Source organism: Zalophus californianus, chromosome 3 (genome assembly GCF_009762305.2).
Source record: "Zalophus californianus isolate mZalCal1 chromosome 3, mZalCal1.pri.v2, whole genome shotgun sequence".
In the NCBI taxonomy this organism is placed as follows: Eukaryota; Metazoa; Chordata; class Mammalia; order Carnivora; family Otariidae; genus Zalophus; species Zalophus californianus.
In genome coordinates this window covers 94,077,717-94,313,638 of record NC_045597.1, presented here as the reverse complement: position 1 = coordinate 94,313,638, position 235,922 = coordinate 94,077,717, and the positions used below count along the sequence as shown (strand labels likewise).

Below are 235,922 nucleotides of genomic sequence, written 5' to 3'. Positions count from 1 at the left end.
AAAATAAATTAATAAATCTCCACTGCTATCCACCATTACCATAATTAAGACATTATTGGCTGTGGGTGCCTGGGTGGCTCAGTTGGTTAAGCGACTGCCTTTGGCTCAGGTCATGATCCTGGAGTCCCGGGATCGAGTCCCGCATCGGTCTCCCTGCTGAGCAGGGAGTCTGCTTCTCCCTCTGACCCTCTCCCCTCTCATGAACTCTCTCAAATAAATAAATAAATAAAATATATTTTAAAAAAAGACATTATTGGCTGTGACAGCTAAGTCAAAAATCTCGGTAGCTCAACACAAGAGAATTTTATTGCTCACTCATGGGAAGCCCAAAGCAGATTTCCCCCTCAGTGGATGGGGCCCTCCACGTCCTGGCTCTGCCCTCCCTTCCCCAGCTTTTGAGTTGTCCATAGTCAGAGTGTGGACTGGAAAAAAGATGGGGAGGCTTTTGCGGGCCAGCTCTGGAACTGATGTGCCTCACTTGCACTGATATTCCATTTACTGGAATTCAGTCACACAGTAGTCAAACTGTGGGGGTGGGGAAATGGAGTCTGGCTGTGTGCTCGGGGAGAAGAGGAAATGGGTTTGCTTAGTAGCTGGCCAGTCTCTGCCACAACATCTTAATGGGAATTCTTTTACTAACGGGAAGATGTGGGAATTTAGATTCTGAATTTACATGGGTGGAAAATTATAGTATCAGAAAGACTTTTTTGAGTAGAGAGGAACACTTCCCATCACTTGTATAGGAATTCATGCTTTTTTTTTTAAGATTTTATTTATTTATTTGACAGAGAGATAGAGAAAGAGCACAAGTAGGCAGAGAGGCAGGCAGAGGGAGAGGGAGAAGCAGACTTGCCACTGAGCAGGGAGCCCCATGCAGGGCTCGATCCCGGGACCCCAGGATCATGACCTGAGCCGAAGGCAGCCGCTTAACTGAGCCACCCAGGCATACCTGGAGAATAATTTTTCATAAACATTTGAACAGTGATTACAAACTCAATTCAATAAATATCCCAAATGGTTTACACTAAAATGATAGTCTTATCACAAACTGATTATTTGAAGCTTTAAATACTCTAGTCCAGGGGCGCCTGGGTGGCTCAGTTGGTTAAGGTCCGACTCCTGATTTCAGCTCAGGACATGATCTCAGGGTCCTGGAATGGAGTCCCATGTCAGGCTCCGCACTCAGCAGGGAGTCTGCTTGAGGATTTCTCTCCCTCTCCCCTGTCCCTCTCTCTCCAAAATAAATATTTTTTTAAAATGAAAAATAAAAATAAATACCCTAGCCCAGGAGTCAACAAACTATGGCCCACTGTCTGCTTTTATAAATGGAGTTTTAGGGGCACCTGGGTGGCTCAGTCGTTAAACATCTGCCTTCGGCTCAGGTCATGATCCCAGGGTCCTGGGATCGAGCCCCGTATCAGGCTCCCTGCTCAGCAGGAAGCCTGCTTCTCCCTCTCACTCCCCTCTGCTTGTGTTCCCTCTCTTGCTGTGTCTCTCTCAAATAAATAAATAAAATCTTTTAAAAAATAGTTTTATATGCACACAACATGGTTCTCATGGCCAACAGCCATGCCCTTCATTTGGAAGTTGTCTATGGCTTCTTTTGCTCTATGACAGCCGAGTTGAGTAGTTACAACACAGACCATGAATCCCACAAAGCCAAAAATATTTACTATCTGTCCCTTTAAGAAAAAGATCTAGGGATGGGGTGTCTGCGTAGCCCAGTCAGTTGAACATCTGACTCTTGGTTTCAGCTCAGATCATAATCTTGGGGTCATGGGATTGGCCTACACCAAGCTCTGTGCTCAGTGCATTGTCTGCTTATTCCTCTCCCTCCCCCTTTCCCCTCCCCCAGCTCAGTCGATGGCATGCACTCTCTCTCTCAAATAAATAAATAAGGTCTTTAAAAAAAAAAAGGTAAAGTAGATCTAGGAGCACCTGGCTGGCTCAGTCAGTGGAGCAGGCAACTCTTGATCTTGGGGCTGTAACTTCCAGCCCCATGTTGGGTGTAGAGATTACTCAAAAAGAAAAATCTTAAAAAAAAAAAAAGAAAAAAAGATCTAGACTGATATAAAATATCCACAAATCCAATGACTATAAAACTACTACATTTACGTTGAAATATGTTTTAAAATATCAGCACCATGGGATTCATCTTACAACCATCACTCTTACACTTGTTCTTTTATGTTTGTACAATTATGGTAGTGCTTATTTTGATACCTTCTAGGAATACAGCAAAAAACCTTGGAAAATGAGTGAGAGGGGAGAGAAAGGGGAAGAACCAGAGAAGGGGGGAAAGGAGAAGGGGAAGGAAGGAGGGGAGGAAACACTCTTGCTTTCTGAAGACTCATTTTAATTAAGTAGAACAACTAGAGGTTTCATCTCCCAGAACTCAAGGAATTTAACGTCTAGGCAATTGATTCTCTCCTTTTGGAGACTTACCTCATCCTTCATCTTGCAACACACTTTCTTTCTATTTTGTGACCTTGTGTGACTGTCAACGCTACTCTTCCTGGTCACCTCTTGCCTGCTTGCACATCCCATATTCAACTGTTCCCACTTACAAACATAAAGAACATGTTGGACATAGTTTTATAAACAGACAGAACCTGAAGAAATAAGAAAGCCATACATAACACTTTTTTAAGATTTTATTTATTTTATTTGACAGAGAGAGAGAGAGCACAAGCATGGGGAGCAGGAGATAGAGAAGCCAGGCTCCCCACTGAACAGGAACCCCCCCCTCCACAGGGCTCGATCCCAGGACCCTGAGATCATGACCTGAGCCGAAGGCAGAAGTCCAACCGACTGAACCATCCAGGCACCCCCATAACACTCTTCTTAATATTGAAATGCATTTAAAATACTGTCTTTGTATACTTTATATAAACATTTCGAACTACCATTATGGTCTCGGGTCTTTTTAGACCAGACTTGCTCTTAACAACTACAATTGTTATTCAACTTTGACACTCAAATTGTGATAAGTGGTTGCCAGCTGTTGCAGTTTGGCCAACCAGACCCTTTGTTCTATTAACATGACCTGCCCCCAGGCTCACCCCACATTTCAGCAATCTTTCATTGTTAGAAGACAACAGCAGGATAGTTTAAGCCCATTCCTGCTTTTCTCTTCCCTGTACATGGAATTCGTTACCTTCTAATGGAGTCCTGATTCCCTTTAGGGCAGAATTATATTGAAGTACCAAACCTGGCTACTTAAAAATTACGCAAAATCATAATCTTCACTTTTGAAGTTAGAGACCTAGAACATGTCTTTTGAATGTGTCATTGCTCACCTTTCAAATTAATTTCTTTTTTGCCCTAGAAAGACAGCAATCTTGAAAACTTGACTTTATGGAGAGAAAAGGTTTTCCGATTTCCAAAAGCTTCCCCTTACTTACCAAAAGCAAAGCTTGGAGGACAGAGAGTCGACCATTAAAATAAGCTGCAGCATAAAGAGGATGCAGAGTCTGACCTAAGTAAGGGGTTTTTCCACTTCCTTGGACAAGGGGGAGCCTCTACGTAGGTCTGGGGGGAAGGGAGAAGACAGGTGGTAGAGAGAGGGAGGGCAGGAGGTGAGTCCTGAGAATCTTTTCTTCCTCTTTCCCTCCTGTGGCTGAATATGGAGGAGGGAGATCAAGTCCCCTAAGAGCAAAATACTGCAGTGTCTGGGGGTGGTGACACATCAGACAGGTGGCTCCTCCTGCTTCCAGGCACCCCGTGGGGAGATCTTGGGAAGCCCTGAAGGCATCTGCCAAGGAAAACAGTGTGCCCGTGTTGAGGGCCAGACGTGCCCATGGTCCCAGGAGGATAACCCAGGTGCTGATTCCCTCAGCAAGGTGCAAAGGGAATCTGAGGAAGAGGGACACAGGCTGGACTCGTAAACCAGGCCACGAGGCCTCAAGGGTGGCAATGCCAGTAAGCACGAAGTTAGGGCAAATGAGCATAGGGGCCCAGGAGCGCTGGGCTTGGGGCAGAAGGCATCAGCAGGTCCTGAGTTCCCGGGGCCACCCATGCACACTAAGGGACGGGGGGGGGGGGGGGGGGGGGGGGGGCGGCCGGCCCACACACAGCCTCGGGCCAGAGCCCACCCTCTGCCTCTGACCTCTTAGGAAGGGTTGGGGGCAGATGCCTTCAGAAAGGAGGCCTGATGGGGAGTCTTAAATCTGAAAACTATTTGCAAAAGTCTTGTAAACTAGGGGAAACCCGGTAACTTTAACCTGCAAGTTACCGCCTCAGTTCCCTCCCTCAGTGCGCTGGGGGCAGAGCAATCTAAGGCAAGACGAACGTTTGCCTGGGCCAACGCCTTGTCCCCCGGCGCCTTTCTTGTGTGTAAGTCTCGCCTCCCTGTTGGACCTGCCCAGCGTAGACTGCGCGGCTCCTGGAGGACGCGGGCCAAGGGAAGCCGGGATGCGCGGGTGGGGGGGGGGATTTGACCGTGGCTGGCACTGTACTTTGGGCTCCTGGCCTCTAGAGGGCGCGCCGACGCCTCCACTCGCCAAGCTGGCCACGCGTTTTTCCAGCCTCCTTGAAACCTCTGTTCCGGGTGGCGCCACCCCCCTCCCACCCCCTGCCCCCTCTCCCAGTCCCCCCACCCCCCACAAGAAGTGTTTCTCGTTCTTACCACCTTACCCCAGCTTCACCGATACTTCTTTACTTTTGTAGGCTGTGCTGCAATTCGGTAGGGCTTTTTCCCCTCTTTGAAACATGTTATAATTGGATGTCGTTTCTAAATACTCGTGTCCCATCCCACCCTGGAGATTTGCATAACGCTACACACACAGGACCTTGAGAGTGACTGTGGAAGGCCTGTTTCCCCCCAGTGGCCATTCTCCAAGACGTCCTGGGACAGCCTGGGATAGCCCCATTCACTTCTGAGCTCAGTCAGCCCAGAGCCTCTGGCCTGTGAGCCCCAAGGATGGGAGGGAACTCCCTTCATAGACACTCCCTGCCACGTCTCCGTTTTCTGGACTGTTCCCCCTCCTCTCAACCCTTCTCCAGAAATGATTTGGGATTTAATGCTGCCCAGGAACATTTGCTTTTCAAAAGGAGAAATGAGGAACAAAGCAATGTTTGACTTCAAGAGGTGACTCACGCCTCCCTCGGGCAAGCATCAGAGAGCCAGGGAAGCTCTGTCTGGGTGATGTCACCTTCCCAGGGCCCCTCCCAAGCTAGGCACTGGCTCTCCCACCTGCACCATCTGAGGGGTGCATCTGGGTGATCAGGCAGATGGAATAGCTGATTGCAAGAAGGATCACCAACCTTGGGAGCATTTAGCAGCTGCGTCCCGGAAAGGCTACTCTGAGCTTTTATGCAGAGGAGATACTATTATCCCCACCTGACAGGTTCAGAAACTGGGATCCAGAAAGTTCAGTAAGTTGTACCAGGTGCACAGTGAGAGGCAGAGTGGCTGTGACCCAGGTATCTGGCCCCAGAGCCTTTCCCCTAAGGGGAAGCTGCTGAGGTGCCTGGTCTTTGGACACAGAGGTATACAGAGATCCTGCCACATACTGATAAATCCGACTTGTCCCTGGTTTCCAGAGTTCTCGGTCACCAGAGGACAATGCAAGTGGAACCAACTGCTCCACCTCTGGTTCTGCTTGCCAGCAATCTCCGCTAGATCTCATCAAGACTCCAAATGGAACTATTAGCTCACAAGAAGCGCAGGAGACAGAGGAACACATTACACAACTCCAGAGGGATGCAACCGGAAAAATCCAGGTGTACAAATGCTACCGGGCGAAAACCCAGCTCTCTCCAAAAAATGCCTGGTAGGGGAAAATGAGGAGGGAGGGAAGGAGGACCCTATGAGACAAATTGACCAAGTGCAAAGCATGGACCGTGTTTGGATCCTGATGTGAGCAAAATAACTCTTAAAAAAAAAAAAGTGATGAGGGGCACCTGGGTGGCTCAGTGGTTAAGTGTCTGCCTTCAGCTCAGGTCCTGATCCCAGGGCCCTGGGATGGAACCCTGCGTCGGGCTCCTTACTCAGCGGGAAGCCTGCTTCTCCCTCTCCCTCTCCCTCTCCCTCTCTCCCTCTCCCTCTTCCCCTCCCCCTGCTCGTGCTCACGCTCTCTCTTTCTCTCTCTCTCTCTGTCAAATAAATAAAATCTTTTTTAAAAAATGATGAGGTAATTAGGAAATGTGAATACTGATGGACATTGGATGATACTTCTAAGGGCACAGGTGTGTAAAGAATCAATGACCCTATCTGCAGCCCAGCCTTCAGGCTTGAATCCTCCATCTGTGGAACCAGGCCTCTCCAACCATCAGGAGCTGAGTCTTCCCTGAATTCCTGCCGCTCTTGGGGAAGCCAGGGGGCGTCTGTGTCTCCTGACACCCTGACTTCTTAAGGAGACAGAATTCTAGAATTCTGTAAGTAACCCAGTCATTCCTTGACTACACCCAACAGAAGGCCAAACCCACGTGCTGCCCACCAGTCCCTAACAGTGAGCACTTGCTGAGCATCATCCCCTACCTACTACCTGTGTTCACTGAACACCCGGTGATTCGGCAGGTGAGCACACCCGGCTTGGAGGACAGAAGCAGCTCGTACAAGGCAAGCCATTCATCCAGTTGGCTCAGAACTGTCCTGGTATGAGCAATGACAGTCCCCTGTCCTAAAAAAAGCCCAAACTCTCCTCAGCCCTGAGCAAACCTGGACAGTTGGTCACCCTGAGCCTACCGCTGAGGGGCCCATCGTCTTTCCGCCACATAACATGGCTCTCCCAAGTTGATGTGTAGAATGTTCTCAATGTTAAGGGCTTTTCCCATACACAAAAAATAAGTTTTTTGTGGCAACCAATTAAAAACAAAAGGAAAAGTTAATATTAATGGAAAACTGAGAAAATAATGATGAATGTTAGTTCGACAGCCCATTTTTTCTGCGTGGGCTTCATAGACTCATGGCCCCTTCATATATTCACCTACGTCTTTACCTCATGGAGCCAGATTTTCTACTAGTTTGGGAATTGCTGCTCTATACTCTGCTGTCTCTTTGACTGACCCGCAGCAACCACCCAGTAGGAAGGAAGAAACCAGCTTGGAGCTGGAACTCCCTGGTGGCCAGGGTTAAAGGGGGCAGGAGCGATAAGCTAGTGCTTTCCTAAGCACTACAGGTGGCCGACTTTGCCGGGAGTCTGGAGAACACCCACAGTGCTGGGCAAAGTTTGCTGGTTCCTGACCCCTCCAGCTACACGCCACTCCATCCAGGGCCTCAAGGGAATTTCTTTTTTTTTAAGATTTTATTTATTTGACAGAGATAGACACAGGGAGAGAGAGAACACAAGCAGGGGGAGTGGGAGAGGGAGAAGCAGGCTTCCCACTGAGCAGGGAGCCCGATGCGGGGCTCGATCCCAGGACCCTGGGGTCATGACCTGAGCCGAAGGCAGACGCTTAATGACTGAGCCACCCAAGTGCCCCAGGGCCTCAAGGGAATTTCTGCTCAGCATTTGAAATACAGAGCCGAACCCCCAAACAGAAGCACAGCCTGAAGGCATTTGGAATGTGTTTTTCCTCCTTCCAGGCATTATTCAGTTCTCCATTCATTCATTCATAGATTCATTCATTCATTCAACTCCTCAGGCATTTGCTGATTGCCGCTGTGTGCCGGCCCACGGAGCCCAGACGGATCAGCTGCTTTTAGTACAAGCTGGTAAATGGAAGCTTCCTCCAACCCCTTAGTGGTCCCCTGGCCCCTGCCTCTGAAGCCTCCCTCCTGAAAGCGTCCTCAACATCCAGTGACAAAGGGTAAAGGCCAGCCCAGTGAGGAACCTCCAGGGCCCTGCTCCACGATGCCCGCTCTGTGCAGTTGTCCCAGTTGCTGGACATGAGGTGTTGGGGGCCTTACGGTGCAGACACAGGGCTAGCCCCTGGTGGAGGCCGCCCAGCCCAGACCCTGAGAGTCCAAGAGTCCCAGTGAATGCTCTGGGTGCAACAGCCATCCGGGCTCTGCACGGAGCAGCTTGTCCCCAGGAGGAGGAAGGAGCAAGGTGGACTAACTTACAAAATGGCTTATAGGGTGTGATCAGCCCCTTCCAGGCCTCACAGAGTCCCTGGGATGAGGGAGCAGAAGGTGAACGGAAGACAAAGCATAAGCTGACACCCAACAACCTCCCCACCCCCCATTCCTGGGTGGAACAGGTGTGACATTCTTCCAGGAAGCTCCAAACTATCTTCATGTTAATACCTTGCTAGAGGGAAAAACAACCTTAACTTGACAATGGCAAGGCCTCCGTCCTCTTTAGCATATGAAAAGTTTTGCAAAACCTCCCTTTTTCCTTAGCACCCCAAGCCCCATGGTATATTATCAATTGCTCCTCAACCCCAGTGCCTCTCTTCCTGCCCATGAGGAGTCTAGTGTGGACACGAAGAACCTTGCTCTTGCGACTAACCAAACCCCCTCGCGTGTCTTTCCCCAGGAGCCTGTTTTCTCCTCTGCAAAACGAAGGGGTAGGAAAGATCTGGATTCCCCCCTCTCACGTCCTGGCTCTGGTCCTGCTCTGCCCTTGTATCTGCACCTCCTATCCGAGCAGGACCGGCTGCCCAGGCTATGGGCCCAGAGCAAAATGGAAATGCAGAGTCCCTTGTTCAGACACTTCTACGAATTTCGAGGTGGTGACGGCCCAGCACTGAACCAAGCCTGGGCCTTCTGGAGCATGGGGTGCTTTGTGACTGCTGGGGCCAGCTCGGGCCCAGTGGCATCTGACAGAAACAGGCGGCCCCAGTGAAGCGCAAGGTGACGCCTACTGAGCGCTCACTGTGTGGAGGCTCCAGTACCTCAGGTTGTCAGGGTGCCGGAGGGACAGGCCTGTGGGAGGCCTGTGGCTGACGCAGACAGTGGCCAAGTTAAGAGCCATTCCTTACTCCGTGCTTGTTGGCAGGTGCCCAGGCCCAGGCGAGGAATCCCAGTTGGGCCTCCGCCGAACATTGGACTTGCACGTGGCCCTGTGTTCTCCTGGGGTTCGTGGGAGAGTTTTCACCTTCTGTGATCCTTATGATGTGGTTTTGGGATATAGGTGGGGTTCAGTGGGGTGGAGTCCGGAGCCAACGACCAAGAAAGCATTCTTGAGACGTCTTTGGTGCAAAATGGTGATTTTATTAAAAGCACGGGGACAGGGCCCGTGGGCAGAAAGAGCTGCTGCTCCGGGGTAGTGGAGGGTGGGTGATTACATACTATGGTGGGGGCGGTAAGGAAAAGGGAGGTCTCAAAAGGATTCTCATATGTTAAAGAAGATTCACAGGAGACCCAAGGCCTTGCCATTGTCAAGGTAAGGTTGTCTTCTCTCTAGCAATGCATTATCATTAAAATAGTTGGGAACTTCCTGGAGGAACATTACACTCTGCCCACTTCAAGTATCTGTCGATGGGCTGCAGGTTATAAGGGCATTCAATTTTATCTACAGTTCCTTCTGGGAGCTAGTTTATTGATAGAAATGCTTTGTTAAAAAAAAGAAGAAGAATATAACAGGAGGGGAAGAATGAAAGGGGGGAAATCGGAGAGGGAGTCGAACCGTGAGAGACGAGGGACTCTGAGAAACAACCTGAGGGTTCTAGAGGGGAGGGCAGTGGGGGATGGGTTAGCCTGGTGATGGGTATTAAGGAGGGCACGTTCTGCACGGAGCACTGGGTGTTATGCACAAACAATGAATCATGGAACGCTACATCACAAACTAATGATGTAATGTATGGTGATTAACATAACCTAATAATAAAAAAATTTTAAAAAAAAGAAATGCTTTGTTCTTGTAGATCGCTAAAGCATTTGTAAACTGAGGGAGACCCATGTCTTGCAGGATTGTGATTGCTGTAAGTTTAACTATTTGTTTTTCCTTTCCTTAGTTTAGGGCAGCCACGGGTGCCTGAGGAATGTCACACAGATCCCATGGGTCGGGGGGAGTTGTGGGGTGTCAGCTTCTGCTTTGTCCTCAGCTTGCCTTCTGTTCCTCGTCACTTAGAACCCCTCTTTCAGCTTCTGTGCGCTCTCCTGGTGCCTTCTGCTTTGTCCCACTGTGGACCTGAGGTGGTCCCCCCTCTTCTCCAGACCAATCCTGGATTTGAATGGGCCACAAACCTTATGATCTGAAAACATTTATAATGTAGGAATTAGGCAAGCTTAAAATTGGGTGTTAGCGGGACGCCTGGGTGGCTCAATCGGTTAAGCGTCTGCCTTCAGCTCAGGTCATGATCCCAGGGTCCTGGGATGGAGCCCCGCATCGGGCTCCCCGCTCTGTGGGAAGCCGGCTTCTGCTTCTCCTTCTGCCTGCCACTCCCTGCTTGTACTCACACTCTCTCTGACAAATAAATAAATAAAATCTTTAAAAAAAATAAAAATAAAAATTGGTGTTAGCAAAAATGCCAGGCACTCCGCATCTTAGGGGGAAGGACGAGGGGGTTTTACGCGGATTACCTTAGCTTCCTTCAGGGGATGGGGAGGCCCAAGTAACAGATTACCTCCTGGGGCATTTATCAGAAAATTCCTGATTCGCAACTTAAGGTTTACATTTTTGGGAGAGGCTGAAGCTGCCTTTAGGTTAGGTATTAGCTGGATGTGGTGACTTGGCCTAAGTGACACCATTGGGACCTGTGGTTTTCTTTGTATCACTCACTGGCCATCATTTGACTGCAATATTCCAGTCCCTCAAAGGCAGAATGCGGGCTGGAGAGGGAAGGGTCCGTAGTGACCCTTGACTAAGAGAGCTAGGTCACCACCACTCCAGGAGCAGCAGGGGTGGGGGACCGGCCTCGGACACGTTCCCGTGACACGTGGCCACAGGAACATGGCAGGCTCTGGCTCCTGATCCTCACAGGTGAGACAAAGCTGGTCCTAGGAAGAGGGTAGAGTGTCCCTAGCTTTGAAGATTAAGGTCTTTGAGGGCCAGCAGCCCAGCTGATCACTGCAGGATCCCCTCCCCCACTCTCCCTAATCTCTTGCTCACCCTTTCCCCAGGGACGACCCTCTGCTTGTCTTCCTTAACTTCACCTCCCTGATATAGGGGAGAAACAAAGACAATTTCTGTCCGTGCAACACTTGTTTAGAAGTTGGAGCCCGAGCCCTTAACCTGGGTTTAACTGGACCCAAGGCACCCCTAGAAGAACACGTCAAAATGGACGACCAGTGCACTTGTGTCTTAATCTGACTAGAGGGTACACAGGTATTTTGGGTTCTGCATCCAATTCCAATGTGTGGAAAGATGGGAGAGGTTCACATCCAAAGTAATTCTCTGACACCGACTGGGAGTCCTACAATTCAATTCAATTCTGACACTACCCAGAGACAGCGTCGGATTCCACAGCTTAAGGGCTCAGTCCCACAAGACTGCCCCCCACCAGCCCCCACTTCAGATGCCAGTCACAGCCAGATTATCACCTGGGCTTCTGACCACTGGCTATAAATCAGATGTTCCCACAACCTCCACCTTGGGTTCAATTAATTTGCTAGAGCTGCTCACAGAACTCAGAGACACATGTTACTTACTAGATCACCGCTGTATCATGAAAGGATGTTGTCAGGAACAGCCAGATGTTGGAGATGCGTAGGGCAACTTGGGGAAAAGGCAGGGTGCTGCATGCTCTCTCCAGCAGCAGCTCTCTCCAGCAACGTCTCCCTCCAGCGGCGTCTGTCTCCCACCACCTACCTCTGTGCACCAACACAGTAGCTTTTTGATCGGTCCTTTGGGCTTTTTATGGAGGCTTCATTACATAGGCATGATTGATTAAATCATTGGCTATTGGCAACTGGTTCAATCTCCAGCCCCTCTCCCCTCCCCCAAGGTGGGGGCTGGGAGGTGGAACTGAATGTTCCAACCCTCCAATCACATAGTTGGTTCTCTGGACAACCAGCCCCCAACCTTAGGTGCATCCAAAATTCACTTACTAATCTAACAAAGGACACCTTTATTACTCTCATCACTTAGGAAATTCCAAGAGTGTTAGGAGGAGCCTGTGTTAGAGTGTTAGGAGTGTTAGAATGTGCCTGGCACATTCTGTGCCAGAATGGACCAAAGATCAAATATATATTTCTTACACATTTTATATCATATTTAAATCCATCATAACGGACTTCTTGAGATTCTGAGAGGGCTCTGATTTGCAAAAGAGATCAAGATTGGACGTTCTTGAGTTACTCAAATCTTGCCAGCTCCTTAAAACCTGCCAAACTCCTGCAGTTTTCTCCTAGGCTGGAGGTTCTTTTAACATATTTCTGGGGTTTGAAGGAATGTTCAGGAAGCTATTTCAAGCCAGGGGCTGCAGCCACCAGAGCCTCAGAGAAGATTCCTTGAAGATGGTTGTAGAGAGCAAGATGGAATCACTCACGTCAAAGAGTGAGTCATGTCAAGCAGTGATGTAAGCAGCTAAGGGCGTTGTAGTTAAGACCAGTTATCAGCAAAATCAGCACAGGTTGGCAGCACCCTCAACTGATAAGTAGGAAAACTTAGAAAACCTGGAAGAACCAAGAGCTGGTAATCACCACAACCAGGAGAAGTCTGCAAAGGCCCAAGACTGATTGAATTCCTTTAAAAAGAGAGCATTTTGGCAGCCACCTGTTGGACTCTCCAGACGCTGACCTGTGTCCTATGATGCATTTGAAAGGCAGCTGTCCCAGAGGCGGTGCCCCATGACCTCTGAGCAGAACAGAGCTCCTCCACCCCGCCACGAGCGCTGAGCCAGACTGCACCAGATTCGAGCCTCACCTCCCCCGCACCGCACTCATGGACTCCCTGCACGTTTGGGTCGTTAACTTCTTACCCCTTATCATGTCTTGCTTGTCATGTGACTTTGTCTTGTGCTTGCTTTGTGTGACCTGTATGAAGCCAACTTAAAATGGGTAGTGAAATGTCATTGACTTTGGAATCCTGGATCTGCTTTACAATTACGTTAACCTTGCTTTATGACTGGATAAAGCTGACCTTGTGGAAAGACACAGCCCTTGTGTGCGCCTTTGCAGCATGCTGGTGACAGTGGACAGTGGTACAGATGCCATGGTGTGGGTGACTGGGGGTGGAATACACCTGGAAAGACAGACAGACTCTTCCAAGAATCCTAAAGCAGATTCATTCACCCCAGAAGGGCTCATGGAGCACACTGCCAAGTAACTGGTCCCAAAATGTTCCTTCGACAGAACAGAACCCTGGCTTTGACAAACATTTGGTACAATGTGTTTTATTTATTTATTTATTTTTAAGATTTTATTTATTTATTTGAAAGAGACAGAGATAGAGAAAGAGAGCAGGAGTGGGGAGGAGGGAGAAGCAGGCTCCCCATGGAACAGGGAACCCGATGTGGGGCTCTATCGCAGGTCCCTGGGGTCATGACCTGAGCTGAAGGCAGACACCTACCTGACTGAGCCACCCAGGTGCCCCCGGTACAATGTTTTGACGGGAAAGTTCTTACCCAGGAACAGTGGGTGATTAGTTTCTGTCCCAAATCAGAGCACTGACATGGTGTCTGAGCATAGTATGCAAAGGAACTGATCTTTTTCCCCTGGAGTTCCACCCCATTTGGGCAATCCCATGGTGACTGGAGTGCCAGGGACAAACATTCAGGAGTAACCAGTGGCTGAGGCACGCCTGAACACTACCGAGATTTCCTCAAATCGGATCAACTGTAGTAAGATATACATGACATGAAATTTACCATCTTAGCCATGTTTAAGTATACACTTCAGTGTAAGTATTTTCCCAGCACTGTGCAACCGTTACCACCATGCATCTCTGGCACTTTTTCATCTTGCAAAACTATACACATTAAACTCTGACTCCCCATTTCGTCTCCCCCACCAGCCCCTGGCAACCATAATTCCACTCTTTGATTGTAGGAATTTTACTATTTTAGATACCTCATATAAGTGGAATCACACAGTATTTGTCTTTCTATGACAAACTTATTTCATGTAGCATAATGTCCTTGAGTTTCATCCATGTTGCAATGTGTGTCAGAATGTCCTTCCTTTTAAAGGCTGAATAATATTCCATTGTATGTATACACCACATTGTGTTTAGCCGTTCCTCTACTGATGGACACTTGGGCTGCTTCCACCTTTTCATGATTGTCAATAATGCTCCCGTGAACATGGGTGTGCAGATATCTCTTTGAGGCCCTGCTTTCAATTGTTTGGGGTGCATACCCAGAAGTGGGATCGCTGGATCATATGGTAATTCTATTTTTAAGTGTTTGAAGAGCCACCATACTGATTTCTATAATGGCTGCACCATTTTACAATCTCAGTAACGACGCACGAGGATTGCAATTTCTCCACATCCTCACCAACACTTGTTACTTTCTGCATTTTTGATAGCAGCCATCCTAATGGGTGTGAGATCCAGAGGAACAGCTTGTACTTGTGTCTCCCTTGCGTAAGTTACTCAGATCAGTAATGCCATCCAGCCGCCTGCATAAAATCTATCTGTATTTGGGACCTGAACCGAGTATGGAAATAAAGGCTAATGCTGAGAGGAGCCATTAAGTGGAGACTCCAGGAGCCACACATATCTCAGAACATTCCAGCACGGACCAAGTGTGATCCCGTGGTGGACACTGCCTATTACCCACCTGATACCCATGCCCCCTTTCCTTCTTACCATAGGACAACAATTTTGTATGGAAAAGCGATGTAACAGTGAAAAACTACAAATTCCAGTCTCATTCACACCTAGAAATAGCCAGTTCTGGCTAAGGAAAAGCCAAGGTTGTTAGATGAGGCATCTGGGAAAATCCTTTGAGAGGGGGCTGGCACGTGCCTTTTGCTCTTAGCTTGGCCCCTTCTTTCTGCCTAGAATGGAAACTCCATGTTGAAGGTGGAGCAGTTACTATGGGCCCACAAAGAGATAAGCTTGAGACCAAAACACACTTGATAAAGATGGCCAAGCAGGAAGATGGAGTTTGGGCCCCCAGTGGCAAATGGAGCTGCTGTATCAAACTTGGATATCCCAACACCAGGTTTTTGATGTGCCATCAGAAAAAATTAGTTTTCTGATTATTGAAGAAGAAGAAGAAGAAGAAGAAGAAGAAGGAGAAGAAAAGAAAAGAAAAGAAAAGAAAAGAAAAGAAAAGAAAGAAGAAAGAAAGAAAGAAAGGAAGGAAGGAAGGAAGGAAGGAAGGAAGGAAGGAAGGAAGGAAGGAAGGAAGGAAGGAAGAAAGAGAAAGGAAAGGAAAAAAAAAAACACCACACCATATTTCTACTTTCCATTGTAGAAATTGCTGTTGGGCCCACCAATGGGAGGTTCCATTTTGGTCTTGCCCTGATGTGTCTTGCCCTAACAATCCTTGTTCCAAACCTTCCGGAGAATAGTAGGAGAAAAAAAAAAGAAGGTTAACAATAGATGGCTTTGCAGAAATTCAGCAGCTTATCATTGACTCAACCTCTGCAGTAAAAGAAAATTTTTAAAATTTTTTTATTATGTTATGTTAATCACCACACATTACATCATTAGTTTTTGATGTAGTGTTCCATGATTCATTATTTGCGTATAACACCCAGTGTTCCATGCAGGACGTGCCCTCCTTAATACCCATCACCAGGCTAACCCATCCTTCCACCCCCCTCCCCTCTAGAACCCTCAGTTTGTTTTTCAGAGTCCATCATCTCTTATGGTTCATCTCCCACTCCAATTTCCCCCCCTTCATTCTTCCCCTCCTGCTATCTTCTTCTTCTTTTTTTTTTAACACATAATGTATTATTTGTTTCAGAGGTACAGGTCTGTGATTCAACAGTCTTGCACAATTCACAGCGCTCACCATAGCACATACCCTCCCCAATGTCTATCACCCAGCCACCCCTTCCCTCCCACCCCCCACCACTCCAGCAACCCTCAGTTTGTTTCCTGAGATTAAGAATTCCTCCTATCAGTGAGGTCCTATGATACATGTCTTTCTCTGATTGACTTACTTCGCTCAACATAACACCCTCCAGTTCTATCCATGTCGTTGCAAATGGCAAGATTTCATTCCTTTTGATGGCTGCATGATATTCCATTGTGTATATATACTACATTTTCTTTATCCATTCATCTGTCGATGGACAAAAGATAATTTATTTTTAAGGAGAAAGAAAGAATGAAAGAAAGAAAGAGAAAGAGAGAGAAAAAAATAGAGAGAGAAAGAGAAAGAAAGAAAGAAAGAAAGAAAGAAAGAAAGAGAGAGAGAAAGAGAGAAAGAGAGAGAGAGAGAGAGAAAGAGAGAAAGAGAGAAAGAAAGAGAGAAAGAGAGAAAGAGAGAAAGAAAGAAAGAGAGAAAGAGAGAAAGAGAGAAAGAAAGAAAGAGAGAAAGAAAGAAAGAAAGAAAGAAAGAAAGAAAGAAAGAAAGAAAGAAAGAAAGAAAGAAAGAAAAGAAAGAAAGAAAGAAAGAAAGACCTTTTCCTGTAGAAGAGCTTTGCCACTATCCCTAGAATGCAGACATGAAGTGGACCTTAATTAAAATCTGCACTCTTGCTTGGCCTTTCTGCATCTGGAACGCCAGCTCTGAGGGCAAGGAAAGCCAAATCTTTGCCTTTGTGGGACACCCTGCCTCTGTGGGTTCCCGTGTCACTGCAGCCAGCAGCTGTATGGACATGAAGAGGGGAGAGGTGCTCCTGCCGTAGGGCCCTCAGCCCCATCACTGTGTAAACTGAGGCTTCCTTTGAGGCCCTCCCAATTTAAACACACAGGACCAGAACCACTGGAAGCAAGGAAAGTATCTTCCCCAGCTCAGGAGAGCGTGAGAGAAATTGGCATCTTCATTGAGGGGTGCACAAAAGGACACACATAAGAAATGTTTGAAAAACACAAATTCAGTGAATGCTAACAAGTAGTGTGCTCACCGACCGAGGGTACTCCCAGGAACACGTGGCCAGTTGGTTCAGCCATATCCCAGGGAAGTGTGAAGATGGGAAACCCTCCAAGCAATGCCCAACTTCCTCCTTCAGGGCCTTTACCTCCACTGGTTTTAATTCCCACAGCAAAGGCTGCATTCCATTAAGGAACCAGCCCTGTCTGAGTCTAGGAACTCCTATGAGGCTCCTATTCCATCCCCAGTGGGTTTCTCTGTGCATTGGCCTTACAGCGGTGGGCAGGCTTCCTTATGTGGGAGGAGGGTCAAGCCCACAGGGAGCCCAGGGTCTCAGCTCCTCCCAGGGAGACCGCAGGACTGTCCTGTTTGGGTTATGTGCCCACCCGTCAGGCACATCGCTGTCACTACCTTGGGTGACAGGCCCACTGCCCTTGGCAAGAGGCATGGGATTCTGTGATTGTGGCTTTATTGGAATGCAGAGACATGGACAGTGGGAGAGAGCCAGTCTCCCCCCAGAGAACTGTAACCAGGAGGGGTGTGTGTGTGTGTGTGTGTGTGTGTGTGTGTGTGTGTGGGAGGCAGTTGGGTGCCCGACTTTGGTGGGGGAATGAAACACTGATCCTTTGACTGTAATCTCAGGCAGAGGCCAGCAGAGGGAGGTGTTGTGATTTTCTGGAATTTGTGGGGTCCTCTGCCCAGAGACAAGGCTTGGGAAGCCCAATCTACGCCTAGCTGGGACGATTCTGTTGGTGGTATTAGGGAGGAAACATTTTCATCTACCCTTCAAGGTTCTAGTGATCCAAGAATTAAACTGACAGATTAACAAGAGAAAATCAGATATAATTATGGACATGTGGGGAGTCCGCATAAACACAAGATTCCAAAGACAGGCAGAATGAGGAATACATGTCGTCCTGAACTAAGGAGAAGTGGGGAGGGGTCTGGGACTTCAAAGAAAAGGAGGACGATTCACAGGAAGATGAAAAAGAGCAAAAGTTTGGTAAACCGATGTTTGCTGGGCCCCCTCAGGAACAATGAGACATAGAGAGGAATTGTAACAAACAGACTGCTGAATTCCTCCCGGTCCACCATCCGCAGTGCATACCATACTGTGGTTCTCTATGGTGATAGCCCCCTTCCTGGAACAGGTCCTCTACCTACGTACTTCTAGGCAGTTAAGGGGAGGGCCAAATTTCTTCCTAAGTCTTTTGTGCCTTGATCACTTTCAGCTCGAAATAATTTTCTTTTTTAAGATTTTTATTTACTTCTTTGAGAGAGAGAGAGCACAGAGGGAGGGTGAGAGGGAGAAGCAGACTCCCCGCTGAGCAGAGAGCCCGATGCGGGGCTCCATCGCATGACCCTGAGATCATGACCTGAGCCAAAGGCAGATGCTTAACCCGCTGAGCCACCCAGGCGCCCCAGCTCAAAATAATTTGTAAGCAAAGTGGTACATCTTGGGGTGACTTGTTCTGAACCCCTACAGTGGTGACCTGGAGTAAGTGGCAGAACAGCCCAGCCTGGGCCCCCCCCCACCCCCCCACCCCACCCAGGGGGCTGTAGGGTGGGCAGACCGAGAGCCACAGACCCACAGGCCTCCCGCCTGGTCCACTTCCCAGTGACATTTTGCCCAGAGAGAGACATTTCCTTGTTCTCTGCTCGCCATCTTGGCAGCCAGGCATTCTGGAAAAGCTCCAGAAAATACCATGGTAGGCTTAGGAGACTCTTTAAATAAGCGCTCTTTTTGAGCACCCAGGATGTGAGCAGTGAGTCCGGGTTGTGAGTGTCATGCTGAGGTTCAGAGTAATGACCTTGCAGAGAGGCCTGGATTTAAACCCCTAAAATGCCATTACCGTCTCTGTGTGCCTGGGTCTGTTGCTTTACCTCTCTGAGTGAGAGGTAAGAATAAATACCTTTTTTTTTCTGGTGAGAGGAGGAATAAATCAAACAACACATTCTAGCATGCTTGGCATGGTACCTAGGACATAAGCGCTCAGCAAATATTACTATATTATCAGGCCTCTAATACAAACCACACATTAATACCTTATTTATTTGACTGCACATAAATCAGTCTTCCAAATATTTGCAGCTGGCTCCATCAGGCACCAGTGCTTTTTTTTTTTTTTTTAAGATTTTATTTCTTTATTTGACAGAGAGAGAGACCACAAGCAGGGGGAGTGGCAGGCAGAGGGAGAGAGAGAAGCAAGCTCCCCGCAGAGCAAGGGAAGCCCAAATGTGGGCCTCGATCCCAGAATTCTAGGATCATGACCTGAGCCAAAAGCAGTCGCTTAACCAACTGAGCCACCCAGGGGCCCAGGCACCAATGCCTTTAGGTCCCTTGTGGGCTCCCTGTCCTCTTAAGCAATGTTTCACATTGACCTTAGAACATAGGAACGCCAAGCAGTGTAAGAAGTGAATTCAGGGGGCGCCTGGGTGGCTCAGTCGTTAAGTGTCTGCCTTCCGCTCAGGTCATAATCCCAGGGTCCTGGGATCGAGCCCTGCATCGGGCTCCTTGCTCAGCGGGAAGCCTGCTTCTCCCTCTCCCACTCCCCCTGCTTGTGTTCCCTCTCTCGCTGTGTCTCTCTCTGTCAAATAAATAAATAAAATCTTTAAAAAAAAAAAAAAAAGAAGTGAATTCAGTAATGAACTTAGCAGGGACTCTGACGGTTGGGGAACTTTTGGAGGGCTGATTTCCCAGTTCTCACTTGTGTTTGAGATATGGGACTCTGCCAAGGAAATGGATAAGCAAGGACTCTTGTCTCTCTCGAGAGATGTGCAAACAGATGTAGCTTATATGGATCCACACCGTACATATGTACACACACGTGGTCTCCGACTTACAACATTTACCGAAATGAAGAACCAACACCCACCCTGCCCTTCTGAACCCACATTGCTCTGTAAGCAGTGGTAAGCAGACACACAAGCAAAACTCTAAGGTCAGAATGTTATAGGATTTTTTTTCTCCGTGGCTGCCTTGTGGTTCTTGGTCACGCCACTTCAAGGAATGAAGAGGTAGACCAGACAGAGTGGTGGTGGGCAGCAAAACAAGGTTTATCGAGCGATAGCAAAGTGATAGTGCAAAGCTCCCGAGGAGGGAGGGCCCCCGAGAGGGTTGTGCCCGAGTTTCTAAGTCTAGGGGTTTTTAGGGGCTTGTTGGCAGGCTGTTTTAGTCTGATTAACCCTCCCTGTGCCCATCATCCAATCAGGTTTTTGTCACATGGAAAGGGTGGAGGGCTTCTTCCAGGGTGATGTAAAATCCTTTTTTAAGGGTGGTTTCCTGTTGTGGGTGCCTGGGTGGCTCAGATGGTTAAGTGTCTGCCTTCAGCTCAGGTCCTGATCTCTAGTTCCTGGGATCGAGCCCCATGTTGGGCTCCCCACGCAGTGGGGAGTCTGCTTCTCCCTCTGCCTCTCTCCCCTGCTCATGCTATCTCTCTTTCTCTCTCTCTCAAATGAATTAAAAAAAAAAAAAAATCTTGGAAATAAAAGGGTGGTTTCCTCTTAGGGCGGGGGAGGGGGGGGGTCCTTGTTCCTGCCTGCCTGCCTTCCAGTTATCCTTCATCAAAAACATCTTCTATGAACCCAGAAGAGAAGAAAGTAGGCGAGAAACTACGGAAAGCAAAAAGCCCTTAGGACAGAGATTTTCGATCTCAACTGCATTTTAAGATCATGTGGGGAGCCTTAAGAAAGAATGTCCATGCCTGGCCCCACAGAGACACCGAGTTGATTGGTCTGGGGTGGGGACTGACCTTGGTGTCTTTTTAAAACTTCCCCAGGTGATCCTAATATGCAGGTAGGGTTGACAATCCTGCTTTAAGGTCTAGCGTCAGCCTAAAAACGCTCTGTAGTTCCACTTTTCTACAGGGCCTGGTAGTGTCCATATTAGGGGTCTGTCTCCATAAACCAGTATCTGCATGTTAGAAGTTTACTTCCTTGAGGGGCGCCTGGGTGGCTCAGACGGTTAAGCGTCTGCCTTCAGCTCAGGTCATGATCCCAGGGTCCTGGGATCGAGTCCCGCATCGGGATCCCTGCTCCTTGGGAGCCTGCTTCTCCCTCAGCCTCTCTCTCTCTCTCTCTCTCTCTCTCGCTCGCTCGCTCGCTCTCTGTCTGTCTCTCATGAATAAATAAATAAAATCTTAAAAAAAAAAAGTTTACTTCCTCGAGGGAAGTAAATTGGCCATTTACCACTTAATGCTAATTAGTTCCTGACACCCAGTTGAGTTCCAGGTCAATGAAGGAAGGAAGCTGGGGAAAGGGGAAGTAGAGAATGTTGGGGAGGGAACCTTGGCAGGGTGTGCCCCAGCCACAACTCTAGAGTCTAGGACAATATTTTTAACTGGCCAGCCCAGACCATTACATCTAAATTTCCATCTGTTGAGCAGCCATAGTTGGGGACCACTGATTTAGGGGGAGAAAGTCACCAGGAAGCAGACTGGTAATGAAAGAAGATATTGTTGGAAAATAAAAAGTTTTCCCCTACCCTCTTAAGTCGAGTGATGGGGCCTGTGAATTACAGAGATAAATGACCGCTTAGCAAGAGCAAAGACAAGAGTTTAATCAGGTACAAGCAGGAGTACGCGCACACAAAACATGACTGAAAGAGGTAGTTGGAATTTGGTGCTTCTATGCCACTAAGTAGAGAAGGGAGGGGGGAAGAAGGTACTCTTGGAAAAAACAAATGACTTCTTAAGAGGGGAAGTAGGAGAGAAAGGGCACTTATGGGAAAACAAAGGACTTTTGGGAAAGATAAACAGGCTCTTAGGAGAGCAGATGGGAGATGTGATATTGTGACAATGTCTGTTTAGGTGGGATGCTGATCTTTCTCTAGTGATAAGAGTCCAATCCTCCCTTGTTGCTCCCGGGGAGGGGATTTATGACGATTAGGTTAGAAGGGTAGCAGAAGATGCCACCCCATAATAGGCCACTTTGTCATAAGGATTATTTTGAGCTGAAGGCAACGAAGAAAAAGCAGAGACAAGACAAGTTCACCGCCGTCCCCTGTTCCCCTAAAAGCAGAACATACATTTACAAAGGTGTCCGTCCTCCCCTCTCTACTGGGAGGGATAAAACTGCATCACGGGGGTCAACCGTAGACCCTTATCAGCCCAGACATGGCCCCAGAGGAAGCTACCTTACAAGCTTACTGACTAGCCTTTACCTTCCCCTAATCTCCCCCATGGGTTTGCCTCTCCACAATTCACTGCTCTGGAAACTCAGCCTTTTTCCTTTGTCTCGTCATTTTTGATTTCACTTGTATGTGGAATCTAAAAAGAAAAAAAAAAAATGAACAAACAAAAATAGACTCAAATACAGAGAACAAACTGGTGGCTGAGGGAGGGGAAATGAATGGACTAGGTAAAGGGGATTAAGAGGTACCGGGGCGCCTGGGTGGCTCAGTTGGTTAAGCGACTGCCTTCGGCTCAGGTCATGATCCTGGAGTCCCGGGATCGAGTCCCGCATCGGGCTCCCTGCTCAGCAGGGAGTCTGCTTCTCCCTCTGACCCTCTTCCCTCTCATGCTCTCTATCTCTCATTCTCTCTCTCTCTCTCAAATAAATAAATAAAATCTTAAAAAAAAAAAAAGAGGTACCAACTTCCAGTTGTGAGACCAATAAATCGTGAAGATGAAAAGCACAGCTTAGGGGATAGATGAAGTCAATGCTATTGTTTGTATGGTGACAGATGGTGGCTACACTTATCGTGGTGAGCACTGAGGAGGGCCCGGAACTGTTGAATCTCTAGGTTGTACATCCGAAACTAATCTAACATTATCTGCCAGTTATACTTCAATAATAAATAAAAATCACAAAATAAAATAAAAATGTATTGTTCTTTCATTAAAATGCTGCATAGCCAAGTTCTAACCTACCCCTTTGAGTTACTAATCACTGAGTGCCCCCCCCCCAGTGTATGTGGGTGATGCTCATGCTAACAAACCTCTATTTGTTTTTCCTTTGTTTATCTGTCTTTTGTCAGTCCAATTGACAGGGCCCCAGACAATGAACCAAAGGTGGGTAGAGGGAAAACACTTTTTCCTTCCCTTCAAATTCTTTTGAGGCTGGGCTAAAAGCCCAGCAGATCAGAAAAACACCCAAACAAACAGAACAACCTATTCTCAAACAACTTCAGCTCCAAAGGGTTTTGATGTCCGAGTGGTGAATTCTGGATCACTTCAATATGAAACCCTTAACCTCTCTGAGACCTGGGCCTGTGTTCTGGGAAAATGATAGAAAATTTCTTCTTCTCGTCCTATACCCCAGTTCTCCAAGATGGCAGCCCTGGGGCCATAAAAGAGCTCTAGTGGGCCAGGCCTGTTCACCATGCCACCACGGATTAACCAGCTTCTAGGAGAGACACACCCAAGTCAAAGCAGGAAACTGTCCTGCCCCCCCCCACCCCCCAAAAGCTTGGAAAACACAAGGGGAGAGAGTTTGGAACATACTACCTCCATGGTTAGGAAAACCTTTTTATACCTATAAGTAAATACGTAAATGTGTAATATACACCTTAGGAAGTTGGAGTTTGGGGGCCTTCTCAGTCCCTACCATGTACTTGTCACCCTGCCACCCCCACAGAGCACATCAGCAGGTCTTCAGACTGATAAAAGTTGAGAACAGCAGTTCTTTGATGGGGTCAGTAGTTTAGCCCAGGGGTCACCAATCATCAGGGGAGGCAGAACTGGAAGAGCCTTTTGCAATGAATGTCTAGGAGTCCCCACGCAAACGTGTACTTTTCTCAATCAAGAAACTATCATGTAGGACTCTGAAAATTTTTTGGAGTAATAAAAATGCCCTGGTTTATACCCATCGAAATAGCAAATTTTAACAAAGGGGATAAAATCAGATGTCAACGAGGATGTGGGGAGATCGGGCTGACACAGCTGCTGGCGCTGGTACGCACCCAGGACTCATTCTGGGGAGCGACAGGCACATTGAGCAAATTCAAGTACATACCTGGGCTTCGTGCCCCGGCATCTTGAGAACAGGTCACGCGCATTTGCTAAGTTATTTGAGAACATTCAGTTCTGCCAGAAAAATGGGAAGGATGAAACTCAGAAGGTGTTGAGTATAGAGCAATAGGACATAACAAACAAACCAAAAGATGGTGCTATGAATATAGACGGAGAGGGGTTGAAGCTGCGGAGGATGCTAGCTATTCCCGGTATGTTACATTGCCCCAGGGGCACAGACTGTTTATAAACCTAGATATACACAAAGCACACAAGGCACCTGATTCTCACGATCTTGATGGGGCTTCCCACTGGTGACCCATTCTGCCCCAGGGGTCCTCTCCCAGAGAAAGCCCAGGGCTGTTTGTCAGACTCTTGGTGAGTTACAGCTGGGTCAGGCCCACGATTCTTTTGACTCCAATAGAGCAAGGGTATGTGTTAGTTAGCCCCAGGGCACCTTCTGTCCACTGGGCCCCTTGCTCAAACCTCTAAACTCTAGCCAGTATAATTCACCTTCAGTAGAAAAGGCTAATGTCAGGGAGAGAGAGAGAGAGAGAGAGGGAGAGATAAGACAAATGAGCATTGCCTACTCAGGATCCAGATAGTACATGCCTTCCAGCCTTCTCACACCCTGTCCTAGGTAGGTTAACGCACTCCATCTCTTCCTGTCTTCTCTCTGTGTGCTTTCAGTTGATTTAATACTCCCTGTGATGCGGGCATCCTAATTTGGTCTGTGAACCTTTCTATTTGGTGATCTTTGGCTCAACATGCTTGGTAGTGTACTTGGAGGTTTACATGGCATAAAGGTAATTCCCCACACAACAGAACATGAATCAGGATATTCATCAGTGTGGCCGGCAGGGGGCGGGGCTCTGAAGTGACCTGCTCATCGAGGAGATCAATGCAATGCGGTGGAGGGGCAGGATTCTGCGCTCCGTATTCTCCTCAGCCAGGAGCGTTAGGAGCTTTTTTTACTGAGACCCACAGTAAGAAATACTCTTCCCATTGTAATTCATAACTATCTGTCTGTCTGCCTATTTTGAAAAAAAAATTCACGAAGCAAAATTTCTCCTAATTTTGTCTGAGGCACTCTGACACATCCTCGGTTAGGTTCTATTCGTTTCTTATAAATGCTGGTTATGCCTCCACCAAATTGTTTCCAGTAGCCGCTATTGGAACCTAACCTACCATTTGGAAAACACTGAATTAGATCTATATTAACATGGATGGTCTTCAATCAAGCTGCTGGGTGAAAAAAAAATAGGAAACAGGGGCCCCTGGGTGGCTCAGTCAGTTAAGCGTCTGCCTTCGGCTCAGGTCATGATCTCAGGGTCCTGGGATTGAGTCCCGCATCGGGCTCCCTGCCCAGTGGGGAGTCTGCTTCTCTCTCTCCCTCTGCTGTTCCCCCTGCTTGTGCACGCTCTCTCTCTCTCTCTCTCAAATAAATAAATAAATAAATAAAATCTTAAAAAGAAAAGAAATAGGAAACAGAACAAGATTTCTTTTTAAGATTTTATTTATTTATTTGACAGAGAGATAGAGACAGCGAGAGAGGGAACACAAGCAGGAGAAGTGGGAGAGGGAGAAGCAGGCTTCCCGCTGAGCAGGGAGCCCGATGCGGGGCTCGATCCCAGGACCCCGAGATCATGACCTGAGCCAAAGGCAGACGCTTAACAACTGAGCCACCCAGGCACCCAAAACAGAACAAGATTTATAGCCCAATGCCACTTAGGAAAGCCAAAGCACGCATCTGTGCGCACGCACATGCACACAGATCCACACGTAGTTAAGGATACATAGCAAACACATTAAAGGGGGTGGCAATAGGGAAATGAACAAAAAGAAGGTAAATGCCAAGTGGATCTTGAGTGCAAGGATCATGCCACTGTACCATGCTTGGAGCAGAATGGTCGACTGTGCCCCTCAACCGGGGTCTGACAAAACAGAACTGGGTGGGAGTAGGTCTCTTGCCGGAAAAGTTGGAGAATCACATAAATCTCCAGAAATACATAAATTTAGAATTCTTTTTTTTTTAAAGATTTTATTTATTTATTTGAGAGAGAGAGAATGAGAGACAGAGAGCATGAGAGGGAAGAGGGTCAGAGGGAGAAGCAGACCCCCCGCTGAGCAGGGAGCCTGATGTGGGACTTGATCCCAAGACTCCAGGATCATGACCTGAGCCGAAGGCAGTCGCTCAACCAACTGAGCCACCCAGGCGCCCTAAATTTAGAATTCTTGAAATGCATTAATAAAATCAGTTTATAAGGGTCAGAGACAAAATATCATCCAGGGCACACTTGGAAGTGAGGAAGAAGGGCCCTTCACCATTGACAAGGAGATGCCCTCTGAAAAGGAGGCGATGGGCTTGGAAGCTTGCATAGAGGAGAATCAGAGGCATGATTGGTCAGTATATATACCCTGCCTTGCTCCCATCCCTTCCTTACCCACAGCCTCTGCTGCCCAGGAGGCCATATCTTATATCCTGTGACCCTGTCCCCAGCCCTTGGTCACAGCTTTTCTGGACTGGATTAACCCCTAGCCCCAGAGTAACCAGCACTAGGCTGTCAGGTTCCCTTTAAACTAAGCAGCTTGGCTCTCCTGGACTAAGGGGATTCTGTCTCCAGATCCTGGGCAGAAACGAGAGAGATCACTGCCATAAGAGTGAGAACCGCTGCAGGACGGTCATGAATTTGGGCAGGAGAGACTGGGGTGGGTCTCAGGCAGGCCAGAGTTACAGGGAAACAAACCCAGGGCCACGCAAGAGAAGGCAGTGGTGGGGGGGGGGTAGAAATATGTAAACACTGAAAACACGGCTGGGCTACTTTACGAGCACAACGCAGAGCTGGGCTTACACACTGAAATCTTACGAGGAGGGCCAGGCAGGCAACACACGGGAGTGGACAGAACCCGGGGTAAGATCGGTGGGGCCTGCAGAGCACCGTCTGTCCAAAGAACATCCTCCCAAAGTGGCCATCATTCCCACGTGGGAGAAGGACCCTCAGGGTTCCAAGGTAGTACATTTTCTAGAAAAGCCAGAAATCAAGGATTTAGTAGAAAGCCTCCCAATTTTTGAACTGACATTTTTTGCTTTTAATTAGAAAACACTGTGGATGAAACGTGTCCACAGGAGGATGGTGAGCAGCCAGTCCACAGAGGCTATTGCCCCTTCCTGGGGACACGATCTTCCCCTTGTGAATTCCCTAGAGATTGCTGTCTCCCTTATCACTTCTCCCAGATCCTTTGACCCAGCCAGTTTTTCTTGTAAACATCGAATCTAATAACCTGGGCGGAGGGGCATTTCCTGGGCTTCCCCAGAGCTTAGGCAAAGCCCTGTCTAAACCATTTAATTCCCCCTTGTCATCAGTCTGTGCTCACCAACCATTCCTGCGGCCTAATCTTGATTTCTGGGCACTTTGATCTCAGTGGGGTGCCCTGATTAGGGCAGAACCCCACACTTTTCTCAGGGCTGGGCTGGCAGGCTGCTCTATACAACCTCTGAGTGTACTTGGTTAGTAGGGGACCGTCCCCAAGACACCGGCTGTCTCAGAGTATGCCTACAAGTCCAGTGTCCGGGTCTGAAAAGAAGGTGCTAGAAGCGTCCCCAGCACAGGTATGAAGTCTGCCTGGAAATCTTTGAGTCCCGGTGCCCTGGAGGCCTCCCATCTCAAGGAAGGACTTGCTTTAGAAAGCAGAGAACCCATAGAAAGGTCGCCATCAGAAGTCCCATCGACATCACTCCCTACCACCTTCAAAACGCATGTGCATCTCTGTGTGTGTGTCTGTGTGTGTGTGTGTGTGTGTGTGTGTGTGTGTGTGTGTGTGTGTGTGTGTGTGTGTGTGTGTGTGTGTGGTTCCTGCTTGATTCACTCAGGGCTCCGACCACAGCCAGGTCTCCCCACCAACCCCCAGCAGAAGATGGTGCCTCGGGACTTGCTAAAGCTGCAGAGTTAACGTTACACCTGCGGCCTGCCTGGAAGGAAGGAGGGACAGAGGCGAGCCCCTTGGCCCCCAGCCGCACTAGAATGCGGTAAACAAGGTCTGTGTGTCGCAACTGTGGCGCCTGCGATGGGGAGGTCAGAATGCGGGGCTGGAGTGCAGAGCCGAGGAGGCAAAGGGCAGGAGGTGGCCTGGTGTGGAGGGAGCTGGGAGAAGAGGAAGACCCAGTGGGTGAAGGCAGGACAGTGGGGAGGCGGCGCGGAGGGGAGAGGGGAGAGGCAGTGGGTGGTGCTGTTCTGTCTCCAAGGCCAGAAAGCAGGCAAGAGTTGGAGAGGTCCGAAGTACAAGCTGAGGTGCATGCAGGCAGGGTTAGTCATCAGCTTTCAAGCTGCCCTGTGAACCGTGGTGCTCCTGGAAGCCTCCCTTAGTGCCTTCGAGTCTCTGGAGTGTCTGCCTGTCTTGTGCCTTAGATCAGGAGCCCCTGCCCCCCAACCCCAACCCCTCAAGGGAGAAAACTCCAGGGCAGGGCTCTCCCTCCGCAGGCTGAAGCTCCCTAACAGCAGGGCTGGAGCCCCTTCTCCCATCTAAGCGTCCCTGGGGTTGGGGACACTGGATGGTCCAGACCACAGAATGTCAGGCACTTGTATGCCAAGCAGTCTGCAGGGCACTTCACGACAGTTGCCTCATGTGACACTCATGACACCAGGAGGGGTAGTTTCCCCATCTGACATCAAAGAGAGGCTTCTAGAAGGGAAGTAATGGGCCCAGAAGCATGTGAAGCCTGGTCCATCGCTCTGCACTCTGCGAGCTTTACTGAGGGTCCCTATTTTTAGGACTGGGCATGCAGCAGTGAGAGACAGTCCCAGCCCTCAGGGGGCTTCTGGTATTTTAGAGGGGAAGACAGAAAATCCAAGAAGCAAATAGAAGCTGAGCTAATGATGAAGAGCAGACAAAGGTCATAGAGAGGGGCAAGCGTGTTGGCGAGGCTGCTGCTCAGGCTGGGAAGTCAAGGGAGGCCCCAGCCCAGCCCAGCAGACACCCTAGAAGTAGGGAAGTGGGAGGGCCTCCCGCACAGAGGGAACAGTGAGCACGGAAGCCCTGAGACCAGCTGGAGCTTCCTGCCCTGGGCCCGAGTGGCAAGCAGGCAAGGGGAGCTGGACCTGAGCACAGAGGGGTGGGCAGGGAATCAGATAACTCCAGCCTCATGGGCTTTGGGGAAAGGGGATGGGAAGCTGCAAGAGGGAATAGAGGAGGCGGGAGTGGAAGGAGGGAGGCCAGGTAGGAGGCTAGTCCACAGGCATCAGGCTCAGAGATGACCGGGCCTATGGTAGGGAGGATGGATTGGACCCAAGGTGTGAGGGACTAGAGAGATGGAGAATGTGGCCCGAACTGGGGAGGCCAGGGAGGGAGCAGAAAAAAAAAAGGGGGGGAAGCAGAATTTGACCCTAAAACCCAAGCATTTTACCACTGACGGAGACTTTGTCTTTTTGTTCCCTGGGTGGGTACATGGTAGGTATTCAATCAACATATTGGTGTATTCAGTGAATATTTACTGAGCACCCACTATATGCCTGGCTCTGTCCTAGGCACCAGGGATATACCAGTGAGCACGGCACAGTCCTTGGCCCCTTGGAGCTTACACTATAGAGAGAGAGGGGACAGGCGCGTGCGTGCATGCGTGCTTGTGGGTGCATGTGTGTGACTGGTGACTAGAGGGGGCTAGTTTTAGATGTGGTGGTCATGGTAAGCTTCCCTGAGCAGGTGATCTCTAAGCCCAGACCTCAAAAGAGTGAGGTGGGGGGGCACCTGGGTGGCTCAGTCGGTTAAGAATCTGCCTTCAGCTCAGGTCATGATCCCAGGGTCCTGGTATCCAGCCCCAGGTCAGGCTCTCTGCTCAGCGGGAGTCTGCTTCTCCCTCTGCCTGCCACTCTCCCTGCTTGTAATCTCTCTCTATGTCAAATAAATAAATAAATAAAATCTTAAAAAAAAAAAAAAGAAAAGAATGAGGTGGGGAGCCTTACATGTGAGTATCTTGAGGAAGTACATTTCAGACAGAAAGCAACAAGTACAAAGGCCCAGAGGTTTGGGGGAGTGCTTGTTGACCAATCAGTAGATCTTTACTTGTTGATTCATTAATCAGTACCTGTGTCTCTGCCTTGGAAGACTCTGAGAACAATGCCTGCGTCTTTTCCACCAAAAGAGTGGTCAGAAGGGCAGAATGGAAGCCAATTCCTTCCTTTCTTTATGCCATCCCTCTTTTCCCAGCACGGGCCAGGCCTAAAAGCAGGGAAGTGGGATGGACGGGTATCGAAGCTGTCACATGGTCTGGAGGAAAGGCAGAGAAAGTTAAGGACTAGGGCGGGTTCTGTGCTGTCCCAGAGGCGATCACTCACCCCCATGCTATTTCTGCTTTTAATTCCTGGGGGTCCCACCCCATCACCTCACCCCTCGCCTCTGGCCCTGCCATGGCCCCCATGGCATGGGGAACCCCTGGCCCCTCCAGATGGTCATCCTGGAGAGTTATTTGCCTCTCTCACCATCTCCAGGGATTAAGGGTACACCAAGGGGATGCTGTGCACCCACTCGGCTCCAAGCCCTGGGCACCAAGGAGTTACCTAAGAAACTCTGGGATTCTAGAATGCAAAGGACCAGACCAGGTGACCAGCTCCCAGACTTTGACGCCTGGTTCTCAGCACAAACTCCACGCAGACTCCTGGCTGTGCCTGGGACTTCCTATGACGGTAAAATGACCGTCACTTCCTCCTTATGATTTCTAAGCCATTTCTGCTTCTTCAGCAGTCTGGCTGACAAGACATGTTCTAAATTCCACTGATTCAAGACTTTCTATTCTTACCAGGGAAGCATAACAGGCAATGGATCCCCAAACATGCCTGACCACACATGGAATCTTAGAAGGCATGTGAAAGCACACGGTGGGGACGGATCAGCCAACCTGACAGTTCTTCCTGATTTCGAGTCCAGGCACTCCCCTCTGGGTCATGTGAAATTCTTCAGGCCCCAGAAACCCCAGAAAGGCGCTCCCACAGAGCATCCTAGGGCTCTGGAAAGGGAACCCCAACAGGGCCAGGTCCTCTTTTCCTGTGTGAAACCCCCCCTCTAGAGCCCTGGCTTCTGGGAGCCGTAAGTGGGGGAGAAGGCAAGTGAGAGCCATGAAGGGAAGGCCTCCAGCAGAGAGGGGCCGACCTGGCTGGGCCTGGCCAGCTGCCCTTCGCCTTAGCTCAGTGGTTCTCCAAGCGGGGCTCCCAGACCAGGAGCGGCCACAGTCCCCTGCTGGAAACGCACGCACACACACACACACACAGTGGGGCCTTGCCCTCCACCTACTCCATCAGAAATTCAGGGGTGGGGCCCAGCAATCGCTGTTTTGATAAGTCCCCCCAGGTGATTTTGGTGCAGCACGGTGGAAAGGGGTGAAACCCAGACTGGCATGGGCAGTTAAGCCCAGGCCTGGCTTTCCACTGAACTTCAGTATGCGAGGCTGAGTGAGGCCCTCTTGTGCCTACGCCCAAGGACTGGGTGAAAGGATTTTAAAAAGTCTCTCTGCCAGTGATGGGAGTCAGATGAACATCTAACAGGGAGATGCAGACTACCTACTGTAACTCTCCCCCTATCGTGCACAGCTCTTGGAAAAGAGAGAAGTGCCCTGGTTTTGTTGTCGTTGTTGTTTTTGTGTTTGGTTTTGTTTCATTCTTAGCATCTGGAAATTCTCTGGTCCAGGAGAAGTGTGGTTATTTGGAATGTCCTTGGGTAAAGTCACAGGGAAGCTGCCTGCCTGCCTAATTGAGCCAAATAATTTAATTGATCCCACTTAGTTATGGAGAAAGAGGATCTTGCTTTATTTTAAGCAGACGTCCCCCTCCTAATCCACACGCACTTCCCTACAGCCCAGGAGGGAAAGGGGGGTCTTAGCTGGAATCTGTTGCCCTTGGACCCTCTCCCCACTCCCACTCCTTTTTGGTTGGGACTTTATGGGCTGCCTCCTCTAGAACTCAGGCCCCATCAAAAGTCAAGGAAGAGTTATCAAGAAAAAAAAAGTCAAGGAAGAACAATGACTTTTGTTTTGTCCTGTTTGCCTTTTCAGTGGTCCCTGAGGCCAGGAAGGGAGCGGGTTTGTACATCCCCCTTTGGGGGAGAGAAAACGATGCAAGGATTGCCCCAGAAAGTTCCACTCCGTTCATACTTACTGAGGGCCTCGCAAGGCCCCGACCTTTCACAGATATTATTTATTGACCCTGGCTCAGAGACGTTAAACAAGCAACCCAAGGCCACACAGCGGGTGAGGAAGACAGCAGAGGCCGGGAGCGTGCCTCGTCTCTCTGGACTTTACTGCCTCCTCCGGACAAGCTGGGACTGGAACTGACTCCTCTGGCGCCGGCCTGGCCCTCCCTTGAGGAATAAGCCCCAGGAGAAGTCGTTCCCCCAGGTTCGGCAGCAAGGAAGTTAACTCCCGGCGCCGAAGTCAGCCGGATCAGCGCTCCCGCGAGTGCCGGATCCTCCTCCCTCAGACCGTGGGGGACCCTTGCCGGCTCAGGCCTGGTCCGCGCCCCCGCTGTCCCGAGCCCCCACTCCCCGCCCCTGCCCGGGGGCTCCTCCAGGCCGCCAGCGCTGACTCAGCGTAAACCGAGCCGCGAAGGGCGGCGGGGCCAGACGCGCCCGCCCCGGGGCTCCAGTGCTGCGCTTTGATTGCCCCGTCCCTCTCCCCCGCCCTCCAGCCGCCCTGCTCCGCCCCCGGGGAGAGGGCCCGGCCGGGAGCAGGCGCCCGCAGCCGAGCTGCCGGAGGGCTAGAGGAGGAGCGCGCGGCCGAGTCCGGGCGCAGCATGACTGCCATCGCCGTGCAGGTAACCCCGGGGACCCGGCGGGGCGCTGAGCCCGCTGCCCCCGAGCGGCCCGGGGTTTCTGCCCCACCGGAGGGCGGGAGGGGACTTTGAGCGGAGCACCAGATCCAGCCGCGGGGGGACGGGGGTGCCGGGAGTGCCCCGTGTGCCCGCCCTCTGTTGCAAGCTTGCGGGGTTCGGAGGAAGGTGGGCCGGAAGCAACTTGGGGGCGCCCCCCCACCCCAGTGCTGCTCCTGCGCGCGGTCTCCTTGCGGCCCTGCAAGCACCCGTGGCTCCCAAGCTTCTTGGGTGGATTTGTCTGCTTTTCTCTGGGGGGTCACCAGTAACCGTGATTAGGCTCACCAGAGGGGCGCCTCCTTTTTAAAAAGGAGAGGCGCGTCTGGGGTGGAGGGATGGACACAGTCCGCTTGCAAAGTGAGGCATGTCTTATGTAACGTGAGGATGCGTCTCCGGGGAAAGCCAGAACTTTCTTGGGCAGGGGCTAGAAAGACCATCTCCTAGACGCGTCTCGGGTGCTGGGGCGGGGACGCCCTCGCTGGGGCGCGCGGATACTTACTAGAGAAGGCTGTAGCGAGAGGGGGGATCCGCATCCCCAAAGGTTTGATTTCTCAGACTGGAGAAAGATGTTTTTATTGGCTGAGAACCTACCCCGTTCCTGCCCCCTCCCTTCGGGCGCGCTGCTGTCCGAAGGCAACTGGGTGGCGGGACCGCTAGCTACCCTGCGAGCGAGCTTCTCCACGGAGGCATCTCAGCAGCTCGCCTCGTCCCGACTGGCCCGACCGTCCTAACGATTACAGAGGCTCGTTGACTTTGCATGCAAGTGCCCAAACCCCCGCACCCCAACACTGACTCTGGTAGATGCTGTTCCGCCCAGTTTATAGACAAAATAACTGAGGCTCAGAGGTGAAGTAGCCAGCCCACGGCAGCCGGCTAAGTGACATAATCGAGATTCAAAGCAGGACTTCTTGGCTCCGAATCCTACTTGCCCTTTCTGCTTTTTACTAACCTTACCCGCCGGGCACCCCCAAACCCCATCTAGCCAGGACACAGCCGCTTGGGGGAGGAGGGGCGGGTTGCAGCGAGTCCCTCCTTTTTGTTCTGGATCAGCACCTTGAGTCTTGAGGAGGGAGCGTCCGGGACAGGTCCTGGGAACAGGGGGACCCACCGTGAGAAGGGTGGGACAGGGTGTGGTTTTCCCCTCCGGAAGCCCCGCGGTCCAGCTGCGGAGAGAGACTTGTAAACAAGGATTTAGAAGACGTGTGGGGAAGTGAGTGCTAAATTAAGAGGTGCAAAATCGGCAGGCTGGATTAACGGGGCGGGGGCGTTGTGTGCTGGCCCCGGGGCGGGGGTGCAGAAGACTGGTGGCAGGTGAGGGTCCTCGTTAGCGTCGGGGGAGGCGGGGGAGGGCCGTGGGGCGCGCGTGGGCGAGAGGAGCTCAACCCCAGGCTCTGCCGCGAGGGTGGGGCACGGCTGCGGGGTGGGTGCTGTCCCTGTCCGACAATCGTCGCTGCTGTTCAGGAGCCCCTTAAAGCCGTGCCAGGGGCTGTTCTAAGATCTTGTGATAACTCCTTCCAGCTCCACCCACAACCACCGGGAGGAAGATGCTGTATTTTCCTTCGTAGGCGAGAAAACCCAGAGAAAAGGGATGCATGCGTGCCAGAGGACAGACAGCAAAAAGCAGGCTGGCTGGGGTCGTGCAGGCCAACTCTTCAGGAAGCTGGCCAAGAAATTTCTGGTTAATCATGATGGGGGCCTGACTTGGGCCTGCCCAGAGTGGGCAGAGTCTGGAGCATGCATGGGGTGGGAGGTAATGTTGGGGATATGAGGACTGAATTGTGAGCAGACCCTCTGGGGTTGAGGGGAGCCGGGGGGGGGGGGGGTCCTGGGGTATAGAGGAAAAGAAGACCTTGGCATTGGACTCAGTGGCCCAGGAGTGTCGAGTGACCCCGTCCTGGAGATCATAGAAATCATTCAGGTTTAGAGATGGGAAAGAGAAACACATTTTTTTGCGGAGGAAAAGAGATTACAGTGCCTTGGCCAAGGTCCCACTGCTGGAGGCGGCCAGGGCAGGGGCAGGACTAGACAGCCTTCATTCCTTCTTGTCCATTGGCCCTCCGCTGACCACCCTGCGGCGGGCTGCCCTCCAGGAGAAGCTTTCAGGCCCTGGGTCACTGGAAGTCAGCACAGGTGCAGGCAGCTTGAGTGTGGGGCAGGGTGGTTAGGAATGAAGACTCCAATATGCATTCATCTTGTTGCTCATATTGTCAGCAGCCCCCAAGCACCTTTATGGACGTGATCTCATTTAATCTTTGGGAGTTTTCTTGGTGATCAGAGTTTCCACGAAGCCCTGCGTTGAGGGGGGAGGGGAAAGAAATGAACTGATGTGAGCTGTCTTCTCTTTGATCCCAGTGTGGTGTCTGAAGGGCTGGAGACTAAAGTCCAGTCTGTGCCCAAGGCAGGTGGGGCCGAGCAGGGGACGGGACGTACCTGTTCTCTAGGTCCTGGGTCCTGGGTTTCGTGACTTGACTGGGGCCTTGCATCTGGGGCTCTCCTGTCCTAGGACCTTACCAACCAACTTCTGGGGGCCTCGTAACCTGGCCAGGTAACTTCATGGCACCTGCTGTCCTGCAGGGGTCGCCAACTCCATCTTGTAGATGAGAAACCCAGGGCCAAAGAGGTTCAGAAGCCACCCAAGGACAAACACCTTTAATGGTTTGTAGAAGCAGAGGTTTCAAGATTTCCTTAGTCTGTTTCTTAGCAGGAAAGCCTTTTTTTGATTTGTTTTTTGGTTTTTTTCTCTGGTGGAATCCAAGACAGACTCCTAGGCCACCAGTGTCTCTAGCAGGTAGGAAGGACCTGTTGTGGTTGAAGTGGGGAAGCGTCCTAGCTGGCCAGCTCAGGGTCCCCTACCCCCCCGCCCCCCGCTTCAGCACCTGGAAGCCGCTGAGGAGGCAGGGGGTCACAGTTTGAGAAACCACAGCTGACTCCACTGGGGTGTTCTTTATAACGCCCCAGGCTACCTTTGGGGATGTGAGTTGGGGCCCTGACCCCGCCTCAGGCATCCCTCTGCACTCTACTCCTTTTCCTCGTCAGTCATACTGAGCCCCTAACACGAAGTCCCCGAACTTGGAAGGCCCCCGTAGGTATGTATTGGCTGGATGCATCCCATGCCCTGCACATTATACAATTGTCCCGGCAGCTGTAACAGGCTTTACTGTGATTTAGGTGAGTGACCTTGGGGAAGTCATCTGACCTCTGCGTGACATAGTTTCCCTCTTTATACACCCCTGCTGGAGCTCCTTACTCTTATGAACCTCACAGGTTTGAGGAAAATAGGGCCCTGCTTAGGCAGAGGCGCTGAAAGCAAACCGGGTCCTTATTCACGTAGCCCTCGGGCTGAAATTTATCAGTAGCCCCTGCTCAGGTGGGCAGGTTAGCAGCCAGCCTGATGTTCCTGCTGGGGCTCTGACCACAGGAGTCTCCCAGGAGCATGGCTTTGCTTTCTGTCCCTGAGAGGTGTTACCACCGACTTGCCTCTGGAAGGCTCCATTTGCACATGGTATAGGGTGCACCCCGTAGTAGTCCTTGTTCGGTTTCCCCTGTGGTGACAGACGCGCATGAGTTGCCTGCTTTGCTTGCCTCCCAAACTGGGGTGTAACCTGGGCTGCTTCCGTACACACTGTAAAGGGGGTAATTTATGACTGGGTAGGAGACTCATTGAGAGGGAGCTTCCGATAGCAGTGACAGTGGTGACACAATGACCATTCATTCATCCCACGGCTCTGCTCAAGCAGTCACTGAATGCCCAGGTCAAGCTCTGTACCATGCACCAGGGATGCAGCAGTGCCTAACTGGGAGGCCCTGCCCTCTTGGAGAGCACAGCGTCTGCATGCAATAGGCAATATATAAGTTCAAGTCAAAAGGGAATGGATAACTGGTGGTCAGAACAGTGAAGAAAACAGGGCGCCTGACTGGAGGAGGCCTGGTTTGGATGGGGTTGGGGAGGCAAGAAAAATCTCTGAGGAAGGGACATTTCCACGGAGACATGAGGAATGGAGAAAAGGAGGTAGCCTGAAGAAGAACCTTTTAGGTGGAGGGGCCAGTAGGTCTGAGGAAGAAAGTTCTAAGCTTGTCCTTGGGTTTGGAAAGAGGGCTGCTGTGTCTGAGCAAGGGGGCCAGGAAGAGTGTGCTTGGGGGTGAAGTGGGAGAGGGAGGCAGGACAGAAGGTAAAGAGCTTGGCAGTGGTAAGGAGTTTGACTCTTTGAAGTATTTTTCTTTTGTTGCTTTCTGGTTGGGGATGGAACCCATGCCTGGGTGGTGTCCTGGCCCAGTTTGCGAGAAGAGAGGGGCGGGTGCACCCTTCAGGGCTGAAACCAGAGGCTGAAGGAGAGCCTCAGGGGCCTCTCCATGCCCAAAAGCTGCTAGACAGACATATTGATTGGCAAACTCTGGGTGGGGTTCAGGTTCAGACTGAACAAGACCGAAGGGCAAAGTGCAAACATCATTTGCAGTACCAAGGAAAACAAGGTAATAACATATGGAGTCTGGGACGTGCAGAACCAGCTGGGTGGAGATCAGGGTAAAACTGAAGTGTACTGGGAAGTCCTGGGAGAAGGGGAATGTAGCCTTGTATTAGCATGCTAATTGAAAAAAAAAAAGAAAAGAATACTCATAATCCGGTGCCCAGATTCTTGCTTTGTGTACAAAGAAACCCAGGGGGTACTGCAAGTTCAAGGTCACACTAGCCTGGCCTGACAAGTTTTCTGAATTCAGAACTGACAAGGATCTACCAACCTGCTGGTCAATAGAATTTGGATTTCTTATTCGTGAAGATCATTAAAGAAAGAAAGGTCAGGGAACTTTTCATTGCCTGGTGAATAGTTGGATAATCAGTGCTTCTAGGTCTTGAATGGAGGACAGGGAGCAGGTGGAATGGGGGAAAGGCTCCCCAAGGGGGTGGGTCTGTGCTGAAAGGTAAGGAGGAGTTGGGAAGGAAGCTACTTGCAAAGGTGGGCATTCTGGGCCTCGAAGGAGACTACAGCAGAAAAAATAAGGCTTTGGGAAGCTGGGAGCATGGACAAGGGTTTTCCCTAAAAAGGTTGGAGGGGTGGAGCAGGGCCCTCCCTGACATGCCCTCCGTGGTGTCTTCCAGGCCCAGAGGCTGCTGGCCCAGAGGAGGCCCCAGCGGCCCTTCTTGGAATCCTTCATCCGGGCCCTCATCATTGTGTGTGCTGCCCTGGCCTTGGTCCTCTCCTCCATCTCCATCTGTGATGGCCACTGGCTGCTGGCTGAGGACCGCCTCTTCGGGCTCTGGCACTTCTGCACTTCGTCCAACCAGACAGGGACACACTGTCTCAGAGACCTGAGTCAGGCCCATGTGCCTGGGCTGGCCGTGGGCATGGTCCTGGCCCGCAGTGTGGGCGCCTTGGCCGTGGTGGCCGCCATTTTGGGCCTAGAGCTCCTCATGGTGTCCCAGGTGTGTGAGGACCTCCACTCACGGCGCAAGTGGGCCATGGGTTCTGTCGTCCTCCTCATTTCCTTCGTCCTCTCCTCCGGGGGGCTCCTGAGTTTCGTGATCCTCCTCTGGAACCACGTCACGTTCACTGGCTTCACCCTGATGTTCTGGTGCGAGTTCACGGCCTCCTTCCTCTTCTTTCTGAATGCCATCAGTGGCCTTCACATCAACAGCATCACCCATCCCTGGGGCCAACCAAGGAAATTGTAGGCCCCCCTCCCAAATCCGAGGACATCAGGTTCTACGAGAAAGTGTGGTCAAGATGGGACGTTTCCAACACGTGACCTCTGGTGGGGGGGGAAGGGTGGGGCAATGACCTTGAAACTGCTGCCTCTCAGCCAGTAACCTTTGGGTGGTTGGCCAGATTCAGCCCAGCGGCCTCTGCAGCTGGCCTGCAGGGCCAGAGGCGAGGAGGGTGCTTCAGTGCCACCAGCTTAGCCCAGTTATTAGGATGTTGATTTTAGGAGAAGTAACACGTTTTAAAACCCTTTTCTTGAATCCTTCTTTTAAAAATCCTTTCTTGAATCCTTCCAGGATGGGAATAGATTTGGAAGCAGAGTGTGTAACGGTGTCTGGGCTGGCTGCACAGCTAAGTGCAGCTCCCAGTTGTTTTATTGACTCTGTGCCAGGATAGGGGCTCTGGGGCCCCTGGGGTCTCCTGGGATTGCCCAGAGTGGATCATTCCTCCAGCAAAGCATATCCAGTCAGTGCCTCGGACTTTTCTTCCACCAGCTCAAAGGGCCTTTATGGGCACATTTCCCTGCTATAGCTTCAGTCATGCTAGGGAGGCAGAATTCAGGATTCCCTCGATTTCTTCCACATGCTAGGTTTTCAAAACATTTGACTCGATTTGAACCCTGCCCTTTGGTGTGTGTTGGGGGGGTGGTACATAATTCTTGAATAACTGCAACTTCCTGCAGCCGGCTGTCCTGTCTGGGAATCCTGCCTGAACCCTTCCAGCAAGCTTCTCAGGACAGCCCTCCAGCCGAATACACAGTCCTCCCGAGGCGAGCGTGTGTGTGCGCGCGCACGTCCGGCTTTGATAAGGGTCAAGACGGCCTCGGGTACCACTTTTGATTCTAGAGCACATTTCCAAAGAGTGCATATCTGGACCTGCGCAACTCCAGGGGGGTCAAGGGGCCTTGCCAGGCCTTGAGTAATGATTAACAGCCATCCTGGGGATGAGTGCAGGTGAAGGGGACCAGGAACCAGTGGAGATTTCCATCCTTGCCAGCAGATGTGCATTTCTGGGGAACCAGTTGCCCCCTTCCCAGTGTCTTTTCTGCCCCAGAGCTGGGGGATTTGCCCTCAAGCCATTTCATTCCACACTAACCCCTTCCCTCTCCACCGGCTCCACTCTAGCTGCTTCTGGTGTGGGTTTTTGGTCTCTGCCCCGCCCTGGTCACCGCAGGCTCCCCTTTCTGGGCTGGGCTGGGTGCTTCTCTCTCTCTCTCGTGGGTTTTTAAAAAACTTGGACTCCAAAATGTATATGGAGTCCATGGAGATCACTGAAGAAAGGTGTCATGGGCCAACCTGTTTTTCAGAGAACAGAGCTCATCAACCAGACGGGCTGGGTTCTCAGCCCTGGGAAATAGGCACCTGACCTTTCATTCCAGGAGCCATTCACCTGGCACAAAGGGGTGTGACCTTGTCTCTGCAGTGGGGAGGTGCAGAGGTGGGAAGCCAGGGCCCAGAGGGGGGCAGCACTTGTCCAGGGTCACCCACCAGCAAGATGCCTTCTCCTCTATGTTGTGGCTTCTGTCCAGAATGCTTCCCCCCCACCACCGAAAACACTGGTAGGCTTCATTTTATAAAAGGGTTCAAATGTTCAGTTCACTTTAATCCTCACATGGCTGGTGGTGAGGGAGTGCTTACGGTCAAGGGAACTGAGATCCAGAGAATAAAGGGGAGACAGGCCCCTGTCCGGTGCCCAGGAGTGAAGAAACAGATGCAGCCTTAGAGCATGGGGATTTGAAACCAAAAGCTTTGGACTGAACTCATGCCCCTTCTTGCAGAGTATCTTGGGCAAGTCGTGGCACCTTGGTTAACCTGTTTCTCTTTTCTGTCCCACGGAATCTATGCCCCATTCCCAGCTGCTGTGCCCCCAGGGCTGTAGATAACTGCAAGCAGGAGGAACAGAGGGGTGCCTTGTGCCACGCTAGGGTTACTAAGGAAGCTGGGGGTCTTGGGGTTCTCTTGGCCTCACTGACTTGGTCAGATGAATTCAGTCGTCTTGAAGCTGTAGGGTCAGATCTGCCGGGCAGGTGAGTTGTAGTGAGGCATAGGGAGGGTCCACCCACGGCCAAGGGTCTCCATTTCTCCTGTTTCAGGGGCTTCAAACTTAACCCTGGAAACTCCAGGAAGGGGTAGGGAAGTGAGAGGGAGCGGTCCTCCTTCACCTTATGTCTCGAGGGCCAAAACGAGTGGGTAGTTATAGACCAAACCCATCCCAGCTGCCATTTACTTCCCTGTCCTCTTCTGGAGCCCCTGACCCAGGCCCTCTTCCTGCCCCATGGTCCCCCCATTATTTTCAGTTCTGAGGAACCTCTCACCAGAGCCCCCTCCCCATCCCAAGGCTCAGAGGAGGGGGGTTGTTGGTCACAGGAGGAAGCAGATGATGTCTGCTGAGAAGACGGGTCCGGGGCTGTCCCGCAGCAGTGTCTGGCCTTCTCATGACCCGTCTCGGTGTCTGTCCCATGGGTGGCCCTGCTCCAGACTCTCAGATGACACTGGCCCTGCAGGTGGCCCCGTTCTGCTCCGAGGTGCTGGCCTTGGTGCTGTGGGCAAGACCGCTGGTGCCGTTGCTGAAGGAGGAGCTGAGGGCCACGGGGCGCAGTAGGGACTCACGGAGGTGCCACTGCCGCCACTTCTTCTGAACCTCCAGCTGCACCTGGCCCAGAGACCAGTCGTCAGCCGGGCAGACGGGCACCTGGTGCCCACAGGCCCGTTCACTCGCCCGGGACCTCGGCATGCGCCCTGCTTCTGCTGCCCAGGGGTCCTGCCTCCCCCTCTCCCTCAGGCCACTCAGTGGCTAGGGAGCTCCTCCATCGGGGCAGCCAAGAACACTCACCTCCCCATTGAGGAAGCAGTAGAGGACCGCCACCACCAGGCCCTGCAGAGGGGCAGAGCAGTAAGGGGTCAGTGCAGGTGCTCCGGCACCCGGCCTCCTTCCTCCAACCTCCTCCCCATGTCCTTAATTGCCAGCCCCAGGCTCACTTCTCCCCAGGAAGTGCTCCAGAGCCTTCCCACACCTCTCACCCCTGGGGAGGGTGGTGGTGGTGGGGGACTGGGGCTACCTCTTCTGGGGTCCCCACAGTGCCCCCTGGCTGTGCCAGCATCATCTGGCACAGACTCAGCTCCTTGGGGCAGGGCTAGGGTCCAGCGTGGGGCATTACACACATGGGATTTCAGAGTAGAAGCTGCTAACTTGGGCCAGTGGGGATGGGGCAAGTCCCCTGAATTAGTAAGGTGGGCCATCTGGGAGAAGCAGGGAGTGGCAGCCCCTGATGTGCACCTGTCCCTCAGGTAGGGGGTGGGGCCAGCCCCTGGGAGACCCTGTGCCCTATGTGGGTGGGCTCATTTTCAAGATAAGCTGGAAATGGCGATGTTCTAACATGGGCAACCATTCAAACTGAAGCACGAACGTGTGAGCGTGAGGTCAGCACAAAGCCCGAGTGTAGGTCCTGGCCAGCAAGCAGTGGGGTGTGACTTCCTGCTTATATCACCTTGGCTAGGGGCTGGGAGGCTATATACACATTGTGTTCCCTGGTGGGGTGGGGGTTGGTGCCTGTGAGGACCCTCCTTCCTTAGTATCTGGAGCTCCTGTTTTCCCAGGGGTGCCTCCCCCTGCCCCCCAATCCTGGCATGGAGCTTTGCCAGGGCAGGGACTCCAGTCTCGAGATGTAGTATTTGAGGCCCAGAGGCCTGCTTGGGACCATAAGCTACGGGCAGGGTCTCTTCAGTGCTTATGTCCTGCTCACCTCCTCAGGGATCCGCCTTGGGCCAGCCTGCCTTTCCTTCTGCCGTGAGGCTTCCCAGGCTGGTGAGCACCCTCCCCCTCAGAGGCCTTGGTGTCCTAGCTCTGACCTCAGGGGGCCCTAACGCCCCTTCCGAGTCCCATCCAGGCCTGCCCTGACCTACTTACTTGGAAAAGACCCCAAAGAATGATGAACCAGCCCTGCTGTGGTGGGTTTAATACGTACAATTGCTCAGGGCTGCCGTCGTTTTAACAAGAGTTAGTGACAGACCTGGAAGAATTTGCTTTAGAGTATCGGGCACTGAGGACCGCTACCCAGAATGGGGATCATTTGGAGGAGGTGAGGGGCTGGAATGGTTACTCAAGGCCGCAGTTTCCAGATTTTGTAGCACATTAGAATCACCTGTTACACTCCATACCCCAAGGCCAAATGTTTCAGGATGATGGAAGCGGCAGCAGCTTTAAAAAATCCCAGGTGGTTCTAATGGGCATTCCCAGGTGGGAACCACTGTTGGAGGGTGTGAAAGGCTTAGAGATGAAACGGAACAGGATGCGGCGTGCCGCCTGGCTTGCTTACTTGTGGGGTGCTGGGTCCCAGATGCTTCATTTAATCCTTGCCAAAGCCCTAGCAGGGAGGAGCCCTGTCTCCCCTGGGGAGGAACTGAGTCACAGGGGGTTTCGGCAGCACTGGCGCTGTGTGTGATTGGCCCAGAGCTGGTGGTCAGGCTGCTGGCTGTGGGGGCTGCCCATCTCACTGGGCCCAGCGGTGCCTGTGCCTCCAAGATTCTGGGACACATCTGCGAGTTCAGGTGAGGGCAGGAGCCCCAAGGGAGGGAAAGTTAATCATGCCCCAAATATCGATAGGGCAGGCCTCCCGCAGCCAGCAAGTTTAAGAAATTCCACAGTCTTTATACAATCATAAAGATGAAGTCTTGGAAGAATTTTAATGACGTGGAGAAAGGTTCACAATAGGTGAGACAGAGAATTCGAACAAGCAAGTTAGAAAACCACACACAGCATGACCTCAATTATATGGGCTGTGTGTACGTGTGTGTCTTCCCGGATAGAAGAGAGACTTAAAAAGAAAAAAAGGAGAGAGAGACTTAGAAGTAAACCCATCATCATTTTAACAGGTAATTTCTGGGGTCATGAGATTATGGATGATTTTTTTTTCTTTTTTAACTTTTCCTTATTTTCCAGATTTTCTACAATAAGTGTTATTTCTACAATCAGAAAAAGCAAATCAACTTTCGTTTCTAGAAGTCTATGACTGATAATGTATTTGTGGTTCTGTGTGTCTTTAAGCCCCTGTCCTCTAGAGATTCGGTACTGGAATATTTACATTTGAGTAAAACCATCCCTTTGATGTGCTTAAAATGATGGGGGATGGGGTGAAGGGAGAGGATGGTGACAGAGATGGAACCAGCCAGGACTTGAGTGGGCAGTGGTCACATGGGGGTTCACTATCTACTATTCTCTTCACTTTAATATATGGGAGACATGTTCTATAATACAGAATTTTTAAAAATATGTACATTATATAGAATATACATGTGTAATATACAATAAAATGATATATGTTTGTATGTGAACAAAGGTTTAAAAGCCTCAAAGATCCGTTTTCTGTGTAAACATTTCTATGGGAACATTAGGAAAGCGCTTTTGGTTTTCTCTTGACAAGCCATTTCCTTAGAAGCCGAATGGCCTTCACTGGGAGGCCTGGGCCCCAACCACAAGCCCCAACTCCAGGGGACAGGAAGTTCCCTTTCTATGCAGGGAGGCAGACCTGGGTCTCCGTGATCGAAGTGAGGTCACTACCCATTTCTGGAAGCCAGGTCGAGGTCTTCCGCCCCTGTGGACTTGGAATGCCCACCCTTGCTAAATGCGCCATTGTGTGAGCCCAGCCTCCCCACACGTTACAAGAGCAGGTGGGCATGAAAGCTCCCGGGTCCAGAAACAAAGAACATGGATTATGCAAGAGGCTATGTTCTCTGGAGGCCCGGGTGCTGGCAGGGAGCGCTGGGCAGAGGAGAGAGGCCCAGTGAGGAGAGAGGGGACAGCCCTGGGGTAGGGTCTGAAGGCAGGGTTAGGACAAGACCGGACACTGCTCAAGAATGTGTTCCCAGCGATGTGTCCTTCCTGGAACCTGAAAGTGACAGGAGGGTGACCCTGACCCCCCAACCCTGAACCGAACTCAGGGACTGAGGGAGACTCTGAGCCCCATCCTGAGACCGAAGTCTCCCCCGTGAGGAGGACTTTGCAGGATAATCAGTGTTGTTAAGGACAGGCTGGCTTCTTGAGGAAGATCCCCCTGGGAGAAATTTCTCTCAGTCCCCAAAGCCTATAATGTCTAGGCTTTTCCCGAGAATTAGCTTGTCCCCATCTATAGATATTATAAATCTTGGAACAGATTGCGTTTCTGTCTTTGCTTTGGCTACTGGGGAGCTCCAAACCAAATGTCTGACCCATCTCTCCTACCTTCATAGCACTCTATTGAATTTGCTTCTCTGTATGAACTCAATTTTGACTTTTATTTTATTTTTTCACTGATCCTTCATCTACTTTTTTTTTTTTTTGTCCTCTGTATGGTCTTCCTGAAAGCTACGCCATATTATTTTTAGAAGGAGACAGTTATGAGAGTGTAAACAAGAGGGCTGTCCAAACATGTTTACTATTTGGTTTTTGTTGTTGTTGTTTTTACTATTTGTTTTTTAAGCCTCACAAGATCTCACTGAATTAGGAGGTAGGTGATTTCTCCCCTCCCTCTCCTTTTTTTTAAAGTTGGTTTTTATTTTTGATACATTGTGTGTGCACATAGTTTCAAAGAGTCCAGTGATTCTCCTCACAAAACAAGAGCAACCTCGGAACACCCCTGCCCCCATTTCCTGTGCCTCAGAGGCAACTACTTGGAATTCTCTTTGCTGCTTCTGAATAATATGCTGATGCTGCACCTTCTGGATTTTTCAGTTTGGGGCACTTTCATGGACTTCCCAGAATGAAGAGGAGGACTTTATTCTCTTTCAGACACCCACCCTCCCCCATTCCCACAATGCTCATCTTCCTGCCCTGCTTTTTGATGGCTCAGCCACAGCCCTCAGCTAGCGTCATTTTGACTATGTATATATCCTTTTGTCTTCCCTGGAGTCAGTCTCTCTCCTTAGTTTTACCTCCCACCCCTATCTGACCGGTGGGGGGACTTGGGCCCCACTTGGGGTCCCACAGCACAGTGAAGTCCTGCCTACCTCCTCTTGGGCGTGTGCCTAATGAGGCATCCCACACTGCGCGGCTGGACCCTTCCGGGGAGACCCGGCTTGCTGTCCCTATGAACTCCCGAGGGTCATAATCCCTGAAGCTTACCTGGAACGAGCCAAGGGCCAATTCAAAGAACCACTGGACCTCAATGGCGTCCTCTGGGGAGAAGGCGAAGATGATGTAGTGGACTCCAAAGAGGGGGATCAGCAGGAGGGTGGACTTGGCCAGGCGCCTGCAGACACAGATCCACTGGTGTCCTGCCCCCTCCCCACAGGCACGACTCTGCAAGCCCCAACCTGTCAGATTGCAGAGGCCTGCAGCAGTGCCCCCAAACCTTTGTGGTTTTACTTTTTATTTTGGAGAATTTCCAACTCCCACGTACCCATCACCCAGGGCCAGTCCTCTAAACTTTCTGATCATGCACCCCATCAGGAAAAAAAAAATGTGAACATGTATCCACCCAAATAACTTTATTATTTATAAATTACGTGCGTGTGTCATTGAACCTATTATTTACGAAACCAGCGTTCTTACTTTTTTGATAATAAATATCTATAAGGAGAAGTTCTTTCATTTTCTTCCCAGATCCCAGATTAGGGTTGCTAAATTTAGCAAATAAAAATACAGGATGCCCAGTTCAATTTGAATTTCAGATAAACAAGGAATAATATTTTTGGGGAGTAAGCGCTAAAACACTATTCGTCGTTTATCCCAAATTCAGACTGAACTGGGCATCCTCTATTTTATCTGGCAACTTTATCCTGGATTCCCCAGCTCCACCCTACTGTGGTGCCCACTACCCTAAGATGTCCTGGAGAATCTGTCACCAGGCAATCCAGGTCACTGCCAGATTCTCAAAGCCCAGAACATCACAGAGGAAGTCTTCGTCGGACACTGATTTGCCTTTAACGATTCTGTTGTGAATTGTGTCTCCCCCGCCCAGATTCACCCACTGAAGCCCTCACCGCAGGACCTCAGAAATACCTATCTGTATTTGCAGGTAGGGCCTGTAAAAAGATGACTAAGGTAAAATGAGGTCATTAGGGTGGGACCTTAGTCCAATCACCTGGTGTCCTTATAAGAAGAGGAGGAGGCACCCAGAACAAAAGGCCAGGTAAGGGCAGCCATCTACAAGGCCAGGAGCGAGGTCTCAGAAGAAATCAAACCTGTGGGCACCTGGATCTTGGGTTTCCAGCCTCCGGAACTCCGAGTAAATAAATTTCTCTTCTTTATACCGTCCCATGTGTGGTTATTTTGCTATGGGGGCCCTATCAAGCTAATACAGCATCTCCCTTTAACATCTTAAAGGTTTTAAAGTATTTTTGGATTGCACATCTTGAAAATCAGATGAAAGCTAGAGCCTTTCTCCCCTGAAAAATACACAGACCTATACACATTTCTCTGAATTTGGGTCGCTGAAGCTCATTGGCAGACTCCCTAACGCTGCCCCAAACACAGATTTCTGCTTCCTGGGATCCTGAGAGATTTCTTTATCTTTCCACTGCTGGAGCTGCGTCTAAGGCTTCCCAGTGGACCCACTTCTCCCCACCCCCATTCCCAATTGCATCAAAACCTCCTTGGAACCAGGGCCAGTTGGGTAAACCATAGGCACTCTGTAAATACCTGTTGACTGACTGACTGACCGTGCCTGGGTCTTTGCCCTCCACTTACTTATAATGGCTCACTTCATTTCCTCTTGTTTCTTGGGTTCTAAGTTTTCTCATCAGGATTCTTAGAATGTTTATAAAAAGGATGAAGTTAATCTGTAAAACACAAGAGGGGGGTGTGGGCTGAAGGTGATTGCCACCTCTCCTGGCCTTGACCCCTTGGCCCTGAGGGCAGAGAAAGCATTGCAGACCACATCCAGGATTGCAGGTCTCTGAGCCACCCCGCCCGGCCTGCCGCCCCAGAGTCCCGGTGGAACAGGCTGTCTGGAGGTGATGGCTGACGCAGCACCCGTGCCTGTCCCTGGCTGCAGGAGCTCTAAGGTCTGCTCAGTTGTGGCAGGGATTCCTCACACTGGAATGCATTGGCATTCCCCAGCGACCTTGTTAAAAGGCAGGTAACCGGTGACCTGAGATGCTGCATTTTTTTCTTAAGATTTTATTTATTTATTTGCCAGAGAGAGAGAGAGAGAGAGAAAGCACAAGCAGGGGGAGCGGCAGGCAGAGGGAGAAGCAGGCTCCCCGCTGAGCAAGGACCCTGATGCGGGGCTCGATCCCAGGACCCCGGGATCACGACCTGAGCCAAAGGCAGACGCTTAACCAACTGAGCCACCCAGGCATCCCAAGAGTCTGCACTTCTGTCCTTGGCTACACTTTGAGTGGCAAGGCTTTCTTCTCTGAGAGGTTCTTAAAAGTTTTGGGTGCGGATTGGGGGGCTGCCTCCCCCAGAAGTTCCGGGTCAGTAAATCTGGGGTGGGGCCGCCAAATTTGCATTTTTTAATAAGCTTCCAGGTGATGCTGAAGCTGCTGGTCTGGGGACCACACTTTGAGAACCACTGTTTCAAAGCCTTATAGAGTCGCTTTGCAGTTTTATCACCAACTCCAGGAAGCCACCCTTGATTACCTATCTTTCCTGCTACATTGCAGTTAGGGATCATGTTACTGTGTAAGCACTTGAAATATTTGAAAGAGGCCGAACACATGCACCTGTCAAAGTTGTGTGTGTCTACCTACCTGTCAATTCAATAACTTCCTAAAGGACAGGAATGCAGTCTTATTATTTCGTTTGGTGTCCCCTCCCCCCAGCCCAGTGCCAGAATGTTATAAAGGTGCCCACGTGGCGCGCAGTACCTCTCCTCCTCTCTCACCCACCTACCAGCTCCAGCAGCATTTAGAGAAGCAGGGATCAGTGGAATCGCCCAGCCGGCACCCTCATTGTTCACACAGCCAGCCTGGGGCCTGGGAATGCTGGCCAAAAGGCAAGGATTAGTGGCCTGTCCAGGACTTCTAGCCCAGCTGCCTCTTTGAGAACTTTGCTTCTCAGCTTGTTGTTTGTTTATGTATCTTGCTCGGAGCTGGCTATGCATGGTGTAAATGAATAAAGGCTATTTTACTTTTATTTATTTTCTTATCTTAGAGTTGCATTTAATTTCATAGGGAGCACTTGAAGGCAAAAACAAAAACAAAAACAAAAACCCCCCCAAACAAAAAACAAACTTTAAGCTCTCAAGAATGAGTTCTGAATAGTGGAATTCTAGGCCCCATGACCTACTGGTTGGGAGATGTTTTTAAGTTCTTCTTTATTTATCTAAGTCATCTCTACCCCCAGTGTGGGGCTTGAACTCACAACTCCAAGATCAAGAGTCACATGCTCTACAGACTGAGCCAGCCAGGGGCCCCTATTGGGAGATATTTTGCATCAGGAATGCCCACCAAACATCACTAGATAGACCAGAGTCTGGTGAAATCCGCCAGGACCCCGGGGCCCATCGTCCCTCAGCTGGGGCTCTCCTGGGCAGCGCGGTCAGAGCCCCAGAATGACGGCAAGGAAACTGGCCTAACTAAATGAGGAAAGACCCTCCTGTGGGAATACTACGCAGCCAGAGCACATCAGTGGATCAAATAATTTCAAAGGCCACGGGACAGCTCACATCTGCTGCTAAGTGAGAAACACAAACTAGTATACAAAACTATATTAAGCATTTTGAAAAAAGTGTGTGCTCAAAGAAAAAGATAGGAAGGAAAAGCACATGTGTATTCACAGTGTGTGTCTCGGTGCTAGAAGTATGTGTGGTTTTATTTCCTTTTGGAAAGTACATTTTGTATCTTCCAACTTTTTTTGACATGAATTCTATTATTTTTGGGGGAAAAAAAGAAGAAGAAAAGAAAAAAGAAGGAGGTCCTGGAATGGCCCCCTCCTCCCAGCTGCCCCCTGGAAAGTCACGAGCCAGCCAGTGAAAGAGGTGGGCGGGGGCTGCTGCCCTGGGCTGCACCCCCCTGTCCCCCCCCCGCCCCACGCAGCAGATCCACGAAGGGAGCTTCCTGTCAAAGGGTCCTGCAGCCGTGGTGTCCCTCGGAACCCTGCACACAGCTGAGGGGCTGATTCCTTCCAGGAGACAACCACGGTGGGTCCCCCGCTCTCTGTCCCCCTATTTCCTGTCCCTACCCACAGGCTCAGCTCCAGGCCTCCCAACCCTACTGCAGAGCAGAAGCACCTGAGAACTTAAACCCCCGCTGAGCACTCAGGCCCCTCCCCAGAACAAAGAGAGCCCGAATCTCTGGCTATCCAGAGATAAACAGCTCCCAGATGATTCTGAAGGGCAGCCCAGTTGAGACGCTCTGAGCTCCCTTTCCATGAGAGTCACTCCTGTATCTTCTCCCTGGGGGCCACCCCTCCAGGCCTGGCCCCCCCCAACAGCACCCCAAAGGCCCAAGACCAAGCCTCACTGAGCTTTCCCCAGCCCCAGCCTATGATCCCAGCTCAGTGATTCTCAGTTTAACAAGAGGAACGCCTAGAAAGAAGATCACGACCCAGAGACCTGAAGGAGGCGGATTTCGAGCCAGCACAGAGCCAGCCAGTGTAGGGCAAGGAGCTCTGCTCACCACATTTTAGTGGCCACTCATGAACCAAAGAGAGTTATGTAAACTTTTGCCCCTCATCCCACTCGCACCCCCCAGCCCCCATTCTCCCATCCCCCATCTAGACCCTCATGCTGCTGACCAGCCTCTGGAAGCTCTGTGGTTCATCCCTCCCCGCTCCTGGAGGGAACAAAGCTAGCGTTGTCTCTTGGCCTTCTGTCCAGGCCAGTCACTCTTTCCGTCTCTCCCACTGGAGCCCAGCTCGGGAAGACGGCCACTCACCAGGATGGAGAGGATCACGGGCCCCCGAATGACCCACCAGATGGATGCGTTGGCGTTGATGTCCCAGCACCTGTGGAGGGACAGCCAGGCATCGTTAGGGGTGGAGAGCTGAGGGGGCCAGGAAAGACTAGTTCCCTCAAGTGCTCTTCGGAGGAAGGGCCCATGCTGGTGGCCCCAAGCACTGTGGCTGGGGGCCCAGCCGTGTTAGAACTGACCCTCTCCGGCCGCCCGGGAGCACTTCGGAGACCGCTGGAGCAGTGCCACACACACCCCCCCGCCCCGGTCTCCGTGCTCTCCCAGTGAACATCCAGGGCAGTGGACCTGTGTGGCACCTGACAGTCAGAAGATCCCAGAATCCCAAAGCAAGCGCAGTGACAAACTCAACTGCCAACAAGGGCCAGGCAGGTGACATCAGTGAGTGAAGTGGCTGAGTGACTGACGTGTGGCCTCAGGACCCTGGGACATCAGGCGTGGGGGGTACCTGGCAAGCTGGAGAGCATGTGCGGGGCCTAAGGCAGCCACATCGGCTCCGGCTGATTTTTGCCACATGGGAAAATGAGAGATGTTGGTAGAACTTCCCATGTTCTCGAGAGAAGCTAAAAATCCAGATTTTACAAAAAATCGAATTCACCCAATTAAAATAATTCTTTTGAAACGATTATTTGGGGCCAGAGTTGGACCGCAAGACACTGGCAAGCCTCATCGGACCAAATCCACATCCTGGGCTGGTTGCGTCAGTGTGTCTGTGAGAAACTGCCTCTGCTCTGTCAGGCCGCCTCACTTCCTCCTCGGCTTCTCTCCGTGTGCCTACTTCCCAGCAGGGCCCCCTGGGCTTACCTCCATCCTCAGTGCCTGGCAGCTTTAGAGAAAAGACTAGATCTCTCTGTCCCCATCGGGAGTCACTGGGAATGCGGCTCTCCTACACCCACCTCTGCTGGACTCTCACACAGGCCCCCTCCCCCGCCCCCCCCCCCAGGGGGTAGGGAGGAGCAGAGGAGAGGATCCCAGGAAGAAGGAAAAGCTGGGTTGGCCGAGAGCTGCCTCACTGAGCGGCACCTGCCTGGACTTTCACGGCTCCTGCCTGGCACCTGCTCTTCCCACAGAGCTGATGGTGTGGGCAGGCCCAGGAGGGTGCGGGCGTGCTGGAGGCCACCACCCATCTGCAAGCTCACACCAGCCCAGCACTCCAGAGTACTCGCCTGTGGGACCCCTGCACCGCGCCCCCCACCCCCCGCCGTTTAAAAAGCAGCCCTCTCCAAATAGCTCCAAAGAAGTGCCCATCCCGCTTGAAGAACTGGACAATATAAAATACACTCTTGTTACCTCTCCTTCAAAGAGCTTACCCGACATCTTCCAGAAAGTGCCTACTGATAGCCCACGAAGCAACAAAAATGGCCGGGGAACCTGAAGATTAAAAATAAAGGAGGGAGCGGGGAGAGGGGACTCAATTTTCAACACCCCCATAAGGGAACAGGGCAGTTCACCCAGCCCGGGAGTGAGCAGGTGTCACAGAAACCCCCTTGTAAATCCTGTGCAAACAAATCCTTGTAGTCTCCTGCTTCTAGGGTACGAGGCATGCCCTGCAAACTGAGGCAGAATCAGAGGTTCTTGAACGCCAGGAGGGGCTCAGAGTGTCCTGGGAGCCTGGGGCAGACTCGCGAGGCCCTCTGCAGGGAAGAGAAGGGAGAAGTGATGGTCTACACCTGGGCTGTCCTGGGCAGAGGCCGCTCTTCCCATGTAGCTATGGAGTGCTTGACATGTGGCTGGTCCCACAGCACATGTGCTGTAAGTGCAAGCCACCCGATTTTGAAGACTTAGTAGAATGTGAAATATGCTAATTTTTATATTAGTTATATGTTGACATGAAAATATTTTTATACTGGGTTAAATAAAGTAGATCATTGAGGTTAATTTTACCTGCTTCTTTTTACTGTGTTTACTGTGGCTACTAGAAAATTTTAGGATATATACGTGGCTCATTCTATTTCTAATGGACATGCTTGTCCGCACCTGAAAATGGTAACAGCCCCATCCCTGGGCTGCTCAGGTTTCAGACCTCCAGCAGCCAGGTTTACACCCAGACAGGAGATGAAAGAATTTTTCTCTGGAGGAATCCAACAGCCCCAGACAAAGGGCCTATAGATGGCGATGCTGGGGACCCCTTCCAACACAGTGGCCACTTCCAGCTCAGTCTCCCTTGAGAGACATGCCCCGCCACCCCACACATGGGGCCTTCAGTCCGCTCTGAAGTGACTCATTCTTAAACATGAACAGACAGTCAAGGTCACGGACATCTGAGGAAAGCTGATTACATAAAAGACAAGGACCAAAACAATCAGAGAGAAGGAACTCAAAGGAAACAGACCGTGCAGGCTGCAGGAGGAACTTGAACAAAACAACTCTAAGGAATATCATCAGAGAGATAAGAGGAAAGATTACATCTGCAAGACCCAAACAGGATGCCGAAAATAGGGAGCAGTCTGAGAACAAGGAAGAGGGCTTAGAAATTGAATATATGATAACCAAGATAAAAGACTCCATAGATGGGTTGGAAGATAAAGACCAGGAATCGCCCGGAAAGCAGAACACAAAGAGTGGAATGAAAAATAGGAGGAAAGACATGAAAAAATCAGAGGTCAATTCCAGGATGTGCGCCATCTGATTAAAAGTTTCAGAAAGAGAGGATAAAAACCCAAGGGAAAGAAATCAAATAGGTGATGTAAGATCATGGTCCAAGAAATGAAGGATGTGAATTTCCAGATGAAAGGACCACCGGATGTCAGCGAAAAGGATGAAATCACCTCGAGTTGGGGCACATCCCTAGGGCATTTCAAAACAGAGGGACAGAGAGAAGACCCTGAAGCTTATGTAGAAAGAGATGAGTAAAAATGCCCGGGGAAGAAGAATAACATGGCAGGGGCACCTGGGTGGCTCAGTCGGTTAAGTGTCTGCCTTCGGCTCAGGTCATGATCCCGGGGTCTTAGGATCGAGCCCCCAGTTGGCTCCCCGCTCCGCAGGGAGTCTGCTCCTCCCTCTGCCATTCTCCCTGCTTATGCTCTCTCTCTCTCAAATAAATAAATAAAATCTTAAAAAAAAAAAAAAAGAAAGGAATAGGATTTAGAGAGGGAAATGAAGGAAATTCTCAGCATGAAGGGTAAGGGAATTGAGCAAGTCTAGAGAACAACCAGCCCAAATAGGGCAGGAAATCAGAAGGCTCTAGAAAGAACATTGTTGGCTCTATCAGGTTGAAAAGCATCCTCCCTAAATTCCTATCTACCCAGAACCTTAGAATGTGACCTTATTTGGAAATAAGGTCTTAGCCGGTGTAATTAGTTAAGAAGAGGTCATACTTAGAAGGATGCCAGTCATATGGGGCACCTAATCCAATATGACCGGCATCCTTATGAGAAGACCATGAGAGACACAGGGCAGAAGAACACACAGCGGAAAGAAGGCCACGTCAACACAGAGGGAGAAATCACAAGGATGCAGCCACAAGCCAAAAACCGCCAAGGACTGCCAGCAACGACCAGAAGCTGGAAGAGAGAGAGGCATGGAGCACTTCAGAAGGATTCAACCTTGCCAGAACCTTGATTTTGAACTTCTGGCCACCAGAACTGTGAGAGAATAAATTTCTGTTGTTTTAAGCCACCGAGTTTGTGGCAATTTGTTTACGGCAGCCCATAGGAAACAAATACAGCAGGAAGAAACCAACAAATAGGAACTAATAGATTTCCTGTTGGTATGGGATGATCTGGGAAACAGCGCTGGAGGGTTTTCCAGTGCTCTGGGTGAACTGGTGGGAATTAAGGACAGCAACATAAAACAAATAAGTCAATCAAAAGTGACTCCGTAAAAAACAAAAAGTTAACTATTGGAAGTAAAATCATTGTACACCACTCGGCTCAGCAGTAAGCATTTACATAGATATAACGATCCATACATAGAATAGGACTTTTTTTTTTTAAAGATTTTATTTATTCATTCGACAGAGAAAGAGTGAGCACTAGGAGGGAAAGTGGCAGGCAGAGGGAGAAGCAGACTCTGCTGAGCAGGGAGCCCGACGCGGGGCTCGATCCCAGGACCCTGGGATCATGACCTGAGCCGAAGGCAGACGCTTCACCGACTGAGCCACCCAGGCGCCCCACTATTTAATTATTTAAACCAAGTATGTACATGACTTTAATAAAAATAATATATATATATATTTTAAAGATTTTATTTATTTATTTGACAGAGAGAGACAGCGAGAGCAGGAACACAAGCAGGGGGAGTGGGAGAGGGAGAAGCTGGCCTCCCGCCGAGCAGGGAGCCCGATGTGGGGCTCGATCCCAGGACCCCGGGATCATGACCTGAGCCGAAGGCAGACGCTGAACGACTGAGCCACCCAGGCGCCCCAATATATATATTTTTAATTCCTTGCCTCAATTTTGGATGCTTTGGGCAAAGAACATGGGTTCTTTTTTTTTTTAAATAATTTTTTATTGTTATGTTAATCACCATACATTACATCATTAGTTTTTTTTTTTTAAAGATTTTATTTATTTATTTGACAGAGAGAGAGAGACAGCGAGAGCAGGAACACAAGCAGGGGGAGTGGGAGAGGGAGAAGCAGGCTTCCTGCGGAGCAAGGAGCCCGATGTGGGACTCGATCCCAGGACCCTGAGATCATGACCTGAGCCGAAGGCAGACGCTCAACGACTGAGCCACCCAGGCGCCCTACATCATTAGTTTTTGATGTAGTGTTCCATGATTCATTGTTTGTGCATAGCACCCAGTGCTCCACGCAGAATGTGCCCTCTTTAAAGAACGTGGGTTCTGAAGGGCCACCTGTTCGTTGTCTCCCATCTTTACAGAGTTGGCAGAAAGTAGGAAAGCCAATAATGGCTCGAGTTAGGGTTTCTTAGTGTGGTCCCCAGACTATCAGGATCAGAGTCACTTGGGGCCTTCTTAGACAGGAAGAGTCTCTGGCTACACCCAAGGCCAACTGGCTCAGAGGCGCCGGGCGTGGGATCCAGCCAGCTGGGCTTGACACACCCTCCATGTGACTCTGATGCTGGCTCCAGTTGGAGAGCCACCAACTCAGCGAGGGGGAGCTTGGTTCATCCCCACAAAAGCCAGAGGTGTCACCCTTTCCTGGGTGCAGACACCCCAGCCACCTGGAAAAAGTAAAAGTGTTGGGTAAATATTAAAAATCTTAAAAGTCCCCACTCCTTTTGATCCAGTGATCCGAATTCTAGGACCCCATATTACACATGGAAATAAGCTTTGTCCATAAATTATTTATCACTGTGTTATTTATAATAGTGGAAAATTAGAAACAACCTAAATGTCCATACAATAGGTATTTGGTTAAATCGGTCCAGAGACGAGTTAAAAATGTTTATGGCAGAGGTAGAAGAATACAGAACATGCCTGTGTGTCAACAGAAAGAAACAAGATTCAGAATTCTACATTTAGAATGACGACAACAGGGGCGCCTGGGTGGCTCAGTCAGGTTAGCGTCTGCCTTCGGCTCAGGTCATGATCCCAGGGTCCCAGAATCAAGTCCTGCATCAGGCTCCCTGCTCAGCGGGGAGCCTGCCGCTCCCCCTGCTTGTGCTCGTGTTCTCACTCTTTCTCTGACAAATAAACAAAATCTTAAAAAAAAAAAAAAAAAGAATGACCACACAATGCAGAGAAAAACTCAGTAGGAAAATCATCTGGAAGAAAACCCCCCAAAATGTTCATTAGATGAGACCAGGGTAATTTTTTTCTACTTAATTTTATTTTTTGCAGTTGTACAGTGAGCATGTACTCATTTAAGCAGCCCGTCTCTGGGGAAACAAGTTGCATACAAATTGAGGAGGGGCCCCTGCTTTTGCAAGAGAAAGGCTTCTCCCAGACGGAAAACTTTAGACCTTCCTAAGTCCCTTCAAGGTCTCCTTGGGGCGGTGCAGGCGGAGAGACCAGGAGGGGAGGAACCTCTGCTTTATGTGCTGTTCTATCTCAGGGCCTGGCATATAGTAGATGAAATATTTGAGAAAGAAAGGAAGGTTCCCATAATCTCACTTAAACCCTCCTAAAAACCCATGGGGCGCTGGGTGGCTCAGTTGACTAGGCATCTGCCTTCGGCCCAGGTCATGATCTCAGAGTCCTGGAATCGAGTGGCATCAGGCTCCCTGCTCAGCAGGGAATCTGCTTCTCCCTCTGCTCCTCCCCATCAGCTTGTGCTCTCTCTATCTCTTCTCTCAAATTAATACAAACCTTTAAAATAAAATAAAATAAACCCTCCTAAAAATCCGTGATGGAGATGTTGCAATGCACCTTTGTCTCCCTGCTTGACTATGACCCCTTTGAATGATGGAACTGTTTTTGTTTCTGTAATCTATAGAAGCCCCTCTGAGCACAAAGAAATGCTCGAAGAAAGTCGAAAAAATTATGATCCTGATATTACAGATAATGACACTGCCTATATTCATATGACGAGATCCTGGCAGATCTGGGAGTCAAGGTCAGTGAACGAGGTTCCAAACGGGGTCCTTTTTTGGGGTCAACTGCATAAGGCAGGTCCCTGGTCCCCCAGTACTCTGGGACTACTGTTCTCTGCAGAAATCCAAAGATCTGCAGAGTCCCACAGCTCCCACTGGCTAAGGGTTATGTGCTAATCAGGCTGCCAAAGTCTACAGGAAGGCTCGGCAAGCTCTGGCAGCTCAGGTGACTTCCCTGATGTGAGGAGATAGGGCCCTTGCATGGAAGGATTTAGACAAGCAGAAAAGACGGGCTTTCCTGGCAGGGGCACTTCTTAATTAAAGGCACTAAGAAGAAAGCAAATGAAATTAATGGCTGGTACACATGACTATCCCTGTAAGCATATGAGTCACTCAGAGGAACTTGGCTATCTTTCTAGAACCCAATGGGTAACTTACATATGTTTATCAAATGAACAATGGATGGATGGATGGATGGATGGATGGATGGATGGACAGACGGATGGATGGATGGATGGATATTTGTTAATGGCAGAATAAGAGTTAAGGGGCCTTTGGAAACAGACAAGCCTTGGTTTGAATCCTGGGTCTGCCCTTGTCTACAGTGTGAGCTGAGCATATTACATCCGCCCCCCCGTCTTTTAGCAGGCTTCTTTGAAGGGCCTCTGGAGGTTGTGGTGGCAATTAATTAATGCATGTAAACTGCTCTGCTCATAGTAATTGCTCAAGAAATGGAGTTATCATCTTCCTTGATCAGAAAGGAAAGGGGGAAGAGAAGGAATGGGGCCTGCAGTTGGCTCTCTGACTGCCATTTCCCCTCCTTCCTACAAATGAACCCTGAAATTCCTTTGGGAAGCCATGTGGTTTGAATAGCTTAAGCCCATCCGTGTATTCCATTCACTCAGGCCTGTGATTGGCTCAGGATGTGTCTGAGACAAGCCGGTCCAATCAGAGTGAACCTCAGAGTATTTGTTGGGAATGCTGGGCCTTTTCCTCTCATTAGGTACAACAAGGAAGCTGGTAGCCCAGAAGCTGTTGGCAGTTACACTGGGAGCACCAGCCTAGAGATCAAGCTGATGTTACAGAAGGCGAAGTCGAAAGGCACAAAGAAACGTGGCTGAGCTGCTGGATCCAGCCTCACCTGAAGCTGGTGATCCCTGGACTTTTCAGATACATGAGCCAATGCTTTCTTTTATGTTTAAAGCTGATCTAAGCCAGATTTTCTGACCTACAATCAAAAGTACACTAACTGATATAGAAAGGAAGCAAGAATGAAAATATGTGAATGGAACATCTAAGGAAGATGAAGCAACAAGCATTGGGTGGTATCAAATGGTAAGAGACTTTGGGTGGCCAAAACTGGGGCTACATTTTAACTGTGAATTCCTACTTGACATACAAGGAAACCAAAGTCAAGGGGTTAAACAAGAAGGAAATTGCCTAAGATTCCACAAGTTAGCTAACTTGTGTGTGGAGCTGGAACTAGAAACCGAATCCTCTGGCTCAGAGCCTGTTCCCACATACCCCCACCGTTCCACCCATGGAGAAACATACCCCATCCGAGGGCAACAAATCCCCGGAGGCACTTCCTCTCTGAGAAGAAGGAGATGACCAGGAGCGTGTGAAGGTAGAGGCCTTCCACCAGCAGCCAGGCGTAGTTGGCCATGATGCAGTACTGGAAGAAAGCCATGACCAGCTTACAGCCCACCTGCACAGAGAGAGGCAGGTGAGCCCCAGGGCTGGGCAACAGCGGGCTCCCCTCTGGCAGCCACCCCTAAAGGACGTGACAGGGCGTAGTGGGGGTCAGGTCGCAGAGCGAGTCTCTGGGGGCTCCTGGCCATCCCCTGTGGCTGTCCACTCTCAGAAGGCCAGGCCCAAGAGTTCTCTAGAGGGTGGGAGTCCACATGCCAAGAGGCCCAGCCAAGAAGGCTAACGGGCCATCACAGAAGTAGGCAGTGCTTTCAAAGGGATTTCTGAGCCAAGGAGTAACAAAATCCTTTCTAAGCTCTTTTCTCGGAAACAGAAGAAGAAGGGACGTACCAGTTATGTTAGGAGGGCAACACTGATTATAGTGAAAATGGCCCCTGATTGGCACACTGCATCTGTTCTGGAGACCTCTAATTACCAGATGGGGGGGGCCAGTGCTGGCCTTGCCTGACGCAGTGCCTTGTTAGAGGCGTGTCTCTTGTGGGGATCGCCAGAAGCTGTCCCTGGGGACTTGTGGGTCCTGAGGCTTCCATCCCAGCAAGGCAACCATTCCCATGTGGCAAGGGTCCCCATTCCTTTCCCTGAGCTGTCCCCTGGGGAGAGGACAGCTTCTGGGATGGCCGAGGGCTGCTACAGGGGCTACGTGAAGGTCACATCCACAGAGGAGGAGAAGCCGGTGTTGCCCTGCTGGCCAGCTATGGTTCCTGCCCTACGGCCGCCTGCAGACTCGGATTCTGGGGGGCGCCCGTGGTTGGCTCAGGAGTCTGATGTTTGGTGGAACCCAAGAAGGTTCCCTGCGGGGCACTGCTGGACTTCTCCACTGCTGGTCAGTGAGGTGGGGGGCCTGAATTTAAGTCTTCTGACTCTCACTCTGGTACTCTTACTTCATCCTGACAATATCCTGAAGGGAGATTCAGTCGGAGTCAGAAAACACACACACACACACACACACACACACACACACACACACACACACACCTATAAACAACACAAACTCAACAGATCTGTAAGGAATTAGAGATTTGAGTGGGAGGAAGTGACAGGGAGGTTGACTGAACCAATCTCAATCTCCAATCCCTTCTCCCTTGTTTGCCTCTGCTATGGAGACTATGATGGTAAATAGATTCGATCTCTCAGCTTCCTTTGCAGTTAGATGTGGTCCCATGACACAGTTCTAGCCAATGAGATGTAGATAGGGGTCTTGGGGCAGGCATTCTTTCCCACCCTAAAAAGGCAAAGCTGCCCAAAGACAAAAACTGTTTAACCCTGACTCTCTTTTTTGACTGGAACATGCATGTGAGGCCTGGGGCTGCAACAGCCATATTGTAAACAAGCAGTGTAAAGCATGGCATCAAGCACGCTGGAGCCTAAAGAGGGAAAGGGACTGTGTCCACCATGGCATCATGGAGCCACTGTACGGCCTGTGGATTGCCCATCTGTGGACGGCTTATGTGGGAAACAACCCCCATCCGTTTGAGCCACTGATGTATGGTTTTCTGGTACATGCTGCAAAAGGGATTCCCAACTGATACACAGAGCAATATTGCAAAGGATAAAGAGTTATCTGAGCATTCAGAAGGAGGAAGGGGGTTAGATTTAACAAAACAATTGTTTTGCCACACACCTGTGTTTGCAGAACCTAGGCATATGTTCCCACTTTTCTTTCTACACCCAACCTCAACCCTCTTTAGACCTGGCCATCTGTCCACAGCTGGGACTTGGCAGGTGGAGGGAAAAGACGAGCCTCACTATGTATCTAATTGCCAGAGTGGCTAAGCCACTCCTGGATGCTGGGAGTTGAAGGGTAGCCCCCAGAGGCCTCCTGACAAATTGCTCTCATACATGACCCAGACTGTGCGCGTGGAGACATGGGACTCTCCCCGGGCTCCCTGGCCCAGCACTGGCCCCTCTACTCTAGGCATTAAGTGCAACCTCAGCTGGGATTTGGGGGAAGGGCAAGGGGACCACCACCCTCTCCCGAGTTGGGCTGAGGAAGGTGGGCAGCCTGGCCACACTCGGGGGCATGCAGGCATGTTACCCTGTGGGCATCACAGTGAGCGACATCGTCCGAGGAGAAGAGCACGGCGTCCTTGATGAAGTTGGACAGGGCACGCAGGATGAAGGACACAAAAAGGTGCATGTGGATGTAGTTGCGGGTGCAGTGAAGCCTCCTGGAGAGAGAGAATGCAGGGCCATGGGGGCCAGAGCCACAGGCGCGCGGCCACTTCTTAGCTAGACGACCTTGACCTCGGGCAAGCCTTTTCACCTTCCAGAGCCTGAGTCTCCTCCTCTGCCGGAGGGGTCAGAGGTCTGTTACTCTTTCCCCGTCTTCTGGTACCAGAAGCAAGCTTTCTTATGGGGAACCCAGTCCAGCTCTGAGTGGGGGTGACTCCATCCTCCTGCCCTCTTGATAGGCCTGACCAATCAGAGTACTCCACCCCTGGTTGCTGTGACTGGCTCAGGTTGGGCATGTGACCCAAGCCTAGCCTATGAGATATCCTACCCCCATCCCCACCCCAGGACTTTGATTGCAACTAATGGGGAAGAGGCTCTCCTTGTCCTGGTGTGGCCGAGCCAGTGGAATGTACCCCTGAGGCTGCTGGTGGTTGTCTCTGCCACCCCTGCAGAAAGCCTACCTAAGGATGAGGCCAAGGCAGAGTTGAGAAAGGGAGGGAGACAGACCTAGTTCTGCAGATACCTTTGAGCACCTAGATACAGCCATTCCTAAAGCCAGCAGCCCTGAGCTTGTCAATTATGTGGGTCAGGTCACCTTTGTTTACTTAAACTGTCTTAAGGTGGATTTCTGTTTCTTGCAACCAAGAGTCTGGCTAACACACTTGTAAAACGGGGTAATGATACCCATCTTATAGCATTGTGTGAAAATTACAGATAGTACATGTGCAGTAAGTTCCTTCTTGTGCGCAGTAATTGTGGAATGAATAAAAAATATGAACAAGGTCACAGGAACATCAGTGTTTGGCCACAGGTAAGGTTTAGATCAAGAGGTCCCCAAGTGGCCCACCCAGACCTTCCTTTCTCTGGCCTGAGTAATTTAAAGAGACCCAAATTCTGCGCCTGTGGAAGGCTGGGGAGACAGAGAGTTGGCAATGTGTTCTCACCGGAAAGCACAGAGGATGCTGAGGGCGACCAGGAGCATCACCAGGGAGGAGCTATAACCCACGGTGTACATGACCTTCAGCTTCATCAGGTACTCGTGCTGCAGAGAGAGGCATGTGTCAGTCCCATCCACCCGGTGGCTGGGCTTTTTTCTGCCTCAGAGTGTACCTGCCCAGGCAGCTTGAACCTTTCAATACTGACTGCTATGCTGATCAGATTCCGCGGACCTCAGTTCATAGACTCGGAACACCTTGGCTTTGGAAAAGATCTCAGGGATCATCTGATGCGAACTCAAACTTCTACCCCATGCGTAGCGCCCCTTACCATCACCCTGAATTCAAGCCTTCGCTTGAATACCTCCAGGGATATAGACTCACCTGGCCTTTTGAGGACGTCATCTGGTATACAAGGGTGCAAAATATTAGGTAATTTTTTCTCACGTGAAGCTAAAATCTATTACTTTTAAATTGCCCCTATTAGTCTTTTCTGGACCTACTTTGGAGCCACTTGAAATAAATTGAATTTGTCTGTACCTAAGGCCTAGCATTATTATTATTTTTTAAAGATTTTATTTATTCATTTGACAGAGAGACACAGTGAGAGAGGGAACACCAGCAGGGGGAGTGGGAGAGGGAGAAGCAGGCTTCCTGCTGAGCAGGGCGATGCGGGGCTAGCATTATTTTTTCTAAATAAACTTTTCATTTTGGAATCGTTTCAGACTTCTAGAAGAGTTGCAAATATTGTACAGAGAGATCTGTCATTTCTTAATACAGCTCTTCTACCCGCTCATCTCTCACATATTACATTTTTCCTGTGTCTTCAATCTCTTTCATGATCCTTCACCCTTCTGCTCAATTAATACGTTCTGTAGTCAACGTCCTTCCTAAATAAGACACCCAGAACCGAGAGCTGGAAAGCTCCAATGTATTCTCTGAGCAGGAAGGGGAAGAGTGGGACCATCACCTCCCCTGATCTCTACACTGCACTCATGTGGATGCAGAGCCCACAGCCACTTCACATTACTGACTCATCTTTGATTCGGAAAGACTCTCAATGGGATGGGAGAAGGTGACATATAAAGGTAAATGTAAAACCTGCATCTTTTAGGTTCAAAAAAACCAAATTGTGCGACAGCCTTAAAAAGAACCAAAGAAATGAAAATTAAACCAATAATGCTATACCATCTGTTACCAACCAAATGAACTAATATTTAAAGGCAATAATATTCTATGCAGCTGAGGGTAGAGTGGGACCAAAAATTGCTTCAATCTCTCCTGAAAGTAGCATGTATCAAGAACCTTTGCAATATGCATTCCTTTTGACCTCCCTTCTACCTCTAGGAATTAATTCTTTTTTTTTTTTTAAGATTTTATTTATTTATTTGACAGAGAGAGACACAGCGAGAGAGGGAGCACAAGCAGGGGGAGTGGGAGAGGGAGAAGCAGGCTTCCCACGGAGCAGGGAGCCCGATGCGGGGCTCAATCTCAAGACCCTGGGATCATGATCTGAGCCGAAGGCAAAGGCTTAACGACTGAGCCACCCAGGCGCCCCTCTAGGAATTAATTCTAAGAAATTAGCACGCGCGCGCACACACACACACGCACAAAGAAATAAGCACAAAAGGAAAAGCATATTTATACATCAAGATGTTCCTCACAGAACGATTAGTGGTGAAAAACACTCAAATGTCCAACAATAGAACAATTAACTAAATTATTTTAAATCATTGTTTTAATGTATGCCGCCATTAAAATGCTGCTTCCCAAGAGTTTTAAAAGATGTCAGCACGTGCTAAGAATGTAACATTAAGTGAAAAAGCAGAATACAATTTTTTTTAAAGATTTTATTCATATTTGAAAGAGAGAGACACAGCGACAGAGGGAACACAAGCAGGGGGAGTGGGAGAGGGAGAAGCAGGCTTCCCGCCGAGCAGGGAGCCCGATGCGGGGCTCGATCCCAGGACCCTGGGATCATGACCCAAGTGGAAGGCAGACACTTAACCGACTGAGCCACCCAGGCACCCCCAGAATACAAATTTTATATGTCCAGTGTGATTCCTGCTATCTGTTGGAAAAAAGTTTTAAGTTGAATTACATGAAATTGCCCTCTTTGGTAGGTCAAATGATTGAGTACCGGCCATTTCATGTGGTTCAATCTCATACATGCATAGACCATAAGACTGTAAAAAGATGTGTTAGAGGTTAATAATGGTTAACTTTGGATGATAAGTTTGTGGACAGAGTTGTTATTTTTATTTTATTTTTTTCTACACTTCTCATTTCTCTCCAGGGGGTGAGTACTATTTTATAACCAGAAGAAAAAGGTAATTAATTAAAAAAAAAAAAACAGGCACAAGAATAGTATTGGGGAAACCTTGCTGACAGCTCTTCGTATGAAAATGACCTTGAGGTTCAAATGTCCCAAGCTCCATGGCGTTAAGAATTGTACTGCAGGGAAAGAATGCAGGCTTCAGAGCCGAGAGACGAGGTTTCCAAACCCAGGACTGTTACTCACCAGCTATGTGACCTTGGGCAAATTACTTAACTTCTCTGAGCCTCAGATTCCTCATCTGCAAAATGGGGGATAATATCTAACTTGCAGGCTTGTCAGAAGAACAAATGAAGTATCAGTTAGAGTATCTAGACAGTGCCTGACACTCACAAGACACTCAGAGCATGTTAATTTTTCCCCACTTCTACCCCTCACCCCCAGCATCCACCCTTCAACAGGAGTCATGGGTCCAAGATCATGGTAGGAAGTATGAGTTATAAAGAAGCTATATTGCATTCTCAGTTACAGTAACGGAGTGCTGTGGGACACCAGGCAACACTGGAACGTTTGAAGTGTTTCGTCCAGTTCTGGGCATGCTATTTTAAGAGACACATTAATAAACTGGAACATTTCCAGAGAAGGGAAGAGTGCATGAAAAAACTGGGTACATTGCACCCCGAGGAAACAAATAAACTTAGGAAAGAACAGTATTAGAACGATTGACAGGTAGAAGCATTAGCTCCAGGGGGAGGAAGCTACCAAAAAGATATCTGACTCAGAGTGACCAAAACTTTTCTGAGAGCAAGAGGCAACATTTGATGGGATGGCTGCCATGTGACATTGAGCGTCACCACTGGTGTGACTGTGATCCCAGAAGCCAGGAGCCACCTCTCAGGAACGTAGATGAGAGCCTAGGAGCCTCACTCCTAGGACCACCTGGCTAGCAGCCCTCAGTTCAGAAGCAGATTTGGGCCAGTCTGTTGACAGCATGAGGAGGCACGGGGTGACAGTAGGGGGCGTTCAGGCTGAATGTTCTGCATTGTCCTGAGGCTGGGCGGATTGTCTGCCAGGGAACCCTCAGGACACCAGCTAACTCCACTTGTCCCTGCGTTATGTGTGTAAGTTCTGATCCAGAAAGAGCCCTGCTCCCAGGAGGCCTGATGTGACCTCAGTGCACCCGCCCTCCACATCTGCAACGGGCACCACCTCCCAGGGGGCTTGCGGTCCAGAAGCCTCACTGCTGTCTGTCCTGGATCAAGTTGCCTGTCTCTCTGCCATGTTTCCTGACTGGGCCACCTTCCTTCTGCATCCTCTAGATCAGGGGTCAGCAGGACTTTTTCTGTAAAGGGACAGATAATAAGTGTTTTAGACTTTGGGTGCCCATTGGGGCTCTTGTAATCACTCAGCTCTGCTCATAGTGCACATTGCCATAGCTATGTCTCAATAAAACTTTATTTGCAAAAGCAGGTGGTGGGCTGGGTTTGGCTCAAGGGCCATAGTGTGCCAACCTCAGCTCTAGGTAAGCAAACCCCATTTTTTTTTTTTTTAAGATTTTATTTATTCATTTGAGACACAGAGAGAGAGAGAGCATGAGCAGGGAGAGAGGCAGAGGGAGAAAGAGAAGCAGGCTTCCCACTGAGCCAGGAGCCCGATGTGGGGCTCGATCCCAGGACCCTAGGATCATGACCCGAGCTGAAGGCAGACGCTTAACCATCTGAGCCACCCAGGCGCCCCAGCAAACCCCATTTTATTTACCCAAGCATCAGCCTGGTCCTTTCTGCTAATCTGAGTCCACTGTGGGCTTTTGTCAGTGACTAAAATGGCACGTGCCAAGGAAGGAAATTGAAAAAAAAGACAGCCAACAAATGCTGATTTCCATCATCATTTGATTAGAAGAAAAAAGACATTTCAACAATAAGAGACAGGATGATTCAAATCTCTGAGTACAAGATAAAGCTTGTGGACCAGCATCTAGGCACCAGTAAATCACATGGCCTGAAAACCTTTCTGATCTTAGGGATTTTAATTTTTTTTTTTTTTAATGTGAGTTGAAGCCAAGGTAGGTCTCCTTTCCACTACTTTTGGCCAATTAATATTCTGAGTTAAGTCCAAACTTTGCATTTACCTTTGTCAAACTTCATCTCCTTGTTTTGGGATTTTAAGTTTCAACCCTGGATGAATATCATGGTTAAGGCCCTGGGCTCTGTTCTTCCCCAGCTGATGAGTCTAAGCCAACAGTGTCTCCGATGTGGTTTCAGTAGACATAACTCACAAAACCAAAAGCTCCGTGGGGTCCTCAATAATTCTTAAGGGTGTCAAAGGGTCCCAAGGCCAAAAGGTTTGAGAACCACTGGCCTAGGACAATCCTGTATCCCAGCCCTCTGCCAGGGATGGTCCAGGGGTGGGCAGGCTCCAGTCACTTTGGGCCAGTGAGATGTGAGGACAAGCTTGCTGGGGTTTGGGTGAAGAAGCTTTCTCGCTCTTGGGAAGGAGCCATAGGAAGTCTGGCTGTCCCTCCTCCTGGACAAGCAGGCATGGGGAAGCATGTAGCTGTCATCACCAAGGCCGTCATCCAAATCGAGAAGTGGCAGCCTCGAGAAGAAGCCACCAGGATAGCAGGAGGAGAAATGGAAAGAACCTGGTCCTTTGGCAGCTTCTCAGTGCTGCTTTATCAAAGAGTTCTGAAACCTGTTCTCTGCATCCCCAGTTACATGAGCCACATCTGTTTATTAGGCAAGTTGGAAATTTCTGTTTCTTGCAGCCCAGAGCATCCTTTCGAACCTCTGTGCTGCCTGCCATCCATCATAAGAATGTTCTCTCTTAATTTTATGGATTTTGCCAATGTCATCACATAAACTTCCTGTCCTCATAGAAGTCAATGAGAGAAATGGTCACCTGCGGGGGTCAGAGCCCATCCACTCTTCCAAAACCATCTGTACACACTGATCAATGCTTGCCGGGTCTCGTTATTAAGGTACCCTGCTCTGGCCAGACCCGAAGACCCCCTGTTTGTCCCCCAACTGGATGACAAGCCCCAGGAGGGAAGAAACCCAAGTCTCCAGCTTGGTCCCCCGATCAGTCTCCCTCATACAGAGCAGGACTGACTGGCTAGAGAGAGGAGTCCTAGAAAAAATTCAGAAGTGGGTATGGTCTGTCTCCCAACCTCATCTTCTCCCTTCACTCTGCTGCTTCCCCCCCATGCTACTCTCACATGCCCCCACCCCATCCTCCAAGGGACCAGCAAGCCTGTCCATCCAGATTCCCACTGGGGAGTTTAGCCCATGGGGCTGCAAAAGAGCATCTCCCAGGGGGACACGCACCATAACCAGGGAGGCAGCAAAAGCTAGAGGAAGGACTCAGGCTCTTTTTGGAACTAACTTGGTTTGACTCCTGCCTCCACTAGTTTCTGAGCGTGTCCCTTCACCCCTCTGAGCCTCACTTTCCTCATCTGCACAATGAAGAAAATAACGACCTTACAACGGATCCTTCTGAGGGTTTAGCGTCATTATGTATCCCGCAACCGGCACATGGTAGGTGTTCAGTACAACAACAAACATTCACTGGGCACCTGGTAAGTGCCAGGCATTGTGCTGGGGCCTAGGGGCCTGAAAATGAATACGATTCTGATTTGTCCCTGCAATATCCCTACACCTCGACCCATGCCTGGCTCACAGTAGGTGCTTGATAAATGTTTGTTAAGTGAATTCATGCCTTTGAAGAGCTTGCATTTTAGTGAGAGAGATGGATGCCCATGGCACATGATGATGATTTTGTTTAACGTAGTGGGTAATATTTTGGAGGCCAACACAGCATATTAAGGGAGTCCTTCCTGGGAGCGGGGAGGCGGGTAGAAAGGGCTTTCTGGAGTTGCTGGGCTGGAATGGAGTCTTGAAGGATGTGTTTGAATCAGGCAGGAAGAGTAAGGATGGAAGGGCTCTCTGAAACTAATGGCCCCTCAGGGGAGGCCTCTGGAGGCACCCGGAGAAGCTCAGCCCACCGCTCAGCGTCCTCTCTCAAATCAGGCCTGCCCTGCAGCCACCAGCCCTCTCCTTCCCCTCAGAGTCCGAGATGCCCTGAGAGCAAACATTTATTGAGCACTTCCTATGGCCGCTCACCCTTCTCAGCACTTCCCTGGATTACCTCGTTTGGTTCTCTTGGCAAGTCTGTGAGGTCAGAACCATGATCAGCCCCATTTCCTTGATGGAGAAACCGAGGCACAGAGAAGTTAAGTCCTCCCAACCCCCGCCAAGGTCACAGTCAGGGTTCAGACTCACCAGCCTGGCTCCGGGCATTTAGCCAGCACGTTGCTTCTCCTTTGCTCTCATGACTAAATCACCCCCAGTGTCGTGGCGGCCCAGGGAGGTTCTCACTGTGCCCGGATCTTCGTGAACACCATCTCCAGGCTGACAGACCAGGGCAGTGAGGCAGGCCCAGCGAACCCCGGATGATGAGCAGGGTGGGGTGGGTGACAGGAGCAGCTCCTGGTCCCCTGATCTTGCCCCGGGGCTGGCTCCACTCTGTCTTCTCACCCTGTAGGCCCCCAGCCAGGGAAAGAAGGGCAGACAGGCTTACCCGCTTCTCATTGGACGAGTCGTTCACGTTAAGCCCGCAGGCCAGGTCAGGCCTGGGGAAGGTTTCCGACCAGCCGTCCTGTGTGCAGTTTCGAAACATGGAACCTGTGGGGGCCAAGCATCTTGCAGGTGAGCAGTGGGGACTGGGGACAGATGGCCTGGGGTCCCGGGTACCCTCAGCCACACCTTAGGGGCGGCGTGGCGCTTCCCCATCGCTGGGCCCCAGCTGCCTTTCTTTGAACCACAAGGTCAGCTCCCAATTGGCCCAGCCGATCCTTGAAGAATATGTAAGGGTCAGTGAGAAGGAGCGGGAAAGGGGCGCCTGAGTGGCTCAGTCGGTTAAGCATCTGCCTTTGGCTCAGGTCGTGGGAACGAGTCCCACATAGTGCTCCCTGCTCATCGGGGAGTGGGCTTCTCCCTCTCCCTCTGTGATCTCTCTCACTTTCGCTCTCTCTCAAATAAATAAAAATCTTAAAAAAAAAAAAAAGGGCAAAGATGCAGATGTGTGTGCACAGGTGAGAGAGAGACAGACCTGTGGACCCCCGAGGCCTCGATCTACAAACAGGCCAGCTCTGAACAAATGCCCTGTTCAGCCTCCAAGCACTACTTGTCCTCTCCCCGGGGTCCCACGGCCTCGCCCACCCCCATATCCCTCTGTGCCAGGCACAGGGCTCCACAGACAGGGTTGACACACACCGCAGTCCCCTATGGTCACAGCAGCTCTCCCCCACTGCACTCCCAACCCAGCAGAGCTTCCGGTCACCGCTCCCCAGCCCGGCTGGCTGCCCCCAGGCCCAGCCCCACTCCAGGGGTCTCTCAGGCCCCAGGGCACCAGGGCTTCACCCCAGGCCTGTCCACTCCCACCCTACCCCTCACCTTCCCTTCCGGGGCTCCAATCTCAGCATCAAGCTCCCTCAGTGCTCCAGGGGGGACCCCCCTGCCCATCCTCCACACCCACTGGCTGAGGTGCCACTTCTGGTTTTTTGTGGGTTTTCCCAAAACAGGGGGTGCTCCTTGACCCCTTGGGTGTTCGCAGGAGATAAATATAAACCTTCGCAATGGCAGCACCCCAGTGCTCTTGCAAGGGATTACAGTGTCCCATATGATACAAGGGGCCAAGTGTCGTGCTCAAGGACAGTGGTCCCAAGCGATTCTGATTATATACCCCCAACCAAAAAAACCCCATTGATCTCACTCTTTAAGGATTGTGTATTTGCTCAATTATAAAATCCCATGCTCTACTATAATAATACCTGGTGATTACTATGTGCCAGACACTGTCCTCAGCCTGTGACAGGTAGCGACTCCTTTAACCCTAACAAGACTATGAACTAAGCAGTTACCTTTATAGTAAAACATATTATAACATGTAAATACTGCATCCATTTTACAGTTGGGGAAACTGAGGCACACCATGGTTAAATAATCTGCATAAGATCACAGCACAGGAAATGGGAGTTGAACCCCGGGGTCTCAGACCCTCACTCTCAGCCACACACTATGTACCAATCCCCTTTCTTTCTCCTGCTTTCTCCTCCTACTATGTACTGATCCCAGGACCCACTGCCATTTAATGGGTGGGTTCCCCGAGAACCTGGCATGGTTGGCAAGGACCCAGCCATTCCCATAGTGAAATGTCCCATACCGAGGAAGTTCTATTTCAAATCTCACTTCCCGTCCTGCTCCCCAGCACCTGAAAACCCCCAGCAGAGCAGGGGCACTGAGGTAGACCGTCCAGGGGGCCGCCCCTCCCAGAAAGGAAGGAGTGTTCAGTCTTCCCAGCAACACCTCCGCATTTCTCTGCATTGTAAATCACAGGAGAGCTGCGATCCTCCCGCAGAGCTCACCACCGGCCCGTTCTCCTCCCCGCACAAGGCCAAGGCCAAGTCCCGTGCCCTTCACACAGTGGTGGCTGGCTTCCCTGCCTCCCCTAGCAGCTGATGAGCTCCCGAGGGCTCTGGGGCCCAACCCAGAGCCCTTGCTCATCCATTTGCTGGCTGGTGGGCCAGAACAGCAACTGAGTGGAGAAGAGCCTGCTCTAAATTCTTCTATAAGAGAACAGGGAAGTTTGCCCACACAGAGCTTTTGGAGCAGAAATCCGAAGACTGGGGAAGGGGAGCTGCCAGCTGTGAAGGAAGTCTTGGGAAGCGACCAGGAGGAGTCGCCCTCCATGGACTGACGGCCCAGCTGCATCCTCTACTCCAGAGGAGGGCCAAGCGCTTGTCCCAGGATCTGGCTGCTGCCCGTGTGGCAGAGGTGCCGGGGGACTGGTCGCAGCCCTGGAGATAGAAGCTCTGACACCCACTCTGCTCTAATTTGTACCTTCCCCAGGGACCTTAGCCACCCCGGTTGCCTTACATGCTCCTCTCTGACAGGCCTCGGGTCTGGACCACTGGTTCACAGGGTTCAGGGTCAGATGGGTTCCGCTGAACTCGAGAACTGTGGCTGGCATTTCTGGAACCAGCCACTATGCTCATTTCCAGATTTTGATCTAATCCTCCCAGCTCTCAGTGACTGGCTTATTTTCCAGACAAGAAAACCAAGGCCCAGGATTGGGTAACAGGGCGCAGCCAGGATGTGACTCTTCACTGTGCCTCCCTCCCTGCAGTCCCGGGGCAGCTTCTACCATCAGGAGACCTCGGCCTTCCACATCCAGGAATGCCCGGCCCCTGAAGGCTTCTGAGACCAGGAGCACAGGTTTCCAGCTAGCCAGATCTGAGTGTGAACCCCAGCCCTGCCTCTTGGTCGTCTGGGTGTGAGCTTAGGTACCTCACTTTTCTGTGCCCAGTGACAATAACCACCCACTTGCAGGACCGAGCAGGGAACATGATAGCACCAGGAAGGGCCCAGACTGGTGCTTGCCGGGCCGGGAGTGTGACTCGCTCCTCCTTTCAGCCTTTCCAAAATGGAGCAGCGGTGGTGGGGCTTGGAAGCATGGAATTTAGGAGGGGGTGCAAGATTTCTATAGTTAAATCAAGGGAGCTATGTTGTCAGACGGGAAAACATGGTGGTCCAATTTCGGCTTGGTTGGATGGGAAGTTGGATTAAGAGAACACAAACTCCCTGGAGCCCAGAACCGGTTATCAGCCAGTGTGTCCCTAGAGGCTGGGCTGGGCTGCCTGTTTTGGGGCCTTCTCCTCACTGACCCAGTGGGATTCTCCAGACAGATGCTGCATGTGATCCAGGACAGGCGCCTGGTGTGACTAAAAAGACGGTGCCCTTTGCTGCCCGGGCTTTTGGCAGAACTGCTGAGAAGACAAGGGTTGGGCTCTCTCTGGAGTCCCTTCAACCCCACCCACTTCCCCTGGGGTTAATCCCTAATAGGACGGGGCCCCGTCCTTACCCAGGTTCAGGTCAATGTATACCTTAAGGGCCCCTGAAGGTACAGACAGTAATTTTGAGCATATACGTATGTGCAGTTTGGGGAAGAGCCAGTCCAAAGCTTTTATCCAATTCTCAAAAGGCTCCGGGAACTTACCAGGTTATAAGGAACCTCTCTACTGAGTTAAGGCTCAGGGAAAGGCCAAAGTCTGACCCTGCCGCAGAAGTGTGTTTTCTAACAAGGAACTCTGGAAGACCAGTGCCCCATTAAGAATCAAAGGAATGCATCCTGGAGGGAACATTCTAGACCTTGGCACACACAGAAAAATATCTGGGGACAGATTCTGACCTGCAGTTTCTCTAGTCACATGGACAACCATCCTGTCTGGGCTCCTGTAGTGGGGGCCCTGGGAAATAATTTATTATTATTATTTTCTTCTCTCAAAAGGAAGGGTCGGTCCAAAACACCAGACTGTCCTCACCGGGCGCTCCTCCCTGGGTTGGGTTGGGGAGCCTTGGAATCCTGTGGGAAACCACTGAGGGGAGCCTTCCTTCCTGAGAGGAGTCCAGGGGGCTGGGATCTATGGGGAGGGAAGATGGTGGTAGGAAGATGGTTCTTGGTGGCTAACTGAGGCGGACTGGTCCTGACCCGTGCTCCTGGACTGGCTGGTGCCCTGGGCTTGGGGATGGGTATGAACAGAGTGGCCCTGGGGTCCCTGGGTGGGGGGGTTAGTGACACTGCCCCCCAGCAAGGGCAGAGCACTGGGGTGGGGGGGTGGGCAGGGTCTCCCTGTGGACTGGTAGAGGGGTGGCTCCTGCAGCCCCACAGCGACACCATGTGGCATCAAGAAGAAACTGCAGCAGAGGTATGCCTTTCACCCCAACTTCCTCCCCCACAACGGCAGACCTAGAAATGAGCTCCTGGGTGAACTCCGGGGGTCTTGAGCAATTAAAGGGTTGGAGATCCTCAAAAAGGAGTCAGTGGGCTACTAGTTAATGAGGCAGGCAGGCGTTCTAGCAATTGACTGGGAAGGATTTGGCCAGGAACACGGCCCTGCCTGGCCCCTCTGCAGACAGGTAGGAGGGACGTTGATAGGAGAGGCAGAGGCACTGCGGCTCTGGGAGGGTTGTGAAGGGAAGGCTGGGAAAGGAGGAGAGCTTCAAGTCCCTCCAACTGGAGAACTCGGTCAGCGAGGGAGGAGCACTGGATGGGGAGTCCAGGATCTGTCCTGGCCTTGCACCTGACCAGCATGTTGTCGTAGGTCAACCATGTGTGGATTAATCTCATGTGTCGGGAGCTCCATGGACCCCAGACATAGACGTGGAAGGGTCACGCTGGGAGAAAAAGACTGTTGGTAAGTTTGCTGGCATGTGTTTGCAGGTGTGGAGGAGGGGAGGCAAGAAGGGAGAAGAGAGGAAGAGAAAGGACAAAGGAAGATATTTGAAATTCATTTCCAAGCACAACCTTAAAGACTGGTCCTGTTTATTCTCCCCATTTTCCAGATAAGAAAATCAAGGCTGAGAATGAGTAACTTGGGCTCTCAGGCCTGGGAGACTGACCCCTGGCTGGACCACACTTTCCCTCGTCCCTTGCAGGTCAGTGTCGCCACATGACTGAATTCTGGCAGAGGCAATGTGGACAGAAGTGGGATCATATTCAGGCCTGGTGCTCATCAGGAGCGCCCGGTTTGCACGTTAGGCGGGCAGGCATTATACACATGTATGAAAGCTTTGAGATTTGGGACATCTGTCTGTTTCGGCAGCGGACGTTATCCAAGCAGTAAGTGGAGAAGGGGGACTCAGACCTATCTCCCCGGCCCCCTGCAGTTCCTGTCTGCAGGGCATCCAGGAGGCTGAGCGGGACTGTGAGCTACCACAATGTGCTCCCCAGATCTGTGTGTGTTTGTGTGTGTGTGTGTGTGTGTGTGCGTGCGTGCGCGCATGTGTACTAGGAATTTACACTCCTCTCCCACCCTGCATGGTCTTGTGTTCCTCGCTGGTCAACCTTTCCTTACCTGGCTTTGGGATGCTGGTGGGTTTTAGTGTAAAGTCATCTTTTCTGGTTTGTTCTTGTGAAGGGCCTCATTGGCCAGTGTTTCCTGCCCCGCATAGATGAGGGGAGGGGTTAGCAGGGCCAGGTGAGGCTTTCGACTTTAAATGACCTCACGGAGGACAGGGGCCAAAAAGCCATGAAACCACCTTGCCTCCACCCAGCATCACCCCCCCCCCCAACCACAAGGCTGTAGTCCCACCTTGACCATGGCATCGAAGGACAGGGCACTGGTTTTGAAGTCGGAGAAATGTGAGTTTGAATCTTAGATTCTCCATCTTCTAGCCGTGAACCTTAGGCAAAGTGCTAAACCCCTCTTAACTCCCTGTTATTTTTGCTTTTTCCTGGGTCAAGTGGAGGAGACAAGTTCTGTGATTGGCAGGGGAGTTGTGATGGTTCAATGAGCCTGTGTATATAAAAATGCCTGGCAGGTGGGGCTTTAGCCAATGTTAGTCCCTGAATATCCCCTGTCTGACACAGTCTCCCTCCCTCCCTGCCTCAAATTAAGAAAATCCTTGTAAACTGCAGTTTTCCTTAGGCAAGAGATCACCCAGGAGGCGAGGGGCTTTCGGGGAGGGCACAGTTTATCAGCAGGGCCTGGCAGAATGGACACATAGAAAGTAAGTGTTCTGGAAAGCTAGGTTGTGCCACGTGGGACCCAGACCCGGCGGCTGGAACAAGGGGTCTGGTTGCTAAGGGGGCAGAAACATGGAAGGAAGTAGGGGAGCCAGCTGGGATGTGGGACAGAGAGAAGCAAGCCCAGTCTCCTTTATCACTTCCTAGTACACTGCCTCCTGGCCCCCTTCCTTGGGGCCCTGCGAATCGAGCCCACCTCACGCCCCCCAGCAAGGCTTCCAGGCCCCAACAAGGACCACCTCCCACTAGTCCGTTCACCACTTGTCCCCAGAGGTTCTTTGGTCTCCAGGCCAGGGCCCCACCCAGAGGGCCACCCACTGCCTCACAGCCGGGACCCGTGGGCTGAGTGGTTACCATTTCTGCCAGTGAGCATTCGGAGGAATGGGGGGCACCCCACTTCCACAGTCCGTCCCAGCGCGGAGGAGGGCCAGCAGCTCATGTTGTCCCACAGCCCCTCACAACCTGCCAAGACGAACACAACATTAGACAGGGAGAGAGCGTGGGCCAAGGGCCTCCCCCCATACAGCCTGTCAACCATCCCCAACACTCCGGCCTGCTAGGAGTTCCCGTGCGGTATTGACTCTTCGAGATCAGGAACCAGTGGGGTCTGATGTGGCTTTTTATCTTTGGGGCCTTCGACTCTGCCATCTACACAGTAAGCGCTCACGTTGAAGGTGTGAAGGAAGGAGGGAACACACATTATCTCATGTAAGTGTCACCAGGGCAAGTCTGGATTTCTCTAGAGCAGAAGACAGAACACCTCTTGGCCTCAGCTTGCATTAGACTCGACAGCAGGGGGCCTCCAGCCTGGCTGCACAGTGTAACCATCTAGGGAGCTTTATTATTTTTTTAAATTTTTAAAAAGATTTTATTTATTTATTTATTTATTTATTTATTTATTTATTTATTTATTTATTTGTCAGAGAGAGAGAGCACAAGCAGGGGGAGCGGCAGAGGGAGAGGGAGAAGCAGGCTCCCTGCGGAGCAGGGAGCCCGATGTGGGGCTCGATCCCAGGACCCTGGGATCCTGACCTGAGCCGAAGGCAGACACTCAATGGACTGAGCCACCCAGGCATCAGCAGAACATACAGAACTGGGCCCTCCACCCAGAGATCCTGATTTAATTGGTGTTGGGAGGGGCCCAGGAGTGATACTGTGTTAAAACAGGAGCCTGTTTCCCCACATGCATTCCTCGGAAACAGGCTTTGGTCTGAGCACTGACTTCTGGATTCCACGTTAAGGTGCTGGCCTTCCAGTCCTCGGCCTGTCAGCTCTGGTTTGTGCTAGTGAGAGTCCATCACCCTGTGCTTTTCACACACATGAGCTCATCTAACCCACAGCAGTGCTCCAAGGCAACTGGCCCTGTCCTTGTTTTATAAATGAAGTGATGAAGCAGAGAAGAGAAGCAGGTTCCTGGAGTCCCACAGCCCAGGAAATGCAGGGGCTGGAAAGGGGCTGTCCAACTACACTGCTCCATGCCACCTCCCAGGCTTCACCCACCTGCCCTGTCTCCTCAGGGGCACCAATCCCAGCTTCCAAGAGCCTTCCTCATGGAGCCAGGCTAGGGGAGCTGGAGAGGGGCCAGGAGGTGGCGGGGAGGCAGGGTGTGAAGCTGGGCCAGGAAGGAAAGAGGGAGGATGCAGAGAGCTGGGCTGAAGGCAGTTGGGGCTCTCCTCTTGCAGGGGGGTCGGCCCCCAGAGGGATGGGGGGAGAGCGGAAGTGGGAAGTCAGGATGCCCGGCTGGGGGCTCTGGAGGTAGAGCCGCCCCTGAGTGACAGACAGACCGTGGGCCCAGGGCAAGGTCGCTGGTACAGAATGAGAGAGAGCTTGGACACAGAGGCAGGGCTTGGACGGGGCTTGCCCAGGACGGTGGAAGCATCTTGGGACTGAGGACCAGGGTCTGTGTCACTCGAGGAATGTGGGAGATGAGCAACCCCTTGGATGTCCCTGAACCTTCACCCCAACTCTCACAGTGAGGCCTGAAAGAGGAGGGGCTGGAGCTGTCCATCTGAGCTCCTCCCAGAGCACCCAGGCAGGGTTTACCACCGTCCAGGCAACTGGTCGTCCACATTCCAGCCGTGGATGCTGCCCGCCAGGCCTGAGCAGGGTCTCTCAGAGCTTGCAGGCTCCCAGTGACTCTGGCCTCCCCAGATGGCCCTGGGATGGCGACACCAGTCTGGGAAGACCTGTAACAGATGACGCACTGTGTCTGTCTACTTGAGTTATTCCAGCATCTGGAGCCTGGAGGATGACGCTGACCCAGGTCCTTTCTCCTTCTGCAGAAGTCTCCGTATGACAGCAGGGTGCCTCATTTACAAGGAGCCGCATGTCTTGTATTAGAAGCGGTTGGGGCACTTCCCAGCTGTGTAAGAATTCAGGGGCCTCTTTCCTCCCTTTGGGAGAAATGAATTCAGGGCTGGGCCCAGCCAGGTCAGCCAGGGCCTGGGCCCAGGGCTCCCGCCCATGAGGCCAGACAAGCCCTGTCCAGTGGCCAGACAGATGGGGAAGGTACCAGGGCATCTGGCAGGCTTCCTGACCAGGGTCATGTCAGGCTGGACCCACGGGGACACTGCCCCGGTGCTGTCAGAAGGCGGTGGAGGAGGGGGCTGGTGGTAAGGGGGGAGCAGGCTCCCCTCAAGGTGAGTGGGGTCCCCTAGCGGCCGGTTCACTGACACGCCCTTCATATCAGCCCTGCAGAGAGAAAAGCCTGGACACGCATCAGACACCGTGGAGCTTGCAAGGGTTGGGTAAGGTCACTGCCCCACAGCAGAGGTGATGGAGATGCGGAACCCAAGCTCCGAGAGGCAAAGTGACACGTGCAGGGGGACAGAGCTGATACTGGTGGAGCTGGTATCCCACCCTCCAGGCTGACCCTTGGTAGCAGCCGACCTGATGCTTCTGCCTCCACGTGGCATTGCTCGTGTCTTGAGCACGGTATCATGCTGTGACAGGGCCACAATCTCTTCCAGCCTCAGCACTGGGAACAGACCTAGTGCTCCCATCCCCAGTGGCATGTTCTTCTAGCCCTACTGGTTGACTGCTTTCAAGTTTAATAGTTACACGTTTTTAAAAAAAGATAATTTAATATATATTAAGCAATTATAGGACGAGCATATCACATCGGTGATTTTATAGCTATTATTGTTTAGAAGGAAGCTAAATTAAAAATTAAAAGTCAGTTGAAGAAAAGGGAACCCTGGGTGGCTCAATCGGTGGAGCATCTGACTCTGGTTTCCGGCTCAGGTCCTGATCTCAAGGCCCAGAGATCTAGCTCCGTGTTGGGCTCTGCGCTCAGCGCGGAGTCTACTTGAGATTCTCCCTCTCCCTCTGCCCCTCCCCCTGCTCATATTCTCTCTCTCTCTCTCCGAAAAAAATAAATTAATTTAAAAAAGTGGCGGGAGAACCCTCATACACTATCGGGGGAATGCAAACTGGCCATCATAGAAAACAGTACGGAGGCTCCTCAATAAATAAAAATAGAACTACGATATGATCCAGCAATCCCACTTCTGGGTCTATACCCAAAGGAAATGAAATCAGGACCTCAGAGAGGGAGATCTCTGCACTCCCATGTCCACTGCAGCATGGTTCGCAATAGCCAAGGTGTGGAAACAGCCTACGTGTCCATCGAACAATGAATGGACGAGGAGGATTACAATGCAGTATTACTCAGCCTTAACGAAGAAAGAAATCCTGCCTCTTGGGACAACATGGATAAACCCGGAGGACAGTATGCTAAATGAGCTAAGCCAGACACAGAAAGCTAAATGCCGTGTGATCTCACTCCCATGTGGAATGTGAAAGATTCAAACTTACCAAAGCAGAAAGTAGAATGGTCACTGGGGGCTGGGGTCGGGGGGAAGTGGGGAGAGGTTGGCCAAAGGGCACTGAGTTGCAGTTCTGAAGGGTGAATGAGTCTAAGATCTAATGTACAGCATGATGGGAAAAAAAAAGTCAATTGATTGAAAGAGAAAACATTCAGGCAATCAGCACAGGTGTGCGCTGGGCTGCAGGGACCGCGGCCAGGGCAGCCACGTGGTTCTGTGCGGCTCCTGGCTGCTTCCAGGGACCCCCTTTGCACCGTCCAGGGTGTGAGTGGAGGGCCTCAGACCCCACTTCCCTCCAGGCTCCTGCTCTGAGTAGGGGGAAGGCCTGCACAGGTAAGGCAGGGATGGGAAGAAGGGAGGGCGTCCTGGCACCAGACTCCTTCTGGGGCTCTGGTGGGAAAGGGACAAAGCTCAGAACTCGGGTCACTGTGCGTTCCTGGTAGGTTTAGATCTTGACCCCAGAGCTCACTGCCTCAGCTGGGGGTGAGGAGGTGTCCAGTGAAATAAGCGATGGGGGAGCTTTGTAAATGGGGCTCCTGTTCACTGAGCCGGTAGGGAGGGCTCCCTGCCTCTGGAAAGTCAGGGCTGAAATGCATACAGATTAGCTGCTTCGTGGACAAGCAGGGCCCAGGGCAGCGTGAGGGGCAGCTCTCCACCAGCCCTGATGGGCACTGTCACCACTGACTGCCTAGCTGGAGGGTGGGGCTGGAAAGCTGGGGATGATTAAGTGGGGAGACAGGAGAAGACAACGTTGCCCACAAATGCCATCTGGGGAGCAGGGGGTGCCTGCCGAGTGCCCGTGGCCACAGAGGACAGCACGGGATCCTGAGTTGAAGCAGGATTGTGGGGGAAATAGAGCGAACTTTGGACCCAAATCTAGCTTGGGCGTGCCCCTTACCTCTATGGGCCTCAGTGTTCTCATCTATAAAATGGGCATAGTAACATCCCCCAGGATTTGGGTGAGGATTAAATGATTTGTGTGTTCAGGAGAATATTTTCTGATCTATTAATCTGCCCCCCACTTCTTTTGTCCTTGCTCCTCAGCCTACTGGTTCACATTCTCAGAGGTGGGCAGAAAAATTTTAGAATCTTCCTGGCTTGGGTTTCCAAAGGCTGTGCGGGGGGGGGGGGGGGGGGGGGGGATGGGGACAAGAATTCCGGTTTAAAAAAAATGCTTGGGAGAAAACAGAAAAGGAAGCAAGACTTCCCTCAGTCTGGGGAGACAAGGAGGGCAAGCGATGAGCAGGATATACAAGGTTCCAGCGAGAGGCATGAGTGCCCTGCTGCCCATCCAGTCCTGGATGGTGGGGTAGCCCAGAGGAGAAATGGCTATAGGGATCTTTCTAGACGAGCAGGACCACAGACAGCCTTGCAGAGCTCACACCTCCAGCGAAGCACAGAAGTCCGTTGGCCACCACTCTGTGGAGCAAAGCTGAAGACCACATGGGCTCCCCCAGATATCACAGTGCCATGTGAATCTCTGATAGCCCGGGCAAGTTGTGGGGAAGATCCAGAAAAAAACAAGGCTTAGGTTTCTCCATCCCAAGAGAGCGGAGTCAGAATTAAAGGTACAGAAAACTGAGAAAGTTCTATTTTTGCCCACTGGAGTTGATGGACAAAGATTGGTCTCCTTTACACTTGTGAAACCCCCGGCAGTGAGCCAGGCTCAATGACATCTGCTCCTTCGGTCCTATAGTCCTGCTGTCCTGCCCCACCCCTTGTCCCCATAGAGAGGTGGCTCCAGAGGCAGGTCTGCTGATGGGGACGGGGTTGGTATACAGGTAGAGGTGATCTGAGAGGGCAGGACCGGGCCTGGGGCATCTCTCCATCCCCACCCAGCCCGGTGCCTGGCATACAGCCAGCCCTCTGCTAATTGCATGTCTGCTCTGCATCCACCCAGAGAAGAGCATCCATCTTCCAGTCCTTGATTTATTTATAAATAAGCTCAGATGGCCTGACGATAACCTGGGAGTATTTCTGGAGCCATGTGTCAGGCTGCAATGCCACAGGGCCATGACCAAGCCAGGCCCCCAGGGCCATGCTGGGTTGACCAGTGGGTCCTCCGTCACTCCAAGGCCCCTGCACAACCCCCACTGCTCACTGGTCACCAGGGAACCCAAGTTCCCCCTCGCCCTGCCCTTCTGGTCCTCCCCTAGCTTCTGCTTCTGTCAGTGTTAACCCTCTCCTCCTACCTAGAGCTTCCATACCCATCTCCCAGGTGTCTCCTACCCCTGCTCACCGCCATTCACCTGTCTCCTCCCTGAGACCCCTCGGTGGTTCAGGGGCTCCTGCAGCCGCCTGTTCCCTGGCTTCATCCTATCTCCCTTTGCCTTTCTCGGCTACCCTGGCCCCATCCCTAGGCCATCAAAGGGGCAACCCAGTGAGGGCTTTGCTGACGAGCTGATCTACAGCATTGAGGTCAAGAAAGGTGTTGCCCTCCTGGTGCTGGCTGGACCACACACGGAAGTGGTCAGGATGGAGTCAATGGAACTAAAGTCCCAGGTGGCAAAGACATTTCAAAGCACAGCACGGGGAGGAACAACTAAACAGTTGGGGGGCGGGTGGCGGTGTGGAATTCTCTTTAAACCACGAAGCCCAAGCCGTTCCACGGGATAAACTGTGTTGGGAGTAGTGAGCTCCCCACCACGAAAAGTATTCAAGCAGAGAGGGGCACGGAATTAGCAGACTGGAAAACACTTCAGATGTTGCATGGAGGCTGCAGGGGATAAGATGAAGGAGGCTTCGAGCCTGAAGCTGAAGTCTGCTTTCCTTGAGGCAGGCTCCTGAGCACTCTATGCCGAGCCCTTCCCCTCCCAGGGACTGGGCAAACTTGTACCCTGCCCCGCAGAATCCCCCTCGTGCACCCCAATAGCTCTTCCTCACCTGGCCTAAAGCTCTTCATTTCATGCCACCTCTCCCATTAATTAAAGATTAACTGGCATCAATAATCTGTCTTTTTTTTTTTTTCTAATTTCTAATTTTTAAATCCCTTCTTGGGAGAGTGAGGATATCAGTCACTCACAGCTCAGTCTGGATTGCAAACTACAAAATCCTTAGGATTTAGAGTCAAAAGATGTGGGCTGAGAGTTCTGTTTCAGCTCTGGGAAATCCTGAGTCTCTCGGAGGCTCTATTCTCCTCATCTGTGAAATGGGGTTAATAATGGTACTTACTATACAGGTTAAAAACTAAAAAAAAAAAAAAAAAAAGTCTGAAATGTTATACAAACATAAGTTACTTGTTTCTGAAAAATGAGCCAAGATCCGTTGTGCCCAGGAAAAAAGAGGGGAGGTGAGCTGTGGGCAGGGTGGGCATGTCGGGCACTGGGGGAGGAGCCAGAGCGGAATCCAGACACGGAGCTGGGAAGGTTTGCTCTAAAAAATTGCATGAAAAGCCAGCATGTCTGAAATACTGGTATAGGCTACAATGTGAATGAACCTCGAAAACATGCTCAGTGGAAGAGGGCAGATACAGAAAGTCCCCTACTGTAGGATTCCGTTTAGAAATCCAGGGTCAGCGTAGAGACAGAGAGCAGATTCATGGTTGCCAGGGGCAGGGGAGGGGGACAATGAGGAGTGATTACTTACTGGGTACGGGGTTTTCTTTTGGGGCGATGAAAATGTTTTGGAACTGGAGGGGTGCTGGCTGCACAGCGTTGTGAATGTCCTGAATGCCATTGAATTGTTCACTCTACAATGGTTATTATGTGAATTTCATCTCATTTGCCCCTTTACCCTTCCCCCTTCCCCCGCCCCACCCCTCCCACCAAAAGAAGTCAGCCTGTTCCCTCCTGCCCATGTTCTTCAGGACCGGGCAACCAGCTAGCAGAGACAAGAAGGAAAAGGGCATGGCATGTCCCCGCTTTGAAGGCAAGGATACTAAGGCCCAGAGAGGTGTCTTGCTCAAGGTCACACAGCCCCTAAGAGACAGAGGAACGCACATGTCTTTGTGATTGCCGAACCCACACCTTTCCTGCCACCACACCGATTCTCTGGAACATTCCTCCCTATGGAGAGCCAAAGCCCTTCCACCAGCCAGCTCTGAGGGGGTATCAGCTTCTGTAAACAGAGCAATAAATAGCCTGGTAGAGCAGTCCACATAGCTATTAGGGTGACCCTGAAATGTTCCCACAAAACGCTGGGAAGGCCTTGGCCACCTAACCCGGAATAGCTGAAGAGTTAATTTTTTATTTGTGATAAGTGTGCTGGGCTTGGTGACAGCTCCGTGAGTGGCATTTCCTGTGACTCCGTCTGGCGATCAAACATTAACCTCCTCCCCCAGGGAGGACTGAGCAGCTTAACCATTAACCCCGTGCCCCGAGCCGAGAGCCCCTCCTGCTTCAGGCGCCAGGACAGATCCTTGCTGGGGCCGGAGGTCCTGTGGGCCCATGGGCCTCGGTGGCCCGGGGACCTGGGCAGTCTCGGGAGCAGGGCCCAGGGCCAGCCTGCAGGCGGCCTAGTCCCAGCCCTCCGCCGGCCTGGTTCTGATCTGGACGACCACGCCAACGGTTGGCCCCCTTTGCTGTTTCTCCTCTCCCTCCGTCTCTGAGGGAGTTGTCTCCGCCTCGGCCACACATGCATTCCAAACTCTGAGATGGATATTCTGCTCTGCGTTCTCAACCTCTCAGCAGAGTGAGCCTAAAGACTTTTCTAGCAGGCCTGATACTCGGACATCCTCTGCTTCGAGGGCTTTTAAAGTAGGCTTTTAAACAAAGCAACAGATTCCCTTTCCTAAATGAAAATTGCTGAAGGCCAACGTGCCAAACAGATCCAAGAGGCTGAGCCCTGTGTGGTGGGGGAAGGGGAAGGTGGGGAGAGGAGCCTGGCCACCTTCACACTCACCTTCCCCGGGGCCTTGCCAAACATTTTTAAATACTGTAAATACAGCACAGTCTTTTTCCCAGATGAGGAGAGTGAGGTCCGGAAGACAGGGTGTGCTCAGGGCCTTCCCCACATCTCCCCAAGGGAGTGAGAGGCACAACCAGGGCAGGAGTCCCTCATGAGCTTTCTCAGACCTGGATGCACAATTAGGACTATGTGGGAGCCTTAGGGAAAAAGGATGACAAGACCTGCTCCAGATCAGTCAACCCAGAACCTGGTGTGGGCATGTTCACAGCCACCCCGAGCCCTGTGATGGGGAGGTCGGCACCCGTATGGTGCCTGGATAGTGGTTCATGGATAGAGGAGCCTCCCAGGGCAGGGCTGAGCGTACAGGTGGACAGAGGGCCCAAGCAGAGCCTACCCATCCATGGCAGAGGCCAGCTAAACTAGAGCTGCGGGCGTTCAGGAAATTGTTCCTGGAAGAGCCTAAAAATCAGAGTAGTTGGCAGAGTGAGGAAGAGGGACTGGGGTCGAAGCAGAGGGATCAGCATGTGCAAAGGCCTGGAGGCACCGAGAAATTGATATTGTCATGATACTGTAAGCAACGTGATTGAGCCAAAGGGAAATGTTTGGGATGGAGGCATGGACAAGATCCAAGAAGGCACTGGACCTCATCCGGGAATCACTGAAGAACAGTGGGACATTTCAAACACATCAGATGCTAATTCTTAAAATAAGCCACCCTTACTTCTCAGGAGGAGCTGAAGTTCCCCATATCTCTCCCAGAGGCCTGGCATTCTAGGCCTTCTTTCTCAGGGCTGAATGAAAGGCCCATGCCCTGTCACTGGAATTTTAGGCATTCACGTGGGCGACATGCAGGCAGAGGCCAGCTGCCAACTCTGCAGCACCCAGGGCTGCCTTGTCGGTACCTCATTCTTGCTGTTCCAAACACAGCATCTGGGGTAGCAGGAGGGCTCAGGAAATCAGCAGGCTCAGGCTCAACGGTGCCCCCCGCCCCCCGCCCCGCAGTGAGTACTGCAAGACCACAGCCTGCCTCCCCACAAGCAGCTTTCGTAGCCAGCAAAGAGGAAGGAAAGGCTCAGGCTATGGGAAAAAGTCATCCTGCCCTGTCTGTTGTGCAGAGGATGGGCGAATCGGTTAAAGCACATTGCAACATCCTGCTGCCCAGCACTCCCCGATTTCCCCCCTGCGTCTGGCTGCTCCTGACAATGCATTCTGGGGACCTCGAGGCTGGCGCCTGGGCACCTCTTCTTCCCTCTCACCCCCTCAACTTGTGCGGCCTCAACCCCTTTGTCACCTGTACAGACGGCTTCCCCAGCCCTGACTCCTCCTCTGAAGTCTCAGCTCTGCATGGCTGGCACTCACCTCCTGATCTTTGTCTCTCCTCCCCCAGAATACCTGGCCTTCCTTGGCCCCATCTTCCTGCTGCTTGGGTGGAACACTTGAGGCGTCATCCTGGACATGCCCACTCATACCTTGCTCCTGAGTCAAGTCATCACCATGTCTTGTCTGGGTTACCATCTAGACCTGTCTCCCATGTGTCCACTCCTCTCCACCTCCACCTCCCCTTAGGAGAAGACCTTGCTCGTATCTCCTTGGTCTTTACCTTTTCTGCACACACCAACCTCATTTTCAAATTGCTAGCCCGCGAATCCCATTGTCTGAAGGCTTTCTCCAGCCACTGGAGCCCACTTTTCCCCCAAGTACAGCAGGCTGGGAGTGCAGGAGAATCAACGCTCCCTCCCCAGAAAGCAGCCCAGGTTCTGACTTGATGGGGAATTGGTGGGTAAATATCCCAGCTCCTCTGCCCCTCTGAGGCGTGTGTCCTCTGCTGGCTCCTAATGTGGCCCCAGAGGGCTACAAGCAATAAAACTGCCAGGCTGCCCCAGCATGAATGGCCGGTTAGCACCATGCGACAGGGGTCTGATTTCCTGCCCTGTGTGGAAGGCATTACACCCCTTCCTTAACCCTGTTCTCCCCTGTCCCTCAGTATCCAGCAGGGTGGCAAAAGCTTGAGCCCCTTGGAAAAAGATGGAAAATCGTCTTCAGTTGAGCAGTGGCTACTAAGTATCTGTTAAAGTTCTAGCTATCCTGAACGCAAAAAAATAGAGAACTAAACGAAAAGAACGTCAATGCTCACAGTGATAATGCCAAGTTTAAGGGCCTCGTTCCCTTCTTTGTCTCAGCTCCCCACACTCCTACTGGTGGTTACTGGGATAGCTGCCAAATTAGCTACTTGCTTTGTTTTTTTTTTAAAGATTTTATTTATTTATTTATTTGAGAGAGAGAATGAGAGAGAGAGAGAGAGAAAGCATGAGAGGGGGGAGAGTCAGAGGGAGAAGCAGACTCCCCGCTGAGCAGGGAGCCCGATGCGGGACTCGATCCCGGGACTCCAGGATCATGACCTGAGCCGAAGGCAGTCGCTTAACCAACTGAGCCACCCAGGCGCCCTAGCTACTTGCTTTGAATCCTCTTCCCAACACCTGCTTCCAGGAGCCCTGCTAGTCCAGATGACCATTATCCATTGCCTGGACCACTAGCTTTTTTTTTTTTTTTTTTACATTATGACACCACTTATGTAGTTTTCTTTCTTTCTTTCTTTCTTTCTTTCTTTCTTTCTTTCTTTCTTTCTTTCTTTCTTTCTTTCTTTCTTTCTTTCTTTCTTTCTTCTTCTTTCTTTCTTTCTTTCTTTTTTAGGTATCTACCATGTTTTTTTTCTTTTTTAATTTAAATTCAATTAGCCAACATACAGTACATCATTAGTTTCAGATGTAGTGTTCAAGAATCCATCAGTTGTGTATAACTTCCAGTGCTCATCTCAGCACGTGCCCTCCTTAATGCCCATCACCCAGTTACCCCATCCTCCCACCCACCTCCCCTCCAACAACCCTCAGTTTGCTTCCTATAGTTGAGAGCCTCTCATGGTTTTTCTCCTTCTCTGATGACTTCCCATTCAGTTTTCCCTCCCTTCCCCTCTGATCCTCTGTGCTTTCTTATGTTCCACATGTGAGTGAAACCATATGATAATTGTCCTTCTCAGATTGACTTATGTCATTCAGCATAATCCCCTCCAGTTCCATCCATGTTGATGCAAATGGTAGGTATTCATCCTTTCTGATGGCTGAGTAATATTCCATTGTATATATGGACCACCTCTTCTTTATCCATTCATCTGTCGATGGACATCTTGGCTCTTTCCACAGTTCAGCTATTGTGGACTCATTCAATGCAATCCCTATCAAAATACCATCAACATTCTTCACAGAGGTGGAACAAATAATCCTAAAATTTATATAGAACCAGAAAAGACCCCGAATAGCCAAAGGAACATTGAAAAAGAAAACCAAAGCTGGTGGTATCACAATTCCAGATTTCAAGCTGTATTACAAAGCTGTAATCATCAAGACAGTATGGTACTGGCGCAAAAACCGACACATGGATCAATGGAACAGAATAGAGAACCCAGAAATTGGCCCTCAACTCTATGGTCAACTAATCTTTGACAAAGCAGGAAAGAATATCTAATGGAAAAAGGACAGTCTCTTCAATAAATGGTGCTGAGAAAATGGGACAGCCATATGCAGAAGAATGAAACTGGACCATTTTCTTACACAATACACAAAGATAAACTCAAAATGGATGAAAGACCTAAATGTGAGATAGGAATCCATCAAAATCCTAGAGGACAACAGAGGCAGCAACCTCTTTGACCTTGTCCACAGCAAATTCTCTCTAGACACGTCTCCAAAGACAAGGGAAACAAAAGCAAAAATGAACTATTGGGACTTCATCAAGATAAAATCTTTTGCACAGTAAAGGAAACAGTCAACAAAACCAAAAGACAACTGACAAAATGGGAGAAGATATTTGCAAATGACATATCAGATAAAGGGCTAGTATCCAAGATCTATAAAGAACTTATCAAACTCAACACCCAAAAAACAAATAATCCAGTCTAGAAATGGGCAAAAGACATGAACAGACGTTTCTCCATAGAAGACATCCAAATGGCCAACAGACACATGAAAAATGCTCAACATCACTTGGCATCAGGGAAATACAAATCAAAACCACAATGAGATATCACCGTACCAGTCAGAATGGCTAAAATTAACAAGTCAGGAAACAACAGATGTTGGTGAGGATGTGGAGAAAGGGGAACCCTCCTACACTGTTGATGGGAATGCAAGCTGGTACAGCCATTCTGGAAAACAGTGTGGAGATTCCTCAAAAAGTTGAAAATAGGACTACCCTAAAACCCCAATGCAGCAATTACACTACTAGGTATTTACCCCAAAGATACAAATGTAGTGATCCGAAGGGGCACCTGCACCCTAATGTTTATAGCAGATCACTACCTTTTCAGTGGGTGCCTCAGAACATCCTCCTGTCTTTCTTCAACCCACCTTCCATGCTGCAGCAAGGGTGATCTTTGCATAATGCAGAGGATGTTGTTGCTCCCCTCTTAAGACCTCTATGGCTTTCCATTGCTCTTAAGATCAGGACGAAAATCCTCTACGTGGCCAATGCGTTCGTGTGTGCCATGGCCCTGCTGCCTCTCAAGCTCATTTTGTAATAAGCTCACTCTCATCCCTAGGCTGTGTTCTGGCCACCTCGGCTTTCCTCCCATCACAGGTGTACTCCACTGTTATCCCCAACCCCCCGACTCCTCTTTCTCCTTCTTTTTGCTTAAGAAAGATTACTCATCCTTAGGTCTGGGCTCAAACATAGCTTCCCAGGGTCCCAGGAAAGCCCTCCCAGGGTTGCAGACCAGGTCGGGGTTCCTCGCTGCATACTTACACAGAGCCGCACACCACACTCAACTCATCTCGTTCCCATTTTACAGTAATTTGTGATTACTTGATTAACCTCTCCCTCATCAACCAGTCATAATGGCTGCAGCAGAGACTGTCCATCTTGTTCACTGACAGAGCGTGATTTTGTTCAAGGCACCACATGCACAGCTAAAAAATCTCAATCTCCAGCCTCAGCTGCAGCCAGAGGTGGCCATGCAGTCCAGTTTTGGCCAGGGAAGTATGAGCAGAAGTCACCTGGAGAGCTTCAGGACTTCCCAGTGTATCTCACCTTTTCTTCTGGTGACTCTCTTCTTCCTGCCAGAAACAGGTACTCTCGCCTCCTGCCTGGAGGTGTGGCAGCCTTTTTATGACCATGAGGCAAACAGCACACACTAAGCAGAAAGACAGAAGGAATCTGGGATCTGGTGACACCCTGGAGCTTTGCACCAGTTCTGGACTTTCTGTAATGTGCAAAAAAAAGTCAACTCCTATTTGGTGAAGCTAGCCTACCACACTTCTGCTACATGTGGAAAAATACATCCCTCAGTGATTAGAGAGGAGTCTGTGGTCCTTTTTTCTCACCATTGTATTTTCTGCTCTCACCATTCCCACCTCATAACAGTAAGTGCTATATTTTGTGAACGAACGTTTGTAATTTCACACCAACTCCATAAAAAACATTTGGCAGCTGAGGCCCAGAGTCATTAAGTAACTTGTTCAAGGTCACACAGTCTGTCTAATTTATATATTTATTTTTATTTTATTTTTGAGACAGAGAGAGTGAGGTGGGGGAGGGGAGGTGCAGAGGGAGAGGGAGAGAGAGACAGATTCCCTGCTGAGCATGGAGCCGATACAGGGCTTGATGCGGGGCTCGATCTCACAACCCTGAGATCATGACCTGAGCCAAAATCAAGAGTTGGACGTTTAACCGACTGAGCCACCAGGCACCCCCCGTCTGTCTAATCTAAAAGCCTGGGCTCCTCTCCTCCACACCCCTCCTCTTCCTCTTTCGTTGTAAACAATAAGGTAAAATTCACGTAACAGAGATGGAGGCTGCCTTCCCTTTCAGCTCACAGCACAGTCCACCGTCATTGCCCCCAGTAGTCAGGCGCCATGTGAAGGTGAAGTGGGAAAGACAGAGAGAGGAGGAGGCTGAGGCGGAGGAGATGAGAGGAGGGCAAAAGCATTGTACAGCAGGCAGAGCACACTGGGGCACAGCTGAGTTCTAGGGAGTGTCTGTGCCACCTGGTGCTGGACAGGGGGAGGAGTCCCCGACCTGGCCATGGTGCACAGTGAGAAACTGGATAACCAACAGATCAAAAATTTCAAGAACAAAGGCCATGACTTGGAGGGAAGACTTTCGCAAAAGGGTATATGTGGCCTGTACGCCAGCAAACTGCATAACCTAGATGAAATGGGTAAGTTCCTAGAAACACACAACCTACTGAGACAAGCATGAACAGATAGAAAATCTGAGGAGACCTCTAACTAGTAAAGAGATTGAGTCAATAATAAGAAATTTCCATTTCCCAATAAAGAAAAGTCCAGATGGCTTTGCTGATGAATTCTGCCAAACATTTAGAGAAAAATTAACACCGATCCGCCTCAAACACTTCCAAAAGAGGGATAAAGGGGAACAACTTCAAAATCATTCTATGAGGCCCTTGTTATCTTGCTACCAAAGCCAGACAAAGACGTTACAAGAAAACTACAGACCAATATCCCTGATGAACATTAATGCAAAAATCTTAAACAAAATACCAGGAAACTGAATTGAATAGCATAATCCATTAAAAGGACTATATACTATGACCAAGTAGGATCTATCCCTGCAGTGCAAGGGTGGCTCAACCTATGAAAATCAGTCAATGTAATATACTACATTCACAGAATAGAGAACAAAAACCACATGATCATTTCAATTCATGTAGAAAAAGCATGTGACAAGGTTCAGCACCCTTTCATGATAAAAACACTTAACAAACTAGGAATGGAAGGAAACTGTCTCAACATAATAAAAGCCATATGTGACAAGCCCACAGTGAATATAATACTCATTGGTGAAAGACAAAAAGCTTTTCCTATAAGATCAAGAACAAGACAAGGATGCCTGCTATCACCACATGTATTCGGAGTAGTACTGGAAGTCTTAATCATAGCAATTAGGCAAGAAAAGGAAATAAAAGGCATCCAAATTGGAAAGGAAGAAGTAAAATGATCTCTGTTCACAGACAACATAATCTTGTATGTAGAAAATCCTAAATATTCCACAAAAAAACCTGTTGAACTAATAAATGGACTCAGCAAAGTTGCGAGATAGATACAAAGTCAACACACAAAAATCAGTTGTATTCCTATACACTAATGAGGAGCAATCCGAAAAGGAAAGTAAGAAATGAATCATTTACAATAGCATAAAAAAATAAAACACTTAGGAATAGATCCAACCAATGAGGTTAAAGACTCGTATCCTGAAAATGACAAAATGTTGCTGAAAGAAATTAAAGACACAAATAAATGGAAAGACATCCTGTGTTCATGGATCAGATGATTTAATATTGTTCAGATGTTGATACTACCCAAAGCAATCTCTAGATTCAGTGCAATCCCTTCAAAATCCCAATGGCATATTTGCAGAAATAGAAAAACCTATCCTAAAATTCATATGGGATCTCAAGGGACCTGGAAACAGCCAAATCAATCTTGAAAGAACAAAGTTGGAAGTATCACACTTTCTGATTTCAAAGCTTACTACAAAGCTACAATGATCAAAACAGTGTGGCACTGGCAGAAAGACAGACATATAGACCAATGGAAAAGAATAGAGAACCCAGAAATAAACCCTCACATATATGGTCAAATGATTTTTGACAAGGGTGCCAAAACCATTCAGTGGAAAAAAATTTTTCAACCAATGGTGTTGGAAAAACTGGATATCCACATGTGAAAAAAATGAAGCTGGACCACATAAAAAATTTCCTCAAAATGGACCAAGGACATAAATGTAAGAACTAAAACTATAAAAATCTTTGGATAAAACATATGGGAAGAGCTTCATGATATTCAACTTAACAATGACTTATTGGACATGACATCAAAAGCACAGAAAACAAAAGTAAAAAATAGATGCATTGAACTATATCAAACTTAAAAACTTCTGTTCATCAAAGTACACAATCAACAGAATGAAAAGGCAACCTACAAAATGGGAGAAATTATTTACCAACTGTAGAGCTAATCAGGGGTTAAGACTGAGAATATATAAAGAACTCCTATAATTCAACAGCAAAACAGCCAAACAACCCGATTTTTAAATGGGCAAAGGACTTGAATAGACACTTCTTCAAAGAAGACGTACAAATGACCAACAAGGACATGAAAAGATGTTCAACATCCATCACTCATTTTCAGGGAAATGCAGATCAAAACCACAATGAGATATTACCTCACACCCATTAGGATGGCAACTATCAAAAAAAAAAAAAACCAATAAAGTAGCAAGTGTTGGTGAAGATGTGGAGAAATTAGAACTCATATGCACTGCTGGTGAGAATGTGAAATAGGACAGCCACTGTGGAAAAAAAACAGTATGTCAGACCCTGAAAAAATTAAAAATAGAATTATCATATAATCCTGCAATTTCACTCCCAGGTATATACCCAAAAGAATTGAAAGCAGAGACTTGAAGAGATATTTGCCCACCCATGTTCACAGCAGCATTATTCACAGTAGATAAAAGGTGGAAACAAGTCAAGTGTTCTTTCATGAACGAATGGATAAACAAAATGTGGAAGTTCTGCTATATGCTGCAAGATTGGTGAATCTTGAGGACATTATGCTAAGTGAAATAAGCCAATCACAAAAAGAGAAACACTGTATGATTTCAGTTATATGTGGTATCTAGAATAGTCAAATTCATAGATAGTGGAATGGTGGTTGCCAGAGGATAGGGGAAGGGAGAAAAAGGGGCTGGTTTGGTCTTTTGTTTGCTTTTTAATAGGCTCCGCACTGGGCTTGAACTCCAACGACCCTGAGATTAAGACCTGAGCTGAGATCAAGATTGGAACACTTAACCAACTGAGCCACCCAGGCACCCCAAGAGAGTTGTTGTTTTAAAGAATATAGAGTTTCAGTTTTTCAAGATAAAAAGAATTTTAGAGACTAGATGCCCAACAAGGTGAATGTCCTTAACACTACTGCATTGTATCTCGAGAATGCTTAAGATGGTAAATTTTATGTTATGCGATTTTTACTAAAATTTAAATTTTTTAAATTAAAAAATGATTATGATAGCACATTTTACGTTATATATATTTTACCACAATTAAAAAGAAAAAAAAAACCACTGACAACATCAAATGGTGGCAAGGATGTGGACCAACAAGAACTCCCATTCATTGTCATGGAGTGCAAAATTGCATGGCTACTTTGGAAGACAGTTTGGCAGTTTCTCACAAAACTTATGAACATACTCTTACCGTATGATCCAGCAATCAAGCTCTTTGGTGTTTTATCCAAATGAGTTGAAAACTTCTGCCCACACATAGCAGCTTTATTTATAATTATCAAAATCTGAAAGTGACCAAGATGTCCTTCAGCAGTAAGCGAATGTGTAAACTGTGGTACATCCAGACAATGGAATATTATTCTGCTCTAAGAAGAAATGTGCTATCAAGCCATGAAAAGAAATGGAGAAAACCTTAAATGCATATTAGTAAGTGATGGGAGCCAATCTGAAAAGGGTACGTATTGTATGATTCCACCTATATGAGGTTCTAGAAAAGGCAAAACTATGCAGACAGTAAAAAGGTCAGTGGTTGCCAAGGGTTAGGGGAGAGAGAGAGATGAATAGCTAGAGCACAGAGGATTTTTAGGGCACAGAAACTACTCTGTCCAATACTATGGTGGTGGACACATGTCATTATACATTTGTCAAAACCCACAGAATGTACACCAAGAGTGAACCCTAATGTAAACTATGGACGTTGGATGGTAACATTATATCAATGCAGGTTCATCAATTACAACAAGTGTATCACTCTGTTATAGATTGTTCATGAGGGAGGAGGCTGTGTTTGGGTGGGGAGCAGAGAGTGTATGGGAACTCTGCACTTTCTGCTCCATTTTGCAGTAAATTGCTCTAAAAAATAAAGTCTATTTAAAAATTCATATAACATACAATTAGCCATTATCCATTCTAAAGTGTACGATTCAGTGGAATTTGGTACAGTCACTGTTAACACACAACCATCACCTCTGTCTGGATCTAAGATATTTTCACCACCACCAAAAGGGAACCGCTAAAAATTACTCCCCATTCTCCCTCCCCTTGGCCCCTGGCAGCTACCAATCTAATTTCTGTCTGTATGGATTTGCCTGATCTGGACATTTCATATAAACGGAATCATACCATACATGGCCTTTTGTAACTGGCTTCCTTCACTTAACATGTTTTCAAGATTCATCCATGTTGTAGCATGTTTCAGTACTTCATTTCCTTTTAAGACTGAATAATGTTCCATTGTGTGTATAGACCACATTCCCTCATCCATACATCAGTTGATGGACACTTGGACTGTTTCTGCCTCTTGGCTATTGAGACTAGCGGCGCTATGAATATATGTGTACAAGTCTTTGTTTGAATACCTGTAATTGATTCTTTTCTTAATGCTACACACCTCCTTACCTTTAGATGGGGGGAATTTAAAAAGCAGAATAGAAATAAAATTAACATTTCAATATCAAATGTTTAAAATTTTTTTTAAAGATTTTATTTATTTATTTGACAGAGAGAGAGAGGGAGATCACAAGTAGGCAGACAGGCAGGCAGGTAGAGAGAGAGGGAGAAGCAGGTTCCCTGCTGAGCACGGAGCCTGATGCGGGGCTCGATCCCAGGACCCTGGGATCATGACCTGAGCCGAAGGCAGACGCTTAACTGACTGAGCCACCCAGGCGCCCCTTCAATATCAAATTAATGGTATTTTTCAATGATTAATAATAATGTTTAAATGGATAATATTTAAGAATCACCAGTATTTAACACACTTAATCTTATTCATCATGATAAACCTGAAGTAGACATTATCACCTCCATCGTGTAGATCAAGAAACCGAGGCTCAGCAGGTTAAATAACTTGTCCATGGTTACACAGCCAGTGAACGGGAGCCAACGTTGGCCCCCAGGTTTTTCTGACCCCTCGCTGCCTCTCTGACTACCTCACTCATCAAACTGGCAGAGGAGGTGAGAGAATGGATAGGAGGTACACTGCCTTGACTAGTAATTGTCACCAAACTCTTACCCTGGTGAAGTCATTATGCAGAAGTTGGTGGTATGAAAACACAGGCTGTATTCACGAGCCCAGAGAAACAGTGAGTGGTGACGATCTGGCCTTTTGGGTGTGTGTCAACTGCTCATTGGGATCATTCCAGACTCCCCCCCATTCATCTGAATGAATACAGCTAGTCCAGCCCCCTCCATCCCCAACCCCGGTCGAGCCTCCCTTACCCCAGTGGGACTGGACACTACCCACGTCCAAGCGTGGACTGAAGTGAGCCACATACCTGGGGCTGGCTGCTCCGTGCCCAGGTCTCCTGGCTTCTCTTTGGAGAGTTCCTGTAGGCATTGGTCCCGTTCCTCCCGCAGCACCCGCAGCACATCACACAGTCCGGGGAGAGTGCCCACCTGCAAGTCCAAAACCCAGAATGCTCATCACGGCCTCTAACTCCAGTGTACCACAAAAAGACTTTCTGTGAGCAAGAGTGGGGCCAGACAGTGGGGATTCAACATGAGGAAGGCAAAATCCACGCCAGCAAGGATTGGATGCAGCCACTCCTGGGAGAGAATTCAGACACCACAGCTGGGACAGCCAAGATGCTGGAACAATCTGTAGCTCGTCCACTGCAAATCTTGCTCTGAAGTTTACCAAGACTCCCGAGCCCAGTGAGTTACTTGCTTTCTGGGCACCTTATTATTATTAGTCTGTAGGACTTCATTTATTCCAACAGTGTTTTTTCCTCAGGTTTGGCAAGCTTGGTTTTGGTTGGAAGGTCTTTGAAAGCTCCGCTTCACCATCTCCAAGCTCCCCAGAAGAGCGTCTATGTCCACCCCAGACAAACAGCAATGGACGGAAGAGTTGGAGAGGAAGGATTAGCACACAGTCCTGGCTTCCTAGCTCTTCCTAGAGTAGACTTCCAGAGCATGGCTCACTTCTTTTATTTGTGCCTGACACGTGATAAATATGTGAGTGATTGGTGAATGAATGAATGAATGAGTGAGTGAGTGAACGAATGAATGAATGAGTGAATTAACGACTGAAGAGATCAATGAATTGGACTCCTACTTTACTTCCTAGAGTATGGAATTTTAATATTAGAGTTTTTTCACATACATTATTACTTTATTTAATCCTCAAAATAACCCCATAAAGAGACCCAGGAAAGGAAACTGAAGCCCATAGGGGTTAGGGCATGTGACCAAGGTCCGACACCCAGGGTTCCCAGTTTCAGAGATCAGCCTTCCAAGAGGTCAAGGGCCAGGTTTTATAACCTCTTGTCGACCCTGCACTAATGCTTTGTAGATGGAAATGTCAACATAATGGAGCAGGAGGAGAAGTCTCTGGGGACAAGGCCATGCTCCAAAATGGTGCAAGTCAACAAAACTCTGGGCCAGAGAAGGGCAGCTAAGGTTCCAAAGGCAAACACAAATTATCTGATTATCTCTTAAGTTTGGATCTTCCACACCCTTCACTAATGCTGTCAGAAAGTATCTATCCGCAGGCTGCCTGGATGGCTCAGTCAGTTAAGCATCCAACACTTGATTTTGGCTCAGGTCATGATCTCAGAGCCCTGTGTTAGGTTCCATGCTGAGCATGGAGTCTGCATGAGATTCTATCTCTCTTCCTCTGCCCATACCCCCACCCCCACTCGCACTCTCTCTCTCTCAAAAAAAAAAAAAGTATCAGCTGTTAGCAACTGCCTCCTCTCCAGCGACTCCCTGATACCATGCGACTGGGTCTGTGATCCCCAGGAAACACACACATCACATCCCCTGGCCCAGAGCCCGTGATCAGCTGCAACAGAGCTGCTGCAGGAACGCCTGTACCCACCCAGCATTAAGATCATACTATGCTCGTTCCTTCCTCCATTCATCACCCCTAGTTTCCATCTCGCACCTGACAATATAGCAAATGACGTCATCACATCGGTTGTGATGACTCTTATATTTAGACTCTTATATTGAAACAAGCAGCTTCCCTAAGAATATAGTCATTGTTAGGAGAACTGGCATGCAGCCCCACATACTCGAGCCCTTGTCCCCTTACAGGGCCCTGCCTGGTCCTTGCTGAAGCCCATCATCACCAGCACCCTTTGGCTTTTCAGCAGAGGCAGTAGAAGAGCTTCAGGGGAAAAATCCACCTACAGGTTGGCAAGCTGTCTGCAGTTTACCAAGGACCTCAAGTAGGCACACTTTTTCTATATAGTGCCGCTTTGAAACTAACATTATCCTTAAAAAGGCGAGAAACTGCCAGAGGTAGTGTGAACAGGTAGAGTCTTTTAAGTGATATCATCATGTCTTAAGTGTCACAAAAATGTTCATACCCTTTGACCGACTGACTTTCCTTCTAGAAATCCATCCCATATGGGCAAAAAGATTTATACAGAAGGATTCTGTATACATTTAATAGAAACAAAGAGGGCGCCTGGGTGGCTCAGTTGGTTAAGTGACTGCGTTTGGCTCGGGTCATGATCCTGGAGTCCCTGGATCGAGTCCCGCATCGGGCTCCCTGCTTGGTGGGAGCTTGCTTCTCCCTCTGACCCTCCCTCCTCTCATGCTCTCTCTCTCTCTCCTCTCTCTCAAATGGATAGATAAAATCTAAAAAAAAGAAAAAAAGGAAACAAAGAGATAGACTTCTGCTTTCAGGAAGATGTAACACATGTATGTTTTCCCTCTTACTCCTGTTAAGTACAACAAGAAACCCTGGACATTATATACAAAACAAGAATCAGAAGATTCTGGAAGGTGGAGAGAAGGCAAAGTGGCTAAAGACCTTATGACTCAAGGAAGTGGTGAGTTCCCTGAAGTTTCTTTTCTCCTTGTATATCCCATTACTGGAGCTGCAGAAGTTAGCAATAAGGAAACGCAGCCAGACGCAGACCAAAACAAAGCCCCAATAAAAGCCTGCTCTCTCGAGCCAAGGACCAGGAAAGAGGGAATGTAGCAAGACAGAAAACGTACAGGCAACAACTGCCCTACAACGGCCAAACACCACAGAAAAAACTGTGGTCAGCTGGGGAGGCAGGACTTCTGCCTTCCCCGGACTGTGACATGGGTCCCCAACCTCCAGGCCAGGGCGGTGTCAGATGGCCAAGTAGGAAGTTGGCACTTTCATCCCTGCTGTGTGCTAACAAAGATCCCCCCAGCCCATGATGGCAGTGGAGACTGGACTTCCACTCCAATCCAGAAGTAACAAGGTGCTCCTCTATCTCCCCGCTGGGGTGGTGTCACAGGTGCTGAGGGCAAAGAATCCTATACTCAGTAAAAGATTATCTCCAGAAATGAAAGGGAAATCAAAGACATTCTCAAGTGATAAAAAAAGCTAAAAGAATTCGTTGCTAGCACCCTACCCTAAAAGAATGGCTAAAGAGGGGGCCTAGTGGGCACTCAGGACTTTCACCATCACCAGTGGTGATGAAACCCTACCCACTGCCGTGTTCTAAGACCACATGGGGAGCTGATATTCCCACCACTCACGCAGCAGTAAGGGGAAATCATCTCTTCTTTGCCAGCATCAGGTAAGGCAGAGTGGGGAAGCTGGACATCTACTTACACCTGGCAGAAATGAGGCAGCCCCCACCCCTTTCCCCTATCAGGAAAAGCCAACTGAGAGAGGCTTAAATAAGATGCAGTCTTACAGCAATACAAAATGTCCTGCTTTCAATCCAAGATCACTCATCATATTAAGAACCAGGAAGCCATCACACTGAAAGAAAAGAGGTGATTCATTGATGCCAACACTGAGGTGACAGGGATCTGGAACAATCTGACAAAGATTGTAAAGCAGCCATCATAAAAATGCTTCAGGGAGCAATTATAAGTATACTTGAAACAAATGTAGAGATATAAACCTCAGCAAAAAGAGAAAGTCTCAACAAAGAAATAGAAGATGTAAAAAAATCAAATGTAAATGTTACAACTGAAAAAGACAATAACTGAAGTAAAAAGCTCAGTGGAAGGGCTCATGAGAATGACAGTGGCTTGAGGAAGGAGGGGGACAGAGGAAAGAGTCACTGAGCTAGAAGACAGGACAGTAGAAATTACTCAATATGAACAACACAGAGAAAAAATAAACCGAAAATAAAAATGAACAGACTTTGGGGTGCCTGGCTGGCTTAGTCGGTAAAGCATATAACTCTTTATCTTGGGGTTGTGAGTTCAAGCCCCGTGTTGGAGCTTAAAATATTTTTTTATTTAAAAAAAAATAAGAAGTGGGGTGCCTGGGTGGCTCAGTTGTTAAGCGTCTGCCTTCGGCTCAGGTCATGATCCCAGGGTCCTGGGATTGAGCCCCACATCAGGTCCCTGCTCGGCGGGAAGCCTGCTTCTCCCTCTCCCACTCCCCCTGCTTGTGTTCCTGCTCTCGCTGTGTCTCTCTCTGTCAAATAAATAAGTAAAATCTTTAAAATAAAAAAAATTAGAAGTAAAATTAAAAAATTAAATAATCCATAGATAAATAAATAAAAACAAAAAATGAACAGACTTGGGGCGCCTGGGTGGCTCAGTTGGTTAAGTGACTGCCTTCAGGTCACATCATGATCCCAGAGTCCTGGGTTCGACTCCCACATCGGGCTCCCGGCTCAGTGGAGCCTGCTTCTCCCTCTGACCCCCTCCCCTCTCATGCTGTTTCTCTCTCTCTCTCTCTCACAAATAAATAAGTAAATAAAATCTTAAAAAAAACAAAAACAGACTTTCAGGGTTATACGTGACAACAGAAGTACAATCCATAAAAGGAAAGCTGGATAAATTGGACTTCATAAAAATTAAAAACACTTTTGCTTCATGAAAAACCATATTAAGAGGATGAAAAGACAAGTTACAGACTAGGAGAAAATATTTGCAGTTACGTATTCAAGAAAGGACTAGCATCTAGAATTTATAAAGGACATTCAAAACTCAACAGTAAACGAACAAAAAATCTAGTTAGAACATAGGTAAAAGACATGAAGAGACATTTCACAGATGATACACGGATGGCAAATAAGCACATGAAACTATTAGCTATTAAGTGAATGCAAACTGAAACCACAATGTGTTATCACTATACTCCTATCATAATAGCTAAAATTTAAAAAAAATAACAATAGATGTTGGTGAGGTTGTGGAGACACTAGATCACTCACACATTGCTGGTGGGAATGTAAAACGCGGGGCTCAATCCCAGGACCCTGGGATCATGACCTGAGCTGAAGGCATATGCTTAACGACTGAGCCACCCAGGTGCCCCACTTCTTATTTTTTTTTAATAAAAAAGTATTTTAAGCTCCAACGTGGGGCTTGAACTCACAACCCCAAGATAAAGAGTCATATGCTCTACCAACTAAGCCAGCCAGGCACCCTAAAGTCTGTTCATTTTTATTTTCGGTTTATTTTTTCCAGCCACTCTGGAAAACAGGTTCACAGTGCTTTTACAAAAGCTAAACATGCAACTATTATATGACCCAGCAATTGCACTCCTAGGCCTTTATCCCAGAGAAATGAGAATTTATACTCATGCAAAAACCTGTACATGAATATTTATAGCAGCTTTATTCATAACAGCCCCAGACTGAAACAATCCAGATGTCTTCCAATGGGTGAATGATTAAACAAACGATGGTGCATCCATACTGTGAAACTCCACTCAGCAATAAAAACGAACAAACTTTTGATACATGTGCCAACCTAGATGAATCTCCAGAGAAGTACGCCGAATGAAAAATGCCAGTCCCAAAGGTTACATACCATACCGTATGATTCTATCTATGTAACTCTTGAAATGACAAAGGTATAGAAATAGAGAACAGATTAGTGGTTGCAGGAATTAAGGAAGGGGTGGGAGTGGGAGGGAAGTGGCCGTGACGGCAACAGGGCACCTTGAAAGACCCTGGGGGTCATAAAAATGTTCCCGTATCTTGACTGTATCAATGTCGATGCTGTTGTTGTAATACTCTAATACTACCTATAGTTTTGCAAGATTTTATCCCTGGGAGAAACTGACAAAAGGCTATGGAGGGGGGGATCTTTCTGTATTATTTCTTATGGTCTATGATTATCTCAAAATTAAAAGTATAAATCTTAAAAAGGGACAATTTAAGTATCCGAGGGAACACTCAGCTAACATTCAACATAACATATAATACTATAATCTTGAAATTACATTCAGTGTGATAGTTTCAGCCATTACCCATGACAATTCAGAAGACTATTCAGCAATACAGACTATTAGTGGTGACACCATGATATTCAACGAGAAGAGCATGACACAAAGTTGTATACACAGTATGACTGTAAGGATGTACCATGTGCCATATTTTCAGAGGAAAATCTGGAAAAGAATACATGAAAGTATTATGAAAATTATATGAAACTTTATTTATTTATTTATTTTTAAAGATTTTATTTATCCGACAGTGAGAGACACAGTGAGAGAGGGAACACAAGCAGGGGGAGTGGGAGAGGGAGAAGCAGGCTTCCCGTGGAGCGGGGAGCCCGATGCGGGGCTCGATCCCAGGACCCTGGGATCATGACCTGAGCCGAAGGCAGACGCTTAACGACTGAGCCACCCAGGCGCCCCAAATTATATGAAAATTTAAAAATAATATGTAAATATGTAGAGGAAGGTAGATACTTCATTCTGTGTCTCTGTTCCCATTCCTACCTCCAGTTATAACCTCTCTGGAAGACACTGCTCTTTGTCTCAATAATTATTCTTCTCTTCCTCTACTACAATCAGAATTTAACTGGGCACATGGTTGCCCATCTGGGGACTAGAGTCTCCAATTTCCCTGCAACTAATACATGCCCACGTGACTAGGTTCTAGCAATGGGTTAGAACAAAAGACACATGTGCAAATGCTATCTTATGCCCTTAAAAGGAAAGAAACCCACCTCCCTCTTTCATGTGTGGATATGGTGATCAGCCATATTCAATCATGGGGATGAGGGCAACACTTCAGGCTTGACTCTCCTCCCAGATTCAGAGGACAAAATCCATCCTGGACTGCACTTGGGAATGTCCACATTCCACTGCATCCTCTTGGTATTAATAGAGACAACGTAACTCATTAACAGACTTAGGAGTTTTGCTGCCAAGGACAGGGAAAGAGGCATTATCATAATTGGAAATGTTGGTCTCAATCCCTATAGGAGTTTATACATATAACTTCATGGTGGGTGGAGTATACTTCTTTGCTTGGGCTTGGCCATGTGACTGGTCCCTGGGACATTAGGTAGATCTGATATGAAGAGAAGCTTGAGATATGTTTGCACAGCTGTGCTTGCTCTCTTGCATTTCTGCCATCTGGGGTATCCTGCTGGTCTTGGAAGAATGAATAACACACAAACAGCAGACTTGAACCTGACCCGGGGGCTGGAGCCAAGCCAACTGAACCTGGCCTGGATCAATCAAACCCTAGCCCACTTGCAAACAAAGAGGGAAATAAACACTTACTGCTGTATACCACTGAGCTGTTTGTGATTGTTATGCAGCATAGCTGACCGACACAGGGTAGGAAAGAGATTCTAGGGCAGTACCAACGTATATCTTTAGGCAGTGAAGTTTCCCCCAAAAGGTGGTGATTTGCACTGTGGGATTCAAGAAAAGAGTACTCCCAAAGAGGGGACTCTTGAGAAAAATGGAGCAAGGTCAGAAATGAGAGGACACCTGCGCTGGGAACATCGCTCCAAGTTCAACTTTCTTGGTGTTTTTCCCTTAGACTACAGACAAAAATAATAATCAGAGGGCAGTTTAGCTTTTTCTTCTTATCCTACATGTCTTTTTTTAAAAAATTGTAGTAAAATATACATAAGATAAAATTTAGCTCTTTAACCATGTTTAAACGTACAATTCAGTGGCATTAAGTACATTGGCAATGTTGTGCAACCATCATCACTATTTCCAGAACTTTTTCAACATCGCACCAGAAATTCTGTACCCATTAAGCAATAACTACCCATTTCCCTCCTTCTGCAGCCTCTCATGACTTCTGGTCTACTTTCTGACTCTCCAAATTTGCCTATTCTCGGTATTTCATGTAAGTGGAATTATACGGTATTCGTTCTATGTCTGGCTTACTTCACTTAGTATGTTTTGAAGATTCATCCATGTTGTAGCATCTATCAGAATTTCCTTCCTTTGTCAGGCTGAATAATATTCCATTCTGTGTATACACCATGTTTTGTTCTTCCATTCATCTGTTGATGGACACTTGTGTTGCTTCCCCCTCTAGGCTATTGTAAATAATGCTGCTATGAGCGTGGGGGTGCAGATATCTGAGTCCCTGCTTTTGATTCTTTTGGGTGTATACCCAGAGACAGAACTGCCGAACCACATGGTAATTCTATGTTTACTTTTTTAGGAACCACCAAATGGTTTTCCACAGCAGCTGCACCATTTTACATTCCCACTAGCAATGCACAAGGGTTCCGTTATCTCCACATCCTCATCAACACTTGTTATTTTCTATTTTACTTTATATATTTTTAAAGCTTTTATTTATTTATTTGAGAGAGAAATGAGGAGGAGCAGAGGGGTAGGAAGAGAGAAGGGAAAGAATATGAAGCAGACTCCACACAGATTGCGGAGTCCAACATGGGGCTCGATCTCACTACGCTAAGATCATGACCTGAACCGAAATCAAGAGTCAGAGGTTTAACCAACCGAGCCACCCAGGTGCCCCTATTTTACTTTGTATGTTTTTAAAGTAGGCTCTACACCCAATGTGGAGCTCGAACTCAGGACCCTGAGATCAAGAGTCACACATTCTACCGACTGAGCCAGCCAGGAGCCCCTGTTTTTGTATTTTGTTTTAATAACAGCCATCTTGATGGGTGTGAAGTGGCTCACTCCACATTTCTATTTCCCTTGATCCTTCCATTAGAATGTAATAAACCAAAATAATTTTGTGTTGTGGTGGCTTGCCGGCAGCAGCATTCTGCTGAAAGGACAGAGCCCATGGCTCCAGATGGTGACCAGCAATTAAGAAAAGGGGCCCTTCCAGGGGTGCCTGGGTGGCTCAGTCATTAAGCGTCTGCCTTCAGCTCAGGTCATGATCCCAGGGTCCTGGGATCGAGCCTGGCGTCGGACTCCCTGTTCAGCGGGAAGTCTTCTTCTCCCTCTCCCATTCCCCCTGCTTGTGTGTTCCCTCTCTCGCTGTGTCTCTCTCTGTCAAATAAATAAATAAAATCTTAAAAAGAAAATGGGGTCCCTTCGGGGTGCTGGGAGAAGCTGGGAGGAGTGTGTTCAATGGAGCAACCACCCGGTAGAGGCATTGGAGAGAGAATAAATGGGAAACAAGCCCTCTTGTGATCTAAATTAACCTAGAGAAGGGAAGGAGAAGCTGCATGTATATTTATATGTATATTTCTATATAATTATTAAACACAATTTTACTTAAAATTCACAGGTGAGGGGCGCCTGGGTGGCTCAGTTGGTTAAGCGACTGCCTTCGGCTCAGGTCATTATCCTGGAGTCTTGGGATGGAGTCCCACATTGGGCTCCCTGCTTGGCGGGGAGTCTGCTTCTCCCTCTGACCCTCCCTGCTCTCATGCTCTCTCTCATTCTCTCTAATAAATAAAATCTTTAAAAAAATTAAAATAAAATAAAATTCACAGGTGAGGGGTGCCTGGGTGGTTCAGTCAGTTAAGTGTCCAACTCTTGGTTTTGGCTCAGTTCATGATCTCAGGGTCATGAGATGGAGCCCAAAGTCTGGCTCTGCACTCTTCACTGGGTCTGCCTGGGATTCTCTCTCCCTCTTCCTCTGCCCTTCCCCACCGTGCTCTCTCTGTCCCTCTCAAAAATAAATAAATAAAATCTTTATAAATAAATAAATGAATGAATAAATACATACATACACACATACATACATAAAATTCACAGGAGAAACAGACAAATGAAGATGAAAGAACTGCTAACATTGTTCTCAAAACAAGAGCTATTAGTCCTTAAAAGTTACCTTTAAACAGTTAAAAAATTTGTATTTGTGTATATGTGTTTTTTTTCTCTTTTACTTGTACGAATGCCAAGGAGTTTGTCATGAGAAATAGCAGTTTCCTTCCCTAACCTTTATCTACTTTCCAGAGGGAACCATTTCAACTCTTTGTAGCTGTTCATTTTTGTTTTTAATCTCCATATTGTTTTTAAGTTGTTTTTAGTAATCTCTACACCCAACGTGGGGCTCAGACTCACAACCCCAAGATCAAGAGTCGCATGCTTCTCTGACTGAGCCAGCCAGGCACCCCTCCACATTTAAAAATTATATTCCTATACTGCTATTTCTTGGTTTATTAATCTGAGACTCTATTTAAAACTCTCTGTTATGGAAGAAAAAGATTTAGATGTTTTTAAATCTCCCTACATATACTTCTGTCCCCCATATAAACATATACTTCTCTTGATTTAATTTTTAGTTAAATGAATGGTCTATATTTATAATGTCTTGTTTTGACTATGAAATATCGTTCACCGCTAAGTCTAGCCATGTAAAATGATTATGTCTCTTCTCATACATCTTGTTTTTCCTGAGGTCAATAATTACTTTGTTTTTTTCATTTGATTAGTGTTCTATGTACATATGGCTAATTTTTCCAAGTGCTCCAGCAGCTCCGAGAGACATATATCAACAGTTGTATTTGTTTTACTTCTGGAGACCTCCCTGCCGGCCTTCCTTCCTCTTGCTCCAATCTGGGCCCGATGCCTGGCTGTGGTTTGGGGTACCTCTCCCCAGCTCTTCTGACTAGACTTCACTCTCATAGATTCCATGTCTTTTTCCGTGCTTCACTTTCTTGTTTTGCAGAAGCACATTCTCTAGTCACTTCCTATGAAAGCGTATGTAGGAGATAAACTTTGAAATCTCTGCAGGAGTGAAAAAGCTTCTATTAATCTGATAATTAATCAAATTTGGGCAGAGAATTCTGGGTTGAAAAGAAATTTCCTTCCAGATTTTGAAGGCATTTCTCCTTCTCTCTTCCAATATCTATAAGAAATCCAATTGTGCTTCCAAACCTTTTGTGACTTTTGTTTTCTCTGTAGAAATACTCAGGATTTCTCTTGTTTTTAGTTGCTTTTAAATTCCTTGTGGCGATGCTTCTTTTTTTATTCATTCGTTAGATACTCAGGGGACATTTCTATCTGAAGATTTGTGTTCTTCATGTCTGGGAATTTTTTGAATGTTATGTGATTTATTTTACTACTTCCTCCCTTCATCTTCTCTATTCTGTCTTCCTAGAATTCATATTATCTGAATAATGGACAACCCAGATGGATCCGCTAGTCTTTTCACCTTCCTCTACTCTTCTACCATTGTGTCACTTGACATCACCTGTTGAGTTTCCTAATAAAAGTTTTGTCATCATACACTTAATTTCCAGGCAGCCTTTCTTATTCTCTAGTGATTCCTTTTGTCCAGCACCCTCTTTCCCACACTCTTTCTTCTTAGATCTGGCATCTTTTTTTTTTTTTTTAAGATTTATTTATTTATTTGAAGAGAGAGAGCATGAAGAGGGGGAGGGAGAGAGAGAATCCTTAGGCAGACTCCCTGTTGAGCATGGAAACTGACGCAGGGCTGAATCCCAGGACCCTGAGATCATGACCTGAGCTGAAATCAAGAGTCAGACGCTTAACCGCCTGAGCCACCCGGGTGCCCCCAGATCTTTTTAAAGAACTGTATTTCAGGACATTAACTGTAATCATGTGACCTTTTTCTCCTCTCCGCATGGTGGATATTTCCTCTTTCCCTTCTGTTTGTTTGCTTTCTCATTGGAGGCCTTCCTTGATGCCATATGTGTATACATACATACATATATATACACACACATACACACACATATATGTTATTGTATATAATATATGTATGTATGTATATTATGGAAGTATGGTTGACACACACTGTTACATTAGTTTCAGGTGCACAACGTTATGATTCCACAAATCTGTACATTAATGCTGTGCTCACCTCCAGTGTAGCTGCCATCGGTCTCCATACAACCATATCACAATCCCATTGGCTAAGGTCCCTGTGCTGTGCTCAACGCCATATTTAAGCTTGAAGCACTAATGGGGTCCTTAGAACCACCGTGGGCCTGAACAGTTCGTGGCCTTTGCTATACAGTAAATAATCAGGCTGAGCAGGACCCCACAGTCAGGATCTATGTTTGTCCTCCATGCTCGGAGCCTTTCCAGTGCACTGCAGGCCACCCAGACCATTGGTCATCTACACCCCTCCACCCGGCACATGCACGTAGGTTGGTATTTTTCCCACAATGCTACCCCTACTTCATTCGCTTTCCATTCCCAAAGATTTCTTGAAATCTCTGCTTCATTGTTGTCTCATCTTGTTCCCTTTGACTTTATGGGTTTATACCCTTGGGATTCCTTTACTATCATGTTAAGGATGTTCCCAGGGACAGAGTAGATAAACGCCTGTGGTTAATCTGCCATTTGAAACTGGATGTCCTAATGTAACATTCAAATATAATAGAAATATATATTTGGTGTTCATCTCTGGTTCCTGGCACAGTGATCCTAAAACCCTTGTAATTTCCTGAGCATTAGGGGGTGAGAAAATCATATTTTGTTATAATATTGGGTCTCACTCCTCAGTTCCTAATACAAGAGCTTCTAAGACCCTTGGGATCTCCAAAGTGATGAGTGACTTTGTATATGCTGATAAGATGACTGGTGGCTGGGGCCCCTAGATATCTGCAGGATGGGGGCTGGTCACCAGAAAGACCAACCATGGGGTGAGAGATTGGAACTTCCAGCTGCCCTTCTGACCACAGGAGATGGGAGGGAGGGCAGAGACTGAGTTAGTCACCACTGGTGAGTGATTTCGTCAATCATGCCTATGTAATGAAACCTACATAAATACCCTACACAAGAGGGTTTGGACAGCATCCATGTTCCCCCTTCCTCACCCTCTGCATCTCTTCCACTTGGCTGTCCCTGAGTGGTATCCTTTATGATAAACCAGTAATGGCAAGTAAAGTACTTTCCTGAGTTCTGTGAGCTCTTCTAGCAAATTACCAAATCAAAGGAGGAGGTCATGGGAATCCCCGATGTACAGTAGATCAGCCAGAAATACGGGTGACCCAGGTTCATGATTGGCACCTAAAGTAGAAGTGGTCTTGTGGACTGTGTCCTTAACCCACAGGGTCTGTGCTGATTCCAGATGGTTAGAGTCAGAACTGAATTGAATTTGATTTTTTTAAAGATTTTATTTATTTATTTGAGAGAGAGAGCATGAGCCAGGGGAGGGGCAAAGAGAGAAGGAGAAGCAGACTCCCTGCTGAGGAGGGAGCATGTGACTTTTGTGACTCAATCCTGGGACTCCCGGAATCATGACCTGACCCAAAGGTAGATGCTTAACCAGCTGAGCCACCCAGGTGTCCCAGAACTGAATTGAATTTTAGAACACCCAGCTGGTGTCTGGTGAGTTGAATTGGTTGTCATTGTGAGGAAAAACCACATATATTTAGCACCATAAGTGAAATATTTTGAGCAGAAAATCCCAAAATAGTTGGTACCAAGAATGGGTTGCTGCTTCATAGTAAAAATGGCACCTCGGACCAAAGCACACTTAAAAATATGTATTCCTCATAAGTTCACTAAGAGAGTTAGAATTCGCTAGAATTTTAAATTAACTTTCTTTTTTCTTGTTAATCACAAAATTCATAGGTCTTCACCTTATCACTTGCATAGCATAGTTGCACTCCATGGTCCTGAATAGAGCAGCTCTGCCAAGGAGCCTCTCTGGAACTGACTTCAAGGACTTTGACTTTCTGGACTAAATCCTGTTTCAGAACTGTGGAACTGATCTGCCCATTGCCATCCTGGGTAAATTACCCTTTTTTGTATCCCATATTTTATTTTATTTTATTTTATTTTTATTTTTTTAAGTAGGCTCCACACCCAACGTGGGTCTTGAATTCATAACCCTGAGGTCAAGAGTCACATGCTCTACTGACTGAGCCAGCCAGCACCCCTGTATCCCATATTTTAGATTCAGTTTTGACTTTGCTGGGCATAACCTCTAGTAATTTTTTTTTTAACAAAGGCACCTAAGTTGTAATCTTTCTCAGATTGTGTATCTAGTAGTGTCTCTGTACAAGTATCACTCTTTGATACATCAGCACAGACCAGTCATGGCTGGCCCACTACAGGGTACAAGTTCACACCTGTTGCTTCATGATTGTGTGATTAGCTTTCACTGTCCCATTCTTTAGGGTATTTTCTCAGATGGTAGACATATTTTGAGGTGTCTGCTCAACCTATTAGGCAACAACTCTTCTCTGAGAAGACCCCTTCACGCTTAGGTGTGTGGTGAGGTCCCATCTCAATGATCAGACCTTTGGAGAAAACCGATTCGAGGTTGGGACAATGTGCTTTCCTCTCTTGGATATTTGGTATTGTAAGGGGGAGTAAGGTCAATCTCTCCCATTCCTAAAGCATGTACTCTTGGGCAACAATATTCTGTCTTTCAGAAAGCAACAGAAAACTTCAGTCTGCAGAGAGAGAGAATAAGCAAAACAAGAGAAGAAAGATGTCAAGAGAGAGTTCTGCTAGTTTAACTTTGGACTCTTGAATCTGAAAAGGTAAAATCTGCGAGGAGATAAAGTGAAAATCTACTGGATTCCGAAGAAGGTGAAGAGACTCAACATCACTCTGCCAATCACACTTGCCTGCCACACTCAACATCACTTGCCTGCCAACTTAGACTGGAAAGGAATTTTTTCAAGGGGGAAATAAAAGGAGACGTGGTACTAGCTAGTTTATACAATGAGAACTAAGAAGAGGAAACTCATTACCAAATAACCAGTTCAAAATGCAAAATTTCATCAAATACTTATTGGGCACCTACTCTAAGCCAAGCAATTGGTTCATCACTGGGGACATGAAGGTGAATGGGACATAGTTCCTGCTCTTGAAGCTCATGGCTTGAGGGGTCCAGAGAGGCGAACAGCTGAAGTACACAGCGAAGGCAGCGGCCAGATCATAAGCGAACAAGAGTGGAGGCAGGGGACCCGCCCTCCTGGAGGTGGCTCACGGCTTCGGGAAGAAGTGAGAGTCACTGGACCCAGAACAGCAACACCAGAACATCCCATAAAGAATAGGGCCCTCATGTGACAGTGAACAGGCAGATTATGCAGCAGCAGGCCTTGGACTGAATGTCGGGGTGAGGGCAGGGGACAGTGTGACTCCCATGAGGCCGGTTTGGGTGCCCCCATAGTTTCAAGAACAGGAAAAACAAGGAAAAGAGAAGAGAAGAAGGCTTGGGAGCTGGTGTAAGATGAGTTTGGAAGGCTGGATTTATGACGGGGTAGGACTGCTGAGGAAGATCACACAGTAAGAGTGAGCAGAGTGAGGAGAGCAAGGGCAAGCCTGGACAAGAGATCCTTACAGGACTGAGAAGATGGAGTGCAAATGGTGATCAGAAGCCCGTAAGGAGCAGAAGCCAACGGAGTGGGGAGTGGAAAGGAGGGAGGGTCCCGCACGGGATACCTCGAGAGGCGGGGGTCCCATGCCCGCTTTGCCCAAGACAGGTGTATGCCTGCCATCTCGACATCATTACTGACAACCTCCCGTCTCTCTCATAAATCATGTGGTCCCTCTAGGTCAGACCAGGGCCAAAAAGGGTGTAATGAGGACAACGAAATTAAGGCCACACAAGAGACTGATTTCAGCGGGTGGTGGAGTGGGAGCGGGCAGTGGCAGGCTAAGAAATCAGTGTTAAGTGGAGGCAAGCATCATGGATGCTTCTTCCCAGAAGCTGGTCGTCAGGGGGCAGAGATGGAACAGCGGCTGGAAGACCCAGAGTGCAGAGGGAGGGCTCTTTACCACCTGGTTGGACAGACTTGGGCAAGTTGACCAGCTGATGGGGAAAGACGCTTAGAGGAAAATGGTAAAGACTGGGTACAATGGCTTGGCTGTGTCCTCTCAGGATGGGAGTCCCCATGGATTGGGAGCACAGGTGCAGGGACTGGCCACACTAGCTGGAGAAGTGCCTCTCTTCCACTCAGATGATGCTAGGGACTGAATCTGTGACACCCCCAAATTCCTATGTTGAAACCCTATCCCCCAGTGTGGCTGTATTTGGAGACAAGGCCTGGAGGGAGGTAACGAAGGTTAAACATGGTCATAAGGGTGGGCCCCTGATCTGATAGGATTAGTGTCCTTATAAGAAGAGACCAGAGAGCTCGGGTAGTGATCTCAGGGTCCTGGGATCGAGCACCGCGTTGGGCTCCCTGCTCAGTGGGAAACCTGCTTCTCCCTCTCCCACTCGCCCTGCTTGTGTTCCTGGCTCTTGCTGTCTCTCTCTCTGTGTGTCAAATAAATAAATAAAATCTTAAAAAAAAAAAGCCAGATGTTGGTCGGAGGAGGTTCATTCTCTGACTCTCAGGGAATAGGAGGCAAGCTTGTCTATTGAAGATGAAAGAGGGGTTGGTAAGATCAGGAACATAGACATCAGGGAGAGCCCACTGGCGAGGGATCAATGTCAGACATACGGGGATTCTGGAGAAGACAGGAAAACTTAGGAATGCTGGCAGCATGGTGGGCTGGGACTTCAGGACAACACCAAGCAGAGATGTCCCTTCCCTGAATGCTCCTTGGAATCTGCCGGACATGGAATGTTGAGGCTGGTTGAGCCCCAGGATATTATTATTTTCTGGAGTCCACAGGAACGCTGAGCAGCCCTGTTTGTAATGTAAGCAGGTAGATAGGATCTGAGTGTTGTGGGTTTTGCCTTGGGCTGCAGGTTGTCCCAATGCCCTAGTGAAGGTCAGTGGAGAGAAACGTCAGCTTGCTAAGGGCAGGGAAGCAGGGAGTAAGTCGGGGGACATGGGAGGGCGCCACTGTGGGGGTGGAACTCTAACCCTGGTTATGAAGTCTGGGCTTTCAAAGACGGGTGCCAGGAAGAGAGCTATGCGCTCCCTCCTCCCTGGGCATGGAGGAAGCCATAAGGCAAGGATAATGGGGACAGAGTGGAGAGAGGTGGGCTCCGTGGGAGCGCAGAAAGGCGATGCCAAAGCTAAGAGAAGGAGCTCCCTAAAGAGTCTGGGAAGTGTACTGCCTGGTTGATTGATTTTGTGACCCCAAGCTCATCTCTGGCCCCTTTAATAAAAAGCTGTGTGTAGTTCAGTATTTGTTTTGTGTTTTATAAAGTGATTAGATTAAACTGAAATTAATGTCACTTTGAGGCTTGGGAGAGCATTTTGCGACAGCCCCTTGGGTACCGGAAACCAGCGCAGGCCTCTTTCTGGGAGCAGATGTGGGTGCTGGTTAGGAATCCCGGGGTTGGGTCCTCACACCATGTCTGGGTGGGTTGCCCTGACAAATGGCTTCACCTCTCTCTGAGCCTCTGCTCCTTCTTCTGCACAATGAGGGTTATGAGAATAAAGTCAGATGGTGCTGGCAAGGACTTGGCAGAGTATCTGGTGTGAAGTGAGTGCTCAGTAAAGGATACCTTTATCCTCATCATCATCATTCACATTCATTTTAGAGATAGTAGCAATTCCAAAAGAAATCGACAAATATTTCCCTAGAAGATGAGAAGGTGATCTTTCAGGGATATAAAAAATCCCAGGGGCACCTGTGTGGCTCAGTCGTTAAGCGTCTGCCTTCGGCTCAGCTCATGATCCCAGGGTCCTGGGATCGAGACCCACAACAGGCTCCTTGCTCAGCAGGAAGCCTGCTTCTCCCTCTTCCTCTGCCTTCCATTCCCCCTGCTTGTGCGCGCTCTCTCTCTCCCTCTGTCAGATAAATAAATAAAATCTTTAAAAAAAAAATCCCAGAGAGCCTCCTCTGAAGAGTTGTTAATAGCCAGCTCCTCAGGTGACCCCTGAAGGTCTTCCTAAAATTCTGCTCGCCCGGTTGCCACCGAGCTTGTCAGCCCCTGGAGGTAGTAGCACCATGAGCCAGACCCCCAAGCCAGGACCTTTTCTGTTTCTGAGCCATCCACTGAGATGGGAGGGAGAGAGGTGGAAGAGCAGGGAGGGAGGCTGGAGAAGATCAAGCCCCTTCTCGGCACAAGTCATTTTGTCTGCAAGTGGGTGTTCATCGGGGACCTTGGCTCTGATTCCCTGTCACCAAGCCCACTCTCCTGAATCCAACATGCAACTGGGCCCTATTGTTAGTTCTGCTCATGCGTTTCCCCTGAAATAGGACAACCTTTAAGGCAGTGGTTCTCGACCAGGGGGAGTTCTGCCCTCTCTGCCTCCCAGAGGACATCGGGTAATGTCTGGAGACATTTTTCTGTGGGCACAACGTGGACAGGTGCTCCTGGCTTCTACTGGGTAAAGGCCAGGGATGGTGCTAGACGGCACACAATGCGCAGGACAGCCCCCCATGACAAAGAATTCTGTGACTCCCCCTCTGTCCTCCGTATCCTCATTACTACTTCCCTCTGGCTTCCTCCAGGCCGGGGAAAGACCTAGCTCCCGTCCTGGCACCCCTTGCTGAAAGCCCAGATTTAATATCCGGGGTTACAGTGTCAAAGTTAAGAAACCCCACTTGAAGGAAAAGGCAACCCTCCCCACCCCACTTAACTCACTAAGGTTATCGAGTTGGAAGTTTGCCAGATGCCGCGGGTTCAAAAGTCCTACCTTGAGTGACTGTTTTTCATTGGCTTGACACGGTTATGTACAATTTTATAAGCAAGGGTTGCCTTCAAGATGTCATTGTTTATTACTTGGCGCTATATGAAAGTGCCACAGCTTACGACACTCCCTTTGGATGTCATCGCTTCATTCATTCACTCACTCACTCACTCATTCACTCAACCAACACACACTCATTGAACTCCTTCTTACACTGAGACAGGCTCTAGGGATACAGGATGAGGATCCTTCCAGGTGAAAGTCCTCATGAGATTCATGGGCGTGGGAGAGCAAAGGGAGCTGTGGTCCACGTTTCCAATGGCGGTCTCAGAAAGCTGGCCCCTTCAGCCATCATCACTTTCTGGTTTCCATTTGCAAGGGACCCTCCTGACACTTCCCTGTATGGAAAGGCAAGGGGGGGAAGGTGGGGAGCAGTAATCAGCAGTTTGGCCTAATGATGCCCCATTAGGAAGATGCTTATGATCTCACACAATACGGGGGCCCCATATAAATAAAAAATTGTTTGAATGCCCTTAAATTTCCAAATCAAATGCCCGGCCACTCAGAGTCAAAGAAACAGAAGGTAAGCAGGGTTTCAAAGCCTGGGAAATACTCCAAACAAAGTAGGTCAGTTCCATTCTTGTTTATTACAGGAGTTCTTGCCAAGAAGTATGAGACCTCAGGTCTGGATAAGCCCATAAAACACCCAGAAGACCAAGACTTATACACAGGAAACCACTTTGTGATAATACAAGGCAGGACATGAGTGTATGAAAGCGACATGTAAAGGCAAAGGACATAAGGGAGAGCACCCTGCGTGACGGGGATCAAGCGATCTGGTCGCTAGTCCCAGCTCTACAGCTAACTTGTTGATTTGGGGCAACTCTCTTTTCTCTGTGGGTCTCAGTTCGCTCATCTGTAAAATAAGGGAATTCGACCAGAGCATCATGAAGCAGCCTTCCAAGGCACACTGAAGATTCAAACCAAGTGAAAGCTCTTATTTCCCCCTCTGCTTATTCCTGACATAACCTGGGGGCCCCTTGAGACTAAAAATGTAGGTTGAACCTCAGTCCTGAAGCCCAGCCACCTGTTGATTTCTTTTGACAACCTCAGGGTTACTGCAAATACTTAAGAAGGAGGTGGGGAAGGTAATAAGGAAGAAGCTATTACCTCTCCCATCCCTGGGCACTGAATAACAGCACACCCAGAGGCTTTGAATTGTCCCCAGGGTCCTGGGTGGCATTTCCCCAAATTGGGGCTTCCGATTAGTGAGTGGGTACTATTGCTCTAGCACCTTCCAACCACCAGGCCCTGCCACTGGTGAGAAGAGGCTCCAGGGTTACAAGGGAGCTGGGAACAAGAGTCCCAAATTCTACTTTTCCAAACTACTGCTGCTAGAATGTCACAGAGCTGCTGGACCGGCAGCTCCTGAGAATCAACACTCCCATCAGCTCTGGGAGTGAAGGGTTTTCTTATAATCAAACAGGAGAGGACTATAGGAAGGCAAGGTCATTGGACACCCGGAAGGACTCACCCAGGACAGAGACTGGAGACTCCAAACTGGGTTCCCAAGTACTTCGCCTGGGGAGTTTCTTGGGACAGAGGCCTTAAGGGCCAGTTTGCAATGCTGGTGGGAAGACGTGGTTCTGGAATCTGCACCCCCCCCTCCACTCCCCGCCCCACCACCCCCTCCCCATTCCTTCCACCCTGGCTGCCTGGGTGCAGCCACTCATTCACAAATCCCAGGGGGGAGAAGCCCTGAATTCCAAGGCATTCCCGTGGGAAAGGAAAACAAGCCATCCACTCTGCCGTTCTCTTCTCGCCTGGACCGGGTTTTCGGAGATCAGCTCCTCCAAGGACTCCCCAGACATGCAGACTTTAGGGAGCCAAATCCCAAAGGGGAGGGAGGGAGCTGCTAACGGTCCCACCATAGACAGAGCCGGCAGCTCCAGCCAGAGCTTTCTGAGGTTTCCCCTTCTGCAGCCCTGGGGGCGTGTGTGTGTACGTGTGTGTGTGAGAGAGAGAGAGAGAGAGAGACAGAGAGAGAGAGAATGTCAAGGCTTTGGGGCCGACGGACATGGGTTCCAATCAACTTTTCCTAGGGCAAGATTTTTGGCCTCTTAGAGTCTCTGTTTCCTCGTCCGTAAAGAGAGGGGGACACTACCAACCTGGAAAGCCCATCAAGAGGTAGCGATGAAATAATGGAGGCAGAATGCCCAGCGCACACTAGGCACTGCTAGGGGCGCCTCCAGAGTTTCTGTCGGGGCACAGCCTGGAGGGAGGGGATGGCGTTGAGGGGAGAGGGGGTTTATCTTAGGGCTGCCTTCGCCGGGCGCACTTGCTTTTACTCCGGGGGAGGAGGCTATCAGGAGAGGAGCCGATAGAGATGATCCTTGGGGGGAGGGAACGAGGTGTCAGGGTTCCCCCTCCTCCACGGAAGATCTGGGGACCCACGGAGGGGAGCGGTACTCACCGTGTGAGCAGCGCAGGCGAGCAGCAGCAGCAGGAGCGGCCGCGGCCACAGCAGCAAGCGGGGACTCATGGTGCCCGGCGCGCTCCCCTGCGGGGCGGCGCGGTGGGGAGAGCGCCTCGACGGCCGCCCGCCCTGTGCGCACACCTGGCCCGGGAGCTCAGCGCCCTCCGCGGGGGCCCCGGCCGGCCGCCGCGTCCGGAGGAGCCATGGCTGTGGGCCACTCAGCCCGCGGCGAGCCCCAGGACTGCTCGTCCTCGGAAGAGGTGGCGGCGAGCTAAGCAGCCCAGCCCATTGATAAGGACGCGCGGCACGGCCGGCGCTCCTCCACCCAGCCGCTACTGGCGGGCAGGGGAGGAGGCGGAGGGAGCACGCGGGGGGCAGCAGGCGGCTCCAGCGGGCTCAGCCCGGGGGCGGAGGAGACCGGCAGAGGGCACGCGCTGTCTCAGCCTCGGACGCTGCAACACCCCCGAGTCCGGAAAGAGCGCCAAGTTCTGGGGCAGCCCTGCTGGCCGCCCGCCGATGGGCAACGTATGACACGGTTTTGAGTCTCGCATCTACTGATGCCCACGTTCGGGTTAAAAGAAGCTTGTGCCGGTGCCCTGCGGACATAGCGGGGGCTCCGTAAATGCCTATTGCATCGATCGGGTGGGACAGCTACGTGGCACTTCATTTCCAATTTTCATTTTGTGTTTCCTCCTTATTCAAGTCATACCCGCTCCTTCTAGGGAATTTCATTCCCATGGGCGCCATCACACGAGGAGGTTTAGATGATCAGGTGAGGAGCCTGTGGTCCACCCAGGCGTTTTGGGGGCTGCGCTGAAGATGAACCCCTGGAGGCTTTGGGCTCCTGGTGTCTCTGAGAAGCTATTTAAGCACCAGGCAGGTCCCTCCAGTAGCCTGCTCAACCTGTCTGAGTGCCCAGGTGACCTGGAGGCTGGCTTTTAGCCTCTCAGTACAAGATACCCTCAAACGGCTCTTACACACCCAATTTTTTTCTTTCTCTGTTTTTGTGCCCACTCCTTTCCTCTTGGCTCTCCTATGTTGGCCTTTCTCCCGGCACTTTAAGTACACATCAGCTCCTTGAGTTCCCCCCAAGCCCCTTAGTGATATTATGCCCGTTTGACAGAGAAGGGCATTGAGGGTGCAGGAGGATCAATGACGTTGCTGGGTACCCGAGACTCAGAAGGTCAGATGGGAAAGCCTGGCTAACCCTGATACCCCGATTTTCTGTGACTGACCTCTGGTCAGATGGCTGATCTGCCTTTTTTTTTTTTTTTTTTTTAAGCTAACCTGCTCTTAAAGCAACATATTCTAGCCCATAGCAGCCTTCCTTACCTGAGGAGGCTATTGATAAGGTAAGGTTGGCAGATCACAGCAAAAATTAGAGGGAAAACAGTGCTTTGAGCTCTCAGGTCCACAATCAATGCCCAGGATATATTTGCCTAAAGTATATATGAACATGAATTCATTTGTAAGAACTTTTGCTACGGAAATACTCGCCCAAAGACTCAATGAAATATGTGCAAGGATGTTTGTGGAAGCACGAGTACCATAGCGGAGAACAGGAGATAATGTGCATGGAAGGGGGACACTCAGCCCCACCCTTGATGTTTCCTTCCTCCCCTAGTGCAGCCGTTAGTATAATCCTCCTGACCTGTCTCTAGCCCCTCATTAAGGCCCTCCCCCACGCGCGCGCCCCCGCACACACACACAAATGCAGAGACAGGAAGAGCTCTATGGGTTTCATGCATTTGGGATAAGGACTGACATGAGGTTCTGCAACCCCCCTTTCTTTGACAACTGCCCCACCTGCAGAGAGCCTGTAAGTGGATCGCTGGTGCCAGGCTGTCATTGCTGGTCAAGACTCTGTGTTGATCCAGTATCACCAGTGACGGGGGTGGGGGGGGGGCGGCTTCTAAGTAATTCTGCAGTTCAATGTTAGAAAACCCGCTTGCCCACAGGTATAAACGCATTCTCCAAGATCAACTTTATCGTTCATGAAAGTGATATTTGACCTCATCTGTCTTAATCTTATTTCTTAAATGGTTCAAGATTAGGGCTGGAAAGAATGTTGTTACACCCTAAATGTACATCAGAAAGTGCACGCTGTAAGGACTTGGCATTTTTACTATATAGACTTCGGTGTTGCTCGAATATTTTCTTTTTTTTAATAGATTTGATTTATTTATTTGACAGAGTGAGAGTGAGAGCACAAGCAGGGGGAGGGGCAGAGGGAGAGGGGGAAGCAGGCTCCCCTCTGAGCAGGGAGCCCGATGCAGGGCTTGATCCCAGGACCCTGGGATCATGACCTGAGCCGAAGGCAGACACTTAACCAGGTGTCCCTCGAATATTTTCTGTAACCACTGTGTGTATTGCTTGTTTGATGGGAAGAAATTTCAAGAAAACAATACAAAAATGGAATCTGTGCTCTATACAAGAGCCTCATGATCACCAGTAAAATAGCAGAACCACATCTGTTCTGGACAATTTAATAAATTTCTGGCCTGTGGCAAGCCATTCTCCCTTAAATGGTAGGCTCTGTCTCTCTGAGCATTGAGAAAAGGGTCTGAAGGGCTCCACAAGAAACCCATTTACAAGCCATGCATGCCGCTAGTGGCTTTATAAAACCTGCCTGAGAAAACAATTTTCATAATAGGGGTGGAAGGGAAAAGGTAGGGAATTAACAAGGTGTTTGATACCTGCCATGCACTAGAGAGCCCTTTAGGCAATTGGAGTGTGTTACCGTAGCCAGTCCTCCAGGACTATATGAGAGACGTTTACTTTCCTTGATCAATGAGATGGGACCTTGAGGCTTAGGAAGGTAAGCACTCACCTCCAATAACACAGCTAATGAGGGGCAGGGGCAGGATTTGAACTCTGGACTGAGCACAAAGCCTTTGCCTTTACCTTTTGCACTGTACTAGGGTTCCTTTCAGTCATGAAGATGACTTTATTACCCTCGGGCTTCCAGAGTGCTTTTGTAGGCATCATCTCAGTTGACCCTGGAAATAGCCCCCTGGGGGTGAAAGGACCAGCAGCCATGGCGAGGCAGGACAGGGAGAACCCTTTGCACAGGTGGTTTCACTGAAGAGTGTTTAATGAAAGGACCATTGAGGTGCGGGGGTATGGGCAAGGTTAAGGGAACCAACAAGGGACAGCGAGGTGCCAGGGAAGACTAGCAACGGTGGGCCTAAAAAGGATGGCAAAGACTCTCTCCTTGATGAAACTTGAGCTCAACTCCTCAGAGCCCTCTTCTCGTCGAGGCCCGGACCTTGACCCCTCTGTCTGGCCTGCCCAGCCCAGTCTCAGCAAGAGTCCCACTGTCCTCAGCTTAGTGAGAATCCCTCCGACTCTTTCCCCCCCCTTCCAACTCTTCTAAAAATAATTTTTTATTAACATAGAATGTATTATTTGTCCCCCCCCCAACTCTTGATAGCAGACCAACCTTGATATCTGATCAAATTCCTCATCCCCCACCTCTGATGTCTCAATCCTGGCCTGCCTTCAGCAAGAATCCTGCTAAGTCCTGCTAGCAAGAATCCCCCACCCTTGATGTCTCCTCTTAGTGATCGGTCCACTGCCCCCCTCACCCTGCTCCTTGGCCATAAATCCCCACTCGTCCTTATTGTGTTCCAAGATGAGCTGGGTCTCTCTCCCCTATGGCAATACTCCTATAGTAACAGTCTTGAATAAAGTCTTCCTTACCATTTTAACAAGTGTCAGAATAATGTTTTCTTTAACAAGGGTCCAGGAGAGAAAACAGTGTCCCAGAGGTTGGTAAGAGCTGTCCTGGAGTCACCCTCGGAACTTAACCATAGAGGGAGGCAGCCACTATCAAAGTTATGGCCCTGGCAAGGGGTCAAGTGGTCAGATAAATACCCTGACTTCCCTTCTCCTGTCCACTGATCTGGTGATGTCTTCCATTGGCTGAACACAACCCAGTGCCAGAGATAAGGCAGACAGATGAGAGAGAGAAACTATCCATACAGTTTACTTGCGGGATGGAGAAGGGAGAAAATGGGTTTGGGAGGGAGGAGGCAAAAGGAGAATAACCCCACTTGGAATATTATACCCATTGAGCAGATGAAGAAACTGAGATGTGATGAGGCTGTAGCTCAAAATCCCACATTTGGGAGGTAGTCTTGCTGGTACAGAACTCCGGACTTTGGGTCTCCAGCCCTGAATTGTTTCTGTCCCACACCCATCTCCCCCAGCTCTAGTGATGGAAAACCACAGCAATTATTTTTTATCATTTCACAGTTCTGGGGGTTGACTCTTTTCAGAGCCTCTCCCAGGGGCACCGGGGGGGCTCAGTTGGTAAAGCAGCAAGCAGCCAAGTCTTGATTTCAGGTCAGGTCATGGGATTGAGCCCCAGGGTCATGGGAAGGAGCCCCAGTGGGGCTCCATGCTCAGCGGGGAGTCTTCTTAGGACTCTCTCTCTCCCTCTCCCCCTTCCTCCACCCCCTCTCAAATAAATAAATAAATCTAAAAAAAAAAGTCTCTCCCAGGGTTGCAGTCAGACTGTGGCTAGGACCAGAGTTACCCTAAGATGCACTCGGTCAAATGGCTGGGGCCAGAGCAGCTGGGGCTCCTCAGGTGTCCCCCGCTGTCTCTGTATGCTTTCTCCACATGGTTGCAGTGGCTCATGATCCCAAAGGTGTGCATCCCAAGAAAGAGCAGGTGGAAACTATTGTGATTGATGACCCAGCCTGAAAATCACACATTACTGCTTCTGTTGCTTCGTATTGTCCGTATTACCAATCTATCTATCATAGTCACTAACTCAGAAAAGGAACTGGTGAGCCCTGGCACGCTCGGCAGCCAAGTGGTTGGGGGCGGGGGGAATCCCAAGACAGGCGGACAAATTGAAAGGAGAGCTCCTGGCTGGATTTGCACACACTGTTGCTCAACAAACTCAGATAAACTCGTGGCAAGCGAAGCCAGTAACTCACGAGACGAGGGTTTGGGAAAGAGAAAGGGAGAAATTTCTTTCGGGTGCCTGCAGCGGTGGGGAGGTGGCAGGCTCAAGCCCTAACTATCGATCTTCCCGGCCCGAAAGATGTGATTGTGATTTGATGTTTGAGTCCAGGAGCCAACGGTCAAGAAAGAATTCTTGAGACGTTTTTAGTGCAAAAAAAGGTGGTTTTATTAAAGCACAGGGACAAGGCCTGTGGGCAGAAAGAGCTGCTCTGGGATTGTGAGGAGCAGCTGATTATATACTTTTAAGTTGGGAGACAAAGGAAGTTTCCAAAAGGACTTTCATATGTTAAAGAAGACTTTACAGGATCCTGGAGACCTGGCTATTGTCAAGCTGAGGTTGTTTTCCTCTAGCAAGGCATTAACATTAAAGACAGTTGGGAGTCCTGGAGGAACGTCTTTCTCTGCCTGTCTCAAGTGTTTGTCGACGGGCGGCCAGTTATAAGGACATTTAATTTTATCTACAATTCTTTGCCTTTGTTCTCCACATCAAGATGGACATCTAGAGTCTTCTAGAGAGAGGTTGGGGGCGGGGGCGGTGTGCAAGAGAGCTGTCGGAGAACAGGTGACGGTCATGGGTGGGAATCGATATGTGTTCAGCACAAGATCATCGTGGGGAAGGGGATGTGTGGGATGTGATCTTCTAGGCATTCCAAATCCTATGAAGGCTTTCCTGGTCTGGTGGTTGGAATGTTCAGGTTATTGCAAAATGTCTTGTCAATGCCCCAAGAAAGCGCGATAAGAAATAAGCACAATGGTTTTAAGTTAGAGCTGAGTTAAGGGGGTCTTCACTATTTCTGGTTAAAACTGTTGGGGTCTACAGTTGAGCAAGAGGGCTCATTGACATCCAGACAATCACAGAAGCCTGCCCAGGTTCAAGGGAAGCAGCAAAGACTCAATCTCTTGATGAGAGAATGAGAAGATTCTGGAAGAGTGTGTGAAACCATAAATACCATTATGGCCATTGTGGGGAAATACCAAACTATACACCTTCTAAACTTCATTATAACCCCCATGAGTGATGGAGTGGGGCCATCTCTCTCTCTCTCTTTTTTTTTTAAGATTTATTTACCAGTTTGAGAGAGAGAGAGTGGAGGAGTGGGGGAGAGGGAGAGGGAGAGAGAGAATCTCCAGCAGACGCCCTGCTGATTTTGTGGAGCCCAGTGCTTTCCATTTGTTAAAAAAAAGTCTGTACCAGGAAGAGAGCTATGGCCCAAGACAACTCCTATCACCTGAGAGACACTTATCCATATAACAAGACAAACCTTATTTATCATACATTTTCTCCCCTCCCTTTCCCATAACTTGCCTCCCCAGCCCAGAAGTGCCCAAACCCCCTTTTCCTTTGTTTAGCCTAAAATGGTATATACACTTCAATCATCTGACCACCTCCCTGAATCTCATTTCCTTGTGAAACTCCAGCGCATCTGCAGGTCATTCCTACTGCTTTTGCTCTTGTTAATCTGTCTTCTATCAGATTGATTTGCAAGCTTCAGCCATTGAACCTGGGAGGGTAGGGGTAAAAGATTTTTTCCTCCCCTACAATACAATCCCCCAAAAGCTAAATTTTAAAAATCCCTGGTGCCCAAAGGGAAAGAGATCTTTTCTCCTCTTCCTTCTCTTTTAGCATTTCCTTTAGAAAACTTGTAATTAGAAATCTCCTCCATGTCTTTGAGATGTATGTAAATCTTTTTAAAAAGGAAATAAGCCTATTGCCAGTTTTTCTTGAAGGCGGTGGATCCATCTCCATGAAATGTGGATATCAAGGCGCCCCAGCTCTCTGTCACTGTGGGAGGTTAGTGCAGACATTTGGCTCCAAGTTGTAATTTCCTGCTTGTCAAAAAGATACGAGAAGTTTTATTTTCCCTTGGGATAAAGACAATTAACTGCCTGGCTCTATAAAAGGGTGAGATTTCTATTTGTCTTTGCCATCTCTTTTGTGGCTTGTCAATGATGTGCATTTCAGGCTGGTTTAATGCTTAATAATAAAACTGATTCATTCTTTTCTTCATTCGGTGGAGAGAGTTCACCTGGTTGACCAGAGATTTTATTTTAAATTACTTCTCCAACATGAAATTAGTTTTTTGCATTTTTCCAGGAACAATAAACACTTGTTAGAGAACTAATTAAGCCCATTCATTCAATGAATAGTCATTGAGTACCTACTCTGTTCCAGGTGGCTATGAGACAATGATAGAGGCCTGGGGGAAATTGCCCGTGGAGATCTCAGCCCAGTGTACAAAGCCTGGGGTACTTTAATTGCATCCCCTCCCAGGAGGCCCAGCAAGATGATGGAGGCTGGTGGTCAAGACTTCAGAGGTTTAACGCAACCACATAGTTAACAAACCAACTGATGGGCTGAAGTGAACAACTACAGGATATATGGTGGATACTGTAAACCACGATTCATTATATGGGAGCCTGTACCAAACCTTGTGGGTTAATGTATGAGGTCACCATTCTCATAGGTAAAATATATTTGAATATCGATAATTAAAAAGGTTCAATCTAACAGACATCTGTTGGTGTGTCTGGCTGGCCTCCATTCTCCCCCTTCTGGTACAAGGATCTCCCTTCCCCTCCTCCACTCTCGGACCTTGTGGCTTCGCGGGGGGGCCTTTCACCAACAGCAGCCCAGGGGTGAGCACATGACCCAGACCTAGGGTGAGGAGAGGCAGCACCACCAACTAAGGACAGTAATTGGTTCAGGGATGCGCATGTAACAGATGCTGGGCTAATAAGAGTGGCACTACCAAAACCCATGCATTAGCATTATACCAAAGCTAGTACCAAGATGGCAGCCCTCCCACATCATGAAGAGTCCTGGTTTAGAATGAAGCCCACACGGAGTGGAGAACCAAGAGACCAAGAAAGACAAGATCCCAACACTATCCTCTGGTACCTAGATGCAGCTGTGACTGAAGCCTCTCCTGATAGAAGATAGGTAGATAGATAAATTTTTAACTCTTTTTACTTCTGAATTCATTCTGTCACTTGTAATCTCTTTCTGTCACTTAAATCCGCTTCTGTCACCTGTAAAAATTTCCCCTGGCATACACGTAAGAAAGGCTTCCTGGGAAAGTGAGGTTTGAGCAGAAGGGACTGGTTTGGGGGTAGGGAATGAGGAGAGCATTGGGAAGGAGTGAGGAGTTGGCTGTCCCTGGGTGTCTGGGTTTAAGGCCTTCACCAAATGACCACACCAATGAAACGAACTTGCTCTGCCCCTTCAGCTGCTCAATAAACCAAACAAAAAGGTCTGTCCTCTCTTGAATGTGAGCTTTTCTGGAGCCCAGGTAATGTATTATTGATGAGCCATAAATAATGGGGCAAGCATGATTTCCTATTCAGTGCTGAAGTACAAAGGTATAACACTGACATTTTAATGAGGTTTTTATGGTCCAGGCTCACTGTTTACACTCTGGAAATGTGGGCTGGCTTTCTCAGGAAAGCAGTTTTTCCTTTACTTTTCTTATTTTCCTCCTCCATTTGTCAGCATCCTTTTAAATATTTATATTAAATATTATCATTAAAACAGATCAAATAAAAGAGAGCAAATAAAACCATATCTGAAAGACAATGTTGCCAGTGTTCCCAAGGCCTTATCTTCACTGGAGGGAACAAAGAAAGATCAGGTGCACCCCGACCTCCCAGAGGCTCCCCACATTTCTGCCTGATTAGGCAGTTTGGCTTGGTGTACAGAAAAGAATGCCGGCAACAAAACAACCTGGATTCAAATCCTGACTTAGGCATCAATTCACCATGTGACCTCGGGCAGTTACTTTATTTATCTTTTTTTAAAAGATTTATTTATTTGACACAGAGAGAGAGGGAACACAAACAGGGGGAGGGGGAGAGGGAGAAGCAGGCTCCTCGCTGAGCAGGGAGCCTGATGCGGGGCTTGATCCCAGGACTCTGGGATCATGACCTGAGCCAAAGGCAGACGCTTAACGACCGAGCCACCCAGGCATCGGGCAGTTACTTTAGCCCTTCAGTGCTAATATCCTCATCTGTGTAATGGACAAATAATACTGATCTTTCAGCATTATCACAAGGTTGAAAAAAAATCAGTGGGATTAAATGGCCTGCATATACAATTTGAGATGCATTTGGCTCCAGATAACAGACAAATCAACTTAAGTTGGCTGAAGTAGTGATAGGGATGGATACTGGCTCACGTGACTGAGAGTCCAGAGACAGAGCATACTTCGGGGTGGACTTACGCATGGTTCAGGTTCTGTTTGTGCCTGGTTCTCTTGGCTTGGCCCAACCCTGAGTTGCATAAGCTCAGGCTGGTAGCAAGATGGCTACAGCAGTTCTGTACCCTCCCATCCACAGTCAGTGCCAGAGAAAAGAGAATGTGGTACTCTCTTAAGATGCTGATGCTTCTCCATTGAGAGGTGGAGTCTGTTGGGGAGGAAGAATTTACTCTGCCTGTCGAGGTCCTTCTAGCTGGACTAAAAAATCTAGTGGACATGAGACAGATGAACGGGAAAAAGTCAAATTTAATATCATATATTTGGGGAATCCACACAGACAAGAAATTCCTAAGACAGGTGATATAAGTTATATATGCCATTCTGAACTAAGGAGGAGGGGCTAGGGGCCTGGGACTTCAAAGGGAAGAAAAGCAATTCACAGCAAGCTGAAAAAGAGTAAATGCTTGGTAAACAAATGTTTGCTGGACCCCTCAAAAACAAGGGGACATGGAGGACTTTGATCAAACAGGCCTTGCTGCATCCCTCCCTGCATGCCATACCTAGTCCATAGTATAATGTAGTTGTCTATGGTAATAGCTCCCTTCTTGGATGAATTCCTCTATCTGCGTTCTTTTCGGGGGGGGGGGAACTAAAGAGCTTTTCCTAGATCTGCTGGGTATTGATTGATTGCTTTTTAAATGAAAATAATCTTTATGCCAAAGTGGCCCATCTTGGAGTGGTCTGCCCCTATAAGTTTATGTAGGGGCCAAGGGCAGACCACTCCAACCTTGAGATCAAGACCTGAGCTGAGATCAAGAGTTGGATGCTTAACCAACTGAGCCACCCAGGCCCTCCTACCTGAGTGGATCTGTGAAGGGCCTCAACCAATGGAATGAGGTTGGAAGTGGTCCTGCACAACTTTCAAGGCTAGGTCATAAGGCTAGCTTGTGCCTGGCTCTCTTCCAGAATACTTGTCTTCAGAATCTAGTGACCGTTTTGGGAGGAAGTCCAGGCCATATGTGGGTATTTTGGCCTAGAACCTCATCTAGGTTTCCACCTGGCAGCTTTAGCATCAACCACCAAATGATGCCTTCAGACAAGTCCACCTCCCCGCTTTTGAGTCTACAGGCCATCTCTGCTGTGCCCTGTCTGAATTCCCTTCCCAGAAAAATCATGAAAGAGTAAAGGATTATAGTTCTAAGCCACTAAGTTTTAGGTAATTTGTTATGGAGCAATACATAATGAAGACAACATAAAATTTCTTAAAAATCCTACAAGACAAAAACCATTAACAGCAAAGTCAAATGACAAGCTAGGGAAACTTTTTGCAACAAAAGACTGTACTATAGAAAGGCTGTAATATAGAATGACTGTACTATAGAAAGACTGTAATATAGAAAGGCTGTACTATAGAAAGACTGTAGTATAGAAAGACTGTAATATAGAAAGGCTATAATATAGAAAGAGCTCCCGTGATTCAATAAGAAAAAAATCAAGAACCAAATGGAAAAGAGTAAGGGACATGAACTTACAGAAAAGGCAACATAAATGTCTTGTAAACATATGAAAGCATACTCACTTTTACTCATCATTAGAGAAATACAAAATAAAACCATACTGAAATCCTACTTTTCACCCACTGGATTGGCAAAAACATAAAGGTTTTATAATATATTCTGTTAGGGTGGTCATAAGGAAACCAGCACTTTGATACATTATAAGTAGGAGTAAGAATTAAGAGAAAGGCCATTGAGGGCAACATGACAATAGTTATCAATATTACAAATGCACAGACGCTCTGACCTAACACTTCCACTTTGGGGACTTTTCCTATAGATATACTCACATGCATATGAGTGAATGTATGTACAAGTTTGTAGAAATGGCATGTGTACTTATATAAATCATCACAACATCGTTTATATGGCAGAAGATCAGGAACAACCTAAATATTCAATAATAGCAAACTGATTACAGAAGTTATGGAATTTCTGCAGCCAGAAAAAACAATGAGGAGGGGGTTGCCTGGCAGGCTCAGATGTCCCTATTTGGGCTTTTAAACAGGGGGTGAACTTCTTATAAATGCAAGCATACATATAATTGCCTGTGAATGAATAATGTATTCCTAAAAGATAAATAGGAATCTGGTGGGTGCCTGAGGGGCTCAGTTGGTTAAGCGTCCAACTCTTGGTTTTGGCTCAGGTCATGATCTCAGGGTCGTGAGATCGAGCCCCATGTTGGGCTCCATGCTCACTGGGGAGTCTGCTTGAGATTCTCTCTCTCTCCTTCTGCCCCTCCCCCTGCTCACATCTGTGTGCACACTCTCTCTCTAAAAGTAAATAAATACATCTTTAAAAAAGAATCTGGTAACATGGGTTACCTCTGGGAAAGGAAACCTGGTGATTAAGGACAGGGGTAGGAGGGAGATTTTTTACTTCTCAGATTTTGAACCAATATGAGTATATTGTCCATATGCCAATTCTATACACACACACACACACACATAAGTATATGTATATATAAATTTAGATCTCACTTGGCATAACTCATTAATGACTTTATCTACAAATATCTTGGAAGTTCTACCATGTGCCAGACAGTGTACAAGGTGATGAGTATACAGTGGTGAACAAGTCAGCCTTCCTGAACTGATAGTCCAGGAAGACAGACATCGAGAGGTAAGCCCATTGGTCTAGAACCACATTCTCCAGTAAGTGCATTGAAGGGAGAGCAGCCAGTGCTGGGAGACAAGGTGGTGGGGTAGGGCCTGATTTAGAAAGGAAAGCCAGGGAAAGCCCCTCTAAAGAAGAGATCCTTAGGCTGAGCAGGAATTAGCTAAGTTTCCGGTTATTTATCACTGCAGTTGTATATATGCCAAAGCCTGCAGGCTGGAAACAACAACCATTTTATTATTTCTCATGAATGTTAGGGTCAGAAATTCAGGCAGAACTGGATTGGGGAGTTAAAGCAGTCACAGACCCACCCACATTCAAGGGGAGGGCACAGGGACCCCATGAGAGGAGCCTCAGAATTTCCAGCCAGCTTTAACCCACCACACCAGGCAAAGGGATGTGGTGGGGTGGAGCCTGTGGAGCGTGCAGTAAGAGAAGGTGGAGAGAGAAGGCCGTAAGTAACGTCCTGTAGGCCTTGCAAGTTTTGTTAAGGATTTTACATTTTCTTTTCTGTACAATGTGAAGACATCGAGGAGTTTTAGGCAAGGAACCTACCTGTTCCCCTTGTGCTTCTGAAGCTGACGCTTATAGTTTGTAGCTTCTGTGCCTGTTTTCACACCCATTTCATTCACTTAGTTTGGCAGAGCCTGGGATACCTTTGTATTCTTCTCACTGCAAACTCTCAGCAAAATAAATGAGAAATACATAAATGAATTGGTTAAATAATTGATCATTGAAAACAGCTATCATTGTAGGGCATCAGTTTAGTGATTCTCAAATTTTAATGTGTCTGTGAATCCCTGGGGGATCTTATTAATATGCAGGTTCTGATTCAGTAGGTCTGGGGTGACCTGAAATTCTGCATTTCCTTTTTTTTTCTTTTTAAGATTTTATTTATTTATTTGACAGAGAGAGAGACAGTGAGAGCAGGAACACAATTAGGGGGAGTGGGAGAGGGAGAAGCAGGCTTCCTGACTAGCAGGGAGCCTGATGCAGGGCTCAATCCCAGGACCCTGGGATCCTGACCTGAGCTGAAGGCAGACACTTAACGACTGAGCCACCCAGGTGCCCCGAAATTCTGCATTTCTAACAAGCTCCTGTGCTACAGTTCATACTTTGAGTAGTGAGTGTTTAGAAATCATTGTATCTCAGGGGCAGCTGGGTGGCTCAGTTGAGCATCTGCCTTCAGCTCAGGTCATGATCCCAGGGTCCTGGAATCGAGCCCCTCCTTGGGCTCCCTGCTCAGTGGGAAGCCTGCTTCTCCCTCTGCCCTCCCCTCTCCTCCTCTCTCCCCTCCCCCCGACTCCCTCCCCTCTCTGCTCCTCCCCTCCCGCTGCTCGTGCTCTCTCTCTCTCTCAAATAAATAAATAAAATCTTAAATAAAAAAAAAATCATTGTATGTTTTCAGTCAAAAAAAGAGATAATGGGATGTGGGTACCAGGCAAGCAGAGGTGAGATGATGTCATCCAGGTCCAGAATCTTCTTCCTTCTCCTTGTTCTGCTAATCCTGCTCACCAGCTTCACCTTCACGCTCAGGCTTGCCCTGGCTTCTGATGGCTGCTGCACTTCCAAGGAATCACTTTAGGAGACTACAATGTCCAGAAAGAGAAAAGTACTGTATTTATGTGTGTCTCTTTCTTAAGAGAGAGGAAGCCTTTTCCAGAGGTTCCCCCAGAAGGCTTTCCCTAATGTCTCTGTAGCCAGAATTGGTTACATACTCAATGGTAAATCAGTCATTAGCAAGAGGATGGGGAGTTCTGTGACTGACATAGACTAATCAGCATCTATTGCTGGAAGTGAGGATCTGGGGAACTGGGGCTGGGGAGGGTCCCAAGCTAGAAGGTGGGAGTAGACAACCAGCAGTGTCCACTACACTATAATATGCAATTTGGTGAATTGTACAGAGACCTACATATTATACCTATATCTATATATCTATTTGTATGTCTATCTTTACATATAAAATAGGGAATTAGGCACTTTTTCTAAGAAAAAAAATTTTAAGACAAATTAAAACGTGTTACCCAATACCCATTAACAAGTGTACGGAAACAAGCATTTGATGATTTCAGCGGGAGTGGAAAGGTCTGGGACTGTGGGAAACAAAGTCTTTGTTCTAAAATCTACAACCTTGTTGGGGCAACAAAACAGAAAGAACTGAAACAACCTACTATATAAGCAAATGGATTTTTTTCATGCACTTGTCCAACAGTTACTGGGTAATCACTATAAACAAAGATCTCTGTCAAGGGCTGTGGGAGATGTAAAGATAAGGCACAGTCCCCCTTTGATAAGAATTTCACAGTTTAAGACACACAAGTAATAATGGGTGCAACATATAAAAAGATAAGTGCCAAAAAAGATGCTAGAACAAAGTGTATGGAACTCAGAGTAAGGAAAGAGTCCTTTTGACTCGGAGGGCTATGGGGAGGGTAGAAGATATCTCCAGACTAGCCTTGAAAGGGAGTTTTTTTTTTTTTTAAAGATTTTATTTATTTATTTGAGAGAGAGAGAGAGAGAGAGAATGAGAGATAGAGAGCACGAGAGAGAAGAGGGTTAGAGGGAGAAGCCGACTCCCCGCTGAGCGGGGAGCCCGATGTGGGACTCGATCCTGGGACTCGATCCTGGGACTCGATCCTGGGACTCCAGGATCATGACCTGAGCCGAAGGCAGTCGCTTAACCAACTGAGCCACCCAGGCGCCCGAAAGGGAGATTTTTAATCAGCGCTGTTGGCAGCGGGGAGGGACTGGAGAATAGGAAGATGGGAAAATGAGTATTCCCAGTGTGCGTGGGGGGGATCCACATACAGCACAAGTGATGTGGGTGTGGGGAAGGCAGATATTCTTACTGGATTCCTACTATAATTCTTATCAACACGAAGCCATAAATAATATCAAGCAAGGGTCAAGGCATACAATGAAAAAAAAAGAAAAGAAACACATATAACAAACAAAGCATACAATGAAAACTCCTAGGAAAAGAAAAGCTTGAATCATCTGTGTAAGGAATAATGTCCGTGGGCGAGCAGGGTGGAGGAGACAGGACAGAAATTCTGGGGAGCAAGTTATGGTTTATGACTCCTAAATGTCAGTATCAGAACAGAAACAGTTTCTTCAGTGAATAAATTGCAACAACAACAAAAAGATGTGGACGGAGACTCTGTCGATTAAAAGACACCTAAAGGACATATCAGTCTATTGTAATGTGTGGGTTTTATTTGAATTCTGATTCATTCAACTCTAAACATGACATTTATGACATTCGTGGGGCCGTTGAGTATTGGGTATTTGAAGATGTTAAATTACTTTAATTTTTTAAGGCACTGGCATTGTGGTTATGTTTTTAAAGAACTTTTATCTTTTGGAAGTATATCCTGAAATATTTACGGATGAAATGATGCCTGGGATTTTCTTCAAAATAATACGGGGAGTAGGGGAAAGGTATAGAGGAAACAAGATTGACCGTGATTTGATCATTGTTACAGATGGGTGTTGAAGGTTCATCATACTATTCTGCCTACCGTCGTATATGTTTTGAAATTTACCACAACAGAAAACAAACTATACTTAAGTATTAAGTGAATCCGTGAACGAAAAGTCTGTGAGGAAGCTCTGCCCACGGAGCTGGGGAGGCCCCGCCCCTTTGGGCCAGCCCCTCTCCCGCCGTCGGCTCTCGCAGGGTTCCAGTTTATAGTGTCTCCCGACTTTCTCACTTCCCCTCGGGAATCCATTGCCCTCGCACCTCATAAGTCGCTCTCTCTATTCTTCCCCAGGCCCCACAGACTGCTCCGAATCCCCAGAAGTCACCCGTGGCTCCCGGACCTCGAGCCGCCGCCGCCCGGCTCCTCCCTCCGCCCCACGTCCCTGGGGAGTTTGGTCGCGTCCCGCCGCAGACCACCCCCCCCCTCCCCGCCCTGGCGCCGGGAGCGCGTCCGCGTCGTCATGGCGACGCTCGGAGCTGGAGCTGGCGGCTGCGCCCGCCGAATCCCGCCCCGGAACCACCTCCTGTGTGAGCGGCCTGGGACCCGGGGTCAGGCTTGGCCCCCTGGGCCGCCGCTGAGCAGGCTTGAGGCAGCCCGAAGCCCGGGCGCGTGTCCCGCCGCAAGTCAGACTGGGCTGGGGTCAGAGGAGAGGTCGGGACTAAAGAGTTAAGTGAGGAGGGGGGTGCTGCGTGGGTCTGGCGTCGACCCTTACTCCTAGCCCGAGATGGAGTAAAGGGGCGCTGAGGGGAGCAGGCGTTTGGCTAGGGGGAGAAGGCCTGCCGGGTAGAGGATGGGGCGAGGGGACCGAGGATGGGGGTGTGTGAAAAGAGACAAGGTTCACCCCACCCCGGAGGGAGTGAGCTGGAATAGGAGCTCTCGTGAAAATGGTTTAGCCATTGTTCCTGCCCGATGTACAGGCAGAGAACTTGAGGGAGCCAAGAAGAGGGAGCCTGAAAGTGAACTTGAGGCAGGTGTTGAAGGGATGGAGGGGAACGAAGCGGGCGGCGTGGTGTAGGCTGTGCTGAGGAGTGGGGAATCTTCAGAGATGCTAGGAAGGGGCGGGGGAGGTGGTAAGGGGAAAGGAGAAACTTTCAGAAAATGATTATTAAACATTTTCTTCTGTGTAGTCAGTGTATTTTGCTTGATGCTGTGGACTGTGGAGAATCTAAGGCTATGAGCCTTCTCCAGGAAAAAAAAAAGCACATAAAGATCCACATATGATTTTACATTGAATCTCAGGCATTGCAGAGCAGCCCCCCAGCATGTACAAGGATCCCAAATTTAGAGACTTAGCTGTAGAAGATTGCAAGATGTATAGGCTTTGTAAAGTGCCGTATACAAGGCAATAATCCTGAATACCCAATGAGTAGTAGGGGCTGTAATTGCTAAAGAATGTTGAAGGGTGTTGCGGTCAGTGTGGACTTTATGACGAGGGTGGAACTTAACGTGAATGTTAAGGAAAAGCAAGTCTGACATGAACCAGGACCCTAGATCCTATGACAGAGCTCCTAGGAATGTCTTTGTGGCGCTGGAGAAGGTCCATTGGCTACTCTCCCTCCTCATCACCCCAGAGACGGGCCCAGGAAGGTGGCCCAAGAATGCCAGTGTCTCCAAGTGTTAAAGGGTTTCATGGTCACCTGCAGCTAAGAGACTGATTTGGAGAAATCTCAGAAGAGGCCTGTTTAACTATTTACTTCAACCTTTTCCAATTTTATTTGATTGTGAGCACCTTTATTTTTCCCTTCAGGTGCCTCTCCTAATAGCTCGAGAGCATCTCAGGACTACATTTTGGGAAAAGCTCTTGAGGAGAGAGAATTAAGGACCACGGAAGGGTTTTGAGCAATGGCACGATATTGGGTTGTGATGTGTGACACAAGATTAATGGGACATCCCTGTGTGGGAATGGAATGGCTGGGAGAGGCAGGGAGGCAGGGAGGGCCTGGTCCACACAGTCACAGAGGTACATTTGTCAAAGATTGAGGAAAAAAGAATGTGTGTGGTTTCTCATACTGCTACTGTTTTTTGTTGTTGTTGTTGTTGTTTTTAACCCAGGAAATGACCTTTGGCTCTAAAAAGAAGACTCGATTTTTCATGATAAAATGGCAGTGGTGAAAACCCCCAGCAGAGAGCTAAGCAATGCTGAAGAACCATTTACTAACATATCCCCCCTACTTTTGAAGAGCCTAGTGGAGGAGCCTAAGAAAAGAAGAGAAGTACCTAATCACCTTCTAGAATCAAGTAAGTGAGTAGAAAAGAGATTTGCTTTACAATTTACATCTTCCCAGAGGATCCGAAGTCCAGAAAGCACAAAGGGATTTTTGGTGCTGATTTCTCTATATTGTTTTATGGGCTCACAATAGCTTTTATTATTAAGAAAAATGGTTCTATTTAGGTCCATCCACTCATGTGATGGATTCTTGTGGTGTAAGTGAGTCACCAAGTTCTGTTGCTTCTACTTCCTCAAATGTCTTACCCATCTGTCCACATTGCCTTATTCTTCATCCTCAGCAAGGTCACTAGGATATCCTGGTGCTCTCCTCGGGGCCACCCTTCATACTCCATCAGTTTCCTTTGTGCAATCATGGCTGGCCCTGTCCCTATTCTGCTAAGATACTCTCAGTGGTTCCCTTGCATTTGGAGGAGAGTTGCAATTCCTTCACTTGACATTTGGCCCCCTCTGCTGTGGAGGCAAGCCTGTCCACCCAGCTCCATCCCCACACTGTGCACCACTCATCCCCAGCTCCAATCACACCGTTACTCCTCCTTCAAGACCACATGTGCTTTATAACTTCTTGCCTTTTTCTGTGCACATCCCTTCCCTGCCACGCACGTGGAAAGCCTAGTAAAATCCTGTAGTGATTCTGTAAGAGGCTAATCATTTTGCCTACATTATTCTCGCTTAATCCACACAACATCAACGTTCTATTTTTATCTTACTGGTGGGGAAGTTGAGATTCAGAGAGGTCAAAGGAATTCCCCAAGGTGGCACAGGTGGGTGGAGAGGTGGTGTTCAGTCATGGTCGCCCGGTCTCCAGCTCTCTACCATCACATTAGGCTGCTCCTGACTCATCTTTCAAGGCCTATCGCAAATGCTGGAAATGTAGTATTTGGGTGTGGCTCTTTCGTCACCGTAGAACTTACTGAGTGCAAATTAGTATACTCGACTCTTTCTGGGCATTAACAGAAAAATACCTGTTTTAAGGTCTATTTTGTGGCACTAAAAACAAAAGCAAAATGTTCGGCATTTAAAAACTTTACCAAAGGGTGCCTGGGTGGCTCAGTCGTTAAGCATCTGCCTTCGGCTCGGGTCATGATCCCAGGGTCCTGGGATCGAGCCCTGCATCGGGCTCCCTGCTCTGCGGGAAGCCTGCTTCTCCCTCTCTCACTCCCCCTGCTTGTGTTCCCTCTCTTGCTGTCTCTCTCTGTCAAATAAATTAAAAAAAAAAAACTTTACCAAATAATGTTCATTTCAATACTTAAAAAATGATCTAATAACGTATAGAGATTGCCCATCCCCCAGAAACAACCATCCGGACCCTATTCCAGCCCTCTTCGGTTTGGCCCAAAGCTGATGACAATGTCAGCATGTCAGGTCACTTGGTGAGGAGCAAGAGCTCCAATTGTTTCAGATGTTTACAAGAATCACAGTGGGCTAAGCAATGAGGGAGGGTGTCTGTGGCTCACGGGGTTTGGTGATAGCCAAAGGTGAAAGGTCATCGTTTTTAAGAAACTGAACAGTGCATTCGTATTGAGGGAGGCAGTTCAGTGGTTGGAATCGGACAGACCGGGGTTTGATTTTTAACTACCAGCTGTGGGCAGGTTGTTTGATCCTGTTGAGTCTCAGCTCCTTCACCTGCACAATGGAAATAATACCACTGCATAGGCCTGGAGTGAGGATTACGAGCAAAATGCCTGACGTAAGCACCAAAGGCACAGAGACAATTGTGTCTCAGTTGTGTCAAAGTAGAAAAACAACACCAACAGGTTCTCGGTGCCTCCTCTACACATCTCAGCTCCTGCCTCATAAAGAGCTTGGAAAAGTTTTGTAGACCTGGACACTTTTGTGAGATCAGCTGTTTTAACCTTCTTCTCAGAACTGGAAGGGAAAAAAAAAAGACATTCACATTACGCTAATAGCAGTTGGAGACTTTACTGTCCAGAGCGATAATTATTCAGAGCTCTGCGATTATTCTGTCACATTGTAATTCTATTCAGAGGAAATCCAATGATAACAGGTAAATACCCAGTAATGAAACTAAACACTTGATGTTTGGATTCTTTGAACTGCGTATTCATTACATCACAAGTCATCTCGGTGTGATACAGAGCAGCAAAGTTAGGGTGCGTGCTCTTGCAAGCTCGTGTTTTAGGATGAAGACTTGTACAAAATGTGAAGAGCAGAGTATTTTAGTGGGTAATAAACAATACATGTGAATTTGTACTGTGATGATAATATCTCCCAAACGATGTGTAAAAATAGAGGGAGAAGCAGTACAGTTTGTTTGGCATAGATCATTAATCTTGTTGACATCTGTACCCTCTGTCTGAAGTTTTCATAGGCTTAAAATATCCTAAAGAGAGCCCACATTAATAGGATCTTCATTTATTTAATATTTTATGTCTCATCTCATGGTGTACTTATCTACATTGTTTTTATAGAGATTTATGCAAAAGTTCTGAACAATAAGGTCATACAGGCAAAACCTGGCATACTGCATTTTGGCGGCTACAAAGTAGAAAAACAACACCAACAGATTCTGGTAGGTATTTTTTAAGTGGGGTAATTAATCATAGTAATGAAATGACATGAGTGTTCTGCATTTATATTACTCATTCATTTAAAGTGCAGCAGCATCCGCAGAAGCACAGATGTAAGCTGGGCCAGAAAGGTGGTTCTAGGATGAGAAATTTTAAAGCCACACCAGTGTCCTTGGACAAGCTACTTGCCCCCTGCCAAAGGCTCCTCATGGCATTCTTTCCAAACAGGTGTCATTGCTGACTGACTCTTAGGGGCTAGCAACTGTGCTTGCGGTGTCACAATGATCGTGTCTCACATGATTCGATTTCGTCCTTACCCTTGCTCTGTGGAGGTTGTACTATTATTCTCATTATATAGATAGGAAACCAGGATTCCAGAAGGTTCAATAGCTAGTAAGTGATAGGGACTGACTTTCACTCTTAAGCTGCCTTCTTCCAAACCAGGGCCTGCTTGCTCCAAGCCTACACCACCAGGGAAAGGGGTATCCCTTTCCTAGGAGGCTTCTGTAGGTGTTCTCTTTCACCTGCTTGGGTCTGATGCCCATGCCTAAATTAGCCATTCGGGCCAGAGAGATTCTAGCCAGGTCTGGGTAGCAAGGGTCAGTTCCACTGGGCAGGCTTCAGAAGGGGCAGTTGAAAGGACGGACTGCAGTCCACACGGAGCTTCCTGGGTCCCCTTCATTGACCTGCAGGTGGGCTCAGGTGGCTACAGCATTCCTGACACTATGCTTATTAAGGACCTGAACAGTTTTTTGTTTTGTTTTGTTTTGTTTTGTTTTAAGAGAGGAAGTGGGGAGGGACAGAGGGAGAGGGAGAGAGAGAATCTTAAGCAGGTTCCATGCCCAGCCCATAGCCCAACACGGGCCTCAACCTCACAGCCCTGAGATCATGACCTGAGCTGAAATCAAGAATCAGACACTTAACCGACTGAGCCACCCAGGCGCCCCGGGACCTTAACATTTAAATCCCCTGTACAAGCTCGGTGACCTCACATCGATCCCCTAAAGTCACACTGAGCAGGACATCTCAGAACTACTCCCACTGGGCTCTGGATCTGAGCAAAATGACCTCTACGCATGGTTGGAGAGGGGTAGAGGCAGGTTCCCTTCCCATGAGCCCTCCGAGACTCTGGCTTTGTACACGACATTCCCCCTCTGGCTCTGTCACCGGCCACCATAAGACTCTCTACTTTTGGAGAGGGGAAAGAAGCTGAGAAATGCTAATGCTGTCAGGAAGTGAAGTTAGGTTTCTATCAGGCACTCCCCGCAAACTAAGGATGCCGTTTCCATGCATCTTAGTGCATCGAAGTGGGTAGAGAGAATAAACCCAGAGAGAAACCTGTTAGGTGCCAAGTGTTGCCCCTCAGGAAAAGGGTTAGGATTTAAAATGGTGATTAGGAAATCTACCCATCAACCTGTAAGGATGCATTTCTTAGAACACAGCATGAAAGATCAAGGTTAATAAGTGATTTTGGAGCTTACTTTTTCTGGTATTAGGTTTGCTGTCTCAATGGTGATTGGGTAGATCTAAAATAATTATCTTTCATAATTGCTCATTGTTTATAATAAATAATGAATATAATGAATAAACAGTTCACTCCCCAGCCCCCAGCTCCCTTGCTATCCTTATTCCCCTACCCAGTCTACTCCTACCCTAGGCAACAACTCATTGGGTTTTTGTTGGTATAGATTTAACTCTTCTGGACAGTTCATGTAAATGGAATCTTATAACATGTAGTCTTTTGTGACTGGCTTCTTTCATTTAGTATAATGTTTCCCAGGCACCTTGTATCGTCTATCAGTACTTCATTCCTTTTCGGGACTGAATACTAGCCCATTGTATGGTTCTACCACGTTTTGTTTATCCATTCATCAGTTGATGGACATTTGGGTGTCAACTTTGATGCTATTATGCATACCACTATTATCAACATTCATGTATGTATTTTTGTGTGGACATATTTTTAGTTCTCTTGGATATATACCAAGGAGTAGAATTGTTGGGTTGTATGGTGTGTTAGTTTTCTATGGCTGCTATAACAAATAACCACAAATTGAGGATCTTTAAAAAAAGCAGAAATTTATTCTGGAGGCCAGAGTCCAAAATCAAGGTGTCGGCAGAGCTGTGCTCCCTCCAGAGTCTCTGGGGAGAATCTTGTTTTGCCTCTGGCAGCTTCTGGCCGGTGTTTCTTGGCTTATCTTATGGCCACATAACTCCACTCTTTACCTCTACCTTCACATGGCCTTCTCTGACTCTGTATCTTCTCCTCTTCTCTTAAAAGGATACATCATTGGACTAAGGCTACCTGGCTAATTCAGGATGATCTCATCTCAAGGTCCTTAACTTAACATCTGCAATGATCCTTTTCCCAAATAAGGTCACATTCACAGGTTCCAGGTGTTAGGATGTGAACATAACTTCTTGAGGCCACCATTCAACTCACTGTTTGTTTTTTTTTTTAAGATTTTATTTATTTATTTGACACAGAGAAAGAGAGTGAGAGAGGGAACATAAGCAGGGGGAGTGGGAGAGGGAGAAGCAGGCTTCCCGCCGAGCAGGGACCCCAATGCGGGGCTTGATCCCAGAACCCTGGGATCATGACCTGAGCCAAAGGCAGATGCTTAACGAGGTGCCCCTCACTATTTTTTTTTTTTTTTTAAAGGAGAGAGAAGCTTATTGAATACACCACAGGGAAGTGGCAGGCAGGACACCAGAGGAGAAGCTGTCTGCTCAACTCACTATTTTATTTGTATTTTTTTATTTGCATGTTTTATTTGCATTTCCCTAGTAAATAAGGATGTTGAACATCTTTAGACCAGGAGCTTGTGGGTCATGATGTAAAAAAAGCTTATGGGAGCTTCTGGCTGGCTCAGTCAGTAGAGCATGTGACTCTTGATCTCTGGGTTGTAGGTTCAAGCCCCACATTGTGTGGAGAGATTACTTAAAAATAAAATCTTAAAGAAAAAAAAAAGTTTGTGGAGGAGAAGCCACTTGAGATAGCCCAAAAGGAAAGAGAAGTGGGCAGAAGATATTCAGGGCATAAAGGAAGTCGTTGAGAGAGGTCCAAGGTGCATGTTACATATTTGGACACTAGTGTACAATCTGGTTTACCTGGATCGTAGGGTTTGGCAAGGGAGATAAAAGCTTCATTCTGTTGAATAGAGACCATCTCTTTGATACAGCATGATGCCTAACACATAGAAGGCACTCAGTAAACACTTGTGAATGACACTGAGTTCACTTTATTGGAAGACAGTGCTTTGATGAAGACTCACTCACTCCAAGTAAATACAGTGTAAAGTCTAAATAATCATACTGCTTCTATCAGGCATTATAACAAGCAGGCACGGATAAAAGTACAAAATGATTTCATCTTAATAACATTCTGGGAGATCTTGGGAGGGTCAGCCTCCTTTATCCACCAGCAAATTTAAGCGGAAGCCTAAGGCAATTACCTTGAGATTCTTGCCAAACAAAGGGGAAAATCCAGCTCTGCTTTTATCTTGGTTTTGTTACAGGAAACTATGCAAATTGCCCAAGAATGGAATGATTGAATGTGGGTTTAAAACCACAATAAATTGTTCATTAACATTTGAGATTGATCTAGATCTGGTTAAAGGATTTAAAGCATTTTACGTGGATTCATAGTGAGATCAATGCTTTGACTTACTTTAAAATTTGAAAGAGTGGTTCCCAAGTTTCTCAAAACAAAGACCTCTTAAATTCTTTTTTCCCTCTGCAGAAAGATTTTGTTTGTCTGGAAAACTATATTTATTAAGTAAATAATTAGTTAGGTTTCTCATGAGACAACCACTGTTGATGTTGCCAACCCAAAACAAAGTTGTTAGCCCGTATAGCCTTAGCTCATAAATTAACAGTTTCTTTAGGCTTTCTGAAATAATGATATTAGTTTTCTATTCCCTATTGCAGCCTTTAACACCCCCCCAAATGTAGCCAAATAATAACATCTTTTATTATCATGAATGGGATCTATGTTGTTTAATTCTTTTTTAAAATTTTTTCTAATGATATATCTATCCATTTTAGAGAAAGAGTGTATTCGCACAAGCCGGCTGGGGGAGGGGCAGAAGGAGAGGAGAGAGAGAACCCTCAAGCGACACTCCGCTGAGTGTGGAGCTGGATGTGGGGCTTGATTCCAGGACCCCAAGATCATGACCTGAACCAAAATCAAGAGTCGGAGGCTCAACCAATGAGCACCCCCAGCGCCCCTTTAATTTTTTTATTTTTATTTTATTTATTTTATTTTTTTTTTGAGAGAGAGAGAGAGCAGTGGTGGGGGGTAGTGGGGAGGGGCAGAGGGAGAGGGAGAGTGAGAATCTTAAGCAGGCTCCATGCCCAGCTTGGAGCCCAACACCAGGCTCTCGATCTCACAACCCGGAGATCCTGACCTGAGCTGAAATCAAGAGTTGGATGCTTAACTGACTGAGCCACCTGGGTGCCCCTATGTTGTTTAATTCTTTAAGAAATGAATTCAGTATTTCCTTATTGGTAATTTTTTATTCATTTGACAATGTAGATATTATCTATTGAATTCTAGTGCTCGTCCTGCAAATGAGTAGTGGGCATGTTTGAATTTGTTCTGCCACACTCAGGTTGGAGGAAGTGTCAGGTTTCTATTTTTTTTTTTTTTAATCAGGATGTGGCCCAGCCATCACCCACAGGTGCTGGCTGCATCTCCAGTCTGGAGAGCCAGCTCCTGTCTCCTCCCTTGGGACCATTCAGGAATACTGGAACATCTGAGCCGGCTCAGTGGCTTTGCTGAACACAGACCTCTTGTCTTCAGCCCGTGACACTGCTTGTTGCAAATTGACCTAAACCCACGAACTTGTTTCTAACTGTCAGGTAGATATTGAGAATCTGACCCTGATGGGAGGTGGGAGCCAAAGGTCCCCACCCAGCAGCCTTGCTACCAGGTATATCTGCGGCGATGAAAACAGGTCCGAGAAGAAATTCTGCCATGCATATGACACTTGCTAGCATGCAGGCAAAAAAGAATGATCATACTTGCCATCTCCAGGAAGGCCTAGCCATGACTCCTTGCAAGGGAGCTTTGCTGACAGCAGATGTAGTGGCATCCATTGGTAGGATTGGCCAACCTTCCACCTGACTGACAGAATTTTTTTGTGCTGTGCAAAACGCAAGACCTAAGGGAGCCCTGCATCTTTGAGGGTCACTCTAAAGGATACTGGGTTCTGTGCTTACCAGATTCTCAGATCCCTTTGGTTTAAGAGCGGGAATGCCTGTATGAAAGTTCTAGTTAGTACATCTATCCCGAACATCCTGTATGCTAATATTGTAGACCTTCTAGTACCAGTTCAATGAGGAGGATTGAAATGCTCTGAGTAGCCACCTCTAGAGTATGGACTCTGGATTAGGATCTTGCAGTGTCTACTGAGTACTCCGGGAGTGCAGATTATTGATTTCTTCTAAGGTTAAGCACCCTTGGGATACATATTAAAAGCAGTCCCGACACCCTTGTTTGTTGCCCTGTCCTTACTGGATTTTTTTTTTTTTAAGTGACAGCCAATATAACTGCCTCTCCTTCCAGTTCTTCCTGGACTCTGACTCGAGGCCTCCAACTTGAGGGTCCCCGTTGATGACAAGGATGGGGACAGAGTTCTCTGTCAAGGCTTCCCGGCCCTGGGGCTTCGTGGCTACCTCCCCATCCGCAGCAGGTCCCACCATCCCAGGATTCTGGGTGTGATGGGCACAGGCCTCAGGCATCCTGGGTCCCAGCATACCTGTCCCTCCCAATCTTTCTTGGAAGGACCATCTTGTGGGTAGAGCCCCAGGAGTACACCCCTTCACCAATATTGCCCCTGTGCAGGGCCCTTTGGTGTTCCAGAGCAGCCTGGAGAACTTTTTTTTTTTAAGGCTTTTAGCTTATATAAAAAAAGAAAAGATATGCCAAAACAGGGTCACTTTAGGAATGTTCACAGGTGACAAATAAGAACTTTTAACAAATGCAAACACCATTGTAACCTCATCAGGAAGTAACATCTGAATTTTAATTTTGGGCTTCAATGACCATGAGGCCTTGGGCAATGGGCCCCATGACAGGTCCAGCCTCTGGCCTGGACTTTGGAAACCAAAGGCCTCTTAACTGTCCCCTGGCCCAGATGAAGCCCAGATCCCCAGATCCCGAGGTTCTTGGTCCCATCTCAAGCAGAGGGGGAAAAAATGCTCTATCTAGAGACACAGTTAATTTATGCAGCAGGTTGACCTGCCTCACAGGGGTGGCCTTCTGTCACCATAGGAGAACTCCTGACTTCTGACTTCTTTTCCATTTGCCCCAGGGATGGATTGCAGGCTGCCCTAGCCACACTTTTTCCTGATTTTTGACCACCTTAGTGTCACCGGTCCCCAGGATAGGTGGCATATAATTTGAGAAATTGTGGGAGTTGGTGGGTGGCTGACTTTTTAGTTGAATCACAGGATGAAATGGAGTTGTGAAAATTCATTAATGAAAGGAAACCTGGTTCATACTGGAGTTGGTTGGCTGTCACACCCCACCACTCCTCTGTGATTACAGACCCAATAAGAAGAGATGTACCTTGCAAGTCCATACTTTAGGTACTGCTTTATTACCCCAGTGGGAGGAAGGAAGGTTTTCCTTCTGCCCTGGCAACAGTCCAGCCAATGAGAGACAGTCACAGCTCAGCCATTGAAAAGTCCTTATACTTCAAACTCCCAATTTACTGCAATGGACTTTTTGTTTATAATATTCCCCACTCCCTTCCCCCATGTGTCTCCCTTGGTCTGGGACTTGTCTATGGTTTTGCAGCAACCCACTTGTCCTAGTTTGCAATTCTCTGCTGTTTCTGAATAAACCCACTTTTTGCTAGCAGAATAACTGGCAGTTTTTGTTTTGTTTTGTTTTTCAAAAAGGCACACGTGTTAACTGGTCAGGATTGGGGACAAGCGGTGTGTAGATGAGATACAGTCTGGGGGCTGCAGGCTCTGGTAAAGTCCCTAATCTGGGCAGAAGGCACTTGGGTATGCTTTATTATCCTTTAAAGGGTGTTGTTTTCAGGGTACCTGGCTGGCTCAGGTGGTAGAGCATGTGACTCTCGATCTCAGGGTTGTGAGTTCAAGTCCCACATTGGGCATGGAACCTATTTAAAAAAATTTTTAAGTAGTGCTGTGTTTATTTTATTATTCTTTAAATGATATATGATGCATTTCAGATCTTCTAAAAGTTAAACAATAAATTCTATCTCTTCAAATCCCTTTAGGTACAAGAAGAGAGATAAATGAGGTGAATATGCAGAGAGCTAAAACAATGTTTTCTCTGAGTGCTTCTCTTTCTCTCACAGTATCTGGTCAATATTTCCAATGAAGATGTACATGTGCATATTTTACCCCCTCAAACCAAATACTTTCAGATCAAGTATGTGAAAAAGGTAAGCATGGCCTGGTTGCCTGTTCACCATGGTGTTCTCTGTTGGGTTGTGGCTTTCTGTGTGGTGGGTCTGCTTGGGACTGATGTGTAGTGTGCTGTCACCATGGCCCACTTGTCTTCTAGGAACACTGCCTTGTCCCCGGCTTGTCCCTCACAGTCACCATTACGTTTTCTCCAGATGAGTGGCGATACTATTATGACTGCATTCGGGTTCACTGTAAGGTAAGTTTTTTTAAAATTGGTTTTTTAGGGGTAAGGGACAGGACGATGTCAAAACTTATATCCTGAGGGAAGAACAAAGGGAAATGGAACATTAAGTGTGAAATTTCTCACCCAGCACGTGTGCTCCTTGGGCAGCCAGCGTGAGTGGCATGGAGGGTCCATGTCCGATGACGTGGGTCCCGGGTGTGAGAGCCATCAAGAACCAGGGCAGAGCCATGAGATATCATTTGCTTCAGATTTCCTGCCTGCCCTGGCCCAGAAACCTTACTTATCATGACGTGCTAAGAGTTGATAAAGACTTATTCAAATAGCTTAAACAAATTCCTTTAAGTGCTAGGCTACCAAATTAGCAGGACCCCTGAATTGTGATTACAAACCCAGGGACTGGATGGTGTCATGTGGGAATGTCCTCAGAGGCAGCCCTGGGGCTCTGCAGGGAGGTAGGAGCCTGGATGGCCTGACCCCAGATGGCTGGGCCATGTAAGTCCCTGTGAGCTTTTCTAGGTCATGGAATCCATCCTGTAGCCTCCAGCCACGGCCAGCTCTCCATGCTGTCAATCCCTCTCTTCAAACGGTTCCCCCTATGCTTCCCTTTGCTCTCCTAGGTCCCGGCTCTTGCAAGTTGAGAAGCCTTAAGGGGAACTAAATTTAATTTTTCAAAACTAGAATGGAAGAGTATGCTTTGGTAACCAATGAGTTTCAATCTTTAAAAAGAAAATTGAAAAGCTAAACTAAAAACAAAAATTTTCAGGCCATCATCTGCCTTGATTCTTAAAAATACCTTTATTTTATTTTTTTAAATGTTTTAAGTTTTTAAAAAAGATTTTATCTATTTATTTGAGAGAGAGAGAGCATGAGCGGGGGGCGGGGGTAGAGGGAGAGGGAGAAGCAGACTCCACGCTGAGCAGGGAGCCTGATGCGGGACTCGATCCCAGGACCTGAGCTGAAGGCAGATGCTTAACTAGCTAAGCCACCCAGGCACCCCTTAAAAATACCTTTAAAATAAGGCAGAAGTATTCCCATTTTGCAAAGGAAGAAACAAGGCTTGGAGGGGTCTTGTTTGAGGTCAAATATTAAGCAAGATGGCCAGCAGGCCTCTGTGCCTGATGTCAGTTCATGGTTAACTATTCAGTGCTATCTGGATCAGCTGACTCTCTGATGGTTTCTGTTTCTCTCAGGCTACTACAGATTGTGTTTGCTTATAATTTTCTCAAATAGAAGCAAGTAGATTACTGTCTTTGTATCTACATGAAGGCATCATTATCTTTAGCTTTCCCGGATAATAGTGAATATCACTTCAAGGAAATGTACTTAAAATTTCTTGCACTTTGTTTATACTTAGGAAAGCTCAATATTTCTAATGCTATATGTAAGCCCTCAGGTTTCTTAAGGAAATGTTTTTTAGTGATAGAAAACAACATAAGAAATAAAGTATCTAGAAATTCATTTTTGAAAATTATAGCCTCCAGTATGGTAAACTTGACTTTTTCCCCCCCCATTAATTTTAGGGAGATGACACTTTGCTTATTCCCATCCATGCCTATCCTGTCGTGAAAACATTGGACTTTCCCTCATTTATAAATCTATCCAACGTTTTCCTTGGTGAAAGGTGAGTTACCAAGATGAACTACCAAAATGTCATATTGTGAAAAGTTAAGAGATATGCATATAGGAACTTAGATTTGTAATTTTACTAATGGCAGGTTATGCTTATAGCTGAGTTAGACTGGACTTATAGTTGAAAAGGCAAAACAAGGGGCACCTGGGTGGCTCGGTAGGTTAAGCATCTGCCTTCGGCTCGGGTCATGATCCCGGGGTTCTGGGTTAAGCCCTGCATCAGGCTCCCTGCTCAGCAGAGAGACTGCTTCTCCTTCTCCCTCTGCTGCTCCCCCTGCTTGTGCTCTCTCTCTCTCTCTCTCTCTCTCAAATAAATAAATAAAATCTTTAAAAAAAATTTTTTAAAAAGCCAACACAAAAGCAAAAGCCCATGTCAAAATATCATGAGCAAGAAAGAGAATTTATTGGGCCATTTAACTGAGAGGTGCAAAGTGGATCTTCAGTCATGCCTGGGTCTAAGGGTTTAAATCAGCTTGCAAGAACCTGACTCTCTCCATTTCTTGGTTCTGCTTCTCTCTCTGCAGGCTTCTTTCACAAAAGGCTCCCCCATCATGGGCGTAAGAAAGCTGCCAGAAGCTTCAAATACTATTGGCAACAAGGGTTGGAGGGGTTGGAGGGATTGGGGATGTTCAAGCAAAAGTCCCAGAATTGAGTCTTATTGGACCAACTTGGATCCCATGCCCATCCATTAACCAATCTCCATTTTGGATGAGAAAGCAGAGAGAACAGAAAGTCACTACCCAAGCCAAATCTCAGATTCCTCACCTCTGTCTTATTGGAAAAATAGTTAAAGATTCCAATTGTAATTTAAGATATGTCTTGGTTTTTTTGTCACTAAATATTTATTAAATACCTACCACCTGTCTCTAGAGATAGAAAAAATGGATATTGAGCTGTTAGATAGAGATCTATAATGGCCATGCCAGTTGTTAATACTTCTGTACTGGCTGGGAAATACATGCTGTCCTGGGCTCCCCTCTCTCCATCCCAGCTGCCCTGGCCCCTGTCCTGCCCTCCCTGCTACCTCTCAGTGATTCAACAACTATTAAAACCTTGCAATCGGGGGGTTGGGGGAGGCATCTGCAGGACACAGCCGCAGCCTTAGAGCCACTCTAATTGAGTATTGCCCAAGAGTCCCAGTTGATTGATACTTTGAATGTTACCCATAGCAAAAAAGATAAATAGACAAAGATTCTCATTCTGAATGTCTTAGAGTCTAATGGGGATGGAACCATGGCCTCAGTTAATTACACCAATTGCTAAGTGCTCTATGTGCTAGTGGCAGACACCAGGTCCTGTATGGGCCCAGAAGATGGAGCTGACTGGAGAGATGGGGTGATCACTCCTCACTCCTCTGGGGGTGACATCTGGTTATCCTAAGAGGACTCCATAGAGTGCTGGAATGTGAGGATGACATTTGAGGCAGGGAAATAGTATGGTGGCATAGTAATAGTGGAGAGCATGAGCATGGACTGTATCCTGTAGGTGTTACAGCCACCGGAGGATTTTAATCCACCCAGGACCTGGCAAATACCAGGCGTCTCTCGATACAGGCCCAGATAGTGAGCAAAGACTAGGCTTCAGCGTGCTTTGGGGGTGAAGGCAAGTTCAAGTGCCCACAGCAGCACTGAGCCAGGGGGGTACGATTTACTAATGACCAGACAGCAGGATTAGATGGAGAGAGAGCTGGCTGAACCCTTTGGGATGGGGTAGGGGGTGCCTATGGACTAAGGTGTATGAGCTTTAGGGCCCTTCCTTTTTAGTTCTATCTATTCCAACTTTCTATCTAAAGTGAAACCCCCTATTCTGGAACAATTGCCTTAGTTCAGCGGATGTGTGACCCTCCCCCCCTGCCGCACACATACCTTCCCATGACCTTCTGACTCTTCACCTCTCTTTACTTATTTTTTCTTTGACAACTCTTTAAGAACTATAAATAAATAATACGTACAAAAGGATATCTAATCATTTGTAAGGTTTAAACAGTAATAATATAAAGAACACTAGCTTTAAGACATAAAACATTACCAGTAACTTTGTAGCTACTATTCGGAATTTTATGATAATCTTTTCTTTGATTTATTTTAATAGTTTTGACACATACCTACGCACCTGTAAATGACAATTGTTTTCTCTTGCCAATGTGTGCTCTTTATATAAATGGGATCACACTGCATAGAATTTCTTTTCTAACTTGCTTTTTTAATTCAACATTATGGTTTGTGGTTTCAGTCATCACTACTGTGGTGTCCACTGAATAGATTGACCACAATTATTTTTTCTGCTTTAGTGCTAATGGACCTATGGGTTGTTAACACTTTTTTTTTTGGCTGTGACCAACACTGCTGTTGTATATTCCTGTTCATGGTTTGGGGCACGTATTCTGGAGTTTCTCCAGGGTAGACATCTAGAAGTGGAACTGTAGGTCTAGCACAAGTTCAGTGTTACTGTATAGTGCCAAATTGTTTTCCAGAATGGTTGTACCCATTCACACGCCCACTTTCAGCGCGTGAGAATTCCCATTTTCCTACATCACTGCCAACAATGGGTATTATCAGACTTTGACATTTTCACTAACATATATTTTTGACCCCTTGCTCTCCCATCCCTGTATTTATTTTGCCTCCTCCCTCCCCCTCCTCAACCTTTCTGTTTTCATCTAGGCCTTGTCAGTAGTAAGTGGTCTGCAAAGATGAGTCCCTCCTGGCAGGACCCACTCACTGTGCATTTTGAAGACGACCATAGCTATGTCCTTTAAATGGGTAAATATAGCAACTTTTACAAAAACAGAAGTGGCAGGAAACAACGAACTTCCTAGTTCATGATTCCTTCCTTTCTCCTTCCCCCCCTCCCTTCCTTCTTCCTTCCTTCCTTCCTTTTCTTTTTTCCCTCCACAAATTTCAAATTACTTTTTGTTTGGATAATAAGCCAGGCTTAGGAGTTGAGAACAATGGTTTAATAAACTGGCGGAAACAATGTGACTTATAATGCAGACATCAGTCTCGGTTCTTAATACATAAATCTACCAACTTCCCTAGAAACTTCTCCCAAACTATTTTGTACATAATTCCCTTTATTTATAATCAGAATGAAAATCTCAGCTAAATAGTTTATGAAACCGAGTTATTGTGTATAATGGTGTGAGATTTTTAAAAATCCTTCAAAAGATAAGCATGCTTCTCTTTTCTTCCAAAAATTCTGGCAGCAGGCAATGTCTTCCCAAGACTTTATGCACTTTCCTTAATGGCTTTTGACCAAATCTTAACCATCCAAACTGTCCTAGACTGCATTTACTCTAAAAAATGTCGGGTAGCAGGACAGGAGGGAAGCATTTGAAAGGGCTTTCACCTGAAATGTTCTCTGTTCATCCGAGGCTACCTTGAAGGTTGAAGGTATCATTTGAGTGGGTTCCTTATTCAGCATTCACTCATTCATCAGACGTTTACTGAAAGCCAGTATGTGCCAGGCACCATGTTAGGTCCTGAGGACACAGAGATGCCTGAGAGTTGATATCATGACTAAGCAGACAATCCTAACTTCTAATGTGGTGTATTCAGAGGAAGAACACCTAACCCAACGCAGTGGGAAGTAAGCTGGGGACAGTTGGGATGGGGGAGCTGAGATACCACTTCCTAGAGGAGAACATGTCTGAACTGAGTTTTTGAAGGATGACTGGAATCAGTCGGCAGAAGAAGGGAGCAGAATAGGAGAAAAGAGGGGTATTCCAGGCAGGGCAGTAGCTTGGGTTTAGCCTATCTAGAACATTTGTGCAACTAGACGTGGGTTACAAGATCCATGGCAGGGGAAGCAGGGTGGGGGCTGAGCAAGAAAGACCTCACAGGCTTTGCTGGGCAATGCAGATTTTACTACTGAAATATTTAAGCAAACAAATGGCACGGTCAGATCTACCTTTCAGAAAGCTCTCTCTGGTGACTGGGCCTGGGGAAGAGAATTGCAGGAGGCGTGGCCAGGACACCGGTGAGCCAGGGCACCTGGGACAGTTCATACAGAGGCAGTGGTTGCAAATATGTAAATATAGCAGGAGGGTCTCAGGCCAAGTTTCCTGGAAGCAGAAACAAGGATTCATTGCACATGACATATTAAGGCATAACCTACCAAAGAGTGAAGGATGGGGATGGGAGGGTGCCCAGCCCCCAGCCAAGGGCACTTCCCTGGAGAAAGGCCAAGCAACAGCAGTCCCAGAGCTGGGTGGATGGGTGCACCAGCTAGGGAAGGAAAGTGCCAACAGCATCTACTAGAAATCTACGGCAAGCACACTGGCCCTTGATTTATACGTCCACTCATCAACACTCCATCTGACTTCATCTAGCTCTGGAGCTGCACTGCTGGATAGGGGTTTGGATTCCATGAACAATTGAGCTGATGGAGGTGTCTCCCGGCATAGGTGACAGTCTCCTGGTGGACTATGCCGGGATTGGATAGTGCACGAGGTCAGCTGTCTCCGGGCTGTCTTCCCAGGACAGGACAGGGCCTAGGAAGGAGGTGGCACAGCAAGACGTGGGTAGTGGTCTCACCACATAGAAGCAATAACATGAGTTCATTGTCTGCAGAAAAATTTTAAAGACAACAAAACCTTCTAGAAGTCAGTCTGCTTTTGACTATCACCATGCGCCGACAACTCTAAATATTACCGTTGATGAAATGCTCCTCCCTACAAGGGCGGACTTGCTCCCAGGCACTGCTCAGATGCAGGGGAAGAAGCGATCACCTCTTTTGTGATCTCCAGTCTCTGTGAGGTCTCATTTTTGTTCCTATCACAGTGTTCCCTCCTGGGAGACCCATCGGACCATCTCCGGTGGTGCTGAATTGCAGTGGGCTCCTGCTCTTGCTGTGCCTCAGCGTGAGGCCCTCCACCCCTATGCACACGAACACCCCGACCCCGCTCCGTTCATTTCTGCAGGGGCTGCTTGTGAGATCAGAGCACAGCAGCTCCTGTGCTGTGCTTGACACTTGTCCCAGCTGCCTGGCAGCTTCTGTGTTGCAGTTAGTCCTAGCCACCCACCCCACCCAGGGGCAACTCCAGCCATCATCTCCTTCCGCTTTGTCATTCATGTGTCACTGTGTCTTTTAGAGATGGGGCGCCTGGCTGCTTGCAGTCTTGCCTCTGGCTCTGTCTGCTCCCATCTTAGCTCCTCAAACTCAGTCTTTCCATTTGTACCTCCTCATGGAAAACCCAAAGCCCAGCATGGTGTTCTAAGGAAGTTTTAGATTGTTGGAAGACAATGAAGTGGTCCACCAAATCTTGTCTGTTGAAGGCTGTTTTTAGTCCCTAACTCATTGCTTCATTCATTCATTTATTCATGCCCTCTGACCCCCAATTTGTGGCTTCTGATGTAATGAAACTGCCAACCTGTTTGGTTTCATCCAGATGGTCGTAGCCCACACCATTTATTTATTTATTTTTAACCTTGAATTTGCTGTCAACATTTAAAAACCACAAGATTTCACGTGAAAATTTAGAGTTTTACTTTTCTTTAAAAAAAAAAAAAGAAAAGGCAGATCCAGCCTTACGGGGCCTGTATTCCTGCATGGCCACCATCAGTTCAGTAGGGATGAAACAGAAGATGCCTCTTTAGAGGGCAGTGCCTTTGCCAGTGCTCTGCAGTCCCCACCACTCCCTATCACCTCACATGCAGCCCTCTTCTCTCATTTCTGTTACCTGACTGGCTCATGAGGACTTTCAATAAAGACACTGAAAAGGAGACAAGGCAAATGAAGTGTTGTGTTTAACAGCATAAACCACTGAGGCTCTGGAGCTGTTCAGTCTGGATTCTAGTCCAGGCTCTGCTTCATGATGGCTGTGTGACCCTCTGTGCCTCCTAGAATCCTCTCTGTGCCTCCTAGAATCCTCATCTGTAAAATGCAGTTCATAAGAGTACCTACCTGGTAGGGGCGCCTGGGTGGCTCAGTTGGCTAAGTGTCCAACTCTTGATTTTGTCTCAGGTCATGATCTCAGGGTCATGAGATCGAGCCCCACGTTGGGCTCCGAGCTCAGCGTGGATTCTGCTTGAGATTCTCTTTCTCTCCCTCTCCCTCTGCCCTTCCTCCCCGCTCATGCGCTCTCTCTCAAATGAATAAATGTTTAAAAAAAAAAAAAGAGTGCCTACTTGATAGAATTGTTCTGAGGATTAAACAGGTTAAAGTAGAACTTATCAATAGTTAACAATATTTGAATATTTGAATGAAGCAATATTTGAATGTTTTAATAATAGTAGTAAAAACAGTGCTTAGCATGTAGCTACTGATTTAAATTAGCTATTGCCATCATCATCATCACCACCAAAGAGATTTTTACCTAAGTAATGTACAAGTGAGACCCAGACAGGTTGACTCACACTTTAGCCAAGGTAGACAACATATAGAGAAATTGTGATGAGAAACTTGGAATGGGAAGGCCGGCGGCCAAGTTGAAGGTGGGCTTCCAACACTGAGTGATGGGACTAACAGCTGAGGGGCATGTGTGAAGCTCCAGAAGAACCAGTCAGGGACTGTGCCCCAGCTGGGGAGAACGGCCCACCGGCAGGTCCGCAGCAGGGCAGGGCACAGAGGAGGAGGTCTTTTCTCTTGGCCATTGTACTTAAAAAAAAAAAAAAGTTTTACTGAGATATAATTCACATACCATAAAATTCACTAATTGAAAACATACAGTTCTAACAATAAAAAAATTAAAAAAAAAAAGAAGTGGACACTGCAAAAAAAAAAAAAAACAACAACATACAGTTCAATGGTTTTTAGTATAGGCAGCCATCACCACAATCAGTGTTTGAACAGTTTCATTACCCCAAAAGGAAACCCATTTCTCATTTCTCCTTCAAACTTCTAGTCTCAAGCAAACTCTAATTTACTTTCTGTCTCTATAAATTTGCCTATTCTGGACATTCGTATAAATGGAAGCATATGTTAGGAGGTCTTTTGTGACTGACTTTTTTCACTCAGCATAATGTTTTCCAGGTATCAGTACTTCATTCCTTTTTACCGCCATTTAATATTCCATTGTGTGCATATACCACGTTTTATTTATCCATCAGTTGATGGACATCAGGTTGTTTCCACTTTTTGGCTACTTTGAATTATACTGCTATGAACATTTGTGTGTATGTTTTTATTCAGATATATGTGTTCATTTGTGTTGGGTATATACCTAGGAGTGGAACTGCTAGGTTATATGGGAACTCTATGTGTAATGTTTTGAGGAACTGCCAGACTGCTTTCCAAAGTGACTGCACCATTTTTAATTTCTACCAGCAGTGTGTGAGTTCCAATGGCACCTATATTTGTAAGTGTCAGAGGAAAGCAACCATTTCTATACCTAAAGAAAAATTAAAACAGACAAAGGTTATGGGAAAACACAAATCTAACAGAAGGTAGATTCAGAGAATGTGCTTTCTCTTTGCATGTAGAATCCATTCAGACAAAATTGCCAGAAGTTATAGGATCTACATTTAATACCACCAAGTCTGCTTTCTTACTTTGAGGTTGCTTCCAGGGAGAAGCAACTGTGGTCTGGGTAGTGCCTCTCAGAAGACTGGTTAGCCTTCGGTACCTTTCCCTACAAGATCATGAAGTAGACTTGTATATCTTCATCAACTACATTTTCAATTGGCCGGATTTGATGGTTGTAAATTTTCCTTGTTGAAATAAAATTCCATGTGGACATTTGCCATCTACCTCTAAACAACCATGGTGGCTTAAGATCTGGTAAAATGTATTTTGACAGCTTCTGTAAATAACAAAAAGTTGCATTCCAGTTTCTGTCCAACATCTCTAAACCAAACACTGTGGGATGCAGAGGACTTTCAGCTCTCTTTCCCTTTTGTAGGTTGAAATCCTGCTTTATAACTAGTCTAACCACCATGGCTGATTAAATTTCATAATCACTTTATATCTTAGGGAGTACTATAGATAAAATACAACTTTCCACTGGGGCACCTGGGTGGCTCATTTGGTTAAGTGTCTGCCTTTGGCTCAGGTCATGATCCCAGGGTCGTGGGATCGAGCCCCACTTTGGGGGTTCCTGCTCAGCGGGGAGTCTACTTCTCCCTCTCCCTCTGTCCCTCCGCGTGTGCTCTCTCTTTCTCTCAAATAAATAATTAAAATTTAAAAAAAATACAATTTCCCTCTTCCTATAGAAGCAAGTAAATAAGAACATGCTTCTATTAGGTGCTGAAATTTGGTATCTTTCCATTCCTATGGTTCTAAAAAGACTTGTATAGATTCATCAAGCTCTGTAGTTTCTCTAGCAGTGTCTACCTGGTACCAAATAACTGGCCGAAATCTCTAACAAACCCAGTCAGCTGACCAGTTCTCTCCATGGGGCGTCAACTGATCTTCCTTGCACCAAGCTGACCGTTGACTAGTTGGTTAGTGTGCTCTAGACAAGCTTACATGAAGTCACCTGGGTCCTCTCCTGGATTCCCTGTCACTTCTCCATTTTCCACTCTGGACCTGGTTGGTCCCATGGGCAAGAGAGTCATGTTGCTTCAAAGCAAGTGGAACTGTGAGTTCATTTCAGGGCTACAGATGCTGTGTAGACCACAGGGTCACATTAACAACACCAGCAGAACAGGTCCCTAAGCGACAGAAATACCCCACCTTTCACTACTGCCCCTGATACGCACATTCATTTGCTCTAGGTGCTGGCCAAACATTGGTGCTGCTCTGTCCCTTAGCCCCATGCAAACCAAGCGAGCAATTTTGCAAATCAAATTTGTACAAAATCTAAGGGAGAAAAAGTAGAGTATTACAATATTCAAGCCAGGCTTTAATAAGGTCAATAATGCTTTCCCCATTTTCAGTTTTCTAGCCTTTCCATCACTTTCTCCAGTAGTCAAAAGTCTAGAACTCAACATTTTGTAAGAAAAACTTACAAAAAAATTATTTAGGGGCGCCTGGGTGGCTCAGTGGTTGGGCATCTGCCTTTGGCTCGGGTCATGGTCCCAGGGTCCTGGGATCGAGCCCCGCATCGGGCTCCCTGCTCGGTGGGGAGCCTGCTTCTCCCTCTCCCTCTCCCACTCCCCCTGCTTGTGTTCCCTCTCTCACTGTGTCTGTCAAATAAGTAAATAAATAAAATCTTTAAGCCAGGATATTTTAGTCTCTGGAACTTTTACATTATAGTTTGAGAATTTACCAAAGGATACTTTTCTTTAGGCAGTGAACCTCATGGCTCATTTCAGAAAGGGTGGGAATAGCCAAGGTCAGAGCAGGATTGCCAAATGAAACCTAGTTCTCTCACTGCCCAATGGTTGAAAGTATATGGGCCACAGGAGAAGGTGCATCCTCAGAGTGGCACTGGGAGGGAAAGATCAACAGTGAGGGTGACCAGCATAGACAGCAACCAGGTCCTGTTTCGAATTGTGCCAGTAAAAAGCCTCTGTGTGAGGGGCCCATGAACCAGCTATAACTGGGTTAGAATGAAGGGGGCAGAATGACTACAACAGTGATCTTCAGAAGGATTTTTTTGAAGCCCTCCCTACTCAAAGAGAATAAATTCACATTGTTCAGCTCATCCAGGGAAACACACTCCTTACACTAGGGACTCATTTTTTTATTTCCCAAAGTCCAAGCTGATCTAAAGGAGCAGCAGCATTTTAGGGAACTATTCTGACAAGGGTGACTTGAGCTCATCAACACACTTGTGCTCTATTTCAGTCTCTACTCGAGTTCATCGAGCAGCAGTGAACTTGTATTTCAAAATTGATATTCAGAGAAAAAAAAGTCATTGTCACTGAACAACAGCCTGAATTTTTACTATATGAAAAATTCTATCATATTTTATAGTTAAAATTGCTTTGATTTAATATCCCTTTGCTGACCTAATATCTTGACCCAGTCTCTTTTTATGAATTTTAGCAGGAAAAGAAAATCATCCCACTCCTAAACCTTAGGGATCTATATTAATGAAAGGGCATAAATGCTTCCCCCCTTCATTCAACAGAGGTGGGTGCCAACTTGAGACAGTCAACGAAGGGAACTTTCAATGGAAGGCCTAAATTATTTATTTTTTTATTTTTTTTTAAGATTTTATTTATTTACTTATTTGACAGACACAGCGAGAGAGGGAACACAAGCAGGGGGAGTGGGAGAGGGAGAGGGAGAAGCAGGCTCCCCACCGAGCAGGGAGCCCGATGCGGGGCTCGATCCCAGGACCCTGGGACCATGACCCGAGCCAAAGGCAGATGCCCAACCACTGAGCCACCCAGGCGCCCCTAAATAATTTTTTTTGTAAGTTTTTCTTACAAAATGTTGAGTTCTAGACTTTTGACTACTGGAGAAAGTGATGGAAAGGCTAGAAAACTGAAAATGGGGAAAGCATTATTGACCTTATTAAAGCCTGGCTTGAATATTGTAATACTCTGCTTTTTCTCCCTTAGATTTTGTACAAATTTGATTTGCAAAATTGCTCGCTTGGTTTGCATGGGGCTAAGGGACAGAGCAGCACCAATGTTTGGCCAGCACCTAGAGCAAATGAATGTGTGTATCAGGGGCAGTAGTGAAAGGTGGGGTATTTCTGTTGCTTAGGGTCCTCTAGTATTTGTTTTTTGGTTTTTTTTAAAGATTTTATTTATTTATTTGAGAGAGCGAGAATGAGAGAGAGAGAGAGCACATGAGAGGGGGGAGGGTCAGAGGGAGAAGCAGACTCCCTGCTGAGCAGGGAGCCCGATGTGGGACTCGATCCCGGGACTCCAGGATCATGACCTGAGCCGAAGGCAGTCGCTTAACCAACTGAACCACCCAGGCGCCCGGGTCCTCTAGTATTTGTATACATACTTGGAATGATTCCTTAAACTCCATAGCATATACATTTTGTGACATACGTGAAACTACCAAGCTGGTATCATGAACTAAGCAGTACGAACTTTTAAAAAATATATATATTTTATTTATTTATTTGAGAGAGAGAGAGAGCACAAGCAGGGGCAAAGGGAGAGGGAGAAGCAGACTCCCCGCTGAGCAGGGAGCCCAACACGGTGATCCCAGGACCCTGGGATCACAACCCAAACCAAAAGCAGATGCCCAACTGACTGAGCCACCCAGGCACCCCAGCAGTGAGAACTTTAAAATGTTCTACATTTTAAATTCTTCAAAAGAATATTCACTGGTCAGTCCCAATTCTGATATTTAAGAATACAACACAAAGAGTTTCTGGGTTTACCCAAAGCACATTCCTGGAAGAAGCAGAGACAAACACTGTGGCTAGTTTTCGGTGTTGGAGAGATGCCCCTAAATGGAAAGTGTTTTCTGGACACTTCTCCTCCTTGCTTGGTTTATGCAGCACATTTCACACCAAGCCCTGTCCAAGCAGCCACATCTGGTGAGCTCTGCTGCTGTTTTCCATGCTCAGCGTCCAGGTCTGTGATATCTGACACACACGCACACACACCCACTCACACGCACACACAGTGGGCACATACATGTTCGCTTTTCACATGGTTTCTAGAGGGGCTCCTGGGTGGCTCAGTCAGTTAAGTGTCCACCTCGGTGTCAGCTCAGGTCCTGATCTCAGGGTCGTGAGACTGAGCCCAGCTTTGGGCTCCATGCTCAGCAGGGAGTCTGCTTGGATATTCTCTCTCTGTCCCCCCCCCCCTCAAATAAATAAATAAATCTTTTTAAAAAAAAAAAAACATGGTTTCTAGAATGTGATTATTTAATGCCTGTCAGAATACGTAGGACAGGGGCGCCTGGGTGGCTCAGATGGTTGGGCGTCTGCCTTAGGCTCAGGGCATGATCCCAGGGTCCTGGGATCAAGCCCCGCATCGGGCTCCCTGCTCAGTGGGGAGCCTGCTTCTCCCTCTCTCACTCCCCCTGCTTGTGCTCTCTTGCTCTGTCAAATAAATAAATAAAAATCTTTAAAAAAAAAGAATACGTAGAACAGAGTAACTAGCGGCCAGTCAACCGAATTGTGACTCTTTTTTCTTAAATAGTTGCTTTCTCTTCAACATGCCCCAAATTTCTCACAAAAATTCCTTATCTACTACCATTTCATGATCGAAATTATTTGAATGTAAATTGCTTTGCTTTAAAAATTCATGTCTTACTCCTCTTCCGAGTGAGCTTTTTGTTCTAATAGCTGTTGGTGGGTAAGCCACAAGACCAGAAGCTGGCAGCTCGGTGCCCTGCCGGCCGTGTCAGGCCGAACATGACAGGTCCCTTAGCTCCAAGGAGGTATGTTTTGAATGCAGTCAGCATGTGGTTCCTTGTGCCCTCTATTCTAAAAGAAGAAAAAGCCAGCAGTAGTTTTTAGCGTATCCTCTTATCTTCTCTGAATAGATGCTGTATTTTTCTCAATGAAAGAAGAAATTAGCCTGCAGGAGGCTTTTCATCTCCCTTCACAATTCAGTTGCTTCCTTTCCCTTGAACGTGACTTTCTTTCTGATGCCAGATGTAGTTTAGGAAAAGGTGGAACCCTAGGGAAAAACCCTAGGGAAAAAGTCCCTGTTCTCTGGTCTCGGCCAAAGGTCCTGCTCTGACTCAAAGGAGCCACCCCTGGATTTCACTCCTTACCCCATCTTATCCCACATTATCTGCAACTCAAGTAAGTTGTAAGGTGCTGTTTTCTCTAATATGTATTATTTATGTGAATACTTTCATTTTTAAGTGAAGTTAATGTTTAATTTTTCAAAGCTATTTTATATTATATGAAACCACTTATATGAAGTACTTGGAGTAGTCAAATTCAGAGACAGAAAGTAGAAGGAGTCGGGGTTGCCAGGGGCTGGGGGAGAGTCAGGGAAGGGGGAGTTCGTGTTTACTGGGGATAGAGTCTCAGTTTTGCAAGATGAAAAGAGCTCTGGAGAAGGATGGTGGTGATAGTTGCACACCAGTGTGATTGCGTTTGATGCCACTGAACTGTATACTGGAAAATAGTTAAAATGGTAAATTTTATGTTATGTATGTGTTACCGTATTTTGTTAAGGTGTTTTAAAAAGAAAATATGAACAGGGCATGTGTTATCTCTGCAGATGGCAGATAGTATGTCATGCTCACCTCTAACTTTTTCTGAATTCAGTTCCATTCCAGCGCCTAGAGAAATGCCTTAGCTTCTTTTACCAAGATTGCAGAGCTGACCTCATTTAATTCTGGTTTTTCCCTAGGGTTCCACCTTTTCCTAAACTACAGAGGCATGAGTGATGGCGGGGAGTGGGGGCTTTTACCAACAGGGAGGACTAAGCAATTAGGTTGAGGAAAGAGTTGAACCAAAGGCAAGAAAAGAGCTCAAAGGCCAGGACAGCAAGGGAAGGACTTTGACCCTCCCTGAATCTTTGACTTCTTGCTCTTTACCTCCAATACTGGTCTAAGCTTAGGCTAAAATGAGGGTGGTGTTTAATTCTCTAGGCGTAAAGAAATAATTACATGCCTGTTCCTTTATGTAAATCTGTTTGTCTTTATTTGACTATGTCATTAAAGATCGTGGGTCCACTCTGCTTCTCGTTTGAGGTTCCAATCCTGGTGAGATTAATTGTGTCTTTGAAAATAAGATAAGCAGCACATGAAAGTTCATAAGAACATAAATTATCTTAGATAAAAGGGCATACTTTGAAATTTGAAGCATAATTTACCCTCAACTCTTTGTATCTTTTCAAATCGTTGCCTGTTTGGGGGGTTGGGGGTCTGGCTTATCAGGCAACTAATCATTTTGTCTGATTTCTTTCTGGTTTTGGGGTCACATTCTGAATACAACAATTTACATCTAAAGCATAAAGGAAAATAACTAGCCAGGCCCCAGATTCCTCCCTTTGTCTCTATGTGCATAGCAGTGCTTGAGAGGAGGTTGGTAATATTTGAGAAAAGGTCTTGGGATTTTATAGGCTTTTCTTGCTTATGGGATAATTAAAGGAAATGCCTTCTAAAAAGCTCAACAAATAAGGCACAAAGGGCTCAGTTTCAAAGAGAATGTCAATAGAGAAGAGGACTACAGTGCAAACAATGAGATGTCCTGAGCTAGTCCTTGATATTAGAGACCAAAGAGAAGTAATAAAGTATAGCTTAGTGAATAGCTCAGGATCTGGGGTACTGCCTTTAATTTCCACTCATCTCTTATGAACTGCATGCCCTTGAACTAGCCTGTAGGTCAGCTCATTTATCCATAAAATGGACATAGTACATATCGAGTTGTCAGGGGAGTTAACCAAAATACAAGCCTAGTGACTGGTACGTATGAAGGGCTAGTACAAAAAAAAAAAAAAAGACTTTAAAATTGCCAAATTAAGATTTGCAACCAGAAATGCGGGATAAGGTGATCATTCACTAAAGAAGAAGCAAGAAAGAAAGAATGCCGCTTGGGTCCATTTTCTATTGCTTTGTAACAAACCACCCTAGAAGTAGCGGTTTCAAAGAACAACAATCCCTCGTTTTGCTTGTGGGTGGACCACGTGGGCAAGGCTCAGTGGAGAAGGTCGTCACTCCATGTGGAGTCAGTTGGGACTACTCAATGGGGAGCTGAAAGATCCACTTTCCAAGATGCTGCACTCAGATGCGGGCTGTTATCTGGGTCCTCAGCCGGGCCGAGGGCTGGGAGCCTTGGTTCTCTCCCCAGGCTGCTTGGGCTTTCTTACAATATGGTCAGTAGGCTGCAGAGTGAGTATCTCAAGAGCAGCACGAGGTGCCTGTTTCTTAGGCTTGGCCTCAGGAAAGGAGTACAGCATTCCTTCCACGGCATTCTGGCAATTAAGCCATCCTCAAGTCCAGATTTCAGGGAAGAAGACCTAAACTCCCCCTGTCAATGGAAGGAGTGTGGAAAGAGTTCACAGAGTTGTTGTAAAGCTGCTCCAACCTGTGATCCCAAAGCGTGCCCAGATGCAATTTTTTCATGAGTCTTGTGCACATTTGCACGGGAAAGACTGTGACATGGATACGTCGTTGCTGCCCACATCTTTCGATCTATCCGTGAGCCTTCATCAATGAGCAGTTGACAGAGGAAAAGTCCTACAAAATTGACATGTGATGGTCAATGTTATAGTTTAAATTATCCATACGTCTCTCTGTGGGGAAGCCTCTCTTTAATCTCGAGGGTGTTTCCCTCAGATTTTATGCAGGCATTTATTGTGCCGTAGGAGTCCAGCATCCTGTCATAAGTTAGTGTTTGTCATGCTGTTGTCAGTTAACCTTCATTCTCCCAAAAGGAGTCAAAGCCTATGTTTGGCAAGGGCTTATTCCACTCTCGGCACACTGAGATTTTGGAATTAGGGAGGAAATTTGATTTTATGTTATCTACAAATTCACAAGACCATTCCTTCTCTCAAAAAAGCCTTGATTACTTCCTTCCTCAACAAATACAATATTAAATTTTAGGGTAAATGATAAAAAATAACATCAGACGAAGGTAGAAATAAATGTTATACAATAAACTAGAAATCAATGGGATATTTGGCTCTCTACTAGCATTTATTTAGAGAAGGGAGAAGGAGGAAATTTGAATTTATTTTTTATTTTTTATTTTTTTAAAGATTTTATTTATTTGAGAGAGAGAGAGAATGAGAGATAGAAAGCACGAGAGGGAAGAGGGTCAGAGGGAGAAGCAGACTCCCCACTGAGCAGGAAGCCCGATGTGGGACTCGATCCTGGGACTCCAGGATCATGACCTGAGCCGAAGGCAGTCGCTTAACCAACTGAGCCACCCAGGCGCCCAGGAAATTTGAATTTATATTGTTATTTTATAATATCTAATTTCCATAAGGCAAATTTGTACTGTCTTCTCCTTTTTTCTTTTTTAAATATTTATTTATTTATTTATTTATTTATTTATTTATTTGAGAGAGAGAGAGCATGAGTGAGAGGCAGAGGGAGAAGCAGACTCCCCGCTGAGCAGGGAGCCCGACATGGGGCTCAATCTCAGGACCCTGAGATCATGACCTGAGCCGAAGACAGAGGCTTAACCAACTGAGCCACCCAGACACCCCTGTACTCTCCTCTTCTAATAGGCATACAACTTGTACATAATCATGATATAAGTCTAGTTTTTAAAAAGTTTGGGTTGGGAGGCACCTGGCTGGCTCATTTGGTGGAATGAGAACCCTTGATCTTAGGGTTGTGTGTTTGAGCCCCACGTTGGGTATAGAGATTACTTACAAAAAAATCTTTAAAAAATGTGATATAATGAGCACTGGGTGTTATATAAGACTGATGAATCATTTACTGAACTCTACCTCTGAAACTAATAATACACTATATGTTTATTATTGAATTTAAATTTTAAAAATAGTAAAAAATAAATAAGTAAAAGGTTTGGGTGGGATTTTATTCAAAATAGGGAATAATTCTTCTAAAGTACTTGGTGTATTTTTATACATCATTTTAAAGTATATTTATACATAGCCTTAGTGTAAGTGATAAAATGTTTAAATAATAAAGTAACAGGGATAAAGAGTTGTGGTTAACTTCAAAAGTACCAGCTTCTATCTGCTTTGATATTTTAACTGGCTGCTTCCTATAAGTTAGAAGAACTCAGGGTCCTGTTTGTGCCTCAGGAACCATAAGAATAAGATATGTATATTCAGGGGCGCCTGGATGGCTCAGTCGGTTAAGTGTCTGCCTTTGCCTCAGGTCAGGATCCCAGAGTCCTGGGATCAAGTCCCACATTGGGCTCCCTCTCCTCATGGAGCCTGCTTCTCCCTCCCTCTGCCCCGCCTGCTTGTTTGCACTCTCTCTGGCAAATAAATAATCTTTAAAAAAAAGATATATATATTCATGTTTCTTCGGTGTAGATCACTTTTAATGGTATTTAGCATGGTTGTTTAGTTTAGAATCTCTAAGTCCCCTTAGAATCTAATGGGATTCTGGTTTTTTCAAATACGAAAAATTTCTAAATAAATTAACCTTTATATTTGTTGAAATTCCTTGTGACCAAAATTCTTCTAGACTGTGCTGGATTTATGATTATGGTGTTCATCCATGCTGATTCGGCATCCATAATATGAGCTGCAGTAGTGAAAGCAAATCTGTGTTACTTGCACTACTATGTCTCCTTCTGAAACAGGTTACTTGGAATTCTGTGCCCTTCAGGAATTGTTTGTTTTTCCAGACTGGTTAATGCATCAGGAACTTGGCTTCACATAATCATCACTAAACAAATACCCTGACACATTTTCTATGGGAATTATCAGAGCTCTGAAATTAGTTTAAAATTGGGCATATATAAAAAGCCCCAGCAGTCCTTTTTCGGTTTTAGTTCAGGAAAATGCAAACATGCAGCTCTTAGCAGAACATTCTTGGGCAGCCGGCTTTACCTTGCTGGGCAGCTCTGAGTCGACCACTGGGGTTACCAACCCAAGCGCCATCCAGCTAGCTCATGTGGTGGTGAGAGTCACTGGCCTGATCTTCAGATACCATGTTGTGACAATTTAGACTTCACACTGACCATCACCCAAGGCTACTCACTTCTTGAGGAGCGTATGTGACTTGTACTGTTAGTTTTATCTCCCCAGTGCTGTGGCATAGCTGATGTTCAGTGGGGCCTGAGTGTCTATTAGGGTAAATTGCCTGAAAATGTAATGACCTTTATGTGCCCTGTGTTTCAGAATTAGGAAGCATCTCAGAAAGTTAAAATGGACTGGGTACTTCTAGAGAGCCTGAGTGAGGACAGAATTGATGAGCTTGGTAAAAAAACCTATGAAGGGCTGGTCTTACTGTTGGTTGAAGAGATTACTCTGTATAATGATCCTTATCTTAAATTTATATCACTGGATATAATTGACAAAATTAATATCCAGAATTTACAAATTAATAAGAGAACAGAACAACTTCATAGAAAAATAGGCAATTCATAGAAGCCAGAACCCAAATGGATACATATGAATAGAAGAAGCTCAACCTCAAAGAAATGAACATGAAAATAAAATGAGATACCATTTCACCCTCATCAGGTCAGAAGAAGTTAAAATGTCTGAAAACCCTGTGTTGGTAAGCAACAGAAGCTTTCATAGGCTGCTAATGGAGGTATACATTGGTAAAAGGGCTTTGGAGAGCATTTTGGCCATATCTAGTAAAGTTGACGATTTTACTTTACTAGTACCCAGCAATTCCACTTCTCGGGTATACCTAGAGTAGCTCTGGTATAAGGAGTCACACACAAGAATTGTCATTGCCACGTTGCAATAGTGAAAAAGTGCAAACAACCTAAATGCCCTTCGGCAAGAGAGTAGGTAAGTGGCAAGAGATAGTCATGGGATGGAATACTCATCACTAGTGAAATGAGTGAACAGTACTTCATATTATCATGGATAAAAATCGCATATCATGAATAAATCTCAGAAAGACAGATTGAGCAACATTAGCAAGTTTTAGAACGATATTGTTGAAAACAAATAATACAATATTATAGATTTTGTGAGTCCCTCCATATGTAATGGTATTATAAAAATGCATGGGAATGACGGACAGTGGAGACAGGGTAGGAGTCAGCCCGGGGGAGGGACAAAGTGGAGGAAGGGGAGAGGTGTACAGGGAGTTTCAAGTGTTCTGCAACGTTTTATTTTTAAACATTTTTAACATTTTTATTTTATTTATTTATTTATTTTAAACATTTAAACATTTTTGGTTTACCCAAAGCAGAAGATTTGAGAGCTTGGTAGTGGATAAAGGGATCTCTATTATATTATTCTCTGTATCTTTCTTTATATTTATAATATTCCAGAAAGCCAAATAAAAATGCTCTTGGCATAATTTTTAAAGCCACATCTGAACTATACTGTATCCCCAGAACTACTACGGAAAAAGAGTTATTTTACTTTGTTCCAAAAAATATTTGTTGAATGTCCCCCTGTGCGGGACTCTGGAATTTTGTTGAGGTTATGCTGGAGAAGCAAGTAGACTCAGCTCTGCTTTCATAGGATTTAGAGTCTCCCGGGTAGACAGGTGCTGGGCAGGTAAGGAAGTGGGTCCTGAGGGAAAAGTCCCCAGGCAGACGAGGTCGGGATGGGCACCACCCAGAACGCAGCTTGCTAGCCGGCCTGGCAGCTCTGCTCAACACGATTTCAGTCACATTCTCCCACACAGCCTGGGAAATGGGAGGGAGAAGGGCAGTTGGCAGGAAGGCTCCCACCGAAAGGTTAAGAGGTAGAGACCAACTGCTGGGCAGGAGGGCAAGAAGGGCCGTGAGGGCACGGGAGTTAGATGTAGAGAAGGGAGGAAGCAGAAGGAAATGCAGGGATGGAGGGCAGGGCTGAGTCTCATAGGGGAGGAGCTCAATGTCCAGCTGCTGAAAGGGGCCCAGATAACCACCCCAGCTCTGCGTCTGTGGGGATGCCAAGTGACAGCCAGAGAACTCAGCTTCTCCATGCCTCGGTCAGCCCGCAAACTCTGGCCCACCTGGGCTTTGCCTGATAGAAGGAGAGGACCTGAGGAGAAGCTCAGGGCTCTCTGAGCAACACCACAGCCGTAGCAACTCCTGCAGTACCATGAAGGACAACCTCAAGCACACTCAGAAGTCGGACTAGTCTTGGTGAGGGAGCGGACACTCTCCGGGTCCTCTACCGCTTGTTGGCCTTCTTACCAAATAAGGAGTCTCTGGTACACTTCCGTCAGACACAACCGGCAGTATGGTTTCTTCAACACCGTCTAGGTCCGAGCTGCGGAAAGACCAGGGGCTTCCCAGGCTTCTCTGTGTAAAGCCTGCTCATGCAGTGTTCCCTCAGTTCCCTGGGGCCCATTGTGTGGCAGAGAAGCCCTTTCCCTGTGACGGTGAGTGTCCACGGAATAAACCTGACAGTACTCGAGAAGCAGCGTGGACAGAGGTATTTGGAGTGTGGAAACTGGGCCCAGCTGACCTGCCTTGAATCCCACTTCTGCCACTAACTAGCCGGGTCACCTGGGGCAGGACCCTTAGCCTCTCTGGTGCTTTGTTTGCCTTGTCTGTAAGTGGGGATGATCACAGCGCCACCACATGGCACTGAAGAGTTAATAGCTGGGACATGGGTGTGACAGGTGGCGCCCAGGGGTTACTCTAGCTGCACTGACCATCGTCACTGTTGTGGTTGTTTATTATGTGACTTGAGTCTCTATTCCTTGATATCAAAAGAACTAATTGTCAAGAAATTTTTTTTTTCCTTTTTTCTTTTCTTTTTTTTTGCAGCAAAAAATACATTATCCCTTTGCAGTGCAGCTGCCCTGTAGATTTCGAGTTTCATATCACTCTGATTCAGTCTCATGAAGCCTTTACTGTTGACCCGATATCAGGTAAGGAGAGTCAAGATTTCAAGTTTCCAATTTCCTTAGAGTTCTCAGATCAAAGAGGATTCAGAGAGTAGGTCTCAAGTTATAAAAGAGAATAAACTACATTTGAATATGGTATTTTCACATGTGTAACAGTAACAAATTTGATGTGTCTGACATAGTACAAATTGGGATTGGACACTTGAGAATGAGGACACTTTGGGATCATTTGTATCGTGCAGATAATTTGTAACAGTGTTCAGGTAAATTTCTTCCAAGATCAAAACATGAAATCAGAAGTTAATCCATTCCTCTTCTAATTTTGGCTCTTGGTGTATCCTTGGTGTATCCTTTTCACTCAGTTTCAAATAAAATGGGAATAGTATCTCTTACCAAGCTTTTGGGATGTTTTTGATGGCTTTCGGTATGGACAGTCTGTCTTTGCCTGCCCCAAAGGGTATAGATCCTAATGCTGCTCAGAACTTTTGAAAGTGAGAGCTCCATCTGAAGTGATTTCTGCTTCCCAGTTTCTGTCTCTTGTTGTTTGGGTTTGGTCTTTAAATATCCGTCCACGGTGTTCTGCTGTGAACACTAATGTAGTTTTGTTTTTGAATGTCTGGGTAGGTATCCATTAATCTCCTGATTTCAATATATGGGTGCTCAAAGCAGAAATTTTGAATGACTTCTAAATTATGAGATGTATATGGATTATTTCCTAGAGAACCAGGAGCCATTCTGCGATTTTTGAAATACAATGTAGCTTACTATTTATATTGCAAAAAACCAGTACTTGATTCTCTTTCCAGAGAGAAGCTTTATTACTTTTAGGCTTTAAAGAGAAGAGAGAATAAGTGGTTACCAAGATTATACTAAATAAGATTATATTTCTACTTTTAATTATAGTCGGTGTTCTCACCGTAGGCCTTTTGGTAGAATAATAATAGTAGCACTTACGTAGTGACTCTTTTGTGCCAGACACTATTCCAGGTGATAGATATTTATAAATACATATATACTTAATCTATACCACAATCATGTAAGGTTGGTATAATTGTATGTCCATTTTATGGACATAGAAATGAGGCACCAAGGGCACTCAGGAGTAAGTGGCAGAGGTAGGATTTGAAACCAGTCATTCTGGTTCCAAAGTCTATGTCCTGCCTCCTAAAATACAAATTGAATTTTCACCTTAACTCTGAAGAGGTTATAAAAATTTGACCTACGAGGTAAGTTGGTAAAGTGAACTAGCTCCTGTGATCTTAGTCTAGACTCTACTTGAGAGATGATGGCAAGCCAGAGAAGGGACTCCTGTCCCGCCCTGGGCCATCAGACTAGATGCTGAGACAGATCCAGATAAACCCCAGGGAAAGAGCATCAGGTCAGTGTAGGAACGGGGAGAAGAGAAAGGCACTGGAGGCAGGCCAGCTTTGTCAGTAACAAGAATCACTATGGTGTAAGGGTGCCTGGGTGGTTCAGTCCGTTAAGCGTCTGCCTTTGGCTCAGGTCATGATCCCGGAGTCCCAAGATCGAGCCCCACTTTGAGCTTCCTGCTCAGCGAGGAGCCTGCTTCTCCCTCTGCCCCTCACCCTGCTCATGCTCTCTCTCTCTTGCTCTCTCATCCTCAAATAAATAAAATCTTTTAAAAAATTGTTTATGAAAAAAAAAGAATCACTATGTTGTAAAAAGGAATGGCCTTGGGCCTGGCAGCTCCTGGTGCATCACCAAAGATGCTCAAATATGAAATTGGTCTCTTATCAAATAGCTAGTTCACCATCACTGAAGACTGGTGGGAATGTTGCAGAGGGGAGTCAGCAGATGGGGCTCAGAGTAGGGCAGTATACCCCAAGACGTTGAACACTTATGATAGCTATGAAGCCAAGGGACCCATCCCTGGTGATTTGCTCTGGGAATGGCCTGGTTTTCTGTACTGTTAACACGCACCTCCCAGTGATCCTGATGTGGACATTCCTCAGAGTGGTGTTTGGCAGTCACTGGACTAGGTTCATCTATATGATCCTGCCCCCACTTGATGGTTTATAATTCTGTGAACCTCCATAGGCAGTAGGGAACCACTAAGATTTCTGAGCAATTGTGATAGGAGCTATTTTTTAGAAAGGTCAGTACAACTGCAATGTGCAGGTGTGACTGAGGCGGGTAGAGGCAGGAGACCAGGAAATCACTGTGTTGGGAATGAAATCATGTAGGCCTTGAAAGCCTGAACTAAACTGGTGTCAGTGGCAAGGAAAAGGCAGGGGGAATTGGAAAGAAAGCGAGAGGTTCTTACGGCCAAGGCGTACTTCTGCAAAGAACTATGTCCCAAGATACAGACTATTAATCTACTAAAAGGGTTTTGAAACACAGCCTAGTCAAAACCCGAGGACTACATACATAAGCAAATACAGTGTTGAGCATAGATGGCTGACAGCTATATACAAAACACTTAAAAATTATGCAGGCGTGTCTCTGAGCCCTCAGATTATAAATTGCACAGCCACATAATTCAGACAAATGGGTGATCCATGAGCACTTTGATCCATCTGATAAGCTTTCTAGTTGTTCCGGTGCTTTCTTTGTTGCTTGTCTTTTAAATTCCTCCTTTAAGTGAAATTAAGTTGAATATACCAGTTTGGAGATAGGAGAGAGGTATGAGCGAAGGACAGAAATTTCAACGTCACCTAGGTACTGATGGAATGTACAGCCGTGGGACAGAGAGGAGGTGGCCCAGGGAGTGGGTGTGGCTAGACAAGAGAGGTGGATGAAGCACTGAGCCCTGAGCACATGGGCCCTCAGAGGCCACCAAGGAGAAGTGGGTCCGGGACGGAGATCCACGAGGAAAATCAGGAGAGTTTGATGCAAGCGAAGTCATGAGTGAGGAAGGGAGCGAGGGAATGAATGAACGAACAAATGAGAACAAGCCAGGGCTCTTGAAGTTTGGGGACCCCACCTTTACGATTTGAAATGTTCTACATCATGTGGATGGCCTTGCTGATGTGGCTTTATAAGCCGGTCTCCTAGGCTGGACTCTTCAGCCTCCCCAGGAGCCGTTTTATGAGGCTTAGTGCAGTCCTCAGTCCACTGGTCTCTCAGGCATTTTCTTGCTTTGACTTCCCTTTGCCGATGTCTCCATGCATCTGGTATACGTCTCTGAGGCTATGGAATTTACAAAGACTTTTATTCACCTGCCCTAAAAAGCTCTGGCTGCACGGACAGTGAATGCAGTTAGGGTGGCACATAGCCCAGGCAGGCTCTGGGCTCTTCTGACTTGCCAGGCATCTGACTTGACTCATAGGTCTCATACAGTTGGACAGTCATGGATCGCTTTTTGGACAGTAAGTCCTTACTGCCTCCATTTTACAAATTGGGCCCCGATAAGCTAAGAACCATGGGCAAATTGTACATAGTTAGAACGTATACATATAGACACTCTTTGGGGCAAATCTTAGTAACTGTGGAGACATGCCTGGTCCACAGGGTTATAAAGCAGTGTCTTCTCTAGGAACTAGAAGCATCATTTATCCATGCCTTCCAGGCATTTTGTGCTCAGGCTTGCCAAATGAAAAAATTTGAATAAAGCTAATTCCACTTACAAGATATGACTCTGACATAGGGCCCCCAACTTTAACTCAACTGGCCATTTGCCCACTGGACATCCTTAGGATGCATGTGTGCTCTAGAGCTGTCAGAAACTGGATCAGTTAATGGTGCCAAGATCTTCCTGATACTGGGGAAAAGAAGCAAAGGATTTTATGACCTTCTTTATATTGCTGACAAGAAATCGTATACAATTAAAACATCAAGAACACTGTTGATAATTTTGGAAAAGCCAGCAATACATGACTTTGGCCAAGATCTTATTTGTGTTGGAGAACAGTCAAATGCCACAAAAATGGTTAAACTTGTTTACTTTCGATCACTTTGAGATTGTGGACATTCTCTTGATGTCACATACACCAGGAAGAATGCATGCATTCTAGCATGCAAATTGTAGCATGAAATAGCAAATTGTAGCATAAAATGGCTACTTAAGAGTTCCTGAGGACTATTGTCCAGAGTTCTTACAGAAAGTTTTAATACTTTTATTCTCTTTTTTCCCCAATTATGAGGAATATATCAGCCATTATAAATAATTTTGTATTTTGCATTTTCTTATGAAATGCCAATTCGTGACAATTTTATATTGATTTGGGAGTAATCCCAGAACCTCTACCCTTGCTTTGGACCCAGACTACTTTTTGGTTAATAAGCATTACCTGTAGGCCCAAGTCCACCAACACACCAGACAACACATCCTGGCAAAGAAGAGTTTCCTATCCCCTGGAATGAGCACTAAGACACCGTAAACACTGCACCCTACCTGTCAAAGTCCAAGGAACCTCCATACACCTCCTACTCGGGGGGGCCATAGGCACTTGACCCCTAGTCCAGTCATGTGATCTCAGTTAGATTCATTCACACTCCTGCAACACCTGCCCATACCCCAGCATTTACCTGTTTAGATTTCAAAAGGAAGTGAATGTTAACCCATTTTTTTTGTTTCTTTCTTTTTCAACCCCCCCCCCCCCCACTGAGGTATTTTATCATATAATAATCCTCACCAACAGGGTCCAGATGCCTTTGGGAATCCATGAGCAAACCCATTCCTTACAGACAAGAACATGAATAGGGAAGACTGCCCTGCTTCTCTTCCCCACCTCACTATACACCTGTGGATGGGTGAGACAGAAGAACCCCAGACCCCAGCACAAACTATGCAGGGGACAGATCAGGATTGTCAAGAGGATGGTATGACCTTTGGATCTTTGGCACACAAAAGAGGCCCCCATAAAATGTTTCTTATTGGTGGCTAAGACCATCATGGGTAGCTCACCCAGAAAATAATACTGATTTTATGGCTATATAGAGAAATGGAGACATACAGATATGTCTTTGGCAAGTGATAGAAATGAACGAGATATACCAGCAAAGTGCTTCTTTCTGATCACCTTCCGGTTCAGCAAATTTGAGAAGAGCCAGAGGCCATATACCAGGTTGGAAGAGAATGCTTATGAGAAGTAAAATCAAGAGATTGGGTGTTTTTATGACTTTCTAAAGCACCAAACTTACTAGTGAGGAAGTGAGAACAATTAGGGACAGTTAATACATCAAATGCAAATGAGTTCCCTATGCCCTTTATGTAAGGGCGTATGTAACTGATTAATAGTAGCATACTGAAAGAAAGCAGGAAAACCTAGATAGGCGGGTGGCAATTCTTTATCCACAGGCCCTGAAGCAGCTCTTTCACGTTGGTAGCAATGCTACATTTTGCCTGACAGTCGGTGTATCCTTGATGGGTAGCAGTGGTTATACACAGGGTAGCTGGCATAATGCTAATAATCGCTCCTATTTACTAATTGTTAACCACGTGACAGCACTTCGCTAAGCCCATTGCATGCACCACCCACTGCATCCCACAACCCTACGAGGAGGGAACTAGTAGCACCACTTTTTATAGCCAACACCGCCAAGACTCAGGGAGGCCAGATGATGTGCCAAAGGCAACAGGGTCTGTCTGACTCTAGACTCGAGCTCTCACCCCTCCCCTAAGCTGGAAGAGTAATGATACGGGGACGCCTTGAAATAGAGAGGAGGACAAATAGAATTGTATCACAGACTAAGAGTTCAGGAAAATTCTGTTTTGTGAGAGAAAAGCTAGGGAGATTAAGAATAGCTCTCAACCAGGCCTTCTGTATTCTTCTTGTCTTCAGGATGCCTAGGTATCTCCTGTTCAAGATGACCATTTGGTGGCATGTCAGTCTGGGCTGGTTTGAGCTCAGTTGACCAACAGCGTTCAGTGAACTTCACCCGGAGACCAATTCCTGTACCTTGACCAAGCTCTGTACCTCTGTTGCCCATCCAGAGGTGCAAGTCCTAGCGAGGCCCAGGGAGGGGCCAGGGATGGCTTGACCCAAGCCTTTCTCCTACTGGAAAATCCCATCTTCCAGGAGACTGAAAGGGAACTCCAGCTTTGCTTGCAGGAGAGCAGGACTTTCTGTGGGTCCCACAGGGCTGGTCCGAGAAAGGTGATATGCCCCAAACCAGGCAATAGCAACAACAGAGTTAAAAAAAAAGAAAAGCTCTGGGTTGAAATAGTGTGGGAGATAGTGGGTTGAGCAAACATAAATATTTCTTTAAGAAGTGGCTTTATAAAAACGAAGTATGTTATACAAATATGTTTCATTACTTGTTACTGATTCACGAAAAAAACAGGTGAAGCCTAAGGAATTGATGAACTACATTGATATAAGTGATATTCTTTACAATTTACCACTACAATTAAGAAAAGAGAGTATAAAAACATAAAGAGGTCAGAGCCACTGCCTTGCACGCTTCAACTTCAGCTAGAAACTTGGTGATGCAGACGGGGGTGGGTAGCATCCATGCTCTGTCTCTCCCTCCCTCCTTAATGGCTTCGCCTTCTGTGATATTATCTTACCTTATCTGGGTTTATAGCATTTGCATTCTGTCTTGTGACCAGAAATAATGCAGTTACTTAGTTTCTGTTTCAGTGGAACCGGGGTGTCACCTCCATTCTTCGCTCCGCAGTTTCTCCATTCTAAGTTCTTTATGTCCGTTCTTTCCCTGGCTTGTCTGGAATGTGTAAGCCAGCAGCTTCTTAACCAAAGGTTCCTGGAGGCTACACACGGAGAATGCCTGCATGTTTGACCATGTCTCTGCTGCCTGTCATCTTGAAGGACAGCATGACTGGGTCGAAGAGTCTTGGTTTACAACTCTGTTCACCTCAGAACTTTGTAGACCTCGCTCCACTGCCCCTTGCTTTGAATTTGCTAGGAACTCAGAGGCTGGTCAGAATCTTTACCTGCCCAAGGTGAATTCTGGATGTCCTTAGAATTCTCTGTTTTTGTTTTTTTCAGTCTTGAGGTTCAGTAATTTGCCAGGTTATGTATTGGCATTGCTCTGTATCCTTTGTTTTCCTCGAACGTGCCATGTCCTTTTGATCTGGAGAAAAAGGACTTCCGTTATTTTAGAAAATTTTTCAGCTATTAAAACTGAGTATTTTAATCTTCTATTTGCTTTGTTCTCTTGCTCAGGAACATAAATTGTGTGTATGTGTTAGCTACCCTTTGCCCTTGGTATCTGTTATCTTCCTTAAATAATTTAATTTTGTGTGGATTCCTCATCCCTGCCTGCCACGGGCATGTGTCCATGCATGTGCGTTGTATATGTGTGTGTGTTTTGTCATTCCTTCTAATGCAGTGTCTACTTCAGTGACCCTTCCTTTTCCTTTTTCTGTGTGTCTCCCGAGCCCACCGACTCCCTCTTCGTCTCCTTCTGGTGTGTTCTACCATTGCTTCCTTGAATCTGGTAACTCTCGCTGTGGCAAGGTCAGGCTGGCTGTCATTTCTTAAGACTCTGGTGAACCACCCGAGTTCTGAGGTCATCCCTCTTGTGATGTGTGTTCTTCACCTGCTTTTGCTTATGTCCCCTTCCTCCTTCAAAGTGTATTAATCTTTGAATTTGCAGTTTTCGTGCATAATACCTCTGTTGGTTCTACTCAGCACTTTACGCAGCTTTGAGTAGGGCCTGCTGCCGGCAGAATAAAGTGGGAAAGGAATGATGATGGTGAAAATAATTATAATAGTAGCTGATGTTTACCTGACACAACCTGTGCCAGACACCAACACCGCTCATTTCATACTCCCAGCGATGCTCGTGAGGCGATGCTCTTAATAGGTCCACTTTGCAGATGAGGAACCCAAGGCATGGGGTGTTGAGGGAAGTTGTCCAAGGGCAGAGCTGGGATTGGAAGCCAGGGTCTGGCCACAGTCCGTGGGCTTCCGCATCCTGAGAGAATATCTCCTAACCGCTGCCCCGGGCTCACGAAGGCCAGATGAGTCATCTGTGCCATGTGCCTGCCGTTCCGGGGTCACCTGCTCCCCTCTGTGCCCATCAAGTCACCTCCAGCCTCCGGATCCTAGGTCTGAGGCAATAGAAATGTCAGGGCAACATAGTTACTTCTTCAGCTGCCTTCCTGCTATTCCAGGATGCTGAGGTCAGGTCTTTTCTGTCCTCATGCCCACTTCTCTAGGGCCCAGCCGCATTCCCTGTTTTGTCACTTTAATCAAAGCGTAGGTAGATGTATTTTTTCAGGGCTGTTCCCCTTACCTTTGGGGAAATCTGTTGCCTTCCCCGCTCTCCGCTCACTCCCACGCCTTACTGGATCCACTCACTCCCACGCCTTACTGGACAGTATTTGGGAAGCATGCTGCTTTGTCGGGCTTTGGAAGTAGAGTCATTTCCCTTGTTTAACAGAAGATTTTCCTTCTCTTCAATTTTACCCATTTTTTTCTTGTTTTGGTGAGTTTGACAGGAGGGTAGTCAAGTTCAAATAGCTTCACTTGACCATCTTTTACCAGAAATGCTGCTGGGCTTGTTTGCCCTGCTGCTGGGTTGAGTCCCGCCCTGTGGCCCCACATTTGCTTTCCTTCTAGAACTAAGCACTCAGCACCTGCTGTGCATCAGGTGCTATGATAGGCGCTGGGCTGCCCCAGGGAGCAAGACAGACCTGCTCCCTGCTCTGACATCCCAGTATGGGGGAGAGAGACAGGCACCCAGAGAGGACATTGCCTAGGGTCGACATGGTGACTGCTCTCATCTGGTGGTCAGGAACTAGGGAAGAGGATTTCAAGCAGAGGCAGCCCCCATTGCCATCAGGTTAGAATAGGCTTGGCAGGGTCACGTTTGAGGGACGTCCCAAAGCCCAGAGTGTCTGGATGGTGCACCCAAGGGGGAGAGGGTGTGCCCAAAGGGAGACCAAGTTGGAAAGGCCTCGGGGATCTGAGGAGGGTAGGAGTTAGGGTTTGGTTCTGAGCTGGGAGGGAGTCCAGTAGAGGGTTCTCAGCAGGGGCTGGTGTTTCGGCCTCATGATGCTCCTGAGGGGAGAGTGGAGCAGACTGTCCCCTTAGGAAGGAAGCCCAGGTTGGCCTGGATGGGTGCCGGCCATGGAAATGGCAAATGGTGGCATGGACAGGCTTTGCTGAAGGGTTGGTGAGGCTGGAGGCGTGGTCAGGGGGCAGCTCCTGGTGTCCCTGTGAGCCATGGGAGAATGCAGGTGCTGTGTGTGATGCTTCCTGCAGCTCTTGAATTCAGGATAAGCATTCCCGTGCAGTCTCTCTGGCCTCCCTGAGTGGTCCTTCCATGCTGGACAGCGCCCAGGGGAGGGGCATGTGATACCCGTGTGCAGGTTACAGGCTTGACGGAAAATGCACTGCTGGCCTGGCTTGGCCCTCCCCAGCATCCTTCTACTCAGCTTCTACTCAGCTTCCCATCAGCATGGGCAGGGCCCCAGGCTGTTCTGCTCCTGCTCCCAGTGTCTGCATTTTGGGTATTTGGTGGACCAGGAGGAAAAGGAAGATCCCCGAAGACTCCATTTTACTGATTATTTCTGGCTTCAGTCACCAGGCTTGCTGGGGGAGGGGAAGGGAATTAAAGATTAAAATAAGTGCTGGGAGGAGCACCTGGGTGGCTCAGTCCGTTAAGCATCTGACTCTTGGTTTCAGCTCAGGTCCCCATCTCAGGGTCCTGAGATCGAGCCCCCTGTTGGCTCTGCACTCAGCAGGAGTCTGCTGGGACTTCTCTGCCCCTCCTCCCACTCTTGCATGTGCGCAAGCACTCTCTCTCAAATAAACACATTCATTCTTTAATAAAATAAGTGCTGGGGGGCCCCTGGGGGGCTCAGTCGTTGGGCATCTGCCTTTGGCTTGGGTCGTGGTCCCAGGGTCCTGGGATCGAGTCCGACGTCGGGCTCCCTGCTCAGCGGGAAGCCTGCTTCTTCCTCTCCCACTCCCCCTGCTTGTGTTCCCCCTCTTGCTGTCTCTCTCTCTTTGTGTCAAATAAATAAATAAATAAATAAATAAATAAATAAATAAATAAATAAATAAAATCTTTAAAAAAATAAGTGCTGGCGTAATTAGCAGTCAGAATCTCTGTTGCGGCTGAACAAGTTGGTCCTTCCCTGGGAAACTTAGAAATGAGCTGGTAACTGAAAGCCTCAGGGCTCATATTTCACCCCTTTACAGAAAGTCCGAGACCTAAAATTTTTTTTTTTTTTGAGAGAGAGAGAGCACGCATGTGTGCACTCATGAGCCAGGTTGGGGAGTGGGTAGGGGGAGTTGGGGAGGATGGGGATGGAAGGAGAGGCTTAACTGACTGAGCCACCCAGGCCCCCCATGGCCTAAATTTTAAAGTAGACCTTCCCAGAGGCAGCCCAGTCCTTGTCTCGTGACTGGTAGAATAGCCTGCGTTTGAGAAAGTCATCCCAGTGGCTTGGCATCATGAGGCAATTGTGTCTTCCTTCTTTAAAACTCAAATGGGTCAGGTACAGTTAACCCTTGACAACACAGGTTTGAACTGTGCGGGTCCACTTCTACACAGATTTTTTTTCAGTAAATACAGCACAACTGTAAATGTATTTTCTCTTCCTTATGATTTTCTTTATATTTTCTTTTCTCTGACTTGCTTTATGGTAAGAATATAGCATATAATATATAGAATGTGCATACAAATATGTGTTAATTGTTTGTTGTTGGTATGACTTCGGATCAATAGTAGGCTATTAGTTGTTAAGTTTTGGGGGAGGCAAAAGTTATATATGGGTGTTCAACTTCACAGGGGGTCTTTGCCCCTAATCCTCATGTTGTTTCATAGTCAACTATATAAATTTTCTCAAGAAATACTTCCTCTTCCTGACATTTTGTTTATTTTTTCAAGACTTATTGTAGAGAGAGAGAGAGAGTGGGGAGAGGGGCAGGGGGAGAGGGAGAGAATCTCCAGCAGACTACCTGCTGAGGCAGAGCCCGATGTGGGACTTGAAGCAGGGCTCAATCCCAGGACCCTGAGATCACAACCCGAGCTGAAATCAAGAGCCAACTGCTTAACCAACTGAGCCACCCAGGTGCCCCCTGAAATTTTATTTTTTTTAACTTTTTTTCTTTAAATAGGCTCCACGCCCAATGTGGGGCTCCAACTTACAACCCCAAGATCAAGAGTCACATACTCCACCAACTGAGCCAGCCCGGAGCCCCCTGTTCCTGACATCTTAATGATAATTTAATACACAGTAGATTATTACTCATATTATTTGGCACAAACACTGGGAAGGACACATTCATAGGACAGATGCTCTGTAATAAGTAAGCATTATCCCAGACCTTGTATACTCTTCTCTCCTTTAAACTTTGTCCCATTTTACAGATGAGAAAACTGAGCCTCAGGTAAAGTAACAAGCCAAGTCACAGAGCTCATGCAAGGCCCAGCGAGTCAGGGTCTGCATATCTGCACACCCTGTGTGGTGGTCGCGGCCTGCGAGTGTCCCAGTGGGTGACATGTGACTCATGGTGGTGAGTCGGATGGGAGGAGCACTCTTGAAGCACCCCTGCTGTAATCCAGGGAATCCGAAACACTGAGTTCATCAACGGCTTGTTCATGGACAATTTTTAAACTATGCAGCCATTAAATTCCCACCCGAAACTTAGATTAAGAAATTTACCCAACACCACACAGCTCATAAAACCCTAAATCCTGGAAGATTAAGACCAATACTTGCTAACACTTCAAGCATGTGGCTTATATGGCTCTGTGATAATTTAGGGAGGATGATCTGTGCTTTCTGAGGATTTCGCAGAAAAAGTTATTTTAAAAGTACAAGAATATTGTAATGATGCTGTATGGACATGAAAGAAGAAATGTTTAAAAAATGATCCCCGTCCTGAGCCTAACCACCCTAACAAATAACGTACTTTTATTTTTCCATCTCCTTTTGGTGACTGGCCATATTTATGCATACTTTATATAAATATCATCAAGGCAAAGATCCAGTAGTATTTTCTGATCATTTCATTAATCATTATAGCATTTTTCAGTGTTGTTACGTTTTCTTCATTATGCCCATTTTATTGATAGACTAGGATTTTCTTAGAAAGCCTTTAGTTTATTTCTCAGTTTTTCTCTCCTCTCTCCCTCTGCCTCACCAGCCTCCCTGCCCTGTGATTTCACATGATCCCGGCTGATGTTAAGGGTGGTGATCCGAAATTGGCCCCAGATGAAATTGGACTGAAGCCATAAAATAGTGGTTTGGGTTTTTTTAAAACGAAGTTGGAATTTGGGGGTGGGGGAGCATTCTCACTTTTCAAACATGAGACTTGCTCTCCCTTCTCCCACCATTAGCTTTTGCCAAGCATCAGCTGCAGCCAAGTTCCGTTAACAGAGCCTTGCTGACTGCTATCCCTGCTAATGGAAAAAGCAGTGTACCCTGGTTGCCCGGGCTACCCCTCCAGTGTGCTTTAGGTATTAGGTGCGGGCTGGGAGCACTTAAAAATAAATCAGCCAGGTCAAGGCAAACATTAATCCTTGCTCCAGAGCTTGTTATTATTTTTTTAAGTTAATGAGCTGGAGCAAAAGCAATAGAATGTTCGTATTCTAAAGCCCCCAGTGAGCTGCAGGTCAGATGGTGTATTTTCTGACCTAGTGGGTGGTCGAGGTACTGAACTGCATGCAGGACACCTTGGAGTTTCTGTCCCGCAGATCCTAGGTTGGCCAATAGAACTGAGCTCTTCTGTTGATTCACTCTCCCCTGCAGTGAGCTCTTGGGTCACTAGTGGGTGTCATTTAAAGATTTGGACTTCAGGGTGCTCCTGGGTGGCTCAGTCAGTTAAGCATCTGCCTTCCACTCAGGTCATGATCCTGGAGTCCCAGGATCGAGCCCCACATCTGGCTCTCTGCTCAGTGGGGAGCCTGCTTCTCCCTCTTCCTTCTGCTCGCCCTGCTTGTGCTCTCTGGATTACTGTCTCTCTCTCAAATAAATAAAATCTTAAAAAAAGAGAGAGAGACTTGGACTTCAGCTCTCAGGAAGTTGACAAATACCTATTTCTGAAGCACTGCACTAGGGGTCCGGGAAGGTGAACGAGCTTTGGGGCCCGGTGTCAGCTCTAGGGGCTTGCAGTCAAGTGGGAGAGCTCTAAACTCGAGAAGGCAACAGTTCGGGTGGCACATGGTACTGCGGGGCTTACAGAAGTGTAGGGGAGTGAGGGCTCCTAGGGCTGGAGAGTGAGGAGGAGTTTCATTCACTTGTTCAACAAGTATTTATTGAGCGGGGAACATCATAATGGGCTTTTGTCAAACTGCATTTGAGTCTAGGGGAAAGCAGATGGCAAGATGGTGATTTCAGAAAGTAGGATTAAAAAAAAACCGAAAAGAAGATCTGGAGAAAGGGTTTTCCAGGCTGAGGGAATAGCAAGTGCCAAGGTCCTGAGGCAGCAGGAGCCCAATGTGGGAGGGTTGGCACGAGGGTCCCTCTCCGCCTTCAGGTCTCGGCTGCAACATCTCACCAGAGAAGCCTTCTCTTCATCCTCTCTCAAATAGCACGTTACATTTCACTTGCCTCCCCCATACCCTGCTTTACTTTTCTTGTTGGTATTCATGACATTCATTTTTTGTTTGCTTGCTTGCTGTCCCCAGCTAGAAAGTAAACTCTGTGAGATCTGGGACTTTGTTTTGTTTATCCCTATTCCTCAGGTGCCTAAAATGTTGCCTGGCACAGAGTAAGTACTTAGTGAATACTTGGATGGCCGAGTGAAAGGTTCATGTGGTTGAGCATAGAGAACGAGGGAGACAGCGGTACAAGATTCAGAGGAGGGCATAGGTGGGAAGGAGGATACGCGCAGCATTTGTGAGGGAATTGTGTAAGGTCTCTTTAGGGACCGTGCAAAGACAAAATGCCCAGGGCCATAAGAAATCATCTAGAAGGCAAACCAAAGAGCCGTCAGTGGAAATCAGAGAGAACATCAGCCCTCCTTGTACCTTCTACATTGATCCTTCCTTTTTTCCTCCCTCTTGCCCTCCTTTCCTTTCTCCCTTTTATTTTTCTTTTCAAGTTTGTTGAGCACTTAACTATGTTCCAAGCTCCGTTGGCCCCAGAGATACAAAAAGGAACAAATCATGGTGGGATATTTGACTTCCCAGGGAGCAGTGGTCCATCCCAAAGATTTGGAAGGAGAGCTTCAAATGACACCAAAATGTAGGGAACTGAATTATTTGGACAGAAACTTGTATGTGTGTTCCTAGCTTTTCTTGTTGCTCCCAGCATTAACACTGACATCTGGTAATTGGCTTAAAGATTATAGTTCTAGGAGTTTGTGTCTGACGCACTAACGCTGATGGATGTGTATATATTTATATAACCGAGAGCCAAATAATTATTATAAAGAATTAACGTAGCGGTTGGCAAATAAGATCAATGTAAACATGCCGTAGTTGATTCACATGGATTTAATGGAAAGATTATATGAAGATAATAGAAATACTTAGGCTTACCAGGGGAAGAATGTGTTTGTGTGCGTCAGCCTCTTTGATGGGGCTTTGTGGGAGAAAGAACCCTGTTGTCTAATTTCCTTCCCCTCAGGAATAATCCCGGCTAATGGGAAGGTGAACGTGACTGTCAAATTCACACCATTCCAGTATGGGATTGCGCAGATAAAAATGCAGCTGTGGATCTCACAGTTCAACTGTCAGCCATATGAATGTGTCTTCACCGGAACGTGCCGTCCCAACATGGCTTTACCGTATGGCTGCTTTGGAATGTCTTTATTTCTTCCTAAAACTTTGTAAAAAAGATCCGAGCCTCCATGTCTTCCATTCTGTCTTTCTTTCCTGTAGCAGAATGCCATCAAACCATACTTAAAATGATGAACTTTCAGAAAATACTCTTTAAAATATAACAATAATGCATAGAATAGCTCTAGGCTTGTGGCAGTGTGTTGTTCCTGCCAAGAGGGGAAGAGATGGCCAAGAAAAGGTGGATGGAGGGATACTTGCCTTCACCGATTACTGCTGCTGTGCTGGTTGAGTTTTGACCATATGTATGTATTATATCTACGTATATTACATATACGTATATATATGACCATATGTATTACGGTCTTTCAAATTTATTTTTTAAAGATTGATTTATTTGAGAGAGAGAGAGAGAGCATGTGCACAAGTGGGAGGGGCAGAGGGAGAGAAAATCTCAAGCGGACTCCACACCGAGCACAGAGCCTGACGCGGGGCTCCATCCCACAACCCCGAGATCACGACCTGAGCCAAAATCAAGAGTCAAATGCTTAACCAACTGCGCCACCCAGGCGCCCCCCCCTCTTTCAAATGTAAATCATAGGACAGGAACAGCATAATGTTTTTCAAAATTTCGATATAACATCATCCTTAGAGTTATAATTAACTGAGTGCCTGCTGTCTGCCATGTCCATTGCAAAGCCCCATGGGACACAGTCCACACTCTGAAGATGCTCACAGCAGAGGAGCCTGAATCAGTCATGGATCACGAGTGACTTCAACATAAGGCAAAAATGAGAACATGCCACATGGGAGGTTTTGTTGGATTTTTCTTTTTTAAGAATCCTCAGCATTCAAGTCCACATAAAGGTGTGAAATGGGATTAAGTTTTACTTCATAACAAATTTTTTCTGAACTCCTATTTCTATATGAATGTGAGCTTGTATTTTTATATCCCAGTGTACCTGGTTAAAATGATAAGTTTTTCCCAATATGCATGAGTCTTATAAAAGCTAAAGGAAAACTTGTCACAGTATCAATCCTAATCTTGGAAAATCCTTACAGATTTTTGAAAATGATAAAGAAATAGCTGGCTATTCCTTTTCTCCCCTCACACATAGATACACATCACATATTAACCTCATTAGGCATATTAAAAGAAGAGTATATCAAAATATGAACCAACTCCATGACTTATTACATATTTATATCATGATCTTCCTAAAAATTCAAAGCAGCCTAAATCCACAATGGGATGTTAGTGTGGCCTGCTGAACTCAAATCCTGCAGGTAACCGTAGGAGAAATAAAATCATCCTGGCAATAAACAAGTAGCAGTGGCTATAAATAAAAGACAGTAGTAATTTTTCTGGTATTTTCTGGCCAAGAAAATGCAGTTTGCCCTGTCACATCATATGCTGCGATGTACAAATGACTTTCTTAAAGACATCACTTGAGTGGGATTTTTGCTTCCCACAGACATGTTCTTAAATACACAGGAGTGTTGTATGGAAGAAGCAGCACACAAATGCAGACATCCACTCTTTCTAAACTATTATGTTTGGGCCACCCAGCCGGAGTTTAATATCTTACTTAGTGCACTCTTGATGTTTTCAAGGACTCCATCTCAAGACCTGCATGTCTCCCCAGACTGCAGAATAGTGCGAGAACGTATGAGTTCCACCGTGAAGGAAAAAAATTATCCTGGCCACAGTGTTCTCTGAAAGTGTCACAGGTAGTGTTTTGCTGTTGTTTCAGAATACGGTGCTCTACTGACTGAGCCAGCCAGGATTCCCCCAGAATATGGTGGAACTTACTCAAGTTCCACGAGTAACTCCTTATTAAAATGTATCACTTCCCTAGACCCCTTCATTTCCGTTGTCAGCCTTAGATCCCTTAAGGAGCCTGTTCTTTTTTTTTTTTTAACACCTTCAAAAATTTTTTGTTGTTCCCCAATATTTATAGCAGAGGTGATGTCAAAGTTCTGATGATACGTGGGTGCTGGACCACCACGAGCTTTGTAACCCAGTGCCTCCGCCCCGCACACTACAGCCTGTCAGTCAGTGGGTATCTCACCAAAGGACACATTCTCTCAGGTCATTGACCTTTCAGAAGACTCTTCCACAGATGATGTTAGGTTTGAGATTGCTGGCATGTCCCCTGTGTTGTGCAGTGGGGTCCGTTCAGTAGGTATTCAGCAAATGGTTTGTGACCATCAGAATGAATGAATGTTACTGTATTCATATTTCTGTAATATCATGGACATACGTAATCCTGCAAAACTAGTGTTCACATATTCTCACTTAAAGGAATGCTTCATAGCATTGACCATGATGTAGTTCTACTACATCCCATAATAAACGACTCCAGGAGCTTCTGTAGGCAGGGTAGTAGCCCTGTCTGTATGTCCATAAATGTCCAAAAACAGTTTTTAGTTGCAGAAAAGATCTCGAACATTAGTCTGAGTCACTTGGGCATAATCATTCTTTTTCTAGGAACATACATCAGTGGAGGAATTTTTTTAAATGTAATAGATTTTGCTATTGAAAACCAACAGCCAAGAAATGAATCACACTAGACCAGGAGAGCATTTTTCAGCATGTCATATTGTCCATTTGTTATGTTCTTTGAGAAGGTAAGGAAGGGCCACCATTGGTAGACGATTTTGTCATACATGATTATAGTCTGGTATACTAACATTACTTTTATTTTAGCAGACCACTGTTTTGGCACACAGATTTATTTTCAGTATAGTTATAGTCATTAATGGATTGAAAGTCATGATAGTATCAGAAGGAACATATAAAAATAGGAACCTTGTGGGACACCTGGCTGGCTCAGTCAGTAGTGCACGTGACTCTTGATCTCAAGGTTGTAAGTTTGAGCCCCATCTTGGGTGTAGAGATTACTTAAAAAGTCTTAAAAAAAATAGGAACTTTGGGGCACCTGGGGGCTCAGTTAAACCTCTGCCTTCGGCTCAGGTCACGATCCCAGCGTCCTGCGATCAAGCCCTGCGTCGGACTTCCTGCTCCGTGGGGAGCCTGCTTCTCCCTCTCCCACTCCCGCTGCTTGTGTTCTCTCTCTCTGTCAAATAAATAAATAAAATCTTAAAAAAAAAAAGTAGGAACCTTGAGTTGTTGGATTATATAGTAATTTAATATCTGTTTTAAACTATAGATTAGAAGAATTTGAAAGATTAAATTCTCTTTCTAAGAAAGTAGACGTTCCTCCAGGAAAGGCAATGACACACATACCTTTCCAGCGACCGCCACCCAAACAAAAGCCTCCAAAGATTAAGGTAACCTGGGCATTATGCTCAACATGACGATGACAGAAGGAATGATAGAGAAGCAAAATAATGAATTTTCCCTCCTGATTTTGCTCTCAGGAAATCGAATATCAGAACTTGAGATTTCCAGTAGATTTATCGAATCCATTTGCTGTGGCAACTGTTTTAAACCAAGAACCAGGAAAACTGAAGATTAAAGAATTAAGAGAAGGTAACTAGTTGATCCATTGTAAATCAGCCGCTGGCCGAATAGGGAAGAATTATTGCTTGTCGCATTTATACTATTTATGAACAACAACAGCAAAACTCAGTTAGATGGCTGTTATGTTTTACCATTAGAAATGTGGTTCTCTCTTGGCAAATGCTTCTGATTTGATTACTGGCATAATCATTGTTTGCTCTTGCCCTCAGTTTTGGACCAAGGCAATGAGATTTCAAAAACAAGACAGATGAAGGAAGCACTCTTTGAACAGAAAGTCAGACAGGACACTTATGGAGAGATCGAAAATCACCTTAAGTGGTAAATATTGAGCAATTATTTATATCAAGGGACAGTACAGTGTTTGTAGTAATGGCTTTTTATACAGTGAGACACGATGAAATGTAATCGCTTTTTGTGCCCTTTGGAAAGTTTGATTAATCCCTCTTCTCCCCTGGACCTTAGAAGTTTCCATTCGGCATAAATCACCGTGACCAAACCATATTCTTCCCTAAGTGTGACCAGACAGTGGCAGAACTGGAGTGAACTGTGGGAGACGTCAGGACACTGCTCCCTGCTGGCCACTGCTGTCAGCACCCCATCTCTCGCTAGGGGCCCGAATCTCACCACCCTCCCCCCGCGCTCCCCTCAGCCCCATGTGCCCCCCTCAGCCCCATGTGCCCCAGGCTATCTGCTCCAGGCGCCTCTGGGGAGCCCAGCAGTGCGCAGGCTGGGGTGGGAGAGGCTCCGGGTGCAGGTTCCAGAACTCAGCTGTGAGACTTCTGTCTCGTGCTCCTGCAGTCAAAATGCAGCCCTGTCCCCAGGTTTTTACTGGATCATACCAGAAGTATCCGTGTGCACAGACTCCACTAAAGTAAACTTTAGAAACTCTTGAACCGAGCTAAAAAAGAGACTCTTAGAAAGAGTCCTGGAGAGGCCCCTTGCCCATGCCCCACGGCCGCACTTCCCAGACAGAGAGAACACGCGCTGACCTCCCGGGCCTTCACAGATGTCCCCCAGCCCGCCACCCTGCTTGCTCAGGGCAGTGCCCTTCATGTCTCACAGAAGCAACCTCTCTTTCCACAGCAGCCTCTGTTCCTGGTCTGGCCCTGGTTAAATGGGAAGTACTCCAAGTCACTGCCGATCATTTTTTTTTTAAATCCTCTTTTCCCTATTATAAAAAATGGCCACACTGTCATTGTAGAAAACCTGAAAAAAAATATATTGTTTAAGTGGAGAGAAGGGAAAAAAATCCACTATAATGCAATGACCACTGCCAACACTGGGGTATTTCCTTCCTTCTTTGCTTTGTAGCACGCCTGAAATCACATCCTCAATTCAGTTTTGAAGATTCTGTCATTCGCTGAATATTTTCTCCCGCCTTTTTTTGTCGAAAGATTTTTAAACCTGCCAGCAACACCCATACACACTTGACATCAGTTCACTAGTTGTTGACATTATGCCACATAAACTTCCCCTGTCTACACACGCGCACACACACACACACACACACACAAAGGCACACTTCACACACACCTGCTTTTGAAGCATTTGAAAGTAAGTTGCAAGCATCACGAAGCTTCGCAATTAGAGACCTTAGCACGTAGCTCCTAAGGACATTCTCCAACATTAGCATCATCACTTCCAAGAAATCTAGCACTGACACCATAATATTAGAATCACTAGCCTATCTGCAGATTTACCAGGTTGTCTCAATAATGTCCTTTCTATCCGGGCTTTTTGTTGGTTTGTTTTCAGAGAAGAAGAAGCCAGCATCCAAACAAAGGTCAGACCATTTGTATTTAGCTTCCAGGTCTCTCCAGGCTCCTTTAGTCCAACAGTTCTCCAGACACCCTCTCCCCTTTTAAAATCATAGCTACTATTTATTTTGAACACGTGCCAGGCTCCATGATCGATATGTTACATACTAGAGTTTTCAAAACTGTGCTAAAGCTCACAAAGCACAAAATTCACCATGTTAACCATTTTAAAGTGGACAATGCAGAAGTTTTTAGTGTATTCACAGGGTGGTGCAACTGTCACCACCACACAACTCCAAAACATTTGCATCACTCCAGAAGGAAACCCTATACCCATTTAGCAGTCACTCCCCATTCCCTGTCCCCTCCCAGCCCGTGGCGACCACCAATCTACTTTATATCTCTATAGATTTGCCGATGCTGAACATTTAAAATAAATGGAATCGTACATACATATGTGGCCTTTTGTAACTGGCTTCTTTCATTTAACACGGGTTGAAGGTTCATCTGCATCATAGTATCTATCAAGACTTCATTCCTTTTTATGGCTGCATAATATTCCATTGTATGGACCTACTACATTTTGTTTACCCATTTATCAGTTGACAGACATTTGGGTGGTTTTCACTTTTTGGCCATTGTGAAGAAGGCTGCTGTGAACATTTATATATGACCTTCTGTGTGAACACAGCTTTTCAGTTCTCTTGGGTACATACCTAGGAGGGGAATTGCTGGGTCATATGGTAACTCTATGTTTAACTTTTTGAGAAACGGCCAGACTGTTTTCCACAGCGGCTGCACCATTTTATGCTCCCATCAGCAATGTACAAGCGTTCCAGTTGGTCCACATCCTTGGCAATGCCTGTTATTTTCCTTCCTTCTTATCATCATCATCATCATCATCATCCTAGTGGGTGTAATATAGTACATCAGTCATTGTGGTTTTGATTCGCATTTCCCTAATGACTAGTGATGTTGGGCATCCAGATTTTTTTTTTTACTCATAAATATTCAGCCTGAGGGCGCCTCTGGGTGGCTCAGTCGTTAAGCGTCTGCCTTCGGCTCAGGTCATGATCCCAGGGGCCTGGGATCGAGTCCCACATCGGGCTCCCTGCTCAGTGGGAAGCCTGCTTCTCCCTCTCCCACTCCCCCTGCTTGTGTTCCTGCTCTCACTGTCTCTCTCTGTCAAATAAATAAATAAAATCTTAAAAAAAAATAAAATAAATATTCAGCCTGCATGGCTAGGAGAGAAGCTTCATTTTGTAGAACACAGTCTTCATCTCAGTTATGTTGCTGAAGTCTCTACAACTTCTCTCCCCCGTGGCCCTCCTCTGGTATCTCTGCACCTCCCTTCAGTTGTGGAGAATCTAAGCTACTCCATCCCCCAACGGGCCATGGTATTCTGATGGGTTCTGGAAGCTGGTATTTTTTTCTCCCCAGGCAGGTGCACCTTGGTAGAGATCCTATGTCTTTTAAATTTAGAAAAGACCTTACTGAAGAGCGGCAAAGAGAAAACACCAAATATAAGGTCAGAATCAATGCTAATTCAATGATGTTGATTGCACTAAATAGTTTGAATTCCTGCTATATGCAAGATGCCACATCAGAAGAAAGAACACATAGTTGGGAGGGGAGGAGGCTGATGACAAGTTAATTGCTAACCATAAATCAAGGCTAGCTGTAGATGTCACAAGAAACCTCTACTAAATATTGTGGGGAGTCAAAGGCCAGAGAGGAGAGAGAGCTCATCTAATTGGAAAGCTTCTTGGAAGACATGGTATGATTTTGGGAAAGGTAGTAAAGAGGACAAAGGCATTCAATTCAGAGGGAGGGGAATGCCTCAGATTCAGGGTGGAGTTCTGGTGTGAGGTACACCTGTCCCATGATCTGCAGAGCGTGAGAGTAAGAGGAACCCAAAGACAGAGACCAGGAGTGACGCCAGAGCCAGAGAACAGTTCCAAGTCAGAGACGCTCAAGGGTTTGAGCAGAAAGGGGGACAAACTCGTTGAGGGGAGGTGCCCACGGCTGGGTTGTCGAGGCAGCACGTGTGGATTCAGGGAGGGGTAGAGACGGGAGTGGTGGGACTGTGCCACACCCCTGGGCTCACCATGGCCTGTGAGACCTTGTTCCCTGAGGGCAGGTGCAGGGGACGCGGGGGCGGGGGGGACAGGCCCATAGTCACTGAAGCGCAGGACACACGTCAGCCGGAGGAGCTCAGCTGGGGCTTCCTGTCTCAGGGGCTCAGACTTGGTTGGTAGGACTTGCAGAATCACCCCGTGTCATATTAGTCTGCTTGGGCTGCTATAACAAAGTACCGGACTGGGTGATGTAAGCAACAGAAATGTATTTTCTCACCATTCTGGCAGCCCAAGATCAAGGTGTGTGATCTTCTAAGGGACATGAGGGAATGCTCTCTCTTCTTGACTTTTAGACCATCTTTTCCCGTGTCTTCACATTTTTTTTCCTCTGTCCAAACTTCCTCTTATAAAAGACACCAGTCACATTGGACTAGAGCCCTCCTCATTTTAATTGGATTACATCTTCAAAAACTGTATCTTCAAACACAGTCACTAACTAGTGAGCTAACTAGGGGCTAAGATTTGAACATAGGAATTTTGGAGGGACATGATTCAGCCGTAACACATATATTTAAGAGCTTAGGAGCATGAGCTTCCCATGCTCAGTGGCAGCATTGGGTAGGAGGGATTGTGGAAAAACATGTATCTTGTCAGATATGAATATATTTCTCATATAGAATACATTTTTCTTCCTAGATCTTCTTTCTGATTGGAGCCCAATCAGATATTTGAATAAATTTATCTTGCCTTTCTTTATTTTTTATAAGAGAGACAAAAGAATTAGTAAACCTCAGCATTTAGGGACGGCACATATTAGATGGGCATTGAAATTTAGTTTGATTGTAGTTCTGTTTCTCCGCACTGGATTTTAAAAACAAAATATTGAGTTTTCTGTCTACCCCACAATGGGATGATATTTTCTAACTATTCTAAAGATGAAGGTGACACAGACATGGCACGACCAGGTAGGTCAGTGTGACAGCGAAGTCTGGAATTGCCAGCATTTGGTCGCCAGGCAAACCCAATTGTGTGTTTGTTTCACAAGTGTGTTTAACGAGTGCCCTTTGTAAGACTCTGTGCTAGTGAATGAGCCACCGTCCCTGCCCTCAAGAAGGGCACAGTCCAGACGGGGCACAGAAACATTAAGAAAGGATTTAAAATGTGCCAAGTGCAGTGACTGAGGGGAAAGAAAGAGGGAGGATAGAATGGCTCCTAGGGGTCCAGCTTGGGTGAGCGCTGGCGATTTTATTTATTTATTTGTTTTTAAGATTTTGTTTATTTATCTGACAGAGGGAGAGAGAGCACAAGCGGGGGGGGGGTGGCAGGCAGAGGGAGAAGCAGACTCCCCGCTGAGCAGGGAGCCTAACGTGGGGCTTGATCCCAGGACCCCGGGATCATGACCTGAGCTGAAGGCAGACGCTTAATGACTGAGCCACCCAGGCGCCCCCGTGCTGGCGATTTTAAATGAGATCCCAAATACCAAAGAAGGGGGAAGATGAAAAGTTCAACTTGGGACCTGTTACATCTGGGGGCGGCTGGAGGGCATCCAGGTGGCGGCTGTAGGAACAAGTGTACCTCAGCAGAGAGGTAGAGAGTAGAGCACAGAACAGCGCCGTGACCTGGGGAAAACGAACGGCGTGAGAAGCCGGTAGCTCAAGGTGGGAAAGCCACAGAACCTCATGATTTGAGGGGAGAGCAGCAGATAGCGAAGGAGACAGAAGGGAAATGGTCAGGGAGGTCAGGAGAACTGGACGACACTAAAAAAGCAGATGGGGAGGGGTCCAGGTTGGCTGGGCCTGAGAAGTACACAGTGTGGTTGGCCACTTGGAAGCCCTTGTTTGCCTTCGCGATAGCAATCCCAGGAGAGAGGTGGAGGTAAAAAGCCAAATGGCCAATGGCTCAAGGAATGCAGGGAAGTGAGTAGCTGGTTTCTTGAGAAGTTGAGATGACCAGGGGCTAAGAGTCGAAGGGGATGAGGTGTCAAGGAGGGGGTTTCTAAATTGGAAAACTCGAGAGCACTTGTACACTAAAGGCAAGGGGCAATCGCAGAGGAAAGGGCTGAAGAAGTTTGGGAAGACGCCATGGTCGGAGGGGAAGATTGACCTTGAACAGGAGGAAGGACCATGGTGTCGTCAGGCTCACATGCAGAGAGGGGGCCATTGAAGGCTGCAGGTGGCCTTGTCCTTCCGAGTGCCCCTGGAGGCCAGGCCAGCTGCAGAGACAGCCATGAGCAGGGACTAGAGAGAGGACAGCAGAGAGGAGCGAGCAGTCACAAGGGTACCCAAAGGGCAGCAGAAAAGGAGCGGTCACGTCCTTAACATCACTCCCTGGGCCCCTGAGCCCCGGTGCAGGTGGACTGCAAGTGTTACGGAGACCCTATTCTGTGTGTCTGTGAGATCTCATCAGGCAGCTGAATCCCGGCAGGTGACCCAGTGGCAAGGAACACCTGGAGGCCCAGGCCATGTGGCAGAAAGCTGAGAAAAGAGAGCTGGGGAGGGGGAGCGGAAGAGGGAGTGGGAGTTACAGCAGAATGATGGGAGATGGTCATTGATAGTAAATTTCCGAACATTCAACATAAATAAGTAGAATATCGATAAACATATAAGACCTCGCCCTCCTCTCTCTTCCAGCTAACAACCTATTTGCCAATCCCTTCTTTAAGGTATTTTATTTTATTATTTTATTTTATTTTATTTTATTTATTTTATTTTATTTTATTTATTTTTTTTTTTTTTAGTGGTTTATTTTTCTGGGTCTCTCCCCACAAAATCTGTCTTTCGAGCTAAGGTCCACAGTCTCAGACTCAGCTCCCTGATAGGTGCAAATCAGAGCTAAACAGCTCACCACCTGATGACAATCATACAACTCTCTTGTTTCTCTTGTTAATGTGGTGATCCGAATAGATTGCTTCCAGTTAAGTCTTTAAAAATGATTGCGAACAGCGTACCTACAAGCCAAGCTAGATTTGAAAGTAATTTAACAAGTAATAAAAACCACAGATAGGTAAAAACTAACAAGCTTTTGCAGTGGACACAGCTCCTTTTTCCATGGAGTCAGGTGTATGCAGACACCAATCAAGCTCAGGCAGCCAGCCTTCCAGGGGAAGTGTCCCATGGCTCCTAGGGTATAGGACAGACAGCTTCAGGGCCCAGGGGAAGCAGGACGTGGGGGTGGGGAGCAGCCTGGAGGAGGACACTAACTCCAGGGAAGGGGTGGATCCCAATTCACCTGCACCATCCAGGAGAGGGGAGGAATTACGCACCTTTGTTAAACCCCATACTGGGGTAATCAGCTCCAAGGAGCTTGAAACTTTAAGTTTCTTTCTAAATGAAATCTCTGCACTCCCATGGTTACACAGTTTCTTAAAATCCTTCCTGTGAGTTTTAAATGCTTGGGAAATGATTTCCCAGAGCCACTGTCCGCTGGTGATGAAAATAAAGTTCTGGGTCTGCTCAGCTGTTACAACCCCCTATGTTTGAACAGTGAGTGTAATTATAATGGTCACTTTAACCCTCTGTCACCCACTCCCAACCAGACCTCACGTCTGGGTGTGACTGATCCTTTGATGGGTTTCTGTCAGTTTTAAAGAGATATACAGTTGTGTGTATTTGTATTCAATTTTAATATTTTTGGTGATTAAAAAACCCAGCTAGATAGAGGAGATCCTGTTTTGGATGAGGAATTTCAGCGCATCAAGACAGAAGTCAACCAGAAACGGGTTGTTCACAATCTAGAAGAAGTAGGTAACTTTCCTTTATTTGGGAGCTAATTATCAGCAGCCCTTTATATTTTTATTTTTAAAACACTAAACAATTTTATAGAAATGCTTTTACCAAGAGATATTTACTAAGTTTTAATTTACATTTTAATTTATATTTTTGGGGTGTTTTTTTTATTATATATTTGCAAGTGAAACATCAAAAATCATAATTAATGTTTCCCTTGAAATCAACAGCATTAAATTCTTTGGCTCCTGGAAGCCCCTCTACTTTCACCTTCCTAAGTCTCCTTTTTGGTTTCCCTTTGCTCTCCAAGCCTCCGTCTGCAGAAGGTCCTGGGCCTCTGTTCCTTGCCCCCTGCCCTTGGCGGGAAGGACACACGACAGGAGGCCAGAAGCCAGAGTCCTGGTCCCAGCTGTCTCACAGATTTGGGACCTGGGAAAAGCCCTCTTAGCCTCTGTGCCTCAGTCTCCTCAAACATAAAATGGGGATAGTGCCCCCCTCACCTGAGCGTCCTCTGTCATGTGATAGTGTCTAAAACACTAATTTTTAATCGTGACAATGAGAAAATTTGAGAGAGAGAGAGAGCGCAAGAATGGGGAGAGGGGCAGAGGGAGAAGCAGATTCCTCGCTGAGCGGGGAGCCCGATGCGGGGCTCGATCCCAGGCCCCTGGGATCATGACCTGAGCTGAAGGCAGACGCTTAACCGACTGAGCCACCCAGGCGCCCCTACACTGTCAATTTCTTAAAACCCAAATCTCAAACCCCATTTCTAGCCCCCAACCCAAGAAGTATTCCCTATACCGCTATGTACTCTAAAAGTGTGGAATAAACGCTCGTTCCATGGCAGAACAAATCATCACTTGATTTAGAATCAAACTCAAGAACATTTTTATTAAATGCTCCTACCTGGAGTTAAAATTTAAATCTAAGATGTGCCTGTGTTCTGTTTTCACAGAGAATCAAGGAATTCCATCCTAATTTTGATCCACTCATTAATAATACCTGGGTCAACAGGTTCAGGGCACAAAAGCGCTTTCAACAAGCCGCACGCAAGGTAAGTCCCAGCACCAAACAGAAATTTTAATTTGTTTAGTCCTCAGCACAAGAAAATCGAAAAATGAGGGGTTTTTTTTAAACGGTTTTATTGAGATATAATTCACTTACCATAAAATTCACTATTGTAAAGTATACAGTTTGGTGGTTTTTAATGTATTTACAGAGTTCTGCAGCCATCACCGCGGTCTAACTTTAGAACATTTAAAAAAATTTTATTGTAGTTAGCACACAATGTTATAGGAGTTTCAGGTGTAAGACATAGCGATTCAACAATTAATTTTAGAACATTTTTTATCACTGCAAAGAGAAACCTGGTTCCCATTAGTGGCCTCTCTCCATACCCCAGTCCCTGGCAACCACTGATTGGCTTTCTGTCTCTGTGGATTCACCCTTTCTGGACATTTCATAAACATGGTATCATAGGGCACATGGCCTTTTGTAACTGGCTCTTTAACTCAGCTGGGTTTCGAGGTTCATCCATGTACTGTACCAGTACTTCATTTCTTTTTATGGATGGATACTATCCCATCATCCCATTGTGTAGATACGCCATATTGTATCTATTCATCAGCTGAAACATTTGTGGTGTTCTCGCTTTTCAGCCATTATGAATAATAATGTTATGAACATTCGTGTACACGTTTGTGGACATGTGTTTTCAATTCTCTTGGGTATATACCTAAGAGTAGAATTGCTGGGTCCTGTGGTAACTCTAGAACAATTGGATTTTGATCAGTTACTTCTAGAGAGAACTATTGAGAATTCCTGTGGGATCTTATCTCATCCAGGCATATGGCTTCCCCTTCAAGAAGTGTCATCTCACTGCTGTGGCTTTTTCACCCTCACGTTGGCTTTCCACCCAACTCCTTAGAGCCTCTAATGGCTTCCTATGATCAGGATAAAAAATAAAGGGTGTCAAGTGACTCCCTGGTCTAGCGGCAGCCATACCTCTCTAGCTTAGCGCCACCCTCCCCCCACTCCCCAGCTCCATTCTCTGTGTCGTCCCAGCCCTCATCTCCCAAACACACCAACCCATTCCCTACTACAAACCTCCTCACCCTTCAACTGAGAAGACATTCCATCTCCCCTCCATCTGTGCATACTTGTCCTTTGGGCCAACGCAAGCCTATTTTTTCTTCAAGAACTGGCCCTTATAAGCGTTAGCACTGAGCCATCTCCGTGGTGCCTCTTGCATCTTATGCTGCCTGTAGGTCTCTTGTCCCAGCCACTGGAGTGTGGCCGCCTCGTGGAGGAGAGCCGTACCTCAAGCAGGGCAGAGCAGTGGCTGAGACCTGGACTCTGGAGCCAGGCTGCCTGCCCTTAATTCTTTTTTTTTTTTTTTTTAAATGGGCGTATGAGCAGTGGGGAGGAACAGAGGGAGAGAAAGAAGCAGACGCCCTGCTGAGCAGGGAGCCCGATTCGGGGCTTGATCCCAGGACCCCGGGATCATGACCCGAGCCCAAGGCAGACGTTTCACCGACTGAGCCACCCAGGCAACCCTGCCCCTAATTCTTGATGCCACTTATGAGCTTTCTGATCTTGGACAAGTTATAAAACCTCTGTTAGTTTCCTCCTCCGTAAGGATCACAGTAAGACCTGTCTCGGAGTTGTTGTGAAGATTAACTGGGTGAATATGTATAAGGGACTTGAGAAGTTTATGTTACAGCTTATCCATCAAGCAGTGTTTTCAGTCTGGACTGGGGACAGTACAGGGGGAGAAAGGCAGAACTCGCTGATCGGTGACCTGCGCACCAACCTCCAGGGCCCTGGGGGACCCTGTCCCTGCCGAGGTCTGTCTGGGTGGGCTGCTATGTGCAGAAGAGAGTTGGCCACAAGATGCTCAGTGTGGGGAAGAAAGTGGTGGAAAGAGGCAGCGTAAAGCTGTGCTCCGAGGGAGGAGGGCACAGCTGTTGACAATGGGCCAACAGCAGCGAGACTGGCCAGGCGGGCTTCCCCACAAGTGGGACCACCTGGCCTTTCTGGGCTGAGCCCTCCAGTGTGAAAAAAGCATTGTCAGCCATTATGTGCTTTGCTCTGAGCTATGGCTCAGTCTTTCCCTCACATCCCAGCAAGACTGTCAGATCAGGGTGCAGATACGTCCCCAGCCTGATGGCTTCCTGTCATCTCCCCAGCTCAGCCACAGCCCCGTCACTGCCCCCCCGCAACCCCACCTGGACCAGTGCAACTCCCCCTGCCCTCCCTGCTTCCAGGCCCCCCATGGCAGCCAGAGTAGTATTCCCAAAGCTGGAAGGTGATGATACCCCTCCCCTGGTAAGCCCCTCCAAAGGCTTCCCATTGCAATTGGAATGAAGTGCACAACTTTTTTCATTCTGGACTTCTCTCTGTCCCTTAAACATGTCTCATCTCTTCCTGAAGCGAGATCTTCATCCCTGCTGGTTCCTCTACTCTGAATTCCCCGGATCATTCTCTCCTCATCATTCCAGTTTTAGATCAAACCTCACCTCCCCAGTGAGGTCTTCCATCATTACCCTTGCAACAGTGGCCAGATCACCCCCTTTCCCAGCTTCCCCGCCCCTGTCATGCCCTCATGCATTTACTCTCTTTTATTTTCTTCATGATATTTATCTTGTTGATTCATTTAAATGTTTATTGTAACCAGCCCCCAAACACACACGCGCGCACACCCTCACACACACGCACGCACACACTTAGAACGTCAGTTCGGTGCCAGCAGGAACAACTCTGTTATGCCTTGAACAGAACAGGCCACAGCATTGGCACTTCATACTATTTATTTGTTAAATGAGAGTCCCTTACGGGATGGAAAGGGGTATTCATCGTGGACAAAATGGTCCTTTGGCCACAGCTTTGAGCACCGGTACCAGGCCCTTCCAGTAGCACGCACTCTGAACGCAAAGCACAGTGGCATACAGTTAACATTGCTCATAATCCACAGCTCGATTCCTATAGAACCATCTGTTTATTTGGTCCCTGCACTCTGAAAATAACACGGCGGGAGCATTACTACTCAGATACACTGAAAAGAAGCAATGTGAAACTATTCATTTTTTCCACTCTGGAAATAGAAAAACAGGGCTCATAAATTGGGCGGGACAAGGCCAGATGACAACTTGGTCTTTTTTTGTATTCAGGCAAGTCAACATGGCCGAGACCTTGAAGTCCCCATGGCCTCCATCTAGGGCAGCTGGCCATGGTCCCTGTGCGTTCTGACTTAGAGCGGGGGCCTTAGCCCTTAGCCGTGGTTGGGGAAAGGGAATCAAGTTGAATGCCAAAATGAGCGTGTACCAATGAATACTTGGAAATCATCCCTTCTAATTCCAGGTCATGGTTCATCGAAGGTTAATCAGTATGCTGACTGCTATTCATAACATGGACAAGGAGACCATAAGCAGGAAGCTGAGCCGAGGAAGACAGTCAGTAATAACAGGTAGAGCACATCTGCCAAGTGCAGCAAAGTTTCGACCCTAAGTCCTCTGAGCATGACTTTCCTGTATAAGGAGGTTAGCTGTGTAGAGGTAAAATATTTTCATAAATCACATCCATTAGGTTTTTTGTTTGTTTGTTTGTTGTTATGGCTACTGTAACGAATCACCACAAACTTAACGGCTTTAAACAACACAAATGTGTTATCTCACATTGCTGGAGGTCAGAAGTCTAAAAACAAAGGTGTCAACAGGGCTGGCTTCTTCTGGAGGTTCCAGCGGAGAAGTCTGTTCCGGGCCTTTTCAGCTTCTAGAGGTCCCTTCCTCACATCACTCTGACCCCTGCTTGAGTTGTCACATTGCTGCCTCTGACTTTGGCCCCCCTGCCTCCTCCTCACATGGATCCTGTGAAAACATTGAGCCCACCTGGACTACCCAGAACACTCTCCCCATCTCCAGATCCTTAACTTAATCATACTGGCAAAGTCCCTTTCTTTGATCATGGAAGGTGACAGAGTCACAGCTATCAGGGACAGAACGTGGGCATCTTTGGGGGGGCCACCATCAGGAGGCCTACCCGGAACATAAATCAGACCTCCAGGCCAGGTTTGGCTGAAATGCCTGCCCAACTGATAGTTAGCCAGCCCGGCTGACCCAGCCAAGTTGTGACAGCTGTGGAGTTTGGCCGTGGTTTGACCCCTTGTTTTGTGCCCTCGGTTCTCTCTGGTCACCAGAGAGACTAGGATGGTCAACATTCATATTTGTTGACTCACCGGCTACATCTTGTGTTGTCACAATCTAGCATTTTCACATAAAGCTTTTTTTTTTTTTTTAAGTAGACTCCATGCCCAGCATGGAGCCCAACACAGGGCTTGAACTCACGACCCTGAGATCAAGAGTTGGCCACTCAACGGACTGAGCCACCCAGGTGCCCTGCACATAAAGCTTTTTATCTCATATGATCTTTGCTACTTAAAGGAATTCCAGTCCTCGGATGCCTGGGTTGACTGGGCTGTTGATGGCACACTCTCAGTGGCTTTTGGGCTCCCATCACCCATCTTCTCTGCCCCACGTAGACCCATGGGCAGGTCCCCATCCTTCCAAACCCTGCCTGCCCCTCCCTAGCCTGAGCCCCAAGCCTGCCTCTTCATTCTTCCTCTCCTTCAAGATCTAGATGGGTGGTTTGGTTTGGTTTGGTTTTTTAAAACATTTTATTGCATTTTAATCTTTTTTTCCCCTCTTTTTGGCCTGATCCAGTGCTGTTCATTGAGTCCATCATCAGAGGCAAGAAAAGACTTGCCATTCATCACAAAAAGGGGTGGGCTGAGCTTCCCCTTTGGTACACCCTCTGAGGAGGGTGTACCAAAGAGGTGGGCTGGGGGACAGCAGGTGCAGGGTGTGGAGTCCTGCAGAGGACAAGCAGCCTGTGCAGCCCTTCCCTGTGGACATACCCGACATCCAGCAGGACCCTGTCCCTCCTCACAGATAGCACCCCCAAACTACGGCTTGGGCACAAGACCCACAAGGCCCCAAGGGAAGAAGGAGCTCTGGTGTCCCAGGCTCAGGCCCTGAGTACCTGTTCCTCGTCTTCCTCCCCTTCAAGATCCAGATGGGTATTTTGTTTTTCATAACCTTTTTTTTGCTCTTTAATTATGCTTTTTAAAAAATCCCTCCTATGTTATTCTTACGTCCAGTATTGATGTTCCTAATGAAGAAACGCTTGTTTAAAATATTGTAAAATTTATCTGTGAATTATGTATGGACCCCTGTAAAATGTCTTCATGCGCTTTTTTTTCTTTAAATTTTTTTGTTGTTACGTTAATCACCATACATTACATCATTAGTTTTTGATGTAGTGTTCCATGATTCATTGTTTGTGCATAACACCCAGTGCTCCACACAGAACGTGCCCTCCTTAATACCCATCACCAGGCTAACCCATCCCCCCACCCCCTCCCCTCTAGAACCCTCAGTTTGTTTCTCAGAGTCCATCGTCTCTCATGGTTCGTCCCCCCTCCGATTTCCCCCCCTCATTCTTCCCCTCCTGCTATCTTCTTCTTCTTTTTTCCTTAACATATCTTGCATTATTTGTGTGAGAGGTACAGATCTGTGATTCAACAGTCTTCATGTGCTTTTTTTTTAATGTAATCTTTTTCTTTACTGACAAGGACAAAGAATATTCATTAGAGATCCTTTCATCTAATGAATTGTAGATTTTTTGGAAGTAAAAAATAAATCTTTAAAAACTGGAGAATGGGTGGGATAAAGAACAAAAGAAAGCTAGGAACGGGACCGGCTGCGCGCACACACGTATATTCCTTCCAAGACGGCATGTGGCAAGTGCCCACTGACTGGTGTATGGAAATATGAAACGAAAGATGGTGGTTTCACATAAAAATACTCCAAGAACTCCCCAGAAGTGCTCTTTTGTTCCCCCAGACAAGAATGCCTCCAGATTCGTCCTGGCTCAGATCAGTCAAGATGATTATTCCAGCCGGTTCTCTGTATCACCCAAGGAAGTGCTGCCCTTCGCCTTCCCGTCCTACAGTCCTCCTCAGAGCTCCAACGAGTTGGTGGGTGATGTCAGGCTCTGGGGTGGGGACTGGGCACAATCAGATGGCTGTTAGGTGGAATCCCTAGCAAGACCTACCTCAGTCTCTGTGCTTTTGCTTCCTCCTGAGAGGCTCCCTGGACACCTGTGCCCAGGGACTTGTGATCAATGGGAAACCAGAAATCATCTACTGCCACCTGCCTGGCACCTGATTCACCTGTGCCGAGCTCCCTGGTAACCTGGGCAGGGTGCTTTCCAGCCTGGAACCCAGCAAGAGCCCCTCCTGACAGCCCAGGAACAGGACCTGAGAGCAAAGGGGCAGATGGAGAATCCGAGAGGTCCTGGACTAGGGAGGCGGGCTCTGCTCAGCTGGGCCCTTCTGCTTTATGGGCAAACGGAGAGGCCAGAGAAGGGTGGCCCCAGGATCTAATACTCTAACCCATGAGACTCACAGTTCTCTCTCTCTGGCAAGAGGTATGACAGTTCATTCTCTTGCCTTCTGGGCACAATGATGTGTTAAAATAAAAATAAGGAGCACCTGGGTGGCTCAGTTGGTTAAGCGTCTGACTCTTGATTTTGGTTTGGGTTGTGATCTCAGGGTTGTGAGATCGAGCTCCATGTTGGGCTACACGCTGGGTGTGGAGCCTGCTTAGTATTCTTCTCTCCCTCTCCCTCTGCCCTTACCCCCTCCCCCCAGCTCACACTCACACTCTCTCTCTTTCTCTATAAAAATAATAGCTAACTCTTACCATGAGTCAGGCAGTGCCTGAAGTGTTTCACTTGTATGAGTGCATTTACTCTTCGACAAATCTATGTGATAGGCTTATCATCTTATAGATGAGGAAGGAACTGAGACACAAGGTCACATGGCTGGTAATAAAAGGTTGCCTAAGCTCATGTAGTTAGCAATAAAAAGCGTGTTTAAATTGATTTTGAAAGCGCACATGCAAATTAATTTTTTAGTTTCAAAGAATAAACTTGCTGTGCACATCCTACATTATATATTACACATTGCAAGTTAATCTACTCAAGAATTGCAGGACCAACTTTAGATATTCCATGTGTTTTCTGCATTAGATCAAATGACTTAAGAGATCAGACTATGTTGTTCCTAGGGAATAATAAATCTGTGATTTTCAAGCATTGATAAACACAATTAACAGGGTGGAGGGGCACCTGGGTGGCTCAGTCGGTTAAGCGTCCTGACTCTTGGTTTCGGCTCAGGTCATGATCTCAGGGTCTTGAGATTGAGCACCGCGTGGGGCTTTGTGCTTATCAGGGAGTCTGCTGCTTTCCCTCTCCCTCTCCCTCTGCCACTCCGCCTCTCCCTCGCCCAGCCACCCCTTACATGCACTCTCTAAAATAAATAAATCTTTAAAAAACAGATTCTCTCCCTCGGCCCCTCCCCTCCCCCACTCACAAGCGCACTCTCTCCCCTCTCTAAAGAATAATAATAATAATAATAATAGTAACTACTAATGGGTCAAAAAGGATGATAGTGATGAATAGATCACTGTGCTGTGCAGCCCATCTCATTATTTTTAAGTAGTTCCCATCTTACACATTCATTTGGTGCCTTACTTAGTTCTACAAAGACTTCTCTGCTGTTCAGGACTGATGAAAGACAGAATGCCCAGCATTCCTGTCTATAAAGAATTTTGTAACCCATTCCATAGGTAGTTTATTTCATCAATTCTTTTTGTATTTAGCAGCTTCAAAATCGGTACGTGTCATATAAGAAATGGTATATTAGTAAGGCAGCATATTAATTTAATGAGGGTGTCTTAGATTAGGCAAAATACAGTATTTATTGAGGGTCCGTAGTATGTCAGGCGCTGTTCCAGGTTCTCTGGGTGACTGAGGCAGATGGCATGTGGGAAAGTAGTGCTTTGGGGATGAGCCCCTGTGGAAGGGAAGCAGCGGGAGCTGGGGTGGACAGGGAGAAGGAGAACGGCCATCCTGGACAAAGGCCTCAGCTGGACTCCTAAGGAGCCCCGAAGCTCGGATAGGGTGAGAGGACCCGGCATTTCTACCTTTGTTTCAACTGTGGGTGGAGGCAGGCTGCCCTAGGAGGGGCACATGACCTGGAGTGAGGCAGCTCCCTTCAGCCAAGGCAGCTCCTGAAGAGGGCTGACCCCTGAGAGTTGTTTCTGTCAACAGGACTCCTCGAGCGAGGTAAGGAGACTGAATCCTTTCAGCCCACAGGGGATTCTGGGTGGCACATGGCAGCACCCACAACTGTAGAAAATAAAAAAGGATCCCATACACTACGAGACAAGGAGGAGAGGTTGGCCAGTGGCCTCCATGCCCCACACGTCGGGTAGAACTGAAGTCACAGGAAGGTTACGGAATGTGTGACAGCAGAAGCACAGCGACTTTTGCTCAGCATTGATCATGTGTCTCTGTTTTTGAATTTCCACACTTTAGGCTCCTGATGGCCTTGGACTGGTTCCAATTAAACCTTCAGAAACTCAAATCAAGCAGAGTTTTTCCTTCCTCAGTCTGCAGGTCAGACCCGTCATACGGTATTCATTAATGGGTTTCTCATGAAGTGAACAAAATATTCTGGGACTTGAATTGTACCATTTTATTAATTTTGTTCTGTTGAACATTAGACACCATAGCATACTGTGTATATTTTTCTGCTGTTATTTTATGGTACGTGCGGGGTATAACATCTGTAGTTTCTGGAGACCAGGATCTTTACTCTGTGGATATATGATATATTATGCTTACACAAAGCTACCTGAGCTACATAGATTAGAAGCTTTAAGAAAAAACACAAGATGAAGTAAGCCAAAGTTAGTTGGCCTTCCTGGACGTATATAGCCACTCCTGGTTTTGAAAATATAAATATTTCAAATCCACAAACCAGTGTTCAGTGTATTTCTACAGGTAGGCCCTGTGGTAGAGGACAGTAATTGCAAATGCCCAACATGTGTACAGGGACCCAGAGCAGGGACCCGGAGCAGGGCTGGGACTTTTACCATCAAGCAACTCAAAAGTACGGTTTTTGAGAATTAGATCCCATTAATTGGTGACGGCTGTTTAAGAACATTCAATCGGTTGTCTTCTTTGACCTCAGGTTCCTCAACTGTACAAAATTAAAGGGTATCAGCCATTCTGTGTCCAGAAGTCGTCAACAAGCTACAAACCTCAAAAGCTTGCTCGAGCTCTGAAGCAAGGGGCTGAGGTAGCACATCCCCACCTTTAAGAATTGCTGTCGCGTTTCCCCTCTTTTTCCTGGCATCAAGGCCAACGCACCTCTTGGTCCCTTCATAGGATGAAGCCACCGTCATAACTCTGCCCAAGCAGGACGCCACACCTCAGCTCCCTGGCAAGACCTCAGTCTTGGGCATGAAACTACCTGAGGCCTTAGCTGTTTCTCCAAATTATGACCCGCTTTATATTTTTGTAAGTGACAACTGGCAGAAGTCTCATGTTCTATGTGCCTCTATTTCAAGCCTTATTTCATGAAAAAACAGAAGCATTAGTTAGGAATATTTTTCCGTCTTTGGAGTTACAAGCGTTAAATGGTATCTCACCTCCGAAGTTGCTTACCAGCATTTATCATTTGAAGAATATCAGTGCTTCTGTCTTTTTGACAATTCCGGCATTTATTTATGTTTATGACAATAGCTTTATGGTCCTTTCTAATTTCATATAATTATATATATGATATATATGTGTGTGTCTGTGTATATATACCTACATATATATGTGTGTGTATATATATCTGAAGCTATCTGAACTACAGATATTCAAAACTTTAATGTATATTAATTTAATTATAGTTTTATATAATATATAATATTTTATATTCATGTTTATATAATATATAATAATTACATTAATTTTTATTTGTGTGGAGAGAGAGAGAATGTGTTAAAAAAAAGAAGAAAAAAAAAACAAAAAGAAAATACAACAGAGAGAGAAAGTAAAGCAGCCCAAACCTCATCAGTCAGAGCTTTATTGATTCCTTATTCCATCCTTGGGCAGCGCATCCCTTCCATACTTATACCTCTGCCTCCCAGATTTCTCTGTTCCACTTTGTTCCTGTAGCCACATTTAATTAACTTCCCTGAAGCACATCCTAACCATGCCACTGTCCAGCTCCACATTCTTCACTGACTCCCCATTTTCTTCCAAATTAAGTCCAAGCGTATGTGAGGCCAACAACATAACCGCCGCCCTTCTCTGCACCCCTGCATAAGTCTCTGCCAAACTTTGTGCACTTTCCTCCTTCCCCAGGCCTTCACTTATGCCAATCTGCCCTCGTGGGGTCCCCACTCCTACCCTTATATTTCCTGCTACCCAAGTCCTAGATGAATGAAACCCAGACAGGACATCTGATGAGCTTCTATGTAACAGTGGGATCGTCCGTGAAATGCCACAGTAGTTGCCCAAGTTATGGTTGACGTTTTTAAAGACGGACACACACATACACACAATTAAGAAGAACCTTAGATACTAGTTGAGAAAGGCTCCTTTTGAGAATCTCTGAATGAGAATCGGTATCTCTAACATGAGCAGAGATGCTGATAGTCTCCCTCAAGGTCTCTCGGCCAGTCAGTGGGAGAGCTACGAGCTAGAGCCATGACAGAGAGCTGCCTGTTGCCTGGTTGTGTGCCTCAGGGACTCTTCATCTGAATTGTGCTGCTTTCCTACTGAGATCTTTGATGTTTGCTTTTGCCGTTATGGGGCGTTTTCTCAGAATTCTCCTTGGCTGAGAGGAGTGGTCCTTGGAGAGACTCAGAATCTTGGAGCTGGGATAACCTCACAGGATGTTTAATTCAGTGCTCTTCAAACTTCATTTAGTGCCAGAGCCCTCGAATCAGCTGAAACTTGACATAAAAAGTCAATATGTAAAATACCTAGAGTCTTACTTACTTGCTGGGATGGCAGTGGGTAGGGAGCTCTCCTGAGGAGGGTGTCCCTGCAAAACTGTGGGGTCCCCCACAGCAAGGTTTGAAAAACACTCTTCAATCTCTTAACCCCCCAGATTCACCATTACCATCCCCTCCCCATTCTAAAAGTGAAGAAACTGGTCTAGAGGAATTATAGGAATTTTCCAGAGTCACACTCATACTTCCTTGGAAAATATCAGTAGTTACTTATTAATTCATTAATTCCACAAACACTTAGAGCATGCCTTAGGTTAGGAACCTAAGGTTGGGGGCAGTTCATCAAGGGACACAACAATTCCAAATATTTATCCACCTAATAGTTTCAAAATACATGAAACAAAAACTAATTGAACTGCAAAGGAAAAAAAAATAGGCAAATCCACAATAATGGTGATTTCAACACCTCCCTCTCAATAATTGATAGAACAAATAAATAGAAAATCAGTAAGGATATAAAAGATTTAAATACCATTATCAATCAACTTGACCTAATTGTCATTGCTAGAACACTCTATCAGAAACAACAGAATGAAGATTCTCTTTAAGTATATACAGGTTTGTCAAGATAGGTCATATTTGGGGCCATAAAACAAGGCTCAATAAAATTGAAAATATTCAGATCATACGAAGTATTTTTTCTGACTTTGAAGAAGTTTAATCAGAAATGAATAGCATAAAGATATCTAGAAAATCCCCCCCAAAAAAATTGGAAGCTGAATTAAATACTTTAAAACAGCCTATAGTCCAAGGAAGAAATCAAAAGAGAAATTGGAAAGTATTTTTAACTTAATGAAAATGAAAGCACAAAAAATTTTGTGGGAAATTTATAATGCTATACACCTACAGTAGAAAGTAAGGGTGGGACTTAATGTCCTCAGCTACCCCTTTGAACTCAAAAAAGAAGAGCAGATAAATCCAAACTAAGCAGAGAAGAGAAATAATAAAGATTAGATTGAAAACCAATAAAATAAAAAAAAGATGGGGCGCCTGGGTGGCTCAGTCATTAAGCGTCTGCCTTTGGCTCAGGTCATGATCCCAGGGTCCTGGGATCGAGCCCCGTATCGGGCTCCCTGCTCTGCGGGGAAGCCTGCTTCTCCTTCTCCCACTCCCCCTGCTTGTGTTCCCTCCCTCGCTGTGTCTCTCTCTGTTAAATAAATAAATAAAGTCTTTAAAAAAATAAATTAATTAAATAAAATAAAGAAAAACAATAGAGAAAAACTGGTTTTTTGAGAAACAACAATAAAATGGATAAACCTGCTCTAACTGATTGGGGGGGAAGGTAAAAGACATGAATTACCAATATCAGTATTGAGAGAGGTACCATTACTACAGATTCTACAGATATCAAAAAGATAATAAGTGGGCGCCTGGGTGGCTCAGTCAGTTAAGCGTCTGCCTTCAGCTCAGGTCATGAGCCCATAGTCGTGGGATTGAGCTCCCCGTCAGGCTCCCTGCTCAGCAGGGAGTCTGCTTCTCCCTCTCCCTCTGCTGCTTCCCCTGGCTCATGCTCTCTCTCTCTCTCTCTCTCCCTTAAATAAATAAATGAATTTTTTAAAAAAAGATAATAAGTTAATATTATGAAAAACTTTATGCCAGTAAGTTCAACAAGTTAAATGGACAAATTCCTTAACAGGCACAAACTTTTAAATCTTATTCAAGAAGAGATAGATAACTCCACTAGCTCCATATCTATTTAAAAAATTGAATTTGTGGTTAAAAAACTTCCCACAAAGAAAACTCCAGCTGCAGATGCCTTCACTGTGGAATTCTGTAATTCCTTTAAGGAAGAAATAATACCAAACCCACAAAAACTCTTCCAGAAGATGGAAGAGATTACTTCCCAACTCATTCTAGAAGTCAATGTTACTCTGATGCCAAAGCCAGACAGAGACATTACAGGAAAAGAAAAGGATAGACCAGTATCCTTCATGATTTATGAACATAGAGATAGGTAGATAGATAGATAGATAGATAGATAGATAGATAGATAGATAGATAGATAGATAGATGGATAGATAGATGGATGGATAGATATTAACTAACTTTATTCATCATACAAAAATAATGTATCATGAGCAAATAGGAACTTATGCCAGGAATTAGTTTAACATTCAAAATTCAGTGTACTTTACCACATTAACAGACTTAAAAGAAAAACCATATGATCATCTCAATAGGTGCAGAGAAGTAATCTGTCATTCCTGATAAATGCTCTCAGCAATTGAGATACAGAAGGGAAATTTCTCGACCTGATAAAAAGCATCTGTTAAAAACCTGGAGGACGCCTGGGTGGCTCAGTTGGTTAAGCGACTGCCTTCGGCTCAGGTCATGATCCTGGAGTCCCGGGATCAAGTCCCACATCGGGCTCCCTGCTCAGCAGGGAGTCTGCTTCTCCCTCTGACCCTCTTCCCTCTTGTGCTTTCTATCTCTCATTCTCGCTCTCTCAAATAAATAAATAAAATCTTAAAAAAAAAAAAAACCTGGAGCTGTGCTCACTTCAGCAGCACATATACTAAAAGTGGAATGATACGGAGATGATTGCGTGGTTCCTGCACAAGGATGACACAAATTTGTGAACCATTCCATATTTCATTTTTTTAAAAGATTTTATTTATTTATTTGCCAGACAGAAAAAAGAGAGAGGGAGAGGGTATGTGCGTGCACAAGCAGGGGGAGGGGCAAAGGGAGAAGCAGGCTCCCTGCTGAGCAGGGAACCTGATGCAGGACTCAATCATGACCTGAGCCGAAGGCAGCTGTTTAACTGACTGAGGCACCCAGGCATCCCGCATTCCATATTTTTAGTTCACAATAAATGTGTTTAACACCAAACAAGCAAAGAAACCTGGAGCTAACATCATACTGAATGGTAATCGACTGAATGCTTTCCCCCTAAAATCAGTAATAAAGCAAGGATGTCTGCCCTTACTAATTCTTTTAAGATTGTAATTATAGACAGTGTAACAAGGCAAAAAAAAAAAAAAAAAAAGAAAGAAAGAAATAAAAGGCATCCAGATTTGAAAGGAAGAAACAAAACTATCTTTATTCACAAAATTATTGTCTATATAGAAAAGGAGGAATTTGGAAACCCTAAGAAAAGAAAAGAACAAGAAAAAAGGAAAGAAATACATGTCACGACTGGTAAAGCATTATAGCGAAGTCTTGGAATGATATTCGTGCATTCAGCCTGGAGGAGGAAAGGAAAAGTGCTCTGGGAGAGAAATATAGAGGGAGGGGTAGACTCCACACACTAACAGTGCAGTTGAGAGGATGGAAATATTCAAGGATTTTTTTTTTTAACATTGTGAAATATAACTTATTGAAGACAATATAAATCCTTGACACATTCAAGGATTTTATAAATGTCCATCATCCAAACAAAAAAAGAAAGGCCATTATAAACTCTTGGGGAAGGGGAATCAACTAAATCAACTAAAAATTGATACTAACTACACCAAACTAAAATTTGATGTGATTTTTAAGAGTTAATCGCAGGGGGGCCTGGGTGGCTCCGTTGGTCAAGTGTCCAACTCTTGATTTTGGCTTAGGTCATGATCTCAGGGTTATGAGATCGAGCCCCACACTGAGCTCCATGCTGGGCATGGAGCCTGCCTAAGATACTCTCTCTCCCTCTCCCTCTGCCCCACTGCCCCTCTAAACAAACAAACAAACAAACAAAAAAGAGTTAATGGCAAATAAAAGAAAAAATAGAATCCATTTAGCCTTACTACCACAACTCTTCTCTATCAGTGACCCGATATTGAACCTTTACAAAAAACTAATCTGAGCCTCTACTTGGCCTGACAAAGACATATATTTACACAGTTAAGACAAAATAAAAGCTCTTTACTAGTTTCCAACTTTCAAAGACAACTTATGAACAAAGCATGAGGTCTTGGTTGTGGTTCCAGAATGCAAATGTTAACAATCTCCATAACATAAAAGCAAAACTGTGGAAGAGAAGAGGAAAGGTACAAGAAAGCCTAGGAATGGTCATGTTTTCATTTCACAGGAGTGGGGAGTTGAAATACACACCTAAAGATGGTGAAATAAGAAATAGGGGTAGTAGTGCATCATTTCAAGTCACAAAGATAACTCACAGCAGAACTAAAAATAACAATGTGATTTTCAAAATTGGAAGGAGGAAGTTTGGAAGGAGCATTTGTGTACATGAGCAAAATCCTTATCTTGCATAGGAATGAGTCAATGGATACTGTCTGTCTGAGGTTGGTAATAGAGAAATGGAAGAATAAGCATAATGTTTAGAGTAGTGACCATCAGAGACACAAAACTCAGAAATAATGGAAAGAAACAGCCTCTGGGATATGGGCCTGGGGATAGGAAGTGTCCTCAGGAGCCCCATTGGTTTTCATCACATCCTTCCAGCCTGAGTGAGTCGCTACCACATGCATGCATTAGTTTGAGGAAAATGAAAATCATTATGGAATGACCACTCAGACCACGTACTCTGGTAGCCATGGCCTCCCAGGGGAATCTGAAGTATGGCGACTACTAACGACAGTGACATTGACATTTCCAAAAATAGTTCATTCAGCACACTTGACCCAAGGCAGATCGAGAGAGTTGGCCACACAGCAACTTCACACACCCTCAGTATAGGGGATACTCCTGAAGGCCACACAGCTAACTTCCCCTCCCCGGTGTTGTGCATCTTGTCCCCATCACCACCAGCCTAGGGTGCAGCCAGCCCCTCCCCCATCACACCGTCTCCTAGTCTCAGGGAGACTCAGCCCAGCTGGAGTCTAGGTCACTCCTCCCCCATTCCGTCCGTCCAGAGTCCCTTCCCAGGCGCATTCCTGATTGGCCTTTCATCACTTGGCGGGCTGGGGGACTCCTGGTAGTGGGAGTCAACAGTTATCAGATTGTTGCACTCCAGTCACTCCCCTTACCCAGGAAGTGGAGTTGTGTTCCTTTTTCCCTTCTTCAGGCCTGCGGGTCTCCCCCACTTCCTGGCTGGGCGTGGCCAAAATTCTCCTTGCTCTCCTGCTAGGCATCTCTGTGGTGTAATTATGCAGAGGACCTGGTCCCCCCAGGGAGGATGGGAGTGCTCACTCTGTCTTCTGTCCTTGGGTTCTCCTTCCATAATACACCGGAAAGGGAAATGTCCCCTACGTCCCCCGCCACCTCTTTCCTTGCCCTCCTTCCTCCTCACCCACCTTCCTGTATATTCTCAGACCTCCCTTGCTTTGTCCCCCTAGGGCCCCCACCTTTCACCTGGTTCCCTTCCCCCACTCCAGCCCCCATCTGGGCAAGGGGTCTTCCCTTGAGCTCCAGGGGGTAGAATGCAATGTTTACATTCTCTTCTGTCTCTGTCCCCACCCCCACGCAGTGCTTTGAGGAACCCGAAAAGAATCTGCTGCTGTCAAACATACATATGTGGATGTGTACCCTAACTCTTCCTCCAACTGCAAGTGCTCCCTGAGGGCTTTGCTTGTTTCTCCATTGCTGTGGGTGATGCAAACTTGGTCAGTGGGCATCCTCCTCTCCCTGCCCCCTGCCTTCCTTTGTATCCTCAAGTCCAGGCAAGGGCCCCCTCCCCATCTTCCTCCCTGGCTCTAGCCACAGGTCAGCCTCTGCACCAACAGCGGACACTCTCGCAGTGTTCTTGACGGGACCACACTTGATTCGAGGCTCTCCCACCCCCAGCATCTGGGTGCTGCAGTGCTCCTCCCCGCCCCCCCAGTCGAGCTGCATTTTCTTCGTTGTGGGAGACATTTGTTTCTTGGCAGGGAGATGGGGTTTCTATAAGCCATGTGGAGTTTTGTTGTTTTGTAAAAAAAAAAAAAAAGGCTTTAAAAATCATACGAATGAACAAAAAGAACAAAATGCCAACTTAGTGCTTCTTAAACATCTGATATGAAACAGCGGTGAGGGGCAGAAGCTCCGTTGTTGTGTGGGACAAGAGGGGGGTTTGCTGGACTAACCCCAGAAGGGACATTAAAAGGCTCTCTATTTTTGTGTTTTGATGTAATCGCTCTGGGCCTCTATCAGTTCTGTTGGAAAGTTAGGAAAAAACAGTCTCCCTTCAAACCAGATACTGCATCCAAATGGAGCCTTCCTGAATCAAAAACATGACCAAAACAATATTAAATGTTGGCATTTCCTGATCTATCAAATGTCACCCTCTTTGTCTTGTCGGTAAAGTAGTTTTTAAGAAGCTTTTTTTGTTTTCAAAACCAGGAGCTTATTTGCTTTTTATTTTTATTTTTTATTTTTTTATCTTTAAATTGTTTTATTGTTATGTTAATCAACATACATTCCATCATTAGTTTTTGATGTAGTGTTCCATGATTCATTGTTTGCGTATAACACCCAGTGTTCCACGCAGAACATGCCCTCTTTAATACCCATCACCAGGCTAACCCATCCCCCCACCCCCTCCCGTCTAGAACCCTCAGTTTGTTTTCAGGGTCCATTGTCTCTCATGGTTCGTCTCCCCCTCCGATTTACCCCCCTTCATTCTTCCCTTCCTATCTTCTTCTTCTTTTTTTTTTCTTAACATATATTTCATTATTTGTTTCAGAGGTACAGATCTGTGATTCAACAGTATTGCACAATTCACAGCGCTCACCATAGCACATACCCTCCCCAATGTCTATCACCCCGCCACCCCATCCCTCCCACCCCCCACCACTCCAGCAATCCTCAATTTGTTTCCTGAGATTAACAATTCCTCATATCAGTGAGGTCATATGATACATGTCTTTCTCTGATTGACTTATTTCGTCCAGTTCTATCCACGTCATTGCAAATGGCAAGATTTCATTCCTTTTGATGGCTGCATAATATTCCATTGTGTGTGTGTGTGTGTGTGTGTGTGTGTGTGTGTATATATATATACACACCACATCACCACATCTTCTTTATCCATTCATCTGTCGATGGACATCTTGGCTCTTTCCATAGTTTGGCTCTTGTGGACATTGCTGCTATAAACATCGGGGTGCACATACCCCTTTGGATCCCTACATTTGTATCTTTGGGGTAAATACCCAGTATGCAATTGCTGGGTCATAGGGTAGCTCTATTTTCAACTTTTTGAGGAAACTCCATACTGTTTTCCAGAGTGGTTGCACCAGCTTGCATTCCCACCAACAGTGTAGGGGGGTTCCCCTTTCTCCACATCCCCGCCAACGTCTGTCGTTAGCTTATTTGCTTTTTAAAACTAGTTTGCTTATTTAATAAATTCCCCTAATCCATCAAATGTAAACATAAATACAGAACTTGAAGAGGTTTTAAGCCCTGCTTTCAGTGGTACTTGTATCCACAAGAACTTAGTAAATCCACATGGCATGTACTGAAACTCTTAAACCAGAAGAGTGAACTTTATGAATGACTGTGACTGCCAGTTTGAAGAACACTCTCTTCAGTGGCTTCTCTTTCCCGGACGAGCTGACAGGGACCCAGAGTGTTAGTGCTAGCGGGAGCCATGGGCGACAGTGGCTGTCGCCCACCTGGCCTGACTTACAAACCGGTAAACAAAAGGGGATTTTTTTTTTCTTCTCTCTCTCTCTCTCTCCTGCAGAATCCCAACCCAGGACTATTTGCTGTGAAGCACCCTCTGACCTACGCAGAAACCCTGATAGATTACCATCTGTGCCCTCACCCCAAGTACAAGTTCATCAGGGAGCCCCACAGGGGGTCCAGCATTCCTCTCACCCAAAAGCAATTTCTCCATCACACGGTAATGGCAGCGGCGGGCTCACCGGTGGAGCTGGCCCTGGGGCCACGGGGAAGGGCAGGGGGACAAGGGTGGAGGGGCTGGGATTGAGGGAATGGTACCTTCTCATACCGCCGGACTCGGCTCTGCCCTTGTCTTGCCCGGACCCCACCACGCAGGCTGCATGCGGCCCTTCCTCCAACCTTCTTACTCTCTTTTGCACTCGAAAGCTGTGCCTAATACTCATTTTAGTCCCATTTCCACCATGTAAAAAAATGATCACACGCCAGGCGAAACCCCATGATCTCACCTCCTCTTTCTTCGACTCCAAGTGTAACATCAGAATGGACGAGGTGCACAGTACGGGAGAGGTTCCAGAGAATTCCTTCTGCCCTGAGATGACCGACCTGACCTGAATGGCCAGAGTCATTTCTTGGAGGTAGCCCTCAGGCCCTGAAAACTCACTAAGTCCCTAACGGATCATTATCTCTGCCCTGCTTCTGCCGACCACACCTCATACCACCTGCTCTTCCTGGGCTACCCGCTCGCTTTTGTGATCTACATGTTCTTGTGCAGGGACCCACGTTCCTGGGATCCCTCCCTCTCCTTCTGTCCCCATTTCTACCCATCACCGGATCCCCCAGTCTGCCCCACACAGCAGCCGAATCTCCTACTTCACCCCATGGGCCACCACTGTGCAGTGGGCCCTCCCTGGAAGCCTGCCTTCCCTCGGCACAAATCGGGTCTCGTTTTCCAGTTTAAAAACCCCAGTGGTTCCCGCGGCTCATGGGAGAGGCTCCAAGCTCATCGGCTTGGCCCACAGGACCTTTGTGCCCTGCCTGCCCGTGCAAACTCACTTCCCACCAGTCCCTGTCTGGCCCCGCACTCAGCCCAGCTGGTGGTCCCCTGACAGCGCCCTCCCTCGCATGTCTGTGCATTTGCAGGCACTTGGCCGTGCCAGGAATGCCATCTGATGTGTGAACGCCGCTTTGAATATCGCTTTAGCGTCACATTCACAAAACAGATTGTAAGGCCCGATCTGTCCTCCATCACCAGGCCCAGTTTCTTGTGTGCCTGATGAGTCAGGGGGAAGAAAATCTCTCCTTCGTCCCTGCTTTAGTTCCCTGTGGAATTGTTTGATGTCTTCTGCTAGAGAAGTTGTCTTTTAGCTTTAGAAAAATTCAGTCAAACTTAATGGAATTATACACTTTGGAGCTAAACTTTGAAGACTGCCAAAAAGCCAGTTGAATGAAATGGAAGTCCTTCCTAGACTTGACCTCACCAAACAGTTCCCTTACATGTGGGACCCCATGCCTGGCTTTCACTGCAGGACATTATTCCTGGGATAATGCACTGGAAGAAGTTCCAGCCCCTGACTCTCTCATCCCTGCCCGAAACCTCGAAGACAGAGACAACACAGAGGTAAGCCATAGCTCATCTATTCGTCTCTCAGAGGTATGTTTGCCCCACAGATTACAGAGGCTGTGACCCTCAAAGTTAACCACCAATATTGTGTCAAATCCTACTTTTGGGATTTTAGGGAAGTTTGCTAGTTAGAGAAGTATGATGATGTATCACTGATTCACATATTTTGAATTGTCCTTTTTTTAAATTTTTATTTATTTGAGAGAGAGAGAGAGCTTGTGCAAGAGAGTGCATGAGTGGGGGGGAGGGGTAGCGGGAGAGGGAGAAGCAGACTCCCCGCCGAGCAGGGAGCCCGACGTGGGGCTCGATCCCAGGACCCTGGGATCAGGACCTGAGCCGAAGGCAGACGCTTAACCGACGGAGCCAGGTGCCCCATATTTTGAATTCGCTTGAGATATACTTCTTAAAAAAATTAGTATCACAAGTGGCCTATCGTCCACATTTCAATAAACGTGGACAACCAATCCATATAATTCAGCTGAAATATTCATGGTCAATTTTTAACATTCTTGAATTGCCAAAATTAGCCTTCTGCGCCCTTCATATACAACTGCAGTGGAGCTGCTTCTCTCTCTGCTGCAGCCTAGCATTGTCTGCGAGGCCCCAAAGCTACCATCCTACACAGACGGAGCTCAGCTGCAGAAACGGAACAGGCAGATGAGCATATTGTTGGACCGAAGAAAGAAGACATCTAGAGTAAACACATTTTTGCTAGTTTGCTCATTTAGCACCTCTTCAAAGCCCTAAGATCTCAAACAAGGAGTCTGATGCCTTTTCTTTAGGACTCTGGCTGGTCAGAAATCCATTCCTGAGCCTCTGAATTTGCTTCTTTAGTCGGTTGTCCTTACAAACATTGTTAAATAGGTTATTGGCGAGTGGATGTGACTCGTATCCAGAACAATGGCCATCAGCAGTCACCTTTCTTTCAAGTCCTTTGATCCAAAATGAGGCCCACCCCCAAGGAAACCTGAGCTCCGCCCACTATGTGGGATCAGTAGGTGAGCTCTGTACCATCCCCCCTCTTCTCCTGGATCCTCTGAGGCAGGAACTCAAGCCCCTACCTCCCCAGAGTGCCCCCCCTGGCCTGCGGGAGCTGGGAGCTGCGTGACATCAGCCACACCCCTCCGCCTCTTCTCCCAGTCTTCTTGTCCATTAAAACAAGGGGATGGACATGTTTATTTTAGTAGGAGTAAGAAAGCTCACTGGGTGTGCTGTGACCCTGTGTACACTAACTAACTACCCACCCTCCCCAGACATTTGAGGGGGTCGCTGAAAGCCAGTTTGTGACTCTAGAACGCTGAATTTTACTTCTTCCTTCGTTGCCAGAGGAAAAGCTCCTCCTGAATTAAGCAACATTCAGCCTCCCTTCCCTAGGCGTTGCCACAGGCCCTCCCTCTCGGGCTATTTCCTTAGCGCTCCCAACTGCTGCCCTCTGCCTGGACATTTAACAGGAGACAAGCAAAAAGCACCCCAGGCTGGGGTTTGCGACCTGGTAGGAGCTCCAAAAAAATACGAGTTCCTTTTCTGTGGGTTCATCCATCCTTCATCCCTCCTGGAGCCATCTAGAAGCAGCTCAGTCTCTTTGTTCTTCACTTGAGCGCATTTCCAAAATCTGAAAGCTCCAGAATCAGGGAAGACAGTGGAACTGTAGAGACAATGAACACCTTGGGGGGCCTTGGAGACCTCCCCTATTCCTCATGAGCTGAATCACCGGCTCTGGGTCCTTGGGAGAGTTACTTATTACTGAAGCCTGTTGAACAATACCTTTCTGGTCTGCAAAGCAGGGACAACGATGGCGTCCCCTCCGGGCTGTTGTGAGGATCAGAGGGACATGATGATGTGAGGCGTCTCACACCATCCTTAGTAACTACCTGCCCTTCTACCCTCCAACCCCCAGCCACTAAACCTTGCGGTGGTTCTGCTGCCACCAGATGGTGATAGTCTGCCACCCGCCTGCCTTCGCTGTGGGGGTGAGGACGCTTCAGCCCCCCACCCCCCAGCCCATCCCCCCACCCCCGTACTTGGTAAACCAGGCGTAGCTGGCTGTGGGGTACAGTCAGGAGACTGAATAAACAAAATGACAAATGGATAAATGGCGAAAAGTGGCCACCAGCTGTCGGCACGCAACATGCACAGGTCTCAAGAATTAAGGGGGGACAAATCCTATTATTTTTTTTTCCAAAGCAATGTCCTTAGAAAAATCTCCCGAGGCTGTTCTTTCAAAAAGCAGGCAGCATGCAGTTACCTTGGGCTTGAATTAACCATGAATTAAACATGAATTCTACATGAATTAAAGAAAACTCTCCAACTATGAGTTGTTACTTTCCACTTCTGTGCCTGAGTGCTCTGTTGGGCCAATTCGTTTCAAAATAAACCATAATTGCATAACAGATGATAAAATCAAGAGAGGATTCTACATTTCCTTATCATAGATTTCCAGGATGTAAGATTCTAGACCCTGTTTTTATTTTTTAAAGTAGTTACAAAATAATAATGGTATTCTTTCTTAAGTTCCTACAAATCCATTAATGATACTTCATCCTTGCGGTCATCTTGTTTGAATAAATTACCTATTACTTATGAGGCATTGCCTTTGCCCCTGAGAATTATGTGTTTGTTGTCAAACCATGCGATATAGTTATTTAGTATTTATTTATTCCAAGTCATTTTTGTATTCATAATAATCGAAACAGCTCACTTGGCTTCTTTGCTCTTTAATAAATTCAATGAGAACTTGAGTCTCTCTAGGACTTCCATAAAAATCTTGCAAATCAGCAGCGACAGAAGAAATTATCTAATCCAGTAGCACCCCCACTTTCAGATTTTATAGACGAGCAAAATGTCCAGAAGAATTTATTTTATTTTATGTAAAATCAGTTAATTAACATATAGTGTTATCCAGAAGAATTTTGAGGACCGTTTTAGGACCTTCAGCGTTTTGCTTTGCCAAGAAAAGCATTAAAACAAAGGAAAGCAAAACAAAGCTCCCAACAACCATCTACAGTCTCCGTGATTTCGATTTCAGAAGAACAAATTAACACACACATGCAAAAGTGAGAGGAACATGGTCTCAGAATTTACAACTTGGATAAGTTTAGTCTCAGGAAGAACGCTTGGTTGCTGCCTGGCTGTCTTCCCAGACCAGCCCGCTCTCTGGGGAGTGGTACGGCCTCTCCACTTCTCAGTACCTCTGCTTGGCAGGAATCCCCCCTGACCACCGCGCTCTAAAGTGGTAGTGGGCTTGTCAGGTCGGACCTGCACGCTTTGTCAGGACGTCAGTAAATAGGACTAATCGCAGAGTGGTGGCGCCCACTAAAGGTGGTTCCCTTTAGTGAGGAATGGTATTAAAACCAACACCTGGATCCTAGGAGGACACATTGCTACTCGGTGCATTATTTCTTGGCCTCCTCAGCAGACAAGCCAGACACATACACACACACACACGCGGGTGCATCCGCGTGCACACATAAGCACATATACACACACACATTTCAGAAATGATGAATTCACACCAATGCTTATAATTCCAGCCCACATCCATAAAGCTATCGCCTACTTTCCCCCATTCCGTATTTGTATGTTCCTTCTGCCACTGTGAGTTCCCTGGCTCCTAACACATTTACTCATTACTCAGTTTCATAGAATGTCCAAAGTAGTTTCACAATTGCTTCACCTATAACCATGTTAATAAACAAGCATGATAAATAGAGTTCAGCCTTATTTGCAGTTCCCCCCATACCCACATCCCACCCAAACTATGACTAGATAGTCAAATACTATATTTATAAGTTTCTTGGATTAGTGCTTTCTTTTCCTTTTTCTTTCTTTCCTTCCCTCCCTTCCTTTCCTTCTTTCTTTTTCCTTCTATGACTATGGAATCCATGTGAAATATTATTTGCTTCAGTTTGGGGTTTTTCCCTCTCCTCTGTTATTGATTTAATCTTTTTTTTTTGAATAGGTAGAACAATAACATGCTTTCTTTTTTTAAAGAATTTATTTTTTTTGAGAGAGAGCAATCGAGAGAGAGCCCGAGCTGGGGGGAGGGGCAGAGGGAAAAGGGACAAGCAGACTCACCACTGAGCAGGGAGCCAGACGTGGGACTCGGTCCCAGGACCCTGGGATCATGACCTGAGCCGAAGGCCAGTGCTTAACCAACTCAGCCACCCAGGCGCCCCATCAAAGACATATGTGCACATGCCAAGGAGGCTTCAATTAATCCCCCTGTTTTTCCACATTTGCCTCCTGACTTACCCTCAGCTCACAATCTTTCTAGGATCTGGGGGGAGGTCGGTTTCTTTCCCGTGTGTTCTACCTCTGTCACTGTGTACTCTTCTTCATGAGACAACACTCTTCCCAGCTTCCAAAATTTATTCCGGAAAACTGTTGGAAACTTTTATCCATGTAAGTTTTTTCTCCTCTTCTTCCTTGTTCTGTGTTCAATTTTTATTCCTTTAAAAGGTTTGTAAGTAGGGGCGCCTGGGTGGCTCAATGGGTTGCAGTGTCCGACTCTTGATTTTGGCTCAAGTCATGATCTCAGGGTCATGAGATGGAGCTCTGTGCTGAGCATGGGGCCTGCTTAAGATTCTCTCTCTTGCTTTCCCTCTGCCCCTCCCGGCTCATGCTCTCCCTCTCTCTAAAAAAATTAAAAATAAATAAAAATTTTTAAAAAATAAAAGTTTTTAAGTGGTTGAGACAAAAAAAAAGCAAATCCTTGTTCTACCATCTTTTTTAAATTTAATTTTATTGTTATGTTAATCACCATACATTATATCATTAGTTTTTGATGTAGTGTTCCATGATTCATTGTTTGCATATAACACCCAGAGTGGTCCATGCAGTACATGGCCTCTTTAATACCCATCACCAGGCTAACCCATCCCCCCACCCCCTCCCCTCTAGAACCCTCAGTTTGTTTCTCAGAGTCCATAGTCTCTCATGGTTCGTCTTTGTTCTACCATCTTGAAACAGAAGTCTGCTGCCAATTTCTAAACTAATAATATTTTTTCTCCCTATTTTAATTCTTTTAATGTGCTCGATTCCCAGGAATTTTTATATGAAGCTCTAAATATATAATACCAAATAATATACCAGGGGGTGGGGAGGAAGGTTTGAAATTGAATAGAACAACTAAGAAAGACTGTAAAGATGGGGGGGAAATATTAAGAAAAGTGAACTATCCAAATACCACATTGTGCCCCCCAAGAAATAATATTAGACACTACCAGCTTGAAAATTCTGTTTCTAAACTCCAGAAAATGGCTTATTTGGCCACATCCTCTAGGATTTGACTGGTACCTATCATACCCCCTGCCTTTGTCCATAGGGAAACAGGAGTGGGTGTTCGGGAGTGAGGGACAGAAGAGTAACGGCCTCCCCAGTGGGGAAGTATGAGCACTTTAGCAAATTGGGCAAAGATCCCAAGACTGCGAATGTGAGCATTTATCCTCGGCTGCCTGTGTGATTCTTCCACAGCTGTGATTCCTTCAACTTAGTCATGCTTCCTAAAAATGTCCCTGCCCTTCTCGACGCCCTGCCAGAAGAAGACAGATTGGAAACAGCTGAACGGTACTTTCTCACCTTTGGTTTCTAATGTGGTCTGTTCTACAAAAACATGCTAGGCGCTGCAAGAGATTTCAGAAGAGCACATAGTGCCCGGGTCTGCAACCCAAATGAGTTAAGGCTAACACCCAACCAGAGCCCTAACTAGGGGATAACAGGCCAAATTCGTGGTGGGGAGTAGATGGTCTCTGCGACCTCGCATTCGCTGATGGGTAGGTGCTCCAGGAGCTCGAGGGAGGGGAGGGCAGAGGTGGTGCTCAGGGGGCTTGGGTTAGTACTTGAAAGAGGGTGGGATTTGGAGAGGCATAAAAACCCTAGGCCTCAAACCAAGGTGCTTACGTTTCATTTTACTGGTGAGCATCCAACAGCCTTGAGTCTCCTGTCACTGTGCGCATTTCAACATTTTTCCATGTAAATAATCAATTAGTGAAATCCTAAATATCTGAGCTGTCTATCCAGTTCTAAGACTTTGCCCGCACGCAGTGACACTTGGCAATACCCCCCCCCCCCCCCCCCCACCGAGGAAGGTCCTACTGCCTGAGGACACCAGGGAGGAATGGTACCCGGCTGTGTGAGGTTCGGAGGAACAGGTCCTGTCTGGCGGGGCCATGCGGAGATGCCCAGCAGCCCAAGGCCTAGCTGACCCCTCCCCCACTCAGCACTGATGTGGGGACCATCGTGACCCAGTTTCCCCATCTTCGAAATGAGAATAATAGAACCTATTTCCTGCAAGCTGTCAGTTACAGGAGATAATGCTGACGCTGACTACGAGGGTGGTAATTGTAACAAACATTTACCAAGGCACTACCTGTGTGTCAGGCACAGGGCTTTGCATGCAGTCTCATTTACCCCCCGTGATGAGGTCTTGCTCTTATCCGCACCTTAGAGACAGGAAACTACTCGCGGGAAATTGATGCTTGCAAAGCACCAGCATGCGGCTGCTTAGCAATCATTAGTTTTCAATCTCAGAAGACTGGAACAGCTTTTGCGGCTTCCAAGGGTAAGGCTTTCTTTACGGTCCAAGATATGGTCAGCATTGGTAAATACACGATGTGCACTTGAAAAGAATATGAATTCTATAACCCCACTTTAAAAATTGCTTTTTACTTTCTGGTTATAGTGATTCCTGCCATTGTTGGTGGAAAGCAGTTTATCAGCCTTATGCTTCTCTTAACAGGCTCAACAAAATGGGTAGAACTAACACTGAAAGCCACAAGAATTGCATAATTCTTAAACGATCACAATATTTCTCTATTTTATTTTGGGAAGGAAAACCCATTCTAGCTAAGCCTCGTCTTCCTTTTCAGTGAGCTCTGCGAACAGAATATAGAAGTTATATTGACTCCAGAAATGATTGAAGCAGAATTCCCTATGTTGGACCACAAGGACACCAAAAAGGAGAAGTAAGTGGATGCTCTATGCCTTAGGAAGAGGCAGCCTTCTGATAGAATTTGTCCTACATGAAGTACAGAATTGTCATGTCGTCCAAATCTAAATATCTCAGGCTTAAAAAAGAGAGAGGTGTGTATCTCTCTTATTTTATGCACAATTACGTTCTCTCAAGTGTGGTTGGCAGGCAAACATTTAAAAACTGAACCCAGTTTTTCCACTTCTTATCATCTAATTTCAGAGGTGTGTTTGTTTGTTATTGATAACTGAATGAGTTTCGTCCGGTATCAGGAACCCGGGCTCCGGAGCCAGAGGAGACCTGTGGCCGAGTCTCAGCCCCACCATTTATGACATGTGAGGTCTCCAGCCAAGTTGCTTACACCTCAGTAACTGAGCTGCAGTGTCCTCATGTATGCCATGCAGAAAATAAAGTCTCCCTCACAGGCCGTGTGAGGAGTGAATGAGACACCAGCGCAAGGACATCTAGCCAGTTGCTTGATGTGAACTGGGTGCTCAGCAAACGTGAATGCTTCCCTTCGCCTCTCCCCTCAGGGGCCAAAGAGCTAAGCAAATACATCATCATCATCCCTCAAAAAATTGGTTTCTTTTTTTTTTTAATTTTATTTATGTATTTGAGAGCAAGAGAGCATGCACGGGGTGAGGGGCAGAGGGAGAAGCAGGCTCTCTGCTGAGCAGGGACCCTGACATGGGGCTCGATCCCAGGACCCTGGGATCATGACCTGAGCCAAAGGCAGATGCTTAACCGACTGAGCCACACAGGTGCCCCCCAAAATTAGTTTCAATGAATATGTTTGTAATGGAAATAACCACATATAGTTCATAAGGCTTGTAGGTTTGAAATTCCAGGTATGCTTTTGAAACTTCTTTTTCTTTTAAAAAATGCCTTTTTTTATTATTAAAAAATCAGAAAATACAGAAAAATATAAAAAAATAAAAACAATAGGGTCTCTTGGCTGGCTCAGTCGGTAAAGCATGTGACTCCTGATCTCGGGGTTGTAAGTTTGAACCCCAGGTTGGATGTAGAGATTACTTAAAAAAAAAAAAATCTTAGAAAAAAAATTTTTAATTAAAAATAAAAATATAAAAATAATAATACCACCCAGAGGTATTATTGTACCTTGTACATTCTGATGTCTGGTCTTCCAAATATTTACTTATTTGATATATATATATACATATATTATTTAACATATATAATATGTTAATATATATTACTGTTAATATAATTATATTGATTATATATTATATATGTTTTAACAAAATTTAATCATGTTATTCATATTGTTTTTATCTTCTGCTCTTATATTTGGCAAGATACTATAAATACATATTTATAAATATACAAATACATCCTTATATTTCACCATAATTTACCAATTCACCAACCTTTTTCTGATGATAATGTAAACCCTTTTCAGTGTTTTCCTGTTACCAATAGTGCTGTAGTCAACCTCCTTGTGCCATAATTCCTTGCAAACTTATCAGGGACTATTTCCTCAGGAGAAATTCCTAGAAACATAAATGCTACATCAATGTGCATATTAAAGTTTTACTGTATATGATTTAATTCCGTTCAGAGTACATCAACATACCTCCTACCAGCAGAGGTCACGACTGCCCACATTCAAATGCCCTGAATAACATGGAAAAGTGTCATTTTTTTCTCTTCTTTAGCAATAGGATTTAAAAAGGACCTTCTCATTGTCTTAATTGTAACTTCTATGTTTACAAGTGATATTATAGGGGCACCTGGGTGGCTCAGTCAGTTGAGCGTCTGCCTTCGGTTCAGGTCATGATCCCAGGGTCCTGGGATCGAGCCCCGCATCGGGCTCCCTGCCCAATGGAGAGCCTGCTTCTCTCTCTCCCTCTGCCTGCTCCCCCTGCTTGTGTGCTCTCTCTCTCTTTGTCTCTGTCAAGTAAAAAAAAATTAAAATTAAAAAAAAATCTACAAGTGATATTATAAAGTTTCTTATGCTTACCAACTATTTTTCTTCTTTAATGAGGAGTTTGCTTTGCCTTTTCTGTAGGAAGCATTTATTTGTTTCTTATCTATTTCTGAATCTCTCATACATTAAGGATAATTACCCTTTCTTAGATATGTTATAAATATCTCAGTTTGTCTTGTCACTTTGTTTGGAGTGGTTTTGGGAGCCCCTTCCTTTTCTGAAATGAATTCCCCCCACATGTCTTAAAGTAGTGTGGGGTTCCTTCGGCTTGTTTGTGATGGTTTCAGAAGCCTACAGCAACCAACACTTCTCAGAAAACTGATTAGCAGTTTCTAGGAAAAGAAAATTTAGGAAATAAAAATGTTAAATAGAATTTCAGTGAGCCCCTGTTTTGCCCAGGTAATTACCAATAAAATATCATGTTCTACTCCATAACACATAAACTCTCATATACCTTAACAAATAGATGCACTTTGCATTGCATCTTGTTTCAGTTTTCAAACAACAGACGGAGACTTTTAAATAAAAACCTTTTTTTCTGTTTCAAAACTTACCCCTGGAGAAACAGGGGCGTGTCATATGAATGGAGAAATATCCAGTACCCTCTCTGCTTACGTGCTGTCAAATGTGGTTTTTCACCCTTTATGCTACAGAGTAAATGTTGAATACGACTTGATTATCAAATTATTATTAAATGAAAGAGAAGTTAGAAAATAAACTAACAGTGAACTCTAAGCATTTCCTGCACATCAAATTCGCTTCTAATTTTTTCAAAATACATATACATTTGACCCACTTTCAATAGACCTATCATGGCATTTTTAATTCACCCATTTTTCAGTTCAAATTATTTTATGTACATTTTTTTCACATGTCAAAATTATTAACATAATTATCATTTTCTTGGCTGGGGAATATTCCAACAGGTTGATATCCCCTAGATGGTTTTGGAAAGTTCATTGGTTCAGAAATTCTCTTCAGCTCATATCAAGCATCATCCGGTGCTCAGTTTTGTCTTCTCCGTTCCTGCTCGGTCCCTTTCTCACCTCCTTCAGCCTCAGCCAGAAGCTACCAGCATCCTCACTGTCAGACACACACACACAGAACTTGGACAGAACAAAAAGAACACATCAATGGTGTTTCATTTCCCATGAAGACTATCTATTTGGTCTTTGGAAAATGCTGTTTTCATGGATGCAAAGAATCATATGTTCTCCCTTGACAGCCGTATAATTTTTTTTTAAGTTTTATTTATTTATTTGACAGAGAGAGACAGCGGAAGAGGGAACACAAGCAGGGGGAGTGGGAGAGGGAGAAGCAGGTCTCCCACAGAGCAGGGAGCCCAATGCGGGGCTTGATCCCAGGACCCTGGGATCATGACCTGAGCCGAAGGCAGATGCTTAATGACTAGCCACCCAGGCACCCCCGACAGCTATATAATTAACCCAAGAGATTCTTTGCTGCCCTGGTGGTGATCTCAGCCCCCTCAAGACCCACTAAAGGGAATCATGTAAAATGTCCAAGAAACTTCGAGAGTGACTTTAGTTGCTGACACATCATTCAACATTTCTTCAATTTCCATGGGATCACTCAACCATTAGTATCTTTAAAGGGAGACATGAGCTATATATATATTTAAAATTGCTTCCATTAAATGATGCCAATTAATATTTTTATGACATGTATCAGGGAAGATTTTATTTTATTTTTTTTAAGATTTTATTTATTTATTTGACACAGAGAGAGAGAGAGAGAGATCAAAAGTTGGCAGAGCGGCAGGCAGAGAGAGGGAGGAGCAGACTTCCCACTGAGCAGGGAGCCCGATGTGGGGCTCGATCCCAGGACCCCAAGATCATGACCTGAGCCGAAGGCAGCCACTTAACCTCCTGAGCCAACCAGGCGCCCCCAGGGAACATTTTAATTCTTCATTTTCAGATATTTCTGCTTTTTCAAAACTGCCAGGCATTTGCCAGAACTTTACATTTCACCCTGTTTAGAAAATGGTCCAGAAGCACTTGAGTTCATACTGTATTCTCCTATCTAGGCAGATCATAGAGCTGAGCTCACAATCTTCAGACATCTGTCCTCTCAATCAAATGCACTCATCAGTTCCTTTCCAGAGATTTGGAAAGTTCTACCCAGAAACCCCCTTGCCACACCCAGCAAAGGTCTGGGCTCCACATCAGCCACCACCTGATCCAGGGGCAGAACCCTCCCTGAGTCCCCTGGAGCCACTGTCAAGAGTCAGAGAGACCGCAGGTCTACCTTATTCATAAATGTGAAGAAGCCACTAATGTGACTGAATGTTTAGAAGACATCACGCTAAGATGTCCCTGAGTGATTTCTCATTGCACCTTCTCGACAACACCGGGAGATGGGAATCACCACCGTCTGTCCATCTGGAAACGGAGCCGGAGTTAGGGAACTTGGCCATGCTAAGAAACTCATGTAAGCTGACATCAGAAGCCAGGTTTGAATCACTTACCAGCCAAGTGTTTTCACTGGTAACTAAATTATCACCAAGTATAGTTTAAAATAGATGTATGTGATATCAATCTTATATAAAAACATATAAAACAAGTCCTCCAGGGGCGCCTGGGTGGCTCAGTCGGTTAAGCGTCTGCCTTCGGCTCAGGTCATGCTCCCAGCGTCCTGGGATCGAGCCCCGCATCCAGCTCCCTGCTCCTCCCTCTGCCCCTCCTCCTGCTTGTGCTCAACACACTCTCTCTCAGATAAATGATAAAATCTTTAAAAAAAATAAATAAATAAAACACGTCCTCCAGGCTTCACCATCCCCGCAATCCTGAGCCAGCATCCGGGCGCGCGTGGGTGAGCTGTCACCAAGTGCCCTAATATGTCCTTGTCGGGTGTCTGATCTGCAGAGAGGCCAAAGAACAAGCACAGCTGATGGAGAAGCCAGGAGAAAGGGTGCAGGAGGAGATGAAGATTCTGCGGGGCAAAGCTCTCAACTCGTACCTGATTCTAGAATAACAATCTCCAGGAGGTCAGTTCCTCTTGTTGGCTTTCTGCTGGTCGCTGGGTCCATTGACGTTCCAGTCATTTTTGGAATTAAATGCTCTAGAGAATAAAATTGAAATGTAGATGATGTATGCATTTGTAAGTGATCATTTTTCTTTTGAAAAGTAAGATGTCACCCATGGGACGGCAGTGTTGGAAGCTCCTTGGTGCAAGATTGGGTGCTGGCACCAAGATTTCTGGAGCAAGCTACGAGCCACCCACGGTGCCAAGAGCCCCAGAGCCGGTGCCGATGGCTGTTCCCAAGAGCCTTCTGCAGGTGGTGTAGTGCGGGGGCCGGAGGTAGGCGGGGCCGGAGCAGGGCTACTCTCTCACCTCGGCATGGAAGCAGCCCCTCGCCCCTGAGCACCCCAGCCTTCGTGAGGACGCTGGCTCCCCAAGCATCTAGGTGACGGCCCACACTCGCGAGCAGGGACTAGAAGTGGAGGGGGACGCTACGGGGGGGGACTCGAGCTTGCAGACTGGTTTGGAAGCAACTGGACAATATCCCTCTGGAAACTCTCAGAAACACCTGAGGCAGAAGGTCATTGCCATTGGGTCAGCAGTGAAAACCAGGCATTCTGATTGTGTTTGTTAACAGGACCCCATTCATTTGCACAAGCCGGGAAGACTGAGGGCACTTGGGTTATAGGCTAACAACCCATAATTATCCAAGTATATTTGGAGGTATTCCCACCATCCCTTTTTCTGTGCACACGTTTAGGTAGCTGATATCAGACTATTTGCACAGTTTTGAAAGGGCTCTTCATTAACTCATTGATTCTGGCCTTTTTTCTGGGATTGGTTTCCCCATCATGAAACCAAAACTCTTTAGGGACAGGACCCTAGCTACAGTGTGTTTGAGGCAATTCACATGCACTAGACAATTAAATGTTGTTAATGACCATTTCCGCGTTGTCAATATAATAGGTGCACAAGCGAGTTTGGGTCATTTCTTCGGTGTTCTCAAAGACCAACCCAGTCCATGTGCAAAACAGAAGTTTTCATCACTCAGTTATAGGCCAGGTCCCTCTGGGGAATGCGTTGCGGAGAGAGAGGGAGGGAGACACCAACAGCACAAGGCAGATGCCATGGCTTTCCTCAAAACTAGGGTTGGCAGATACGACTGTGTTGTATCTGAACTGAAACTGAATTTCAGATATCCAACAAATAATATTTATTGTAAATATATCCCAATAGGGTATGTACGCACTATTTGGGACATATTCCACTAAAAAAAAAATTCATTGTTTATCTGAAATTCATATTTACCTGAGCATCCTACATTTGTATTTGCCGAATCTGCCAACAGCGTTCAACGCCCAGCAGTCTTATGAGAGATGCTGTGCGAATGAATGATGGATGGCTGCCTGAGGCAGAGAGGCAGAGGTTAATGTGGAAGTCGTGTGCGAGGTGTGAGGCAGGCTTTCTGATCGGGGACGACAGTCCCTTTCCCCTGGAGTCTGCCGCGTGCCAGGCCCCCTGTTATGGGCCAGTTCTTTGAGTCCTCACATCCTCCGGGGCAGAGAATCCCGAGGACCCCAGAAGCCAGGGGGTTCCTCAAGCTGGTGAAAACCCACAAGGCCCATGAGACTTCGAGGCCCGGCAGAATCAGGGAGGGACTCTTCAGGCGCCCAGAACTCCAGCTCGGTCAGCTGTGCTGGGCAGGAGGGGCAGTGGGAGACAGCGACCCTGCCGGCCTTGGCCTGGGACACCAGAGTCTTCCTTCTGGAGTCACCCACAACAGACCCACCGCCTTCTCCTCCTTTCTTACGCTACCGATTTGTCCTGCCTCGTCTGCTTAAGGGACACAAGGAGGTCACATTACTTTTACTATTCAAAGTTCACAATTTGTATCTCCCATCCCACCCATAACAAGAATGTCACACTCGCCTTCCAGGGCTTCCTTTTTCCTCCCAGGATAAGGCCAAGCACCCTGGGGAGTCCTACTCAGCCCAAGAGGCTGGTCCTGAGGAGCGAGTGCTAAGGAGCCAAGACCTTTGACTGCCCCAGCTCGGTGTCCTGCAGGACGCTGTCGGATGGATGCCCATCTGCTGTGGGGCCAGAGGCACACGCCACCACGACTGGACACATGGTGGTTCTCCAGGTGGAGGAGAGCAGAGTGGCCTGGGGTATGGCGCGCGCGCACACACACACACACAGATGTACACACATACACACAAAATTCAAAAGAGTTACTGAGGGCCATCCAAGAGCTGGGCCTGGTTCCAGGTCCAGCAAGGGATACTACCCCAAGCCTGCCCCGTGGCAAAGAGGACACACCATCAACAAAAACAAGATTTTACACGTGTGATAGAAAACCAGGGTGTGAGAAGTGCTACAGAGAAAGACGAACATATGGCACGGGGAGAGGGAGTGGCTGCAAGAGCCATTCAGAGGAGCAAGCCGGCTGTCATTTGGGGACAGAGCCGTCCAGGCAGCTCGGACGTCATGTTCAGAGGCCCTCAGAGGAAGTGCGTGTGGCCTGCGGGAGGACTAGGGAGAAGAAGGCCCAGGTAGCTAAAGCAGAGGGAGCTGCAGGGAAAGGGGTAGGGAAGGAACACAGAGGTGGCCAGGAGGCTGGTCATGTGGGATCTTGCCGCCAGGACTTTGGATTTGGGATTTCATCCTAAGTCAGGGGGGTCCTTGGAGAGTTTTGAGTAGGGGAGTAACAGGAGCTATTTTCTGTTTTAAACACACTTTGAGGGACTATGTGGAGAACTGGCCACAGGAGCAGGGGTGCAATGAAGACCATGAGAGAAAGCTGGCATCAGAATGTCCCCAGTCGGAACTCCTGCCGTCTGGCACCAGGGCCTTTTGTGAGGGTGGGCTGGTCGGGCTCATTCCAGAGTCAGGCATCTTGTGACACCAGCAGAGGACAACAAACGTGGGTGCTCCTGCTGGAGTCAGGGAAGAAAGGTGCAAAGAAGGGCCCTGGGACACAGCTCCCCTGCCCGCCACCCTAAGCCAGGCATCTGCAGGGTAAGGGCCGTGCTCTACGGCTGGGACATGGGGTGGACGGTGGGCCAGGCTTTATTCTACTTATTCGTCTGAGAGAGAGTGAGAGCAAGAGAGACCACAGAGGGAAGGGGAGGGGGAGTCTCCCTGCTCAGTGATGCGGGGCTCAATCCCAGGACCCTGGGATCATGATCTGAGCCGAAGGCAGACGCTTCCCCTACTGAGCCACCCAGGCGCCCCGGGCCAGGCTTTATTCCGGGAAATGATGCTGCTGCTCTTCCTGGATAGAGAGATCTCAACCTGGCTGTGTGTCAGAAGCACTTGGGAGACCGTAAACACATGACGCCTGAGCCCTAGCTCAGACCTAGCTCAGACCTAGCTCAGACCAGCCGGGGTAGGACTCGGGTAATAACAGTTTTTCAAGCTCCCCGGATGAATCTGCTGTGCAGACAGAGTTGAGAAGTCCTGGCCTCTAGGATAAAGTCCACATTCCTTACAATGGGGCTCCAGGCCATTGCTTCTCCATGTTCCATCTCTAGTTTTCTTTGACAACCTCTTTTCTCCCTTCGGGGAAGCGGGGAGAGCCTGGCCTTGGTGCTGATGGGGGTTGCAGATGAATCTCCGCTCCTCTCTGACAGTGTGGCTCTCTGAACATGTCCGAACTTCCATTTTCTGGTATGCAGTCTCCAGTACGCCCTTCACTGTGGGCTCTCCCCCACAATGGGGGGAAGTGTGAAAATTAGGAAGTGTGAAAAGTGTAAATTAGAAAGTGTGAAAAGTATATCTGGCATTAACAAGAGCTCAAAAATAGGAGAGCCCCTTACCTCACAGGGTGGGACCTAGGCATCAGTAATTTTTAAAAATTATTTTGAAATCATTTTAGACTTAAGGAAACCTTGCAAACTTCGTACAGAGAGTCCCATGGATATTTTATCCAGCTTTCCCTGACGTTCATACCTACTATGGCACAATTATCCCAAACTGGAAATTAAAATTCTCACAGTGCCGTTGATAATCTTCGACCGATGATTTCCATGAGCGCCCCTCTCCCTCACTTACTTGTTTATTTAGTTAGTTAGTATTCAGTGTTTATTTCTATCAGAATGGAACAATGGATGTTTATTTTATTATATGTGCTATAACACTATCATTTATTCTGTTGCTCAAATTGTTCCAGCTTTGGCCAATGGGAGCTCCTTCAGCTTCACTCTGTGCCCTGTCAGCATGCCCCCATCCTTTCCAAAGTACTTCCTTGCTTTATTAAAAGATATTCCAGGGGTGCCTAAGTGGCTCAGTTGGTGAAGCGTCTGCCTTTGGCTCACGTCATGATCCCAGGGTCCCATGATCCAGTCCGGCATCCAGTTCTATGCTGTGTGGAGTCTGCTTAAGTTTTTCTCACCCTCTCCCTCTCCCCCTGCCCCCTACCCCTCTCTCTCAAAATAAATAAATAAATCTTAAAAAATAAAAAAGATATTACAGGTTCATCTTGTATTTTCTCTGCCTCAGCTCTGGAGTCAACTATTTCTCCAGAAGCCCGTTTGTTGATGTTATTATGACGGATGCTTAGAAACTAATACCTGGGTGCTCATTGCTCCTGGGGTCTCTGCTTCTGGGCTCTCTCAATGGACAGAGCTGGGAAGTCGATGTATTTTTCCCAACCCACACATATACACACATCCATATTTCTGTCTCTCTCCCTCTCCCCCTGTATACATCAAGAACATAAAATTGATAGTGATACTTCTGATTTTTTTTTAAAGACTTTATTTACTTATTTGACAGACAGTGAGCACAAGCAGAGGGAGCAGCAGAGGGAGAGGGAGAAGTGGGCTCCCTGCGGGACTTGATCCCAGGACCCTGGGATCATGACCTGAGCCGAAGGCAGCCGCTTAACCGACTGAGCCACCCAGGCGCCCCTTCTGATTTTAATCACCAGTTTGTTTCAGCCTTCCTTTTAACTCCTTTGTAACTTTTTTTTTCTCCCACAGTGATTAACCCCACTCTCATTATCTACAGTGTGTTTATTTGTTCACTTCTAGCACATCCGTGAAGGAAGGTCCAAATTGCTTACCTATCTCCCTGTGAAAAAAACACGTGTTTTAACTAGATTACAGTATTTGCCTCCTTCTTGTCATTAGCATTACAGAGTCCAATTAAAATACAGTTTTCCGAAGGTAGGGCTTTTATTTTTTTTCTCCACTCTTGTTCATGTGGTTACGCCATGCATTTGGGATAGAGTTAGGCTCGTCTGTTCCTGTTTATATTCCATCCGTGGTTCCCCCACATCCTAGTTGGGTTTAATTATTTGTTTATATTCAGGGTATGCACAGGGTTTGCAGAACACTACCATGGTTCTGAGAACCAGAGCCACAAAAAAAGATGCTCAGGGAAGTGTCTGTCCCTCCCCATCTTACCACACCGTTCATCCCCACCCTGTAGGTAACCAGGCTCCTCAGTTTCTGGCTTATCCTCCGAACTGGTAATTTTCATAAATTTCTCTGGGACTGAGAACCCCACTCTCCACCCTGCACTCCTCCTCCACACTCTCGCCTCTCAGAAGTTCCCCAAACACAGCCCACTGGGGCACACCCTGAGCCTTGGCCCTTGCTGTTCCTAAGGTGCTGTTCCAACCCTTTCTGGCCTTCCCATCCCAGTTCAGACTTCCCCTGGCCCCCTTGGCCTCTGGTTCTCTGGCACTGCACCCCCCTCTAAGGTAGGGGTTCTTTCATCCAGGCACCTAGTCCCTGCCACGACGGAGGAGGGAGGGGTCCGGCCTTGCTGCTCCGGGGACTCCCGGCCCTCAACACCCAGATTCAACACCACTTCGTCGACTTGGCTTTGTTCCGCACGTCCAGCCTGCCATTAGTGAGCCCCTGGCTAACCCCACCTACGCCTTCCCCTTCCTTCCCGGGCGCCCAGCACGGCTGCTCAGGGCTTGTTACAGGGCTTTGAAGCTGGGTTCCTGTCAGTGCATGTATTTACATCCATCTCGGGTTCCCCACCTATAACAAGGGCCAATTTCTTTTGTTTTCTTTCCCTGCTTTCCAAGGGTCATTTTACAGCCCTCGCGAAGATTGTGTGACTGTGTTGGGGATCTGGCGCCACCTGGTGGATGCCACAAGAAAGGCCTCATCTGCCTCCCAAATGCACTGTGGCCCACGATTTCCACCAAGAAACAAACCAGCTTCAAAGGTCAAATACTGTCTGTGCTTTTCTTCCTTTTTTTCAGACCACCTTTAGATGGCAAAAGGCAAGGAAACCTTCTATGCATTGTCTTCCATGATCAATCCCATGGGAAAGATTTCTTTAGCGGAATCCCTGACCCAGTGAAGTTTGGGGGCTTCCTTATGGGATCAGTTAGCCGGGTTCTCCAGGGATTGTGAATATAGTCGAAGCCTGGCTGCGTGAGTGAGGAGCTCAGGGTTAAACAGTGGTCTCTCAAGACCTGCCAGCTTCTTCTCTCTTGTGTTTACTCAGATTATCTCAGCTCTCCCTCTAAAGCGGAGAAATAGAAAACCACAGAACCGCAGGATAATTCACTACCGTTACTTCATTTTACAAGTAATTATAATTGCTTCCTTTTTTAGGACTTTAAGTTTGTGAAGCATTTTCTCAATGATCCTCAGTGTTCTGAGGCACACAGACTGGCTGTTATTATCGTGACATATATGGGGAAACTGAGGCCCAGAGAGGTTCATGGACTTGCCCAATTAACAGAAGAGCCAGGTCTGGGTGGAACCCGGGCTGCCTGATTCCAAATCCACTCTTCTCTCTACCACATGAAAAAAAATCAATGGAAATGGAAATTTTACAGTTTTATATTTCTTTACTTTTTATTTAAATGTTCAGATTTGGGGTTTCTAAGTGTCACATAATATGATTTAGGGACACCTGGGTGGTGCAGCGGTGAAGCGTCTGCCTCTGGCTCAGGTCATGATCCTGGGGTCCTGGGATCAAGTCCCACATCAGGCTCCCTGCTCAGCGGGGAATCTGCTTCTCTATCCCTCTGCCCCTTCCCCTGCCTGTGCTCTCTTGCCCGCTCAAATGAATAAACAAAATCTTTTTAAGAATGATATTTATATTTTACTTAATTATTTGTGCTTTAAAAATATGTAATATGGAAAAAGCACAAGTTAGCAAATTTCCTAGCTCTAAAATCAGTTTGGATCTAAAGAAATCAGACAGTGTGTTTACCTCAAAGGGCAGTGGCCACATTTATGTGTCCCCAGCACACAACAAGATGTTTGGCACAACATAGGATCTCAATAAATGTTTGTTGAATGAAAGAATATGAAAGAAATATGAAAACTATGGGTCTAATATCCATTTACATTCTCATGACATGTGTTTATAGAGTGCATTCACTATAGAAAAAAATAGGAGTTGAAGATAATAGATGAATTTCGAATCTAGAACATCAGAGATGGAAGGATGTGGAACATCATGTAACCCCACCCAGGTAAATATGGGTGTATCTCTGCAAAACAGCAAGTTCGTGCAATCTCCTTGCCCTTTATTAAACAGGGGAAATAACAATATTAACTTTATGGGGTGGTTGTGGAGTTAGATGATTCTGACAGTGCAGTGCACAATAAATATTAGCTATTATTAGCATCTCAGTATTTGTCGAGAGAGTGAAGCTGAGTCCTTACCTGCCACCCTACCGTCCTCAATTCCCCTGGCCACCCTCTACCATCCACCTCCCATACTCCACTGGCTAAGCCGAGAACTGCACGTGGAAGAGAACCTTCCAGATGGCGGGGGGGGGGGGGGTGAAACATTGCACTAAAGAACACTAAGTCTCTCTCTTCCAGCAGGGTTTGGGAATATGGGTTTGGGTAAATGTTTAAAGAGGGAGATGTTTGGGATGTGGGCCTCCTTGAAAGTGGGGAATGGACTGATTGGCTCAGTGGTCTCTCATATCCCTTCCAGAGACGGAGGGCTTTATCTCAGGTCTCTGTCCAGACCTTACAGCTTCCCTTTCCTACTCAGATCATAGGCCATTCCCCTCCACCCAGTAAATGGCATCATGGAGAGGGGTTCATTATGAAGTCAAGGAGAGCTACCTCTCCCAGAGGACATCCAGAAGGTCCCTTTATCCAGGGGGTAGCCACTTATTTCCAAGGTGGAGAGCCTGTAGCACCGCTCCCTCTCCTTCCTCCTTACAGTGAATCCAATCAGAGCAAGCAAGCACCTTACCCAAAGGCTGTAGGTCAACAGGAGACCAGGGACCAATAGTCTCTCATTAAAAGATAGGCTGAGTTAGGGCACCCGGATGACTCAGTCGCTTAAATGTCCAACTCTTGATCTCAGCTCAGGTCTTGATCTCGGGGTCGTGAGGTCAAACCCTGCGTCAAAAAAAAAAAAAAAAAAAGAGCTAATCTGATCCCTTCTCTCAGGAATGTGAACCAGGAAGTTAAAAAGAGATTGAACAACTTAGCAACAGGGAGAGAACCTGGATAGTTATGAAACAGAGAACGGGGCATGGGGCAGCAAGGGGATAGGCCCTGAGCAACTGAACTTAGGAAGCAGTGAAGACGGGTTTATGGTGTTTGGAAAACATAAGAATAAAACAGAGACAAGCGGCAAATCAGGATGGAACCCAAGCTTGCCTCTCCCTGAGCTGCCCCAATCCCAGCCAGCCCTAGGAGTGGGGTCCCTGTCTTATAACAACCCCTCTTTTACGTAAGAAGAGAACCTGTTCCTTAACACCAAAGAGCCTAATCAGATCTCAAAACTTGGCCAAGGCACAGACACAGAGGTCTCCAACAGCAGTGCCTTCAAAAGAAGGTTTCATTTTAGATACTCTGTTTGCAGGAAGTGTGTCAAAGCCTTCGTGGGAAGACTTTAGAGGAAGCGGTGCAAAACAAAGACTTTGCGATGTATACAGAAGGCTGTCAGATGGTGCTTACTCCCCCAGTAACCAACAGTGCAAGCCCTTACATACACACACACACGAGCGCACACACACACCCTGCCCCAGGTCCCACTGCCAGTATCTCCACAACTAGATAACAGCAAAAGCTAGAGCCTTGGAGCGGGGTGGTCCACTGTCTCTCCCAAAGCTCTTTCCCTTGGGCTTACTCTTTCAGTAGGAAGGATGGAAAGAGAAACAAAGATGTTTGCTTACATGTCCGCTCATTGGCGGTCCTCCTACTTGTGGGTGATGATGTGAACAGCTGATGCTGGTAGTCACCAAGTTCCTGTGGCCTTCTGTTAGCCTCTCTGCTCATCTAGCTTGATTTGTGGTGGTGGTATGGCAATAAGGGAAGTTGGTACCTCTGAAAAGAAAATATTTTATATTAAAACAATACTTAAGGGGTGCCTACATGGCTCGAGTTGGTTAAGCGTCTGCCTTTGGCTTAGGTCATGATCTCAGGGTCCTGGGATCGAGTCCTGCATCATGCTCCTTGCTTGGAGGGAAGCCTGCTTCTCCCTCTCCTACTGCCCCTCTCTCACTCTAATGTGCTCTCTCTCACTCTAATGAACAAATAAAAAATCTTAAAAAAAAAAACCAATATTTAAGTATTTGGGTTGGAGTTAAGTTGCAAATAATATGGCTCCATGATATTTTTTCTGGGTCTGCCTCTACAGTAGTCTGTGGTGCTGTAGCCCACCCCCAGTATCAAGTAGAGTAGGGCAACATGTGCCCAGAACACCTGGATTTTGGTCTCATACAATTCCCCAGCAAGAACCGAGGAGCCTCGGAAAGTTTCGGATTCTGTATCTTGGAGCAAGGATAATTCAGATGGATCTGGAGCATCACTTTGTTGCCAGAAGGTGTACCTCCAAAATGATCCAGGGCAATTAAGGGATAAAGGAGCCAGTTAAAAGGGCTCCCACGAGCAAACTGTGACAATTATGGCGTTAGAAAGAAAGCAGAGCTTCTCTGCACAACCATATGAGGCATACAAAAAAAAAAAGGAAAAGAAAAAAAGGCACATACAACTTTTTAATGATGTTTACAGTACGTTGACAGAGCCAAACTATGTGTATATTATATTCAAGTTTTGGTCAATGTCAAAATTTCATCATTGCAAATCAAACAGCTAAAAGATTAATTGGAATCCTGGCAGGGGATGCAGAATCTCATCAACTCTACTCAAGAAATGAAAAATTATGGAAGATTTACTATTTAAAAAAAAGACAAACCACAGGAGCACCTGGGTGGCTCGATGGGTTGAGTGTCTGACTCTTGGTTTCAGCTCAGGTCATAATCTCAGGGTCATGGGATCAGGCCCCATGTTGGGCTCCCAGCTCAGTGCAGAGTCTGCTTGAGATTCTCCCTCTCCCTCTGCCTCTGCCCCTCCTCTCTCTTGCTCTCAAATAAATAAATAAAATCTTCTTTAAAGATTTTGTTTATTTATTTATTTAAGAGAGAGAGAAAGAGCACGAGTTGGGGGGAGGGGCAGAGGGAGAGGGAGAAGCAGACTCTCCGCTGAACAGGGAGCCTGACGCCGCAAGACTCGACCCAGGACCCTGTGATCGTGACCTGAGCAGAAGGCAGACGCTTAATCTACTAAGCCACCCAGGCACCTCTAAATAAATAAATCTTTAAAAGAAAACACACACACACAGGTTTAGAAAGTCCAGTTATCCCCACAGAGACTCCACCTGATAAACACAAACTCTTGATGAGTCTTCCTGGAAATCACAGTGGACCTCCACCTTGGCAAGAATATACCACTAAAAGTTCAACCCAGAACTCAGCAGTATGGAGTGCCTTAACAGGATGGTTCTGTGTCCCTGGGTTGGAAGACTACATTTGTCAAGTCAGGATGAATAAAAGATTCTACCTGAATTGATACTTTGGTGCTGGTTAGGTTATCTGTAATAAAAAGTTTCATTCCACAGTTTCATTTGTACTTTAATTTAAGAGGTTTAAAACACCTCAGAGAATCTGTTACATTTATGTGACTGTTTTATTAGATTTAGAGTTGCTTAAGGGTTTAGAAAGATTTTGCTTATTAGATTTGAAAAGCTACATTTTGGGGATAGTACATTTAAAAGAATCAGCTAAATTAAATTTGAAAATGTGATTAGAAATGTCTAAGGGAATTTGATCAATTAAGTACAGGAGTGGTGTGGTATAATTAAGAAAGATTTAATCTGTAAAGCCCATGGTTAATTGAAAGTTAATCGAAGAACAAGTAGAAAAAATTCTTATTTTATATAAAAAATAGTACTGGGTTTATTAATAAGATAATATTTGTAAATCGAGGTCCTAGGCTTAGGAGACTTGGGATATTTAAGCTTACTATTTTATTTATTTTTATTTTTTTATTTTTTTAAAGATTTTATTTATTCATTTGACAGAGAGATAGAGCCAGAGAGCACAAGCAGAGGAAATGGCAGAGGGAGAGGGAGAAGCAGGCTCTGCACTGAGCAGGGAGCCTGATGTGGGACTCGATCCTAGGACCCTGGGATCATGACCTGAGCCCAAGGCAGATGCTTAACAATCTGAGCCACCCAGGTGCCCCTAAGCTTACTATTTTAATCAACTAAGTAATAATTAAAACACAAATCACTTTTAAGTATTCCTATCATGCCCAAAAGCCCCCTCAGAAATTTTTTTCATGAAGAAATAGAGAAGCTGAATAGACCAGTACCAAGTAAGGAGATTGAATCAGTAATTTAAAATCTCCCCACAAAGAAAAGCTCCAGAGCTGTTGGTTTCACTGGTGACTTCTACCAAATATTTAAAGAGATAATACCAATCTTTCTCAAACTTCTGCCAAAAAATTGAAAAGGGGGAACACTTCTTAACTCATTCTGTGGGTCAGCATTACCCCACTAACAAACCCAGAAAAAGATACTACAAGGAAAATTCAGCAAATATCCCTTATGAACACTGATGCAAAGCCCTCAACAAAATACTAGTAAATGGAACTCAGCAGCACATTAAAAGGATTATACACCACGACAGAATGGGATTACTTCCTGCAATGCAAGGACGGCTCAACATATGAAAATAGATCAACAAATACACCACATTAACAAAATAAAGCAAAAAAGCCAATTGATCATCTCAACAGATGAAAAATTTGGCAAGATTCAACACCCTTACGTGAAAAAAACACTCAACTCTTAGAAGGTGGAGGAGAGTCAGTAACGTATCCTCCAGACTGAGAAGGTACTTTAATACCGAAGCACAAAGCAAGCCACTCCATACCACTTACCCTGCCAGTAACTTACTAACAGGGGCAATCCAGAGGGCTGGCCGCCGTGACCGATCCAGGTGGCACTAAGCTTTTATTCTGCACCCATTCTCTGCCAGGCCCTGACAGCAACCCACAGCTTTTATTTTTATTTTTTTATTTTTTTTAGATTTTATTTATTTATTTGAGAGAGAATGAGAGATAGAGAGCACGAGAGGGAAGAAGGTCAGAGGGAGAAGCAGACTCCCTGCTGAGCAGGGAGCCTGATGTGGGACTCGATCCCGGGACTCCAGGATCATGACCTGAGCCGAAGGCAGTCGCTTAACCAACTGAGCCACCCAGGCGCCCAACCCACAGCTTTTATAAAGCAAGGGGCATGGTGGTGAGGTCCCAGGGTAGTTATCTAAAGTGGTGCCATCTGTGTGCCTGACTGGCCTTCTACCAGTCATCTAAAGTCATCTGTGCCAAGATGGAGGACCAAAGATGGAGTCAGTGTTGCCAGCACTCCTACACTCAACAAACTAGGAATAGAAGTAAACTGCCTCCACATAATAAAAAGCCCTATGAAAAACCCACAGCGAACATTATATTCAATGGTGAGAAACTGAAAGCTTTTCCTCTAAGATCCAGAAAAAGACAAGAATGCCTGCTTTCACTGGTTCTATTTAACATCGTACTAGAAGTTCTAGCCAGAGCAATTCAGTCAGGCAAAAGG

General features: G+C 46.9%; 3 protein-coding genes, 1 long non-coding RNA gene and 2 other non-coding genes across 8 annotated transcripts; 4 read left to right on the top strand and 2 right to left on the bottom strand.

Moving 5' to 3' along the window:
• The first annotated feature begins 32,385 nt into the window (after positions 1–32,385).
• On the top strand, positions 32,386–38,510 carry TMEM37 (transmembrane protein 37). The gene is made up of 2 exons (XM_027590732.1): positions 32,386–32,509; positions 37,659–38,510. Exons 1-2 carry the CDS (start codon positions 32,489–32,491, stop codon positions 38,229–38,231), a joined length of 594 nt encoding a protein of 197 aa, XP_027446533.1. The 5' UTR covers positions 32,386–32,488; the 3' UTR covers positions 38,232–38,510.
• Positions 38,511–38,659: 149 nt separating this feature from the next.
• Positions 38,660–115,289, bottom strand: SCTR (secretin receptor). 2 transcript variants are annotated; one of them, XM_027590730.2, is made up of 13 exons: positions 114,977–115,289; positions 94,221–94,341; positions 74,552–74,659; positions 68,192–68,295; positions 61,351–61,448; positions 60,270–60,402; positions 58,079–58,232; positions 51,398–51,458; positions 50,055–50,124; positions 46,921–47,012; positions 45,355–45,481; positions 41,092–41,133; positions 38,660–40,911 (listed from the first exon to the last, which is right to left on the bottom strand). In XM_027590730.2, the coding sequence occupies exons 1-13, from the start codon at positions 115,043–115,045 to the stop codon at positions 40,741–40,743; spliced, it is 1,350 nt and encodes a 449-aa protein (XP_027446531.1). In that variant the 5' UTR covers positions 115,046–115,289; the 3' UTR covers positions 38,660–40,740. The 2 variants fall into 2 exon arrangements, with proteins under 2 accessions (XP_027446531.1, XP_027446532.1); XM_027590731.2 differs by having other exon boundaries at positions 58,079–58,199.
• A 4,881-nt stretch (positions 115,290–120,170) lies between these two features.
• On the bottom strand, positions 120,171–130,678 carry LOC113920568. Its single transcript, XR_003519314.2, has 4 exons — positions 130,564–130,678; positions 128,260–128,410; positions 127,377–127,502; positions 120,171–121,783 (listed from the first exon to the last, which is right to left on the bottom strand). It is a non-coding gene; the product is annotated as an uncharacterized LOC113920568 (long non-coding RNA).
• A 118-nt stretch (positions 130,679–130,796) lies between these two features.
• CFAP221 (cilia and flagella associated protein 221) lies at positions 130,797–223,172 on the top strand. Of its 2 annotated transcripts, XM_027588063.2 has the most exons (24): positions 130,797–130,968; positions 132,356–132,541; positions 134,963–135,063; positions 142,399–142,485; positions 142,608–142,706; positions 144,215–144,315; positions 164,410–164,513; positions 178,945–179,104; positions 182,270–182,390; positions 182,481–182,592; positions 182,793–182,901; positions 185,781–185,868; positions 190,068–190,157; positions 191,096–191,194; positions 194,500–194,605; positions 197,040–197,173; positions 199,579–199,659; positions 200,237–200,344; positions 200,434–200,565; positions 209,602–209,760; positions 211,067–211,158; positions 216,634–216,726; positions 218,028–218,123; positions 222,959–223,172. In XM_027588063.2, exons 2-24 carry the CDS (start codon positions 132,403–132,405, stop codon positions 223,065–223,067), a joined length of 2,520 nt encoding a protein of 839 aa, XP_027443864.1. In that variant the 5' UTR covers positions 130,797–130,968; positions 132,356–132,402; the 3' UTR covers positions 223,068–223,172. The 2 variants fall into 2 exon arrangements, with proteins under 2 accessions (XP_027443864.1, XP_027443862.1); XM_027588061.2 differs by lacking the exon at positions 190,068–190,157.
• On the top strand, positions 142,119–142,191 carry TRNAE-CUC. Its single transcript has one exon. It is a non-coding gene; the product is annotated as a tRNA-Glu (tRNA).
• On the top strand, positions 204,547–204,650 carry LOC113921145. Its single transcript, XR_003519546.1, has one exon. It is a non-coding gene; the product is annotated as a U6 spliceosomal RNA (small nuclear RNA).
• Positions 223,173–235,922: the final 12,750 nt, after the last annotated feature.

Coding starts and splice junctions, on each gene's coding strand:
- TMEM37 (XM_027590732.1), top strand. CDS start 32,489: ATGACTGCCATCGCCGTGCAG. Junction 32,510..37,658: donor TGACTGCCATCGCCGTGCAG/GTAACCCCGGGG, acceptor GGTGTCTTCCAG/GCCCAGAGGCTGCTGGCCCA.
- SCTR (XM_027590730.2), bottom strand. CDS start 115,045: ATGAGTCCCCGCTTGCTGCTGTGGCCGCGGCCGCTCCTGCTGCTGCTG. Junction 61,449..68,191: donor ACTCGTCCAATGAGAAGCGG/GTAAGCCTGTCT, acceptor CTCTCTCTGCAG/CACGAGTACCTGATGAAGCT. Junction 40,912..41,091: donor ACTGCTTCCTCAATGGGGAG/GTGAGTGTTCTT, acceptor TCTCTGGGCCAG/GTGCAGCTGGAGGTTCAGAA.
- CFAP221 (XM_027588063.2), top strand. CDS start 132,403: ATGGCAGTGGTGAAAACCCCCAGCAGAGAGCTAAGCAATGCTGAAGAA. Junction 135,064..142,398: donor AACAACACCAACAGATTCTG/GTAGGTATTTTT, acceptor TTTCTCTCACAG/TATCTGGTCAATATTTCCAA. Junction 200,345..200,433: donor CTCTGAAGCAAGGGGCTGAG/GTAGCACATCCC, acceptor GTCCCTTCATAG/GATGAAGCCACCGTCATAAC.